Source organism: Pavona decussata, unplaced genomic scaffold (assembly GCF_977016875.1).
Source record: "Pavona decussata unplaced genomic scaffold, jaPavDecu1.1 SCAFFOLD_21, whole genome shotgun sequence".
NCBI classification, from domain to species: Eukaryota; Metazoa; Cnidaria; class Anthozoa; order Scleractinia; family Agariciidae; genus Pavona; species Pavona decussata.
In genome coordinates this window covers 4,517,501-4,757,500 of record NW_028145444.1, presented here as the reverse complement: position 1 = coordinate 4,757,500, position 240,000 = coordinate 4,517,501, and the positions used below count along the sequence as shown (strand labels likewise).

Sequence of the window (240,000 nt, the reverse complement as noted above, 5' to 3'; positions counted from 1 at the left end):
CGCAATCAACTAATCAGCACCAAGATTTTCATATGCAATTGTTGTTTGGTCAAAGCCGCAAATCTAAACAATGATCACCTTCCTTTTAAAAGTATCCTTTGAATTGTTTCGTATCCAGATCTTTCTTTATTCAACCAGTGCCGCTCGTTATAAATTTCCCAAAACTTAAAAAATCTCCATATTTCCACTTACTGCCCAAAGAACCACGTTATACTTAAATTTAAAATATTACTACCAAATGGCCTGTTTCGTACTCTCAGAGGGTAGGAATTTTTTCCTTAAACATCAGTTGAAAAAGCGTATACGGTCAGTCTCTTTAACGAAACTGTCTCCTTGCTGTCTAACTATTTTCGCTAGTTATTGGGAAGCTTCCGACCGCATCATATAACACTCCTAAGCAGTGCAACGAATTGTTATCAACCCTAGCAGCTTCATGCCTCAGGAAAATTGGTCATGCCAAAATTACATTCCTCAAGGTCTTCTAATTACATACGAAGCTTCAAACAAAGAACATTTTTATTTCCAGGGGCGTTGGAACCACCTTACTTAAATCATCCATAAACCTAAGTAATGGACTGTCACTGAGGCATCAATCAAGTCGAATTTGGATGGCGCCATATAGTGTGACAGGTATAATCAATTCTGGCTCGGCATTTTTCATTTCATGTTTCAAAACCTTCCTAGCACAAAAGTACTTCCAATATGCAATTATTGAGTCTGAGAACAAATAATACTGCTTCCTCTGTTAAAGCACAGAACCCCCTCATTTTTACCCGTACGACTCAGGTACACTGGACCTACTTTAGCAAACCCTTTTGTTTTTGTTTTTTTAAGGGGTTACTCCAGTGTCCTTGTTTTTGATAGAATCTTAATCATCTGGATTGCGTTTCCAAATTATTTCCTCCATGCCGTTTAGCCGGCCGGCATGCACAAAGGCAAGGAAAAGAAAAGAATTGCTCTCTTAAATGGGAATGGGGTAAAATTAGAATACTAAGAACAAATGACCTGGTCAACTGTGTTGATGAAACCAAACATTCGTATAATCGGGATAGTCAGAAGTGAGTTTAACTCCAGTGATTGATTTTTGGAAAAGAGTGGAGATTGAGTGAACCAGTATATTTCCTTTTACAGTATACTCTGGCGGTATACCAGTATACCGCGAGAGTTTAATTAGCCACTTGGGTCGCTGATACATAGAGAGGTATGTGGAGTCCTCTAAAGAACTGAAAGTAACTAGGATATGACAAAATTTTAGTATGGAAAATATGTCTATCCACACTAAACGTTTGATCTTTCATTAAGTCTCAAGGGAAAGAAACTTCCTCGATTTAAATTTAGTTTAACTGATTATGTATTTAATGAAGCTGTCAGAATTTCCCGTTACGACTCGGTGACATCGGCAATCGGCCAAGAACATCGACAAAGAGCCGACCAAAACAAAAGCGACCTTCTAGAATACTTCTTCCATTGGAAACAAGAGATCAATATGATTGTGATGACGAACTTCATTCTAGTTTAAAAATAAATTAAGCTTCGCTCTGTTGGATAAAGATAAAGGTTGTCTACTTGATTGGCATGGTTTGATGGGTGACATCGGCAATTGGCCAAGAACATCGACAAAGAGCTGATCAAAACAAAAGCGACCTTCTAGAATACTTCTTCTTCTATTGGAAACAAGAGATCAATATGATTGTGCTGACGAACTTCATTCGAGTTTAAAAATTCACAGCAGCGCATAGGTTCTGCTTTTTATTGGCAAAGTGATTTGCGATGTAGAAAAGGAGCTAGTTTCTGAAGAAACTGTGGTATTGCGTCGGTGGGAGGGTAGAGACGAATCAGTGTTTGGTTTAATCAAAAAAGTGTATAAGTAATTTAGTCACCGAGAAATTTCAAACCTGAGGTTTCGAGTGTTAACCCTTTATCAGAGCGGATCACAGTTTGCAGTGTATTGAGTTGTTATGATGATGGCGGTGTAATTAAAAGAGTAAAAGCAAATGATAGGCTCATATTTGGTTTACCATCCAGTCCAAAACTAATTAAGCTTGAGTTTAAAAATAACACATTTGAAGCTCGGCCTAGCCTGCAAACTAGAGGTTCTCTCTCAAGAAATGTCTTGAAAGGTGTATACTAGCTAGGGTGTGAGAAATACGTGTACCCTACAGGGAAGTGCCGACATTAAGCGCTTAACCAAAAAGCACCGGAAAAGAATACTGCGAAAAAATTGAAGTGAGAACTAAACGATTTCTCCTCAACTGTTCCATTGTACATCCGCTAAAATTGACTGTAGCAAAAATAATATTTCTTATTGAAGATTGAACTTACCTTCTAGATATGTCGTCGCCAGATCCTCAAGAAAATAAAAGGATTTGTTATCATTATGACTACATTTAACATCTTTGAAATACAAATGAGACATGCCCTAGCTAAACCATGCCAATCAAGTAGACAACCTTTATCTTTATCCAACAGAGCGAAGCTTAATTTATTTTTTAACTAGAATGAAGTTCGTCATCACAATCATATTGATCTCTTGTTTCCAATGGAAGAAGTATTCTAGAAGGTCGCTTTTGTTTTGATCAGCTCTTTGTCGATGTTCTTGGCCGATTGTCGATGTCACCCATCAAACCATGCCAATCAAGTAGACAACCTTTATCTTTATCCAACAGAGCGAAGCTTAATTTATTTTTTAACTAGAATGAAGTTCGTCTGCACAATCATATTGATCTCTTGTTTCCAATGGAAGAAGTATTCTAGAAGGTCGCTTTTGTTTTGGTCGGCTCTTTGTCGATGTTCTTGGCCGATTGTCGATGTCACCCAGTCGTAACGAGAAATTCTGACAGCTTCATTAAATACTTAATCAGTTAAACTAAATTTAAATCGAGGAAGTTTCTTTCCCTTGAGACTTAATGAAAGATCAAACGTTTAGTGTGGATAGACATATTTTCCATACTAAAATTTTGTCATATTCTAGTTACTTTCAGTTCTTTAGAGGACTCTACATACCTCTATGTATCAGCGATCCAAGTGGCTAATTAAACTCTCGCGGTAAACTCGCGGTAAACTTACTCACGCGGTAAACTCACTTCTGACTATCCCGACTATACGAATGTTTGGTTTCATCAACACAGTTGACCAGGTCATTTGTTCTTAGTATTCTAATTTTACCCCATTCCCATTTAAGAGAGCAATTCTTTTCTTTTCCTTGCCTTTGTGCATGCCGGCTAAACGGCATGGAGGAAATAATTTGGAAACGCAATCCAGATGATTAAGATTCTATCAAAAACAAGGACACTGGAGTAACCCCTTAAAAAAACAAAAACAAAAGGGTTTGCTAAAGTAGGTCCAGTGTACCTGAGTCGTACAGGTAAAAATGAGGGGGTTCTGTGCTTTAACAGAGGAAGCAGTATTATTTGTTCTCAGACTCAATAATTGCATATTGGAGGTACTTTTGTGCTAGGAAGGTTTTGAAACATGAAGTGAAAAATGCCGAGCCAGAATTGATTATACCTGTCACACTATATGGCGCCATCCAAATTCGACTTGATTGATGCCCCAGTGACAGTCCATTACTTAGGTTTATGGATGATTTAAGTAAGGTGGTTCCAACGCCTCTGGAAATAAAAACGTTCTTTGTTTTAAGCTTCTTATGGTCACCATTGATGAATAGCGGCTCTTTTAATTAGCAAAGAACGTGATCACACAGAATAACTTCAGGCAACACCTTAAATTCGAGGAGCAAAATACTGGTATCAAGTTCGAAGTGTTAACTGACGGCGAGAAAACAAATATCAAACTTTTACTCTACGGAAATTCGCTGTAATTAGAAGACCTTAAGGAATGTAATTTTGGCATGACCAATTTTCCTGAGGCATGAAGCTGCTAGGGTTGATAACAATTCGTTGCACTGCTTAGGAGTGTTATATGATGCGGTCGGAAGCTTCCCAATAACTAGCGAAAATAGTTAGACAGCAAGGAGACAGTTTCGTGAAAGAGACTGACCGTATGCGCTTTTTCAACTGATGTTTAAGGAAAAAATTCCTACCCTCTGAGAGTACGAAACAGGCCATTTGGTAGTGATATTTTAAATTTAAGTATAACGTGGTTCTTTGGGCAGTAAGTGGAAATATGGAGATTTTTTAAGTTTTGGGAAATTTATAACGAGCGGCACTGGTTGCGAAACAATTTAAAGCATACTTTTGAAAGGAAGGTGATCATTGTTTAGATTTGCGACTTTGACCAAACAACAATTGCATATGAAAATCTTGGTGCTGATTAGTTGATTGCGAAAAGCAGTTTGACTTGTATTTTCTGTGATTTCTAGTGAGACTGAACCGTAGCAGTGTTTTTACGTTTCGTTGGGCATTAATTGAACGGAAACATTTTGTGTGAATATTTTTACCGTTTAATAATAAACAACCCTGGTTGGACGCGACAAACCCGACTGTTTTCCTGTGTTTACATTGAAAAGAGCTATTGCGAGTACCATTGCTTTATAGCTTTGAGTGCACGACGCTTTACACCCCCTTTACAGTACGTCTTTTAGTTCTGAGCCAGAACTTTTACTCTGTGCAGCGCCGGATGCGCCATGTTTACAGACAGCTCAGCTAAACGCGTCTTTTGCTATTTACCAGGGCAAAACCAGCAGGGGGCCGCTATTTCAGCACCTCGTGAATCTCGTCATGTTTATTCGATTTCTTCGAATCATCGAATCAGTGAGTTCTTGGAGCGAGATTGAATTATAACAATAAACGCTTAAAGCGATCGACGATTCGACCGTTCAACGGTCTGTAACAAGTTCGGTGTTAAAGATAACTTAGAATAAACCATACTTATTAATATACAATTGTAATGTCTTTGAATACCTAAGTCGCCAAAATGCATGAGAGTGCTAAAGTATTTACATAGAAACATTAAGAAATAGAAGCATAAAAGCTAGTAGAATAAATAATCTTACGCGAATCACATGATGACAAGTGATTAGATATTAATAGTAATAAAAACGCTAAAAGGTGTAGTAAGAAACAATGGAGTATGGGATAACTAATAAACAACTTCGTGCAGATAGAATCACACTGTTTGTTAAGCTTTGCACGGATGAAGAGAATGTTAAATATTAGGCAGTCGAGCTTGTCCTAATATTTCCTCAGGAGTTTGAAGTTCCGTGCAATGTTCTCTGGCTCCTTCAAGTTCCATCCAGGATCCCTCCAACAAAACACCACTGGTTGTAGCTTTGTAAATTCTCGTCACAAAATAAAGTAAGTACGATTCAAACACTACTTTCATCTAGTGAATACTTTTATGTATTTTACGTGTTTTCTCAAATAACTTGTGAGCATGAATCGAATTAACGTTAACGCAAGTACAGTCGAACCTGCCTTTGCGACCACCTGTAGTGAGCGAGAACCTGTCATTAGCGACCACTTTTTCCAAAACTGAATACCAAACGTTTTCAAGTCAAATGACTATAGATGGAACCTCTCGTAAGCGACCACTTTTAGAGATGATTGCTTAAAATTTTCAATTATTTTTAACCTCCTGTAGGCGACCACTTGACACACAATCTGTTGTATCTCTCAGGAGCGGAAATTGAAAAATGTGTTTCCTTAACATATTGGCACATCTTTACCGCGGACGCCGTAAAACTCACAGTCGGAGCTACCGGAAGTGTCTCCCGAAATAGCTTAGCATTGAAACAATTAATAAAATACACATGCACTATACTGTACACTGAAATAAACTTTAATCAGATTGAATCCCTTGTAGGAGAGTCCAGCCGGTGTTGAGCTGTCGTGCAGTGTGTAATGATTTAATACTTAATGTCAGTGCACGTTTTGAGCTTAGACTAAACTGACACGCGTGGCCTCGGAGAGAATAAAGTGCGTTCAACTGTCCTGCAGCAGTTTATTTTTAGCTCCAAACTCATCGACGCACAAGTGTGGGATTGTTCTGCAACCTACAGGCCTGCTGGTGTTTTTAATGCTGGTAACCACGGAAATCACAAGTTTTATAAAAGAGTTGTTAACTTTTTGCTTATGTCGGTTCCGTTTCCTGAAAAATGTATACACCTGGAATAATAAAAGAGTCACGTTTCTTTCACAAGAATTGTCTCACTCGCTGTATTAAGTAATTTGTGAGATACAATAAAGGTAGTTGTATGCGCTTGTTCCGATCCAATTTTACAGGTGCTCATCGAAGTGAGTTACCATAGTAACCGAGAAATTATCATTAAATGATGGACAGGTAACAATACTGATAGGCGGAGTCAAATAATTTTGCATAGTAATGAGGGTTACCTTAACCTCGTTTTCATGTCATTGGATATTTAATGAAGGACGACAAGATGACGTCATAACCGGAAGTGGGTGGATTTATGCCCAGTCTCCTTTAGAGTCACAGACACCAGAATTTAAACTGCCAACAAAAATATAATACAAAAACACATCCTAATATTTACATGGCAGGACGTGTGCGAGGTCCCAGTGACCCGCGCCCGACTTACTATTAGAAATTACTTAACATTCTGTCTAATCTTTCTCTCTCTCTCTCCTCTCTCTCCTTTCGTTCCTTCCTTCCTTTTCCTTTTTTGATCTTTTGCTTTAATTTTTCTTTTTCTTTCTTTAACTCTTCCAATTCTTTGTTCTTTTGTTTTACCTCTAACAGCAGGTCTGCAATTTTTTTATTTAATCTTGAAAATACTCGTACTGCTTTATCAGATAGTGGTATTTCGAATCCCATCTGTAAAAAACAAAATGATTTGTATGTAGGTTAAACCAATAGCTTCATTCATTAACAGACAATTATTTTGACTGAAATAAAGAAAACGTATTGAAGTCCACTTTGTTCAAATTAGTTGTGATCTCTTTGTATTCAAAAGAAAGAAAGATGTGCTAATTTTTAATGCAAATTCAGTACTAAAACATATTTCTCATGCAAATTCAGAACCGTTGCTTAACGTTTTTTTTCAGAAAACGTTTAGAGTTTGGAAAATGATGTTAGGTTAGAAAAACATAGCTGTGGGTTCCTCTTTTAAAATCGTGTGTGTAATACGGAACCGCAGTCCGATCGAAAACTTAAGTAAACGTTTTAGGCGTGTTAAACTGAAAGAATCTAGGATTACAATTTGGTTATTTGTCGTTTCACAAACTAAAAATTCATCTATACGACAGCCATTTTCATTCCATGTGCTTTTTTAATAGCCCATAATAGTCTACATCCGATCTAGGTCCCACGCGGCCACGAACGCCTGGGACTTCACAACAATAACTAGAAAATGTCACAAATCAGATCAGTTCGTCTCTCCATTCTCCCCCCCGAAGAGCGGATCCAGGTACAGCTCCTCCTCTCATGGGAATCTTGACCTCAGTGTCAGCATCATACATTCAGCGGGCACAGCCGGGTAACTGGACGGATGAAGTTGTGACCTTTGACGATTACTCGAACAACGCGCACTTGCCCATCTTTTCCTGGGATCACCTCAGCAACTCGTCCCAGATCCCACTTTGTACGCGGTGCATTCTGATCAACAACCAGCACGGCATCTCCTGTTTTCAGGTTGTCACGTATCTCTTTCCGCTTCTTTCGTGTGTTCAGTGTTGCAAGAAATTCATCCCTCCAGCGCTTCCAGAACAACTTCACAAGACTCTGGATTAGTCTCTATCGGTTTCTAGGGTTGAATGCTACTTCATCAGCGACTCGAGGCGCTAACTGTCCTCCCAACTGCCCAACAAGGAAATGGCTCGGCGTCAGCACAGGTTCATCACGGGCGTCGGTCCCCTCACACGTCAGCGGTCTCGACTTCATTAGTGCTTCTACTTCTTTAATGGCAGTCTGGAGTTCATCATCGTTCAGCCCTGCATTTCCAACAACTGACTTCAAGGTTTTCTTGGCTACTTTAATCAGGGACTCAAACACTCCTCCAAAGTGCGAGCCAAGGGGCGGATTCCAGTTCCACTTGATCCCCTTGTTAGCAACGTCGTCTGCAATGCTCTTATGATCCATTGACTGAACAAGCTCTTGCAGCTCCCTCTCGGCTCCCACAAAGTCACCATCCGACTGAATGCATTCAAGAAATCTGCGCTACTCAGAGAAAATGCCATCTCACGATGCACGGCTCTGGTGGCTGCACATGTAAACAAGCACAAGTACCTCTTGGGGGAAACTCTTCGTGTTATCTTGGTAACGAAAGGCCCGGCGTAATCAACACAGGATTTCGCGAACGCCCTCATGGTTTTTCCAAGTCTGGATTCCGGGAGAGGTGCCATTATCTGCACTGCCGGTTCTGTTCGCCGCTTTTCGCACACCTTACAGTCTCTGTCCCAATTCTTTACTTCCTGACGACCATCCACAACCCAGTAGTGATGTTGCACTTGTGATAAGACGTGGTTAACCCCTGCATGGTGACACCGATTGTGTACATCTGCTGCAATTAGGCGAGTAATGGGATGCTTTTTTGGTAGTATCATTGGGTGAATGGCATTGTAAGGGAGAGCTGCTCTAGTTAGTCGTCCGCTAACTCGTAATACGCCCGCTTCATCCATGGTTGGGGTTAGCGCTTTTAGATGGCTCTGCTTCCTCACTTCCTTCCGTCTGTTCAAGTCTTGCATCTCCTCTGGGAATCGCTCACACTGTGCTTGTTTCAGCCAGAACTTTCTAGCTTCATCTAACCCAGCAGGCGTCAATGACTCTTTCATTTGTGCTTCTGGAAGGTTGTCCCTCTTCTTAACCTTGGTAGACAGCTTCGCAACAAATGTCATCACCCACGTAGTGACTCTTATCAGTCTGGTCCAGATGGAGTACTTCAATGGACCCATCAACGGTTCAATCAATCAATCAATCAATCAATGAATCAACTTTATTTACCTTCGAATTTACAGTGTAGCACTGAAGTGCTAATATCTTCGAGCCAACTGCATTAATAAATAATGATAATAAAAAGTTAATTCTATATAACAAATAAGATAACTAACTACCTAGACAACTAACTTGCAAATTATCATGATGTAGAAAGGTTTGCAGTTCCTGCCCTTTTTAAGTAAATTATTGTTCCCAGTAGATATCAGTCGTCGAAAAGAAGTAAAATCAGAAATAGTGTGGTAATGGTCAGGAAGAGAATTCCAAGAATGCCAAGTAACTAAAGGAATTGATACCATAAGAAGTGGTCAGTGGTTTGGGCAAACAGAGTATATTATGTCCTCTTACAAAATAGGTGCTAGAGCGTAAATGAAACATATCTTTTAAATATCTTGGATAATCAGAAAAATGAAGACATTTAAAAAATAGTAAGAATCATATTTTGTAAACGCTTGTCCTTAAGGTTTGCAGTTCCTGCCTTTTTAAGTAAATTATTGTACTCAGAGTTAAAATCCTTGAAAATAAATCGAAGAATACGTTTGTTTAAAAGGTCCAGTTTATCAGAATCTTGTTTACTAGAGAAATGCCACACCATAGAACAACAATAAAAGTGAGGAAGTATAAATGCCTTATAAAGACGGAGCATGGTCTCAGTAGACATCAGTTTGCCAAAGCTTGTCATAACGCTAAACTGGTTGTTTACCTTTTTACATATAGAGGACATATGCTGCTTAAATGTAAGGTCTTTATCAATTGTAACGCTGAAAAGTTCCACTGAGTCATTTACTGGGAAATTAAACTGATGGTCAGTTTTTCCTAGTATCATCCCTTGGCGTTTGCTGGGATTTGCTATCATTCCATTGATCTCGTACCAGGCATTTGCTGAGCTCACCTCACGCGAGTTCCCCCTTTCCAAGGATACCGGATCCGTATCGGCGGTGTAGAGTTGACCATCATCTGCATACATATTTAATTGTAAAGTTTTGATTTGTGGGAAGAAATCATTTATGAAAATATTAAAAAACAGTGGACCAAGAACACTGCCTTGAGGTACTCCTCGCCTGACTTCTTGCCAATCAGAACTTGTATCACCTACTTTCACCCGCTGCATCCTACCGTGTAAGTAATCTTTAAGAAGCCTACATCACTTGGCAATACTTCTCAGCAACATCTGGCCTTCTGTTGAGCTGCTTTTCGAGCGAAAGGAGTCGGCCCTCAGCACCTGCTCCATTAGAATACAATGGTGGTTGATCATCCACCCAGGGAATCCCCACTTCATAACGCCCATCAAGGTACCGTCTCGACCTGCTTGCTTTTTCTGCGGCCAGCATTTCCTCTGCGGTCAGCGGCTCACTCTTGTGATCAGCGAGTCCTACAAGTTCATCATCCCACATCTTCCGCATCAATTCATCAGCCTTCAACTCTGGAGTAGGGATAGCATGAAACGTGTAAGTGTGATTTCCTGCACAACACTCACTAACTCCGCCCGGCACCTGTCCAACAACCCATCCATCCATCCCAGCTGTGTCTTAACACCCACAGGGTCCCCTGGTTTGCCTACACGATGCTCAACTGGCAGAAGCAGTTCCTCATAGTAATCACTGCCAATGAGTAGATCGACTTCTCCACGTCCAACTGAATTTGGAATCTCTAAATCCCGAAGATGGTTCAATCTTTTCTTACTCTGGGACCAATCCATTGCTTTCATTTCACATATGCTTGGAGTTGTCCACAGAAGAACTTCCCTCTTGGTTGCACCATCCACTTCCGGTCGTTGTCGTCCTCTCGTTTTCCGCGTCGTCCATGCGTAAGTTCCCTATTCTTGGTTTTCACATGACGTCATAAAAAACTGAAATTCATAACTAAATACAATTTTGGGTTTTCATCTTCATCACATAAAAGAAAATCTAAATTTCCATCGGCTTGTTTGTTTTCAGTAGGATAGCATTCTTTGTTTTGAAAATAGAGCAGTTTGAATTTTAGATTTTTGCGCAGTGCGTGACAGAAGGATTGCAGCTCTAAAAATGTCACGTACATGAAAACATCGATTCGCCTCGTGTTTTTTTTAGGTCTGATCGGCTAACATGTAATAGAAGCGTTAATGTCAATGTGTGAAAGTTCAGCAGAGAGAAGAAAGGCTTTGAAATAGCCAAGGCAAACTCCAGATGTTTTTGCTGGTTTCCGGCCGCCATGTTGGTGCCCATCAGACGGGGCACCAACATGGCGTCCCATTCTAAACTCTGTAATTTTCCGGGGTACATTTTCTCGAATAACTCGATTAGGAGATATCGCCCAGCCCTGTGGCTTTCACACGTTGTTTATGTATCACTCTTCTACAACATATCAATTTCTTGACTTTATCTATTGACTGGTTGAGGATTTTATTTTTTCACTTGCGTGACGATGTGTGAGGTGAAAACCACCTATTAGTGTGTCGACGACGAGGTTTTCAGTATATCATGATCATTTCATGCACGTTTTAACGAGAATTTAGCATCGAATTTTTCATTAACCCGCACTGGGGTTATTTCTGTACTCTTACCTTCTGAGTAACAAAACAATCCAGTTTACAAATTAATAAACATTAACATTTCTTTTTTTTTTGATAAACAACTCGCAAGCTACACTGTTGCTCGCCTGCACGTCACGAATTATGAGATCAGAACCGATTCACAAACAATTGACATCTGGAGCCCGTGAATGTTTCCAAACATCACATATTGGGCCCTAAAACTTATCAGACTGACTGAAGACAGCCATTCAATGTTTTTCGATCCCAGATTTCTTTCCTATTCTGCTCTAAAACAATATAGTTATTCCGGTCAATTAGCCTACGAAATATGTGCAACAAATTACTTTGCATACCATTTCGATGTCGCAGGAAAAGTAGTGCAAATCAAACTTTACAGCTCCTTCATCTTGTCAAAAAAAAAGCGGTCGATCAGTAAAATGGAGAAAAACGTGTGACTTTGTTCCTGCCGTGTTGTTCTGAGCGTTCGTTTTTAGCAGCGACGGCTCAAATCAATGAGCCAGTGTGACACTGAACAACTGTAACTGTATTGTCACTGAACAACTGTAACTCGATATTCTCTTCGTTGATGTGGGTAACGCGCAAGTGATCCTGGCCAAGCATTTCGGTATGGAATCCTGCGCGTACAGAGCACTTAGCTTTTAGAAACTGTAAATAGTGAACATTACTGCTTGTGGGCCAAGCTACGACTACCCTGGTGATGAAAACCTTGTCAGGCTAAAAGACTGTACAAGAGATGAGAGAGCCCATCTTGCCAGCTTTGTTTTTTTTTTGTTTTTTTCTTTTCGTGAAAAAAAATTCAAGTATTATTGTCATTTGATTTTTTAACTAACAGTTATACAGACCCTGGAACATCGATTTTTTTCGCAAAAAAAAAAAAACAAACACCCATAACCACCATCCTCACAATTAAAAATATGAAATCTGTATATTTGAGAGCATAGAAGTGAATTCCCCACCGCCCTACCCCCTTCCCCTAGCTATAAGCGTCAATAATATTGTGGTTATTGTTTGCTTTCCTAAATCGTTTTCTCGCTGCTCTTGCCAGTTTTTTTCAACTCCGTGAAAAAATAATAACAGGAAATCTGAAATTGGAAAATGTATAGGCGAAATACGGCCCTCACCCGCACGTGCTAGTAATAAGGTAGTTACAGCCCTCACCCGCTTGCGCTAGTAATAAGTTAGTTTTCGTGGCCATCATCAGACAGACCAAGGCTGGCAAGATTCCTATCTTCTCGGAAATTGAAAGAAACTGGCAGGAACAACGAGAAAACCGGTTTAGGAAAGTAAACAATAACCACAATTGACGCTTATCGCCAGGGGGGATGGGGATGAGGGTGGGGGAGGTCGGGTTGGTCGGTTGGGAATTCACTACTCTGATACCCTCAAAGTTACAAATTTTTTTTTTAATTGTGGGGATAGTGGTTATGGATAGATTTTTTTTTTTTTTGCAAAAAATCGACGTTCCAGGATCTGCATTACTATAGGTCAAAAAACCAAAAACTGACACTAATACTTAAACATCAAGTTTTTTCGCGTAAAAAACCAAAGCTGGAAAGGTGGGCTCTCAGATCTCTTATACAGTCTTTAAGCTTGACAAGGTCATCATCACCAGGGTAGTCATGGCTTGGCCCACAAGCAGTTCTTTTCTAAAAGCGCCCTGAACGCGCGCAAGTGCCTGGCCAGGATCACGTGCGCATTACCCACATCAACGAAGTGAACTCGAGTAACAGTTGTTTTGTCACACTGGCTTATTGAGTTGAGCCGTCGCTGCTAAAAACGAACGCTCAAAACAACACGGCAGAAACAAGGTCACACGTTTTTCTCCATTTTACTGATCGACTGCTTCATTTAAGAAGATAAAGAAGCTGTAAACACTTTTATTTTAATGAAAATAGGCATTAGTTTTGAGGCCATTTTGAGTAGCGTACACAAATCTGCATGCTTTAGAAAGCAGCCAGCGAGTTTGGAATGTTTATTGTATTAATGTTCTTGTGAGATGGTTGGTCTAGGTTTATGTAAAGTTTCAAGTTCATTGGGTTATTTTACACCGTGAACGGGGCTTCGTCCTTTGACCTAAATTTTCGCGGTTTTCATCGGCCTGTGACCGCACCTAGACCGCATTTCAAACTCTCGCAATTTTCTCAAAAAATAAAATACCTTGGAACTTTAAAATATGATTTTCGAAAAAAGTTAATCCAAGGGTATCTTCAGGCGAAATATCAGAAATTCGACCAAGGGGTCGCTGAAATGCAGTTCTCGATTCTTACTGGCAGCCGCTCTTAATACTCTACGGATTTTATATTATTAATATTCGCAAATTTACTTAGAAGTCTTTAACTGAAACAAACAAACAAACAAACAAACAAAAAGTTTTCAGGTTCCATCGCTGACCTTATATTTTTGGGACTGGTTTAGAAATGTCAGCTTGGTTTTCATTCGTTTTAGAGTTACTCTGAACACAGGGATTTTAAAACTATATATAATAGGATTGACGAGAGATCTTGGATACACGTAACAAACCAAAAATGTGAAATAGGGTATAATAAATCAATTCTTTATACAAATAAGTGATGCAGAAAGACACGAGGCTAGGAAGCCAAAATATAAGAGATGCAGCTGTTACAATAAACAGAGTCTTGGAGAGTTTAGTGCTTTGTTCCGTACTTTTCCTGCAATGTGCTGAGTTGAGAGCAGGAACTTTTTGGTTAAGTTTTAGTAGTATTGCAAGATAAGACACGCAGATGGAAAACAAGGATACAGCTACGATACAGCAGAAAGCTACCACATAATATTGGAATTCCAATAACAGGTTGTATAGAACAAGCAAATACATTGCACCCAGAGTTATTCCAGCGACCCAAACGAGAACAACACTGTGGATGTAACCTTTAATGCTTGCTACTCGATGGCGGTGGGGCCAAATCATAGCGAACGCTCGTTCCACAGCAATGATTGCAAGAAAGAACACAGACACACTCGAAAACATTGCTTGAAATAAGACTGAAGTCATAACTTCATGCGTCAGCGTTTTGTTGGCCATAGCATCGAGGAAACCAGTATTTCGTTGAACTTGTAATAATGTTGCCGTTAATATTAAATCTGAGACTCCGACAAAAAGATCTGCAACAGCCAAGTTGATGAGAAGAAGAGAAGTTCGTTTTAGCTTGTTTCGGTGAATCCAGAAAACACATATTGTAAGACTATTCCCCATGCAAACAATTAGAGATTGGAGAGTACCGACGCACTCAACTACAATAGCAGCGGTTAGATTAGACATAGCTTGCGACTAACACTGTGGCATATGCGTAAACATTGAAACGTTTTTTTGCTGATGTTGTGTAGTTAATGAAGTCTGCAAAGTGAACAACGATTAGAGGGACTTTGTCGAAGATGACAAGAATGTGAAATCAGGTATGACGGGTCGCTATCCAACGACGTCTGCTTTCCGCCTCCTTGTTTTCCGCCTCCTGTCTTGTTTTAAAGATCCTTGTAAAGCGAAAAATAAACAGTGGGGAGCTTTCATAGAGGGGTAAATAACTTTCAATAATATCCTGACAATGAAATATTATTAATTTTTAAATAAAACAAAGGTTTGAACACATTCAGCTATTTTACGGAACATGAAAGTAAATTTTCATTGGCATCATGCCAGCATGCACAACTTGATTCATTTTAAAAATTTCACATTAGGAACATATATCCGGCCAGTTGTGAGCCACTGTCAAAATGAAAACGTTTTTTAACTTATATTTAATTTAGAAAATGTTTATTGAGAATGTCGAGGTTAATAAGTGTTTATTTTCATACTTTCAATTAATACAGATAATGACGATTTCTATATGTAAATGATGTCCTTTTATATTCTCCACCATGGATCAAATTATTTCTCTTACCAGGTGCAGGTGTGATTAAAATTTGACTGCAGAATGCTTTTGACAGTTCAATTAACCTTTAATATAACAACAAAGTACACCGCCTTTTAAACGCTTTTCTGGAAGGACTAAGCTAACTAAAGTGCCAGTAGCATAATTATTTTATCATTGTCATCGTCAACTTCATTATCACGAAAGGTGCAGATCAGACGTCATACCCACAGCACTGCGGGCTTGATGATGGAATGGAGTCTGATTCGGCAGATGTGAATTAGCGGGCACGACATTAGAGTGACTTCCACTGGTAAGCCGAATCTCTCAGACGCCAAACTTAATGCATGGACTCCTAAAAGTTTATCATTCGATATAGCAAGGTTAGTGATTGGCTTAGGCGTTGTGGAGTGGCCGTCAAGCTGAAAGTCGTGAGCGTGCACAACAAACAATTTGGCCGAATTTGGTTAGACACAAGTACACCTTAGAATCACACGTCACTCGAAAGTCGCATCAAAGCTCGACTTTATTGCACTCACCTTCTGGATAAATTTGTGGCACAAAGGTCCAAAATAATTGAATTCAATTGGTTCGGCACAAGAGAGTTACTGAGTCTAAACTGCGCCTTGGTATCCTACCGAAGCACGCAAGAGAAGGAAAAACGTTTGAGATAGACCTTCAAGTTAACTGCAAGCTATGTCTAAAACAGCTATTATTGCAGTTTGGTGCGTTGCTGTTTCCCAGTCTCTGATCATTTGGATTGGGAATGGTTTTACAATATTTGTTTTTTGGATTCATCGTAAAAGACTAAAACGAACCTCCATTGTTCTCATCAACTTGGCTGTAGCAGATCTCCTCGTTGGGTTTTCAGATCTATTAGACAGTGCTGCGTTTGATCTTCCGAAACAACTTGGACGAGTCATTGTCAACCAAGAAATTCATCATCGTATTTCAAACTCGCTTCAATTTTCATTTTCTGTTACGTCTATATTATTTCTGGCTCTTATTTCCTTAGAATGAGCGTTCGCCTTAATTCAACCGCTCCGTTATAGAACAACAAGCACAAAAGCTTTCATCTACAGTGTCTTTATTGTGTGGCTCGCTGGCATAGCTATGAGTGCATCACATTTCTTTTTAGATCTTCTTTTTTACGCAGTATTATGTTTTATTCTCTTCACTTTATCCTTGGTTTCCATCTGCGTGTCTTATCTTGCAATACGACTAAAACTTAACAACAAAGGTCCTGTTGTCAACTCGGCACATAACAGGAAAAGTGCGGAGCAGAACAAAAAACTCTCCAAGACTCTGTTTATTGTGGTAGGTGCATCTCTGCTATTTTGGCTTCCTAGCCTTGTGCTTTACAGCGTTCATTACTTTTATCAAGAAATCCTTAATTATACCAGCCATCAGATTGTTTTAATGTTACATATGACCAATTCTCACGTCAATCCTATTATTTATAGTTTTAGAATGCCTGTGTTCAGAGAAACGTTAAAACGAATGAAAGCCAAACTGAGGATTTCAAATAAGTCCAAGAGATATACCGTTAATGATAGGAAGTGAGAGATTTATAAAGGAAAGGAAGGCACAATTGGAAACAAGTCTAAAATTAAGTTCACTTCAAGTTTTATTCAATCTCTACTGAACTCGAGAGAACGCCGGATCTTTAACTGTAATCAAATCAGCACTTTTTGGTGCTTGTATATTTGTAAATTGTTTTTTACTTTAAGGAAGTCCATTCATTAAAGGAATTACAAAACAGTACGGACGTCGTTTTTGTGTTCTTATAAATACCAACATCGATAATCAATATTCCGTAAAAGTAAACAAAGCTTCCTAGTTCACCTTGGCTGCATTTGATAACATTGTTTAATTTTGTTTATATTTCGGATGCGTTCATTCAACTTTAATCTTTCATGTTCAATTTTTGATCACATAAAATAATAACTTTTTGCAAATTAAAGTGGAGCATGACCTGCTAGCTGCATTTGAATGGAAACCTCTTTTTTATTTTCCCCGGTCAATGTGCTTATCCTTTTTCTTATTCTTAATTAAAATTTTGACCTCTAGGAAAATATTGTCGCTCCGATTCCCTGTTGTGCCACCCTTCACATGATTAATCACATTCTCAGTTGACTTAGTTATTGGAAAACCACAAGAAGCTTTTACCGTAACTTGATGTATATTAAGTTTATTTTTAAAGAAAAGACATTATCTTAGAAAAGAACTGGGAAGTCTTTTAGAAGCTTGGAAGCATTGCACTGAACGAATGTTTTTTGCTGTGTTTACACTAGTGCCACTTCTTCTCCATAGGCTGCATTGACTTCATGGAAAGACAGTGGTTTTGTCTCAAACCAGTTGTTTTTTGAAAGAAAAATACCAACAATCGTTGTTAGGGTATGAAGTCTGTTTAGTGCATAGAAGTTAACTGGTGAGGTATTAGGGTCGAAAAATTTCTGACAAAAACACGAATGCTTAGTCACGTGATCAAATTATCAAATGTCAGCCAACAGTCTAGTAGACATTGAACTTGACTTAAGCCCTTGCTAGAATAAGAAAATGAGTTTAAGAAAGCAATCAAAAGAATGAAGCCTTGAATTCCCTGAACACTTGAATTAAAACAAAGCAGAAAGGATGGGGTATGGATCTTTTCAAAACGAGAGGCAGCTATAAATGTGTGGTAACTTATTCAACATTTTATTTTCGGGTTGAACTGACTCCGTTCAGTGTTGGTTTGAGTTCTAACGAAATTAGTAAAAACAGATTACAAGTAATAAGGACTGACTCGTAATGAGAAATGATAGTTTCTCAATTTGTTTTTTAGGACTTTGAACTGGTGGTGAAGTAATTTACATTTTCCAATATTTTTGGCTACAAAATTTCTGTGTTTGGTCAAAACAAAGGAAAACATGAAAGGACTGAACCTCTATCCGAGCCATTTTCGCTTCACGGCGTGACAGGACTTTGGTGCAACTGAAAGGTTTGCCTGGTTATTTACATAGATGAGAAATAACATCTGGCCTAAGATGGACCACTGTTTTCCGTCGTCTAGTAGGGAACCCACGTGGTCCAAAACTTCCAAAAGGTTGGAGGTGCATGATTTCCCTCTAATGAATCCATGTTGACAATCTCCTTGACTTTGGATATCAGTGACGGTAAGGAGATGGGCCTGTAATTCTCTGTGCACTCGGCTTCATCTTTTTTTAAAAACAGGAACAACGTAAGCTTTCTTCCAGTTCGGTGGGAAAGGTTCAGTGCTTAATGACTTGTTAAACAGCTTACAAAGAGATGGTGCAATTACAGAGGCTGTTTCCTCAAGAAGTTTTGCTGGGATTTTATCAGGTCCTGTGGCTTTCGTGACATCAAGGGCTTCGAGCAGGGATTGGACTTCGCTAACCGTGAGCGTTAATTCCGACATATCAGGAGAGGCTGGTGTATTGACAGCGCTTCCAGATGAAAGGGGGAGGGGGTGTCATGGGCAGAAACTGATGCAAAGTAGGCGTTAAACAGATTGGGTATTTCCCGAGGATTTTCAGCTGAAGATGTTAACTGCGTAAGATTACCTGGGTCAGCGAATTCACTGGCTGATATTGGCGTTGAGACTCGATCAGTGATTGTTTGCGATTTGAAATTAAGCTTCAATATATACAAAAAACGCTTTAGGGTTGTGTTGTGGTCGGACTCGACGGAACCAAGAAACTCATCACGACTGTTCCGCAGCATGCGCTTAACTGTTCTGCGCAAGTTTTTTTAAGGGCCCTTAGGTGGCTCGAGGGAGATAATTTCAGCTTTTCTCTTATAGATTCTTTTTCTTGACCAGTATGGCACCAGACATTTAAAGTATGGGATTCCGTCCTTTTAGACTCTTGGTCTTTATATATCTAGTTAGAGACTGCTGCAAGAAGGGTGTCTTTCCATTGATGTCAGTCAGTATTTTTATCGTCATTGGCTATGATCGAAGAGAGGTTAATTGCTGACAGCAGACCCTCAAAGTCGCCTTTTGCATAATCGTAGACAAATATCAGGGTTTTTGGTAGACCTTGGTGGGGCTTTTCTAAAAGAGTTAAAATGAAAAATAATGACGCCGTATCTTTTGGAAACATTCAGTGTCGGTTACATTGACAGTGCGTTTTTTGTTGAGTTGTGTCAAGAGGTGGTCGTGAAAGGTTTCAATAAAGGCTAGTTCGTTAACATCCGATGCGCTGTCAATGGAGCCCCAGAGGACGTTTGGCAAATTAAAGTCACCTGAAATTACCATATTGTCGAACTGGTCACAAACTTCATGCAGAAAATCATCGAATACATTCATCCAACTTGGGTCTTCACTGCTCAAGCATGTTAAGGCATGGCTCAAGGCCATATCTGGGTAAAAAACAGAATCAATCATAACTCTGCAGAAATTTACTGAAAGACCACCAAACTTGGCAGCGAAACAGAAATTGATGACCTTAACTCACTTCTAACATCGAGTCTTGAAAATAGATGTCACGTGACCGGTTATGTTTGTTTCTTTGCCCAAACAGAAAATAGAAAATGGGGTGCCGAGTTTACATATGATGGATATCGATTAGAAGGTTTCTCTTACCCTCTGGTTATGCTTTAAATGAATCTGTCCTGAATGGTTGACCTCAACATTTAGTAAACGGGTTATTTAACAAAACAGGTCACGTGACTTATTAAACTTCCTAATAATATTTTAATAAAACCAAAACCCATTCCATTCAGGACAGATTCACTTACTATACAATAGAAGCTACAACCGCACATTCTAAGCTTCGAGTCACAATGAACCATTCTTACCCCATCTGACAATTAGTTTTGAGCGCAATTGTGACGTCATCAAACACGTGACCACTATTCTTATGCCTTAAGGAATTTAAGGTCGCTGTAATACGTCGATTACAAACTTATGGCTACTCTGGGGATTTACATTGATTTCAAAGATAGGTAGTTCCAAATTCGCGGGGGGTCTTAAGTAAAGAATAAGCCATGCCTTAACATGCTTGAGTGGGTTGCCTATAGCAAAAACGGAATAAAATTCTTTGACCAATAAGCGTAGTAATTTTTTCAAAAATGATCTCAAGCTGTTGCAGCTCGGCTTCCGCTTCAGGCTTAAAGCTTTGACAGCTTTGAAGGAGGCTGTTTTGATTGCGATAAGAACTCCACCACCACTGACCTCGACGAGACCGATCGCTCCTAAATATTGTAAAGCCGGAATGGAATATTTCAGAGTTTCTGTTATTTTGGTTCCTGGAAACGGTGGAGGTTACGCACGGATTGCCAGTTTACTGTGCTGTCTTGTGATACCTTTTTTAAGCTTCTGGCATTCGTCACGAGGCAATTAATCTTTTTTTAAACATCAGTCGAAGCAGAAACCGGTCGAGGGTAAGGATTAATGTCACCAGACATCAAGAGGCGAAAGGTAGCATTTGTGTTGTGTAGTAACAAACATGGCACATTTACATTACATGGCGCAGTAATAAGTGTTGACTTAATAGCCAAAACAGAAAAATAGCAACGGCTTTCAAAGAGCTCTTCGAGTGACGACCTGATTCCCTTGACAATGTCAACAGACCATCGAAGGAGCAATCGTTTTCAGGAAAAAAAATTGTAGGTATGAAATAAGGTGAAAGGAGTCCAAGGCTAGCGGTACCACCAAGACTACAACTGCGTTTGACGTTTCACCACAAGTCATCCTTCTGTCATTATATCGTTTTAGTCCGTGCGCATGCTCAAACCTCAAAACGTACCTCATGGAAGACGAAATGACTACATTGTCATATATATCTCAGTTTAAGTCAGTTAGGTGGAAATGAGGTGCCAACGAAAGGGATCTGTCTCATATGATCTAGGGGCCGACTTTTCTCTCCCTCACTGTCTTGTCGGGGACAAATTATCGGAAAGCAGCGAAGAACCATCTCTAGCTGGCATAAACGAACCGCGGGCTGAAATCTCGTGGTGCATCGTCATGGTACAAGGTTCCGGCAAAGTGTTCAGAGGTACCGCTGTCGGCTGTATTTTTCTCTCTTTTTCAGCCATTTTGATATTAAGGCTGGCATGTCGCCTGAAGACATCGTAGGGAAAGAAGCGTTTCATTCATGTCCCTTGTCATGTCCTTGTAAAATTGTCGACGGGTATTGTGTACAATTTATAGCCTTTAAGCCAATTCTTCACATAAAACACGTCTCCTGAAAATATAACATCGATAAATACATTTACGTGCAGGGAGGATTGCAACCCCTAGGTGTCCAAGATGAAGGGCCTGTTTCACAGGAAATTCCTCCGCGAATCTGAGGAGATTTTCGGGAAAACGTCAGGGAATAATTACGGCACAGCAGGATTAAAACTCGGGAAATTCGAAATCTTTTCCGTGAATGTTACCGAAAAATTTGGAGGATATTCCAAATAATAATCGAGAAAAGTCGATAGAAATTAGCTAATTTTATCGATAGTCGATAAAAATCGAAATGTGAGTAATAGATAGTTATCGATATTTCAATTATCAGTATATTTTTCCGAGTATGCCTGTGTTACTTACTGAATAATACATCAGTCTCAATATCGATTTTACCGAAAAGATATTTGATTTAAGATAATGACACAAAGTATATCTCAAATTGTACCGACATAGTTGAAAAACAAAATGATGACAACTTGCGTAACCAGTTTTGACACGTTTACTGCTACGGGCACAAGTCTACATTACAATAGCTAACCGTTAAAGTTCTGTAAAAAAAATCAAATGCATCACTCGGGTAACAGCCAGAATAGACTCAATATTCTGGACTGTTTCCTGTTTACTACGACGAAAATTGCTGTTTTTCTTTGCGGCTTTTTTCAACGTCAATTCAGTCAATATGTCTATAATAATACAACGCATTTGTATTTACAGCGATGGAAAAGAGATAAGTCGGGAAATGCCCTGCCCAATAACGCGAAAAATCTGTCCGCCATTCACCGCTCGGTTCGCATTAGAGAAGCCTGCGATACTTTATAAGCGGTCTTCCTGCAAGAATTGGCTCGTGACGTCATATACGCATCAGTTCATGAAGTTTGACAGTGCGAGTTAATCAATCAAGAAGAGAAATTAAGATGTCGTTGTCGTCCCTGGAGGGAGGTATATTTGATTCTAGCACACCTATTACATGAGGGTGTTGTTAAATAATACTAGCAGTGTATAGTTACTAATACAACAGTGGATCTGACTATCAATAATAACGGTTAACTTCCAATGAAATAAGACAAAGGATTCAGCACGCTAAGCACAGAATGAAAATACATTATATTTCAGGAAATCCTGCTCCGTGTATTAATTGCAAAAGAAACTTTTCAACAAAATCCAATACTGAGGGACTTTACAAAGACTAAAAGGGAGAAATGACTAAGAGAAGTTTTCAGCTGAGTGACGAAAGTAATTCGCGTTTGCTTTCGTTTTGCTTTATTACGCTCTGTGATTGGTTAAGACTGAACTCGTGCTACTTTCTCAGCCAAGGAGAATCAAAACCAAAACCAATCATGATTTGCGCATGCTTGCAGGTGTTTTACCGCCCTTCGCGCCGGTTACATATATTTGCTAAGGATTTTGATTGGGTGATTGTGTTGTTTTCGTCTGCCGTGATTCCCAGAGTACTTTTCACTTTGGTTTTAATTTTGTCTTTACGACACTCAGACTTTTCAGTGATATGAGAGTACTTCCCTTTAGAATATTTAATGGCACTTGAACGGACTCGAATTTTATAAAGGAAGCGACTTGTAAACTTTAATAATGATTGGAGGAAAAGGAAAACGAATTCATTTCTCCAAAATACACTATTTGAATATTGTGTAATACTCGGTATTCTATTGAGTTGAATTTAGATTTCCCTTGATTCCCGACATCAGATCATGATCACTTGTTAATACTCTACGGATTTTGTATGATTAATATTGGCTTATTCACCTAAAAGTCCTTACCGCTGCGTTTCTTTAACTGAAACAAACAAAAACAAACAAACAAACAAACAAACAAACAAACAAACACAAAAAGACTTTCAGGTTCCATCGCTGACCTTATACTTTTTGGACTGGTTTAGAAGTGTCAGCTTTGTTTTCATTCGTTTTAGAGTTTCTCTGAACACAGGCATTCTAAAACTATATATAATAGGATTGACGAGAGAATTAGTTACATGAAACAAACCAAAAATGTTAAATAGGGTATCAGAAATCAATTGTTTATACAAATAAGTGATGCAGTAAGACACAAGGCTAGGAAGCCAAAATATAAGAGATGCAGCTGTTACAATAAACAGAGTCTTGGAGAGTTTAGTGCTTTGTTCCGCACTTTTCCTGTTATGTGCTGTATTGATAGCAGGACCTTTGTTGCTAAGTTTTAGTCGTATTGCAATATAAAACACGCAGATGGAAACCAAGGATACAGCTATGATGCAGTAGTAAGCTGCCACATAAGATCGGAATTCCCAAAGGTCGAATAAAACAAGCAAATACACTGCACCCAGAGTTATTCCAGCGACCCAAGCGATAATAACACTGTGGATGTAACCTTTAATGCTTGCTACTCGATGGCGGAGCGGCCAAATCATAGCGAACGCTCGTTCCATAGCAATGGTTGCAAGAAAGAACACAGACACACTCGAAAACATAGCTTGAAATAAGACTGAAGTCATAACTTCATGCATCAGCGTTTTGTTGGCCATGGCATCGGATAACCCAGTATATCGTTGAACTTGTAATAATGTTCCCATCAATAGTAAATCTGTGACTCCGACAAAAAGATCTGCAACAGCCAAGTTGATGAGAAGAAGAGAAGTTCGTTTTAGCTTGTTTCGGTGAATCCAGAAAACATATATTGTAAGACTATTCCCGATGCAAACGATTAGAGATTGGAGAGTACCAACGCCCACAACTATAACAGCAGCGGTTTGATTAGACATAGCTTGCGACTAACACTGCGGAATATCCTTAAACATGGAAAGGTTTTTTCTGATGTTGTGTACCTAATGATGTCTGTAAAGTGAACAACGATTAGAAGGACTTTGTCGAAGATGACAAGAATGTGAAATCAGGTATGACCTCGCTACCAAAGATGTCTGCTTTCCGCCTCTTTGTTTTAAAGATCCTTGTAAAACGAAAAAATAAACAGTGGGTAGCTTTCACAGAGGGTTCAATAACTTCCAATAGTACTCTGACAATAAAATATTATTAATTTTAAAATAAGACAAAGGTTGACCGGAATATGAGAGGAAATTTTCATTTACATATGTATTATTTGATTCATTTTAAAAATTTGACCTTTAGGAACATATATATCCGGCCAGTTATGAGCAACTGTCAAGATGAAAGGATTTTTAAGTAATATTTGCTTCTGAAAATGTTGATTGAGAAAGCCAAAATTAATGTGTTTATTTTCATACTTTTAATTAATACAGATAATGAAAAGTACGCCGATATCCAAGTAAAATTTCCTTTTATATTCTCCACGGTGGATCAAATTATTTCTCTTATCAGGTGTGATTAAAATTTGACTGCAGAATGCTTTTGGCAATTCGAATCACTTTTGTCACAAAAACTGGGTACACTGCCTTTTAAACTCTTTTCCTGAAAGAAATAAGCTTACTAAAGTGCCAGTAGCTTAATTATTTTTTTCATTGTTATCTTCAACTTCATTATCACGAAAGGTGCAGATCAGACGTCATACCCACAGCACTGTGGGCTTGATGATGGAAAGGAGTCTGATTCGGCAGATGTGAATTAGCGGGCACGACATTAGAGTGACTTCCATTGGTAAGCCGTATCTCTCAGACGCCAAACTTAATGCATGTACTTCTAAAAAGGTATTATTCGATATAGCAAGGATATTGATTGGTTTACGTCTTGTGGAGTGGCCGTGAAGCTGAAAGTCGTGAGCGTGCACAACAAACAAAATTGGGCGAATTTGGTTAGACACATGACGCCCTTAATTTGAATCACACGTCACTCCAAAGTCGCATCAAAGCTCGACTCTTTAAAGCAGAAAGACACCTTCTCGGTAATTTTGTGGCACCAAGGTCCAACATAATTGAATACAATTTGGTTCGGCGCAAGAGAGCTACTGCGTCTAAGCCGCGCTTTGGTATCCTACTGTAAGTACGCCAGAAAAGGAAAAACGTTTGAAGTAGACCTTCAAGTGAACTGAAGCTATGTCTAAAACAGCTGTTATTGCAGTTTTGTGCATTACTGTTTTCCAGTGTCTGATCATTATTATTGGAAATAGTTTTACCATATTTATTTTTTGGATTCATCGAAAAAGGCTAAAACGAACCTCCATTGTTCTCATCAACTTGGCTGTAGCAGATCTCCTTCTTGGGTTTTCAGATCTATTAGATAGTACTGCGTCTGATCTTCCGAAAAAACTTGGACGAGTCGTTGACAACCGAGAAATTCATCATCGTATTTTAAACTCGCTTCAACTTGTGTTTTCGGTTACGTCTATATTATTTCTGGTTCTTATTTCCTTAGAACGAGCGTTCGCCTTAATTCAACCGCTCCGTCATAGAACAACAAGCACAAAAGCTTACATCTACAGTGTCTTTATTGTGTGGCTCGCTGGCATAGCTATGAGTGCATCCCGTTTGGCTTTAGATTTCCTTTATTACGCTGTATTATGTCTTATTATCTTCACTTTATCCTTGGTTTCCATCTGCGTGTCTTATCTTGTAATACGACTTAAACTTAACAACAAAGGTCCTGTTGTCAACTCGGCACATAACAGGAAAAGTGTGGAACAAAACACAAAACTCTCCAAGACTCTGTTTATTGTGGTAGGTGCATCTCTGCTATTTTGGCTTCCTAGCCTTGTGCTTTACAGCGTTCATCACTTTTATCAAGAAATACTTTCTTATTCCGGCCGTCAGATTGTTTTAATGTTACGTATGAACAATTTTCTCGTCAATCCTATTATTTATAGTTTTAGAATGCCTGTGTTCAGAGAAACTTTAAAACGAATGAAAGCCAAGCTAAGGATTTCAAACAAGTCCAAGAAATATACCGTTACTGATAGGACCTGAGAGATTTATAAAGGAAAGGAAGGCACAATTGGAAACAAGTCTAAAATTAAGTCCACTTCAAGTTTTATTCAATCTTATTCAATCTCTACTGAACTCAAGAGAACACTGGATTTTTAACTAATCAAATCAGCACTTTTTGGTGCTTGTAAATTTGTAAATTGTAAATTAATTATATTTTACTTTAAGGAAGTCTATTCCTTAAAGGAATTATAAAACAGTACGGAAGCAGCTTTTTCCTTCATTAATACTAACATCGATAATCAATATTCTGTAAAAGAAAACAAAACTCCTTAGTTCACCCTGGCTGGCATTTGATAACATTGTTTAATTTTGTTTACATTGGGCTGCGTTCATAAAATCCGACTTTCATCTTTCAACTTCAACTTCTTTGATTACATAAAATAATTACTTTTTGCAAATTGAAGTGGACCATGAGACGTACATTTGAATGGAAATTATTTTCCACTCAGTGCGCTTACCCTTTCAGTTCTTTTTCATAATGAAAATTTGACCGCTAAGAAAATAATTGTCACTTCGATTTCCTGTTGTGTCACCCTTCACATGCTCAGTTGACTTAGTTATTGAAAAACCACAAAAAGCTATTTCGGTAACTTGATGCATATTAAGTTTATTTTAAAGAAAAGACATTATCTTAGAAAAGAACTGGGAAGTCTGTTGGAAGCTTGCCCTGAACGAATGATTTTTGCTGTGTTTACAGTTTTGCTACTCCTTCTCCAAAGGCTGCATTAACTTCATGGAAAAACAGTGGTTTTGTCTCAAACCAGCTGTTTTTTGTAAGAACAATACTAACAATCGTTGTTATGGTATGAAGTCTGTTTATTGGTTTGAAGTTAACTGGTGAGGTATTAGGGTCGAAAAAGTTCTTAAAAAATTATCAAATGTCAGCTAACAGTATAGTGCACATTGAAATTGCCTTAAGCCCTTGCTAGAAAAAAAAAATGAGGTTGAGAAAGCAATCAAAAGAATGAAGCCTTGAATTCCTTGGACACTTAAATTAAAACAAAGCAGAAAGGATGGGGTATGGATTTTTTTTTTAAAACGAGAGATAGCTGTAAATGTGTGGTAACTTATTCAACATTTTATTTTCGGGTTGGACTGACTCCGTTCAGTGTTGGTTTGAGTTCTAACGAAATTAGTAAAAACAGATTACAAGTAATAAGGACTGACTCGTAATGAGAAATGATAGTTTCTCAAGTTGTTTTTTAGGGCTTTGAACTGGTGGTGGAGTAATTTACGTTTGTCATTTTTTTGGCTACAAAATTTCTGTGTTTGGTCAAAATAAAGCAAAACATGAAAGGGCTGAAAGACTTCGGTACAACTGAAAGGTTTTGTTACGCCTGTACAATAGAGCTTTTAGGACCATTTAGGTTGAGTACAGTGTGCGCAAGACTGGCCTCACCCTTTTTTAGCTCGAGGTTTGTCTGCCATGGCCCAGCAAGATTGAAAGGCAAAAGTGGGTTGTTGGAGTTTTATGACGGAGTTTCCCTCTCCTATCAACTTGAAGTAAGACCGGCAAAATTCAACCTAAAACGCAGGGAATATGACGAGAGCGATCCCTTCTAAAACGAAATCTCCTGACTTGCTCCCCCCCCCCCCCTTCTTTTTCTATGCTTGATACTAATAAGGTATTTGCTACAAGATATGTCTGATTGGCATAGTTCGAGGCAAAGGAAACGCATTCAGTGAGTCCCCTACCAATACGGCTTTGGGATCCTGCTCCCTACTACTACTGGATAGTCTAACGGTAAAAGGCACGATTTGTGGTTCCAACATTGGTTTCCCCGAAGAAAACAGTAATGGAACCGAGAAAAGTCGTCTGTTTACTCCAGCTATCTACTAGATTTAGTTAGTTAGTTCTCTCCGCGCCATGAGGCGCATAAGGATCTACTAGATTTGCACTACAGATTTAAATCTCTGATCCATCATTGTGTCCTTTTTTACCTTAGTGCTGCGTCACAACATTCATTTACACTCTTCACATTCACATTGCAGTCTTATTGATCAGTAATCCTCAGGGCCGGAACGACTCTGATAAATTTTAAATTCACTCGGCTTGGTCTGGCGGTGGGCTTTAAGGTAAGTATTTGCATTTTGCAAGTTACATTCAACTTTTATTATATATTATTATCATTGTACTACGCATCATTTGAAACTTGCCACATTTTTTGATATGTCTCTATATGTTCGGAAATGTTTTCAGTCTATACTAATAGTCATGAGCTGGACAGACAAAAAACGAAAAACTGATTCAAAAAATCTGGGTTGCAGTAGCACTGCCCTTGTTCTTTAACAGAACGACCTGGCAGTTTAGAATGTTTTTGTCTTTCCGTTCTAAGAGGACCTGGCATTTGTTTGTTTGTTTTGTTTCCAAATAAGTCAAATAATAGCTCTTGCGGTTTTTTCTTTGGTAAGTGTGATTGATTTATTTTCGTAAGACGTTTAATACTTTCCTCGTCTTTTCATGGCAAAGGTGCATCGTAACTGCAGATTTTACCATTAGAAACTTAGCTAATCAGAATGCTGGATCATTGGCTTTTTGCCAAGGGTATCAGAGGCCTCGATCACCGGTCAGGCCCTGGAAACTAGCACAGTTTCCGTTCCCAATCTCCCCGACCGATTTTGTCACGATGCTGACTATTCTAGTCACAAAGTCACGCGAAGTTACTTGGACGAAAGGGATCGACTTTCGGCGCTTTTCTATCACCGCCAGTAAATGATCGTGAATGCCAGGTTTTGGGGTTTAAGTAAACTATTTCTGAGGACAGCTGTAGTCAGGCATTTAAGGAGTGGAATTTCAGTGATGCTGCGTAAGGAAGATGTCGCCGCCATGAGGATTGATTACCACACGCCTGTGTTTGACGAGAATTGTCTTGTGGCAAAGGAACCATTCGTACAGTTTGATTCGTGGTTCAAGGAAGCTACAACGGCTCCCGGCATTGGAGAAGCAAATGCTATGGTGCTGACTACCTGTGGAAGGTGAGTTCTGTTCTCATGGTTAAGAAAGAAAACTACCAACTTCGATTGAAAATGTCCATGGGTTGAATATTTCAAGTTTATTATAAAGTTAGTTTACAATTAGATATATTATATAATTGTTATAGCTTCCATTTCACAATTCTAAAACGGTGTAATTAGAGAAAGCTTGTTAGTACGCGTGTTTTATTGCCTGAAATGTAAGCTACCATTTCCATTTACTTATAAAATCAGTCACAGTTTGGCCTCCGGCCGGATGAGAGCTTCAGCTTAATGTTATGTAATCGGTTATGCAATAAATTTTTGTTTTGAATTTTCACAGTCCGATGGAAAACCACAAAACCTAGAAGTTAAAAAAAATAAGTATTACATTGGTCACTAAAGCCTTTTCTGAGACATTAAAATGAAGTTCATTTGTCTGTCGGTCAGTCTGGGTATGCATACATGACGTACTTCCTCTCTATCCTTCAACCAGAGAACAATTTATTCAAGAGCTCAAAAATATAAATTTTTCCTCGGACTGAAATATTCTTTGGTATAATGTTCATGCCATGAATTTTTGATTGAGCATGTGCATTAATTGATAAATTAGCCGTTAAAAAAAAAAATGAACAAGATGCCCCTCTAATGGCATTACACGGAGTGCTTAATTAATGTAGCCCCATTTATTTTCCATTGTATGCTTCGCAGATTTTTAAAAACTATCTTCCCTTTGCAATTGAAATAATTCAATGGTTTTATTCAGAGAGACTGCTTGATATTTTGTCATTGTGTTATTGGGAAACATACCGGAAATCACTCTGCGATAACGATTTTTATCATTGTGTTACTGGGAATCATACCGAAAATAACTCTGCAATAACGTCATGACCCCGCTGAACTGGTCTGGCTTCCTTGGCTTTGAATTATTCGATCTGTTTGTAAAAGTGAAGTTTCTTCGCTGTGAACTCACACAATTTCCACCGTTTCAACTTTCGAGTACTATTATTTCGATTTACCGCGCGAAAAACTTTCGTTTTCTTTCTGAAAATGGCAGATTCGGAGTCCTAAATTCAGACATGTGGCCGCCATTGAACGAAAACAACTTTTCCAAATGATGATTTGCTTTGACGTCACACAAGTAGAGATGAGTGGGTCCCCTCCCTCGTGATATACGCGCGGATAATGGAGTTTGATTGGGCCGCTTTTGTTCAAGACAATCAAAACAATAGATCCCTTCTGGGAGAGGGAAGAATTTAATCTAGTTTTAATGAATAAATCAAATGATGATTTGACGTCACACAGGAAGTGATGAGTGGGTCCCCTCTCTCGTGATATGTGCCTGAAAAATAGATTTTGATTGGGCTGCTTCTGTTGAAGACAATCAGAACAATACATCCCCACTAGGGGAGGACATATTTTAATGCATAAATTAATGTGCACATTTGTGTATACAGTGAAGAAAAAAAGGTATACCCGACCGAAACCTAGACACGTAATAATAAAAGGGCATGCATTTTGCCCACTTAAATGGTGCCACATTTGTTGTGCTAAACAGTCAGTAATCAAATCAAGTCACACATCAGTCAAATTATAGTGCTTTGAAGACAGTCATGCTCTCTTTTTGTTCAACAAACAGGTTAACATGTTGATTTTGATTGAGGATAGTAAAGTTAACTTTCCTTGTGTTGATGTCCTTTACTAATTATGGGTATCTCCGCTTAACAGAGATTGCCGACCAACAGCAAGAGTTGTTTTGCTGAAGGGTTATGATGAAACAGGATTCACCTTTTTCACCAATTATGACAGTAAAAAAGGAGAGCACCTGGTGAGTTTTATTATGATTATTCAGAGGTTTCTTTCAGCAAACTGTGAGCAGAGATCCCCTCAATCTTCCTGATTTTTCTTGGAAGATTGGAGAGATGTCTGCTCTCAGGGTATTCTTCCAGTCTTGTATATATTTGGAGACTGTTGACTCATCAGAATGATGCTTCATCAGGAAAAAATGTCTTCTTTTGAAGTGATAGTCATAGACTTATACTAGCAAATGGGACTGTTGGCTTAGGGTTGGAATTTATAAAGCTAATATATGAGCAGTTTAAAACAGATGTGAAAACTTAGCACTGCAAACTGGTTGATGCTGGTGTGACTACTTTACACTTGAGAAAAAGATAGGTCATGCTATAGCAGGTACTATGAGGGTGGGGAGGTTAAGGGTAGGCAGGTGACCCTGTTTAGATATCATGTGGGCACTTTATTTACGGACATATACAAAACATGGACCCGGGTGCATGGACCACCCATGTGGACCCGGTCCATGGACCACCTCGTGTACCTGGGTTGTGGACCCGGTCCATGGACCACCCCTGAGGACTGGGTCCATGGACCCAAGCCCTGTTGAGGTTGGTTATACAGAGTTGGCCCTCCATCCGATATCTCGAAATGTAAACACTGCTCTTCGCGAGCACCTATGTCCTCATATCAATAGGTTATGTGTGAGCACTCTACAAGTGCAAAGAAAACTAAATATGGATAATTTGCGTAAAAAACTCAATGGTGGTAAAAGCATAGAATCTCAATTAGTAGAAAGTAGAAGGTGAATTACATATTGAACATCATATTTAATCTGTATTTTATACTCAGTCTGCAGTCCATCCTATATTATATTGACAGGTAAAACATGCCTTCAAAAATTTGTTCGTGGTGATCCATGGACCGGGTCCACAATTAAGGTGGGGTGGTCCATGGACCCAGTCTACAGGGGTGGTCCATTGACCAGGTCCACAAGGTGGTCCATGAACCGGGTCCACATGGGTGGTCCATGGACCTGGCTCCATGTTTTGTATACGTCCCTTTATTATATTTACATACATTTCACAAAGAAATGTATGAAAAGTAATGGTTCTAATAATGTGGATAGGAAGATGACCAGGCCATCCTGTCCATCACAAGAGAGTTAAACTAACACTAGTTATTTTTCTTTCAGCAAGAAAACCCTTACGCCTGCTTGTTGTTTTACTGGCATCCTTTGCATCGACAGGTACAATAATAATATTGTAAATGGCTATACTGAAATAAATACATTTAGGCATGACTAACAGAATGATAAATGAAGTATGAAAGTATTAAAATAAGTTGTAACACAGCAAAAGGCAGGGTGATCTCAATCCCCCACCCCCTCCCCAATCACCCGTTCCCTCTTTTCCCATACCACATTGGGGTTGTGAGGTTGCTTGTTGATGTGTATGACCATATTTCCTCTTTTAAGCCCCCTCTCCCTTTTAACCCCCCCCCCCCCCCCCCACCACCCTTGGCTAAATTACCACCTCCTCCCTGTGGTAAGTTCTCACTCACTCCCGGTCCCAATCTGAATAGTGAAGTTTTACATTGTGTGCTGTCTGTTATGGACTTGCCAGAATCATCACACAAATACTGAATGTGCAGTTCCAGAAATAGTCCCTACCCACCCCATGGAAGGTCACCGGAAATTGGTAGGGTGAGGGGGGTCGTAAAAGTCAAAATTTTAGAAGCAATGTTTGAAGCTAAAATGGGATTTCTTGGGGGGATGGGGGGTGCAAAACAAAAAAAAAACTTCCATAGGGGAAGTATGGATATTTTCTGGAACTGCACATTATGGCTTGATGAATAGGTGGAGTAAACAATATGACATGTTTCAGGAAAATTTTTGAATGCTTTTGATATATACAGTACAGCCATGTGTTTCAATATGTAACTACAGCTGTAGTCTCCCATTCTAATAAGCCCTGCAGTCCTGTGAGACCCAAAATTGATAAGCTCCGTGGAGGGCTTGTTTGTGACTGTCTGTCCCAGGAGACTTAACAGTCTGTGTTCTATGGGTTGATCTATGATCAAATGCAACTGCAGTATCTGTTAAATATAATTGTGGCTGTGCAGCACAAATTATCCTGGAATAACAGACTTTGTGACAGTTCCTGCAGGTCAGATACTGGAAGATGTGGGAAACATAGCATAATTATAAAAAATTGAGCTTGTGCCACTTGAGAGTCAGTGCAAAGTTTTTAAAAATCAATTTGTAGTGTTTCACCTTATCTTTGAATGTTTCTGTCAGGTGAGGATAGAAGGACGAGTGGAAAAGCTGTCTGTAAAAGAAAGTGAAGTGTATTTTCATTCCCGTCCTCGACCCAGTCAGATTGGAGCCCTAGTAAGCAACCAGAGCTCAGTTATTGCAGGCAGAGAGGTATGTACTAGAGGTAAAATATACAGGAAATTCTCCTACTGGGCCTTCATAATTTTTCTGACTTATAGCAGGAGTTGGGAGATGTCCAGTTTCAGACCAAAAATCCATCAATACCTGTTAACTAATACCAGAACAGCTCATAAACCATACAAAAAATCTTATCTATATAGCTTATATAGGGAAGTATCCTCTCCAACAAACATAGCTGTGTAGAGCCCATGCAGCTGGTATTTCTACAGTACAAGTGACTTCATGTGGCTGCAAGCAAGTTGGCTACCAACAGCAACACATAAATACCATAATTAAATTTTGTTACTGCATGTACGGTGTGTTTTCTGAAGTCGAGTGTTGCATTATACATATACTTCCCTTTTTTGTTGTTAATCTATCAGGTTTTGGAAGATAAGGAGAGTAAACTTAAAGAAGAATATGCTGATGAAAATAAAGTGATTCCTAAGCCGGGTTACTGGTGGGTATATAGTTAACTGAAATTATTTTTATTAACCAAGTGCGAGAACCATACTGGGAGGATATTGGCCAGAGGTCTTGACAGTACAGACCGAGCATATAAAGGTGCGTACAAAAACGATCGGGGGCCAATATTCTCCCAGTACAGTCCTGAACGAGACGGTTAATAGTAGAGATTTATTACATGACTGAAGAGAACTTGTAATATATTTTACCAATAAAAATGCGGGAAAATGTGAAGGATAAAAGATGACCTGACACTGATTGAGGGCCTACCAGGTGTTTTAGCAGGAAAAGGACTTTTTAAACCAAAAGTTCGGATAAGCCATTACACAGGAATCAGTTTGACTTCACTTTTAATTGAACCAATCAGATTAATTTTTAGTAAAAAATCTATCAAATGTAACAGAAATTGTCAAAAAAGCCAGCTTTCCATTTTCATTCATCTCACTTCTCTCGAAAGTATAAAGCTTTGATTCTACCAAAATCATTTAACAGAGAAAGAATAAGTTAAACAGTGGACAGCTTTAAGGTTTTGTGGTTTTAAACACCTGGAAAATGAATGGTTTGTCTTGCATGTCGAAACTCAAGTAAATGGCAAGAAGCAGCATTAGTAACTCCAAACACGCAAGGGCCAGGCACAAATATATAATAATATTCAATCTTTGTCGTCGCTTTAGGGCTGGGTTATTAACAATTTTAACTGGCCCTGTCATGAACTGGAATGTGCATCCCGATATGGATGAAATATTAACACCAGCAAAGCGGGCTTCGAGGGTGTTTGAGCTTGACAAGTAACTGACAGAGGTCATAACATTCTGAATGTTAGAAACTGATTGGAAGGAACCTTGATAGAAACATCTTACATTGCTGGAGCTTCCAGTTGTTGATTTGTTTCTTTCACTGAGTGCATCAGACATCTGGTGTTGGTGGCATAGCTATACAGATGCCAATTTTTACATGCTTCATATTTTGTGGCCGCTTAACTGCATTACATAGTTTTCAGGAAAATTGGCCTCAAGATTATGTCATAGTCCGTAAATTGATATGGTCTGTGTATAACAAGACCATTGTGCAAGATCAAAAATAGTTACCATAATAGTAGAACTTTAGTCTTCCCTTATTTAACCCCCAAAAAATATTTGACAATTTATTTTGTCTACACATTTTGCATAAATTGCAGTTGCCAATGAAGGCATTAATTCACTCAGACTCATTTGTTTGTCATTTCAAAAAACATGTCCATTTTTTTCAGGGGTGGTTTCAAAGTAATTCCTGATCAAGTGGAATTCTGGCAGGGGCATTCCAACAGACTTCATGACAGGCTACTCTTCCGCAAACCTGGAGAAGATGAAATTCTTGATAAGACTTTAACAAAGAAAGGCACAAATGGATGGGTCTACGAAAGACTAGCACCATAACTTATCATAAAAATGTTTGGAAAAACATTGCAAAAATCAAAATTGGCAATATTATTGTTGTCATTATAACTTAAAACTATTTATAGATCCAAATGTAAAGGCCGTTATGTTGATGGAGTTGTGTTCACCAAACTGTACTAAAATATTCTTGATCATAAGTTGGTTTTCAAGGATTGAGAATACTTTATTGGGAAACGTTGAAGGCCACATTGTATGCCCTATTGAATGTGGCTAATTTGGCTTGGTAGGAAGTATAGAGGTTATATCAGGAAATAATTTAATTTATATGTGTATCTATTTAGAACTTTTCTGTCTAGATATCAGTTTGTTGTGTCTTGCCTTTAATTACTTCCAAAGTACAAAAACCATGAACACTAAGAATGAATATAATTGGGTATACCTAAACTATTGCTTAATTTGCAATCTCGGTTCTTGGTTTCTTGCCGAATGTTGACTTGTAAGAGGAAAAAGTTACAAAAAATGGAGGAGTGGTTACTCAGCTGGTCTCATAGGGGGAAAGTAGGTGAAGCAAAATAAAATGAAAATTATAAAAATAAAATAAGATTTTATGTTACTAATGTACAGATCTCTCCAAGATCTATTAAATAAATACAAATTGACCCAATATTGGGTGTGTAATGACTTCTTGTGCCATTAATGACACTCTTGGGAGTGAGAGGGTTTAAACATGAAGGTTCATGTGACAAACATCCTGCAAAATGCTAGAACTTGAGTAATCAGGAGTGGAATATGTGAAAGAAATGAAGATAGATGTATTTTTTTTTTTCAGTCAGTGACACAGGCATACTTGAAAAAAATCTCGAAAAAACTCTTGCAGGAAAATCTGAGTTTTCCTTATAGTCAAACCTAAGACCTTCTGATTACTAGTTTGGATGCTCTACCACTGAGCTACAGGAGACTCATGGGAGCTAAGGCTTTAAACTAGGTTCATGGGACAAACATCCTGCGTACTGCTAGGATTCGAATGTCAATCAGTACACTATCATAGAGGCAAGCGTCACAAAGTCAGAAAAAAAAGTCAATGGAATGTAATATCGACTTGTAGTTGCCTTCATTTGTAAGCTAGGGCATGGAAGCATCAGCTCTGCACCTAAAAGCACCGACAGTTTTAAACAGGTTGTACATGTACCCCTGACACCTTAGCATGGTTGTAACATACATAAGTTTCTGAGGTGTGCACACCTTACCGTTATGGATTTTACACTGGTATGCATCCAAAATTGTCTCTGCTTCTGAAGCAGGTATAGATCTTGAATGCATAGGTGGTCTGGATAGCAGGTACAGTGTGAACAAAGGGGCTATCCATGCAAATTTTGTTACTAATCCAAAATGGATCCACTAGCACAATAAAGTCACTGATTAATGTAAAATTGTGAAAACAGCCAAATCATGTTTATGGTGTTAATTGTTATACTCAATGATGATTCTGACATTCTCTCGCTTAATTTCAGTTGAACTCACTTGAAGTTTCAAAATTCTTACTTGACATGCATACAGTGTAAGATTTTCATGCATAATTTGCAGCTGTCATTGATTCTTGTGTAATTGTCTCACTTATGTGGGCTTATCTTGTCAGCCAATTACCCTCTGGGGAAAATTCTTCATAGGAACACCCCCCAACCCCTCTGAAATTTCCGTCTATTAGCCCCTCTCCCCCTCGGAATTTCCATTGACCTTCCGTGGGGGGGGGGGGGGGGGTATGGATATTTCTGGGATATTTCTGGAACTGCACAATGATGGTGTAGTATTGAAGACACTCAAAGAAATCTCTTTGCCAGACATTACAATGCCTTTGCTTTCACCAATTCTCACCCTTGCTTGTCTTTGGCTTTGTATCGTTTAAAATAACATTCATAATAATTGCTGCAATGTTTTTTGACACAATGAACTTTATTCTGATTTTGTTAGTAATAAAATTAGCAATGAAAATAAAAGGGTATATTATCATGACTTGTTGAAATTTTAATTCTGGAATAGGCATAATCCAATTTTCCAAAAGCCAAAGATGAGTTTCATAAAACTTCCTGCTGCGGACACATACACTGTATAACCAAATTATGAATTTGACTGGGATAAAAATCTGTTAATTAATGTTTTATAAAACTTGTGCCAGCAGGCCTACATGTAAAGTAAAGCTTGGTAAAATGGGTCGTGAAATTTGTTCAAACATGTCTGCTCGTAAAGACATGTCACAGCACAAATTTCTGTCTATGGTATCGTAGGAATGTAATGTAATGTAATGTAGCAATGAATCTTGCATGTGGATGTAAATGTACATTGTATAATCTCAAATGTCTTATCACAGCTTGCAGGCAATGTTCGTCTAGCACAAGTGTTCTGACTTGGGATGCTGACATGATGAGAACTTATTAATAAATATTCACTTGAAGTCCATAAATTTGACATCACTGAGTAGAAAGAATTTTCTTGGCAAAGGTCTTGGAGCAGGAGAAAGCACTACCATCATCTGGCGATCTAAATCAACATCATTACTGAAAGACAGACAAAACAAATGATTATATCACAAAACTGAAGGTCTACATCCTGTTCCAACTTAGTGCAGGATGTACATGAATAACACATTCATTTGAACTACATGTAAAGTATTTAATTAAAAGTTCTTTGACCACAGTTCTCATCAATTCAAAGTGCCCTGGGCAAGGATGAACAAAGTCACCATTGCGTGTCAATTAATCTGGTTAGACAGTAGTGGCTAAGTTATTTTCAAAATGCTACTGAAGGACAACATGCAAAGATAATCTTTAAACAGTTTTGCAAATGACAATAGTCAAGGTGAAATAACCAGTGATATCAGCAATCTGTCATGGCGACATTCAGCAGCATATGTCTCAGTGCAAAAAAAAAAAAAAAAAAAAAAAAGCAAAGGGAAAAACTCACACAACAACAAAGCCAATTGTGTTTGTTGTGACCAGGTCTTCTTCTAAAGATTCAGCTGCACTCAGAGCTAACACACAGTGCTTCAAGTCACGGCCTGTCAACACCAAGATGATAATCAGCACAATGACATTATATTATTACAGGTTTATTCAGTAAAATTTTAACTGCAAACTTAAGTAATAATAGAAAGACTGGACTGCAAGTAGCTTAAGAGCTACATGTAATCGAGGCAGACCAAGTAAATGCAAGTTTTATTACTGTAGTATAGTAGTAAAGTATAATTACCACGTGGAAGAAGGTTTTGCAAAATAATGGTATTTTAAAGTTTGTCAAAAATAAATTGGAATTAAGAACAACAACAAAAAAGAAGTGTATTTATTACATTATTTTAAGTTTGAGTTAACTTTCAGACAAAGTAACATTTTACAGATTTTCACATAAATGAACAGTACCTAATCACACTCTCACATTCACAGATAATTTAAAATTAATTAATTTTACACCCCCCCCCCTAAAAAAAAACAACAACAACAACAACAACAACAAAAACCCACTTAAAACGGGTATGTGAAAAACACCAACTGCTTCAAAACCAAACAAAGTAAATGAATACCATGTACCGGTAGTTTCATTTACCTGGCTGAACTGCGACAAGTTTGGTTTCATTCTGCTCTGGAGCCATTCCCAGTGGTAGACATGAATCAGGGACAGCTGGAGCTGAAAAGATAAAAACAAGTCAATAACAAGATGGTTACCATCTACTGCAGGGCTGTTCAGATAAGGCAGCTTACTGCACAAGGAATAAAGTGTATTAAACAGAATTGGATTTTCTTCAGGCCTGTTACAAGTACCGTATCTCTTCATCTATAAGCCAAGCTGGTTACTTTCAATATACCGTAGCTGATGGCCTATAATAATAATAATAATAATAATAATAATAATAATAATAATAATAATAATAATAATAATAATAATAATAATAATAATAATAATAATGCGTGGGTTTTATACAGAAATGCTCACCCGCGCATAACAATGATACAAATTATAGAAAAATGCATATGGCCATAACAGCTGGTTTTCAGCTGCTAATGTAAAATGGCAGCCCTATACTGTATTTCCTTTATTAAAGTTTTCTCACCTGGAAGAGACACAAGGGAGGAGTAGTAATAATCCTACATGTAATTACTGTTTTATCTACATATGTACATGAACTGGTGTGGAATGAGCAATGGTGTGGAGGGATAATGTTTGAAGAGTTGTTATAATTAATCTGGACTTAAAGATTGGTTAGTGAAAGGTGACAGGCATCAGGTGGTTTCATTGTATAACACACTTTACAATAACCCTCTTTACCCCATTCCACCAAGGAATGACTACCAGGAATAACACTGGACATTCATGCTGTGGATATTGTAATTACTGGCTTGATAACAAACTGAAAACCTCAACTTTGTTTAGTTTAAATAATTATGTAACTTACCCCCTATTTTAAAAATCTTGATGTCTGCAAACTTTACTTCAAAGCTGTGTGGAAAGAAATTCATCTTCTTCCCATAAAAATATGCTCTTACTCTATCATCCCTGGTACTCCGCCTGGTCTCTTGGCTTCTTACTACCACCTAATCAACACAACAAATATAAATATTTCAAAAACTCATTAATAATTCATACATCCATTGCCCTATCGAATGGTGGATAAAACATCATGTGCAGTAGTTTTAAAACCTGATAAAACCTTCTCCTTATTAGTATGCGGTGTTCAATGTTTTTCTCGTATGCCACATGTAATTTCCAACATTGACAAAAGCATCATTGTTATGAACTCTCTTGACACGCTTTTCCAGGAATGTTTTTGAAGCCATTCAAAAAACTCACAGCACGAGTTTTATCGGGCTTAAAACCACTCGGCTGTACCTCGTGGTTTTAAATCCCCATAAAACAGTGCTAGTCGTGTTTTAAACATTACTTAAAACATTCCAAAAATTCTCAGCCAACAAACAAAACAGATGTTCATACAATTTTGCTCACTTTTAATTTTGTTACAGAGTGGTTTTTAATTGAGTGTTGAACGCAATTTCATGTTTGCTTTGGTTTTGCTTAAATCAACACTTAGATATAATTATATAAGGGAATTAGTTTTTCCAGAAACTGTAGTACTGCATTGGTGGGTTAGTGGAAATGAGTATTTGGTTTTATCAACTGAGGTGATAAGGTAATTTGACCCCCGTAAACAGATCCGCAAACATATGTTTTGAGCAGATGTTTCGATGCTTGGAACATCAGCTCTCAATTCTCTCAAATTATGGTGGCCAAATTACCTGATCAACTAAGTCGATAAAACCAAAATATTATTTTTTATTACTCTCATTTTGGTGATCCTTGCAATCTGATTGGTTCTCAACAGTGTGATTTATTCCTAAATAGCACCATTTTATGCCCTAAATCGCATCCTTTCTTTAGCCCATCAAAATGGAAATGAAGTAACAAAAATAGAATGTAATATTGACAATAAAACTCTGTGATTTCAAAATAGGTGTAATAAAGTGGTAATTGAACTTTGTGTCTTGCAATTTTCGTCTGAAATCATGCTTGTGATTTCAAATCGAACTCGCGCTGTGCGCTCATTCGATTTTGAAATCACGCATATGATTTCAGACCAACGGCAAATTGCACTCCACTCAGTTCAATTACCATTATTAATTAATACTTAGCTCTGCAATAACCGATACATGAACTGTTCTAATGGTTCCAAACTAACGACTAACGCTTTTAAACGCAGTACTGACGGTTTTCATGAAACCTTTAACGGGTTACTAACGGATAACTAACAGATGACTAATGGATGACTAACGGACGACTAACGCTTTCGGCCGTTTAACGGATAAGCGTTAGTGTACGTTTTCCTGTGTGTGGTCACAATTGGATAAAAAGCTCAAACCATTTTCATAACCAATTTGAAATAAAATCAAACCAATTGTGACTTGCTTGTAAATGTTTTCCCCAGCTTGAAGCAGTTTCTTCACTTTGCTTAAAGTTCTAATTGGTTCATTGTGTTAAGTATATCAGTCTGCTGTGATGGTTAGAGTTATTACTAATGGTTTCAGTTTTATGATATTCAATCGAAAACCATACATGTATATAATTTCAAACAGAAGCATGTCATCCATGTGCCACACATGTAAATGGAGGTGAAAATACTTTTGGTCATATAATTATATTTATTTAATGATTATAAAAATTTGATGTTACATCAAGATGAGATTTTGCAAGATCAAGTCAGAGTGCTAATTAAAAAAGAGTAAGAAAAACGTCTCCTCACCCCACCAGACTTAGGAAGATGTACAATTTGAACTTTGCTGCCGAACTGTTTCTTGAGATCATTGTAGACCCTTTCCTGATCAAGAACAACTATTACATTCACTGCAATACAAAACAAAGTTGTTTGCATTATTGATGTGTAACAATAAATAATATTATTGAAAGAGTGAACAAGATAATGATTATTTCCCTGTACATACAACACGTGTAATTATTTTTAAAAAAATTAATTAAAAGGAGCTTGAACAGGTCAGGAACATGCCCAGTGCAAACCAACAATCTTGAAAAAAGTTACCATAATTATTAGTGCATCTTTTAATGTTTTTTTTTCCTTCTTTTTTATCAGTCAAGTGTAACTGCATGTGTTATTATGAATAAATTATTATTATTTTTTTAAGAACAATCATATTCAGACAGGGGTCTGTAAAAGGAAGAGTTGACAAACTATGTATGTATAGCATAAATGTGGATGCTGACCTTCAAATGCTTCTGCTGCATGAACCAGGATTCTGTAGCCAGTTCCAGTCACCCAGCCACAGGTATTGATAACACAGCCACTTGCTCGTGCTACAGTAAAACAAACCATCCACACTGTTTATTAATAATTACTAGTGACAAATGGAGGATTAATATTGTTCAAGAAAGTACAGCACATGCAGTGTAATATTCATACAATAATATACATGTATGAACTGACCTTTCTTGTTCTTTTCAAACCTCTGTTTCGTGACTTCAGCTATTTTACTTGATATTTTGTTGTACAGCTTTTCATTGGGTCCAGGTGATAGATGACCATAATGATAAACCAATGGAGCCTGCAATGGAAATCCTGTTCAACAACAAACAACAAATTAATTAATGCATGTTTATTGACATAATTATATTGCGCTACCAGGCAATGCTAATGTCTGGTAACAACCAGGGCTGTCAGAAGGGTAGTAACCCATTACATTGGAGTATGTTTCAAAGATGGTCTTGGTTATTATACACCAAGAGGGGAGGTAAAAAGTATGTTATTTTATTTAGTTATTGGGAGGTTGGAAAATAACTCAGGAATTGCAGGATCTCTTAATTTAACCATTTTCATGGCCCATGAAAGTTTCTTTCCAAGACATTTATGGGCCACAAAATACATGTATGTGCTCCTTTTTTTCCTGGAAAATTCATGGCCTCAACAAAGCCACGAAATTTTGTTTTGCAGGATGCATGGGCCACAAAAATATTTTCATGGGATTTCAAGGACCAAAGACCAAAAAAAAGTCTTTTTAGCCTAAAAATGGATTTTAAAAAAAGGTCAATGGCCCAGAATGTAACCTGAGAAGTACATGAAAACCCTATTTAAACAAAATCCTTGCCAATAATTATCTTTTCACCCAAAAATGTCTAAAATTATTTATCACAAAATTATTAAAGTACTTAACAGAAATATTTTCACACCTTTCCAGGTGACATGCATGTATCCTTGTTGTTGCTGAAACTAATTTATAAGAAAATTGTGAACACTAAGAATTGAAAGGCTGAGAGCATATTAACAATTTTAGGCTGATTTTCTGTTTTGCTCAAAAGTGTCCGAGTCCTGCATGTGGCTTTCAATTTATTCAAAGAAAATTACTCTAGCTATTTTATTGTGGTTTTTTTTGCTGATGCCTCTAATTGACAAAAGGGAACATGTACTACAAGTTTTGTTTGTGGCCCAAGGTGCATGCCGTGCAAATGTAAGTTGACAGTCCCTCGAAACTCGAACTTCGCGACTCGATCCTCGAAACTCGAAAGCTTCGAGTATCGAGGCTCGAGTCGAGTGCATCGAGTATCGAGTCGAGTGCATCGAGTTTCGAGGCAGGGAAACAAAGAACTTCTCGCGTGATTAGTTTTTCACACGTCTTATCCGAGGTCACAGTTCAGTTCCTTTTTACAGGAACCAACTCCGCGAGACGGCCAACTGTGTTTGCGTTTTTGTTGGAGCGATGTGCGCACGTGTATGCTCGAGCTGGAAAGAGTTAGCTCTCCGAGCGTTTTCTCGGTTCCTTGCTGATTACAACCGAAAGTATCGTGCGTTTTTAATCAAGGAAATGCTGTTTTTGAAGTTTTGATTCGAAAGATTAAAGGACAATCAAGCATAATTATGTGCAGCGTACTACTTAGCGAGGCTAAAAGCGATCGCGCGTTTCCATTTTCAGCTTGTGAATTGTGAAACAGCGGCCAAAAAAGTCGCCATCTTTTAGTTTCGCTTCCTTCACTGTTAAGGGTTTAGTAAACAAGTAATCCAGTCATCTGTCAGAGGAGGACACGGTTACAATCAACAGTTGATAGAAAATGAAGAAAACGTGACATAATTTGCCTTTTGAGATGATCTGCGTAATATTTATGCAAATTTGTAACGCTTGGCCGCAAATGTAAACATTCGCAGCGGCTTTCGAAGTCTGCTCAAAGGCAAGCGAACGGCCACGTCGAAGTTTCCCCGGTTCCTTGCCGAATCTACCGTAAATGTTGTGCGTTTTTACATAAGGAAATGCTTTTTTCGAAGTTTTCATTCGAAGGATTCAAATACAATCAAGTATTATCTTGCGCAGCGAAGATATTTCAGAAGCGATCGTGTTACATTCCGCGAAAAAGCCGCAATCTCGTAGTTTTAAGCTCGCTTCGTCGAGTTTGAAGTTTGATTAAAAAGACTTAATGTAGCATATGAAAAAAATTTAAGCATGTTTTAATTTCACAACAACGACGAACGGATGTGTTTTAAATAATACGCGGAAGGAAGAAACGCGCCGAAACAGATTTATCGAACACTCACTGCCGCTGATTTGAATTACTTCAACTTCCGACCAAACTAAAAAAACAGACCACATGCAAGAGCCATGGGAAAATCGCCTTTGTTCTCTCTTATTGTTTGAGGTTCGAGAAATTAATCGTTTCCTCGAAAGCTGCCATCGAGATCCTCGAAAAATTCTTCGAGCGTCTCGATACTCGATACTCGAAACTCGAGCCTCGAACCTCGATACTCGATTCTCGATAGCTTCGAGGATCGAGGATCGAGTTTCGAGTCGAGACTGTCAACTTACATTTGCACGGTACTGTAGATTACGATAGATAAACTTAAATATGTTATCTCACCTTCTTCAATGTCAGCAGGCCTTTCAATCAGAAGTGCACCTGTTTTTAAAACAAAAAGCAAAGAAGAGTGATCCTTACAGCTAGTAAATGAAATTTGTTGGATCACCCATACTCAAGAGTATACAGTGGTTTTGCATTAATTAGATTCCTTTTGAACATTGTTACCCACTTTGTCTTATCCGACAAAGTGGGTGTATCTTTCTTTCCGTCTCCCTCAAACAGCGTTGACCAACTGGAGGTTGGGGTGGGGGTGGTCAAGGAATTTCTCTTCCTATCACCCAAAATGCTGTATATAAGCCATACAATGTACATGTAGCTGTACATGTTGTGATTTAAATAATTTTGATTCTGGTTTAAAAGTTTTCAAGCAAGTTTGAGTTTTATTCCCTTAATTTAATTTGTTTCATATTGTAGTAAGAGACAAACGAAAAATTAAACTGGTCTGAAAATACCAGTATCATTTGCAAACCCAAAACCACGACACATACGTTTTAGCAATATGAGAAATACAATATACCCGAGGTGGCGTCAATCTTGGAACATGTATCTGTATCTACCCAGGTATAAGTGTTCACACAAACTAATTACAGTCAACTCTCGCCTTGCGTACACCTTGCTATTATGGAGTCCACCCAGATAATACATAGTGCAGCTAAATCCCCGGCAAAATAAATTACAGACGTTTGACTGAAATAATTCCCACTATCACGGACTCTCGCTATTAAGGACACTAACTCGTGGTCCCGAGGGTGTCCGCAATAAAGGGAGTTGACTGTATAATAAAACAGTCAATTCTGATTGTTTCTCTGCACCAATAGTGTCCAGTCTCTAAGAACAACTAGCTGTCCAATAGACCTTATTCACTCTTAATGCTAATTGCCGATTACAAAACATGTCTTATTCTCGAGAGAATCATTCTGGAAGTAAAGAATGCATGCCAGTGTGAATATAACCAATTATTCTAAAAGAGATGTCACATGATCTGTAATGGGCCGGGGCAACAAAACAATGAAGTGAATAAGGTCTTTTAATTACAAGTTTTTAATTAGATGCCTTCACTGTTCAGGTGCTTCAAGCACACTTTTTTTTGTTTCTACACTGTTTACAAATTAAGGAAAAATATCAAATGAATAATTTATCCCAGATATTTTAAGATTAAAGAAGAAAAAAGGTTAACATACTATAGACTACAAAACATTGATTTAATTTTTTTACTATGATTAATAAGTTACAAGTTACAAGTTAGCATAGCAATTATTGATAACTACAGGTAGTTGACTTCATGTCATACAATTCAGCCCTGCGGAATTATGCTAACTTGTAATTTTTTAAACTGTCCTGGCTTGTACTTACACACTTACATGTAACTGATTTGAAATTACTTGCTTGCTAACTCCCTGAATTGTACAACTATTAACCATATGTTACAAGTGCTGTACATATGACTATAAATGGCTTGAAAACAAATTTTCACTTACCCATGGAGCCAGGAATTCCTACGTACCCCTGATTAGGAATAACAAAACCCCAACAACAGTCAGCAAGTGAAGAAAGGGTGCAAACAAATTTATAATATTTTAATCAGTGTTATGTGCACTCTCAAATGACTGGTTATGGTTGAAGCTACAACCACACATGAATGTACTCAAAACTAACTCGCAGTAGTTTTGTTTTTTATTTTTTTTAGCTTTATGGTATAAATACTTTATTGACTTTATTGGATTCGTTGCAATTACTGTAATACATAGAAAATTAAAATAATAAAATAAGAATATCCTAAGCATCAGCAACTGGAGCAGAAAACAGGATGATACCCAAATTGATATTCAGCCCCCAACTAAAAGTATTTAAAATGATAACTTTAATAGAAATAAATTAGCATATAATTACATATTAAGTTGATTTAAAGAGAAGTTAACAACTTACATCCCCACCACTTGGGGGATTATAAGAAAGTGTTTTGTTATTGGGAAAGTCTAAAAGCTCCTTTTAAAAGTGTCAGTCCACACTTTTTATGCCCATAATTTGGTAGTTTGTTCCAGAATGGATAGACTGTCCTATTAATAGTAAAACGAATGTTTTAAATAATAATAAAATTTTGTTTTGCGTGTGGTACTTGATAATTCAGTTCACACGAATTGTGCATTCTCTGCTGAATGTACTAAAACAAATCATCAGGTTATTAGGGTTTTTGGAAAACATTGAATCCTAAGGTCTTTTTAGTTTGGATTCTTCCAGAAATTAGGTACTACCTTCCATAGAAAGTGGTACCCTGTTCATGTACTTATAGAAGAAACACTACATCTCTTTTTGGTGGGTCTATTTGAGATATTTTAAAAGGCTCCTTTAAATACCTTAAAATACCTACCCAGTGTTCACCCACCCTCCCTAATGTTAAAAAGAAGACATGTTACTTTAATACAAGTGTTAGGGAAAAATGTAAACTATGTTGCAATGCTGTTTGCACTAACCTACACTAATTTGACATGACATGTCATGTAATTTTCTACTGTCTTCTCAAAAAAAAAAAAAATTAAATAATTATTAAAATGAGATTTCATTGCAAATAACAAGCCTCTTACTTGTCCCACATCAAGATCAATAAACACAGGCCTCCTGCCCATCCTAACAGCATAATTCAACATCAACTGACAAAGGGTGGATTTACCAACATCTACTGGACCAACGACCAGTACCTGGAAAATAATTATACCGTAATGTTCAGTGTTTCAAAACATTGTTGCATGTTATATTTAGGGACTTTACGAAACCATGGCAGCAATACCAAAGAAAACATCACATCAGTTCGCATTACTTGAACTTCTTCCCGATTACTCCAACCAGTTTTGGGGAAGAGGGTAATTTGACTCCCCTTACAGAGTTACTTACTACATGTAAGTGCCAGAGGCTGGCTAGAAAAATGGCTACTTTAAATTTTGAGCCTAATCTTCGGTGAAAAGGGTTTCATGCTCAAATTTAAACTCGCACAAACACTCATTTGCCTAGCGGCCTACAGTACTGTAGTTCTAGATCCTGCCTTAAAATGCCTACGTGGGATTTTCAAACGTATGTAATATGGCTAAAATCAGTGGCATTGAAATTCAGGATCATTGTACATTTTTTTTTCTTAATACTTACCCTAGGACCAATCTCAGATTCAGAATTTTCAGCTTTTTGTCTCATTTGCTCCAGAGCCATATGAAGATTGAGATACATAACCATTGGAGTTTCCTTTGAGACATACGACCACTCCGGGGGACCAGAAATTTAAAATTGGTTAAGGAACAAACACTTTTTCACTCTGATGAATGTGAATTGTACATATCAAATCTTTCTTCCCCAAGTGATTCATGGCCTTTGTTTACATTGTACCATGGTTAGAATTGCTAGCCACTATTCTTTCTTTTAAAAATGTATTCTAGATACAGTGCTTAATGTTTCAGTCTAAGTCATCATTTCATAATTGGCAGGTTTTTGGCAAGAGAGACGAAAACTACTTTTTTTCCTTCAAATCCAAATTGCTCCAAATAAGCCCTATTTTGACACAGAGACTGGCTGTCATGTAAGAAACTTTGTTGCATATTTAATTTTTGAACAAAATGCTATGTCAACAAGAAATAGCTTATTACTTTTCCAGAAAAGGAAAGCCACCTACACAAATGAGATACAGATGCTCAACTGCAACTCGATTTTTTACTTTTACTGTCTTTTAATTAATAATTAATACATGAAGGACTGTCAGTGGAGTCCAATTCAGTCTGTATTGTAATCATACAAGAGTGTGCTCATCCAATTTGTTTAATCACAAGTATGAAATTACAGACAGAATTGGACAACACAAAGTCCTGTTACCAAAATTTATTATTTATACTCTAACAAAATTTGAGAAAAAAGCTAACAGTTTAACTTTTTGGTGAATAAATACAGGACAACAGTTGAGTTAAGTTTCGAGATAGATTTAATTACCGTGCACGCAAATGACGCATACTGTCCAATTACCCCAGGCATGAGGTGTACACTGTCCTATTAATCCTCAAATCATGGCTGCTGATAACCTTTCAGATTCAAGAATTTTGTTATAGTTATGATGAATCACAGAATCAAGGATTCATAAACTTATGCAAAAGGATATTTCCACAGTACAGCCATGCCAGGTGAAGACAGCAATCTTTGATCCAGCATTGAATGTAAACTTCTTGTTCTTGATAAGCTCTGTTCCAAACACTTCGCCTTGACCTTGAAGGAGCTACATTGTACAAGTGTAAATGGGAAGACAAACCGAAAGTACAATATAACCTGACAAAACATGTTCAAAATCTTGGTAATCCAATGAGAAGATAGCAATTTGTTAATGGCTGTCATCATTGATGACAGTGAAAGTGGTTATTAGCCTGATCCTGGAAGCATGCAAAATAAAGCATCCCACTTCAGTAGGAAATTGTATGTGGTAGAACTCTTATCGGATTTCTTCTAAATTGTACAAGTTATACCAAGTGGAAGACTGCTTTTGGGCCGGAAAAACTACAGTAACTTAACAGGAGTCCTCAGTGCTAATTAGGTCTGTCAGCATTGGTGCAAATGCAGTGTAAATATATGCTTAAAGGACTGACAACAATAACTTTTCTTATATATTGTAATTTCCTTTTGTTGTAAACCATTGAAATGTTGCATAATAATAAAAACCTTAACTTTAACCTTAATAATAACAATAACAGATACATAAATACCTCTTACTAACCAAGTTAGAGGTCTGTACTGTATGTTCCTGACCAAATTTTTTCCCATTCATTTATGGCCCAAGCGTGAAGCGCGTGGGCCATAAATCAATGGGGGAAAACTTATGGACTGAGAAAATGAGGTTAGTAATATTTTAGAGAATAATTTTGCTTACCACAAGTTCTGCTTTTCCTTTCCCCTCAGGAATCTCAAGCCTTAACTCGGAGTCTTTTTCAAGCTTGAACTGCTGTCTTTCCTCTGGCTGAAGTCAAGATTACAAAACACATGAACCCATTAATGACTTGTAGTTCTCTGAATAGAATCTTCATCACTATTGGGGTTCCCTTGCACCTCAAGAATCTATGTTCTGGGATTGTTTTTCAATCTTGGACTTGGCTTACACTAATTTGTAACATTTCACAGATTTCACTTATGTCCAGAAATGCACCTAACCCTGAATTCGAGTACTTCATATAATACAGGCCTTTTTGTTGTTTTCATATGACTTCATGTTTGACAGAATTATGGGTGTTTTAGTAAAAATTAAGGCTAGGGGAAACCTTGTGATGTCTGACTAACATACAGTTCATGAATTTCATTAGCGTGCATTTCTGGACATATTATCTCACAGATTTGTATCTGCATCACGTTATTCATAATTAGCTATTGTTTCTAAAATTTATTATTAACACTTCCTTGTTGTTTGTTTTATATATAGCAAAAAATAATTGTAAACATCCTTGAACTGACAATGGATACTGAAGTGTCCAAAACATCTCTTCCAAACTAAGATATTGGGTGATTGTTTTGAAAATGTTTAATTATCTATTCTATTCTACTGCTCGGAAAATTTGGTAGTATTTTCATTTGCATGTACATGTAACATAACAAATATTTTTTTTTTTTAAGTTCTATTCTTATAACATATATCTTTTTAGTATACTTATATAGAGTGGGAACTTAACACTCTGAATGGTATTAGTAAGGGCTGTTTTTCAGCAAGTACTAGTTCCTTCAAAACGAGTGCGAACGACTGTTTCTCATGTAAGTACAGTCGAAGCTCTCCTTGCGACCACTCTCATTAGTGACCAACTCTAGTTACGATCACCATTGTGACACCCCGTTTGAATTGTTACTAAACTCTGTAATCAAAAGCTCTCGTAAGCGACTGCTCCCATAAGCAACTGCAACCACTTTTGGGAATTACAGCTGTACCAACTGGTCTTTTCCTTTGTTTTTAAGTTCTTGTAAGCGACCGCTTTAAGATTCTGATATGTATTACGACAACTTTTTAATAAAAGTTTAAAATCACATTTACAGTAATATAGCACTGCCTAATAATGTGCGTAGATTAAGATCTTGAATCTAAAACTCAAGATGATTGACGGTTGGATCAAGAGTGTCACCCTGAGACCGAGGTAGAAACCTTAGGCTCTGGTAAGTGACCAGCTTCTATTGTTTCAGCTTTTAATCGCTTATGAGTGCTTTGACTGTATATCAATTACCACTTATACAAGAACGTGTCTTAATGGTGGAATAAAAGTTATGTGGGAAAAATGTCATTGGAATAATTTCAAACAACAAAGGAATCATGGCCAAATTCGACATGCATATGTTCTGGGTACAACTGTAGCTAGTAAAACAAAGTACTGTATACACTAAAATTTGAGATTCGCCAATCAAGCGAAGTGATTATTATGCTTTTTCAAACGGTACCAAACTTCTGTTCACATGATTCCAAACTGTATTCTTGAAGACCGGATAACAATTTTCACAATGTTGTCCCAAAACACGTGCCGAAATTTAGAAAGAATTTGAACCGTTTGAATTTTTGCTCATTGAAACAACATCGGCATTTCTGAAAAACACATACCGGGGCTTTTTCTTGTTCAACTTCCATCTCCTTTAAAGACAGTGCTTCTCTTAGACGGTTTAATAGCAGCCTGCCCAACTGATGTTCATGATTAGAGCTAAAAATTCTCCTACAACACTTCATTCATCTTTGAGTCATGCCGTCCGCCATCTTGAAATCTTCTGCTCTCCCAGTCTCTAACCCGACTATCTTGAAAACGAGGCTCGTCGCCCGCGTCTTTTGGCGGGAAAATTATTTTGACGACAACAAACCAATATTTTCAGCGTGAATCGGCCGTTTGTGTCAAATTTGTGCTTTTTTCTCTTCCTTTCCTCTGCAGTCGTTTTGAAATAGTAAAGTCGCAATTCAAATGTAAGGTAAGATAAAGCTAATTTTAGCTTTACAGTATGAATTGCCACTGATTCTCTGTCGCCAGCGATTTTTGTACTTTGCATTGCAGAATTTACTAAGACAACTTGACGTTGCATTCAGGTTATTTAATCGATCGTCTAATGAATGCATGTATTTTTCCTTGTGTTAAACTAAGCTTACGTAGATAAGTTTATTTCTGAATGATTAACTACAGCTTCGAACAGCTAACTGATATTAGACATATTTGTCCAGGAGCGCCTAACGACAATTTTTTCCAGGCTGTATAATTCATTAAGCTTACGTTTGATGACGTTCACGCAGCTGTGAAGTACTCTGTGTTTAAAAAATTAACTGGCGTAGGAAAAAAGAGCCGCTCCTCACTGCCAGCGAGCTAACCATAGAATTGTTCTTGCCAGCAAGCAGTAGCTTTTGTAGTGAAATGGATAAATGTATTTCCAGCCGGCACATTGATTTGTGCCCCTTTAAAGCTCCTTTATAGAGGGTCGTACAGGGGGGGTCTCTTGCACGGTTCACGAACAGAAAAAATGGCAAATCACGGATCACAGAAATGAAAATTTCGTTTTCAAGCTCTTCACGGGTCACGCAAAACCTTCAGGTCACGGATTACGAAGAATAATTTATTACATTCACGTTTCACGGGAAATAAAATCAGCTAATCACGCATCACGAAAATACCCCTGTACGACCCTCTTTATACACCAGTCAATTAAAATCCCGGCCCGCCGACTCCCGGGACATAGCGGGGATTTAACGCGGCCAAAGCCAGGATTTAACGGTCATGTAACAACACGATGGCCCCGAGGGGCAGGGAAATTAACAAAATGTTGGTTGACCTGGGCCATTGACTGGAAGTGGGGACAACAGCGGGGATTTAACATGAAGGAACATTAAGTAGCCCCTTGCCCTCCTATTTTTTAGGTGATTTTAAACAAAAACAGTCATAAACGTTTCATAACTGGGAAATGACTTAGTTTAATTTAATTAGATAGATAATTAAATCAAGCTCATTTTATGGATTGAGTTACAGGTTTTATGTGCTGAAAGAACCACCTGTGCCAGTTTGATACTAAATCAGAATCTACAAAGTGCTGACAGTTTAAAAATTTTAATGAAAAATCTTATGATACCATGCTAAATGTTATGTCCGTCACAATGTGGTGTTTTCCCCGGAACAATGTTAAATTCCCAGCTGTGTCCTGGGGATTGGGGGGCCGGGGTTTCAATTGACTGATGCATTAATTGCCAGCAACTGTGAAAACTGAAGGTGGTTTGTCAGGACCCTGTGAACATTTAACAGTCACCAAAGAAATTACATACCTTTATTTAAATCATTAAAAGCCAGGATTATTTTCTGATCAAAAACCTATGTTCAAAAATCTGTTTTAAACCGCCATGTTGGTGCCAAAACAAAAGAAAATTTGCTTACATGGTTCACATAAAAATGGAAGTTAACTCCCAGAGGAGAAAAATCTTATTGTTTCTAACCACCAATATGGCCGCCATGACATAACATGCAATCAACCTATTCCCAGCAAGTATCTTGTTTAATAGTGCCAAGAATTCTCAGCCAGCACTAGCTATACATGTATATAGCCCAGGAGTTGATATTTTCAGACATTTTGCATATCGGTTCAGTTCTGTTGAACTCTCCAGTTTGTTGTCTAAAATGGGAAAATTCCTAATTGTTATATCTTGGAAACCCTAACTGCTATAGATGACTGGTTTTAATTTTTTATCATCCTTTTCAAGCTTTTTGAGTCACAACCATATATGACAAGTCACATGATCAGACCAGAAAATTGCCTAAAACTGCTGCATTAATTCATGCATGAAAATTGAAAACAGTGCCAATAGTTAAAGATCGCCAAGGTGTAAGACATGACATACTGATTTCTCAAAATTTGAATTTTTTTAGAAGTGACGTCAAAAACACATATTTGCCCATTTTCTTCAGTAACAAAAACAGTAAATGCTGATGTCATGTTATAAAGAAGGTAACGTTGTAATGTCTCCAACTCATGAAAGAAATTGGAACTGTACGCCTTTTTTCTCAGCATTTTAGGGATTTTTCTCTCTGCTGCACAGTTGGAGACTAGCACTAGTCACATACATGTTATGATGATTTTTAAAATCCATCTGTTTACCCTCATACATTTCACCAATAAAACACCACAAAACAACGAATCACAAAATACCATCCTTAAAAAATCCCCAAGTATTAACAACTGTCATGTTGTAGTTAGGTTAGTCCCCCTTAAGCTTTGTAAGTTTGGAACTTGCACTTTAAATAACTTAATTAAGCATGTTTTGAGGGTTAAAGGGTTTATATCAATCTTTCAGGCTTGCAGAGAACTGGTTAATGTCCAGTCCACTACATGCATGTGGAATGCTTTCTCCAAATCTGTGATTGGAAGATCTGGCAGGTATGAAAATGTTTGGATCTGTCATCTTCCCTCACAGTTTTCTTGAGCTTTACCACAAAACTGCCTCTGAACTGTACACCTTCTTGGTGGAAATAACTAACCATTCCTTGGGTAAGCTGATGCTTGGTAGCCAGTGTATGGTCCAAGGAATCCAGAGGCTTGATGGCTATGGTGAGAAGTTCTTCAGCAGTCTGGCCTTTGTTATAACGTCAAAATGGAAGCTCCTTTTGTTCATATTCACAATGATCTTCTTCATCTTCAGACTACTGCAAAAGACACGTAAGTAAATTGGAGGGCTTGGTGCAAGAGGGTTATTATACATGTGCATTTTTTTACCTTGAAACCTGATCTGCTCCAAATCAACTCTATGGGTATGCAGACTTTAAGATATCGGGTGAAATTAAACTCCCATTTTTATTTTTTGACCTTAAGGTTTTAATGTGGTTAAATGTAATTTAGGCAAGGTTAAAGTCAGCTCAATGCTGGTCAGCGGTCGCCTCTTGTCACGGCTCAGGGGCGACCTTTGTATTCTCTGCTTGGGGGCGCCCCATGGTTCGCATCGCATTTGCTTGCTTGCTGGCCTGCGAGATAGGCCATTTTTGCCACCTGAAGCTCTGGCCGGCTTGTCCCATTCTCTAGCTTGAGTTAATTGGCCTGCTCAATGTCAACTTTTGCTCCCTGCTTCTAATTCGGAGGGTTCGCCCAGCGCCATTGATTGCTGTTCATTTTGCTGGTTCTTGCGTGGTGGCGTCCGTTGCACGATGGTGCTTACATACCAGTGTATCTTGGCTTGGGCCTCTAGGAGTGCCATTCGCTGTGCCTTTCTTGCTGCCCGTCGAACTGACGGTAGTGGCGTGGTAAGTCTATTCCGTTGCAATTCTGTGGGCTTTCTGTCCGATAGTGTTTAAGTGGGTGGTGCTTGAGATTGTTGGATTCGGAGGTCCCTTGCCCCCCGCTGTGTCGCAGGCCCCTCCTTGTTCAAGCACCAAGTGTCAGGGGGGTCGTGATGGTGGCTGCTCGCAGGGTTGCCATGGATACCTCCTTCCCCGTGCCTGATTGCTGTCTGGCCTTACCAACCTTCTAGGCACCAGCTCCCAAGCTCATCTATTGTTGATGAGTTTAAATGTGGCTAAATGTAATTTAGGCAAGGTTAAAGTCAGCTCAATGCTGGTCAGCGGTCGCCTCTTGTCACAGCTCAGGGGCGACCTTTGTATTCTCTGCTGGGGGGCGCCCCATGGTTCGCATCGCATTTGCTTGCTTGCTGGCCTGCGAGATAAGTCATTTTTGCCTGCCGTCTTGTCAAGCTCCTCCCCCCCCCTGTCTCCCCCCCCCCCCCCCCCCCCCCGTTTGGTAAGTATCGTGTCTGGTAATTGTATTCCACTGATTGGGTTCAGTGTGACGGTGCCCTTGGTGGTGGCTGCTCGCAGGGTTACCATGGATACCTCCTTCCCGGTGCCTGATTGCTGCCTGGCTCCACCAACCTTCTAGGCACCAGCTCCCAAGCTCATCTATTGTTGATGAGTTTAAATACGAAAAATTGCCTTACTTCTTTTCCTTGCATAATTCAAGCAAAAGAACAGTCAATAATTTTATTATTGATGCTTGGTTGATTTCTGTCAGGCCACAATGCATATTGACAGTAAACTGACTTGCTTGAGTAATGTTGTCTTGAGGAAACAATTATGAGCTATTTGAAGGAAGTTATATTATTTGGATTTACTTTTAGTCAAAAATGGAGATTACCAGTAGTCTGAAAGCGAAAAGGGAGTGCAGAGTAGATGTGATTTGCAACAAATATTTTGTTGGATCTTAAGAGTGGATCGAGAATAATTGTTTTTTAAAACTGGTGATTTAAATTCAGAGATTTTCGCATCTTCTATTTTCAGGCAAGGAGGTTGAGGTCAAGCCCAACAAAGACAATTTTTTTCTGTCAAGATTATTTAAAATGATCAAGGTATGATCATTTATTTTTATTTTATTTTATCTATTTTTATCTATTAAGCTGGGAAAGAAGAGAATAACGGTACATTACACATTGACCGTTAGTTTTAAAAATAAATAGGAAATGGCTTCCTCGACAACCGAGATCAGATGAATTTGCAGTTAGTTAACTAAAGGTGGTTTGGTAATAAAAACAGTTTTTGCCCAGAGATTTTTTACTTCCTTTTGATTAATTGTTAAAAGAATACAACACCTTTTTAAATGACTTGTGTACATTGTATTCTAATATTTATTTTAAGGACGGTGCCTACTAATAGAGAAGTATTTTTGCGCGGTTTAGGACTATGCGGGAAAAGCATATCTTAGTAGCGGCTATTGAAATCCCAAAAGAAAATTGGGGGTAACCATGCATTTTTCAGAGATAATAAAGCTTAAATTTGGAAAAAAGTGCCATACGTTACTTTGTATTTTCCTGCTTTTTAGAATAATTGTTGCTTCTTTTTGGATACCAAACTCACGTGCTAAGTTCTACTTTCTCCGCATAGTTTTAAACCATGCAAAAATATCCCGGTATTAGTAGGCACCACCCATAGGAAACCCGAGTATCTCCAGATGCGCAGAACGTATGCGCAGTAACAATAGTAGGCACGTGGTCCGTCCTTAAAATTCCTCAATGGAGTTTTGGTTAAAAAGTTTTTTCCTGATTTTTTCATTTTGTTGTACAATTAGGGTAAGTTTATGGAGAGCAGTCAAGCAGTGACTGTCTGAAACCGACTTACTTTAATAATAATTTTAATTATTATTTATAACATTTGACAAAATAATCTACTGGTACAATAGTAATATTTGAAACAATAAACTCTTTTTTATTTTAATATTTGCAGAATGCTCAAAAGCCTGAAATTACTGCAGATATTATATCCCTTATAGAGAAACATAATATTGATGTGAACAGCAAACACCCTAAGTCAGATTCTGGGTTAACTTTGTTTTTGGTGAGTTTTGACTTGAGGACAAATGTTTGTTTAAATAGATGTCATAAACTCGTTCAATGTGTTGTTCCAGAAAATATCCCTACCTCCCCCATGGAAGGTTTTTTAGTTTGAGCCCCCCTCACCCCTCCAGAAATTTCAGTTTAGCTCCATACTTTCCTTTAAAAATGTTGGCTTTTGATACCCCCACCCCCTCAGAATTTCCAATGACCTTTCCTGGGGTGGGTATGGATATTTTCTGGAGCTGCCAATATGTGGAGCAGGTGATTTTACAGAACTTATGATGTTAACATTTCTGAGCAAGGCCAGGAAAGACTTTGAACAAACAAAAAGGATAAGACGCGTGTATATCTATTATGTTGAATCTTCCTGAGTGACCATTCCAGATTGTAAGCAACCATTCTCCCTTGGATGATCACTGAGTCATTAATTATTGTATTTGAATCTCCCAAAAGTATCCCCCAGGACCTGCAAGTGACCTCTTTTCCTGATCTACTTGGTGTATGCTTGTGAGAGCTCCATCTGCAAGGTTTTCATTAAATTTTGTGGTAGGAGTCCAAGCTTCTAATAAAATTCCTGCATCTGTGGAGGAGTATTAATTAACCTTTTGTGTGATTAAATCCTCAGTGTGCCTGCTTGAGTGGGGACAGCTGTCTTATATCATACATGTTAAATAAAGGTACATGACCAGTGCCATAATATGAAGAGCCTGGGGGCAAGAATTTCTTAAGCGACCTGAAAATTTAAAAACGTTGCAATTTGCACCAAAAAAACTTTCTTGTCAAAATGTTACCTGGCTAAAGCAGCATTTTAACCAATATCTTGGAAGAAACTGAAAAATGTCCAAGAACAGCCTCCTGTTTTTGGGGCCTTTAGTGTTCACTCATGCTTTGACAGTAATGAATATTAGTCTTGAAAATGCCTTTTGAATACTCAGCTGTTAGGGCTTTTTACTCATTCTTGTCACCAGACCTCTTCTCAGACAAGTGATTCTTATTCCCAGGATGACCTGGCTTAAATGGAACTTTGCAGACATATTTTGTAATTTTTAACTTCTTATTTGGAGTGAGCATTTACATGTAATAATACTTGTTCCCATTGATTGCCAGTCATCTGGAAACATTTACCACCATTAACATTGGTAGTTGTCAGTTTTTTTGACATCATGGAATTTTAATATTAAATATTAATGGGAAGTTACAGCAGTCATAGTGGAATTTTGTTGCTTAAGGTCCTGGTGTGAGCCCTGCAAGTGGAAAAACTGAAAAGCTCGTTGTAAATGCGTAAATGTTTTTTGTCCATGTGATACAGGTGCAGATATAAATTCTTGCACTGCTTGTGAGGACAGTGCACTTCATCTTGCCAGTTTTTGCTCTGCCACTCAGAATGTCAAAAGTAGTCATGGCATTATTACCTCTCTGTTTGAAGCAGGTAATGTTTTTAAAACATACCATATACTATTCACACTATTTGGCAATACAATAGAGGGATTTAAAATTCTTCAAACAAATGGTTTGTTATTATTTTTGCTTGAATTTGTTTACCTTAGTTTAAAATTGCCTTATTGTTAAGCCCCATAGCCTGGGCTCTCATATGAAACGGGTGGGGTTGCTTGTTGGAAATTTCGAATTAAACCGCTAAAGGAAACCAATCTGGGTTTGGCCCAAGCTTTTTTAGACCCCTAAAAGAGACCATTTTAAAACACGGTCAAATATATATTTTTATATTTCTTCGTGTGCAACCCTAAATGAGACTTCCATGGCTAAATATAGTGGCGTTTTGCACAGAACACCTTAAGTGACACCAAAATCTGGAACTTACACCCTAAAGCGAGACGACGAAAATCCCAACCCCTTTCATATGAGAGCCCTCCTCCCTCCCGTGTTAAGCCTTCAAACCTTTGGACTGGTATTTGAAATACCGGTAGTACTATTCAAAGTTTCCAAAAGTTTGGATTGATTTCGCTTGCTGTAATACCCTCGCTTTCCATTAAACATAACTTTAAAATTCGCGGTATGGAATTAATAGCGAGACTGATAACTTGCGAAGATGTTGTATCAATAACTTGCAACCAGGATAAGCTGGGAGAAGACCTGAAAGGCATGCTGTGGTTTGTCTTCATCTACTCTTTTTTTTACTGCTAGTACTGACTTTCTACTTTTTCTTAGGATGCAAAGTCAACTCCAAAAACTGGCTTGGTAATACTCCACTATGTATTGCTGCCTCATCTGGAAAATGTGACCTTGTACGCCACCTGTTATCTCTAGGTATGTTGAATTGTGCACCTTCTTTCCTTTAGTGACAGTTGGTACTTATCAGATTAATTTCCAGTCCTTGGAAAAGTTGATGAAACATGAAAAAGTCTACACCTTTCAACAAAATCCAGAGTGTTGAGTTAGTCGTGTCCTCTTACACACCTCATCTCCTTCTTTCATCCCTCCCCCTCACCCGCCCCTGTCATGCAAGGTAAACCATCCATATCACCTTTATCTCGATCAAGTATCGTAAGTTACATATATTATAAAACACTATTGAATAGAGCCCTTCTTTTGGTCTTTTCATGGTGTCAGAGGAAAATTTGAAACTGTCGCAAAAATATTATTTTCCGAGTATGACCACAATAATTACATGTATGATTGACTGTTTAGGTGGAGACAAAAATATTTGCAATAATGATGGAATTTACGCCATGGACTTCGCGACAAATGCTGGTAAGTACCTTACACGTCGTCTAAAGGAAGGGCTTACAACTTCAATATTGCCACCAATGTGCTTAAAAAGAGTTCCATGATTTTATAACGTGGATAATTTTAAAATGGTTTTCAGTTGATTGTCAAAAGTAACTTAATGTTTTCTTTGGTTTTTCTTTACTGTGCTCTGTGATTAGCTGGCAAAATTCGCGTCACTTTCACGACCAATCAAGAGCAAAATCGAAGCCAATCGTGACGTGCTCGCACGCGTTTCCCCGCGCTTGTTGCTGATTACATGTAAAAGATTCGAGTTCTTATCGACTCATTATGCCGTTTACATGTACTTCTGCTGTGATTGGCCAGAGTAATTACCTAGGTTTTGGTTTTACGACACTCAGTTAAAAACCACTCTATAAAAATCAATTATGGTGGTATTGGAACGTGCTGATCAAACGGAATAACTAATTTCGTCTCCCAATGAATGTAGACAGTTTATCAATTTTATGTCAGTTACGGCTGTAACTATGTTAAAAGACCTATTTTTCAAATGTTCTCTTTGGACAATTTCTGTTCATCGAAGCTCGTAGTAGTTCTCGGGCAATACAGAACAGGTTCTGTTGACGGAAAAATATTGTGCATATTTGCGCACAAAGTGGAGGTTATTATTAATTTTGTTTCGTGCAATAAGCAAAGGCGAAAGACGAACTTCTCAGTAATCCTTGCTATAACTGTAACTGAATCCTGGGAACTGTCTTCCAGTTTACCCCTGTTTGAAGTGTAGTTGTTGTGGCTGATTTGCTAGTCACTGACGCAAACCGTAAACGGCTGACCATAGTATTACGTGAAAAGGAAATGACGTTTTAGGCCTGTCGTTACGTAGTAAACTGTTTTAAACAAAAGTCAGGCAAGTTCTAATGTCCAACTTTTCCTTCCTTTAAAGTATTGCAAACTGCACCTCCCATTCTACTAAATTAATAGGGTAGCTACCTGTCAAGACGTTCAAGTTAATGCATGGGTCCAGAGAGACCCTGATTAAGTAATGTTAGCTTGATCTGTAGATGAAAAAAAGTTTTAAGTAAGCGTTTACTTGACGGCAAACACAAAAAGAGTCAGCCTGCTATCAGTTCGTGGGTTTCTTATACTCTACGGGAAAGGAAGATATGTATCCTTGTCCCTGTTTAGGGTGTTAATAGAGGCTGTGCTCACAAGGTGAAAAAAAGCAGGCAGCCTGCCGGCATAACTTGAACTGCTGAAGAAATTTAAAGTATTGTTACAAGAACATTATTTTTTTCTAATATGACTGATATATAAAACATGTGTTTTGGAGGGGAAGTATTTCCTTGTCTTTTACCAGGAAAGAATTATTTTCGGAAACTTTGTTGCGGAGCCATTCTTTTCAAAATCTGCCCGCAAATTTATCTACACAGGTCATCTCGACGCAGCAAATTTATTGGCTATTGACGTCGCCAACCCACACGTGTGGGACATTGTCGAACCACATACCCCTCCACGAGTTAAGCTTGGTCTTCAGAGTCCTTCCAAGAAACATTTGGTGTATTCATCCTTCAGAAGGAGACGAATGGATTTCTGTTCTATGGTTAAGTAACGAGCACGCAATGGTATTTCATGTATGGATTCAATGCAGTAATGCGTTGGGATTTAACTGCAAATTAATCTTAATGTTTTTAAGTTACCGCAAAGTCAATCGTTTTACAATCCCGATTAATTTGCAAGCTGGCATCTTAAAGTAACAAGGTGGGGCATAACATCTCATTTCTTTCATAATGGCATTACTTTTATTATCTGTTTGGCAGATGATCATGTGACTCCAACTCGCTCAGTTACACTTTATTTGCCTTGTCGATTTTCGGAGAACTTTAGAGGCGCTATTTGGGTATTTTACGCGTCCTTATTGGTTTTGATGTTGGTGCATTAATTTGACGATTATTCCTTGCTGACATTCTGTAGCCCTGATGCGCCAGCTAAAAGCACGTTTGTACGCCGTGGGAATAACGAATTTTTCTCCTTTCTACTGGTTACTTGTAAATAAAAAAAATGAAAAGTGATTTCTTTCTTCAAGCTGTCATTGATCCCAAATTTTCTCTAAAAAGTCCATAACAAACAAACAAACAAACAAACAAAACAAAAAAAACGACAGGACGAATATAGTAAATAAGATAAGAAAACGGGAACTTTTCCTCTTCTGTCGAACCAACGGGACTGACAGTAATTTCAGAGTTTCCAGTCCTAGTCCAGTTGTACAGCAACCTGTTGTCGCATTAAAACCAAACTCTGTTACCTAGTCTACTGTATTGGCATGAGGGTAATATTTGCAATGTCTTATCAAGCTACTTAGTACTTTAATGAACTAAGTCGTCCCAAATTTAAGTAGCTGTCAATGGCGACCTGCACCGTTTGCAACGCCTCAAAAAGAACGAAAAACAGAACAATGTTCCTAGCCCTAAAAAACAAACTGCTGCTGCAGGTTTTCAGGGTCTAGTGAAATGAGAACTTTTGAAAGGTGCAGGCCTTCTGAAATACTTGACATTTAGAGCGCGCCCTCGACCACCCTTTTCCGGTTTTGATAAGGCACATATAAATGTAAGTCCTATGTGTTGTTCTGCATGAATAGGTCAGAATGTGAACAACGCAGTGATGATAATAATGAAGATGACTAGAGCTCAGAAAATGTTTGAGCCTTCATCGAGCTTTCACTTTCCTTCTGTTTGCCTTTTAAGCAGATGCTAGTGTCCCAGCCAACTGGGCTATGAAGCCCCTAAATTTATCGACTGTATAATGACATCTGATGGTAATGTACAGAGATGTTATAAACTGCGGGTGAAACGATGATTGGTAAAGCGATCTCGGCACTGGCCAAAACACCCGCGTGGGTGTTATTAACTTATAGCCAAGAACTGATAGTACTGATGATTATCTATTTTCTCTTGAAAAAGTCATGATCGAACAAAGTTAGAAAACAGCTCAGTCTGCTTGAGAATTAAGAGACTTAGTCACATAGAACTGAAAAAGGTGTTGGGAAGCAATTCTTCCACAAACCCCTGAAATAGGTTGGATGTGGACACTAATTGGAGGAACTGTATCAGCCCTCCCGTTGATACCAGTCCTGCGACTGAAGGGATCACCCTGTTTAAATATCAATTATTATTATTATTATTATTATTATTATTATTATTATTATTATTATTATTATTATAGCAGTTAAAACGTATTAAGAGTGGCAGATGTATTTGACTTCTCTCACTTTTGACCAGAAATAGGGTGCACTGAAAACGCTTAGTGTTGCTTCATTATCATCTTATTTTTTATGAAAATGTGATGACGCACTTAGCTAATACTGTACTTCTTCAAACAAGCGCCCACGCTCTAATAAGCGCCCTCTCTCTAATAAGCGCCCACCTCGACCAAAATAGCAAATAAGTGCTCCCCTCGAATAAGCACCCCCCCTCACGTTCTTAAATGGTAAAGATATCACAAAGAAAGCCTGTTTCTATTGTCAATCTTATAATCTTTTAAACTTCAGCTACACCGGCATCAGTGAGAACAGCTTCTTCTCCGCTGAGTCAATTTCAGTTATTTCTAGATTCTATCTCCATGTACTTGCAGAGTTCTTTGATGTGCATTAACTGTTCTTTTAATTTCTGCCCTATTGCCGTGCTCTTTGTAAATGCCGTAAACTTCTCAGGTACAACATATCATATCGCCTGTCAGGCATATCACTGACGAGGATCATGTAAAAAAAATCGACATTTTATAAACATGCATACCGGTACATCTGTACGTATACCGAGACTGCGGTATTCACAGAATAAAGTTTAATGTTTATTACATTTACATGGATAATCATAGATTTTTTCCGTATGATTTGATTTAGCCAAAATAACGTTATAGTTTATTGAAAGAAAAACGTAATAAGCGCCCCCTCCCTCCCTCCCGGTACCATACGATATCTTCGTTACAATAAGAGCCTGTGATGTCGTCCTTCTCCATTTTTTTCCCTAATTGTAAATTGTATCTAGGGTGTAGCATTTCTCCTTTGGCGTGTAAATTGTAAATCCTGCTCTCAGTCTACGTTTTTTAAGGCGATGAGCTCACAAGCCCTTAACCACCGGAAGATGATGATGTCTTTTCTTACCCCACCCATTGCTGCTTCGTCTCGAGCAAAGATTTCTGGAGGGAAATGCGATTAAATTAACAAACTTAATGGTCAAAAGCTGGGCGTCATTTGGGCGAGTGTGATACTTTTGATGTTCTTTCGGTCATATTTAAGAATAGTTATCGTTTGCGGGATTACAGCTCGTTTATTCTGGCTTAGTCTGCGCATTCGTCTTAATGCGAAGAAAGCTATTCGGCGATGTCGAAATCTGAACGAAACATTTAAACCTGTTTCAGTGCTGGGGATCACAAACTAGCAACATGTTTACTAATAATCATAAGCGCTCGAGGTTTTGTCGGGCTTGTTTTTGAATGTCCTAAAAGGTTGGAACGTTTTCAAACTTTATTCAACGGAAACTAATTTACTACCTGTCAATCAGGGAATGCTCATTCTTTGTCAACATTTTACCAAAGTTGCTGAAACTGTGGTTGCAAAAATGTTTACCTGTCCATGCTTTGAGGTTCTTCTTGCTCCTTGTTGACTAATGTTTACTTTTTCGTGTAGTGGCAGTAACTGTGGCCACGATAGAAAGGTAAATGTTGGCTACTGAACTTGTCACAAATCTCTTGTTATCTGGTGGTAAGCTTTGTTTTCGATCCCTTTGCAATGTGGCAGTCGTCGATGGTACTAAGCTTCAACCAGAGAGGAAAATAAGCACTTCCTGTCGCGCCTTACTTATTTTTTTCTAAATCTTGTGTGTTTAAAAAAATAGAAGTACTATTTTTCACCACAGAAAAAGCCCACAAATAGCAGTCACCTACATGTAAATTTATCCTGTAAAGTTTTACGCATGGTCTGTTACTTTTAATGTTAAACAACCGTTTCGGGTAACGAGTGGCATCCTTGTTGAGAGTATTATGAACGTAGAATAAAGATCCAAAGGCATAACTTTTCGACCATTGAAGAATATTCTCTCGAAAGTGCGCTTCCGCTCCGATGTGGACAGTGTTTTCTTATGTAAATTATATTGACTCCCACCCAAGTGTCTTTTATTTCAAAGAGAATCTCTTTTATGCTTCCGCTGCTGTGATTGGCTGCACGGCGCGTTCGTGTTAGAAGGTCAATGAAACTTTCCGCCTGATTAATATAAGTGAGAATACCAGAGGGACCTCAAGCTTCTTCTGCTTCAGTGAGCATCTGCATAAATACAGACGGGTTCACTCCTAGCATTCTTTCGTTGTCTCCTGAATTCCACTGGCATTTTTAAGAACATGCAGCGACAAGTCTGTATTCTATTTCTGCTTGTCAACTCTGGCTTAGTTGTTGACATGCCAGGTAAGCTATTCATTCTCTTAGAAATATTAATTTATCTAGACTCTATCATACAACTTCAAACTTTGGATTAAAATGTGCAGCAGCACGAGTCGCACGACCCATTTTATGAACAAATGAATCTGTCGTTTGTTCAACTTGTGTAGATTTAAAAGTCTCGGGTGTCGACATCCGAAAGTGTAAGAATGGCTCAGTTGACTTGCCCTGAGTTTATAACCAAAATAAAAAATACTCGCCTTTTTATCTCTGAACTAACCCAACAGTGCGTTTGCTGAGGTTTTAGAAACATAAATTTTCTACGTCACCGCGTACCCTCGGCTCATTTGAAGTACTAATGTATTAGGGGAGCTACTATCTCGATCTCCTGACTAAGTCCATCAATCTATTGCTCTCGAGGGCGTCATTCGTTGAGCAATCCACAAGAGAAATTTAATAGGCTTGCGTTCACGTGTATTGCTGTCTGTCTTCAGGCCATAAATGAAACGTCAATAACTTGACTTCCATTGCTAAGGAAATCAAAGTCATATTCACGATAACCCGTCACGACTAGACTATGCCAGACTGAAGTATTAAATCGCAGCGCATTTTAATTTCTGAACTCGCCATGAGATTGTCACTAACTTATCTTTATTTAATTATTCCCTTATAGGTGGCCAAGCACAGCTCGTTGGTAAGTACGTCGAGTAGTTAGTTTTTAGCACCTAATTAAGTAATCATGAGATGTATTTGTTCATGTTTTCGTGTTCACGGCGGCGAAGTTTTCCGTGAACGTAAATCACTAAAAGGTGTTGATACAATTTGTCGCCGTAAATAGAGTAGAATGTCAACAGCAGAGGCGTGATACAATAGCCTGATAATATTGACTGATTGACATGTTTAGTTGCAGTCGCATCCGTGATGCCGGGCGCTTTGTGGTCAAGCTATTGTTGCGAGATTCGGAACGAACTCCTTGTAGTCAGCCACTTGCTTGATAATTCCTGCAACTGGAAAACTTTGAATGTAAGAAAAACATGATAGTTCTCATGCCTTGAACAACACTTTCACTTCTCTGAGACTATTGTTCTTTTTGGGGTGCCGAGAACCCTAAAATCTGTAGAAAATTTAGATATTAATAAGGTTATCACCCCACAGACGAATTGTCGGAACCTTGATGTATTGAGGCTGGAATGCCAACTTAGAAAGCAGTTTTTTTTTTTGAAGTGAACTGCCTTAAATTCCTCCTGTGTGGTCAACTTTCCTTTCTAATTCCACACAGTGTTAGCATGCATGCATCATCAATATAGTTAATTACCGCTAAAATCTTGTTTATCTCAAAAGTTGTTTTAGTGTTTAAGCCCTTTAAATGGCTTGATAAAAGGCGGGCATAAACTCAATTAGCGTATTAGCTCACTTCTTTTATCTGGTGCATGGAAAAAGAAAAATTAGCACCAAGCCATGATTAAACAGAACGAGAAAGGCCTAGAAAACCTTGCACTCGTTGTAGTTATATCAGTATGTTGTATGTTGATCTCTGATCTCGGTTGGTGGTAACTAAAATATGTAAACAAATTTTGCAGACTATAGCGGTAGAGTTCACCAGGTTTTGTAAACGTAGCCGTAATTATGATTTTGTCAAGTTCGTTTATCATATTAGGCCAGGCTTGTCGCCTTGGTGTCCGTTTTCACAAACAATCCCCTATTACTGTTAATGGTTGAGCCGGTAAATGTTACTAATTATTTGAATCTCTATGAGGTTGTTTCAATTTACTTTACTTTGTTCTTCTTGCCCAACTGCCTTCCTGGCGTGTTATTGTTCCCTACTTATTACTCTTTGGCCGTCAAAAATGCATTGATTAATTTTTTAAGGCTCTTGTCTTTCTTTCTATATCTGTTTAAGATCAGTTTTGGACATAATTATTGCATTCTCAGCATACTGTGCTAAAAAGCGCAAAGAACACAGAAAACAACTTATCCTTGAAGAGCAAATAAACTTGAACGAGCCAACCACACGCGCTTTGTGTTTCTTGGTTCGCTCAATTCTTTATAGTTTGCTCTCTCGTCTATCAAACCAGGGACTGGTAGTAATCTAAAGCTGTACACAGTCTTACAATTAATACTGCTTGTAGTCTCATAGTTCCACTTCAAGACAACGACTATTTCTACCCCTGATGAAATACCCCAAAATGTTTGCCCCAAGAGAACTTGACCTAAATAAATCAGATTCTTGTGAAGGCTGAAATGAATCTGAAAGTAAATAAGAAAGTAACTGAGAAAGTCTGTGATCTCTCTCGACAATCGATCGTTAGTCGTTAACAGTTTTAAATTTGTCAGTCGAGTTATGTTGCTTCTGTCATCATACTTTTGACCTAAGACCTCTTTTCTGGAACACTGTGCCAGCAGAAGTTGTCCGAAACTAGCCAATACTCCTCAATCACTGAAATCTGCAAGGCCAATTAAATGCTACTGGTTCAGTTAAATTCCGAAAACGGGAAACCGGATTTCTAACGAAAAAGGAAACTTGTTTCCCTAGCTGATAAAACATATTGTTCGAAAACTTAGCTTGCGCTGCAGCCGTTCTTTTTTTTTTTTTTTTTTTTTTGGTGGAAGCGTTAAAATTCGTTCGGGCGCGCTTTTAGCCGCCTCTGCTGGCTATCGTTCACTATTGAGGATTCATCGCCTATTTTACATTTCAGATGACTGCGGCGGGCTTGAGAAGGGGGAAAGTGGGAGTATTCAGACACCAAACTTTCCTCTTGATTACCCTGTGGATAAAATGTGCGCATGGATAATAGAAGTCCAACCTGGAGATAAAGTAGTGCTTTCTTTTGAGTCGTTTGCACTCGAAGACAATGCAGTTTGCAAGTATGATTACGTCCAGATACGGGATGGTTTGTCGTCGAAGGACACGATGATTGGAAAGTTTTGTGGCACAAGTAGACCAGCCACCATTACATCCACTGAGAATTATCTTTGGATTGGTTTCCGCTCGGATTCTTCCGCTACAGCACAGGGCTTCAAGGCAGTCTGGACAACTGAAAAGTCTGCAACCCGTACAGCATCAGTGACGACAAAAGAGACTATACCTTCACCTACTCCAACTTCACTGAAAGGTTGGTCTTATTTTCAGTTCAACTACATTTGCTAGATTTGCAACAGAATGGTTTCTAAGACTAACTTCATTGTGCTGTACTTCTTGGGTCAGTAACGGGGAAGTCAAAATCATTGCCAATTACCTGCTGTCAGAACAAAAACTACTCTTTTTCAAATACTGTACTTTCTTGCTTACATTTACTATGGCATATTTTTGCTGTAGTTTTGTATATTTGTCTCATTTAAACCTGCAAATATGGACCAAATATTTGAAAGAAAAAAGAAAGAAAGTGAAGTCATTGTGGAAATCATAAAACGAATTCTTCTCAGAGCCAGTCCAGGACCTTTCTTGGTGAAAATTAATGTAACTAAAACAAGAATGTTTTCTTTTTTCCTTTCCTCTTTTTTTTCCCAATAGCTTATAGACTGTTAGTTTATTACCGTTACAAAACGGAAAGAAACCTCGGAAACGTGATTACCCAAGATGAGGTGTATGTGATATTGCAGGATAATTCGTATTCCGACTTTGGAACTACACTGGCCTTTCCCTGGGCTTTGACATAATTTAATTAAAAACCTCTCAGGTCAATACCTGAATGAGTTCGGGGGATAGTTTCAGCTGCTTTTGGCAAGCCAGATCTAATTGAGCTAAAGGACACGTGTGCATGCACTTACGAAGACGTGAAGAACTGGTTTAATTTGGGACAATCTTGAAATGTCGCCCACGGTGTTTCTGAAACTATCCTATGACGTTCACAAAAATCACTAGAACGCACTGCGTACGTGTTATAAACGGCACGATGAACTGACTGGGATTTGAATATCTGGACAAATTCAAATTCTTCCAATTGATTCTATCAGCACTATCTGGTGACCGTACTGAGGTGCAGGTGATTTATTTCAGGGTGTGGTGGTCAGATGAATGGTGAAGACGGAGTCTTTACATCACCGAATTATCCCAAATCGTACCCTATCAACGTCCAGTGTGTGTGGACCATAGTCACAGTCCCTGGAGACACTATTGAGCTAAAGTTCAACGATTTTCATTTGGAAAATTCTGGTACAGCTTGTGGGTATGACTTCGTAGACATTAGAGACGGCAGCAGCCTTGATTCGCCACTGATTGGGAAGTTTTGTTCAAGCAAGATTATCGGACCGATAAGCTCAACTGGTAACTCGCTGTTGATAAGACTTAAGTCTGACGGCACAGTTAGTGAAAAGGGGTTTAGGGCTTCATGGAGAAGAGTATCACACAGCACCTCCTCTTCGCGTGCATCCACTCCTAGCACGCAACCTCCCACTACCACTACCACTACCATTACCACTATCCCAGTATCTACTACCCTGGCTTCCACCACATCGTCACCAAATGGTTAGTATTAATCTCATTTTTCGATATCAGAATCTCTAATGAACCCTCTGCTTTATTTTCGAGATTTGTGTCTCGCAAGAATCAGTTGTACTCAAGGTGTTAGGTTGATGCTTTCCTTTTTTGTGAATGGAAAGACATAACTGGTATAATACTACTTTCTCATAGATCGATAAATAGACAGACAGACGGAAACACACACACAGATTGATGCCGGATGGATAGATCGTTTACTGAAATAACCTTGAGAAAATGAATTACAGAGGTTTACAAGACAAGGACTACTTAGTGTTACTAACTTTGCAAAATAGGAACAAGGGATCCATTAGTTAAGTAACGCTTACGTTTAATAACAATTCACACTAACCTTAACAATTTGAAACATAAAAGTTCCTTTTTCTCACGTGAAAAACTATGTAACCCTATGTTGCTGATGATAATTCTTATTAATTCTAGGTAAAGTTTAGAATTCCTAAGTAAGTAAAGTAAAACCTTTATTAAAAGTGTCGATGTATTTAGCCTAGGTAGACTAATTGGGGACACTAATAAAATATCGTACTAGTAAAAGTTAGATATTTACAAGAAAGTGATTAAAATTAACGAATATGGGAGATCCTGTTTAGCTTATGTACAAGATAAAATTAAAATTTAAAAACTAAAATGATTCTATTGACTACAAAGATTACAACAATTGCTGTTATTAATTTAACGTTTAATCACATTTAGTGGTAATTTATAGTGTGCCGTTACTGTCACTTTTGTGATTGATCCTAACACAGGATTGTCGTCTCATTTACTTTTTAGAGTGTGGAGGTGTCCTTACTGGAGAAAATGGAGAAGTTATGAGCCCAGGTTTCCCAAATCAGTATCCGCTAAACAAGGAGTGCACATGGATCATTTTCGTACCAAATGGCAAAAACGTTAGATTACAGTTCAGAGAATTTGAACTCGAGAAACACTCTAACTGCCGTTATGACTATCTGGAAGTAAGAGACGGTGATGGACCACAGAAATCTTTACTTGGCAAGTTCTGTGGGGATAAGGTTCCTTCTCCTGTCAAATCGTCTGAAAACTCCATCTACATAAAGTTTTACTCAGATGGCCTAATTCCCAAACGGGGGTTTGTTCTTAGGTGGCATTCAATTAAAAGACCGTCACCTCCTCCCGGACCAGTAGGACCAGATGGAAACAACATAGGTACAGTAAGAGCTAGTAAACTTTACAAATACAAGTTGCACAATCTTATTTTGATATATCTATTTAAAGCGGTTTTCATTTGTCTTCCAAAAGTTATTATCTTATTGCTTTAGATTTGCAACTGCTGAGTTCTATTTGTTATTATTTCATGAATCACACATTTTCTTTTGTTATTCAACATCCTTTATTTAACTTACATACTTCATGAATATTAAACTAACTGAAACGAGGGATTTATACAGATAAATCCCTCATTTACATTAGCAGTACTGCGAGAAACGCACACATCAGGTTGCTTCTATTGTTCTCCGTTTCTCACCTAAGTGTGACGGTACTAATTAGCCGCCGTTTGTCCCCTTGAACAAAGGATCGCCTTCATGAATAATTTCATGAAATAAGTCAGATAAATACCTCGAACGTCGGTATTAATCCATATACATCCCTCGGGCCTACGGCCCTCGGGATGTATATGAATTAATACTTCCGTTCTCGGTATTTATCTCTTACATACAATACAATACAATACCTTTATTTACGTGGTAAATGTTCTTAGCTAATCAGCTACTTTACAGACATACCACGAAAAAATAAATAAATACATAAATTAACTAAAAATGATAATAAATAGAGAGAATGGCTTAAAATTGTATGTAGAGTTAAAAAATTATTAAAACTAAGAGCGGATCGCAAGATCATTACATAGTGATATTACAACTGAGCAATATGTATTTACATGTATTTGCGCAATTAGAATATAAGGTTTAATAAATCCATCTTGGACATTAAGTTTTTAAATGATCCAATACTGTTAGCGGCACGGAACTGATCCGGAAGAGCGTTCCAAATCTTAGCTGCGGTGTATCTCCAGGATTTAAGTCCAGAGGTGGTTGTATTCACTTTGAGTAGCTCGAGGATGTGTTTTCCTCTCAGATTATAATTAGTTGATCGTTCATGCAATAGCTCACCTATTCCTCTAGGGACTTTATACCCATGGATGGCTTTGTAGACACCAGTGGCCATTTTAACAATTCAGCAGTTTTAGTTGTTAAAAAATTGCAAAAAAGAAAAAAAAAACTACGCTTGACACCAGTTGTATACGTGCCTTTGCTTGAGTTCTGATTGGATCGCTGTGTTTTGTTACTTGGCTAGTTGCGATTACGTTTTGTTGTTGTTGCTGCCGCTGCTGCTGTCGTTATGCATGCAGTGGCATGCGCGCGAACTGCGAACGATTGCCTGTGAACATGGTCTTTATTAGAGAATAGGGTGCTGGAAAAACGCCGATTTTCATTCGTCTCATTCCCCGGCAGGAAGCCTGTTCATAGCATTAGGATAGCCAAGGAAAGGATTTTATTTAACGTGTATCTTTTTAATACTTGTAAGATAGAAACAACGTCCAAACAGTCCATAATGACAGGCATTAGTACACAGCCAACAACATTCAAATTATGTGCGGGTCAGGATTATTCCTACTTTCTAATTATTTGGTGTTATCATTAAGCGTGAAAGCGCTACATTTTTTATACATCTCTAATGGTAGTTTTTAAAGATCAATGACAGAGGAGCAAATTAATCCTTTTTTGCCCTTCTTTTGTAGTTTGTGGAGGTACCTTCACCAAGATGTCTGGTGTAATGCAGAGCCCGCAATACCCCGGGAACTATCCTGAAAATGTAATGTGTCAGTGGGTTATCGAACTACCACCGCAATATAAAATAACCTTGGAGTTTACTGATTTCCAACTGGAGAAGAGCACGAGCTGCCAGTATGATTTCGTTCTTGTGATGGGTGGACCCCCCTCCTCTCCAATTGCCCTTGGAAAATTCTGTGGTAACGAAAGCGATAGTCTAGTAGAGTCAAACTCCAATGTGATGACAGTTTTGTTTAAGTCAGATACTACCAAGACAAAGAAGGGATTTGAAGCTTACTGGTATGCTCAGCCCGGACTTATTGATAACACTCCATCTCCCACAACGTCGAAAAAATTTCCATCGGGCGAAATTAGAAGTGAGTTTATTTTCAATTTATTTCATTTATTCAAGCCCCTTTTTTCATGGAATGGAAATTCACTCCGTTTACGTTTATGTCACTTTCAATTTACCACATATATTCAGTGGGAACTAGAAAGTGTGAGCACACTTTGTCATGAATAGTTAGGAACGCCATTGTTCGATACATTCGATCACAGAAGACGTTAAAATGTGATAAGAATGTCAGTGGCACTCTTGCTTTACGGCTCGTGTGCCACTTTTTTGTTACCACATTTGACGACATCTGTCAGTGATCTGTAACTGAACAGACGCATGGCAAAATGGAATCTATTTGTTAAATGGAAATTCTAAACAAATGTTTGAACTGGGCTGGATAAATCATATACTAGAAAAATGGATTTTGATGACGATGGTGATTTACACGGCTGGGTAACAATGACGACAAATCCACTTAATAGGTGCTTCGGAGCCCAGGCATCTGGAATAGAAATATGTATTCTAGCCGGCAATAGTTATCAGAAGTGAAAAAGTGGCATCTCAAGACAATAATCTTTATTTTGGAATGCGGCAAAGAAGAAGAAATCCGCATAAAGAAGCACAATTTCCCAATACCACGTTCCTTTTAGAATGAAACAGTTCCCTGGAAGCAGAGCAAGACTGGTTCCTGTCATAATGTATATACTCTTTTTTTTTATAAGAACCTTTTTATAAGAACGTTGAGGCTAAGATTTAGCTAAAATTTAAGAACATTCTAAGAACATTACCCAGGCTGAGAGTCAGTTAAGAAAATTTTTATTCCAACCAAATATTTTGAAAATGAGCAGTATAAACACAGATGAAATAATACATGAAAAAATCAAGTCTATATTGTCCAATTAACCCAAATAATAGGTGTCTTGATCACGTCCGCATAGATTTATTGAAATACTATAAAAGATAACTTAAGAACATCTTAAGAACTTTTCAGTCTCAAATTGCCAACAATAATAAGAACGTTCAGCCTCAGCCTCAAAATTAGACGTTCTTATAAAAAAATAATAATAAAAAAAAGAGTGTAATGTCATGTATCATGCGGTTCTTCTTACCGGCGAATTTTTGTTTTGTGTTCGTAGAGTGTGGAGGAAACTACACGAAACCAAGCAGTGATCTTTTCTCACCATATTACCCCAACCCTTCGTCCGAACCTGTTGATTGTGAATGGATTTTGTCAGTGTACGACGGGAACAAAATTGCGATTGGTTTCAACGAATTTGACCTGGTCGATGATGAAAACTGTGCCTCTGAGTACGTGGAGTTGAGGGACGGCGGATCGGAGTCCTCCACACTGCTGGGACGTTATTGTGAATCTGCACCAATGGTTGTAATTGGCTCCAAGAACAAAATGTGGATGCGGTATCACTCAGATGGAACAGGAAGTAGGGGCTTTGAGGCCACGTGGACTACAATGGCACAAGCGATGAAACCGATGGAACCTAAAGGTGGTGATGTAGGAGATGCGAACGTCATAGAACCTCTTCCTCACCCCCCAAGTAAGTTACAGCCGTAATGGTGTTCGTTTAGTCTCGTATGGAGCGGTTTTCTTTTAAGATTCGTAAAATCAAAACTATTACTGTGGCCAATCAGAACAGATGTAAATAGCGTAAAGAACAATCCGAATTCGAAGGAAATACGTGTACATGTAACCTACGTCAAAAACGGAAAAACGCGTGCGAGCAACTCACGGTTGGTTTTGGTTTTGCATCTGATTGGTTGAGAAATTCGCGCGAGTTTTTGCGAATTAATCACAGAGCGCGGTAAAGCCACACCAAAGCAAATACGAATTACTTTCGACACTCAGTTGAAAATCGTTCTAATAATCGAAATCAGTTTACTTTAGATGTCAAAAAAGGGTTAAAGTGCACCTAACCCCTACACGTTTTTTCTCTTAAATAAATCTTTGCACCTGTTCGAAACATATTGTGCTATTTGGCGCCTTTTTCAACCAAATCTTGACTTTTTAAAGGCTGTAAAAGTTACGAAATCTAGCCATCATCTGCCCCATGAACGAGCTAGTAAGGGGCATGGGTCTATTCCTCATACTTGACGTCACAAACTGATTTGCATTGTATTGAGTCTTTGTGAAAATGCATGCAAAGCAGTTTGTGACGTCATGTAAGGAATAAACCCATGCCCCTTACTAGCTCGGTCATGGGACAGATGATAGCTAGATTTCGTAACTTTTACAGCCTATAAAAATTCAAGATTTGGTTCAAAAAAGGCGCAAAAAGGCCCATTGCGTTTCGAACAGGTGCAAAGATTAATTTAAGCGAAAAAAATTTGGGGGTTAGGCGCACTTTAAGCAGAAAGGTCACGAGATTATTGATACCAAAAACAACTAAGTTCTAGGTCCGTACTGTAAGCTGCGGGCTGAGTTTTTCCCCTCGATCCGTATTTTACAGCAGGGTTGGGAATACAGCTCAAATTTCAGTTATTGGGTTCAGTTTTCAACATTCACGCATACATTTCTTTAATGAGATTAATACTATTATAGATTTTCAACCTTGGAAATAATTGCTGATTAATAGCAAAAACGACTCTAAAGACGTGGGTAGCTAATACTATTTATTTAATGTGAAATTTGGGACATTTTGATTCTAGTGGGTCGAATTAAAGGTGTTATCAAGAGATCTACCTTTTTACTCTAAAAACGGGTCGATTTCTTTTTACGTGGGATGCCCTAAGGGGCATACCGTGTCTAAAAACGGGTCGATTTCTTTTTTCGCGGGATGCCTTAAGGGGCATACCGTGTCTAAAAACGGGTCGATTTCTTTTTTTTCGTCGTAGCCACAAAATCTGTACATTAATATATTCATTTAACTCTCCCCTCTCCTACTCGGGATGTATTGTTCTGATTGTCTTCAAGCAGGCCAATCAAACTCCATTCTTGTCGCGTATATCGCGAGGGAGGGGACCCACTCATTCCTACTTGTGTGACGTCAAAGCATCATTTGATTTATTCATTGATCTCGTATTAGATTTCTGTCGCCATATTGTTAACATGTTGTGGACTCAAGTGTGCCGTTTTAATAACAATTTTGAAGCGGTAAATCGAAAGAATAACTTCTGAGAAGCATTCGACCTTTAAAACTTGGAAATTGGAGAGTTCCTGGCTTAGGAATCGTGCTTTGTTTGACAATTCTAGAACACGATGGGACTTGAGAAGAGGTCATTGATACGCTTACGTTATCGTAACGGAATTTCCGATATTTCCGATAGAACCTTAGGTAGCGCAACACATGGGAAACAACGTAACGCGATCTTCGTGACTCAAACTATTCCATTAGCAAGGATAGTTTTATAAATCTGCGAAGCATACAGTTGGAATAAATGAATCAGCCACAGCATCACGCGTATATGCCAGTATAGCAGGCATCTTGTTTTTTTTTTTCTTCGTAGTAGCTACAAATCTGCACATTAATTTATTCATTAAACTCACCCCTCTCCTAGTCGGGATGTATTGTTCTGATTGTCTTCAACAAAAGCAGGCCAGTCAAAATCCATTCTTGTCGCGTATATCGCGAGGGAGGGGACCCACTCACCCCCTACCTGTGTGACGTCAAAGCATCATTTGATTCATTCATTAAAACCGGATTAAATTTGTACGCCATATTGTTAAACATGCTGTGGACTCAAGTGTGCCATTCTCAAACGGAAATTTCACCATTTTGAAACGGTAAATCGAAAGAATAACCTCTAAGAAGCACTCGACATTTAAAACGGTGGAAATTGGAGAGTTCCTGGCTAAGGAATCGTGCTTTGTTTGACAGTCTTAGACCACGATGGCAGACTGAAAAGAGGTCATTGAGAAGCTTACGTTATCGTAATGGAATTTCTGAAATATTCGGTGAAGCCCTGAGTGGCGTAACACAAGAGAAACAACGTAACACGATCTTCGTGACTCAAACTATTCCATTAGCAAGGATAGTTTTATAAATCTGCGAAGCATACATTTGGTGCCATATTGTTAACATGTTGTGGACTCAAGTGTGCCGTTTTAAAACGGGAGATAAACAATTTTGAAGCGGTAAATAGAAAGAATAACTTCTAAGAAGCACTTGACCTTTAAAACGGTGGAAATTGCAGAGTTCCTGGCGAAGGAATCGTACTTTGTTTGAGAGTTCTAGAACACAACGGGACTTGAGAAGAGGTCATTGATACGTTGACATCTCCGGTAGAACCTTAGAAGCGTAACTCAAGGGAACAACATAACGCGATCATCGTGACTCAAACCATTCCATCAGCAAGGATAGTTTTATCAATCTTTGAAGCATACAATTGGAATAAATGAATCAGCCACAGCATCTCGCGTAAATGCCAGTATAGGCATCTTGTTTAACTTTTGAACGATGCTTCATAATTATTACTGGTTTCATTTGAAGTCGTTTTTGACCCCCTGTCTATAAATTGTTGACTGAACAGTGGCAAAAAAGTTGACAACTGAAAATGGCCGCTCGAAACCTTCTGCGCGGCAGTTGTTGTAAAGTTGTTAGCTTTGTGACTAAACGGATCAAGAGCGAAAAGAGACGCTGCGTTGCTTATGATAAAAAAACAACATCCAAGTAAAAATCAAATAATTTCTTGTTTATACCATGTCCTCATTTTATATTTTATTTTTCTAGAAAAATGTGGTGGAGCTCTTGGAATTGAGAGTGGCGAAATTAAAGATGGCCAACTCTCGGCTTCTTCGGTTTGGATGGGTGTAAACACTTTTGGTCGGCAACATGCAAGACTTAACAACCAAAAGTGGCCGCAAGGATGGAGTGCCGACCTTCGCGATGAAAACCCATGGCTCAAGGTCTCTTTAGATGCAGATTATGTGATTACTGGGATTGCAACACAAGGATATGGTAATCCAGTTTTCAATGAGTGGGTAGAAAGCTACTTCGTTGTGTGGCTTGACATTAGGGCTAGTGAAGTCTACTACCGCGAGGAGGGCAAAGTGAAGGTATTCATCAAGCCTTTTTTGTTTTTACTTCATTGTGGTAATTTACAGAGCATTCTTTAGGTATTATCAGCAAGGATCTTAACAGCAAACGATATTGAGAGAAAATAATAATTGGTAATACCATGGTTACCAGAACTGCATGGGATTTCCCAGATGTAGTGGATTTTCCATTTGCAATGTGCAATAACCTTGTAAATAATCAGTACTTTTCTGTGTCTGTCAGCCCGTCTATTTTTTTCTGTCAAAAGTTTTCTTATTTTGTTATTATTTATCAGGTATTTGGTGGTAACAGTGATCATAATACTGTGGCACGTCACGTTCTGAAGGAGCCCTTTATAACTAAACAACTGTCTATCCGACCAATAAAGTGGAAAGGGGCCGTAGGCCTTCGAATGGAGATATATGGATGTAAACTCGGTAAGTTATAATATAGCGTTAGTAGTGACGTTAAAATGTGTATGAGAATACTACTAACACAGTTTACTGAGTAAATCGTGTTGCATACCTTCTTACTATTAGTATGGAACGCGCGCGTGCCGTTTTTCTTTACGGTGATGTTCACTTACGCGTGTAAATAAAGACACAATTATATTATCTGGAAAAGCCTGCAAATTTGCTATAGAAATTTAGCGTCACCTTATTTTTAAATCACCATACATGTTAGCACTAGTGATTTAAAACTGCCATTGAAACAGTGTCCATTCTACGCTAAATTTGTGCTAGGATTTGCTGTGTTTTTCGAAAAATTGTGAACATGACCATAACTACTACTGTCAGTGTTTTAGATTTGACATCAAGAGTGGTCTTGATGTGTTACTTTTGGCACTCATTTGGCGGCTTGTTTCAGAAGATGTTGCCACACTCAAGTCCTGGGTCAAATTTGATCGTCTCGAGAAACGTAATTTTTCACGAGTACCGTAAAACCAAAACCAAACAAAAACAAATCAGAGATAAACACATGTATTCAAAACTGGTGTCAGGTGCCGCTGCGAAAACGCGTGCGAGGATGTGACGATTGGTTTTGTATTCACCTGTAAATGTTTGAGAAAGTCGCGTGAATTTACTGTTAGCACTCGATTCAAAACTGCTATTTTCTACATCCTAGGGTATCCCACTACTTTAACCTCGATTTATAATAGTAATAATGGAATAATTTTGATATAAGCTTTCTGATATAGGTGGTTTGCATTGCCGCCATGTTGGTGTACAAAACAAAAGAAAATTTGTTCACATAGTTTGCATAAAACTGGAAGTTAACTCCCAGAGGAGAAAAATCTTATTGTTCCTGTCCACCAACATGGCCGCCGTGACGTCACATGTAAACAATCAATACTGAGGGGTATTATAAGAAGGTAGTGACTTTTTTTTAATCTCCACATAATGCATTAGAACAGTAATAGTTATTGGCAAAAAGAGAAAAAATAAGGAAACATGGCGATCATTTTTTTCCAAAATATGTGTTGTCCAAGTGGTTGCAATAAGATGGACACTCCTTACAACTAAATTGAAGCCCTAACCACTGGCAACAATAGATTTTCTTAGGAATGGCCAGGAACTTGAAAACTTGCTTATGTAATTTTTCTCGAAATAGGAAGAAACGGCCACCAATGGTGGTGAAAGCAACCAAATAACCGTTAAAAGCTCAAAGTTCCATGACTTCCATCAGAATAGCAAGTTTGATTTCTGAACAGCCTGTTCCGAGCTCAAATTTGAAATCCACTCCTGTTCTGTTTTGCTCGGTTTAGTATTTTTCTCTTACTTGATACACTGGCCGGTGTTGTAAAAATTAATGTTATTTTGAGATATCAACTTTTTATAAGCTGCTCCAAAAGCATCTTGAATTTACAGTGTAACTTTTTCGGGTTTATCGTAAAACAACGGCAAAACGATATCAAGTATGATCTCTTTCGAAAAAGCTATTCTTAGTTGTAGCACCACGATTGACGGGCTGGTGCAAATTTTATACGCTGATATAATTTTATTTGCTGTAATGCCACAGCTCTCAACTAAATAGTGGGATAATGGAATTAACAGAGTGTACCTAAAACCCTTTAAAACTAAGTGAACCCTTAGACGTTGTTAGCTTCGCATTTCACGAAGTATTACTTACTCGACAATAAACTGATGTTTTCAACCCTATTTTTTGTCAGATAATTGTCAGGAACCACTTGGACTAGAAGACCGAAACATAAAAGACAGACAATTCACAGCATCGTCTGTTTGGAGTGACGATAAAGAAAAGTTCGGTGCACACAGAGCAAGACTCAATTTGGCTCGCTGGCCTCAGGGTTGGACTGCTAGTGTCGAGGACAGGGCCCCGTGGCTTCAAGTCAACCTGATTGATCCTTTTATCGTAACAGGCATAGCAACGCAAGGGTATGGAGGGACGATTGATCAGTGGGTAAAGAAGTATCGAATGTCTTGGAAAAGTGAAGATGGAATTTGGCAGAATTATTCTATTCCTCACCGTGTAAGCAGCTCAACTGTTCATTGGAAAACCAAGGTGATCGCTTTTTACATTTTCAGGCAATATATTTTCCTCTTTCAAAGACGGATATTTTAGGCAGCTCCCGACTGTTTTGTATTAGCTATCAAAAATGACGGGGAAATCGTCACCGATTCGACAGTTACGTCTGAGCCTAGAATGTTCAAACACAATTACCGCATATTATTTGCATAAGCTATTTAGCTTTGACTTTGATCCACATACACGAGTAAATGAATAAAATTTGACAGCTGCTTTTCGTTAAACGAAACCAGTCAGTCAGTGTAACCAGTCAGTAAATGCATCTTTATCATTCAAATATAACATTGCCCAAATACCTTATTACAGGAAATTGACGTTTCTTGAAATTAATCCAAGTTTTTAAAAGACATTCATTTTTTGGTTGTTAAAGTGATAACCTGCATGGGATGGTTAGTTTCTGACTCCCATCCTGTTTACTCAGTTTTCCGTTTACAGCGCTGAAATTCCGATCTTCAATGCATCTTTGAAATACTTTTAATTTTTGCCCTATCTTTATGACCCTCAGTTTTGAGATCCTTAGCAGATCTTGGAGAGCTGCTAGTTTCTTTTGCTCCGAGTATAGCAGCTGCTATTGTTTTTAATAGGACTAGGGAAATTGTTTTTGTTGTTTGTTGGATTGTTCTATCAAGAGGTATCGAGCCAATAGTGCGGTTGCTAGAACCGCTACACCAGTTTTTGTACATCTGTCAATATACCCTTATTTATTCATTATTCATACTTCATATCTTTTTACAATAATCATCAACGAAATCAGTCCATCGATCAAATTCGATACCCCCACCGCCGCATTAATGTATCCTTCCAAGCAATATTACCTCTTCCTCGCCGCGTTAACTTCCATCACATTTCTGGACTGTTTTCCACTTCAATTAACGTACAATTTAAGTCTCATCTTTTCAAATACCTTAAACACAAGTGTCAATTACCTATGATCATGTATTTCAATGAAATTCTGGGAGCGGATAAAATCGTCAAATTTAGTCACACTGAGTATTACTTGGTTTTGCAGATATTCCATGGCAATAAAGACAGGATGTCAGTAGTGTCACACATTTTGGGCAACACCATTAAGTCGAGCGCTGTCCGATTTTGGCCCCTTATCAAACACAACTTTGTTTCTATGCGAGCAGAATTGTATGGTTGTCTGGCAGGTAATGGGTGCCATATTTCCCTACGTTTCTTTCCTTTTGTTTGTGTTGTTGTGCGAGCCTCAGTTATGTTCTCCTTGTTTCTCACCAGTGGGCTTCTTTTATATAATGGTTTAAAATGTAGCCTACTTTGAAGGCCTACAGGATGGAACTGAAAAGAGACATTGAGCACTGCGACGAGTGCTAACTTGTTTAAGGCGAACATAGTTTGAATGCAAAAGAATTCATCACTCCCTTCTCTATATTAAGATAATGTATTGAACGTGATATTGCAATAAATGCACTGACCATGATACTATTTTTGTCCATTAACGCCAATGCCTAAAATGTTCCTATAAAAACTGTAAAAATTTGCTTACTGAGGTTTAATGACTTGGAGTTCCGTAATAATACAACCAACCGTGATAGTTTAGATAAGATAAGATAACTTTATTATATCACATTCAGGATATCTCTAATAAAAAAAACTATTTACAAAATTATTACAATCACGTGATAAGAAATAAAAATATATCAGTGTAAGCTTAAAAGATCTAGTAGGCTATAAGAAAAAAAAAAAAACGGGAAAGCGATAGAATTAAAACAAGATATTTTGCCGCATGGCAACATCGCGATTAGCCAATAGGCAATTTACATGTTCACTTTATCGCTTATTCTATTAAAAACTATTTTAATATAGTTTATTTTTACCCTGCATACAATTAAGCAAATTAACTTTTCACTACTTGTTTGCTGTTACTCTGCCTACAGAACCATCACAAGCTTTAACAAAATGCATAACAAGTGACCATCGGATGAGCGGTGAATCAAATCCGCCAAACAAAAAGGATTGCCAGTGGTACGTCAACTCATCCAAGGATAAGGGAACGGTGACTCTTAAATTCACAGATTTCGAATTCTCAAGAAGCGACCCTTCCTGTACCAAAGACTATGTGGAAGTCAGGAACGGCCTGACTGAACATGCTCCTCTGATAGGGAAATACTGCGGAGGCAAGCTGCCCTCCCCGATACAGTCCTCTGGAAGTGGTCTGTGGGTGCGTTATGTGGTATCTGGCGAGATAAAGACCAAGGTTGCCATGACGTACCACGATGGTCCTGGCAAGACTCATCAGGGCGATGAAGGAGAGAAACGTATGTCTGTTGTATACCTCATTATTCGTTAACCGACATACACTGTATTAATTGCAATGTGCTTCTTACCTAGGAAACTACAGAAAAACATGACTGAATCCATAAACGGATAAAATTGTTGCTATTTGAAACTCAGTAATGTTTGGCTTTTCACGAGGAAACGATACAATATTTTGGTTCTATATCAGTGGCGTAACAATATGTGACAGCATCATGTTTGTATTTGTGATGAATTGCTCCGTAGGGACTGCTAATTTCGTTGTCACTTGAAGTAAGTTAGTCAAGAAAGTATCTTTTTGTTGTTGTTATTTTCTAAGGATGTGGGACTCGAAAGCACGCCGCTCCTCCCAGTCAACTTGATGGAAGTGTGTCCAGGCAGTGGCCCGGACAGTGGCCCTGGCAGGTGGCTCTCTTGCTAATGGGGCAATCTGTCCAGCAGTGTGCTGGGGTTCTCATCGCTCCTCGTTGGGTCCTCACAGCAGCTCACTGCTTCAAAAGGTATACATAAAAGCGAAGTGGTTGTCACTTGTTAGTTAATGAGGATGCAGGGAAACGTCTACGAGCCCTTTCGTTCAGGGGGTTTTATAAAGAGGGGATTCTTATTAAAAAATCTTACTTCCAAATGGGAGACTGATTAGACACGAACGTTCTGCTTTTATTTATTATTGTAAGTAACCTGTCTGTAATCAGAAATGATATGCTAGTCGAACCAGTTAATTGAAAGGTTGAACAGTCACCCCCAGTACTAGATTTTTTGCCGGGCGGACCGTTCCTTCAGTAGTCGACAGTACTATTTCGAATAATACTCCTGAATCTTGGGTTTTGCTTTGTAGGTTCAAGCAGCCTTCCCAATGGGTTGCACGTGCTGGAGAGTTTGATCTCACGCGAAACGAGAATTACGAGCAAAACAGACGAGCTGAAGCACTGTATATTCATTCCTCGTATAAACCTAACACAAACGAGAATGATATCGCTTTGGTGTACCTCGAAAGGCCAGTGGAGATTAATGACAAAGTGGATGTGATATGCCTTCCTCGTCAGGATGATGTGCAGCCTGGTAGCTCCTGCGCGATAGCAGGTTGGGGATTCATATCCAGTTTCCATCACAGCTCTGCTCCACTAAGGTCACAGACAGTGCCCGTAGTATCCCGTCAACACTGTAACAGAGCCAGTTCTTACGCCGGTCTTGTGAAAGAAGGTATGGTTTGTGCAGGGTTCGATGAAGGTGGTGAAGACAGATGCTATGGAGATGGCGGAGGTCCCCTTATGTGTCAGAATTCCCAAGGAATGTGGTTCGTTGGTGGAATAAATAGCTGGGGTCAAGGATGCGGACTTCCTGGCAAGTATGGAGTGTACACTCTAACTGAGAAGTATCGAGACTGGATTAACCGACATATGCAAGAAAACTGATTTACCCAGCTCGGAAAATTTAAATGAATGAAAATGACGTTTTGCGTGAGCTCTGTGGCTGTCCAAATTTTCAAAACGTTTTCGTCGAATGGTCTATACAGGCTGCTTGACTTCGTAGTACGCAGCTAATGGACGCCTCGATGAGGAAATCTCGACGTGGCATAAGCGATTTTTGATGAGACACTGTTAACTGACAGAAAAAGGTTGAAGTAGAAAAGGCTGTAGAGGGGATTAACGTTTTGTGGTTCCACTGTTTGTTATTTCCAAATAGTGAAGAGACTGGAAGAAACTTCAACCGTTGTCGTGAACTTTCTACTAGTTTACCTTATCGCAAATAGATCTCCTCGAGGATAAAAATTACTACTCGTTATCCAATCATGAATAATCGGATGTAAAGAGGGTTTTGTGTAGCGCAGGACCACTATACCATTATTGCCAGAATAGCTTCTACAAGTTTGCGTTGTCGTAAATCAATCTGCTCAAAGGTAAAGAAGACCCACCATTATCCTAATCATACATAATGTGTAAAAAGGGGTTTTGTATTGCCAAAATAGTGAATAGACTGTGGGAATCTTCAATCGTTATGTTATCAATCTGATCAAAGGCAAAAAAGACCACCTGTTGTAGTTGTCACAAAAAATCTTTAAAGAGAAAAGAAAAATCTTCAAAGAGGATTTTGTGTAGCTTAAGACCTTTCTAATAAATGCTAATTCACTTTAAATTTGACCTGTCCTTTTGAATGGACCTTGTACGTTTTACCCGTAGTGGGAGGGTCAAGCGAGGATTATCTTTTTATTGGCATAAAGCTCTTTATTTAATGATATTCTTCCCAAAAGGGATATGGCCAAACATACACCTATTACGTGTAAATCACCCAAACCACTTTATCAAGAACAACAAAACCATGCCAAAAAGCCTGATCAAGATACGAAGGCAGTGTAAATCATTTAGTTGTGTACTCTTAGGGAGTGTTTGACCTCAATTTCTATTTGTTTTCAACTTTATACCTTAATAATAGTATATCATAATGAAAAGGTTTTCATGATCAAATGAAGACTATAGATACACTATGCAAATATGTTTTCAGACAAGCCTTAAGATGTAAGAAGACAAACCACGAACACGTACCTCAAATTGAAACGCCAAGTAAAACTTGCAAAAACAAACGAAATTTTTAAAAGTCACATCCAAAATACCATTAAACAGTTCCTATAACAGGTGAAGGTAACCTGTTATCTTCACCGGCCACAGCTTTTTAATAATCAGCAGTGAGAATACTTAATAAAAGGTATTCGTTTTTATTTTTTTGCTTAGCTTCCAGTTGTTGATAGTATATTACTCACAATCCAACAATCCCTAGCATCTGTTCACCCTACACCCATGACCCAATCTATAGTTTTCAGTATTTGTTGAAAGGATCTTTTCACAGAATATTTTCCCATCGACATTACGTTAATCCGTTTGTAAGCTATAAGGTACTGTTGAATCTGACAGTTAAATACAAGCATTTGAAGATTTTTTGGAGAATGTGATTGTCGAAAGAAGGGGTTAGAAAAGTTTTAAATGCAATCATAAGGGGCGATAACATGTATTTCAATGGACAACCTGCACCGTTTGCAACGTCTTACATGGTTGGTCGAGAGGACAAAAGAACGAACAACAGAACAATGCTCCCAACCTTAAAAAACAATGCAGCTGCAGGTTATCAGGGCCCAGTGAAAATAGAGCTCTCCTACTCTGTACGTTAAAGCATTTTTCGCCTCTACCTACTGCTCTACTTGAACATTATATTAAAACATTTCTCCGTAATCTGGTTCGCATTCTTTTTGTAAAATGATCGCATAATTCCACAATTCCTTTCATGTCATATCATCATCGCTGGCGATTAGAATGTTATTTAGAAGTTATTTTAAATACTGCATTCTAGTAATTAGCAGTTATTTTTGGACGATTGCAGTGTAATTTTATTCTCGTACAAAATTTTGTGCTTTAATTACACAGTCAAAGAGACTGCACTTTTATCGCTTCACGAATTTAGCATATTTTTTATGATGAAGTAGATTATGCATGGTTTCACGATTGAGGCACATACATCCTGCACAAATCAATGAAATCAGCAAATCCAAAAAATGTCAATACACGGGATCATTTGAGGAAAAAAAGACGTAACAGCTTTGATATTAAAGCATCAGCATGGTAGCAACCAGGGCGTAGAATATCCACCGAGTTTAACAAGAAGATAAATATATGGAGTCCGTCAAATTTAAGTGGGGATTTGGTTAATGGAGGATCAGAGAAATTTTTAGGTAAAAGGCCAGAACATTCTTTTCCACAAATACCGCTCGTTTTAAAAATAGTGCTGTCAGTAGTGGTAAGAATGTATGCCTAAGAGATTGTACTAGCAGCAACATCGATGAAAAATATTGATCATGTATTCTTCTCGCTATGAACACTCGAGGCAGATAAGAAATATAATATTTCGACCGACCACGTTTTCGCTGTTGTGCTAAGATTAGAGAATTGAAATTCTTTCCATTTCAAAGGCCAACAAGTCACCTGTCGAATTTCTCTCAGTTGTGCTCATATTGCCGTTGTGGATACGTTTTTGACAGGATTTATCCTCCTTGGTTCAAGTGGATTGAACCACCTGATCTCATCACTCACTCTTACATTTCATACCCGGATATTTGCGGCACCTTTGTTTGGGGCATTATACGTTCGTACCAGGTTCGTTCCTTGCGTAATTTCGTTTCCTTTAACGTCAAAGTCAAAACAAATCGTGTTTTGTCGAAAGTACAACAAAAGGCGCAAATTAAACGCACGTGTCATCAAAGCCTTAAACGTTCCATCGAGCTTTGTTTCTTAATCTTGCAGCAGCTAATATATAAACTCTTTCAGGGCAAGGACAAGCTGACGAGTCTTCGGTAATCAGGGGTAAGTGCCTAGAATGTGCTGTTGTTGTGGCGCTTTTTTCATGAACATGATTTCTACGATTTCGTGGAGTTCTTGAATCGTTCTCTACGAAATGAAAAAAACGTGAACGAAAACACTTACTATTAATTAGCTAGATAAAATCGCTCTTAATCGATAATGGTGTGGCATTTTTGCTGAAATTATATTAGGGCTATTCGTGGTTTGACCCCTTCGACGTACTGGCTCGAAGGAAAAACATCAAGTACCTTTTTTAGTGAATGGACTTGCCTATCCGCTTTTATATCACCAACGAAAAAATGTGAATATGGCTTCAGTTTTATAATGTGGCAGTTGCGAAGCTACTAGTAATCTAGAGTGCTTTGCAAGGATTTCGTGCAAGAGAAATGTAGGAGCAATGTATGAAGAAATTTGACCTTCAGTTATCTAGCCTCACTCAGCTTTTGATAGTGATTTTGAGAGTCGCGTCTAAGTTTACACCCCATCCTCTAAAAACAACAATCAAAAGTCTTTGGTAAATAATAACGGAAATATTTAAATAAAGGCAATAATTTGCGTTTCTTCTCTTTACTCACAAATTATGCGTGAAAACTATGGCGCGAAATAGTAACTTGAATACAGGTCAGTATCTCAAGCACACTTTCTAAAAATATCATTTGGCTGAGTTCGTTTGTTCACACCAATGAAAAGGAATTTATGTTCCCTACGCGAGAAATATGTGACAGAGAAAGGGAACGAAAAATTTACCCGTGACAGTCCCTTGGGCAATATAATAGACCACGTTAGTGCCCAAATCATTTGAAGATGTTAATTGCTACGTAATGAGCCATAGATTGTTGATGTATGTCAAATATAATTCTGCGCCAAAAGACATTGAGTGTTTTGTTTGTCAGGATTGGTTGAAACTCTTGTTTTTCGGTTAAAAAGGGTAAAGAAATGAGGCTTACTTCTGGTAATAAATTTAGGGTACGGACGTAAAGTAAATTTACAGTAAATGCAGTTATTGAAAGAAGTTATGTGACAATTGGATTAGTTACTGTATTGTAGTGCTTCGTCTTCATGTCAATCATCACCATCCATTGGCTTTGTGCTTCGAGCTTAAGCTGGCGCAGTTGCCATTTTGTAATCTGTCCGTGGTTTAATCCGTTTGAGAAAGTATTTCGTAACGTATACATTCTCCCGCGCTAAATTCCGATTCCCGTTCTCACCAACAATACGCAGTATAAAAGCTTAGAGTGACACGAAAAACAGCATACTTTTAACCTGTTTCTCTATCGTTTAAGAAACCGGGCATTTGCCATTTTTTATGCCAGGGTTGGATCAGCTGATTCAAAACAGGTGACTCTGTACCGAGGGGCCGGATTTACGAAGTCGTTTTCAGTCTATTTATTATTCAAATACAATACCCTTATCTAAAGACACAATACTGTGGATTCATCTTCACATAGCAAATCTTCATAAATCCAGCCCTGCGACGCCGTCGTGCTGACACAGATGCAATATATTACAGGTACTTTGAATCCAGTGTCAGATTCGCGGGAAGTGAGCATGAGCGACAAAATAAAAACTCCTTTCTTCTGTCGGCTTATCATGAAACAACTGATAACATTTTGCAGATTCAAACGCAGGATGTCCCGGCGTGAACTGCATTGGCAAACTTTACGCTAATTGACCCTTATATTCAGTAGTTATGTTATAAAAACTTCCTCTTGTGGTTATCACAAACACAATTAAAGGCTGTTTTCCTTTGATGTGGCGGTATGAATAATGCCTTACGTGTATACGGGTTTAATTTGATATTTCTGTGGTAGGATTTTTTGGCCATTTACATTTGAATTTCCGCTATCGTTGTAATTTAAACTTTGGATATTTTTCTTGTGAGAAAAAAAGCGATAAAAAGGGAATAGTAAATGTTAATTGTTATCCAGAGACACGAGCCATAATGTAAAATTATGCAAATATAAACTTTTACACTACTTGTTTTGTGCGTCAGTACAAGGCTAATGAATGATTGCAATCATGGTTTGTTTTTTTGAGAACAAGGTCAAAACCCGTCTCGCCATAATAAAGATGGAAACATTGCCTAAGCCTTCCGTTCTCATTGTCTGGTATTATACCGCTCCATTTTTGTTTCGTTTTGGCTTTGCTTTCTTGCCAAAAGATCGCAGTCACTTAAAAGACGGCGCCGTTTTGAAGATTCGTTGCGGAAAAAAAGGCAGGGGCGGCCTGTGCGATTTTGAAGCGTATACTCAAGTTGGATTCATTTCTGTAAGAGTTACAAGTATTTCTATAAAGTATTACATCATTGACGAGTAGCAGTCAGAGTGATCCTCACGTAATAAAATATCTTAAAGACTGAATATCAAGCTTTAAAGCCCGATTGCGCTGTTCAGGACTATGTCGAATCCTTCCAACAGGTCGTTAACGTTGAAAGGTTTATGTCTACAATTTACTTGTCTAATTATTTAGTATTGCGACGTACCTTTTCTACGTGAGGTCAAGAAAACCGTGTACTTTTGCCCGATAGATGTAAAATCATTGTTCACTTATTCTACTTGGGACGTTAGAAATGGGCATCATGCTGATACCATTGTAGCAGTGTTCAGGAAGACCAAAGATCTGTTTCATTCACGAGGATGGCATGTGGGTCTTCATTACCGGTCATTACCTGTGCTGTGAGCGACCCTAAATTACCTAAATCTGTTTCAGCCATCAGGGTATTCAAGTTTCGAGAACAGTTAATTTCAATTATAACATGCGTCCACCTAAGTTATGGACAGGTTTTCGTTCTTCAGTAAGTTCGAAGGCATCCGTTTAACTCCTATGTAGGTCTTCTGGGCTTTCTTAGTGTAGATTGAAACCCAAGGGTTAATAGTATTAGTTCTGCGTTTTTCGTAAACGATGCTTAAATGGTGGTGACAATTTTCTTTGTTGTAAAAACTTGCTTACACCTGTGTTGTTTCAGGCCCAACGTGACAAAAAGGAAAATAAACAAGTCGGACTTGTTTTTCGAGTAATGCCCTGAGGTAAGCGCCAAATTTGGTTATTTTCATTTCTATTATTCTTGTTAAATAGGCTAGATATATTTAAGCAAATTTACAATTCTTTTATCGATATCTGGAGTTACGAGTAACTGAGGTCTCCCACGTGCCATACTGATTGCTTTTAAGATGCTTACTGAATAAACAACAACCGCAGTTGCACCTTGAAAGATCTGTGTTAACGATTCTTGGAATTCTTGTATCTTGATGAATAGAGCCAAACGGGAACCATTTTTAGTAAATATTCCAAGAGTGACTAAACTTTGTTTGGGGGATGGAATGTAAAACATGATTGTCATATCCAGCGCATTGTATTAAACGATTACACCTAATTATAAAACGTTTTGTTATGATAATTTAGTAACACTCAAAAATTTCTTACTTTGTCGTCTCTTTATATAGAACAGTGGGTCGGTGCGTGAGTGAAATGACAAACTCTACTTCGCTACTGAGTGGGTAGAAATACTAAAAGCGTTTGACGTTTGGAGTCAGTTGACAGTTGCCGCCGAGCAGGAAACATTAAATTTGGTAAGTGCATACAATTAATGATTTATGGAAAAAAAAAAAAAAATGAAATAAAAAGGTAAAGTTGCGGTTTAGTGACTGTGTTTAGCAGACTAGCCACTGTCTCGAAACATTCTATAATTATACCCATGCCGGGAGCACGTTGTTCCATTTTATTTATATTTTGTCTCTTTCTGATCGATGAACGGAGCTCCTTTAACTTGTTGTCGTGTTCTATATACCCTCTTGCAGAAAGCAGCTGAGAAAGAAGAACTGCCCTGACACATACAGTGATGGAGCTGTCGCATTTTCTAATTTGCTTGCTCTTTGCAATACTAAAGACGACCAATAGTTTTCTAAGTGACAAGGAATACAGTGTGAATAATCTTAGAAAACTGTCTAACTTGCCGCGTGCATTTATTATGGGAGACAACGCCAACAGTGAAGATAGCACCCTTAACCTTAAAATCGATGAAGACAGTGACTCAGTTGAAGATTTAGTTGAAAAGGTCCTTTCTGCGCTGAGTGTTACAAATGACGTTTCCCAGTCAAATCGACGCGTCTTTGGGTGGCAAGAAGAGTCTGATCGTGGAAGAGTGAGAAGGTCGATTTATGGAAAGGACGACCGAGTGAGCATGCGAACGTCGCGCGAGGCGCAGATGTATCCGTTCTCCACCGCGGTGATGCTTTCTTCCGGTTGTACAGGTACACTCATTGGATCTCAACACGTGCTAACAGCTGCTCACTGCGTCCACAATGGAAAAAGGCATCTAGAAAGTGCTAAACACCTGAAAGTTGGTTAGTAACTACTCTTGTGTGTCTTATGAATTTGAATAACGAAAGGCTGTGATATAATCGATAGCGATAAAATCTGATTGACGCCAGTTGCCCTGTTGAGTATAGCTTTTGGCGTATAATGGCCAATTCAAAATAGTTAATAGAAAATTTGCCTGGATTATTTTAACTTGAAAATAGGGGTTTGTTACCAATTTTGTTTGTTAGGAATTCTCAGCGCCCTGCTCTGCGGTAACATAGTGGCAATTTATTGGAGAGGCTTCTTCATCTTGATCAGTATAGGGTTGTTTCTGCTTCGTCGTATGGCTTTTGGAATTCAGCTAATGACCATACTTAGGTTACGTACGTAGGTGGTTATGTAGGGACCGAAGACTGTATAAATTGTAACCATTTCTTATCGCCCAACACGACGGCTGTTTTGATTTATCGTTAATAACGCAGAACAGTAACACCAAACATTATTGAAATTATTAGTTCGAACTTGCTAAACCAACCGTGCATAGTGGCGTAGGCGTAGAACTCCCAGTAATTAGGCAGAAAATATAATCGACGCCAGTTGATGTCTTTGTTAAGAGGATTGCAAACTTGAAGAAAGACGATTTTTTTTTGCAGAGTGTGTCGTAGTGTTTTGCTTTTGTTTGTTTTGTTTTTCTCAACATGGTCTTTGCTAAGTGTGTTCCTTTGGTTAACCTGATAACCGAACGAAGACAAAAGTGCACCAACCTCAAAAGCTTCTAAGCATCCGAACAATGCAAGACGTTTCGTGACAAGCGACCGTGCGTGAAACAAATCTAAATATTTAATTTTTCAACATAGACCGAAATTAAACTATAACCTTCTTCCTCTTTCACCTCTATCAGGTCAGTATACTTAGATTATTCTTTTAATGTCAAATATTTTAGATTAATCATCGATTGTCATCTATCTTGGGACGACCATATTGAAAACACCTGCTCCAAAATTAGTAAAAACATAAATGTTATACCAAAAGTAAAGCGTTTTCGTGGCAAAGAAAGTGTATAATCATCATGTACCTCTCTCTTATTTATCCCTGCTTAACATACGGTAATGACTATGAAAATCCGCTTTATGATGATGTGAACGTACAAAGTAAGTTAGTACAAATAAATTAACGATGTTCCTGTCAAGACCATATCACCCCACACTACATTAATCTTGGTCAAAAATCCAGATGTAGTTTAATTACATATTTGTCTCTTAACGGTCACATTTACGACATTAAATCGTCAAATTTTTCACTTCCTTTTATACCTGAGCAACATAATTATTTATGCTACTCGTAGCGCCTCCACCGAACTGTCACAGATTCTTCCAGTTCGAATCAATATCCGAAAATTTTATCGTTAATCTATTATTGGACGGTATTTCTGGAATGACCTTCCTCTATCTATTCGAGCAAAGCCTCACAAGAATTTATTTAAGAAAGCTCTTTTGAAATTGCATTTCTCCCAATATTAAGATAGACTTGGTATAAGTATTTTGCTCTGATCACCCTTATTAATAAAAGTTTTGTCCTGCGTCCATGTATGTGTGTTTATGATGTATACTTTTATTTCTTTTCGTTTTCTCTTTTTTTTTTAATTCTTCCTTCCAAAAAGTGATAATTTAGTCATCTTTGGATGTTAAGGGCTAAGAATTTGGGATTTTTTTTTAGTCATTTATCCGTTACGTCTCACTAAATATTTCCTTTTGTTCTTCTTCTTTTTTTTCTCAATAATTATTACTGTTTTGGTGTTTTCTGTGAGATGCATAAAGGTAAACCATTTAAATTCTGGATGTATATATATTTCAATTCATGATACAGTTTGGACCAATTTCGGATTGACAAGCAATGGTTGTTGTTTTGTTTTTTTTTGTTTTTTTGAATCGATATCGTTATGTAAAAACAGAGAGAATTGATTTGCAACTGAACATGATTATTGTTTAAGTTTTTGCTTACACAGAAAATCACCAACACCAAACTCTATTTTTTTTTTGTTAAACTTGTTGTCACTGGTACTTGTTCTGCTTTATGTGAAAGTGATCTTTTCATTATAACAAAGTAGAAAACAAAACTTTTGTTCTGTTACGGAAATCGTTACTGAACTCCACATTTTATCGTTTAAGTTTTTTTCAGAAACAATTGTGTTGTAATTTATGTCTGGCATGTCGTTTTGATTTTTTTTTCGGATTTTTGATGAACAAACCAATATTAACCTGTCAGTAAAGATGCCATGAGTTTCCTTCCCATATGCTCGAGAGACACTGTATACCATTGCCTCGGTTTGCGACTCTGAACGTCCTTGAAAGAGCGAAACCATATCCGGTGTTCAACAATAAATATTTTTTGCCTAGATAAAGTTTCCTAAACAGCTTTCTGTGTCCTTTATCTTCCCAGGTTTCCTTCAGCGGTCTGGGAGATTCCACTGGATCCGCGTGCAAAGAAAATACATTCCCAAAGAATGGAAGAAAAAGCTTACTTCCAAACTGAGATACGACTTTGCAGTTTTGAAGCTTAGGCGACAGCATAACAGGCAGCACATGACCGTTCAGACTAGCAGCCTTCTCCCCGGCTCTAAAATTCAGTTTACTGGTTTCCATAGCGACAAATGGTACAACTCTTTGTGGTACACGTACTGTCACGTGTACAGAAGATCCGAAGACATGATTCTTAACTTCTGTGATGGAGGTAAAGGGGTCTCAGGGTCTGGAGTTTACGTAGACACCCCTCGTGGCGATAAAAATGCAGTTGTGGGAGTGGTTTCAGCCACAGCAAAAGGAACAGTGAAAGGCAAAACGATCAAGTTTAATGTCGTGAATTCTTTTACCCAAGCCAAAGTTCGACGGATTTCAAACTGGGTCGCCAGACGGTAACTAATCAAGCGACTCCGTCCCACTGGATGTAAACTAAGACATTGACTGCGCCAGCAAAACGCAGAAATCGAGAACTTCATTCATGTTTGGTTCTCAAATTGTAAGATAAATTAACAGATGAACGAGAAGGCCTCAAATCGTCGTGCCGTTATTTCTCGCCAGGCGATACACTTTTAAATACTTTATGGCGATTATCAGAGAGCCACATTTAAAAACCCAAAATTTCGTACTTTAATGTGATGAACAGTCGGATCTATAAAAGGTAAATTACAGTAGAATGCCGGCACATCAATAGATCAGTATAGTTACAGAAACGTACAGCACAACGCATGAGTGCACCTACAAGCATTAGCGTTTGTGCGCCGATTGTGGTATTGTTTGACGCTTACTTTAATTTATGTAGATTTTCATTCAACGAAAAGATTTGAAAATATAGTTTATGATATTTATTTGTACTATCGAGGGCTCGACTCTTCGAGTACCTTACACAGGTTTGTCCCATACAAAGTGACTGACAGTCACAGTTCTAAAATTTGTGGTAAGGTCGGTTTTGGCGTGAAGAAAGATTTAGCTGTAAAAAAATTATGATAGACTACTTACAACTAGGTCCTTGCAATACTCTTAGACAGAATCCACTTGTTCACTCTAACAGGTACAGCTATTTGTAAAACTGTGGATTTTAATTATCGGTACCAGACAGCAACAAGCTCACAAGCTAAATGTGAAAAACACTTGTTTTGTTGTATGTATAGTTTAAAAGGTTTATGTGTGTTATAAATTATTCAGATTCGTTTCATTCTTTATACCTTTTGTAGTTTCTTCAAATCAGCATGTTTGGCAAGGCATTTTTAAAATGTATCACTAGTGTTCTTGAATAAATTACAAATAATCCAGAAAGAACTGAACTGTTTAATTGTGCGCAGAAGTATTTATTCCTAAAAAATACAATCAAACCCATCTTTTCGTTTACATCCCTAGTAACCAAATTAGGTAATATGAGAAATACCACAAGGAGGGATAAGGTTTACCTTTGCTCGTGAAGAAGAGTTGTTAACCAAAAAGTGCTTCAAGTCTTATGGTATCTTATGTCCAATACATTATGATATCGAGCAACTTAAAGACGGTGCCTACTAATGCCGAAGTATTTTTTGCGTGGTTTATGACTATGCGGGAAAAGCAGATTTTACCAAGGGCTATTGGAATCCAAAAAGAAAATTGGGAGTAACCACGCATTTTTTAGATACAATTAAGCAACGATAAGTCTAAAAAGCTTACAAATTTTAAATTTCATTACGTTTTCCCTGAGTGTGACATTTCTTAGTTCATTCATTTTTAATCTTTTTAATATTTTGTCATTTTTTTTATTCAGTGCCCTATTGAAAACCACATTATGTGACATAGGCCATCTGTAAAAATCGAACTTTCTTATTATTAATATAAAGGAAAGTATGGTGTTATTTTCGAAATTGAAGCTTTATTGCCTCTAAAAAAAAGGCATGGTTACTCCAAATTTTCTTTTTGGATACCAAGAGCACTTGCTAAGTTCTGCTTTCTCCGCATAGTAGGCACCACCCATAGGAAACCCGAGCTTCTCGAGATGCACATAACGTATGCGCAGTAACAAAAGTAGGCACCGTCCTTAAATTAAATCCCACCTTAAGGTTATTTTACCCCTTCGTCCATGCGTGCCACTGTTAATCTGTTTACCATGTAAAGCGATTTGTCTCTGTTTTCATAATTCGGACAAAGGACTTAAGGCAGGGCACTTCCTTTCTGCGGCTAAATCATAAGTGTCATAAATCATAAACCCTGAATTCAGTAAAGACATTCAATTTTATTTACTGTTTTCCTTATAATGAATTTAATTACCGGTTTTTCTTTCTTAATTGACACGTACAACTTCTACTTGACCTTGGTAGGTGTACTGATATGTTGTAGCAGGTATACAATTATCCAAAAACTGTAAACCTGTGCTGTATCTGTAAGGAGCAAAGTGTGATTGATTTGTGAAATTCCCGGTTTGCGTAGATGAACAATCGAACCTAATGTCATGTAGTATCAAATAAAGTAAGCCAGCCTTACTAAGCATCTTTCTTAGTAGCTGGCTTGCTTGACTGGAACCTTCAATATCAAAACTCGTAGCTAGTGTATGAGAATGCACAGAGGTTAATGATGTCATAAGATTTTACTACATTTAGGAGCGTGGGAACTTGGCTTCGCCATGCCATTACGATTCCACAGATATAAGCCTTTGTTTAATACCTCCACCGGTCAAAAGAAAAAGCTGTTTACATTTCCCACCACAATTAAAAGACCAAGTGCTTTGTTTTCGTCTATCAATCTGGAACAAAACACCCCTCGGCAAAATACTTGTTTTTCAACCCCTGCAAAGAGTTGATAGAGGTATAGAAATGAAATTCCTGTTTAGCCCAAGAATAACACCAGGTGAGCTCGACTACACTGATCAGTCCTCAAATAGACAATCCACAGTTTCGTAAACTAACCATACTTAGGTCACTTGTTTCACATTTGAAATGAAAACAAGGAGTTAAGTTAGTTCTGGGAGTCTTGTTTTAGTTCATTTGTCCCAAATGTTTAATCCATGTAAAGGATTTCCAGCCGTATGGAAACAAATTTCGGAATGTTGTTTACTGGCCTGGCTGGATGACAAAAAATAAATCCCTTTATCCACAGCAAGGGTCTTATTTTCCATTTGATCCGAAAGGTAAACTCCAAAGCTTGCTGTCCATCCAAACCTTGTCATTCTTCCTTTCTTAATTTTTCGTTGCGTTTCCTATATCTATTTAGTCATATCTTTTAAAGTAGTTTGCACCCAAAAGACTACTTGTTCTCTGACTAATCGTTGTCTAAGCGCTAGCGCTGTTATGTTTCGTTCTGACATTGTAGACTGAAATGGAGTTATCTTTATTTACTCAATCTTGGTTTTCTTACGAAAATCGGATTGATGTTGGAACCAGTCTTCCTCCCTGATTATTGATTTCCTTCCAATGCACTCAAGTAAGGAGCAGAAAGTGTTAATTTACGATGGAAATAATATGCCGAATTAAAGGCGCAATTTTGCTCATAGTTTGACGTTTTCCTACTTTCAAACTTCAAACACTCCTAGAAAACTGAGTAGGACTTAAAAAGTCTAACATAATTAATTATACAGAAGAAACCGATCAGATTAGCCGTTCTGTACCTATACATAAACAAAACTTTCTTTCTCACGCAAATTAAACTAAACTTCATTGTATTTTTACTTGACAGTAAAATTGTTGATCACCAAAACAACGTGAGCTGTGATTGCTGAACCAAACTTCGGGAGTCGGTAAGGTTCGTCGCCATAGTTATGAAACACAGGCAGTTACTAAAACGAAATAAGACATATGCAGTTTGGTGTAACTGAGACGTGACCAGGTTGCAATTCGAATCATGATTTACTCGTGCAACCATTTTTTATGTTTCCTTGTCTTCATCTCGTGTGGCCGGCGTACATCCGTACACCGCATCAAAGCAAACCATGTCAAAGCAGTAATACATTTTTGTGCAACTTTGTACCCGAGTTTTTCAGGCGATGTATTTCTGATGTCTATAGGAATATTGCTGATTAAAAGTTACCATTGAAAAATATGGATTTGACATGCCAAGAGCACGAGCTCACACCTTCTGAGAATTGGATTATGGGATAAGATAACAAAGAGTATATTTTGGCAACTGTCTAATAGCAATGGAAAACGATTACGGTCTTGGCAATTAAGATTATTGTAGATGACTTAAATGTACACAAATTGGTAGAGTACATGCAATAATTTACTTCTATTATTGCCAAAGGAGGTTGAGGTATCTTCTTTTGTTTAAAAAACACGCCAAGAATTCTGATTAAATAAGTTGGCGCAATGACAGGAATTTGTCGAAGACAGCATTTGTTCTCTCAGATCTATGAGACTTGTGAGGAATATTTTGAACCTCCAAGGTCGATTCCCTTCATCCTTAAAATATTAGTTATAGCTTCATTTGTTGGTTCCAGTTTAATGCAACTTCATAGACCCTCAAATATGGTGTTAAACATGGCCTATAGCAGAATACACACTTAGCCGTTGGTTCAGATCATGTCTGCTAGAAGAAACAACAATTCCGCCCACGATGTTGGAAGAATGTTGTAATCAACTGTATTGCTTTGTGCATCGGGAGTCTACTGGAAGTTCATCATAAGGTGGCGATAAAAATTTTTGACTTTGGGGATTATATTTGTAGCGGAAGTGCTGGGAACTGTTATCATGCTTGAAAAGCAATTATATATCTGACAAGTCGTATTCGAATTGATTAAGACGTATGAATAACAGAAACACCAAGTTTGCTACATTGTAAACAAATTGCCTGGTACAGAACGTTGAGTCGAGACCCAAGAACTTAAAGATTTTCCGAAATTGCGTTCCAGTTTAGTTTATTGACAGATGAACCGACCTGTCCTTAACTTGCATTCTACCAAGATGTCGTCTTCAGATAGATGGTCCAAACGCTTTGTGAAACCACAGGAATGCGATGTCAATGAAGCTGGCTTCTCTGGGATTACGTATGAACTAAATTTATAGTTTGGAACTATACATCAGCTGAGCGATCCTCAAAAAGGCAAGCTGGAATGGTCAATATTTATTTTTTACCTACAGTTTTCAGTGTAAACTGAGTAAAAGCGAAGAAAACACTAATGTTTTCCTGATGTTATTGGATGACCTTCCCACGAAAGCATGCATAATCAAATTTAATAGCTCTAATCTCAAAATAAGACGATGTCTTGAAAACTGCAGTACCTTTTTTTTCAAAAAACTCGCGTTTGCTTTCTAATCTTTTTTTTTTTCTTTACCCAGATGTGCTTCTGAAGTACCCTTTACATGGATCCTATTGCAGACACGGTCGACTGGAACAGGTGGACATACTGATCATAGCTTTTTATTTACGAATAGTATAAGACAGTCTTGAAAATATTCTACACAACTAAAACAATGGGCTCGCTAGTTTTTTCCAAATGTACATCCCTTGATTCAGTTTGATGAACAAATATTATTAATACTTGAAGCTCTTGGCAGGAGCCCATAATGGTAATAAGGGTAATGGGCTCCTGCTCTTGGTCAAGGCTAAGTTGAAAATTGATAGAATACCACGATTTTATGTTAATAGTTTGTTTGAGTTTGAACATATGGCGAGGAAAATTGCATGGTCAAAGAAATGTCATTGGTGATTTCAATCACCAAGGGACGATTACTGAGCTCTTGACCAGTAGCTTCTAATTTAAAGTTATCGATCTTTTAGGTATTCTGTTAGTCTTATTTGGCATTCTTTCCATGATGCAATATATGTATACATTTTGAATTCAAAGAGGAAAACTCAAGTTGGATCATTTGGAACACACACTTTTAATCTGACTACGTTATGTTATTTTGGTTCGTTTTCTTTTGCGTTTGTTTTAAATATATATATTTTTTAATGTCTGTCTCTGAATTTACTGACGCCGTCCAAATCAAAATTAGCCGGATCTCTTGGGTGTGGGTTCTGGGATTTAGCTGTATATTCTTCGGAACAACTTCTTCAAATCATGACCTTTTATAAGTCGACGTACAACACCACTAAAAAGTCGCCAATCAGAACGCTAGGAGTTTTAAAATTTCGTGCTGTGTACACCTAAAGTATACAATAATTTTAAAAGTACATGACATTTGGTGCCACGTTGCATCGTTTACACCCCTTCCAAGTTTCCCTGTAATTCATCAGTAAACACACCCCACTACCCTACCCGTCAAACCTGGGTACCAAGAATAGAACTGATGCTCTCCGTCTATTTTACATTACGTTTACGTCCGAAGAAATCGCTGCTTTAAAATTTGCTACAAGACACTTTATAACCTGTGAATAAAGAACTATTATTCGCAAGGGAAGAAGCTGCTGGATTGCTAACTCCAAAATCGTGACTTACTAATGAGTAATTCATGGCTGAATGCTAACACGCCGGCATCTGCAAACTAAACTGACCTATTCCTATTTGAATCCATTATTAGAAAAATAACCGATGTTGTCAATGTTTTGACGTACAGTCACATTTTTGTTAGCAATTACCATTCCAAGGAGTTTTCGTCATAGCTTAAAAGACACAACAAATAACTTTTAACAGGCTATGATCTTGCAAGATCGATTAGCTATTGTTCTGGCGAAATGCTTTGAACCATTGGAACTTTGAACACCTGAACCATCGATCGTTGAGTCCCGCTGTCTTGTTTACGATATTTCTTCCCTGCGCCCTTTTTAAACGTAGTAATTCAGGGCCTGGTAGATTTGATCTTTTCAGACTGAGTATTTGTTCATCATGCATAGTTGTCGATTAACATGGTATTGAATTTCATCAAACCACATTAAAATAATCCTGTAATTGATTCTAAAGTTTATACAACTGGCGGGCTGTTGTTTCAATACTCGCCCTCTCAGCCACTGCACTCTTCATCCAAATGACGCAATCGGTTCATTTTCGACAGGAGTAGTATTTTATTTCTTTTTCGCCTTTTGCCTTACATTTATTTATTTTACAAGGTTAACCCTTTGAATATATGCCGGTCACAATTTTCATATCATTATTGACTTTCATTGTTAACATTGTATTTTAGTTACCTTAAAGTGTCACCGAACAATTAGCCGTTATCAATCCTTCTTATCCCTTTAGAGCCAAATACAAAGACTGGATGTAGTCGAGAACTAAAGAAGGATCCTATATACACACTTTTTACAATAGCTATATCTTGTCATTAATTATAGAAATAGATTTATACAGTATTTACAATTCTTCAAAATCAGTTTAAATATCCGTATACATTCATTAATTTGTTATCCTTATATGACCAACACTTTCAAGCACACAATTCAAAGCTGAGCTTTTTCCTCTGTTATGTTACCGTCAACTTGGCATAGGCAATTTGTTACTTTTCCTTGTCTCTTTTGTTCTGAACAAGCAATATTGGAAGGGAAATCTGCTAATTGAAACGAAATTAGAAATTAGGTTTAGCAAGATTGTTCATGCAACCGAAACGAGCCGTAGGCCACATCTGACTCACTCGGCACAGTCATGGTAATTTTAATTGCCGTTTACAATGCGAAACATTTTAAAATCGACGAACAGCTTTAAAATTGGCAAATTTTCTGAATTTTATCAAGTGGTTTTGTTCGGAAACTGCCGTGGGTCAATATTTTTTAGCTGTGGTACGGCTTCAGGAATGCTAAAAGCTAAATTAAAGCTGCCTTGCTAAATTTTCTTGTCATTGCACTCGTACTATTCAGCAATATTAAGTTGTATCGCTTTGAGGTGAGTATAGTCACTGGCACAGCAGAGTTGTCGGTTGTTCTTCTTAGAACGTCTGACGTATCGTAACTGAAGTTAAACCAGTTTAATCTTAATGCAATTGATCCCAAAAGTGAAACCCGCAAGTATAATGGATGACCGTATATGTTACAAACCACTTGCCACTTGCCTTTAGTCTGCATCCACCTTCATGAAATGTCCTTTGGTATTGCTTTGTGACATATTCATGCTTTTCTCCATAAAGAGCTCCTCCAAAGTCGTCCAAACTTAAAGAAGAATAAAGAAGGAGTCTGCTATCGTCAACCCCTTTTCATTGTTACTGAGCTATACGTTGTTCTGTATTTAACTTCGTCGAGATTTAAGATCTACAGTCGCTTTACGAGACGAAAATCTTTTCTTCGCGCCGATACTTAACAAATGAACTGTTAGCTTCCGTTTAAACACGGTCTACATGCGCATTTTGTGACTACTGGGTAGCGGATCTCTTTAATTTCTCCTCGGCATTTCACTTGCTGTTTTCCTATGAATGATCGAATGGGTGCACAGCACGAGCAACTTGTAGCAAATCCAATTCTATGGCTGAAAGGTTTTGCCGATGAAAAGCAGGCGCCGCGACAACCAAAAGTTGGAATTCTGAAGTTGCATTCATGCCTCTGCATGAGCAGATATCCTTTCGATACTGTGCATTGCACTCTCCAATACGGGGGTCTGTTCCTTGATTTAGCTGTGATAGTGGTGAACAACAACATGCCAATGACGATCTTTGAAATGGAGGGCATCATTTTCACTACCCTGTATAAAGAAACGAAACAGCTTTGAGTTAGACTTGAACAGCTTTCTTGTTATACGAGGTGTTTCTCGGTGTAGAAAAAACAGAGAAAGGTCTCTAACACAAGTTCAAACCTTTAAATGTACAGGCACGAATCCAAGAAGCTGCGTTTCTTTGAATGTAATAACCAAAATTTGTACGACATTCACATATACGTGGGGGCATAGGGGACGAGTTCAAAGATGCGGGTGTTTACAATACTAGTATCCAAAAAAAGGTCCCTCTCTGTAGAAAACGTTTTCCTAGCTGCTGAGTGATATGAATTTTGCACCAGCAAGGCATTTTTACTGACCCACCTTGTAAAACAGTAGGACCCGAGTGGTGTGTGAAGATTCAGTCACACCAAACGCCTTGTAGTATCTTTTTTGGACAAGCGCTTTCAACGCGTACTCTTTGCAAATGACACTCGAGACGACACGCTTACTTCCTCTGCCGCACGTCAATTATTTGCTTATCAATAATTGCTAATACATAATGATGAGAACAAAGATCTTCTGTGTGTAATGGCCACTGGGCTCACAGAAAGTTTGACGCCTTATACGGCATCGTCTAATAACACCATTTGAGGCATCAATTGCTTGCGCGGTATTACGACGTTTTCACTGATTGTAATCCTATTGATTCCGTGTTGCATCGTTTAGTTTGCTTTTGAAATCATCAATTGTCTTCCTAGTCAAAGAAATTATGTTTACATTAGCCGAAAGCTATAAAACCTATATTGCCTTGTACGCGGCAGGACAACATCTAATTTTGTCGTGCATGTATAAAAGAGATGGTTTCTTGCTGTCTTTGGCATTCGTATATAAAGCAAAGTTTCAAGTTTCAAACCAAATTTCCACAAACACTTGGTGCGAACGAATGCTGAAAAAAAGAGAAGCATAATTTATAATAAACTTGGGTATCTCACCTTCTCTTTGCATGTAAACAATAACAACCGTGGTTTCAAAACCCAATTTAATTAGACCTTTCAAGGGAGAAAATAAAATCTTTATGACGTATTTTCTCTTCAAGTTTATCAATGAATTCAGGTCGTTATGGTTTATTGTACTGTAAATTAAACATCACCGACCTCGATTTTGGAATTAGAGCCAAAAACACAGTTGGGTGTCCAATGCAAAGCAGTATTGCAGCCTAGAAAACAACTCCAAACAACTTCCTTCCAAATCTGTGGATAATGTGCAGATTGCAAGGGTTAACCCCCAAGTAAGCTATACACCACAAAGAAAGAGTCCGGCCGTCGGCAGTTCTTGACTGCAAGGAACAGGCGGCGTAATCAAATCTAAGAAGTAACGATTACTACTCGATGTGATTATGTTGTGACCCAAAGCAGTGTTCCGTGGCGCGATTTTAAAGAATCTCTGTTTATTCACTCAATTAGCAACCGGAGCTTTGCAGATACATTTTCGAAGGTGTAATTAGTAAAGTCCGGGGCCGTTTGAGAGACCTAATCTGGCAGGACAAAAGACGCTTATTTGTATTTGCTTGTAGAAAGTCTTCGATGCCAAAACGTTGACACGGAATGTAGTTGCTCTTAATGCTTCGTATGTAATCTAGGTTTCGATTGATGCTGACTGAAAAGCAATAAAAAAGCGGGAGCGTGCATTTAATGTATGACAAGCTTGTGCTGGAGCTTTGTGGTGTACGTGACCAGAAAACAAAGTACCGTTGTGCAGGCATTGGCAGTGTTTATGCAACCTCAAACAAGCTCTCGATCAAGCGTTTTCTTAGAGGCAGGTGCATTTGTACGTACCTTAATGTAATAATGGAATGGCGCACAAACTTGAATCTCCTGGACGTTTTCAGAATTCTATTGTTCTTACTGTTAACTAGGTATATGTTGTTCAGAACAGGGGAACTAATTAAGGCTTCACACAGGCTATTAGTGCTGTCCGTGCCTGGACACGTGACCTCATAGACATGTGTTTGGCCTTGACCTATTCTGAATGTTGTGTTCTGTTGCTTTTAGACCCATATAACTCGCTCCTGGGGCTTGTTATTCGAAAGTCCCGGTAACTCACTTGACCCGATAAATGTCTTTGGTGATAAATGTTTCTCAACAGAAGTCCATTTTTGCAATTCTATGAAAACATCGGCCAAGTACCATGTCTGTAAACGCTGTGTAATCGGCGAAACTGAAACATTTAAAAATATACTTATCAGGCACGGTTAGTTACCGGGACTTTCGAGAACAGGCCATTCAGCGATGTTCCAGAGAACTTTTTATGTTTTGTCCATCCGCTATTATGTGAAGAACTTTAAGGGGTTTGAGCTCTCATCCAACTACAAAATGATTGGCTCTTTGCCATCAGCATTGCTTGCGATTTACCTCGTAGTCACGTGTTTACTCTTAAATACAATTCAAATTGTGTCGGTAAACAATTTAGTTTCGTATATATGATCTTTCAAAACACTTGTGTCAGGTTATCACGTTTGACAATTCTCACGTTTGTACAATTGTACTCTTCATAGTTTACCTTTATCGGTTTTGTAAACTAGTAGACATTATTAGGATGATGTATTTCGATATCCAAATGTGGAGGATTAATATGAAACGAACCAAAAAGTACGTTAAAAGTTTCCTCGGTATTCATTAACGTAAGACAATTATTTCTACAGAACTTAAATGGTCGAATTCACTTTGGCTACATCTCAACAAAATTGGGAACTACAGACTAAAAAGGTTATAAGATGACAATAAGTCAACAGGTAAACTCGCAGAAAAAGAAAATTAAATTCCAACTAACTCTTTTTGAAAGAACCCTAATGGCTGTTTTCTCAAAAGCCTTAGAGAAAAGAAAGCTTATCACATCTTTTTTCCAAAGTAATTATCATTTCGCAATCTGCCAAATATTTTTTTTGGAGTTGTACTCTGGGGGATTTATGTTTTGGCGCAACGATTCACTTTATCGGATATTTTTAGCACACTCTTGGCGCGAAAGTTTGAGGTGACGCCATAGCTGCCATGTTGTAAGACCATGGACAAAGAACTAGTTCTGCTACCATTATTATTATAATTTAAAATGGCGGCTTGCTTACGTCATTAACTAAACCTCAAGGGAAATATGAGGTAAACTTGAGAAACAAATAAAGTTGGTCTTTGCCTTGTCCCTTTCAGTCCAATTTACTCTTAAGGCAATGAAGCAAATTACATTTTCTAAGTTGATATCAGAAGACTGTTTTGGCTCTCTTGTACAAAATTCAAGTGTGCGACTAGCGAAATTTGTGAAATTGAAACTTCTAAAATACAAGAAAACATGGAAGAGTTATTAGTTAAACTGGAGGGAGGGGATGTGTGTTATATTACCCTCTTGGCTCTTCAGAAAACTGACAACCGTTTATAACTTCGCAAAATACCGTGCTGAAGCAGTTCAACTCAATTCCTTTTACATGCATCTTTAACAAGAAAATGCTAATTGTGTTGTACATCCGATGCCAGTCTAAATCAATTTAAAAAATGCCCTGCAAAGGAAACTATTCACCCGTGCTGTGGAGGTTCCTGTTGCTCAGTCAACTACAAGACCCAACTTTATTACAGTTATTTCAATCTCCGAAAAAAAAGGAAATGAAATGAAATAAACTTGAAATGGAAGGCTTTATTTTCGTAAAATTTACAACTTTGAGCCTCGATTTCTCTAATAATCGCCACAAAGTTATTGTAATTGAGTTAAGTCTATGGAGAAGAGTAGATAAACGTCCTTAAATTCACATTATCAAAAACAAAAAAAGAAATACATTGCTCCACAGAGGAAAGTATTGGTCAGTAGTTTTTGTTGTGGATGGTTACGCTTGAAAATCACATCCACATACCATGAAATGTTAAAACCGTATTGTAAATTAAGGTTTGACCAATACCAGGGGTTACAAGGGTTATTTAAAAAAAACAACATATATAATCAATATACTGTATGAACGTGATATCGTAAAGTCATCATAATTCAATCTTAAAATTGTTTCTTTTGGTATTTGCATTCAGTCTCAATAAAATACTCATCCAACCATTTTCGGTTGCAACGACTGATAGCAATAGTGGGAAAGGAACCAACGCATAAACAATGCGGCAAGCGGCTGAAGATGTACGATACAAAAAAGATGCAGTTCAGCGTGAACTGGTATACTTACATCGTGGTAGTTATGCTTCTTATGGCGAGAAGACAATGGTTGAAAACTGCTCTACCGCAATGCTAAACAAGAATTTCTTTACGTCGTACCCCTACCCAAACTGGCTCATGAGGCTGGGTGGTGAACAATAATTTTCAGAGGGGCTTATACTCGGAATTTGGCAGTATGCTGAACACTGTCACAGAAGATGGCGTGACTTTGTTCCGTGACGTTACTTGAAGTTGTCTAGGATGATGTTTTAACCGAGCAAAATCAGGAGATCTGGGAAGTGACCAACACGAAAAAACACACACAAAAAAAGGGTATTACTAGAAACGACTTGTCACGTGCGTGACGGTCGCTGAATTGTCATTACTACGTACATTACATTTTCAAACTAAACGAACAAAGTTAATTTAGCAATCCTGTAATACTTGGTTTGTCGTCGAGATCAAACACGCTCCAATAGTCTTTGAAAATGACTGCTAGTAAGCTGACCAAAAAAAAACACTTTCCTCTTTCCATAAGACGTTTTTCATTGGTTTGTAAAAGCTTATGGTGCAAGTCTGCTGAATAAATTGATTCTTTTACCACATCTAATTTTACCCAATTCAAATCTTGGCCTAAAGGTATTTTTTCTTAGCATGTGGCCGCCACGAACTACTAAACTGGCCACGGAAATACCTATATCTTAATTCGATGTTTTGATTTATAGGATCTTTGTATATTTTTGCGAGTTGTCCTGTATTTTGAGGAGCCCGCAGAGAAAGTCAAATTTGCAGATGAGTAAAAATGCACAGCGGTAGCACACGCCAAAACATAGGGAACAAAAAAAACAACAACAACAACAACAAAGAAAAAAAAGCATGAGAAAAAGTAAACTGGGACGAGCGTGTGCTTATCAGCAAACCTTTTTTTTTTTTTTTCACTGTACAAATAACCGTGTCAACCGGTTTTTTTTACTGTACAATAACCGTGTCAACCGGTTTTGTTACTGTACAAATAACCGTGTCAACCGGTTTTGTTACTGTACAAATAACCGTGTCAACCGGTTTTTTTTTACTGTACAATAACCGTGTCAACCGGTTTTTTTACTGTACAAATAACCGTGTCAACCGGTTTTTTTACTGTACAATAACCGCGTCAACCGGTTTTTTTTTTACTGTACACCTCGTCAACCGGTTTTTTACTGTACAAATAACCGCGTAAACCGGTTTTTTTACTGTACAAATAACCTCGTCAACCGGTTTTTTACTGTACAAATAACCGTGTCAACTGGTTTTTACTGTACAAATAACTTACTGATATTGTCACACTATTCGCGCTCGTTTCGCGCGTTATTCGAACAACACTAGGTGGAGTTAGATAGTAATCTGCCATATTTGCACTCATTTTTTATGCGTATTCCCAGCATGAAAACTGTCATCAAAATTAAACAGGCTATTAAAGGAAATAAAACAAGTTCAATTAATGATGAATCAAAGGAATGTCTGCTCATATTCATAGGTGGTGGTGATACAAAAAATAAGGTAATATGTAATATCGAGTTTTACCGCAACAACGGATCCTTTCGACTTTTGCCGATTTATTACGTGCACTAGGTCATGGAACAGTTACGATCTTTCACGTTCACTTTACAGGCCTGAAGCGTCATGGAGGTTATGAAATGTGACATTTGCTTGTCAAAGATTACGTTTTTTGCCCCAAAAAGGCCAAATTTACAAAATGTGACGGTGCTGCATGCATGTTTCCTTTGTATAGGCGCGTTGTTTTGGGACTTTCTTTCGGAAATGAAGCAATTGGAAGGAATTTATCAATGGTCACGTTCCTTTGGTGTCAATTCTGTCTTCGGAGTTATCGGAACACTATTCTATTCATTCTGCTCCCGATAACAGAACGAGCAGACTACGGTCAATTCGAAATCGGCTGAATTGCACTATTTTGGGAAGAGTTTTGAATTACTCGGAACAGGCAGAACTACGAGGGTTTTTTTTAAAATTGATCTGCTAGTTATCCTGTTATTTCTCAAACGGAATAGGTAATTTAACTGTCACAAAAGAACGCGGAGATATACTAGCAGTTTTCCGTTTTTGTTTGGTTTTTTATTACAGACAGTATAAATAAAATTCAGAACTATTACCTTTATGGCTTTAATCAATACAGTGTATATTTAAGAATTGATTCATGCTTAGCGTGCGTATATCGAGTTATGAACGCACGCGGGAAGTTTGGAGAGCTCGAGAGAAGCGTGGGAGTTGCTCGAGGCGTAGCCGAGAGCAACTCTAGCTTCTTGAGTGCTCTCCAAACTTCCCAAGTGCATCCATAACTCGATATACGCACAGCTAAAAGCATGAACCAATTCTTTTATAACATAGTGAAAATAAAGTAACCGATTCCTGGAAAACAAGTTTTGTTCCTGATAAATTACAAAATTCTCTGAAAAAAAAAAGGTGAAAGTGGTTTCTCATATCGGTTTAATCTTAACGTTTCATTAACTTCGACAAGCTCTTATAAATATACATTTTTTATGGTGTCGTCTCTCTGTAAAAAGTTTTTTATAACAGCGCGCGCATGCTTCCTTCACCTGACATCGGATGGACGCACGGCCGTGCGTATGTTGAGAAATGTACCATGATGACGCCAATAGCAATTAGATTAGGATGCGCGCGCGCTGTTATAATTGGCAAAATGCTATTACGCACGTCCAGTGATAATACATATAATATCAATCAGTGCAGAGTGTACAAGCTCTTATAACTATGAGAAGCGTATTAAGAATCGATGGTTTTTTTAACGATTGAATTGACAATTATATTGAAGACTGGTTACTTCTTTGAAGCTGTTGCACAGCAACTATACGACAAAGCATATGACTCCCTTAAAATCGCCGAGGAAACGTTAATTAAAGTAAGAGCATCAAGGCGAAGTTGGTCTAGGCTAAATCCTTCTCGTAAATTCAGTTGTAAGTGAAAGTCTGGAGGTGTAGACTTGAATGTGAAGGAAAAAGGTTTGGTTGTGAAGAGCAACAGTGCTAAGACCTCGACTACATGAAAGAAAAACATCCTATTCTACCGATGAGTTCGCGATTTTGCAGTGATAATCGCTTATTTCCTTTCCTTTGAACACGGCTCTGAGTCCATTAAATGTGAATGTGTGCCTGAAGTAGCCGTATCACCAGGGATGTGAACTGTTGGATTAAATATCTGTTGAGAGAGGCTCGCTGCCTAGGATTTCCCTTGGTGAAATGTCACTTTGAACTGGCCTAACATAGGCAAACGTATAGCTAATGCTTTCGGACGACTAAGATGTCGTAATGGGTAGGAAAATAGGCCACCTTTGGAACGGCAATAGCAACTCGTAAATTTGGGAAATACAACTGTTTTGTGAGATTTGTCTTCACTGTAACATGTTTAGGTTAAAAAACTGAGCCGATCAGATTGAATAAATTCGTTTTCTCAACGTTATCTTCTTTTGCTTAAATTTTCTCCTTGTGTGTCCCCGACATGACGGTTACAATAGTCAAAAGATTGTGCCCTCAACCTTTAGACAAACTGAAAAAGAGACAGTGTAATTTGAAAACTGTTCTCACCTTTCAAATTTCCTCGCCAGTCTTTCTTGGTAAAGCAAACTTAATGGCAACAAATTTTTGACATTCGTTATTTTTAGAGTTATAAATCATTTCCCATTTAAGGGTACAATATCAGTCAGTGACAAAGACAGCAAGGCCAATACTTCTCGAGATCCCTCAAATAGCTTTTGGTATGGTGGAATTATACTTCTTTGTGAAAAAATATAGACTCTTGAGACTGGGAGTACACAAATTGTACTTAATTTTACATTCGTGTAATATGTAAAAAAGAAACAACAACAAATAATTACTATAAAAAAAGTAGAGATTATTTTGGAAAGATGGGTGTGTCATTTCTTCACTATTTTTAAACCTCTCGGCTTCCTTGTTGTTGTGCTTGATCGCTGAACACAGACGAACCCAACGCTTATTTGATTAACGACTCAATGCGTGCGGTCATAATTAACCTATGCAAATTTTTGATCGATTACCTGTGTGAAACTCAGTCCTTTCTAGACTCATTTGAGGTTAGCTAAATCCTGACCCTAATCATACGTCTTTCGTTCGAGTCAAGATTCGGTCATACTTAAGGTTATCAAACAACAAACCTCCTTTCATATTGAACGAACTTCATCGATTAAATGCTTCCAACTAAGCCAAAAGCCGCTTTAGTTTGAAAATTAAGAAAGAAAATCTCACATGTCGACCTTGTTTTGGCCTGGGCATTCATGATGAGTATTTGTAGTTGATATAATAATTGCAACACTGAACAGTGAAATTACAAAAGACGTAAGCAGCTTCTACACTGCTAGTCTGTCATCAAAGATAAGAGATATGTTTATCTGTTTATGGGGGTGGTTATACGTTACGTTTCAATCGTTCTGCATGCAACTCAAACTACGAATCTGGACCGGCTCTGCACCTTGTTCTTTTTAGGGTTGGTGTCGATCGTTGCTTTTAGCAAATTAAAGTTCAGCATTATGAGCGATCTTATGAAAACCAGGCTATGCATTACATTTGTTTATACCCTGTTCGATCGCTGAATCGCTAATTGTCTCGTTTTCATACGATCGCTACGATTACTGATCATTTTTTGCCAGCGATTAGCGATTGGCCGTCTTTTGGATACCGCAATTATTTTGCTTGTGCATTTACTAGGCCGATTTAAAGCGATTTTCTCATTTTTCTTGTTCTTAGTTTTGGCACTTAAATTCAGTTGTATGCGACAGAAGTGCAACGTATGAGCAAAGCCTAACTGATAACGCTCATTGAAATGTATTTTTGGCTAAAATCTCTGAGGCAAAGGATGTGTCTGCTTAATTTAAGCAGAGCTACAAGCACCAAGGTCTTCTTCAAAAGTAGCATGCTTGAATGCCTAGGATACTTTTGCACGAAACGTCTTACCTATGACTTGTCCGTTACAAATAAAAGCGTATTCACTGTGAGTCCAACAGAAGTGCAGTGAGCACCATTTGAAGGGATTCGATCACAAGTATCTCTCGACAGTCACTAATGGCTGCACGACGTCTTTGCTTGGAGCGTTTTATAAGGCCTCCTATTTAACACACAGAAGGCGGTGATTAGATTAGTTATGACAGGTTTTTAGTTCTTAAACTCTGAATGATTGAAAGAGGTGAGTGTCAAGACCCACTTAGTGAGAATTTATAATGACAGTCAGAGGTAGCTGGCATATTCTGTTTCACAACAATTGTGACTGAGACCGGAGATAAACTGATTGCATTATCTTGGTGGGATTAATTGATGAACCTTAATGTTAACCTCCCTGAGTTAGAAAATGCGGTATTTTTCTTTGCATGAGGTGTGTCTCCACTAGATGTGTACAGGCATTACTGCCCCTCATTGTTCCTTATCTCAGTTTTCTGTGACGTTCGCTCAAACCTCTGTTCCTTGTGGTTTTCCTTCAGTAAGGTCTACAAACTAAATCACAATTCGAAACCATGCAGTGACACTTTCATTAACGACGTTTTGTCTTTCTCTTTGCCTATGCAAATTAGATTCTGAACCCCTGTTCATGCATAACGACAGGTCATTTGAAACCATTAGTGCAGCTGTAGCTGAAAGCGAACGATTCAGTTCAGTAACCAAATTTCTTAAATTAACAAAAGTTAAGGATTTCATAGAATACACGCACCTCTCGAAATCAAGGTATGAAGTTGCTTCGAAAATTGAAACGTGTTTTTCCCTAGGATGATATACTGGCCCTCTCTGATACCCATTATTGCGCTGCTGATTGCTTTCAGCCTTCAGCGGAAAATGATGAGGTCATTTTTGATATCGATCTTGAGTTATACCGTGTTCATGAGAGGCAATCAGTAGTTTGAACGCAGTACGGAAAATTAGAGGCCTTGGTATCTACTCGTCTAAAACAAAGAAAAAATCCGCAAACAACTGTAGTAGCTTTCATCCCCAGCTTGATGATGACGGTCTATGGCTCTGTAATAGTTCACTGAAGTAACATCAGTAACCCAGTGTTGTGAAGTCGCATGGAAAATGACTACTCCCGTAATTCCAGTATAATCGTAAGAATTGTGATCATCTTCAGTACATAGCATTACCAAACCTTTGCACCCAACAAGCATAAATCAGTTTCAAATTCCCTTACCTACTGTTTAATGTAGCAAATGTAGTGAATAGCTTCTCTAAGAAAGGGTATACATCCACCAACGTTTACTCGGTGCTGCAAAACTAAGTTGTGGGAGACCGTTTGACGAGTTTCGATTAGTTTGTTTCCTTAGGGCATGATATAAGTGAGCTAAAAAGCGGTAATTACATCCAGTTTTTTGACAGGCTTCTTTTTTTGAATTCCAAATGACTATAAAATTAATGTCACTGGACCCACCGAGATAATAGGGACGTCAACGAGAACGTCAGAAAACAATAGTTTTAATTAGCAAAACACTGGCTCTGCACGTGCATTTTACACTTTGGTACATTTCTTTGTCGTCCTCTGCAAAACAACAACGTGAAATGACCAATTTTAAGGTTTTGTGGAGAACGTGAACGCATGATGGTTAATTTACCTTTCTCTTTTTGAACTTTAAAGGCGCCCCTACGACGCTAGATCCTCGATAGTTCGGCTACATTGCACAAAGTGAGAGAGTATAAATCATCGCGAATTTATTCAGAAGACGCGAAGGTGATTTTTTAAGTTTCGTTTTCGTCGGCGTCGTCGTCGCCTCTGCTTAAGGTCCCTAATATAATGACAACTGTAAGTAACTGCATTCTTAGTTGAAAGGCAGATGATTCGTATAAAGTTGTTGTGAAATAAAATTGTTAGTAGAGAGCTCATGTGTTCTTGCTTTTTCTGAGACGTCACTGTTACTCAGCAGGTAATGTATGGTGAGGTGATAAGCGCAATCATCGTGAAGCTTACGATTAGTATGTGAATGCCCATTAAGGCGGATGAACGATTGTCCTTGTACACAACCCTGCATGCTTTCTGGGACCATGGAAGCTAAGCAACTCCGCTGAACCGTACATAAGGCTGTTTTGGAAATGCTTAATTGTACACCAGCCAGGCGAGAAAGGTTCAGTTATGCTATGTACTCTGTTTGGAAAAAGACCACATATCTTGTGATTGCACTGAAACTTATAGGGTAATTGTTTTTCATGCAATTTTACAACAGTGGAGTAATCATGATCGTTACGAAATATAACAGTGACAATTCTTGCATCTTCATTTTACACTTTATCTCACCTTGCTTAAAAACCTTGTTCAAGCAACGTTTTCCTTGTTTGTGCCTTAGCAAAAGCTTGTTGTGACCGGATGTTTCTCGATAGCTTCGCCGCGATTCTTATGAAGTCTCCAAGACCTTACCGAGACAATTTTTTTGAGTTGTATCTCCTTAGTTAACTTTTGCGACCAAGTCAAAACGTTACGTTTCTCACTGTAGCGACCACTGTTAGTAAACACTTAAAGGCAATATGACACTTAATAGTAGGCTTCCAATACTCTGGTCATGTATCTCAATTTTCACAAAAACAATAGTCCACGATGGAGAATGTAATTGAAACGTCTCTATTCCCCATTTAGTATAAACAACCCCAAGCCTGTATGTAAGACGTTTGTTGGTAAGTTGAGAAATCAAGGCTTCGAGAAAGATCTACAGCATGATATCGTTTTGTTTAATGCCGTTTTGCGTGCACTGTTGTTTGCACTAATTACGCACTTGAGAAAATGACTGTTATGCTCTACAATGGGGTTGGACACACTCGTAAAGACTTCAGATCGAGTGGGGGATGGTAATAACTTATTAGATATAGTTAATTCTCTGCATTGGTGTACCACTATTATCATTATATTGCCCTTAACGGGAATGAAAGTTATGAAATGCAGCACGAACTCTTTATTTTTGGTATCTCCATACTTTTCAGGAAAATGTGTTTGGCTACGTTTAGAAATGATTTTTGTTCATTTAGGTGTCATTTCAAACCCGCTGTCAAGTTCAATCTCTACTCATTCAATATAATAAGACACCACAGGAAAGGACAAAGGTTCCCTTGCAGATTGAAGTGACCAAGATTGATTGCAATTAGTGATCGTAACGGAGAGCTGACTATTCACTTATTACATTCAGTTATGAATAAGTGAAGAGGCATGCTGTCTACGATAATTCTTTATCTTTTTTTTACTAAAAGAAAATTGGTTTAAACAAGATAGATTGAAAAACTGTTAACGCGGATAACTGTTAACTGGATTAGCTATCACCGGCTCTGAATAACCAGAACTGAGCATGGCTTTCAAGTTTTTCTAACAATCCACAGGTTCCTAGTTTAAGTTCCAGTTTCTCTGACTTGTTGACTGCAGAGACTTACCTCATTGCCATTTCACTATCATTTCTTTTACTTTGGGATGGATCGTTTATGCATGTTGCCTACGGCTTCAGTTAAGCCAATTACACACGGTCAAACACTGGTGTTGATAAACAAATATTGCAACTGCTGTTCAACAAATGTTGGACAGTGTATTATATGCCATAGTGAATATCGAAAATGCTGTGCTCCATTTAACAAGTTCAAACTTTTTCTGCCGAACGGGTAGACCCAGCCACAGACAACCGAACTACCTAGTTCTCGGTATAGAGAGGGTGGACGTCACCAAACTGAACCCTCCGCGTTAATGCGACATACCCTCCATACACTGAAAACGACTTCTACGTTTCTGGTTTTGCCAGAACTCGTTTTCGTTCTAGCAGTCTGGTTCATGTTTTCTCGTAGTACAAATTTACCAATGCATTCTAAAAGCGTAGAGCTTCGGTAGCCGCGCATGCGTCGGTGCCCTCAGTCGTCATCAACCATTTTCCTTTTCAGCAAGTCGACATCTCTAGTGACAAAGTTCCGGCTTTACATGCTACTGTGTGCATACATATTTTTGAAATCTTCGACGCTGGTACAAATAAACTGATAGATGAATTGAAAATAAACAAAAATGATAAAGGAATCGAAGATGGCAAACTATGTTAATGAATATATTAGTCATTTTCTCGTCTGAAAGTAAGAATGCTGAAAGACTGACGCCGATGTGTCTGAACTGACTGCATGTTATTTGATTACAAAACGTTAAAATCTAACCACGAACCATTTTAAAAGACAGATTTAATTACTTTTGTGTCTGAAACATAAAAAGCGTCGAATTAATCAATACAATCCACTGTCGACAGAGAAAATTACTTTTTAAATGAAGCATAACGCACCGATGTTAACACAGACGTCACAGAGCGTGTTCTTTGACGCAGGATAACTTAAGTAAAGACCAAAGAATTGTAAAGAACAACAACGCCATCAGTCTTATATAAGAATAAATTGATAAAGACTTTATAAATCTAGCTGATGAATTCGTGGTTGACCAATGATGGTACACCTCTGATTTCAAATTCAAAGCTCTCCTCCATAGCTTGTCTCTCTTCGAAATGGAAACCTGGGTCTTGATGATAATGGTTCTAGGTTTAATTGCTGCCTTCAAGCAAAGAGTTCGGGGCGCTTGTTGCCAAAGTCTACTACTTTGCTTTACTACATGAACCTCTCGGCGGTGGTTACTTGATGGATTGATGCATGAAATTTGTCTTCTGACGTTTATAAATGCACACGTTGCACATCAGTTTCAGGTCTTAGTAGAATAAAGCCCTCCCTTGCCCAGTGGTATAATGACAATACGAAATGCATTAAGATAACATTTTCAGCATAGAAGACCTTTTTCAAGAAAGAGAATAACGATGATAAGGATTGACGAGTTGAACTCTATCTCGTGACAATATTCACCTCAACATAAAGAAGAGAATTCATGGAAGAGCAGTCATGCTCACCTTAAACAAAAGCTGCCCTTCTGGGTGGATTGAAGATGATTAACGAAAACTCCACAAGAAGATGAGTCTTTTGACTGGTTCTGGTAACAATTATTCCAATCCAGTAGTGGAATGTCAAGTAATTTATTCAACGCCGTATATTTCCAGCTAAACAAAGAACTCATTATAAGGCTAAGGAAATGAGGACTAATAGTCAGTATGACGCTGTATTGTTCAAATTCAAAGTGCTTTTATGGCCGTATTTGCCTTATAGCCTCAGGGTGTACATTGAACATTATAAACACGACATCATCAGCGACGTGATGAAACACCAATTATAGTCCAACTGAATATTAAGAGAAAAACCATTAGCACATGATCTCTTTTGTGTGGTTCAGTTTTGTTTGTTGTGTTCTCTTTGTTTCTTTTCTTTTCACCCATTCGCTTTGTTAACACCTTAAGAACAGCTTTTGTCGTTCGCCGGCCGTAACTATACTTTAATGATCGCTAATGGGCTACCACAAAATCCGTTGCGCTGTGCGTTAGTATTACAGCGGTTTTCACTGTCAGTCTACGTCACGCATGCCCAGTATTTCCGAGAATGAAATGAACATTCGAATCCTCTTTGCAACGGTCCGGCATTTGAATGGAATCTTGAAGATTTCATTAACACATTAACTGAAAAAAAAGTTCAAAATACTTGAGAAACAATATTGTTATTTAGGAAATACTTTATGTTGTAATGTAAAGAAAAATTCAAAGGTTTATACCATCAATAAACTAGGGAAATTTCTACGGGAACTCTGAGGCCCCATCCACACTAATGCGTTTTCAAAAGTATGCGTTTTCATCGTGGCGAAATCGAAGCAAAATATTTTCATCCACAGTTGTGTCGTTTTCACCTGTCCACACTAAAAACGCTCGAAAACGCTGAAAACGACTGGGACCTGGGATTGCGCATGTGTTAACCATCCTCCATCTTGGATAGGACCTGGGACTGCGCATGTGTTAACCATCCTCCATCTTGGATATTGGAGAAGAAGAAGAAGAAGAAGAAGAAGAAGAAGAAGAAGAAGAAGAAGAAGAAGAAGAAGAAGAAGAAGAAGAAGAAGAAGAGGAAGAGGAAGAGGAAGAGGAAGAGGAAGAGGAAGAAGAAGAAGAAGAAGAAGAAGAAGAAGAAGAAGAAGAAGAAGAAGAAGAAGAAGAAGAAGAAGAAGGAGAAGGAAAAGGAGAAGGAGAAGGAAAAGGAGAAGCCTTTGCCGTTTTTGTGATTCGTGGAGCAAACGTCAATTAAAGCTTAGATGACCGACTGACGGGCTAGCAGGGCAATTATTAAATTCATTTGAACTCTGCGAACTGGAGTCTCTCAAACCGACTTTCGAAACACATCAAAAGGCCTTATTAATAACCTCTTCAATAGCAAAAAAGTACACGTGAATGCGAACATAATGCCAGAAAAGAGAAACTCTTGGTCCGAAGGGACGAACCATCACATCTAGAACAAAAAACTCCGAAAATGTACAAAGGCCGGGAATAATTACTGTGCGTCTGGCAAAAAGAACCTGTGATAAATTTGATGGAGGTGTTGTGTAATGTTGTTATCTATTTCGTGTGTAAAAACAGGCTGTATATAAATGTATAAAGCTACTCAAATATCCTAAACATAGTTACCTAATGTGGAAAAGCGGCCCGCGCGGATTGCATTTTGTTAATAAAATTGCTCGGAAGAGTTCACAAAACTGATAAGTTTCACAAATGAATGCCATTAATCTCTTAATTGGTTGGGTTAGTTGCAAAGATTAAGATAAAGAATAATTGGTTCATGAATAAAAACAAAAGAAAAAACACGGAAAATTCCATTCTAGAGAAATGCTTCCAACCTTAGTTTATCGGGCTTGCACGAGCGTGGGGTCTCAAAACCGTTAGTTTCCGTTATGACCAAAGTTCTGATGTTGATTTGTTGCTTCACTTGGTAAATAGTTCAATCTCTGCTAAACTATATAAAAGGTTTGTCTTCTCCGCCCAATCCGCAGCCTCATGATTATGTAAAAGAAATGACGCTCCTTCCATTGTAAGTAGAACTTGAGTCGCGAATGGAAAAACGGTCTCACTGACTGCTATAGAGCCTGAGGAGGCTTTACAAGCTAAGTTTTACTACCTTTGAATTTAAAACATGCCTACGATAACCAATAAACACTTGCTAATTTGGGTGGTGCATTTCTCTGTTGTCAGTCAATTTCTTTGTACACGCTGGATGGCTTCCAAGAGATCAAAATCTCTATCATAAATATAACAGTCAGCGGTGTAAACTCACTTTACACGAAACGGCTTCGCAGAATGGAGCAAAAAATGTTACCTCCACGATATGACTCACCTGGCGCACACTGGATATCCTCTCACCAAACTAACACTGATAGTGCTATTTCAAGTAATGCTACCTAACTGACGGATTTGTTTGTATAATGTTTTTCACGCTTCGGTCGCCTTAAATTGCAGTCCAAAGTTCTAAAAGATTTTAGTAGTCAAGGAGCCTACACTGACTTCATCACTTTGACCTGTCTTCATTACGCCTCATTAAACTTTCAAGGAAATTTCAGTTCTCTGTTTGGTTCTCTGTGTAATAGTATTTTATGACAAGTGCTTTGTCCACCAGAAAGTTGCAATTTATCTTCTTTGTTTATAGTAATGCCGTACTGTCGTCAGCGACGTCAGCAATTAATGAACATTAATAAGCCCTTGACGGTGGAAACAAATTTGTATCATTATCTTAAAACACAACAGGCCCGTAACAGAGTGATACGTAGAGAAACGTTTTTGGCTGAGTCAACTACATATGACTTTTAGAACTGTCATTTGGTTTACTAACATAGTCACTGTATACGCTGTGATGCATTTACTCACTTAGCAGTTTTTATCAAAGAGACGCTTCTTGAATCCCATGTCCCACTTACGTCACAGCGGTGCTCAACTTAACAACTTTAACCTTGACTATGATTAATGTCTGTCTGGAAGATTTATATCGCGACAAAGACTAAACAATCCCAATTAAGTATATTATCCATTCTATAATTTGGGTAGGCTGATGAAAATGCAATACTCTCGAGGCTTGACAATTGGGGGGAGGGAGGAGTGGTTTGGGTTGGCATTGTTTGTTATAGTAAAAGAGGTAGATGCTTGCAGTGTTCAGCGTTGTTTAAAAAAAGGAGTGATCAGCGTCGTTTATCTGAAAGAGTTTTCGGTAGTACAGAATCTTATTCATCTCCAACAAGCCTACCTGAGCTTAAAATCGTCATTGCGAACACAATATAAGTTCTTAGTTCAGAGCAAGCTAAGAGAGGAACTGCCGGCGATAGACAATGTTTCATAAAGCTAATTTCCCGCTTATTTATGCTTTAAAAGACCATCGCAGTAACGAAACGCAACTTAAGCAGGTACGAAAAAAAAGTGAATAAAGTTCAGATTCCAACGGTCCATGGCCACGACTTCTGCGATACCGGTGTAGTACTTTGCCAATTGATAAATGAAGCCAACTGTTAACTAATGAATATATTAGTTAATACGCCCTAGGCGGAGGGGCTAATTTGTATCATTATCATAAAACACAACACGGGCCGGTCCGTTATAGAGTGATACTTACGAAGAATTTTCGGCTGAGTCAACTAAATACGACTCTTAGAACTGCTACTTGAGTTACTTTTTTTTTTTTTAATGCAAGTTTATTCCAAACAAAAACATAACTTACAATACTAACATTTCTTACTAATTAAACAATACCACACGTTACTTTCACTGAATAGTTGTAGATGTTTGCGTTGTGGTGCATTTACTCACTTAGCAGTTGTTATGGGAAACGGTTTCCCACTTTAGTTACTACAGTGCTCAACTTAACAACTTTAACCTTTCACTAGCACTACTATCAATGTCTGTCTGAGAGATTTATATCTCACCAAAGACTAAACAATGCCTATTAAAATATATTATTCGTTTCTATAATTTGGGTAAGCAGAAGAAGCTGTATGAGGCTTTGACCATTACAGTTAGATAATGCAGCTTAAAAGCAGCTACGGAAAGAAAGTGAAAAAAATTCAGTTTCAAACCGCCGGATTACCTCTGCTATACCGATGCAGCCACTACCACTGACTGAGCTATGAAGCCAACTGGGAACTGCGGAGGAGCACTCAGTACAGTTATGTATGCAACTGAAGTAACACCATCTATCTCGATCTCTTGTCGTCAGTGTGTCAAGCGAGAAAGCGAATTGTGTTGTCTTCCTCAGTTTCCATTGTGAAACGCATGGTTGGCTGTTGACTTTTGGGATGTTGTAAGAGATTGTCATGGTTGTATAGAAGCATCTACTTAGTGCCTCCAGACCTCAGGTAGGTACATACCCTGCGCTTGATCATTAAGCGTGTTCTTCAAGCCCTCACCGTGTAACACTGCAGAGATCGGGCTCCTCGTAGCTGCACTTTCTCGTTCATGAATCGATCCATCGACCTCAACGTGAAGACTAAGAGGTCCGCAACCTGGTGTAGGTGTGAGGTAGTGCTGTCGGCAAGGCTCGGGCTGTAGCCTGCCGCATAGCCGGAGATATTGTGGCAGAGCCACCATGAGCGGCTAAGCGCAGTAATTTGAAATTGCCTTTTCTCCACTTCGCTGCTCGTTCGCCCAACTTTCGCCTCTGCCTAACATCACACCAGTAATGCAGGCTAGGCACGAGTCAATCCTCTGGGTTCCATAGTGCTGACTCAGTTTAAGTCGCCTTCAATGGAAACGTTGGTAAACAGCGATTCTCGTCGAACACACCATTATCTCGTTCTCTTGTACCCTTTCATTGCTGGTAGTGGACACTAAATGAACTGAGCTGGTAAGGTCAGATTTTATCATACACATTCTGACAAGTGTCCACGACACTTTAGACTCGCTGCAAAAGCTTTTTAACAACTTTCGGCTCATTAATGGTTGGTTGAGTCAGTTGAAGAAGTCGGTATGGACCGCTCTAATCAGCGTTTCATCTTATCATGGTAGGTGTCGCAATCCAGTAACTGCGTTAGCATGACCTTTATCCACGGGACAAATAGATTAATCCCCCCTCAACTCGGCTTGGTAACTCCTTCCAACGAATTTTAAACTTTGATAAAAGTTGAATCTGAACATGCTGATCACGGTTCCGTAAGAAAAAAATGAGGGTCACCCAGCTCGTTTTTGTGTTATTAGAGTTGTTCCAACGTTATACTGTTGCTTTGGTAATCTATGGAGCCGAGAAAACGACTATAACTTTTTAACCACTGATTTGACGCTGTTCTAATATCATTTTTGTCGTATCAACTGATAAATGGTGCCGGGTAGTATTGATCCGCGAAAGCTATATGCGCTGGAAACCGGTGCGAGCCACCTTACGGACAAAATTAAAACGGTCCTTTTTAAAACCTTATTATGCTTATCACGATCCTTCTCAGTACTATACTCAGCTGGATTGCCATTATAAAATGCACTCAATGTGCGAAACTGAAAGGGTTTATTAACAGGCAATTTCGCACCAACTATACGTAACTGCAACGGTCACAAAAATTATTGCACAATTTAATTGGTATGCTTTGCATAGTTGATAGGTCGCTTATAAACATTTGCCACAAGAATGAAGTCTAAACTTCAAGCTATTTTTGGAAAGCTCGTTTTTAGCTCAACATAGGTGTTTTGTTCAAGGATCAATCAAAGCTCTTAACTCAGTCTTTACTCCAACTGCAAAACATCAGCTCCTGTCTACATGGAACTAATTTCGAAAATAGAGTCCAGATTTTTTTTAAAGTGATCGAGCAGTGATTTTCTGCGGTGTAGTTTAAGTTCCATTACTTTGAAAACTAAATACTCATTTGCGAACGTTTGCGCTCTTAAAGAGAAAGTATGTTCCCACGAAAGGCAATATCAGAAAAAATGTCATTGTGTAGTTGCCCTGGGGGTATCGTTGGAAACCACAAAAGCGCAGCCAGCTATGAAACACGCAAGAACGACTCCGGAACTTCGCTGTCAGACATTATTACGTTATAGCAAAGCATTAATTTAAACTGGGGCGGGTTGACGGGACGATATGCTGACAAAGGCCATAAAATAAGTTTTCGCGTTACTTCTTTATTAGGTAAACAGCAAAAGCTTTGAACAGCCCCTTCAGAGCCTTGGTGAAGCAAGTTTATTCGATTGGTGAGCTTTTGTTTACAGCGCATGCCCGAAATCGTGCAGCAGTATGTGGTAACCAAACTGCTTGACGATTACGTAAAATCATACTACTAAAGGGAGTACTCGACGCATGGGAGAGGTGTAGGGAGGGTGTGTACGGCATAAAAACAAACAGTTCAAATACGTGGTTAGTGCTTATAGCTGCAAGCCTGCTACGTGCTTATTGCTACGCTCCATCTCAAAACTAGGCTAGACCAGATTACATAATTTCATAACCTGTTTATTGTTCAATTGTTTGGTCATGATTAACTGACGTATTTTCATGATTTAAGACCCTTAAAATTGAGAGCAGTGAATGTTCTGCAGTGATGAATCTGGAAGAATAAATATTCCAGAGTAGTTCTGGTTACTCACGAATTTGTCGTTCGCAATTTAAGCGTGGCGGAATGTAGATTTCAATGACGCCCTTAGAAGTTTGTCGAGTCATCACCCTATAAAATCACAGTCAGACAGTTGCCCTGCGTCTTTTTATGCCTTGATGACTTAACTGAGCAACCATCAAACTACAACTGAAACTCAGTGTGTGAAGTCAAGAGTGGCTTCAAGTCAAACTGAATCCTTATCGTTGTGAAAGCTTGGCAAAGCAAAATGTACCTACAACATTTTACCGACGTGTCGAGTTCAGAGGTCTTGTTATCAGTGAGGACGACGGATGAAAGGGATCGTGCAAAGACTTTTAGAGACTTTGGGCCTCTGTCAAAGAAGAAAAGTGTGGAGTGCATGTGATCATTATATCATAGTGACGACTTTTCTTGGAGTCCTAAAAACAAGGAAAAGCTACTTACCTTTTTTGACAGTCACGGACACATCACTTTTCCTCGCCAATAAGAACCTTTAAATGACTTGAGTCATAAGTGCGCTGGCTAATAACCTTGTTTATGATGCGACTGAAATAGCACAAACCCTTTATCGTAATTGTCTCCGTCCGGCTGTTTTAAGCTCAAGTTTTCTATGTGGTCAACTTGTAAAACGTGTTTAGAATTTAATTAGATTGTTATTGTTTGGAAAACACGTGATGTTCTTAACCCAGTAGGAAGCAAAAAGAATTTTTCCACTAAGTATTTTAAATGTGTTTTTGGAATAGATTACCACATGTTCGCCTCAAGGAATCGTCCTTTATAACTACTGAACGCCAACAGGTTGTCTTCAATTTTGTAATCTTCAGAGAGAACTACCAAATTTAAACTTGAAAATGCACGTATGTACGTTTCTAGTATTTTTCTGGGCTTGGAAACAGAAAAAAAAGCGAAATTAAACGGTCTTATTCTTCTACTCAACAAATTATACGCACAGTTATTGCTTTCTTCAGATGCCACCATTTTACTAAATGGTACTGAAATAGTGAAATAGTAAAAAAAAATGTTCAAAGAAAAAAACGGAAGAATTCACTCAAACTTTTTACGAGAAGTTAGCCATGAAAGTATTATTCAGTTACTTACTTTGTATGTTAATACTTACGACTTTGGTCAAGGCAACCACATTTGCGTAACATTAAATATGGCGTTTTTGTACCTCTTCTCCCCAACCCTACCTCCATTTGTTAGAATTCCTGGCACTTCATAACAAATATACCTTTTGTTCTACAAGATCTTGTTATCGCTAAACGTTTCCGTGTTTTCGTTGTCAACTTTATTGCGTTCAGTCTCCATAAGAAGTTTTGTGCTTTGTTTGAAGGCCAGGTTAGTAATAACTTTTATTTACTCTCAGCAATGTTTATAGCACAAGTGCTAGTGGGGCCGAGCATTAAACTTCACAAAGAAATAAGTTAAATTGAAAATAGCATTGTTCAAAGTCCCAACTGGCAGGAGGCAGACCAGCTGGCTATTCATGGGTTGAGCTGATTTTCAAGTTGTTTAAGGTGAGATTGTTGACCAACGTATCCTCTGAAGACTGAGCTATATTGAGATGTAACCTTGACAAATGGATGCCATCACCGCAACTATGCGTGATATCCAGGAGTCAATAAATTTTGTCAAGTGCTGGTAATCAGCAGAACTTACATGACTTGACCACCATGAACTTTAAGTAGTCTACTTATGTCTTTGGGGGAGTTGATATTTCAAAGTCGCCCTCAATGAAGGAGGGTATATTTGGAAAAGTCTTGAGCTTGGTTCTCATCGATCCAGAACGAATATAACGACAAAAATTTATCCTCTGAAAGTATCCACTTACAAAATTGAGATGGCAGAGAAAAGGTATTTTACAAATTCGATGAACTGTAACAGGAATAAGCACAACTAATGCAAAAAAATCTTATTAAGGAAATGCAAATAGGAATACAATAAATCTAACATAAATATAACATAAGCGTCCAAAAGCACCATGATGACACATGGTGCATGAGAATGGCGCATATTCAGTGACTGACCCAGGCAAACTCGGAAAAAAGAAAATCCGAGTGCTCCTATCAGAAGTCGAACCTAAGACCTTCCGATTACTAGTTCGGATGCTCTACCATTGAGCTACAGGAGACTCGTGGGAGCTGAGGCCATTAAACTAGATTTATGAGACAAACATGCTGCTAGGGTTTTAATGTGAATGTGTGGCATATGCGCAATGAAATAAATCTGATGTTAAACACATGTAGCGAATATAACGAAAAAATGTCCTACGGGAAGGCAGAGAGAAGCCCTAAGAGAAGTCCCAAAAGCCACAACTGTGCAAGTGTAAAAAGACTACCAAGGTTAATCATAAACATTTGCCGACTGAAGCACAAAGTCAACTATCACAATGGTCTAAACCATTCCAAAATAACAAACATGTCAGTGTAACGAAAACAACAACGGCAAACGAAATTGAAATAGAAAAGGCGATCGGGAGTCCGAAAATGTCTGACACAAATAACATACTGAAATGTGACAAAAACAGCCGCTATGGAAGAAACTCAAAGATGCTCCAAATTACCCCTCTGATATTTTCATTTGCATTTCCTTTACAATAGGTATTTTCGTTATATCTTTCAGCGGGTTTTAGATTATTTGCCTTGTTATTTTCGTTACCTCAGCTATATTGATGCATTCTACAAGCATCCTTCTCTTGTGCCGATATCCGTTTCCGTTTCTAAATATCTTTGTATATACGAGTATCTTTGTTTGTTAGACCTGCTGTTCCTATCAGCAGAAAGCTTCAAGCTCGTAAAGTATCAATGCCCTGTTGGCGTAAAGTTACGATCCTAAACTTTTAAAAAAACTTACCATGTCCAACAAATTACATTTTCCTTAATTGTAAAACATGCATGAGCTTACTGATTGCGACTTCATTCAAATGGATTCAAAAAAAGCCCAGGTGAACGTTGACAGCAGTCAAACTTCAGTAAAAATTGAGACAAGTCCGTTAAAGTTTTACTTTGAAACCTCAGAACTGATAAGTTTTTTGTGTCTTTGAGTTTACTAAATGATTTTATGATTTTCTTTAAAAAATTCTTTAAAAAAAAGTCTTGTCTTTTTAAAGTGAAGTATGAAGAATGTGTAGACTATTTGAATGCACAACAGCCGGAAAACCGATTCACCTAATGATTCCTGAAAGTTTTTTAGTTATTCCTGATCATAAAGTAATTAAGTAAAGTCACAGACTCACAAAAAACTTGTCAGCTTTATGCTCTCAAAGTGTTAACCTTATCTTTAATGAAAGTTTCTTATTTTTTTAAGTTTGACCGCGGTTTAAGGCAAACGTGAGTTAAAATGAAAAGCTCGTATCCTCCTGAACGGAAGGACCCGTGGTTGGGATCGCGGCCAGCCGCGAAATGTTAGCAAAACACCCTAATTTGGTCATTTACAGCACAAAGGCCATCCATATCTCTGAAAGCCCTCAAGACCACTTGAGACATCTACATACTCTGTGGAAACTCAGCAACAGAAATGTTTCTTAAAAGTAGATCAATAGTTGTCGTGGAATTATCATGTATCTTTCGTTTCTACAAGAGTTTTCCCAAACTAAAACTTTTAAACTGAATTTCGTCCAACCTCATCCCACCTATTTTATTAAATATCTGCAGAGTGACAATTTTAACTATTTTGAACTACAGTTTCACCGTTTGGGCATCTTACAGGAAGAAGAACTTTGATTTTCGGAAAGGTTGCAAAATAAAGCTTAAGACGGAATAACCTTGGCAACAGATCATTTGACACAACTTATAAGAGAAACACCAGGACTGTTAATCATATACAAAAGCCGATGTTATATGCGTCTGCAATTGTTTTTTGAAACTGTGAACAAACGTAATTAAAACTTCAAGAATATTTTGATTTCAGATCCAAACTCCTTGGTAAGGCCGTTTGAGACAGCAAAGAACTTCATCTGCTGAAAGTTAAAACCACTGTGCCCCAAACACTTTCAAGTAAGTTGCGGCGAAGGACTGGGACGACCTCCCTAAAGACGTCCGCAGTAATGACGACCTGAAAACTTTTAAACGAACACTTAGATTTCTAATAGAATTAATAATATTTATTACTTGATATTGTGCTTGCCTGATATTGCACAAATGTAGTGTATAGCGTTTTTCATATTTTATCTTTCTTAGTTATTCCAGTCTCTTTTATCTTGTTATGTATGTTTCATACAATTTTTTTATTTATGCCTTAATCTTTGATCACCAGTTTATACCAGTGTTTCATTTGTCAGATTCGCTAGTCGCTTATTCAGCCTAAATAAAGATTTTATTATTATTATTAAACCTGACGAACACCTTTTTAGTAAAAATTGGCGAATGTTTTCATAATTTGCACTGTAATTTCATTGAGATAGATCGGTCCATGCAAGTTACTATCGACTAACATAATTTCGCAGTTTTGCTTGACATCAAATTAAAGATCAGAATTTCTTGTTGTTTGTTTTTGTTTCTGTTTTTTTTCCCCTGCGATTAATTTTCTAACCGTTGAGGTCACAAGCCAAGGTTTGCTGACTTATTGTCTGTGTATCCGTTTGTTGGTACAGTCGGAGCTCTTCTTGCCACCACCCTCGTAAGCGACCAGCTCTAGATACGACCACCTTTGGGAAACCCCCTTTGAATTGTCACTTAAACTCTGTAATCAAAAGCTTTCGTAAGCGACCGCGACCACTTTTGAGAATTACCAACTGGTCCTTTCCTTCGTTTTTAAGCTCTCGTAAGCGACAACTCAAAGATTCTGATACGTGTTACGGTAACTTTTTAATGAAAGTAAATCACATTTACAGTTATGTAGCACTGTCTGCCTAATAATGTTCGTAGATTAAGATCTCGAATCTAAAATTCAAGACGATTTACGGCTGGATCAAGAGTGTTACCCTGAGACCGAGGTAGAAAGCTGGTAAGTGACCAGCTTCTATTGTTTCAGCTTTTGGTCGCTTACGAGATTACATTCTCGTAAGCGACCAGCTCTAGTTACAATCACTTCTCCCAATTCCCGAAATGGTCGCTTACGAGGGCTTCGACTGTATTTTGATTTTAAGGCTATCGTTTAACACTTGTTGTTGGATACGCTTACCCTCCATATTAGATTTGATTGCCATTAAACATTTCATTCAAGATATTCGTGTGGGCAACGATGTTTGATTCGTTTTGTATGGTCGTCCAACACAGTCTGTGAAAATCATTTAAGATCTATAACCTGGTATCCAAACGAATTTAACATGCTTTACAAATCCAGCAGTTTTGGACGATTTATGATGCCTATGGTCAGCCCCTAAAACATCGTCCTATGATGTTGAATTCGTTTATCCGGGCTTTTATAGCGTTTTAGATTTTTTGATGTTGCGGGGTTGATATCATGTGGTTTCAAGAGTAATTTAAAAATACCATCAAGATAACCATTCGGCAGCAAACAAGCATCGCATTGTTTATTCTAAAATACCATTTCAAGCTTTTTCCATCAGCGTTAAAGTGCTACAATTTCCAATAATTGTAGCGAATGTTTAAACTAGACATAATTAGCAAACCTTACAGAACCAGTCAGTTTTAACCACTGTCTGTGGCTGCCAGGGTCTTGGATTGGGGTGAAGCATTAAATTGGCCACATATTTGGTATTATCGGACAATTGAATGGTGCTTTCTCCAGGTGATCAATGGAAGGTAATTTAATTTGTCAAACAAGGTTACTATTGCCGTTAAGGAGGAATCTCAATGGGACCTAAAAATCGTTTTAAAGCTAAACAGAGTGGGATAAACACTATTTTAAACAAGGCACGATAAAAAGTCTCCAAGCCTTCACCTCCATGCAATAAGAGCGTCTTAGTCTTCTTCCTGCTCAAGTTCATCTTCTTCCTTCGCATGATCATTTTCCTTGACAGAATCGTTCCATAGCCATCGTTTGATTAGCCTCATAATCCAGCTAAATATAGCTCCAACTACACGACCACTTCCGGGTTTTATCAAATCACCAACTAGGGTACTAGCCTCTTTGCCAACTTCACAAACAACCTCCATCAGAACCTCTTTGGCTGCCGTTTCATCCATATCGATTGCGGGGACGTCTTGACCCTTGCCTGACCTCTTTGGTTTTGGTTTCGTCTTTGGAGGTACTCTTGACCTTCTTCGCGGCATAGAATGACTTTTTAAACGGTGATTTTTGCTTTCATCATCACTGTCAGAGTTGTGGCCACTAATATGCTCACGGTCCTCGAGTTCAAACCCTTGGAAGCTTCTTCGATTCATCTGTCTGCGCGGTTGATTTCGTTCTGCGAACCCCGCTGGCGGTAGGTTTCTCCTGAGAGAACTAACTCTTCTTGGTACTTTTTGATCGCAGGAAGAAACATATAAGCGATCGATGTTTGCAAGAAGAAAAGGGGCTTTTGCATTTCTGTTGAGGCGTTTGAACGTCGCGATCCAAAACGCCGTCATCCAGTTGGTTATGCCAGGCAGTGTTGGTTCACTCAAGTCTCCAGTTGCAACAAATGGTATAGTAATGACCACTTCTTCCCCCACTCCAGCATTCCCAATCACAACTTGAAAATTCTTCTTGAAAATTCGAATGCGTTCTTCAAAGTACTCTTGAGGAGATATGCCTTCCTCGCTTCGTGGAGGATGAACCTCGTTGGCAAACGTCAACGCCACAACGGCGTGCTCCCATAACTGCGAACCAAATGCTTCCGTCAGCTTCTTGATCGTGTTGATGTCGTCGCTTCGGATTCGTCGGGTGGTCATCTCGGTGCAGAAGATAAGGACGTCAAATTCAGTTACCTTCTCTTTGATTTTGCGCAGATACTCTTCTTCGTTTCCAGTTCCATCTGCCAATCCTGGCGTGTCAAACACTGTTATCTCAACGATGTTAATTGAAAAATGATACGGGGTGACCTGAAAGGAACCGGGATTAAGGTTTTAAAAGGTGTAATCAATTGGCTATTAAAGGAATTTCACAGGAAGCCTATCGTGCAAGGTATTTTGTCTCATTCCTGACAACTAGCTTTATTAAGGGCAGTACCTGAACAGATCTAGAGAGACGAAAGTAACACTTTCGATTGCCCTTTAGAGTAAACTTAGCGTACCTATTCAAGCTTCATATGGAAATTCTCCATCCCGATGCCACAAATTCTTTTCAATTTACTTGTGAGACTTAAATGATACATCACGTCAAATGAGCCTGATTTATGATGGTATTTACCCGCAATCCTATACGTGCTTCATAAGTCCTTAATAATACACTGAAACACCTCTTTCTTCATTTGGTATTTAACCGGCGACTATTTTCGAAAGTCTCTAAAACTTATCGGACCAGGAAAAGTATTAACATTAAACAGTAAATAAAAAGTGAATCTCTATTGAAGAACAGAACAGGCCCTGCAAGTTATGGTAAACGGTTCCGCGTGCACTATTAAATTATGGATGCACGGGGGAGGTTGTAGAAGCACGAGATTGTGCAAGCAGGATTTGCTCGAGGAGTAGCCGAGAGCGACCGGCTCTAGCTTTTTGAGTGCATAGCAAACCTCAAAAGTGCATAAATCAATAGCACACCCTGAACCGTTTACCATTTTATAGTCTTGATTTCGTGTAGTTTGCCTAACTATCAGTCATATCTTCGTCTAGTATTTGTATACTTTGTTATTTATTATTTTGCTTCTATTTGCTCTTTTGTCAAACCGTATTCGTAAATTGAAATGAGCGCGTTGGAAGTTCCCCATCAAGTATACTACATTATCGCTTGAAGATAACCTCAGAATCGATTTAGACACTCGACTGGTGTTTAGTGCACCGTACGATTAATTTTCTCTAAAAGAGTCGTTGGTTAAACCTAACACAGATGGACCAAAGTCAGTTTTTCTTTAATCTCGGTAAACCAAATTTCCTTCACAGGGCTAGCAAGCCCTTGGAACTAGTAGGTCAGTAGTCCTAACGGAACTCTAGAAAAATAACTTCATTCCATTTCTGGACCACGACCTTCAGCTTCACCAGTTCTCTGACGCATCGCCGCAAGCGCATGGCGCGGTCTCATGCCTGAGATCTGTGAACAACGAGGTCACAGTACGCTGTTCCTTCGTGATGGAAAAGGCGCGTGCTGCATCACTGAAGTCCATAACGGTTCCAAGATTAGAGTTTTCTGCAACTGTCGTAGCATCGAGGCTATATAAAATCCAATCTCGTACCCAGAGTCCTCAGACTCTTTGGCCAGCGGTTGTTCGCCCAGAGAGTCTCTGGGGAACTGGAATTTTACTACCACAGGATCTCTGCGGACTCTGGGCACGAGATTAGATAAAATTATTCAGAAGGAGCTTGACCTACCCTAACAGGAATGTGCGTTTGATTGATAGCACATATGTATTAAGCTACATTAAGAACGGTAATAAACGACTCCACACGGTCACCTTCGTGGCAAATCGAATTGCGGTCATCCACGATGCTTCTTTGCCGTCGCAATGGAGATATGTCCCTTCAGAATCGAACTTGAAACCATTGATTTTCTTTTCTGAATACGGAAGGTGAAATACTAGTTACCGACAATTAAGCGATAAAATTGATCTTGAAAACCCATCTTGGGCAATACGGCGTCAGCAAAGTCTCTTGCTACAAAAGTTGAGCATGCACAGTTATGCTATGTGTCACACTCCTGACATATGAAAACGGATTTTACCAGATTTTCTCTCCCGAAGAGTGAGAAGATCTGGATATGAGATTAGTAGATACTTAATCGGCCAATCAGAGGGTGACTTGGAATTCAAGCTAAATTTAACCTACCTCGTTAGTTTCTGGGTCAAGGTCGTTGCCTTCCTTAGCAAGATTTTCACCAATGAGTGCGTTTGTCAGATGTGATTTTCCTACACCCGTTTTTCCACAAAGTAAAATGGTCATGTGCTTACGGCCTGACAGAAAGCATTGCTGGAGTTGATACTCGAAATTCGGCAAACCGGCTATCAGTACCCTTGCCTGATCCACGAGGCTTCCAAAGTTGTCATCTGGGATCCCTCCTTCTGCCATTTTGACACCTGTTACCATAAAAGAAAACAAAATTTATACACATATAAACCATTATAAATTGGTTGGTTTTCCACAAAAAGTGAGAGGCAGGCGTTGTTATAAGAGTAGGAGTTCGGGGAAACGTTCGAGAATTAGAACAACGTGGCTTATGCGCGATGGAATAAATGTGGATGGAATAAATGATAATGATATATATTACTCAGTAAGAGACACAGGCACACTCGGAAAAAAGTCCGCGTGCTCCTATCAGGAGTCGAGCTCGGATGCTCTACCACTGAGCTACAGGAGACTCGTAGGGGCTAATTATAAGGCCATTAAACCAGGTTCATTGGACAAACATTCTGCATATTGGTGGGATTGGAATGTCATGTGTGGCATATGCGCGATGGAACAAACGTGATGGAATATTTTAAGTCTGGTGAATAAATGAGAATGATGGCTTACTGATTTGAACAACATGAAATGGAAACACGGAATTTGTTGAAAAACAATTTCCTTAAATCATGGTTAACTTAAATGTAGCCATCCCTAAAAGCCGCGCAATTGTTTTCCTTAATAAACAACTTTATAGGTGGATATAAACCAGACTTCTTTTACACTGCTGACATAGAACCTGTATTGATTGCATAATTTATAATATGCTCATTACACTTGACTATGTTACACAATATGTACCAATTAAACAATATTGCTATATGTTACAGTTCTGATGTATATTGTCATGTACGGATGACATAATTATACTGCAGAGTAATGTGGTCAGCTGGGTTAATCCTTAAGTTGCTAGAAACACTTCAGTAATCAAGGGGTGATAACTTAGATTGTCTTCTTCGAAATGGCTGTTGCATACAAAGAGAAACCATGGTTGATTTGCCACCCTCGGATCTATTAATTTATCTCGGATCAATAACCAAAGTGCTCCCCTGAACCTAATAAATCATTTTGATCGAGTAGATTCTGTGCACTCGTATAGAACCAGGTCTGCATCCACGGGCAAATTTCATATAAAATGCTCAAAGCTGACACAACTGAGCCACTCATTTTCGAGATTAGGTTGAAAAATCTGGAATATATTACCGGAATCTTTCCGTGCAAAAACTAAAGCCTCCTTTAAGAAATGCCTTCAGACCAGATTACTAAAACTTCTTGATCAAGAGGATATTTATGTTGACGTCAACACTCTGATTAAAAACTTCAAATATCAGTGGTATGATTAGCTAATATGAAACTTTCTTAATTTTAATTTAGACAGTCATTATTTTTTACTTAACTTATTACACATTAATTATTGGTATATCTTTAAATTATATTCTGTAAATATATACTAATCAACTGCACTACCCGCCTAGATTAGCCTATGCTATTTGCGGGCTAGTGCATTCTTGCCTTACCTTCGTGAAAAATGTGCTTTAATAAATTGAATTGAATTTCATACTGTATCTCCCTAGCAGTTGGGTCAGTATTGGGTGTATTCCTGGTAGCCCCATTTTGACATCCACCAATGGGGGAAAACCGCCATACCAATACAAATGGTCATGGACATCTTTAAGGGTGACAGGTGATACAATAATATGTACATGTATTACCAAGGTTTCTGCACGTGCACGTGGTTTCTGCACGATCTCAGTGTATCAGTACATTGTTCTCCCGGTGCTACTGAGCTCAACTTCCCAATTTTTTGCACATGAGAATAAGGACCTGAATGTCTTTTCACATACTTTAATCTCCCTGTACAGACAAGAGACAAACACCCTTCACTGCACGAAAAATTGGATTTGCTCTTTTTTTGATTCGTATCAAAGATGGGGTCAATTATAATAACATTTTGACAACACATTTGATGCGCGTCAAAAAGACGTCACATATGTGACGCCTATACGCATATACCTTTGACTCGATTCAAAAGTGAGTTCAAATGTATTTAAACAACTTTTTTTGTCCTTACCTTTGACGCGCGTCAAATTGAAATCAAATAGGTGATGTCAAATGTAGTACAACTTTGACTCCGCCCATGACGCCCATCAAAGGTGGATCAAATATGTGATATCTTTACAAATATCTTTGATTCGAATCAAATTTGACTCCAACTTTGACGCGCGTGAATCAAATGCGGCCTTTGTCACCTGTGATTCGAATCAAAGGTGGCCTTTGACATTCTTTGACCACACATTTGATGTTGCGCAAAGGCGTTTTTTCGTGCAGTGCTTGCAACCGCTCATACAAACCTGGCAGCTCTATTCACAATTTAATGTTAAGCAATCTTCTTCTGAGGTCTTTATAAGCTATCCTTTCCAGTTGCAAAATTTTCTTATCTAAAAATTTTTTAAGGTTACCCTATACCTTCAGAGGTGTCTTCAGAGGTGTCTCGTGTCCAAGCGATGTAGCGCGTCCTTTTTAAACTGAAGATACCTGAACCCTTATATCAAATTAAAGCTTATAGAGCTGGCTATCAAACTAAACCAAGAACTTTGAAATAAAATGAATTGCCAAATATTTAGCTCTGTTTTCTCGAATCAATTTTTTCACTTGGAGGGGCCACTTCAAAAAGCTAAAACTCAAAAGGAATATGTTCGTTTGCCTTCAAATTTGGACAGTAGCTAGTTTAACATATAAACAACAAAATCGTGTCTGCGATTTTTTCCTTCCAAATATTTTTTCTCCGAGAGCGATTTTTGTACGATCACTCCACATTTTTTTTCATCCTATTTCGAAAATGCTCTATACCTTTTCATTGCGATTGAATATGGCAAAACGCAGACACGTTTTTTTAGCGCTTTGGGCCTGGAAACTGAGGAGAAAATTGGATTAGCGAAAAACAAAATTCGCTTGGACTTGTAGCTTTAAAAAGGTAATTCGGACGCTCGCATTTAGAGGTCGTGAAAAATTCGAAAATTCATTTTATTTCAAAATTCTTGGTATAGTATAATAGCCAGCTCTATAAGCTTTAATTTGATATAGGGGTTTAGGTATCTACAGTTTAAACTGGACGCGCTACATCGCTTAAACGCGAGGCGCCTCTGAAGGTATAGGGTAACCTTAAGGACTCAAGCCGTTTTCCTTGTGTATGCATTTAAACCATTTGTGCATTAAAATTAAACTTACAGGAATAACTTTCGCCACGCAACATTTTTATGGAATTCTGAACAGCTAATACGCATAAAATGTGGGACAAATACTTTTAATATGCTTACATTAAAGTTCCAAGTCGATCCTGAGAAATAAGCTTACTTTCTGGGCTTTCACGATGACAGTCGTGAAACACTGCGTGGCTTCTAGTTTCTTCAGAACTGAACAACAATCGAAATTGAAATCTCCTCTTTTGTCGACGTACAATATCTTCCTGAGACGACGAAAACCATAATCGTTCGTTACATTACAAATCATATTCAGCCGGAAAACATGTCGCTCGCAATTTCAATACTGACGGCTCTACTAACTTAAAACAAAGCTGACACCTCATTCCAGCGGTCTTGATTAATCGCAGTGTTCAAACTTCGTACTACCGCAAAAAAGGCATGCTAACAGTAAATAAACAATAACTAAATACGAATGCGTTTTGCACCTTCGAGTCGCATTTTTCGCCCATGCTCGTTACGGTCTTCGAATGATTGACAGATTTCTTTACTGGGGCGATCATGTCTTTCCGAAAAGCGGCAAGATCAAAGGTAGCTGCCAGCTTCCCCCCCCCCCCCCCCTCCCCCCTGATGGGGACAATTCCTGACGATCCAAGCCGGCTGGGAACTGGGAAAGTTCCCTTTTGTTGATGATCAAGTATCGCCAGATAGAACTGACTTGGAGGCAAAACACTGATTCGACGGCCGAGGGAAGCTATCCCAGCACGGTATTCCCTGATTTTTCGGATTTGATTGGATTGACCATTTGGGAAAAGTCCCGAGAATTTGAAATGAGTCCCTGTTCAATACAGGATCACAATAAACTATTGTAAACAAAGAGCCAAATTTAGCTTTCCGACCGCCCAGTCTCCATGAGCTGTGATTCAAAATGTCAGTTTAAGTGAAAGTAGCTTACGTAGACTAATTTTAAAGAGTTCTTATTCCGATATAAACCTTAAAACTTTACCCCTTCTGCGATAATGTAAAAAATAATATCCGCTGTGGACAGATACAGAGCTGTGTCAAAAGGGAGATCACAGATCATCCATAAACCGGCGGACCAAACGCTATTAACCGGCACACTCCAGTTTTACAGTATTTCAGTTATGTTTGTGCGTTTCACAAAGTTATTTTGGCTATCACTTATTACGCCTTGTCGGTTTTTCATGGAAAGCTGTTGTATTGTATTCATGACCTCATGACCTTGGGTTTCGTTTGGGCTTTCAGTTTCGAAAAGGTAGAAATATTGCAAAATAAAATCAGACTTTGAGGTCATTTGCTATCTGAAAATTGTAAATGATCACGCTACTAACATTTTTGTCAGCATGCAAGTGTTTTCAATGTATCATAACATTTATGATACTGAGTTATTGTTTTGTGCAACGACTAAATATTTGAATATTCGTGGCAAATGAAAACAATTTCTCGGAAAATGACTTCCTTCTGCTGTATACAGTTCAGTATTGTTGACTTGATCCTCAATTCCTTTCATTTCCTTTGCCCTATTTTCTACTTAATCTTTTGGACTGCGACATTTTGTTCAGTTCCCTTGTTGCACAAGAACAATTGTAAGCCGGTCAGCGTTCCTTATATTAGGTACCTTTAATTTTAAAGAAATCAGACTATGCGACAACGCATTTGTTTGATAACTGTGATGGTCCTTCATCGGTATTACTATGTAATATTTCGCTTCATACGATTATGCACGTAACGTAGTGCATGACAGCTTCCTTGTTGAAAGCAAAACAATCGATGTTCTTCTGCTGGGCGATTACACCCGATAGCTTACAGGACATTCCATAAAAGTATAACGGACTTCCAGCTGCAGCAGAGTACCGGCATAATCAGCTGAATTCAACCTATGCAGGATTAATTAAACAAACAATCTTACCTGGTTCGTTTCAAAGGCCGGTGGACTTGTTTTTGTCGATGTTTACAAGGGAATTTACGCAACGTAGTCAACACGCGTTCGGCGTACAACTTACCATCGTACACCGCGACCTCAGTGAGTCAGTCTTAAAATAGCAACAGACATCACGGTGCGATAAGTACACCCAACAACAGCCGGCATTCATGCAGTACTGGTTAAAATACTGTACCAGTTTTCTCTTGAGGTAAGTTTTTTTGTGTCTATTTCTCCTTTACAGCAACCTAGCATGCCTAAAGGTTAAGGAAAAAAGTGGATTGGAGTGATTCTTATACAAGTACACTAAGAGCGGCTTTAGCGGTTTAGTTTGCTTTACTGATCGAACTCGTAGAGCTAGAGATGATGCTTAGTGGTGAAAAATCGACTGATGTTCACTAAATTAAACTTGTACAAACGTAACGAGACTGAGTGCATGTCGCAGTGCCTATTAAAGGTTGGATGCTTCTTAAACATTGCTCTTTTAAGTGTGGTATTGAGTGTTACTGATGAAATTAACGGCGATAGGCTACGTGCAATCTGGAAAAATGGCCATATCATAAAGAAGATGAATTAAATTTAAGCGACTGCGAATGAAATAGGTCCAAATATTGGGTGCGCGTATTGCTGTTACCTTGATATTCTTGTGTCGTGTAGTCATTACTGTGAATTATGAAGACATTAGTTAGCCAGAGAAAAGCTGTGGCTAGAGGCCTTGGCAGTCCTTGGCAAGCCATGGCGGCAAGTCTGGCAAGACTGCCGATCGAGCACTTCAAGGTAGTTCACTTTGTTCGACTATAATTCTTTCTGTGGTCTTTTTTGTGGCTGAAAACCGTAAGTAACATGTCGTTTGATTCATTTAAGCTCAACCAGACGAAAGAAATAACAACAAGAAGGTCACACATTATCAGTTTCGAGGAATGCCATCTTGTCGTTTCTGAGAAAACAGTGTTCTTCGATTTCCCTCTGACTTAACACATCTACACAACCATTTGGTGTAATTGCGGACAATTGCAAAAACAGGAAATTGGTTTCAAATCCGTCGTTGCTTTTCATGTTACACATAAACTACAAACAAAAATTTAACACTTACGTTCGCGACACGCTCTTAGGAGTTAAACAAAGGCGAATTGTCTGTGGCTCATAAAAATGCGGCCATAGGTCGCCATACGTAAAACCATTAATTTCAGAAAGAGTCCCTGCATTGGTTATTCTATGTTTAGTCTATGTATATAGTTTGCCTTTACGGGGTACCCAATAATTCTATTTGGAGGGTCTGCATGGGTTTAACTGATAACTGAGAATTGGCCAAAACATTTACTGTCAGCTCAGAATTGGCGATGTTTTAGCTGATAGCTGAGAAACGTTAAGAAAACTGTTGCCTGAGTGTAATGTGACTTTTACTTGCAAATAACTTGCTGATAACTGTGTAGCTAATGCCTGGAGAATATCTTGCAAAGGAAGATGGCTCAGAGCTCCTCACAAGTTGTTTCCAGTAGGCCTGCAGCTTTTCTAAGGTCTGTTTTCACTAGGCAGCTAACCTGCAGCTCCATTGTTTTTTGTGTTTGGGCCCATTGTTTTGTTGTTCGGTCGTTTGTCCTCTCGACCAATACTGTAATACGCTGCAAGCAATGCAGGTCGCTCCGTTGTTTCTAGAGTCGTAAGGTCATCAGAAGATGATAGGCAGTGTTCGTAAAATCTCGAAAGAGATTGGAATCACTCAAAAGTTCTTCGGGAATCTTCGGATGATACTCGACAATGTTCGGCTAACGAGAGGAACACCGCTGATACGCCAATAAAAAAACTGTTAAAAACACGTGAGAAGCCAAAGTTAACTGAGATCCATTGTCATGATTAACTGATCGGACTAAAAGCCATGAGAATCCAGCACCCCCGTGAAGACCCTCTTTTCGGTGAGCCGGCATCAGTTCGGAGGGCCTCTGTAGCCTCAGAAATTCGAATCTAAATGGTCCTTAATAAGATTAAAAACTAGAGTCGTGTTTGGTGAAATATCAGCTCAGACTTTCGTAACGTGCAACAATTAATAAGGGATAAGGTATGTCGTTTTGAGTGCGAAATAGGGTCAGCTAGGGCTTTCGGAAAGCTGGCAGCATTTGGCACATTTTAACTGTGCCCTAAAATTTTCTGGAACTTAAAAATTCAGCTAAATAATATGAATAGATCAAACTGTGCTAGCGTATACAATGTCCTATTTAAAGACCCAAAGAAATAGACATTTGTAGTAGTCATTCGTTCGTTGTGTATTGAGTAGCAGTTTCAGCAGAATTACACGGTAGAAATGAAATGCATGGAAGACATATATTTAAACTACGGATGAAAGAATGATTTAATGAGAGACAATCACAGTTATATGTACGCAACGAAAGGAAGGCCTGGATAAAAAATTCCCAGACTTCTGTCAGATCTTCTTCTCCTAAGCGGCTTTTGAAGTGACATAGGTTGAGCAGTCCCTCCGTGTGGTAACGCTGTTGGCTTGTCGATATTTTCAATTAATATGAAAGTTTGTAACATTCTCAAAATTGCACTTTTAGGAGCCTCTAAGTCTTTTGGACCGTAGCGTCTAGCAATGGCAGACCAGGCGGAGTCGATATTTGGTGCAGGGAACCTCGAGTATCAAATGGAGCAATTTATACAGACGGGCGGCCAGGATGTCAAAATACTTTTGAGTGGTAAGACAGGTGTAGGAAAGTCTCATCTTACAAATGCGCTCATTGGTGAGGAACTCGCTGAAGAAGGAGATGACGTGGATCCAATGACCGATGAAGTAAGTTTAAGCACTGTCTGGCTAAGGTTTCGGGACTCTATGACTTTCAGACTAGGGGTCAATTTAATGAAACGTTTACATAATGTGTTGTAGTTTACAGACTGGCCCTTGCTTTTACTTGCCGATGCAATAAGAACTCAATAAAGAGTTCACAAACAAATTCAACAATCATCATTAAATAATTTTAACAATATACAGTCATTGAACTTATTTTTTACATGGGCGTGTAATAACAAGGGCCCAGATTGTTAGCTACAAGTGTAAACTCTTTATACTGTATACTGTACTAAATCATTGCACTAAAAAACGTGAATTGCGATTTTGTTACAGCAAGTAATATAAACTAAAAATGGAAAGGTACATATGTAATAAAGGTTACAAGAATACAAAGATTTACAAAGGTCGACTTGGACTGGGTCATACACTAAAAAACTAATAAAACCTTGAGCCAACTCGTCTAAAAAGCTAGCTTTACAAACCATGGACCCACATGCAAGGAAAAAAACGTTTTCTGTACATGTAGTGTGAAGAAAACGTTCGGTCCCAGGAAAATTGATTGTATCATCATCTTTTCTAGGTGACACCTTTTAAATTTGTGAAGAACGATGTCAAAATCACTGTGTTTGACACACCAGGATTGGCAGATGCGACAGGACAGGATGAAGAATATCTCAGAAAAATCCAGGAAAAAGAGAGTAAATTTGATTTATTTCTCTTCTGTACTGAGTTGAACACGGTCCGATTTCGTAACGACGATTTTGAAACAATGAAGAAACTCACATCGACATTGGGTCTGCAGCTTTGGGACCACGGTGTAGTGGTTTTCACATTCGCCAATGAAGTTCGTCGATCACCGAGTAAGAAAGCCAAAAATGTGTCTGAAAAAGACTTTTTCAGTGACCGCTTTCGAGGTTTTAAGAGAAAGATACAAGAGTCCCTTGTCAACCTTGGAGTACCTGAAGAAGTAGCTGTCAATGTCCCATTTGTGCCAGCTGGAGACTTGAGAGAGCCAAGACTTCCAGACAGAGATAATTGGTTGACAGCGTTTTGGGTTGCCGCATTCAAACGCATCAACAGAAAAGCAAAGTCAGCATTCTTAATAGCCAATGCTGATCGCTTCTCATTTACATCTGACCTGGCCAACGTGGTGGGTGAGCTGGCAAGCGGAGAAAGCAAAAAGAATTGTGATTCTTCACACACTGGTCCCTCACCCGAGGAAGTCGACGCCATGAAAGCATTGAAGCAAAAGCTTAAAAAGATTAGCTTTGAGAAGCAATTGGGTAGCTCTCTTCTCAAGGGGAGAGTACATGACGAAGAAGGGAACAAAACCTCACTACAGAACGACCAAGATGTAAAACTGACGGAGGGTACTGCCATTGAAATGGATGAATCTGCCTCTCCAGACCTCATCCAAGAGGACGTCGACGCCATGAAAGCATTGAAGCGAAAGTTTCAAAAGATTAACTTTGAGAAGCAATTGGGTAGCTGTCTTCTCAAGGGGAGAGTTTATGACGAAGAAGGGAACAAGACCTCACTACAGAACGACCAAGATGTAAAACTGACGGAGGGTACTGCCATTGAAATGGATGAATCTGCCTCTCAAGACCTCATCCAAGAGATGTTCGGGGATATGACAAGCAACTTGCTCGGCGATCTGATAAGCCCAAAATTTGGCCGTTTTTATAACAAATTCTTCAGATGGATCCTCAGATGTCTCAAGAATTCATTCAGTTTAGCTTCACTCGGAAAGGCTCGAGTAGCTGCTATGAAGGACAAACCAGAAAACGGAAGCAAGTAGAGCGTAGTGAGGAAAAAAATAAAACACAATGAGACTACACCAGGAGTAAACTGTAATCAAGTTTTTAACACCACTTTTTTTCGGACTTTAACTTTAAGGAATTTTTGTGATAGTGCATTCTGTGAGATTACAAGAAGGCTCCTGACAAAACTTTTTCCTGTTGTTCGCGAAATGATAGTCATATAAACTTTTGACGTTATTTGTTTGAATCCACTGATATTTTTAATAATTAATCAAATCATTGTCCTTTGCTTTGGCCTAGCCAGTAAAATTAAGGTTCAACCCACAATGGTTTCACTGTAGTTGAGAGCGTTTATTAACTTATAAAAACATGTTAGACAAACTTTCTAGGATACCTGTTCGACAGAACAATTTTTTGTATGGCATTTGTTTAAGTCATCGTATAAAGATGATATAGATGCTTAAACTCTGATTAGGCGCAGCCGACAATGGCGTCACTTTATCAGGCCCAGTCGCTAACGGCCTAACTCTGTATTTCACCAGGTTCAAATAGATAAAGTCTTGTTGTGTAGTAGAAAACCTACTCAAATTTATCTTTGTTAAAACGTTTACACTTATTTCCTACTAAAAAAATTAAAGCGTCAGTCACTAATTTAAATGTTGGATACATTTACCCAAATTATGTGGCTTTTTCAGTTATAAAGGGAGGGTGTCTGATCAACTTTCTTTCATAATTATTAGGCCGTTGAGGAAAAACTGTAATAGTAAGTGAATAATAGTGTTACAGAAAGCGTTTATTGTTTATTGTAGTATTGGTTATACATGCTGCTGGAGTTGTCAGGTCACATCAGAAGGCATTCCTCTCAAATCGTGCAAACTTCATGATCGATATTAGTGACATAACACTACAAATAGGAATCCGATTTCGAATTCATTCGCAAAGTACTGTACAATCCTTTGAAGAAATGTACGGAGAGCGATGAATACTTACCAAAAACGAAACAAATCGCTATATACTGTCTGTACTTACATTTAGTGTAAAATTATTATGCCATTTAAAGACTTTTTAAAAATCTACCTCTAAACGGGCGAAGAGCTACCTTACTACAATCCTGTTAGTAAACTATTTTATAATCATTGCTATAGATCCTATGAAAAATGGCTGACATTTTAATATTCTTTTGTTTGCATTCAACCTCGTTCTTGAGTTCAAAAATCAAAAGAATGTTTCACCTTGAACTAGGCTAGTAAGGATAGTTTGAATACAGACAAAAGAATATTAAAATATCAGCCATTTGTGCTTAAGGTCTATCATTGTTATCAAATTGTGTCAGGCCAAGTGGGACCTGGCTACAGTCGGTATATTTTTGGGCTTTGTCTGTGTTCTTATAGGTGGTAGCATTTGGTCGCTGATTTTCGTACCAATTTTTAAGGTGAACCGCTAACGCACTATCATCCAATGACAATTGCACTCAAGTTTTATTCATCAAAATTGTAAAAAGATTTAGGTTCAAAAACACATCAATGTACACTTCCTTGTACTTGTGTCGTTCTAACATCAACCATCGACCTTCAAATGGCGAATACTTGGAACAAGTCAGTGCTCGCGATTTCTAATTGGATCATATATTCATACTCATCTGATGTAACATTGTTAGTTTATAATTTATCAGTAGTGTCTTAAGTAAAACAAAAGTCGATCGTCTGTAACCCACAATCAAAGTGACATGTTTCCAGTTGTCTTTTAAACTATGTATCCTTTTTTTTTTTTTTTGGGGGGGGGGGGGGGTGCTGCTAATTGTGGTTATGGTCTAATCCATCCACTCCTAAAGTCCTCGTAGAATCTGGTTCTAACTTTTGAATTTGTTGATGAAGACCTAAAGAGTGACCATTCAAATAAAGGCTATTGCGCAGTACTTTCCTGTGGTGCTGTTTTCATGCTGTTGAAAGTGGTTTGCCGTACTTTGTTTTACAATACTTTGCGAGATAATTCTATGTACTTTTGGTCAGTTCGTGGGAGTAAAGGGGTCACATACGACAGGAAGCAAAGTCGGTCAAAATAAAAATGGTTTTCGATGATGCCAAGCCTCATAAGCTCAGATATATAGCATTGAAGATTGCCAAAACCGACCCGACCTCGTCCTGGTTTTCCTCGCTTTATTTTCACTCCATTGAAATGCACCAAGATTTTTTCCTATCAGTTTTCAAACACTTATCTTGTTGGGCACAAAATTCTTGCATTTTTATAAAACCTACCTACCGACCGTTATATAAAGCTATGATCATTTCTCAATTCTGTTAGCCAAGTGCGATGAAGTCCCAGCTTTAAACTATTTCTCTGTTTACACCAAGAAAGGTAAGTTTGTTTTATGGAGTTGGAATGCATATAATGAATTAACAGGTACGACCAGAGTAGCTACATTTAGCTGTGTTGTGTCCAGGTGCTGTGTCAAGTTTGCAAAACAAGACGACAGTCACGCGTTAACAAAACTGATGTTTAATGAAAATGAGTAACCGACCATTAGTCCGGGAATAATTCACTGATTACCGCCAAAATTAATAAACGTTGTTGAAAATATGCCTAGTTCTTGATACTCGACTCAAAGCATTGTGGTGAGTACTAAAAGAAATAGGAACTGTACTAAAAGAAATAGATGGCTAATCAACATAATCAGTGACCAATCAAATTGGGTCCTATCGAGTAATAATTGTTCCTCAATTATAATCAGCGATAATCAGTCACTTATAAGCAGATTACTCATTGATATCATCGATTAACTCTCTCAGTGAAACCAGAAGCGTCTTGACTCATCTCTTTTGTACCGTACTTACTTTATCTCATACTTTAAGCATAATGAATTCGTTTTCGACAATTTACGCTATTAAAGAAACTACTGTGTGAGCAAGGACCTATATCCTTTGAACTGCGATCAAGCCTAACACTGAAAAATTAATTACAATTCAATTTTACGTATTTTTTTGTCAGTACCTGACCTATACATCCCTACTCCCAAGGGGGGTTTAATAGCCCCGTCCAGGGTACAGAAAGGAGAGTTCATTTTACTGACAAGTTTATAACTAGCCTGTGAATAGTCTCCCAAAGTGGCATGGAGCGAAGAGAAGTAGTACGAGCCGAGCGCGGTCTTACGGCCGAGCTCGATTTTCTGTTCTCCCTGTACCCCACTTGGGAGAACATGTTCACAGGCTAGTTTATAACCGACTCTACAGTATCCTCTTAGTACAGAAACAAAACACGAAACTAAATATTTATTCCAATGTTAACGCCCGGGGTACGGTCCTCGAGGTGGGGGCTGTTGCCCCTGAGGGGGGTATCCTTGGGGCGGAGGCATGCCATACCCACCATAATAATAACCAGGGGGTAAAGGAGGAGCATATCCAGGGTACCCTCCGGGAACCCCACCAATGCCTCCCGGGGGTGAATAACTCCCGTATTGGTAAGGCATGTATCCAGGCTGCGGCATTGGTTGATAGGGCTGAGTCGGGTATTGAGGGGGCACTCCAGAAGGAGGTGCCGTCGGGCCAGCTCCTGTTGGAGGAGCAGAGGCTGCAGTGTTTACAGGAGGTGTCTGTTGTTGGGCTGATGGAGGTAGAGGCCGTGGAGGGGGCACTCGTCCACCTGAAATTGGAAAAAAAATTAAATAAGAAATGAAAGGGAGCCACATGAAAGGCACTGTGAAACAGGATCCATGTGTCCACTGGCGAGAGTTCTAACCTTCAATCTTTTTTTAATTACAAGCTTTGCGAAATCCTTCCTTATTTAAGTCATTAAGTTTCAAGAGTCAATCTCTAGGATCCAGCTTTAAATTACGCCCTGTGTGACTTGACGGCATTTGACGAAGATGATAACTGATTTTTCGTTTTAAGATAAAATCCTGGCCAAAGTTGTTCAAACAGCGGATAACTTTATCCAGTGGATAAATCACTATCCAGTTGATAAAATGTATCAGTTGGAGTGCATTTTATTCACCGGATAGAGTTTTCCGTTATTTGAACAACCCGGGCTTGAATAGCCTCCCACGCAGACGTCCTTAGGGGTTCGTCACAGTATCAACCAGTGGGAATTTAAAACAATGTCAAAGATGTCCTCTGCACATCTTCAATCTCGTTCCCAGCGCTTTTTTTCCTTTTAAATTGGGAGGGCACATCTTGGGAGATACAAGGGAATGGAGCTTTTACCTGAGGGTTGGTGGTGTGGTGGGGCTTGAGGGGTTGGTTCCGCTGGCTGATTAGCTATTGACTTCTGAAGATCTCTGCAATAAGAACAACGCAAAACAGCGCGATTAATTACAGACTAACGAAAAGGTAACAAGCCAGGGCAGAGAAAAATCGCCTGCAGAGCGGACATTCGTTTCTCCCTGAAAATTCTACCACGTCTGCCAGCAGCCAACAACACATTGGATTTAGCCCATATAACAGGCATTCATTTAGCCAATCGCAAAGCTCAAGACATCAAGCGCGAGACACGAGCAGGAACTCGAGGCAAGAGGTTAAGCCCCCCGCGCTCGATGTTTTGCGCTTCACGTTTGGCTAAATAAACGCCTGTTACGTAGGCTACATTAGATTTCTCCTTTCCATAATATTTGAACAGGTTTTCTTTTTACCTTGAGAGCTCTTCTCTCTCCGTTTTACGAGCGAAAACGAGATCGCTAACCTTCTGTTGGTAGCGCACAAGTATCGGGGTGAAGTCATTATAGAACTGAAACGACAAAAGCAAAAGAACTGTTACAGTGAGAAGAAAAAAAATGAATAAAACGAGACCGAGGGTGGTTATCATTGTTTTATAACCAAGTGTTGGTTTATAACAATGAGAAAATTTTGCAATATTTCTGCTCTACTACAGAGTCAAAGTCGTGTAATTAAATTGAAGAAATGGGCAGCTTCTATATCAAGGCTTACTAGGCGTGTTAACAAGAAAATGAATTAAAGTAATTAAAGAAACGAACATTATGTAAATAAAAAAAGGTCTGATTCTCTAAAGGCTTTGATTCCCTCGCTAATGCTAAGCTTTAAATTCTCAGTATATAAAGCCTCAAGAAACGCTAATTGCGACTAATTGTCATTGCGGCTAAGTTACATAGTAGTGTGTTACGGTGAGGTTCCCATAATCTAAGATAACGACGATTAGAGAGTGCTTCTGTTGTACACTGATGAGAGGTTTTCAGATATGTATCGCAAGTCATTCACGTTTTCTTTTCTATGTTCTGTGATTGATTCAAAATCTAGCGCTACTTACTCAAACCATTAAAACTTCAATCCAATAGCAAATATTGTACGTGTTTTCAACGGCCAGTTCCCTTTATAAATGTACAATGGAAAAGGATCGTAATGCACTCAACTTTTTTTAAATCACGTGCCTTGAATTAGTCGTATAGATAACTTTAATTTGTCAACCACATTTCTTATATCACGATTTACCGGAAAAAGTACGCGACAAAGTAGAGTTAGACGTGGCCTTCCCAAAGATAATTTTTCATTAGGAGGAGGGGTATGAAAGCCATAGGTTGCTTACAAAAAAATCCTTGTGCTTGAGGCACTTTTGTGCCAGATTATAGCTCGTTTTACAACAGGGCCAAATCACACTCATTACCGTACCTTAGTTCCTTCCTGCAGATTACCTATCAGCTCCATGTAAATATCATAAGCTGTCGCCAGGTCTTTGAGCATGGTTTCACGCTCGGTAGCCGCCTGACCAGACTGCTTTTCTTTCACGAATTTATCGTTGGCAGCCTGAAGAAAAAAAGCAAAGCAACAGAAAACAAAAACTGTTAGAGGAAGGTCTTTCTAAGGAGGATTTCCCAGGGAAAAATTTTGACCGACAAAATTTTATCCTTCACCTGAAATTTCAACAGAAATAACAGGTCTAATCCGCTTCGGCGGCGGTTTTAAGAGCCGTTGTCTGAGAAAACCGGGCAGGCGTCACGGATGGGGGTCGGCCGATTTCCTTCACTTTTTAGCTGTTTTCTAGTTTCGGTCAGTGATGTTGAAAGGCAATATTTTTATATTCAAACACCTTATAGTTTTCGAGATCCGACCACCCCCCCAAAAAACGGCCGTTACGGACGAGAAATCCCGTAAAATTCAAATGCTTAACTTCGGTAACGCGTTGACAAATTACTCGCTACTCAAATTCTACCAACTTCGAGAATCTCTTATTTGGATAGTTTTTCTCTGATTCTAAGTCATCTCAAACTTTCTCGACGCGTTTATTACCTCAAGAGAGGAAAAATGATTTGCACGTAATAAAATTCAAAAGATAAACATGTGTGTTTATTGACTTTTCGTAAGATCGTTTTCTCAAAAAGGCGGCCGTTTATGGTGAAAGAAAATAGTTGTAAGAAATCATTATCATCCCCTTAACACGAATAACGAAGCTGAAGTTTGGGATCTACAAAATCAGAAGCGCTATCAACCTTGATTTCAGGTGCATTTCATGCGTAATATTGGACAAAATAACATGTCACGCACATTGTCACGCACACTTTAGCTACAAATTCTTCAAGTTTTGATATAAAAACTTACACTACATTTGTTTGATGGATATACCTAAATGTAAAACGCTATGACTGTTTATTTTCCCGGATTTTCCATCGCGTCGCTTTTTAAAATCTTGCTAAACTTCTGAATAAAACACTGGTTCAACTAATTTTCATTCAAAAGGTATGACCCCGGGGGGGGTACTCCCCTATATAAGGTATATAGGTATGTGCCGCCCCAAAGGGTATGGTTTTTGAGCCGTTTTGGTCTGAAATAGGGTATAGATTTTGACAATTACGGTCTGAAATCGGGTCGGGTTTTTGGGGCGGGGAACATTTACGAAAGCTTACAAACATATTTTTCTTCTCAGTACGTAGCTGGAACGACTAACTGATAGCGAGAAAAAGAAATAGATAAACTATGTCATTCCAGCTTACTTTTACTCTTTGCGTCAACTTCCGTTCGGCACTGATGCATAATTATCAGGTCTGAAAACGGGTATGAATTTTAGAGGTCAGGTCTGAAAACGGGTGTGGAAAATGGCATGTTTAGGTCTGAAATAGGGTCGGGATTTGAGGACCCGGGCGGCACACCCCCACCAAGAATTCCGAGGAGTACCCCCCGGGGGTATGACCTTTCAATTTCAGCGGCTCAGATTTCATATGATCTCATTTCATTTGCTCAAGTATGCGAGTAGATTTCATTAAAACGTTTCTCAGTCACAAACTCACAATTCTGACCAAAGAACCACCAGTTCTAAATAAGTAAATCATTCAAGTACGTACAGTTTCTGTAGAGAACATCTACTGAACTTAGCATATCATACAACATATCCATATGGGGATTGCCTCGTCATCGAGGCCTCGTCTCAGTTCTTTGTTGTTTTAAAGACATAGATGTTTTCATGATTTAATACTGAGATTGTGCAAACCGCAATGTGAACAAAGTGATCTCACCTTGAATAGGCCTGCACAGCTCTTACAAATGCTTAGACAAAACGTCATGTCTCAAAGTACACCCGAGTGCCCAGGAGTGACCACGACTAACTTCGAATGACTACGGACTAAACACGAGTGAGAATGCTTCAAAACATTACACTGAATTCTTCATTACGTAATTTTGTTTTAACGTTTCTGGAAACTTTAATAAATAGGCAAATTCGACATTTAAGGCAAGAGTGGGGAGGGAGTACGGATGGGATGGGGGGGAGGGCTAAATTTACCGCTTTCTGTCCACCGTCAGGAGTCCAGCCACTGTACAATACGTCAGACTGGCCCAAAAACAACAGTATTAAATATGACCTACAAACATAAATGTTACTGTGACAAAGGTAATCTTTCTTCAGCTAAAAATAGGAGTTTTCCTTTCTCTTGAAAAACGGGTTGTCAAAACGTTTTGCCATGGTGACATCAATGTCACGGAACACTAACCAACCACAGCTAATTGTGTTCTGGTAAATTTTTAAAAACAATTTCGTAGTTTCAAAGGTGCTTGCGCAAATATTAAAGAGGCGGTGTCCAGACTTTTGAAACGTTTTTACGGTAAATTACTTATCCCCTACACCACCGAGTCCCCCCCGTCAGCATATTTTACACACTCCATAAGATTTCCCGGTAGTGGTAGATTTGATGTGCGATGTTTCCAAAAGTATTGCCTTTCCTTTAACCCAGAAAGAAGTGTGGACGGTGTAGGTACGTCGTGTTGCCAAAGCTTACCGCTAGCTTACCGCTAGCCTACAGAACAAACAGCTTTTTTTTTTTTGTTTGCATTTTTCAGGCGAGCGGAGGCAAGCACAGAGCGCAAGTTACGCGCGATGAGAGCGCCACTCCCGTTGCGCGTCACTCACGCTTTGCGCTCGCCTCGTGCCTGCCTCCGCTCGCCGGAAAGAAACGCAAAAAACACTGATACGCCTGTTCTGCAGGCTACTTTTCTCCTAAATTACGAAGACTGTCATGCTTCACCACGGCAGATGGAACCGGTCGAAAGAAAGCAGAGTAGAGCACTGTAGAGCACTAGAATTTAGTTTTATGGCAAAATGATTAAAAAAAAAAAAAAGTCAACTAATTAAATAGTGATATGCTATGATATCTTGCGATGCAAGAATTTTAGTGTCAAACAAGTAGTAAAAGAACAAAAATAAATAAATAAATAAATAAAAAGACAAAAACAAAACAAAAACAACGCTGACACAACGTAATATATTAAATTATCTCTGAAAACTCCGCTGTTACTTATACCCCCATTTTCTTTATGAATACTAATAAATGTTGCTACTGAGATCTACTTTTGCCGCATAGTCATAAACTGCAAAAATCATCATATATTGTAGGTGGTGCCGTCGTCAAAAACCCGCTCCCTTAATAGAGACACAGGGTCCCCCCCCCCCCCTCCCCTTACACGACAAGGATTGCGCGGGGTACCATTTGGTAACATTTTACAGAAATCAGGCATAGTTTTTCATATTTGTAGGCGAAACTCTAAAAGCCGACATGTTTTCCTTCTATTTCTTAAGCTACTTTTACAGAAAACGGTGACACGATTCTATATGTAATAACCTGGAATAAGAAAAAAAAACCTTACCCAAACAAACACTTCCAATGAAAAGACTTGCGCCAGATCAGTAAGAAACAAAGGATATTTACCTGGAGAATTTTATTTCCTTTCCTAAGTACTAATTGATCGATGTGATCATAAGGCTTACAAATACCTTAAAAAATCGTCATATTTTGCAAGGCTATCAACATTGCGGCTCTCTCGTTGGAATTGTTTATGGAGGAAAGAAAAAGTTAACTGAAGACTGGCCACTCAAACTTTTCTCATGCCGGAAAAGTAAGAATGACTTTTTCTTACCCGCTCCAACTGGAACTGGTCGGTTCACAAGCAAATACAGTTTGATGATCTCGCTTTTCTTCCACTTATACCAAGCGAGGAAAGATGGCTGTGTAAATCATGATTGCAAGATTTCACTGAGACGATCGTGGGATTATTTTGTTCCGGAACTGGACCACAGGGTTAATTTGCGTTTTAAAACGAACAGCTCATTCTGGAGATCGTGAACTTTTATTTCCTCTTGGTGCGGTGAAAGTGCGCAATTTGAAAATATTGACAATTACATTTTCCTGCAGTTTTTAATGATGACTGAATTCCGACGAGAAAAATGTTTGTCGAACTATTTTCCGAAATTTTGTAGGCAAATTTCAAATTTAAAAAATGTTAACAGATAAGTTGAGGCATCAATATCAGCTAAACTAATACAGAACATTTCCTTCGTTGATTGTTGAGCCATTTGTTTGATATAGTGCGTTGCTACTTATTAAAAAAAAGAATATTTATAATGAATAATATAATGAAATATTATTTCAGATACTCAGTTCCATTTAGACCCAAAAAATTAGATGGACTAAGCGCTTTCATTAAAGGTTTAATCACTGTCAGACCAAGAATTTTTTTGACTCTCAGAAACTCTGGAAAAAATTAACGTTTGAGAAAGCTGTACACTGTTTTTCTCTCGTGAGATTGCCACGCTTCAAAGCGGGCTGAGTTCCAGCAACACTTCAAAAGCGACAAGAATCGGATATAAACATCCCAAAAATCAGAAATTAAATATACATGTATTGGAGAAGGGAACTAATTGACCAGTTTAGGGTTCTAAATACAAATTGAGGCTCTTATTTCGGCACCCGATCAAATTGTCAGGGAAAGAGCCACAGCTTAAATTAAAATTTGACAAAATTTTTGTCAATAAAAAGTGCGTGACAATGTGCGTGACATGTTATTTTGTCCAATATTACGCATGAAATGCACCTGAAATCAAGGTTGATAGCGCTTCTGATTTTGTAGATCCCAAACTTCAGCTTCGTTATTCGTGTTAAGGGGATGATAATGATTTCTTACAACTATTTTTTTTCACCATAAACGGCCGCCTTTTTGAGAAAACGATCTTACGAAAAGTCAATAAACACACATGTTTATCTTTTGAATTTTATTACGTGCAAATCATTTTTCCTCTCTTGAGGTAATAAACGCGTCGAGAAAGTTTGAGATGACTTAGAATCAGAGAAAAACTATCCAAATAAGAGATTCTCGAAGTTGGTAGAATTTGAGTAGCGAGTAATTTGTCAACGCGTTACCGAAGTTAAGCATTTGAATTTTACCGGATTTCTCGTCCGTAAAGGCCGATTTTTGGGGGGGTGGTCGGATCTCGAAAACTATAAGGTGTTTGAATATAAAAATATTGCCTTTCAACATCACTGACCGAAACTAGAAAACAGCTAAAAAGTGAAGGAAATCGGCCGACCCCCATCCGTGACGCCTGCCCGGTTTTCTCAGACAACGGCTCTTAATACAGTCAAATTTCGTGGCAAGGTTAAGACTCCGAAAGACATTTTGGCTGAAGTTCGCAACAACCAGCAAATGAATTACAAATAATTAAGTAAGTAAGTATATAAAGTTGGTTTAAAGTATACAAAAATGATAAGAATCGCGAGGACCAACGCACTTTTGGTAGAAACGATACATAAAGTAAGGTTCATATTAACGCCCGGGGCGTGCATTTAAGACTCTTAAACTTACAATTGAATAGCCTGAATTTCAAAATTTGTTATGTCTGGTCGAGGCTGCAGTTACATCCCAATTTGTCAGTCTCCGAGCTTATCACTCACCACAATACATCTCAGTTTTCGGATGTTTGATTGGTTTCCTACTCAAAGCATATGACACAATATACCATCACTACTCTATTGGGAAAGATCGCTTAATCAAAAGACATAGTAAAATTTCAAATAGGAGATCTTGGTTGGTATTTGCCAAAAAGTACTTTCTTAGGGGAGGGGGGCTTATTATTGGAGGCAATAAGTACTGTTTCAAAGTTGGTTGGCTAAGGTTGTAAGAGATAATTGTAACAGCCCAGGGTGGTGCTTATTACAGTAGGGCTTTTAGAGTAGGAGATTTAGAAGGGAGGGGGGGAGGTCGTTTTTTTTTTTTTTTGGGGGGGGGGGGTATCGGGGCACTTATATCCCGAATTTTAAGGTATTCAATTTCACAAACCTGAACTGCAGCCAAAACCTGTTCTTGGCTTGCCATGCTGTCAGTCACATTCTGTTTTAGCGAATCAAATGCCGTGCTCAAATTAGAAGTGATAATTCCCTCTACATCCGGGATAGTACCATCTGCAGCAAGGGCGCTGAGAAACTTCACAGCTGCAAAATCAAGTACACATTATTGGATTAACAAGTGTTCCTACAGCCACATTTATTACAAACTTTCTGTCCGCTAGAGCCTTTTCTCTCAGAGACAAACTTTGCTTCAATATCTTTGGTTCCAACTCTTCATTCATTCTAAAGTATAGTGGGGCGTTGTAGGACAATAAGCAGTACGTTCCTATGGTGCCGTTTATTACACTGTGTAAAGTGGTTGTAGCTGCTGTGTTTTTTAAAAGATATTCTAAAGCGTGACCATTCACACGAGAGCAACCCAGTAGCACTTTCCTGCGGTGCTGTTTCTGAGCTGTACACGGTGATTTGAGTCCGTGGATGAAATCCTTAACTGTGACGATTTAAATCAAAGCTACTGAGCAGCACTTTCCTGTGATTTGTAGCATATTGTTTTACTGTACATCGTGGCTTGGAACAACACTTGGTAGATAATTCTAAAGCTACCACTCAACTTTACTATTTGTTAATGAATTTATTTATTTAATTCATTTATCATCACTTAAGTGTGGCACTATCATATGCTGGACACGGTTGTAACTTTCAAGTGTGTGGCTGATATCCTAAACCAGTGAACCTGCCATTCAAATGAAAGCCACTTAACAGTGCTTCAAAACACTCCTTCGGTTCACAGTAAAATAAGGTTAACTTCGCATCATGTTATAATACCGACCCATATCGTCCTGCTGTACTTTTAAGTCTTGCTCCATAGCGTCTCTCTCGGCTTTAATAGTGTCTACTTTTTCCATCAGTTTTCTCAGTTCTTGCACAGCAGGACTTGAGGCTGACGATGATGACGCTGCCCCCACTTTTGGTATAGCCGCACTCAACTCTGCCTGTAAACCAAACGTAACTCTCGTCAGAAAACTGTTACGACCATGAAAGCAATATTATACGCTTTTTCCCACTAGGGAAAGCATCCGTGAAACCAAATAAACGGCAGCGTTTGACTCTTAGAATGGGCAAAAATTAGAGGAGGTATTGCCAGAATTGTGTGACGATTACACGTAAAAATCGTGAAATATTGGCCTATAACATTTTTGCCCCTATGAAACTTTTGCGATAGTTGATACGCCAAACACTCACCGTAAAAAAAAGTATACTAAATAAGTTGACTCCAGTCAGTTTTAACATAAATTATTATTAAAAATCTTTTGTTGCCAAACACAAAGTGATGGTAATAGTACTGGTATTTATATACCGCATTTTCTATATACATTTCAAATACTTCAGTGGAAGGGTCAGATCGAACATCATGAGAATAAGCGTTCGCTTGTGCAGCAAGCGCAAACTATTCAAAAGTTTTCACCAATCGAAATTTATTATAATCCAATCAAATAACAGTACTTTAATCAATGCAATCAATCACAGAAAACCTTTCCCTGATTCATTAATTTACCTCTCCTTTACTAAGTAGATCCATATGGCGGCGGTGTTTGTTGTATTTCTCTCGCACGACTCCGTCAGCCCTCACGGCGTTCTCCATGATTCCTCGATATTTGTCCGCCTCTTGTCTCAGTTGCACTGTGAGTTCAGCTGATGGCTTTGGAGTCCACTTGGCTTTAAAGCGATCTCTCATCTGCGTATCATCGCGTTCTTCATCGTCCATCATCCGTGTGCCCTGTGAAAAACCGAAACTTCAATAAGTCCATCGGAAAAGTAGAGATATTTGCAGCCTTCTACAGAGGCCATCATGAGATCGAAGATCCAAAAAACATGGACATTAAAAAAAATTGGAAAAGTAACACTTCTCTGTGTCTTAGTTTTGCTTTACGATTGGGATTTGCAGGCGAGGGTGGTGTAATTATTTGAATCGTCCAATATGCACAATGAACGCACTTGACTACAGCGCCTCTGTTTTGAGGCTTCATTCTGGACAAGTCCAAGAATGGATATTCTAACCTCATCGAGAATTTCTCTGTTTCTCTGCAGCAATTCAGGAAGGTCCTGCATGTATGTATCGATGGACTTCACGCCTCCTTTCTCATTCACCGCTGCAGATTTGTCCAACACGGACTTGGGGATCGTTTGCCCTGACAAGTCTTCTATGGCAGCCGGCAAGTTTAGCGACGCGAGGACACTGGTGACCAGGATACAAGAACAGTGAGATGAAAATACATATATGTAATGGACTGATCACGTTCAATGGATGTAAAGAAATGGGCTTATACCACCAACTTCGAAGATTAACGTAGAAGTTTGCGTGACTTTGCTTTTCTTATTTAATTCAAGAATCATTAAAGGAAAGGTTCTGTGATTATTCATCCACAGAAAAGGAAATGTAAAGGTACTTAACATTTGACTCAGAATCCTTGTATAAGCGCATACCACAGTTTATCTTCAAGAACTAGAACTCCAACTATAACAGTGCTGAAATCTAGCAAACAGACGTCTCCAAACTATGATGCTTCCTGTTTCTAAATGTCTTCATTTTGACAAATACCTAGATACTTGAAAGATATTATTAGTTTGTGCTTTAGTACTTAGGGTGCGTTCGATTGACCCTATTCCGGGATAGCAATACATACAATGATGAGAAGAAATATCTCTTTTAGGTTTTTGGAGTTACTGGACTGGAGTACAAAATTGATCTTAAATCACAAACAGACAAACGTGTCATAATCAAACAGTGATTATGTCTTTCGTTTTGTTTCATTTAGTTTTTTAAATATGTCCTGGAGAACATATTCAAAAAGTCCAATTCATGCCGTCACCTGCTGACCTGTTCATTAACTGCGTTCCCTCGCGAAGACGACCAACTTCAAAGTTGATTATCTCCCCTTTGCGTGACTCATAAGCCTGCAGAGCATTATGGACCGCCATAGGAACCAACTTGGAAAACAGGTCTGCAAAACTGGATGAAGCTGGTTTGGAGAGTGGCAGAGACTTGGCTAGAGCCGCGCGCCCAATGACTTCCAAACTGTCTGAAGCAGGGATTCTATCGTGATAAATGAACTCGTTGTCCTTCTTAAGCTCTGCTGCTTCTCTGTGAATCCTGCTCTGCCAAGTCTAAACATGAAAAGACTGTCAAGATAATTGCAACAGGGAAGCTCACTGATATCTGTTATGAACCGCCAAAAATAGTTGCTTTATGGAGGGCATATTTTTGGGGAACGTATTCCAGTATTCTGTAAAAGGAATATAATCAATGAACCATATCATTCCCTGAATGCAGACCAAAACACAACAGAACATCCAAAGTGGAAGTATAGATGTCTTTCAATGTTTCAAAAGAGGATATGCGTGAAAAACTACATGTCCCAAAAAAATGGGTTGAACACTCTTTGAGAAGCACCGATCACAGAGTTTAGTAGAACTTGAAAGACAACTACTGTACTGACGTTTTTGCCATTGCGTGCATGAAACGTTTTCACCGGCTAGAATTTAACCAAAAAGATTAGATCTGTCTATGCCACCAATCGATGGATTGATTGATCAGCCGACCAATCATTGTCAATTACTCGGTCATTCTGTTAATGAAGTGAGGGAGGGAGGGAAGCACAAGGAAGGAAGGAAGGAAGGAAGGAAGGAAGGAAGGAAGGAAGGAAGGAAGGAAGGAAGGAAGGAAGGAAGGAAGGAAGGAAGGAAGGAAGGAAGGAAGGAAGGAAGGAAGGAAGGAAGGAAGGAAGGAAGGAAGGAAGGAAGGAAGGAAGGAAGGAAGGAAGGAAGGAAGGAAGGAAGGAAGGAAGGAAGGAGGGAAGGAAGGAAGGAAGGAAGGAAGGAAGGAAGGAAGAGTGTTTACGAACAACCATTTATCAAAAGTTGTATATCGGGGAATTAGGGCTTTTAAAAAATAATGACTAGTATGGCAAATGATTAAAACATTTTACTAGCCAAGTACACATGTACAAGGGGAGTTTCTTCAAGTAAGAGGAGGCACTGTTTACATTTATTTATCTTACCTTGTAGTCAACAAGTCCCATGCTATTTTTTGCTACATTAGACATGTGCTGTTCAGCAAGCTGGAAAGAAAAACCAGGGAGAAATATTCACTCCACAAATATGGCTTATGTGTGCTTTGAACAACTCAGCCCAGATCAATAAGAACAAGCATATCAAACTTTGCCTATTATTATGGTTTAAATTTTTTAAGACAATAAGCCTTTTGTTGTATGTCCGTAGGGATTTTTCTGTCCAGTTTCGCGAAGTTATAATCGGGTGAAATCGGATTCAGTCGACAACTTGTCGCTGATGACAATTTTTTCCCAACGGTAGCCTACTTGGGAAAATGAAAACAAACTTACCGGGGTTTGACTAAGTTTTTGTCGTACCGCGCGCGCATGTTTCGGCCTAACTCAGCCAAACTGTACTTTACTTTTATTTTGGTCGTCAAGTAAGTATTTTTTTTTTTAGCTCATATTTTAGCGAGCAAGCGGACTCTTTGAAAAGTCAATAAAACCTTTTACTCCTCAGGTTGTTTGTTTAATTCTTGGTCACATGTTTTCCATTTGCATTTCCTATAAGGCCTATTGTGATCCAGATGCTTTGGTAAAAATATGAAGCATTACCACATCTTACATAAACGTAGAATTTGAGTAAAACCTGGACAGAGGAAAAGGGAAAATGCTGCCCACTAAATTACCGTGGGATTGGCGATTTTATTACTCCATGTTCTCTTTAACAAGACACTGGGGAAGCGTTCACTCCGGCCATGGAAGTTGGGGTAGGGTGGGTGGGTTGGGGTCTGAACGTCCCGCTTCTGGTAACCTGTACTGCAGAGAAAAAGGGGCTTAGTAAAAAAGGGTTGCCTTAATAAGGTAACTAGGACTGTAGATGTGGTTTTGCAATGTTCAGGAAGTTGTAATGTAAGTAATTTTGAAGGTAGGGCAGTAAAACCCCAGGTGGAACGCACATATAGAATCTATATGCAAAAAGGCTGCGACACGCCTTTACTTCCTAAAACAGCTAAAGCGCGCTAAAGTTCCATCCAAGGGTATGTTACTTTTCTATAAAACACATGTATACGCCCTGTTTTAGAATATGCGTGCCCAGTCTTTCATCATTCTTTGCCGCAATATCTGTCTAATGAAATGGAAACTGGTTGCAAAAGCGCGCGTTGCGGATAATACAACCCGACCCATCCTATGCTGAGGCCCTAGTAGCTCTGGACATCACATCACTGTACGAGAGGAGGAAGGCCTTGAGCAATGCTCTATTTGACCAAATTGTAAGGGACCAAAGCCACAAGCTCCATGAGCTGCTGCTGCCCCGCAATGAGTCTACTTATTGCACCCGTAGCCAGAGATACTTGTAAGACAAATAAGTTTAAAAACACTTTTGTTATGGCGAACAGTTTTGATTATAAGTAGTAATCCTAATTATTAGTAGTTTACGGTTTTTATAATATGTGTCATATATTTATAGATAATTTTTAGTTCCCTTGTAAAGTAAGTCGTATTTCAGCCGGCCTGGGAGCTGCAATGATTTTACTTGATAAAGCTATCTATCTAATCAGCTTAGTTCCCAGACGCTTCAGGCGGGCTCTATATTCTCTCTATATGCTCTGGATTCTAAATTCGCGCGGTGACGTCACTGAACCACCCTTACAATCCGCCACATAATGACACGAAACTCGACCGTGAACTTCAGGTTCCTCGGCTATCTAAAGCGAGGAAAATAAAAGTTAAAAAGCAAAGTTTAAAAACACACACACTTTTGAATTCTTAGCGATGACGGGAAGACGTGACGGACTTCACAGTCATGTTCTTAGTGGCCTGGCCTTTGAGTGGAAGCGAGGCTGTAGTTTACTTTGTTGCATGCTGTAACTAAGCAACACAAAACGAACGCATTTTAATGCCGGGCTTGTTTCCTCCAAAATTAACCAGCAAATTGTTTATTTCGCTTGCCATAACATAAACGAAGGGAACTGACACTATTTAACGCTACCAACGTTAACTAACATTATTCATTCATTCCCTTATTTATTGTTTTTCGACTAAAATAAGCCTTGTACTTCTAATACTTCGGCTCATCAAATATCGCAATATTTCCACAAGAATATTTTAAAATAGGCTCCCATGCAGAGTTAAGGGGAAAAGTATTACCCTCCGGTGGAGAGGACGAAAATATTACTCCAGTAAAAACGAGTGTGGATAAGATTTTCGCGCATTGCAAAACCAGCAAAACTATATGGTATAAGGTACTAGCAGAAATGTCAAGGCTCATTCACTGGCGACATCTGATCACGTGCTTCCTACACAAACTGTCTATACTTATTTCTATCCCACTGTAAGAGGGCCTGGGTACGATTAACCCCTTCAATCAAGTGTCCCGTATGTACCGAGTGTAACCGCTGTACACTACATTGCTTTTGTGAATCATTCACAGAAAAATAACTTTGCTTTGCGTGACGTCATTCTACTGTAAAGAAGCTAAAAGAGATGTTCTAATGCTAAAACACCCCTGCTTTTCATAGCAGGAAATGAACAGCATCCAACTGCAAATAATTAAAATTATTACAGTTCAAATCGTTTTCTACTTCTAATGGCGCGCAATCTCGTTCCCAGAGTCCTCTGGCTCTTTGCGACCAACCACTGGCTAAAGAGCCTGAGGACTCTGGGTACGAGATTGAATGGCGCGCGCAGTGCAAATTGAATAATTACATTGCTCTATTGTAACGTAAGAAATTATCACTAACAACTGAAATTTTTCTCGTCTCGAAGAAAGTCTTCTTTCGCTGAAAAGCTTGGAAAATTCTGTTTAATCAGTGAAGATTTGATCTTTTCGTTACGAAAAGCTAGCTGTCAACACAAGGTAAGCTGTGTATCGGTTTTTTTCTACAACGAAAAGTAGTTCAAATCGTTTTCTACTACTAATAGCGCGCGCAGTGCAAATTAACACTTTTGTCTATTATGACGTAAAAAAATCATCACTATAACAACTGAATTTTTTCTCGTTTCGCGGAAAGTTTTATTCCGTTATAAAGCTTGAAAAAGTCTGTTTATTCAGTGAAGATTTGATCTTTTAGTTAACAAAACGTAGCTGTCAACACAAGGTAAGACGTGCATTGAATTTTTTCTAAAACCAAAAGTAGGTTGCGAAGAACTGCACACTTTCACTTTCCATAAAGGCCCCGTCACAAAACTTATAATCAGAGGCATCCAGAGGTTCATTTCGGGGAATACATCTTTACAGCCCATGCAGACGGCCTAAATCGCCTTAGAAATTGATTTGCAATCAAGAGAGAAAACTGGCGTTTGCTATGAGGCTTTGCCGCATAATATCGTGGGTGACAGATTACTCTTTAATTTTGGCGCGAAACTTCGAGGTTTGCATTTAATTTCACATCTGAAAATACAAAATTGCTATGGCAAAGTGTCAAAAACTCACCATTGTGAGCGTAATTTGTCACCCAAGATATTAAAAGGTAATCAAATGGTATACTCGTGAAGTTAAAAAATAATTTCACTTGCGTTTTGTCAAAGTTATGCTCGGAAAGTTCTTAGAACTGTGACAAAACGCGCGTGAAATTGATTACCCATACTAACACATAATTGGTATAGGAAATTTAATTCCTTTTGTTATTATTAACGAAAAGACGAAAAATTTCACCAAGAGAGGAAAGGAAAAAAACTGTGTTACCGTCCAGATATGTCCCATTTAAAACTCGGAAACGATCCTGAAGAAAATACTTGCCTACGATAAAATCCCCGCAAGTTGCACGGACTCATGCCACACATTCAAGGCCATTTAATTCGCCTTAGAAAAACATGGCTGAAGTTGCAAAACGACGCATAACAACGACTCTGCCCTATTAACAAATTTAAAAGGAAAATAGTTTTCTAGTGCAACTTGAAAAATGTCACAGAAAGGAAAAATTGATTGAAATAAGAATTTATTTGCGGTGAAAGGCACACACAATTTAAACCGTACGTGGAACTTGAAAGATTTTTTCTTCTTTTGTCCTTCAAATTCAAGAAATATTGTTACTAGCCTCCATGATAAAATTGCTTTAACGTCGTACTATGTTCAGTTTGAGTTTCTTGTCCCACAGGGGTTCAGTGGAGAAATCATTTTTTTATTATTATTATTATCCTTTATTTTTTTTCGCGAGAGAGACATTACAAACTGCGGATTTTTTGAACATGGCTTCCAATGATTTGTTTTCATACACTCAACAACAGCTGATCAACATAATAGAGCAGCAGCATGGCGAAATTCAAAGCTTGGCGAATGAAAAACGTTGGCTGCAATAAGACAGCAACAGACAAAGAAGCCAAGTAGCACAATGCTATGAAAAAGTCTTGGAATGGCAAGAATACGGTAAACGCCTAAAAAGGAATTGGAACATTTAAGAAATCGAGACGAACAATGGAAGAAGGGACTAACAAAAGCAGTGGGTGAATTAGAAACAGAAAAAGAAAAATACATTTATAATTTACCATTCAGTATAGCTAAAGAAACAAAATGAAGCATCTTTCAGTACAAAATAATTCACAACATCCTACCGCATGGTAGTTTACTACATAAGATGAAGATTACAGACTCGTCACTCTGTAAGCACTGTAGTGCAGTAGAAACACTGTTTCATATGTTAGTCTGCTGTGATGAAATTCACAATTTTTGGCTTAAGGCGGTTGAGTGGTGGAATCACCAGAGTGGTGACAATTATTCAGTAAATGACTTAAACATTTTGTATGGCTACAATCCTGAGACCACGAAAACAAATTCTTTCAACTATTACATTCTACTAGGCAAAACACATATCTTTTTGCAAAGACTCGAGTTTAAAGCCCCTAATTTATTTCATTTCTTGGATCTTGTCAAGAACAAGATCCTTGTTTTGAGACCGATTTTTCAGTCTAAAGGTCAAATAGAAAATTCTATTCGGTTTGGAAACCTTTACTTAACCTAATATAAGTTCTCTACATGTTGTTAGCGTAGCTCATGCAAGCTTGTGTGTATTTTAGTGAATGTAATAGTATGTTTGTATTAATGCATTACGCATTCAATAAAACAAAAAGAAAATAAATAAATAAAAATTTAAAAAAAAGAGAGAAAAATACAGCAATATTGAAAAATTGTATTCTTCTTTCAAGGAGGAAATTGAATGACTATTCAGGAATTTCTTTCTTCTGTTGAAAAGATGAAAGAAACCCTTGAACGGACATTCAACCTCAGGAAAAGTATGTATGAAGAATATTGTATTGTATTATAACTACACGTTACTTCTTACTTCTTGTATTTTGCTTGCCATAACATAAACGAAGGGAACTGATACTATTTAAAGCTACCAACGTTAACTAACATTATTCATTCATTCATTCACTTATTTATTGTTTTTCGACTAAAATAAGCCTTGTACTTCTTCTCGAGCTCGGTTTTGTGTGCGGCTCATCAAATATCGCAATATTTCCACAAGAATATTTTAAAATAGGCTCCCATGCAGAGTTAAGGGGAAAAGTATTACCCTCCGGTGGAGAGGACGAAAATATTACTCCAGTAAAAACGAGTGTGGATAAGATTTTCGCGCATTGCAAAACCAGCAAAACTGTATGGTATAAGGTACTAGCAGAAATGTCAAGGCTCATTCACTGGCGACATCTGATCACGTGCTTCCTACACAAACTGTCTATACTTATTTCTATCCCACTGTAAGAGGGCCTGGGTACGATTAACCCCTTCAATCAAGTGTCCCGTATGTACCGAGTGTAACCGCTGTACACTACATTGCTTTTGTGAATCATTCACAGAAAAATAACTTTGCTTTGCGTGACGTCATTCTGCTGTAAAGAAGCTAAAAGAGATGTTCTAATGCCAAAACACCCCTGCTTTTCATAGCAGAAAATGAACGTCATCCAACTGCAAATAATTAAAATTATTACAGTTCGAATCGTATTCTACTTCTAATGGGGGGCGCAATCTCGTTCCCAGAGTCCTCTGGCTCTTTGCGACCAACCACTGGCCAAAGAGCCTGAGGACTCTGGGTACGAGATTGAATGGCGCGCGCAGTGCAAATTGAATAATTACATTGCTCTATTGTGACGTAAGAAATCATCACTAACAAGTGAAATTGTTCGCGTTTCGAGGAAAGTCTTATTTCGCTGTAAAGCTTAGAAAATTCTGTTTAATCAGTAAAGATTTGATATTTTTGTTACGAAAAGCTAGCTGTCAACAGAAGGTAAGCTGTGTATCGGTTTTTTTCTACAACGAAAAGTAGTTCGAATCTTTTTCTACTACTAACAGCGCGCGCAGTGCTATTATGACGTAAGAATTCATCACTATAACAACTGAAACTTTTCTCGTTTCGCGATAAGTTTCATTCCGTTATAAAGCTTGAAAAAGTCTGTTTATTCTGTGAAGATTTGATCTTTTCGTTAAGAAGAGCTAGCTGTCAACACAAGGTAAGATGCGTATTGAATTTTTTCTAAAACGAAAAGTAGATTGCGAAGAATTGCACACTTTTCTTTCACTTTCCGTAAAGGCCCCGTCAAAACAAATTAATCAGAGGCATCCAGCCGTTCATTTCGGGGAATACATCTTTACAGCCCATGCAGACGGCCTGAATCCCGAAAGAAATTGATTTGCACTCAAGGGAGAAAACTGGCGTTTGCTATGAGGCTTTGCCACTTAATATCGTGGGTGACAAATAACTCCTTAATATTGGCGCGAAATTTCGAGGTTTGTGTTTTATTTCACATCTGAAAATACAAAATTGCTATGACAAAGTGTCAAAAACTCACCACTGTGAGCGTAATTTGTCACCCAAGATATTAAAAGGTAATCAAATGGTATACTCGTAAAGTTAAAAAATAATTTCACTTGCGTTTTGTCAAAAGTATGCTCGGAAAGTTCTTAGAACTGTGACAAAACGCGCGTGAAATTGATTACCCATACTAACACATAATTAGTATAGGAAATTTAATTCCATTTGTTATAATTAACGAAAAGACGAAAAAATTTCACCAAGAGAGGAAAGGAAAAAAACTGTGTTACCGTCCAGATATGTCCCATTTAAAACTCGGAAACGATCCTGAAGAAAATACATGCCTACGATAAAATCCCTGCAAGTTGCACAGACTCATGCCACACATTCAAGGCCATTCAATTTGTCTTACAAAAACATGGCTGAAGTCGCAAAACGACGCATAACAACGACTCTGCCCTATAAACGTATAGTCAAACGTCTAATTAACAAATTAAAAAGGAAAATAGTTTTCTACCGCAACTTGAAAAATGTCACAGAAAGGAAAAATTGATTGAAATAAGAATTTATTTGCGGTGAAAATTAAACGTAATTTAAACCGTCCGTGCACTCCCCACTTGAAAGATTATTTCTTCTTTTGTCCTTTAAATTCAAGAAATATTGTTACTAGCCTCCATGATAAAATTGCTTTAACGTCGAACTATGTTCAGTTTAGGTTTCTTGTGCCACAGGGGTTCAGTGGAGAAATCATTTTTTTTTTTGTTATTATCCATTTTTTTGTTTTCGCGAGGGAGACATTACAAACTGCGGATTTTTTGAACATTGTTTTCATACACTCAACAACAGCTGATCAACATAATAGAACAGCAGCATGGCGAAATTCAAAGCTTGGCGAATGAAAAACGTTGGCTGCAATAAGACAGCAACAGACAAAGAAGCCAAGTAGCACAATGCTATGAAAAAGTCTTGGAATGGCAAGAATACGGTAAACGCCTAAAAAGGAATTGGAACATTTAAGAAATCGAGACGAACAATGGAAGAAGGGACTAACAAAAGCAGTGGGTGAATTAGAAACAGAAAAAGAAAAATACATTTATAATTTACCATTCAGTATAGCTAAAGAAACAAAATGAAGCATCTTTCAGTACAAAATAATTCACAACATCCTACCGCATGGTAGTTTACTACATAAGATGAAGATTACAGACTCGTCACTCTGTAAGCACTGTAGTGCAGTAGAAACACTGTTTCATATGTTAGTCTGCTGTGATGAAATTCACCATTTTTGGCTTAAGGCGGTTGAGTGGTGGAATCACCAGAGTGGTGACAATTATTCAGTAAATGACTTAAACATTTTGTATGGCTACAATCCTGAGACCACGAAAACAAATTCTTTCAACTATTACATTCTACTAGGCAAAACACATATCTTTTTGCAAAGACTCGAGTTTAAAGCCCCTAATTTATTTCATTTCTTGGATCTTGTCAAGAACAAGATCCTTGTTTTGAGACCGATTTTTCAGTCTAAAGGTCAAATAGAAAATTCTATTCGGTTTGGAAACCTTTACTTAGCCTAATAAAAGTTCTCTACATGTTGTTAGCGTAGCTCATGCAAGCTTGTGTGTATTTTAGTGAATGTAATAGTATGTTTGTATTAATGCATTAAGCATTCAATAAAACAAAAAGAAAATAAATAAATAAAAATTAAAAAAAAGAGAGAAAAATACAGCAATATTGAAAAATTGTATTCTTCTTTCAAGGAGGAAATTGAATGACTATTCAGGAATTTCTTTCTTCTGTTGAAAAGATGAAAGAAACCCTTGAACGGGCATTCAACCTCGGGAAAAGCATGTATGAAGAATATTGTATTGTATTATAACTACACGTTACTTCTCAATTACGCGTACTGGATTCAGAGCGGTTGGAATGAACCACTTGCAATTTGTCAAGGTCAAGAGGAAGCAGCCTCAGAGGAAGGAAACCCTACGCCAGCCACCTCTAAAGAAGAATCAGTTCCATTTACCGTGACCCTCCCCCGCAGGCTGTTTAGCCATCTCCCCCAACATGCCAACTATCCGGATCCATTGCCCTTGGGACGCGTTTGTTGGAGCTAACGCCAATGAAAAGGTTCCATACATGTCACTAATTCAATGTCGGCGGATAACACTCCATGCCGAGCTGATACCCAAACCCCATGCTTAACAGAAAATAAAGCACCATGCCTGCCAGAGATTGAAGCTACATGCGTTTCAAAGGATAAAAGTCTATGCGTGGCTGATAATCAAACGCCATGCGTGCCAGAGATCAAGGTGCCATGTGTATCAGGGAATCAAGCTTCATTCGTGCCAGCTAATAATCGAGTTACATGCGTGATGGATAAAATTGATACTGAGTCTGCAGGAAGTGCCCATCTGCCCAGCAGTAAATCGCTTCCCAGAAAATCAACAAGCAAGGTAAGTTGAACAAAAGATACGAGTATGATAATATTCCTTCTCGGCCATCGCAGTGTTTGTTTATGTGTTAACACGTAGAGTTGTCAAGTGGCACATATGGGGGACCCCGTTCCCCACCTTATTATCAAAGAAAATCAGGCACGGATGGCTGGAAGCTCTTTTGGATCTCGTTAAAAAGTTTTCCCTTCGTTCCCGAGGCCTCCACTATACAAAAACTTTGGGATACGCTACTCATCACATTTATGGCCTTCAAATGAAATAATAATCTTTTTTTTTTTTTACAAAGTAAGTCTTTAGTAACGATGGTACAATGCTTTTAAGATGAGCGACCTATTTTCGACACAAATTCGACATGAATATTAATAATTTTGAGTAAATAGTGGCTATGCCTTATATGGTGGGGGATATTCCAGTTAGAATACTTTTTTGATCGATTTACATGTAACGACGAACCACAGCCTCGTCGAAATTGAGCTCTAAGGCGCCTATCTGTTCCTCCCACGAGGTTGGATTCGATTCAACTGTTCTGCTTCTCTAAAAGTATGATGCTCTCTCTGTCATTGTGGTATATTGTTAGGGTGTTCCTATATCAGTTAGCTTTCTTTTTTTTCTTTTCAGCCAAGAAGTCGTATGCAGAAATTCAAGCGATGGGTGAAGAAACGTTTCCTATGTTGTTCTGTTACAACAAAGGAAACGTTTCTTCCATCCAACGCTTCATCCAGCGCCAAAAAAAAAAAACATAAAAAGAGGGGAAAAAAAGAAAAGAAAAGAAAAAACACATACCCTACATGCACAGACAAACAGAATTCTTATCGCAACGGACCTGACGCTAATTAACCGAAGCAAGGCAATTTTACAATGGTCGGCAGATTGCTGTCCTATAAAAAGGTAAAGTACTATTGTTTTTACTTTCAGTTTCGACGCCTATCTTAGCACGTCTTCCGGACAATTTTTTGGCGATTCAACGATCTTAAAATTAACATTCAAAACGTATTTAGTTGGCTACGGTCATCCTATATCCAACAGGCGGAATTGGAATAATTGTTTTACTTAGTTTGTTTCGTTTAGCATTTTTATCTAGTATTGTAATGCGTATTTGAACATTTTTATGAGATTTGCGCAATACAAATTGCATAATTATTATTTGTTATCATTGATATATCTTCCAAGAGTTATCGGATTTGTGCTCCCAACTCAACGATTTTCTCATGAACAGTGCTCTACTGCTCGAGGTTCAAAAGGCTCTTTCACAAGTAAAGATGGAGATTGAGGGGAACTCACTGAGCAGGTACTGCCTGGGATGGTACAGGAGCTGGGAGAGCTACAAGCGACAAGGATCCTGAAAGGGGCCTATGATCTGCAGAATAGCAAGACAGGATTACTTCACATCCAGATAGGATCAGGTTAGTTTCACACACAATGTTGGAAGAGTGAAGGGTGGCTGAGAATTTTAAACAAGGGATCGGACTACCATGAAACAAATCGAGTCCATGGTCAGAGAGGGCCTCCAGGATACAAGTCCTCCACGCATTGTTTTTATTCTCTCTATCGGCTAATTACTTTTTTAAAAAAAACCCACACGTTCAACATTTCAACGTACTAAAGGACAGCTAACAGAAATGATAATTGAGGATACCTATGTTGTCGTGTCTACCCTGATCTCTAAACTGTTGCAATATTCATAACTTATAACCACAAACCGACAGTGTATATCATATACATATTTATTTATTTATTTATTTATTTATTTACTTATTTATTTATTTCATGAAGTAATCACTTCATTCTCTTAGTATATTCTACTCCCTTATATCTTCTTCTTGCCTTACTCTACCCGCTTCGATTAGCTTTCGCAACCCACGGTATTTAGTAAAAGAAGTTGCATTTCTCTGTATTTATACATTTAATGTACTTTTAAATTTAATGTACACTTACTGATGAAATAATAAAGATGATGTAAACCTTGTAATGACTACTCTTCTTTTGGCGCTATAAATGCATATTGACTGAATTATCAGGTTTTATTGCGTTTCCCAAATATAATTCCTACTTTCCATTCACTTCAAATTGGATATAACTTAAATATTGTGTACGTGCAAGCTAAGGTTTTAGAAACATGTGTCAAGGTTTCAAAAATCACGAGCTGTGAACACATGAACCTCACGTGTACCTATTTTAACTCTTCGTATTATTCGTCCCCAGGTCCTCCGCTCAGATAAGTGAGCTATCACTGAATTGTCTTTGTGGGTTGACGAAAAGAGTGTTTCATTAGAATGAAGAACACTGTATAAATGAGTATTGACGCACAAACATTTGTACTCGCGCGTCAACATGTCGTACAAATGTTTTAAACAAAGTAAGCCTATGTTCTTATTGAAAAGAGAATTCTTCACTGAATACCTTTACAAAGAAATAGGAAACTTATTAAAGTAAGATATCATTTTAACTCCACCGATTTATCGTTAATTCATTCTTCTGTTCTGTACGAGAAACTGAAATATCTTCGACGTTACCGGATAGTGAGCTTGGCCTACCAGTGTATTCAATACAAAAAGGAAATTCATACCCGTCGTAGTCGGGGCTTAAATGATTCCCGGCAGCTCAAGACCATTCTGATTCGCTTTGATAACCGCAATCTGTCCCGCGAATCTATCGCTCAAAACGTTATTTCTTCGCAGTGAGCTCTCCAATTTCAACAGTTTAAACAGTCAAGTACTTCTTAGAAATTATTCTCTCGATTTACCGCTTCAAAAAGCTTACCTTGCTTTTTGAAAACGGCATATTTGAGTGAAATCAACATGGCGGCCAATTTGAAACTGATCCAGTTTACGGGTACATGGATAACAAAAGTTTGCCAAGTGTAGATATTACCGTAAATTCTGGGCAACAATAATTACGGCCATCAGTTACTTCTAACTTGTTTGCACAGCAATTCTGCCCCTCGGATTCCGAAGAATGCATTTCTGTGGTCAGTCGAATCGATCAGTTTGTTCAGGCATTCAGTGTACTTTGACAAGTTTGGCATTCAAGGCATTCACTGGTATTCAAGTTTTATTTCTAATCGACCGATTCGCTAAATCCACTGGGACTACATCACTTGATTGCGCAATTTTGCAGATTTGTGTCGATGACGACAAAGCCCATTTTCCGACTCCGTCCTGGCCCTAAGGGCGTGGCTGGAGTAATTAATGGCTTTTTCACTACGATTTAAACGCCAAACTGACAGAAACAATAAACAACGGATACTCACTTTTGTTTGCCACGTCCATTTTAAAGTCCTAATTAAATGTGAGCACAAGTTTTTTTTAAACTGAAAACATGACAAAGTCTTTCGTTGTATCAAGTCCATAAAAATTCTCACCTGAAACCTGGAAACGCCTTCACCATAAGCACCTTTGTCTTTTGCTACTCTTGCCATATGATACTGAGATATCGCATGGAAGAAATCTTGCTTGGCTGACAAAATTATACCCCACTCCTAAACAAGAAAACAATTTTTAAAATACGCATGAGAAGTCTTGATATACTTCTCACTATCATTACTTTATGTCAGTATTTTTTGTGACATTTAAAATATTTTCACATTAATTATTTTCTTCCAGATTTTCAAAAAAGATAATTGCATGTACAAAAGTTACACTAGATTAACGGTCAGTACCAAAAAGCTAATTTTGCTAGAAAGTTGCCCAATTATTAGAAGAGATGTCCAGCAAATTCTCCAAATTCGTGAGAACAACTTAAGTGCAAGTAGACATAACGTAAGCAGAGATGTCATGTTGGTCTCTGCTGGGGTTTGGAGGGTAAAATAAGAAAGTAATTATTACTTTCTTTTGAATCACACTGTTAACAGATAAATCGTGCTTGTAGGTTCTGGCTGAATGGCATTTCATGAACAATTGACCATGATTTAACCATTTCACTTCTAGTGGCACTTCAAGCAATTGTGCTGCTTTTCTTTTTGGCTTCAGTCAGCATTTTTAGGTGCTAATATGTAATGTCAACACGTACTGCACATAATTACAAATAACAATTATTATATTCACCGTTCCCACAAGGAGCTTTTCAACATAATTATAGTAATAATGTATACAATGATAAAATTAATAAGTAAAAAGAAACTATGTTATACTTCTGAAATGTCATTACAGTGCTAAAAAAGACCAATAAAAAGTTCAAATCAACTAGACTTGTTGGCCTAGGTCAGTTTTCTCTGTTTGTTGTTTACCCCAATTACCGACATTCAAAAGATGGTGGGAACTAGCTTATGTCATCCAAAATAGTCTGGTTCTGTTTTTCTCGATAAAATGTTGCAACTACTAACAAAAAAGGGCCATTAAAAAGCTTGTAATGTCCATCTATCTTTCCGCCTGTTTAAGACAGGCCCTATGGTGGACATGCCATTATTGTGGATATAGTTCACTAGGAGACGTTGCGCCAGCGTCAACCATCAGTGTCTTGACCATAGTTTTACATGTAGGTGTTCATCCTGGGTCTATCTTACCATGCCTGGGCTCGAGCCATAATGTCACTAGTAATGTCACTAGCCTTGAACACATGTGCACCATATGTGGCCATGCATGCAAATCCAAGATTGGTGTAGCCTCACACAAGAGACGCCACAGACCTAGTGACACAACCACAGACTGACTGCTGAACACTCATCTTTCGAAGCGAAAGGAGAGACTACATTCAATGTCACTAGTAAAGAACCAGTGGGATTATCAACGGGGATTTGAAAGATTAAGGGTACTAATATTTAACTTATTGTTTACTTTCTCCAGTTGCTGTTTCACTGTTGTTACTTGAGAAGCAGAATTTGCTTCCTTGTAAAAATCTGCAGCCTGTGCAGCCACTTTCGCTATCACAGCATCCTTCATTTTATCTGCAAGCAAGCAGACACGTGTACACAATGAGAGCCAGATAACATAAACATACAACTTTTCCCTCACAGTGGCATGTAGGAGAGGGTGGAGTGGGCAGGAATAATTTCCCATTTTGGCATTCGATATAGTAAGAACGCACTACTAATACAGATTGGAGTCGAGACTGTGTGGGACGATCAACGAATAAATCAAAGGATCTTGGGATGTGTATCTGGCATCCCTCGCAAATTTTACAGGGGCGGATGACATCAACACCAACTTGGAAAAGGAGAGAGAGCCTGGGATCAAGATCATTGAACGCACTCCCTAATCTTTGATTATTACTAGTTATGCTACTAAATACAGTACATTGTATTTCAATTTCCTTGAAATCACTAAGGGCTTTCAGTTTATATTTTTCTTTGCAATTCACCTGCAGTAAATGGAAATACACATTTAAATGATTACAAGTTTGCAGATCACCTTGCTCTGTCTTGTTCCAGATGCTCTCTTGTCCTTGAGCTAACATGATGGCACTAAGAGCAGACAACATCTCCACAGAAAGGTCAGGTGTTGGTACCTGGTGCAGCTGTGCAAACACTGAATCCTTCAAGAGCTGGAAACATCCACTGGCATACTGTTAAATGATCAAACATCGTCTTCAGCATCATCCAATATTTCTTTTGTTCTCAGGTGTGAACAACAACATTGCATTAGTTTATCCACCGTGTTCAATATTGTTGAACGCACGCATGCCCACTAAGCTAACTTTGCGGGTATCTGTATCCATGATTTATTGTTTATACACTCGATTGCAAAAACGTTGACACCTAAAAGGCATAAACCGTGAACGATGAGACCCAACAGATTTGTGGGTAGTGTTTAAACAATAACCTCATTTCCATAATCAATAATTTACCATTCTCGTTCTTTGCAATAAAAAATACAGTGCTGACCAATTCTTCCAAACAATTTTCTACCAAATACGGCTTAAGTTCATTGCCTGTTTTGAACTTAGGCAAATCGCGCATTGTATATCACTCAAATTGGCCCTAGTTGGCCAATTTGGACACTTTAAGGAAAACTTGGACAGTTTCCATCATTCACCATGTGCAACTAATTTTGGTCACCAGCCATCGCCGAGAATAGAATATGATGCAAATAAAATTTAGTACACTTATACCCATGAAGTCATTGGGTCTTATCGTTCACAGTTTATGCTTTCTAGGTGTCAACATTTTTGCAATCGGGTGTATTTGCTTTGCGCATAACCACTTGAGTGTTCAAGCTACAGTACAGCAACAAACAAAGTTTTGAATCTCTCAACAACAAAAGCTTAAACACAAGCAATCTCTCTTCAAATAGAAAAAGAAAGGGCAAAGGAGTAATTGAAACTGTAAGTCCAGGAAAAGCGAGAACATAGTCCGACACGGAGGTCGATCGGTCTCACACCATTTTTTGGCAAACCAACATGACACAGGTTTGTTCTCTAAGGATTCTGGGTAGTTTTGCTCCCAGACCAAGTGTTGCATCAAACTTGTTGCATTTGACCAACTCGTTTGACACTGTGCAACATTTTCCAACAATGTTGGATAAAAGAGTGTTTGATGATGTTGCAATAGTGTGGCCGGGCCTTTAGGATAGGTAGAGCGAGAAGTAGATCAAGTGGCAAATTCTGTCTAAATGTTGTTGATAAAAGTAAACCTCATCTCATGAAGGCTCACTTCAAGATTAGTTTTTGGCCCAAATTTGGTGTTGTTTAGTTTATTTATCGATTAAATTAAATTTGAAACTTGACCCAGTCCCGTACTCAACCTTGAAATGGCTTGGATATTATTATTAGTACATTGTTAGCAGGCACTGCTAAAAATTTACACAAGTTTTACCTGAAACATTTTTGAGGCAGTTTTCAAACCCTCATCAGTTTGAAAATTTTGGGTTGCGGCAATCTGTCCTTGCAAAACTCCAATGTTAAACAGCAAACATAATCGCTCATAATGGAGACTTGGCATTGCTGCAGACAAGTACATGTAAACAAAATGAACTCAAATTTAACAATTATACATGTAATTATCACAAAGTTTGCACAGAATTCAAATCTTTCTGCGCTATATCTTTAACCAAGCTAAAGTGCAAATCAATAATACTCTCAGGGCAAAGCTGATTCCTATAGACATAATTAAGTCTGCCATTTTTAAAATTGATGCAACCGGGAACAAAATACAGTGTTTGTTTATCTCATGGGAAATCCCATGTCAAAAATAATTCAGTAAATTTACAATCCAATTTATTATCCACTTTGCCTTGAGAATGGTGTCACGATGACGCCGAAATGTCGGCTATTAACTTTAATTTTTGCTTGCTTATGTTTCAAGAAATCATTATTGATCAAAAAAAATTATGGACAGCAAAGTTTATCAAAGATTCTAGGGAGAATGCTTTTGTATTTAAAATTTGACAGATATTGTCAGGCCAGGTAGCCAGCATGCAATCGAGTTTTTTAAATTTTCTACATTTTTCTCTTCAGTCATTTGTCTGTTTAACCCTGTGAATTTAGTCTGCAAGAAAATTTGAATTTAAGACAAACATAAAGAAACTTGACATGAAAGAGAAAAATATTAAATGATAATTTTTTTTGGATCCAAAATTTTAAGAGAAATCATTGGACATCAGTTACAGACTGCAAAAACTTGTACCCATGTACAACATACCTTGCACACTGAGAGCTCATGCCCACTACAGACTAGGTCTTTCACACTAAACATACTATCATTGGAACAACTATCAAACAGTCTACTGGAAGGGCCTCTTGTGTGTTTAAATACCCAGATAGTACAGGTGTACTACATGTTGTTGAAATTGTTAACAGCTTTCCTGATAATGACAATTGACACTTTTTAAGAAACCAAAAGTACATGTATGTTGTCTTTTTCCTGGAAGTTATTGTAACTACAAGTCACAAGCGTATGAACGTATTCTAATGTCTTCTTTACGGTGCTGACTGTCTGATCATTCTGACCAGAAGGAAACTTACAGCTTTTCCGATAACCAAACAAGGATCCTTTGTCAAAGGCATCATACCAGGTAAAGGAGATTCTGATCTGTAAAACAATTTAGTGGACAATTTATAGCAACAAATATTTAAATATTGATTTATTATAGTAACAAATTAGCCAGCAGTTGCATCTTACCTGTGTTCGCAGTGGGTGTAAGGGTAAAAAAGGAACTAAAACAAAAAAGAAATGTACTGCCTTAAAGGGGGGGGGGGGGGGGGTGGGAAGGGGTACTCCCTATAATGGACTATACAGGGAGGCTCTGCCCAAAAGGGGTACCTTTTTCAGGACGACCAAAAGTATAGAAAAGGGTAGGGAAAACTGTCATTCAGTCATTTAGGTATTTAAAAGGATCATTCAAAGTACAGTGTATCTTCATAAGGCCCAATGAAAAATAAAAATAATGTTTCTACAGTGTACTGTAGGTATATGAAAGGGGTTACATTTTCTGTCAAAAATAGTATTCAAAAGGGTAAGGGTTTGGACCTCAGGGAGGAGTCTCTATATAAAACTTGCTTGAATCCCCCCCCCCCCCCTCCCAGGTATAATACACAATCTTTTGCACTAAGTATAAAAATTAATCATCACTATTTAACATGAAACAAACAGATATGAGGGGCTGTAATTTTGGGCCATGTAGGAAACAAGAGGCAAGCTACATGTATATAAAACTGTAGTTAAAATCTAGCATACAAAGGTTACACTTGCATGCAGCTAGCCCTTCAAATAATTACCACAACTATCTCTCTAACAACAGGGACTATTTTAATACTCCAGGAGATGATACTTGAGGTAGCCGAGTGCTCTACACATGTAGGGTAAGTAACAGATTAAGCTGATACCAAGTAGCTAGAAAACAGGAAATTATGATGTGTGTAGAATGGAATGAATTCCATCTCTTGTATTTGCATGTCTGTCGCTACAGTAAGTGACATTATGCACAATACAGCAAATTAGATATGCTTTTATTTTTTTAAACCTTTTTTGTATTTATACATTTCTCACTTTATAAAATAAAATTTTATCTTGACTCCCACGATAACTTTCTTTTTGCCTGTTTATTATTATTTTATTTATCTATCCCAGCTACATTGAGTTAAAGAAAACTCTGAGACTGATGATTTGACTCTAGCTAACCTGTGATTCAGATATTGGAAATTTTCCTTCCAAGGCTTCCAACTGATCATAGTATCTACGACAAAAAGAGAAAATTAACATGTTGACATAACACCAATCGTAGTGTTTTTGGCATAGTGAGCAGTGAAAACTAACCTTACTCACCCACTGATCAAAGACTGGTTGCAGATATAATACTTGAGTATATGCACCTCAGTATTTTATACAATTTGAGGTGGACTGCTAGCAGATACAAGGAAAAAATAAACAGACAGAGAGTGAAATAAGAACCATGGTGGTCTAAATGGCTGCTTTTAATCAATGTTCACCACTATTGACCTCTTTTTCTTATTTTTAATGGCCTTGTAATGCATGTAGAATTAGATGACTCATAATTTGCCTCCAAAAACTTGTTGCCTGCTAGCTGTTAGGACAACAGACTTGTAATCCAGAGCTCCCCTGTACATGTCCTACTCTTTAAAGGGAACCTCCACTCTGACAACAAATTGACGGTAAAGTGTTGGAAATAGTGTCCAAATTCTAAATTTTAGTCTAAAACGTAGAAATGACATTCAAGTGTGTTAAAATTAGATATGATTATCGACTATTTTCGCTTTTAAATTTCCTGGGTGCAGCCATTTTGAATTTTATGACGTGCAACGGTTGCACTATTGTTATTCATTAGAAGTTCTTTTGTTTGAAACAATTAAGCAACTGTATTACGTCACGAAATCCAAGATGACGGCGCCCGGGAAATTTAAAACCGAAAATAGGCGATAATCAAATCATGTTTTGTACGACACTGAAATATTATTTCCATGTTTTCCAACGAAATTTCAAAGTAGATTGTATTTTCAACAATTTTACGTTAATATGGACCCAATTTCAACTCCTCAGGAATGCTTGTAAATATGTCTGCCTCCTGTCAGCTTCTTGTAAAAATGTTTCTGATTACATGACTGTATTTCAACAGATTGCATGAAACTAACTTCATGTTGCTAAGTGCAATACCGTTATAAACAATCAATTTAAATTTTTGCTTTACAATGAAATAGGCCGATTATAGCAGTGACATCATTTAATATAGTGACATGCAAGAAAGACCACTAATGACTCCTTGTACAGTTACAAAATAGGAGAGTACACAAAACTGTACAGTGTGTAAAAAAATTAATCCTGGCATGAATCCTTTATCGTACTCCCCTATAATGAATTATCTTTATTATTAATTATTACTGTTATCAACTTGTAGCATAACTTGGAATATTTATTACAATCAGAAGCCTGAGAACCAGGGGCCTTTATGGCATGGGGTCAGTGGTGTGAGAAAATTTACAAATCAAGATGTGTTAGTTAAAAAGGTAAACAAAAATGCGTGAATAGATACAAAAAGCCATCGAATGTAGTGTAGTGCTGTAAGTGGTTAAAAATACCAAAATGTAGGAGAGGATTATGAGCTTCATATCGCGTGTATTAAAATCCTGACAAGTCCACAATACGTTTGATACCGCATTCAAATAAAACGACGCAATGACGAGTTGTAAACCGTTTATAAGGTGGTTGTTTGTTTGCAGTTGGAAAGTAGCCATGTTAAACGAAAGGTACGAGCTCATGCAAGTATACATAAATATGTACGAGCGTCGTGCTGAATTTAATACAGCTTTTAGGACATAACGTAACGCCATCCTGCTGTACAATCAGCGAGCTTACATGCTATCGAATGTGTAAACTTATCCTTACCTTAACATGGGCTCCAAAGCAGATTCGTGTTTATCAAGAGTGTGCATTACAGAAGTATTTCTCAATTTCGAGAGTTCAGCAATGGCGTCCTCGTTTTCCGCCACAGCCTCAGCGGAGAATGTGTTCTTAATGAACTTTTCCAGAGGCTTTTTAAAATCCACACCATCGGACCGTTTCAACGGGAGATTTATCCAACCCGTCATATTTTTACCAATGAGCTTATTCACTTATATGCAACTTTCTCGTCCGTCTTGATTTTTCCTTCCATTCGATTCGAACGAGAAGAGCTGTAAGCTATTTTTAGAAGTTTACGATTTCTTAAGACCAGTCCCACTCGGCCATCACCAATGCGCGGTTTCTGTGAGGACGCGGCCCGTCATTGCGGAAGTGAGGGGGGCGGTGGAAGGGGATATGTTGTTTAAAAGGTGGGGAAATATTTACATTAAGCACGAGTTGGGGAAGGGAAGGGGATAAAAATTACAAGTTTAAACTCGGGCACTCTACAAACGACATCCAACTCATCGAACTAATACATACCAAGCCCTCCAATCAACTGAACCCACTGGAATTCATAAATGCAAACACCCACGATAACTGACTTCATTAACTTGCTCATTTCTCCAAGAAGGTCAAACGAACTACACTTTTTTCAACACTAACGAATCACGTAAAATTACTGACTACATATCTTGCAATTAAAAAAACCTCATCTACTTAATCCAATGTAAGAAGTGCCACTCCCAATACATTGGGGAGACAAAGCGCAAACTTAATGAACGTTTCGGGAAGCATCACAGACCTATCCTGAATCACCATCAACTAATCAACCCTACTCCTGTCTCGCTACATTTCAACCAACCTGGCCGCTCAATCAACGACGTCCACCTAATCCCGCTTGAACTTATACGTAGCAAACGTGACTCAGTTAGAAAGGCTCGTAAAGCTCATTTGCTAAAACATTGCACCCTCTTGGCATAAATAGACGCTGAGACGTGACGAAACACGCCAATGACATGTCTCACACTTGTAACTTAGTCCTAAACAACCAATCATTGGACATCACGCATATTATATTTTAAATCTTCCTTTGTAACGATCCTTTTATGTTTCTCACTTTTCTTTTTCGTTCAGTCCCCGAGGAAGGTTTGTATTGCAAACCGAAATATCGGGCAAAAATGTGTTTTTTAAAAACAAATATATTTCAGTTATTCTAGCCTTTGTTGTTTGCTCTATCAAGCTCGTCACAGTCCGCCGTTAGGATCAGTCTGCCGTTAATATTTAATACATACCAACCGGGACTTTGTGCGAAAGGCTCGTGAAGCCCACAGACAAGGCCAAAACACTGGAGTCGCTCGGTATGGACACGACAAGCAACATTGATGGCATTTAAGGCCCTGTTACACTGGAAAATTTTTCTTGCAACTAACTTGTCTCGCAATCTCGTTGCGCCGGTGCTACACAAGTTACACGGATCGTCGCTTAGTATACCATACCCTGAAATGAATATGTTTTTTTTAATTAATTAATTAATTAATTAATTAATTAATTCAGATAATTTATTTACTCAACTCAACTTTACAGAGGATACAGACTAGAAATTAAAATATGGAATAAGTACATTACAAATAATGAAAAGAGATAACAAGATCTAACAACATAACAAAATTGCGAGACATGTTCATATTAGCGCATGTCACACCAGGCAACGATTCGTTCAACTTGTGTCGCAACAAAATTGCGAGACGAGTTGCAAGGAAAATTACCCGGTGTAATGGCACCTTTTATCTATCTAGGTATTTACCTAACAGCTTCGTTTATTTCATATTTTAAACTTTTATATACACTCAGATTGAAAAAAAAAACCTTTTTTAGTGAACTATGCTATTGTTCATCTGAGTTTGGTCTAACGCTTTGGTCTGACCTTTCATCGTTGTTCGTGAGACGTGGAGAAGTAAGTGGGCGTACGACTCGTGGCTTCCAATCACTGCGTATCCCTTTATTTAAATCTAAAACTGGTTAAAGGACCTTTTACTACCGTATGGTCAGACAAAGATGGAACAGTTTGAAAAACTCCCTTAAGCAGAGATGCCAACCTCTGAAGATCTGAAATCTGGAGATTTTTCTTCTGAGCACCCCCCCCCCTTATTACCCTACCCTCCCCCCTAAGCAAAATTGATACACTTACCCCCCCCCCCTCCACCTTGTTGGCACAAAATAATTAATTCACACAACACTAGAGCTTTTTTTGTCCTGCTCTTTAATTGGTTGAACGTTTATCCAATCAGAAAGTCGTTTATATTGCAATGATGACAAAAAGCGTATTTTCTTTGGTTTCCGTCAAAGTTTGTGGCTGATTCGGTAAAACAGGAATGCAAATGTAGCCATGACACAATATTTCTTAAATTTATGGAACATTTGAGTTGAAATACTAGCCTATTATGCAAAAAAGGCGCCAAGTCGCTTTTATCCGGGAGATTTAGTCACCCGTACGGGAGACTGGGAGATTCGTTCCGTATCCGGGAGACTCCCGGATAATCCGGGAGAGTTGGCATGAGTGCCTTAAGTTCTGCGACACACTTCACACGTTTAAACGTAAACTGAGAGCTAAGCTAGCACTACCCACTGCCTTCCTCTCAAGTTCTATAGCCATTGTTTACTTTGTTGACTATTTTAATCAAATCTACATTCTCTTTTTTGCAGTTGGAAAACACGAAAAGATAACAATAGGACATTTTCACTATGGCGTCATTTTACTCCAACTACCAGAATCCTTCTGGTTTTTGTTTTCTCTTGCTAATTAGAGTTATTGTTCTTTGCTGTCCACTGGGATTACAATTGAAAAGGAAAATGAAATGAATTCTGGTAGTTGTAGAAAAATGACGCCATCATGAAAATGGTCAATCTCGTACCCAGAGTCCTCAGGCTTTTTGGTCAGCGGGGCGGCGCCAGGAGAGACTCTGGGATAATGGAAAAATATCATTTTTTTGATTGGTCGTCTGCATAACAATGGAAGACCGACAGGAAGTCCGTTGGTCATTTGCGGAAGTTAATCAAACCGGAAACCCCCCTACCAACTTTCCTTGTTTTGGAGGGAGATTTGAAATGTCAAACTCGGTCAGTTTTGTAATTTTTATGTGTGTGTCACGGTTATTTTATTTTATTTTTTCACACCAAAAATTAGAAACACTCCAATTCAAAGACAGGTTTTGAATTATGTCAGTGAAACAATTTCTAGCCGGCTAAACATCAGCCGTTTTATCGTACGAAGTTTGCCACTACTCAGGTCATACGACGGTAAATCACGGCAAAATGCTACGATGCTATGATTGCTGTCGCTGTTGTGAAAAATTATTTTCGGAAAATATCATTATATCAGTCAGTTTGGGAGAAAAAGCGGTAGGAGAACGAATTGGTGAAGCCGTTCGCAAGTATGGAAACATTAAACGTAATAGAGAGGACATTGGTGTCGTCAACGTTCTGAATAATTCGAACATGTTATTTACTAGTGAACGTTGTTGTCATGGGAAAATAGAGAAGTTCTTTAACATCTATAAATTTTGTTGTGGATAAAAATTTGGAGATGACTGATCTGTTGTGGAGTGGAGTCCATCTCAGGTTGCCGTTTCGATTAATTCCCTTTCGGTTTTGCCACAAGGGAAACTCTGAAGACATCTCTACGATGATCAAACGCCGCACACGAGAGCAAAAGTTTCACTTTTTTCAGTCACGGCCCATGGCCAGTTTGCCAAAGAAAAAAATTCAGAAACAATTCCACCTTTCAGGCGAAGGTAATGGTGTGTTGAACATTTTCCTTAAATTTTGAGAGATTTTGTTTCGAGAAATTTTGTCAGATTTTTTTGTCACTGTTCCATATTCCATGCAAAATAAGAACAATTAATTATTTGTCCTAAAAAGTGTATAAGGCCGTGGTTTTAGGTTACCTTCAGATGAAAGTTTAATCTCAAATGTAATTAAGTACATACAGATTTGAAGTTTACTTTTACAGTATAGGGGCAGTTGAGAATAAAGACTTGTTGCCTGTTACTTACAACCATCTTCTCTGCAAGAAAGTCAACACGCTGTGACAGTGAAGAGCCACCCAACTCGACCAGTCAAAAAACAGGTGTAGATAATACTGAAGCCCAAAGCTGGACTTCGAAATGCAGAAGTACCTTGAAATCTTTACATTTATTTATTTCCCACACGTACACAGACAAACAAATAAAAGAAAAAAACAAACTCAAGTAGTGGAGAGGATCAGGCTCAATAAAAGATACCATGAGGCTTATGAATATTAAGCCTCCTCAATCTTAAAAATATACAAAAGCTGTTACATAATATATTGCTTGGAGTTTTTTTTTATAACTAAACAAATAATGTACACTGAGTTTAAAATAAAGATGGCAAAAATTTGAAGGTAATGATAGTTTAACTGTACTCTGTTAATGTACTGTACATTAATATGTAAGTAAAAACAATCTAACTTTTTTAAAATATTATTTTTCCCTTCATCTGACAAAACATACAAATACTCCATTGAAGAAGTATGAGACAAGGAAACTGTGGGTTCCATTGTAGACAAGTGTGCAATCATGCCTAAAGTACCAGTTGTTGAAAAAAAAATAGATGAGCGGTGGTGTGACTTCTGTGAGCACTATATGTTATGAGGAAGAACACCTGCAAGTCTTCCCTTGAAGGGTTCAATTGGGACGCTATTATATTGAGGAGATACAAGAGAAGGCCCCTGCTCAATTTCATTCCACTGCAAGTGTACCCGTTGTACATAAACATGGAAGCCAAGTACCCCAAGTTTGTGCGGCATATGACCTGCAGATAATGCTTGCACAGCCTTGTGCAGAAAATGACCACTCTCATCATAATTATATCCTTATCAAACACTCCACTTGTAATTGGCAAATTTACTGACATAATTATTTTGGCAGTGGATGGATTTTACTGAATAATTTGGTGAAAACAACCCCGTCTATCATTTCTTCATGTAATATTCATTCATGTAATAATTATTGCTAGTAAATATAAGAAAGAAATTTGTGGTAGCCAGCAGGTTTAAGCATAAAAATTATATACTTCTCAGTGAATCCTACCGTTTATTGTTATTTTGCACTGATAATCAAACAAAAGAAAAACTTTCAGACACTACAATACTAGCTTGCAAAAAAACTGCATTCAATATTTATTAAAGAGTGACAAGTCTATAAAATATATATGTTGAACATTCCAAGGATTCCAATGGGTCCTTTACTCCCTTCCCCTTCCCTGTTGGGGGTAACTAATCAAATTATGTGTAACCATTATCTCATCAAGTATGTAGAATTTTTAAGTATAATTTGTTAACAAAACTGTTAATTATAGAGTGATTATAGATGAAACATGAAGTTTTACAGTCAATGCTTGTTAGACCCTCTCCCCCCCCCCCCCCAAAAAAAAAGAATTACCATTCAATCTATCTTATGGGTTAAAGAAACATCACTAGCCTTATTGTTTATTCTGCTAACCAGCTAAAAAGAAATTTGAAACATCTTTTTAGATATAGTTTTGTAACTGATGGTATGACAAATTTAAATGATTTTGAATTATTATTTTGAATGTGTATTTCTATTGTTCTAGACCTTTGATCAATGCAGCTGATAAGGCTTGGTCCAGTCCCACAAACATTATGCAATATGCTGGATGACTTACATTGTGGCCTAATAGACAATCAGAGCCCAGGAAGGGCTTGAAATAAGAGTCACGTTTGACAATTTTCAGTTTTAGTTCTTAGCTAACATTATTGTCAAGGGACCACAAATTCCCACAAGCGCTGGATAATAATTTACACAGTTCAGCAAAGGTCTCACAACACTGTGCCAATCATTCAGGATATTGGGGAGTTTTTACAATAGTAATCATCTGTCGTCAAAGCAAGAGCTGCAAGATCAGAGAAGAGATTATATTATACAATTCAGCAGAGTGTTGGTTGAGTATAATACTTCCCTTGCCTGAAGTCAATTAACCGTGTGATACCAAATCACATCACCATCCAGTACTCAAAAGAAATGGCAAATCCTTCAGAAATTATCAATTTACCAGAAATGTGCCCTAATCAATCAGAATACATTAGGTAATGTGTGTCAGTATCTGAGCTATCTGACTCAGCTCTTAGTTAAAGTGTGCACTCCACAACCAGATGAAGTCAGGCCCCACCAAAATTATTTCAATTTATAATATAAACACAATTTCCCCAATCTTTCGACCCCTTCCCTGTGCTTCCTACACTGCACCCAAAATTACAAGAGAACTCACATAAGATAGTTTTAAATTATTTTACCTTGATTACATGTATACAAGAACAGACTAAGGAGATTATACGCACGGTATAGAAATTTACTGACTTAAAATGAAATATTATAGTCAGGTTATCAACAGTCTCTCAACAATCACATTATATTAAACCAATTTACTGATGAGAGGTGGCATGATTACCACTCTCCATACAGTTCTCATATAATTACTCTGTGGTAAGGCAGAATAGTTAACAAATTAAACCTCATTACAACTCACTATCCTTATTTTCAAAGCCTGTTGGCACAATTATTCAATCTCTGTTATACTACTTCATTTTATTTCTAGATACATTATTAGCATACCTGGGAGCAACTCTACAGCACTAAAAGCATGCAAGATGTGAGCACTCTCTGTCAGTTTTGCCGAAGCTAGGCAAAAGGAATGTTTATTCAGAAAGAAAAACTTCAAAGCTGCTCTTGAATTCATGGCATGTATTAAATATGCTGATGTTGAAATTGTACTAGCTTGCACTCGAACACATATGACTTTCTTAAATTCACTTTAAGAAAAGCGTGCACACAATTCAGTCTAATAAAATTAACAATTTTTGGGACAAAAAAAACTTAATTTACAACAGTAAATATTACTAATATTAAGAGGTGATTTAAATTATTCTCAAATGGTATTAAACATGTATGTGTTCATTGAATCCCATTTGGACGTTAACTGTTAAGGGAAGGGGAGAAGGTAATTTGAACATAAATTCAATACACAGTCAGCTGCTCAGTTCTGTGAGAAGAGAAGTGATGGTTCCTTTTTATTTGTATTGTATAAACAGTGATAAGGAAATATGTTACTTGTCTGTTGTAGCAACGTCGAATCAAGTCCACCTTTCGCTCGCTCTTACATGAAAAAAAATCCAGTTGCTTTGATCCGCTCTTACGGGAAAAAAATCCAGTTCCTTTTGATCGCGTGTAAGAATCAATTTTGGCTTTCTCGAACACTTTCAAGGCCCTATAAAACCTTCAGGCCCAATAACGATAACAAGGCTGCCATTTTGGGGCATTTGACTTCCGTTTTAATCTTAAGCATGCGCACTAAGACCGAAATCCCACGTTTTCTGGGATAAGAAATTCCATTATCCCAGAGTCTCTCCTGGCGCCGCCCCGCTGACCAAAAAGCCTGAGGACTTTGGGTACGAGATTGGAAAATGGCCCATTGTAGATCACATGACTAACCGGAAAAGGCGCGAAAACCTTTACGATATGTCGGCAGCGTTTGACAAAGCTGAATGAATTTGACACTTGCGTCGAGAGTCGCGTCGAGGTAAAAGATGTACAATTGTTTTTGGAAAAAATCCTCTAATTATCAACACTGAAATGTGGTTAATACGTTTAAAGTCAATACTGGCCGTTAAAAATTGTTCTCACCATTGTCTCAAGCGGATAAGAGTTTAACAACCTTTCACGTGCTGTTGAAGGAGCTGAAAGAAGCACACTTGTAATTCATTCGCACTGCGGAGTTATCTGCGAGGTGATGTGACTGGAGCGGTAGAATTTATTGAAGCTTACTTCGTTGAACTGGGACAGATATTCTGTCTGCAGCCTAGAGGAAAGATAACTGAAGGTTGAAGCGAGGGAAACAACCAGCCTATGTTACCGCTGCGTTAAAAGCGGCGTATTCAAGAATGTGTGGCCCAAAAGGTGGTCCAGAAAGCGGTCGGACAGAAAGACAAAAATATTTACGCTGGGAATAGCGATTGTTGTCCCTCTTTACACAACAGTTTATTTCTGAGCTTTCTAAGTTTGCCGCTTAAACCACATCTAGTGCAGGTAAGTGTGAATTGAAAACAAATTCAGCAGTATTATTCTTTGTGATAGCTTTTCAAGTTGCTGGTTATTTGGCTTGAGCGTTTACAGAGTTGTGTCTTGTCACTAAATGTAGTTCTATCATTTTTTTTTTTTTTTGTATTTATTCTGTGTCATGGTATCTGGGTGAGCAAAAGCTGGTCTTATAAAAACCTAATGTCCGCAAAATTTGACGGCGGAACAAACTTAACCTTACCTTTGTATATAAATAGAACAAGACAATTCGTTTCTTGGTGCGGTTTAAACGTCGCATTTCACACGTCCCGAATTAAATACAAACTGAAAGTTGTTACAGTTCGGGTTAATATGACATTTTGCGTTAGTTATTACATTTTACGGCGTAACAGACCAGGCTCTATATTTTCGTTTCGCCATTAACTTCCCCGTGGTGTCATGAAAAAAGGCTATTTTCACGCACATTTGAAAAGTTTTAAAAATTACACTATAAAGACGAAACAAGTTTAGTTCATTTCCAAAATGAGTAAAGTACAACAAATGGTCAGTCTAATCGCCATTCGACTATGTAATATTACGAACCTATATATATTTTTGTGAAATGGTGGCAATTAAGTATTGGAAAAGGTAGAAAACAACGGGTAAAAATTTCTGGCAAAAAATTAAAAATTGGAAAGATTATCCTTTTGGCTGAGAAAACTGTAGTGTTCAAGCATGATTATGCACCATTTGTCCAATCAGGATAAAGCTATTATGATTGTAATATATTCATAAGCGAGGTGCGAGTTAACGGTCGGGGGGTTGTCATGTAATGTTCTGTGTGTGCGGATGAATTAAAATACTGATCTTAGATGCTGGCGGTCCGTTTTCATTTAAGAACTTGTACCAGCGTTCTACATTGGCGACGAGGATTTTTAATTCAAGGATTAATTCGAAAATCGACAGGTTATTAATTTAACGGTCAAGCAGTTAAAGATGCCGGGTGGTGAATCGGAATCAAGTAGAAGAACGGGGTCGAGTGGTTCGGTGATGGTTTCGTTAGATGTCGGTTGGTTGGCCGCGTTTGATACGAAAGGTGATCCGCACGGTTTGAGTCAACGGTGGAGAAAGTGGAAGCGTTCATTCAAGTTATATCTTACCGGTAAGGGAGTTACGGACGACGCGCAAAAACGAGCTCTATTGTTGCATGCGGCGGGTGTTGACGTCCAAGAAATATATTTCACACTGGTCAGCGAGGACGAGATTACTACTTTCGAGGCCACGATGAAAGTGCTGGATGATTATTTTATCCCGAAGGCAAACGTTCCTTTTGAGAGACATTTGTTCAGACAGATTGCACAGGAAATGGGCGAAACGGTTGATCAGTTCGTTTGCAGACTTCGCCAACGCGCGGCTAGCTGTGATTTCGGGGATAACGAGGACGACTATATTCGCGATCAAGTCATCGACAAGTGTCATTCGAGTGTTATCCGTCGCAAGTTTTTGGAAAAGGAGGGAGCGGTGAGTTTAGACGATTTGTTAAGGATTGCGAGGTCACAAGAGGCGGTCGATCGCCAGATGAAGGTAATGGGAACAAACGCGAGCGCCAATCAAGTGAATGCAGTCGGTGGAAAGTCGAATATGAATAAACATTCTGCTAGAGTCAAGATATGTTTTGGTTGTGGTCAAGATGGTCATTTTCGTGGAGACAAGAAGTGTCCCGCGCGCGATCAAGCTTGTCGAAGGTGTGGTGGTATTGGGCATTTCATGGTTAGATGTCCACAGCTTCAAGGTCGTACTAGGGGTGAGTTTAGAGGTTCTACAAGTGGAGGCCGAGGTGTTACCGGTCGGGGCAGAGGTGCGGCTAGTGGGGGCGGAGGTCAAACCCGTGGAGGTAGAAGTACTGCTGGTGGAGGAAGATTTAGACCTGGTAGAACAAGAGAAACAAACCAAGTGGTTGGCGGAGATGATGGTGAACAATTTACCGGACCAGTTCAGCAGAGTCCTGAGTATGCATTCTTGGTAGAACAGTGCATCGACCAAGTGAAACAAGATAGTGGTTTGGTAACTCTGATCATCGGAGGAGTGGATTTAGCGGATGTCCTTATCGATTCAGGGGCTACTTGCAATGTGATGAGTCAGCAAACCTGGGACTTGTTGAAGCAGAGAGGAATCAGGTGCGAGTCTCGCAAGTCAGCTAAGGCACTTTTTGCTTATGGTGGCACAGAACCATTACCAACTCTGGGCACTTTCACTGCAGATGTTATGCTCTCGGGCAGCAGCAATGGTTGTACGGCTGACTTCGTGGTTGTCAAGGGCAACGGGCGAACGCTGCTAGGTCGTGGAACCGCAGAGAAGCTTGGTGTCTTGCACATCGGTCCTTTCCAGGCAAACAATTTGAGCGGGCGAGCGGAGTGCGATATCCGTGAGAGATACAGCAGTTTGTTTTCGGGCGTTGGTCTCTTAAAGGGGTATGAGCTGAAACTGCACATTAACGACACTGTGAAGCCTGTAGCACAGCACGTGCGTAGAATTCCGTTCGGGTTGCGGGAAAAGGTCGATAAGAAGCTTGACGAACTATTGGAGCTGGACATAATAGAAGAAGTACCAGAGGGGCCGTCGGGATGGGTTTCACCTTTGGTAGTTGTGCCTAAAGGAGACGGAGACGTGAGGGTCTGCGTGGACATGCGCCGCGCAAATGAGGCGATTGTTCGAGAACGGCATCCGATCCCAACGGTGGAGGAGCTTCTGCATGATTTAAACGGAAGTACCGTCTTCAGCAAAATTGATCTCAAGTGGGGTTTTCATCAGATTCTGCTCAGTGAAGAGAGTCGACACGTCACAACGTTTGTCACGCATCGCGGGCTTTACCGATACAAGCGGTTAATGTTTGGTGTGACATCAGCACCGGAGAAATACCAACAAATTATCCGTGATGTTTTGAAGGGTTGTGCGGGAGTTGCGAACATTGCTGATGATCTCATTGTTCATGGCAAGGACATGGAGGAGCATGATGTACGTTTGTTTGCAGTGCTTGGCAGGCTGAGTGAAGTGGGGCTGACTGTGAATGGAGACAAGTGCCAGTTTAGACTGACAAAGCTCACGTTCTTCGGTCATGAACTGACAAGTAACGGGGTTAATCCAAGTGAAGAGAAAGTGGCTGCTATTAGAGACGCAAGACCTCCCAAGGACGCAAGTGAAGTTCGATCTTTCATGGGTTTGGTCCAGTATTCAGCGAAGTTCATGCCAGACCTAGCATCCATAGCCAAGCCCATTTAGGAGTTGACCAGGAAGGGCGTTACGTTCAAGTGGGGTGCAGAACAGCAGAGATCATTTCAAGAGTTGAAGAAGCTGATTACACAAGCCGAGACACTGGCTTATTATCAGGTGGGCTGCAGGACAAGGATTGTTGCTGATGCGTCCCCAGTGGGGTTAGGGGCAGTTCTGACGCAACAGCAGGGAGGCGTGTGGAGAGTCATTTCCCATGCGTCCAGAAGCTTGTCTGATGTGGAATGTCGTTACAGTCAGACTGAAAAGGAAGCACTCGCATTGGTCTGGGCGTGCGAACGATTCAGCATGTACGTCACTGGTGAAACTTTTGAACTGGAAACACATCACAAACCCTTAGAGCGCATGTATTCGCGCACGTCAAAGCCTTGCGCCCGAATTGAGAGATGGGTGTTGCGCTTACAAGGATTCAACTTTACAGTGGTGTACCGACCAGGAAAGACGAACATCGCTGATGCCTTATCCAGGTTAAACTCTGTGGAATCGTCTGACGATGGCGAAAAGTACGACTTCGTCAAAACCATCGTAGAGAACAGTGTGCCTGTTGCTTTGTCACCGAGAGAAATTGAGGAGGCGTCTTACAAGGATGAGGAGCTATGTCAAGTGAAGAACTGTGTACATTCTGGTAACTGGGAACGTTGTACACTCTCCTCGTACGTTCCTATCAAGGACGAATTGTGTATTTATGGTGAAATTTTGCTTCGTGGTACTAGGATTGTAGTTCCCAGGATCCTACGGGACAAGGTCGTGAGATTGGCGCACGAAGGCAATCAGGGGATGGTTAAGACGAAATATCGACTTCGCAATAGCCCACTTCGAAAATGATTGATGGCCTGGGTCGAGAGTAACTGGCCAAGTGATTGTGGGATTGTTTGGGGGGACGCAAAAATGCGAAGATAATAGCCAACGTCCCCCCAAACCTTCCCACAATCGCTTGGGCAGCTACTCTCGACCCAGGCCATCACTCTTTTTCAAAGTGGGCTATAAAGTTTGGTGGCCGGGAATGGACAAGGACGCAGAAAAGGTGTGCAAGGTGTCCCATGGCTGTCAGGTTACTTCAGGTTACGACCCACTTGAGCCGATGTCTCGTGTGTTGCCTCCTACCGCCCCGTGGCAAGATTGTAGTGCAGACCTGCTAGGTCCCCTGCCCTCGGGAGAAAGTATTTTGGTGGTGGTTGATTATTTCAGCAGATTTCTGGAAGTGGCTATCTTGAAGTCTACCACAAGCGCAAAGATTATTGAAGCGATCTCCCCGATGTTTGCGAGATTTGGTGTTCCGTTTTCCCTGAGGACAGATAATGGTCCCCAATTTGTGTCCGAGGAGTTCGAGACGTTTCTACGTAGTCATGGTGTTGAACATCGAAGGACTACTCCATTATGGCCGCAGGCCAATGGCGAGGTCGAGCGTCAGAATCGTTCTTTGCTCAAGTGTCTGCGCATCGCACATTTGGAGAAGAAGAACCTGCGCACTGAATTGGTTACATGGTTAACAGCGTACAGGTCTACCCCGCAGGTCACAACCGGGGCCACACCCTTCTCTTTGATGTTTGGAAGAGAGATGCGGTCCAAACTACCGGAACTGAGAAGAGAGACGGTGGACGTTTCACGGGAAGAAACACGCGACAAAGACTGGTCGAGCAAGACATATGCGGACGACAAGAGAGGCGCCGTCCCTAAGTCAATCAGAGTCGGCGATGCAGTGCTTCTAAAAGCAGAAAAATCGAACAAGTTGTCAAGCAATTTTCATCCAAGCCCATTTAAGGTCGTTCAGAAGACCGGAAGTGAGGTAACTGTCAGGAATGACGTAGGAGTGGAGTTCAAGCGCAACACAGCGTTTGTAAAGAAATACAATGTACCGGAGGGTTCGTCTGCGTCCGTAACCAGTGATGGCGGTTGTTCAGCTGATCGTGAAGGAGATGGACAGGAGCCAGGGCCAGCAGAAACAGCTGATCGTGAGGGAGACAGTCAGGATCCAGAGCCAGCAGAAAGAGACAACGGACGAGATGAAGGACAAAATGGACCTAAACTGCCAGAACCGGAAGTCCGCCCGAGTGTTGTTCGTAGGTCTACTCGCCAAGTCCAAAGACCTTCGCGGTTCAATGACTTTGTTTTATCGTTAAGGAATTAGTTTGCGGTTCAAGGACAATGTTATGCCATTAACTGTTTATTCCGCTTATATCGTGACTGCTAAGCTAGATTTTGTTTTGTTTTGTTTGCTTGTAACGAATCTAATTATAAGGCGTTCGTTTTTTTTGTTTAGCCCTGATACGTAGCGTTGATTAGGTTTCGTTTAAGAAAAGGAGGGATGTAGTGTTCAAGCATGATTATGCACCATTTGTCCAATCAGGATAAAGCTATTATGATTGTAATATATTCATAAGCGAGGTGCGAGTTAACGGTCGGGGGGTTGTCATGTAATGTTCTGTGTGTGCGGATGAATTAAAATACTGATCTTAGATGCTGGCGGTCCGTTTTCATTTAAGAACTTGTACCAGCGTTCTACAAAAACGGTTGCGCTACAGTTCTTTTATTTTCCTTTTTTACAGCCCTATATATGTCAAAGGGGTACCATTTGGGAATTAAATATTGGTATATAAAGGGTATTGAGGGGATGTAACTCTTGGCGGAGTCAGTCCTTGTATGAAACTTTATTCAATATCCCACCCTCGGGAAAACAGCGCTCCTTTTCAGTTTAAAAGGGCTATATCACCTGCTTTTAGTACATTCAACTCTCACTATAAAGAATACCTTCAGGATCCTACAATTTGGTGTCCGTTACAGTGGAAGTCCGTTATAGCTAGAGTCATTTTCAGTAATTCTTGTTCCGGGACTTCAACTGCGCATGCTGTCCGTTCGAACGGCCGGCGAGTCCGTAATAGCGAGGTGTCCACAAGGTAAGAGTTCACTGTGTTATATAAAAACGCTAAAGGACATACTGAAGCCAAAGGAGATTTGTTTTTGCTTAAAACTACGGTAATATTTTGTCTTTCGTACATCGGTAAAGTATGATTGTCGATCAGGATGAGTGTAGTCCACGGAGAGTGACTCTGGTGACATTGGATCTCTGGTTCCTGACCTGATTGGTAAACCAAGACATAATATCATAATCGGTTATCGGTCGCCAGTCAGTTACTTGTAGTAGGCCAAATGACTGACTTTATATGATATGACTTCTGGGTTCAAACCATTTGCAAAATATAAATGTTTTGGCAATGGATCAAAACATGGAATCACGAACGCGAATATTGCTGAGGGACCTAAATATCCCCAGGGCATGGACTCTCATTTTTGAAACCGTCTTTGCTTCACTTTTCTGGTATGACTAGGAAATGTGTTTTTGCAAGAAACTTAGTGTCTATTCGATGATTCAACCCCCTTTCCGTAACGACGGCGTATTGTCTAAGCCAAACTAACAGTTAACGTATCAGCTTCGAAAGGACCGCCCTTGGTTTCTGCATAACGTTTTGTGATAATGATCTCATTGATCCTGTTCGAGTTCCGACATTATTGATTTCTAGTGGTAAGCTTCACATCGACTATGTCTATAAGGTGGAGAGCTACTGCTGGTCCCGAGGGTGTCCGTCCGTATTTGCTAAAACAAGAATTAACAGTATTAAACATTGGTACGTGAACTTGATTCTTATTCGAACTAAAAAAACGTACGTACAATTTTAAAGAGGAAAACGGAATTTGATTTCATTTCCTAACAGGGGTTAGCAATCAAAGCTACACAAAACACATAAAACACAAGTACATGAAAACAACATTGAAAATTGCTTTGAAAATGTTTCATTGTCATTGCCGTTCGCTTTTTTAGTTAGACAGATGAGAAATGCGGTCAAATAAAGTCTTCTACTACTATTACTACGTGTTTAAATACAGTTTAATTTTAAGGTAGCTTGTGTACCAGGTTCTAAGACTATGAGGAACGCAAACATAAATATGGAAATTGATGATCCGGAATTCGCTCCAAGTTTACTTTTGTTTTTCAATATCTTAAATATTAGAACTTGAAACGAACTAATATCGAGGTTGGTTTCTAAAACGTTACAAAGGAAAGGGGAATAGCTTAGTAAAAAAAAAAAAGAAACATTCCACTCGTAAAGAAATTACGCAACTACTCAGCAGGGACGGCCAGTGCTCGATACACTCGTTTTCCATTTCGCTTCCTTTTGTCGTATATGAAGTAGGAGAGCGCCAAAATGCAGACCGCTATAACCCCCGCCAAGGCAATCGTGGCAGAACGGCCCAAATCTGTAAAATAAATGAACTATTCAGCGTAATGATCCTCACGTTACTGACAGGAAGTTACAAGGCATTTTGGGTAGGTCAGGTATCCGATAGCAAATGAAACAAAGCTTAATGAATGGCTGGCCCAAAGGGAAACAAAACTCACTGTTATTCTCTTGACGCGGCTTGGCACACAAATTTCAAGGTGCACGACCTGATCACGAGCGGGTCGAAAGTTCAAGTTGTTTCCCTAGGGTGACCCATGGCACGTGACACGTTCTCCTCCACTCGGAAAACGTATTTGAGTTGGGAGGTATAACAATACGTATTATAATATATCTCGCGTATTTTTCAGATAGTGAAACTCGCAAACGACGCCCATTTTTGTGCACGAATGACGCCATTTTTGCAGTCACTTCCTTGCGTGTTTAATGATTGAAAAGACCATGGTTAAAGTTTTTTTATTTGCTAAATTTGACGGTGGTTTTTTACTTACCAGCGCTCTTCTCCATTTCACGCAATTCTTTCTTTGTTTCCTGTGGTTGCACTTCCTCGTCTTCGTCGTTTCGCATAAACGGTCCCTCAGCCAAAGGAATTTCCTCGTCTGTGGTTTCTCTAGGAGCCATGGCGGATCTCTTGGCTCGCTTTGAGATACAGCCTTGCGCGCAGCGCGAGTTAGGATCTGCTGCGTTACATATTTTCACCCGGCAATGCATGTAGACAAACTGATGTACACCAATGAACTTGAAGGCTTCCAGGCTAAACTTCTGAGTGCGTTTGTCCGCTGTTGGAATGAAGTTGACGGTGTCATCTTCTTCACATCTGAAGAGGAAAAAAGGAATTTCTAAGTCAAAGCCGAACTTAAAAATTTGTCCTACCTACACTGGAATTCAAAGTAAGAAAGAGAAATTTCTAAGGTGATCTGAAAGAAACATATGATAGCGGTTCCGCTGCCAAGCGGCGCGCAAAATATTCATAAAGTGAACCTACTTGCAGATCAAAGATAACAAAGAAGAGCTTCCTCTTCAATTAAAAAAAACTAACAGTAGCTCACAAAACATTGTATAAAAAGTGTTGTTTGCCTTACCCGTCTTTGATGAATGTGTATTTCGGGCCAGGCTTGTTGGGATTAGGATCCGGTGTAGCAAAGCACTCTTCTGCTAAGATAGCCAAACGTCTGTCGTCTGTATCCGCACTGACTTGTACATACAGTATTTTCCTCAGTGGTACCCTTACCGGGAATTCTGCTTTCTTGTAAGGCGAGAGATACCTGTTGTCTGGGAAAACGTTCATTTCCAGCACGAATTTTCCAAGTCCGCGCTTGGAGAAAATGATTTTCTTGCTTTCCACTTGAAGGCCCACGGATGACACGATTCCATTGTTTGAGTAGAAGCAGGTGAAGGGGATTTCCACCTCTCGAACACGTGTGATTATCTGATTACCCTCGAGGGGAATTTCTAGCACATTGTTCAGGTAAGAGACGTAATTGCTGGTGTGTCTGCTCACTGTTTGGCAATCCGTCAGCTTTGTGTGAAGAATAAAATGTGTTCTAGTCTCTCGGGCTCCACATCTAACATCATTGAGTCGAAGATGTTCTTTGTCCAGACCAGGAAGAACGTCCTTGGGGATGCTGATCCACATCTCGTTCTGGCCACATGTTAGGTTAACCTCTAGAAGTTGTATGGAAGAAAAAGTGTTAAAAGGAGTGCGCCAAGAATTTTCACTGGTAGTATCACAAGTAGTGAGCAGTCTAGTGATGTGTTTAATCTGTACTGGGAGATTTTGTTGTTACAATACACAGGTGATGTCCATAATGCCCATTTAATAAGGATAAACTACCAGCATTTATGCATTCTCTTGAAAGGCTTGTTTGATGCATCGCTTGCGAAACACTGATAATGGAGAGAACGTTTGAAGGAAAACGACAACAAATATCATTTTGGCAAACTAACTGACGAAGGGCGAACATTACAAACAAATGTCGCCATAGGTGGTTTGCAACCAATCCCTGGAGATGCAAAAAGACAACAGTATGGCGGCCATGTTGGACGACAAAACGAAAGGTTCTGTCATCCAGCATGGCTGCCACACCATTATCTTTTGGATCTCCAGAGATTGGCTGCAAACCACCTATACTGAATGATAAGACTAAACGCAAGACCCTAACCGACAAACAGGTTTCTCAGAGAACACCAATAAAGACACTGCAACATCGCCAGGATGTCAATAACATAAGGCCTGTAGCTTTCAAAATCTCGTAACGTTATATCTTTGGCATTGGACCGTCCCCATAAAATTTTCATTTTCTCTTGGCCTCTCTCGAGTTCTCTGTCATGGGATTGGGTTGGTTGGTTAAAGAAACAACAAGAAGAAGAACATAATTGATTGAATAATGCACACATTGCAGCGAATTTACGTGTCTAAAAAGATGAAAAAGTAGATAATTACAATAAAAGTATAAAATATCATTAAAAAAAGTTTCCATTGTACACAAACAATCTTTAATCGACCTGTCCTACATGTAGGAGTATCAAAACGAGGGTAACATTAGCAATTGATAGGTAATTCCAAGAGAGCCTTGATTTAATTTCCTCGAGCATGTCATTTTACTGGGAGCCACTATCAATGTATAGGGCTCAAAGACATTGATGTGATGTTTCATTTTCGGCCATTTTAGTGCGGTTTTCATTTGAGTGTCGTAAAACCAAAACCAAAGTAATTACTCTGGCAAATCCTGACAGATGTAAACAACACAACGAGCCAATCAGAATTCGAAGCAAAGACATGTTACTGGCGCCAAGCACGGGAAAACGCGTGCAGAGAAAACACGATTGGGTTTGGTTTGGATTCTCATTGGTTGATAAAGTGGCGCGAGTTTTGTTAACCAATCACAGCGTGTAGTAATGCAAAACCAAAGCAAATGCGAAATTACTTTCGACACTCAATTGAAAACCACTCTATCAGCCTGGGCCCAGTTGTTCAAAGCCCGATTAAGCTAATCCTGGGTTAACGAGAATTTTGATCCGAGTTTAATTATTAATCAATAAGTATTTTTCCAAAAGGTTTTTGCCTTTCAGTTTTGACTTAAACTTTTCCTTACCTTTAGCTAAAAATCTGCTTTTAAAAACATTTTTACGAGCCAGATACAAACCTCGGTTAAGTTTTAATCGGGTATTAGCGTTAATCGCCTTTCGAACAACTGGGCCCTGGGGCTTTGTTACTTGATAGAACAGCATTGATATAGTCTTACCTTGCGGCCCAGGCGGCGCAGTGGGTCCAGTGGGACCAGTGGGTCCAGTGGGCCCAGCGGTAACTAAAAAAACAACAACAACAAACAGCAGAATTATGCGGCAAGTTGGGAGACACCAAGGTTACGGTTAGGTCTATCGATAATTTTCCCGAAGGAAAAGACATGTTCTAAGACTTTTGAATTTGTTGCGTTAGCTATAGATAACAAGCATATGAAACATTATAGTAGAAAAGACAACAGCACAGCCTCGATTCCTATGAAAATACGCTGAATGTAAAGGTGACGGATAATGGCCGAAAAAAAAGAAAAGAAAAAGATTGACAAAGTAAAAATGCGCGGTGACCAACTGAGATCTTTCTTCGGATATCTCTGCAGTTCTCTCGCGAATTGCCGTTTTATTAATACTTCCCCTTATGAATGTTTTGTCACGTTTACAAGCTCTTCCCATCGCCAGCTTCTACAACTATGTCTTGCGAGTAAGCCTCGTGTTCTCTTTTATTTCATTAATTTTTAACAACAGAGAAAACGAGAGCAACTTCATCAGCCACGATTTACGAAACAGTCCGGCTAAAAACAAACGGATTCAAGCCAATGAAAGCTTAATTTCAATGTTACCTGAACGAAATTTGCTAAGACTGGTCAAAGTTGATCTAGCTATGTACCACAATTTTTCAAAGGTCATATTTAACTGAAAAATACAAGGACAACTTTAACGAGCGATTCCTAGCCCGGTGTATTGCCGTCAGTTCTCTCAGGAATGTGAGACTACTCTCTCTATTTGAGAAACGGATCAAAACGTTTTGCGTTATCTTAAATTTGCCTGGTTTGCACTGGATTAAGCCTTAAAATGTTTCTTTTAGTATCGTGAAAATCGAGACAAAATATCTTTTGGAAATTACATTTACCTGATTCTTGGGGTGTGGATGGCAGCGCTGTGGATGGCAACTTAGTAGTTGACGGTGCTGCAAGTATGAAATGACAAAGTGCAAATTAAGATAAATGACAGACTCACGCGTGCGTGCTATTTAAGACATCAGCATACCACTTCAAAAAGAAAAAAAAAATTAAAAATAAGCAAGCAATACCAGAGGAATGGGTTGGTAATCAGTGATTGTATATTATATTAGCTCAAGCCCTCCTCGGTGCAAAAGCCTTCAAAACTAAGATAACATTTCTCAACAGATTTTAAAACCCTCACAAATGTGAGACCAGATTGAAGAACTTAAGAAAAGAAAACATAACAAAATTCAGGCTTGCTATGAACAGGATTAAAGTCCATTACCTCTATCAACTGAGCTGCCAATTCTATCGGTACAATGCTACTCAGCAACGCAAACAATTCTTTTTTTTTTTTTACTCACCTGCATTGTTACCGCAGTATCGCAAGGAACACACAGGAGGCTTTTGTAACTCGTACACGTAATAAGCACCGCAGTTTCGAATCTTAATGTTGTTTCTCCACAAACAGCATTTGTTGGACCAGTGATAGCAAACTCGACGTGTCACTACACCTTCCAGAAGTTTTGGGTGTGTGCCGTTAAGCCAACCTGGAGCATGAGTACCGCAGCGTCTCATGGGAACACATTTCTCTGGAATCTGGTCACCACTAGCTCCAGTCATACGATACCAGCCTGGTGACACGATGTTATCAGGTGCTCTTCCGTCGCATTTGACATTGCTTTGGTCTGAGTTGCTCTGTGCACGGTCAGCTTGATTAAGTGCCTTATAGGTCTTACATTCACTTGCCTCTCCTACAAGGATACACAATATCGCAAGTGCTTGGCATTAGAGATCAGCCACGTTAAACTCAGTACAAAGTAAGTTAAGAAGTTATCATCTGTTCAGGAATTCAAGAGACTGAGGCTGGGACAGTTTTCCAAGGAGTCGTTAAAGAGATCCACCAATAAGGTTGGTTGATCAATTAAAAGATTACTCGGAACCAGCTGGACTGAGCTATTGTCCTTAGCAATACACCACCATTCATTACATTCGCAAGCTCTAGCTCACTTATGCTATCATCTAAGAAAAAGGGTAACTTGAAAAAATACTTTGTAGTAATAAATCCGTCGCCTTCATGTTACTAATACTTAAAGTCAAAAATAGAAACATTAAGTGCCAAAAAAGAAGTGGACTTCCGCAATTGTGAAAAATGCAATAATTAACATATAGCCTTAACCTTGTGCTATTGAGTTAAACTAAGTGACCCTTGCAAAATTGGTCTCGGGAAGCCTTGTGCGCTTTTAAAGCAACAGAAATTCTTACTCACCACAGTAACGAAGCCAGCACACAGGCGGTTTTTGCAGCTCGTAGACGTAAAAGGCTCGGCAGTTTTTCACTCTGATGTTGTTCTTCCAGTTACAGCAGCTGCTTGACCAGTGATAACAAACTTGGCGAGTCACTATACCTTCCGCCACAGTAGGATGACTTCCATTAAGCCATCCTGGAGCATGCGTACCACAGCGATTCTTCAGTGGGCATGAGGTTGGCATCTTGTCACCAGCACCAGCAGTGAAGCGATACCAGCCTGGGTTGAGATCATTCCTGTCACACTTTAGTGGGCTTTGAGCAGTGTTTCCCACAAGACGACTGGGCGAATTGAGAAGCTTGTAACCGCTGCATGGGTCAGATGCTATAATGGAACAGTGTTCAGTGTAAGAGAAGTAATTAAAAATGCTAGAAGGTTAATAAAGGTAAAGAAACTAAACAGAAAGTCCATGATAAAACGTCTCCTTTCAAAACAAGGTGGACGAACGATCTTTCTTCATTTGCTACGCAGGTTTATTTCAGCGACAAACCATAGATCTCTTTAAAATATTTTATCATAATAGAGGCTCAGCCTACACGACAATGCTTTTTTTGCCTGAATAATGTATTTTGAAGGTTTTTTGTCACATGGCAACAAAATATCCAGTGAAGCAAGTAGTAGTTATAAAGTATACTGGTTATGTAGATAAATGGAATAACAACTAATAACCTAAAATTGGATTACCACCGTTCTGAAGTTACTTCTCCATCATCAATTTAAAAAACATTGTAAGGCGGTAGGCAAGCCTGTTTAGTTTACCTTTTTCTTGACTTGTTTCTGATGCTATGACGACATATTTACTCTTTCATTTTTATATTCAAAGTTAAGAAACTAACCAGACTCAACAGTCAACCTCTCTTGTCAGAATATAAACAGACATGGTTACAACAGTAAACAAATTAGCAAATTAAATATTTCTGAAATGCCAAAAAAAAACCTCATTACTTCAGCGGTAAAAATATGCCACAGATCAGAGACCCGCTATTGTCGAAGGACCATATCACAAAATGAAACAGTCATACATTAGAAGGAAAGTGTTTGTGCTGTGGTCTGCTTCATACCTGGCGTGGTTGTTGGTGGTGGCAAGGTGCTTGGTGCTAAAAGAAAGAAAGAACCATGTAAGTTAGATATTGTTAGCGTATATCTAGGATACAAAATCTCAAGTCTTTTCATGTCAACACTTGAGTTTTAAAAATAAGCTTAGTTGACTTATTTACTTATTGCCAAGAGCATTGCTCACTTCTTTTTCTCTTATGTTCTGCGCCATAAACTCAGTAAATGTTTGACCACTTAAATACTCATTGGACAAGCACCAAAATTTGTTAAGTTTAACCATCTCTTTAAAGATGGAACAGTCTTTGAACTACAAATGGTCCAGCAGAACTAATACAACCAGCACCACATCAGAGATACAACTATTACTCACCTGCATTGTTACCACAGTATCGCAAGGAACACACAGGAGGCTTTTGTAACTCGTACACGTAATAAGCACCGCAGTTTCGAATCTTAACGTTGTTTTTCCAATTACAGCACTTGTTGGACCAGTGATAGCAAACTCGACGTGTCACTACACCTTCCAGAAGCCTTGGGTGTGTGCCGTTAAGCCAACCTGGAGCATGAGTACCGCAGCGTCTCATAGGAACACATTTCTCTGGAATCTGGTCACCACTAAATCCAGTCATACGATACCAGCCTGGTGACACGATGTTATCTGGTGCTCTTCCGTCGCATTTGACATTGCTTTGATCTGAGTTACTCTGTGCACGGTCAGCTTGATTAAGTGCCTTATAGGTCTTACATTCACTTGCCTCTCCTACAAAGACACAGAATCGCAAGTGCTTGGCATTAAAGATCAATTTCTTTAATTTCAGAACAAACAATTTTGGATAATTATCGTCTGTTAAGAAATTCAGGACACTGAAGCTGCGAAAGTATTCGAAGGAGTCGATAACGAGATCTACCAATTAAGATCAATTAAGAGATTGCTCGGAGACTGGAGTGAGCTATTGCCTTTAGCAACACACCACCATTCATTGAATACGCATGCTCTAGTTCACTTATGCTATCATCTAAGAAAAAGGGTAACTCGACAAAATAATTTGTAGTAATAAATCTGTCGTCTTCACGATACTAACTCTAAAAAAGAAACTGTTATAAAACGTATTTGGCAAGACATTAAGCCGACTTCAACAACTGGGAAAAATACGATGAGTAATATACTGAATAGTGATTCAGTTAACCTAAAGGACACTTTGTGTTAAGTTAAGCTTTATCCGTGTTTAAAGCAACAGAAGGTTATACTCACCGCAATAACGAAGCGAACACACTGGCGGTTTTTGCAGCTCGTAGACGAAGAAAGCTCCGCAGTTTTTCACTCTGATGTTGTTCTTCCAGTTACAGCAGCTGCTTGACCAGTGATAACAAACTTGGCGAGTCACTATACCTTCCACCACAGTAGGATGACTTCCATTGAGCCATCCTGGAGCATGCGTACCACAGCGATTCTTCAGTGGGCATGAGGTTGGCATCTTGTCACCAGCACCAGCAGTGAAGCGATACCAGCCTGGGTTGAGATCATTCTTGTCACATTTTAGTGGGCTTTGAGCAGTGTTTCCCACAAGACGACTTGGCGAATTGAGAAGATTGTAACTGCTGCATGGGTCAGATGCTATAATGGAACAGTGTTCAGTGTATGAGAAGTAATAAAAAATGCTAAAAGGTTAATAAATGTAAGGAACCTACACAGAAAGTCCATGATAAAACGCCTGCTTTTAGAAGAAGGTGGACGAAGGATCTTTCTTCATTCTCTACGATGTTTTATCAGAGTGACAAACCATACATCTCCTAACAATCTTTTTGTCATAAAACGGGCTCAGTCTACACAGTAAGGTTGTTTTTTTCTATTTGCCCAAATAATGCATTTGGAAGGTTCTCGTCACATAGGAACAAAATATCACGGTGACGCAAGTAGTACTTTTGAAGTTTACTGATCATGTAAATGAAATTGAATGTCAACTTAGAACCTAAAATCGGATCACCCAACGTTCTGATGTTACTTCTCCATCACCAATTCAAAAACATTGTAAAGCGGTAGGCAAGCCTGTTTCGTTTACCTTCAGATCTTCATTTGTTTATGATGCCATGACGACGTATTTACTTTTAAATTTTCATTCAAAGTTAAGATACTAATCAGACTATAAACATACATGGTTATCACAGTGAGCTTATCAGTAAAATTAGAAATTTCTGAAATGCCAAATAAAAAACCTCATTACTTCAGCGGTAAAAACATGCCACAGATCAGAGACCCGCTATATTGTCGAGGGACTATATCACAAAAAGACACTGTCATACTGATTACAGGGAAAGTGTTTGTGCTGTGGTCTGCTTCATACCTGGCGTGGTTGTTGGTGGTGGCAAGGTGGTTGGTGCTAAAAGAAAGAGAGAACCATGTAAGTTGTATATTGTTAGTGTATATCTAGGAAACAAAATCTCAAGTCTTTCATGTCATTACATGAGTTTTAAAAATGAGTTAAATCCTATTACTCATTGCTCACTTGTCTTTCTCTTCTATTCTGCGCCGTAAACTCAGTAATGTTTGACCACTTAAATATTCATTGGCCAGGAACGAAAATTTGTTGAGTTTAACCAGCTCTTTGAACTACAAGTGGTCCAGCAGCACTAAAACCCCCAGCACCACATCGGAGATACAACTATTACTCACCTGCATTGTTACCGCAGTATCGCAAGGAACACACAGGAGGCTTTTGTAACTCGTACACGTAATAAGCACCGCAGTTTCGAATCTTAATGTTGTTTTTCCACAAACAGCATTTGTTGGACCAGTGATAGCAAACTTGACGTGTCACTACACCTTCCAGAAGCGTTGGGTGTGTGCCGTTAAGCCAACCTGGAGCATGGGTACCGCAGCGTCTCATAGGAACACATTTGTTTGGAATCTGGTCACCACTGGCCCCTGTCATACGATACCAGCCTGGTGACAGGATGTTATCAGGTGCTCTTCCGTCGCATTTGACATTGCTTTGATCTGCGTTACTCTGTGCACGGTCAGCTTGATTTAGTGCCTTGTAGGTCTTACATTCACTGGCCTCTCCTACAAAGACACAAAATCGCACGGCTTAGCATTAGAGATCAATCACTTTAATTTCAGTACAAACAATTTTAGATAATTATCGTCTGTTCAGAAATTCAGGGCACTGAAGCTGGGACAGTAGTATTCGGAGGAGTCGATAAAGAGATCTACCAATAAGGTTTGTTGATTTATTAAGAGATTACTTGGAACCTGGACTGAGCTATTGTCCTTAGCAATACACCACCATTCATTGAATACGCATGCTCTAGTTCACTTATGCTATCATTTAAGAAAAAGGGTAACTCGACAAAATACTTTGTAGTAATAAATCTGTCGTCTTCATGCTATTAACACTGAAAAACAGGCTGTTAAATGGAGCAATTGGCAAGACATTAAGCCGACTTTAAAACCTGGGAAAAATGCAATGAGAAATATATTAAATAGTGATTCAGTTAACCTGAAGGACAATGAGTGTTAAGCTTTAAGCGTGTTTCAAGCAAAAGAAGTTCATACTCACCACAGTAACGAAGCGAACACACAGGCGGTTTTTGCAGCTCGTAGACGTAAAAGGCTCCGCAGTTTTTCACTCTGATGTTGTTCTTCCAGTTACAGCAGCTGCTTGACCAGTGATAACAAACTTGGCGAGTCACTATACCTTCCACCACAGTAGGATGACTTCCATTGAGCCATCCTGGAGCATGCGTACCACAGCGATTCTTCAGTGGGCATGAGGTTGGCATCTTGTCACCGGCACCAGCAGTGAAGCGATACCAGCCTGGGTTGAGATCATTCTTGTCACATTTTAGTGGGCTTTGACCAGTGTTTCCCACCAGACGACTTGGCGAATTGAGAAGCTTGTAACCGCTGCATTGGTCAGATGCTATAATGGAACAGTGTTCAGCGTCAGAGAAGTAATAAAAAATGCTACAAGGTTAGTACATGCAAAGAAACTACACAGAAAGACCATGATAAAACGTCTGCTTTCAAAACAAGGTGGACGAAGGATCTTTCTTCATTTGCTACGCAGTTTTATTTGAGTGACAAACCATACATCTCTTTAAATGTTTTATCATGATAGATGGTCATTCTACACAACAATGCTTTTTTTTGCCTGAATAATGCATTTGGGAGGTTTTTTTCACACGGCAACAAAATATCCAATGAAGCAAGTAGTACTTATAAAGTTTACTGATCATGTAGATAAATGGAACGACAACTAAGAACGTAAAAATTGGATCACCCAACGTTCTGATGTTACTTCTCCATCACCAATTTAAAAGACATTGTAAAGCAGTAGGGAAGACTCTTTTGTTTACCTTTTTCCTGACTTGTTTGTTTATGCCATGACGACGTATTTACTCTTACATTTTCATTCGAAGTTAAGAAATTAATCAGAGTAAAAACATACATGTTTACAAAAGTGAAGAAATTAGAAAATTAGACATTTCTGAAATGCCAAATAAAAAACTTCATTACTTCAGCGGTAAAAATATGCCCATTTCAGAGACCCCCTACATTGTCTAAGGACCATGTCACAAAATGAAACTGTCATACATTAGAAGGAAAGTGTTTGTGCTGTACCTGGCGTGACTGTTGGTGGTGGCAACGTGCTTGGTGCTAAAAGAAAGAGAGAACCAAATAAGTTATATATTGTTAGCGTATTTCTGGGATACAAAATCTCAAGTCTTTCATATCATCACTTGAGTTTTAAAAATGAGCTAAATCTTATTGCTCATTGTTCACTTGTCGTTCTCTTCTATGCTGCGCCGTAAGCTCAGTAAATGTTCCACCAGTTAAATACTCATTGGACAGGCACCAAAATTTGTTGAGTTTAACCAGCATACTAAAGATGGAACGGTCTTTGAACTACAAATGGTCCAGCGGCACTAATCCCCCAAACACCACATCAGAGATACAACTATTACTCACCTGCATTGTTACCGCAGTATCGCAAGGAACACACAGGAGGCTTTTGTAACTCGTACACGTAATAAGCACCGCAGTTTCGAATCTTAATGTTGTTTTTCCACAAACAGCACTTGTTGGACCAGTGATAGCAAACTCGACGTGTCACTACACCTTCCAGAAGCCTTGGGTGTGTGCCGTTAAGCCAACCTGGAGCATGAGTACCGCAGCGTCTCATAGGAACACATTTGTCTGGAATCTGGTCACCACTGGCCCCTGTCATACGATACCAGCCTGGTGACACGATGTTATCTGGTGCTCTTCCGTCGCATTTGACATTGCTTTGATCTGAGTTACTCTGTGCACGGTCAGCTTGATTAAGTGCCTTGTAGGTCTTACATTCACTGGCCTCTCCTACAAAGACACAGAATCGCAAGTGCTTAGCATTAGAGATCAATCACATTAATTTTAGAACAAACAATTTTAGATAATTATTGTCTGTTCAGAAATTCAGGGCACTGAAGCTGGGACAGTACTCGGAGGAGTCGATAGAGAGATCTACCAATAAGGTTTGTTGATCAATTAAACGATTACTTGGAACCTGGACTGAACTATTGTCCTTAGCAATACACCACCATTCATTACATTCGCAAGCTCTAGCTCACTTATGCTATCATCTAAGAAAAAGGGGAACTTGAAAAAATTCTTTGTAGTAATAAATCTGTCGCCTTCATGTTACTGATACTTAAAGTCAAAAATAGAAACATTAAGTGCCAAAAAAGAAGTGGACTTCCGCAATTGTGAAAAATGCAATAATTAACATATAGCCTGAACCTTGTGTTATTAAGTTAAACTAAGTGACACTCGGAAAATAGGTCTCAGGAAGCTTTTTCCGTTTTTAAAGTAACATAAATTCACACTCACCACAGTAACGAAGCCAGCACACAGGTGGTTTTTGCAGCTCGTAGACGTAAAAGGCTCGGCAGTTTTTCACTCTGATGTTGTTCTTCCAGTTACAGCAGCTGCTTGACCAGTGATAACAAACTTGGCGAGTCACTATACCTTCCGCCACAGTAGGATGACTTCCATTGAGCCATCCTGGAGCATGCGTACCACAGCGATTCTTCAGTGGGCATGAGGTTGGCATCTTGTCACCAGCACCAGCAGTGAAGCGATACCAGCCTGGGTTGAGATCATTCTTGTCACATTTTAGTGGGCTTTGAGCAGTGTTTCCCACAAGACGACTTGGCGAATTGAGAAGATTGTAACCGCTGCATGGGTCAGATGCTATAATGGAACAGTGTTCAGTGTAAAAGAAGTAATAAAAAATGCTACAAGGTTAGTACATGTAAAGAAACTACACAGAAAGACCATGATACGCAGTTTTATTTGAGTGACAAACCATAGACTCTCTTTAAAATATTTTGTCCTGATAGACGCCCAGTCTACACAACAATCCTTTTTTTTCCTGAATAATGCATTTGGAAGGTTTTTGTCATGTGGCAACAACATATCCAGTGAAGCAAGTAGTACTTATAAAGTATACTGATCATGTAGATAAACGGAATGAAAACTAATAACCTAAAATTGGATACCACCGTTTTGAAGTTACTTCTCCATCACCAATTTAAAAAACATTGTAAAGCGGTAGGCAAGACTGTTTAGTTTACCTTATCCTTGACTTGTTTATGATGCCATGACGACATATTTACTCTCACATTTTCATTCAAAGATAAGAAACTAATCAGACTATCAACAGACATGGTTAAAACAGTAAACAAATTAGCAAATTAGACATTTCTGAAATGCCAAACAAAAAACCCATTACTTCAGCGGTAAAAATATGCCAAAAATCAGAGTCCCGCTACAGTGTCGAGGAACCATATCGCGAAATGAAACAGTCATATATTAGAAGGAAAGTGTTTGTGCTGTGGTCAGCTTCATACCTGGCGTGGTTGTTGGTGGTGGCAAGGTGCTTGGTGCTAAAAGAAAGAGAGAACCATGTTAGTTGTACATTGTTAGCGTATATCTAGGATACAAAATCTCAAGTCTTTCATGTCATCACTTGAGCTTTAAAAATGAGCGAAATCTTATTGCTCATTGCTCACTTGTCGGTCTCTTCTATTCTGCCTCGTAAACTCAGTAAATGTTTGACCACTTAAATACTCATTGGACAGGCACCAAAATTTGTTGAGTTTAACCAGCTCTTTAAAGATGGAACAGTCTTTGAACTACAAATGGTCCAGCGGCACTAATCCTCCAAACACCACATCAGAGATACAACTATTACCCACCTGTATTGTTACCGCAGTATCGCAAGGAACATACAGGAGGCTTTTGTAACTCGTACACGTAATAAACTCCGCAGTTTCGAATCTTGATGTTGTTTTTCCACAAACAGCAGTTGTTGGACCAGTGATAGCAAACTCGACGTGTCACTACACCTTCCAGAAGCCTTGGGTGTGTGCCGTTAAGCCAACCTGGAGCATGAGTACCGCAGCGTCTCATGGGAACACATTTCTCTGGAATCTGGTCACCACTGGCCCCTGTCATACGATACCAGCCTGGTGACACGATGTTATCTGGTGCTCTTCCGTCGCATTTGACATTGCTTTGATCTGAGTTACTCTGTGCACGGTCAGCTTGATTAAGTGCCTTATAGGTCTTACATTCACTTGCCTCTCCTACAAAGACACAGAATCGCAAGTGCTTGGTATGAGAGATCAATCACTTTAATTTCAGTACAATCAATTTTAGATAATCATGCTCTGTTCAGAAATTCAGGACACTGAAGCTGCGACAGTATTCGAAGGAGTCGATAGAGAGATCTACCTACAAGGTTTGTTGTTTAATTAAGAGATTTCTCGTTACCTGGACTGAGCTATTGTCCTTAGCAATACACCACCATTCAGTGAATACGCATGCTCTTGTTTACCTATGCTATCATGTAAGAAAAGGGTAGCTGGACAAATTACTCTGTGGTTATAAATTCGTCGCCTTCATGTTACTAATACTTAAAGCTAAAAATAGAAACATTAAGTGCTAGGCAAAACATAAGTGGACTTCAAGAATTGTCAAAAATGCAATAACAAATTTTTATTTAATAATGGTAGACACTAAACCCTTAGCTTTTGCCATTTAGTTAAACTAAACGACACTTTCAAAATTGGTCTCGGGAAGCCTTGTGCGTTTTTAAGACAACATAAATTCACACTCACCACAGTAACGAAGCCAGCACACTGGCGGTTTTTGCAGCTCGTAGACGTAAAAGGCTCCGCAGTTTCTCACTCTGATGTTGTTCTTCCAGTTACAGCAGCTGCTTGACCAGTGATAACAAACTTGGCGAGTCACTATACCTTCTGCCACAGTAGGATGACTTCCATTGAGCCATCCTGGAGCATGCGTACCACAGCGATTCTTCAGTGGGCATGAGGTTGGCATCTTGTCACCAGCACCAGCAGTGAAGCGATACCAGCCTGGGTTGAGATCATTCTTGTCACATTTTAGTGGGCTTTGAGCAGTGTTTCCCACAAGACGACTGGACGAATTGAGAAGCTTGTAATTTCCACTTTGGCATGGGTCCAAGGCTGTGGAACAACAAACGTTTAAGGTCAAAAGGCGAGAAAGCAATGATTTAAAATGCCGAGAGTTGGTCCGGCATTAGCACCTCTTTCATCATACCTGCTTGCTCATTTTTTCGTTCATATTTGGTTTGCGTATAATCGCTGTTTATGAACTCGGAGTCTTTTGTTTATTGATAAATTTCTCCTCTTTGGGTTATAAATTTTCGCCCCAACGCTTTTCGCTGAAAACTTGGGGAGCGAAACAGAAAGGACTTGGAATTTGGATTGTCCGCTTTGGTTTGTGTTCCTTAGTTGGTTTTTGTGTGAGCGTAGTATGCACTTAGATTTATTATCTTGCCAAATAATTATTTTATGAAATAGACTGCAAACAGCAAATGCGCTAATTGGTTATATAGGTTATCTCATGGCGTTGCCTAGTTAGTGCGTTTGTTTCCGGTTTCCGCTTGCTTGCTTTTTCAAATTTTGTTTGCTCAATGCTAATTTGCGGCTATAAACAGACCGTTTCAGTTGTTTATAGCCAAAAGTTGTGGTTCTGGTACAGATTTGCATTCGGAAATTTTAAGCTGAAAAAATATAGCGGAGTAAGAAAAGTTAAATTGAATCGGCTCACGTGTTTCAGTTCTTTCTACGACCGCAGGAACTTTGTAAAAGATTCATCTTGTTGACAACGATGACATGAGTGCCTTACAGCTCAGCTCCTAGAATATTCCAGATCAACAATTTACAGCACCAAACCGGAAGTATTTAGCTACTTGTAACATGTAACACGTGTTTTTATTTCTGGTGGTGTACCTACGCAAGTTTCTATAGATCTCTCGGCTGGAGTCATATCAGCAAAATTCCGAGAAGAAATTTCAGAAAGAATGAATAAATTACGCCTTCACTGGTAATAGCAGATTAAGCTATATTAGGAAAGAAATGAATAACCATCTAACAAATCTTGAGCGTAAAGAGAATTGTGGGCTGTAAGTTTTGGTCATCACTGATCTCTTCAAAAGCAATGCTTAGCTAAGATATAGAAACGAAACGACTTCATGTAAAATTAAAACTTCGTGATCAGTAGCCTAATGTAAAGTAACGAGGGGTAAATACAAGTTAAAAATGAAAGCCATGTTTTTCATTGAATAATAGACTTTCTCGAAGTCGTTCGTTCGCTTCTCATTGAATGGACCTGGATCGCGCTTCGCGCCTCTAAGCAAGGTGCACGATCGCGCTTCGCGCTCTGTAAGCTCGACTTGTAAGCAAGTCCAATTGAATGAATGAGGAGAGGCCTGAAGCTGGAAAAGCTTGGATAAAAATAGCCGAGAAAAGGAGGCAAATTCAGCGAAATGGGGAAAAACTTTTCATATAAGCAAACTTATTTCCAACAACGCATGTTTGAATGGAAACAATCGTACCTAATTATTCCGCTCGGAAAAACATATCTTTAGTTTGCCTTCTTTTGGTAGAGGAATCTATGGGCCTGTAGAAGAAAAGTCTTTGGGAGAGAAAGCCACTTTCTTTCAATCGCGCGCAGAGCGTGCGCCGCAAAAGTTGCATTATTTGAAAACAATTAGAAAGAAATGCCGAATATTTTAGTGTCAAACAGGCTATAGAAATAGCTCTTCTGAAACTTTGTTCATTGCACTAAACCCAGCAAATTAAGAAGAGCGTTTAAAAAATTAAACATAAGGCAAAATCGCACCAAATTCATTCGATGTGAAGTTTAGGTCTCAATGGCTCTGATATGCTGTAATGTTACTGAAAGATTAGTTCCAGCAATGAATACAAGTTCCAGATTGGAGAGGTATTTTTTTTCCCGTGCAAATATACCACACTTTCCTCTCAAAACTAGTGGAAAACGACCCACTTCTGAAATTCTCCGTAAACCTCGTCTCTCTAATTAATTTCAGTTTATTTACGAAGCTAAATTGAGTGTGTACAGCAAACGATGGACTGACAAGGCTCGCTTCTCTTCAAGTGCCAAGGGCTTGCAAATAAGAGCAACCTTTTTATGTACCGTTAGACCTAAAGTTAAAATGTAATCCAAAAACAATAACCATACTCCAGCTACACTATATAAGGCATGATCTAAAGCCGCTTGTGTCCGCTCCGCACTTGTAGCTTAACGACCTGACCTAACTGCATTTTTTTTTCAAGTGGATCGAAGGAGAAGCTGTTTTCCTTAAAAGCAAGCGTGGTTTGTATTGCAAAAAATCAAAATATAAATAATATGAAGCAAATAGGTGGTCAAATAAACACATTTTTCATCATCACTTTTTTGTTTTCGTCGTAAAGCAAAACGCAGGTTAGATTTCTACAAAAGTGTTTAGAAACGGCCGCGTGATACAGGAAATTCTAGACAAAAGGTAAGCCACTCTGTTTTTCGTTTATTTTTCTGTTTTGGGTCACGTGACGCTGGGTGCAGTCTAATGACGTCAACATCTATGCGATACCTACGCCTAATGAGTATTGACCAAATTTAGTCAAATGTCAGCAAACCGTGTGTTGAGTTACAGCAAACTAATTTTTCCTTAGCAACCGGTCCCAAGGGATACGTCAATGGGCCCTTTTTCTTTTCGGTAATTTTACTGAAAAGAAGAAACTTCTTTTCGGAAGAGCATCACTCAGTCGAGCACAATAATAGCAGTGATGTAAGATGGCGCAGAAAATGATTGTAATGGTCACAAAGATACTAAAAGTAATGATCATTTTTAAAAATCATTACAATAATTCACAAAGTTATTAGCGTTTCATTGACTACTACGAATTTAACGTTTTCAAAACCAGACGGTAAGGTTTCAATAGTTCCTTTTACATTTGAAAAACAAAATATTGACGGCAGATTGATCCTAACGGCGGAGGTGACGAGCTTTATAAAATAAACAACAAAGGCTAGAATTACTGCAATATATTTATTTTAAAAAAACAAATTTTTGCCCGATAAATTTGTTTCTTTAAACAAATATATTTCAGTTATTCTAACCTTTGTTGTTTATTTTATCAAGCTCGTCACCTCCGCCGTTGGGATCAGTCTGCCGTCAATATTTTGTATTTGAAATAATCTGCTGATCCAGGTCTACAAGTGATCCAGCACCACTCATCGGTTCGGTCGCTGTGGAATTGCAGATTTTATTATATTTTTTACATTTGAACTGGTATTTTAAAAATTGTGGTTCTCCCGTTCCCCGGAAAAGTTGCACTCAAAAAGAAAGTATTCAACGCCTTGGTTGTTACGATAATATTTTAACTTAGGTTATTACAATAATAGCTTTCTGCCGTTGCCATGGAAATTAAGTATTAAACGAACGATTTCAGCCACTTTATATTTGCCAATTATCTCCCACGTGTATAGCACCATGATGTTTTATCCAGAAAGCGGAAAAAGTCGTGGGAATATGCATGAAAGATAACACTTCCAATGAAATTTACAAGCTGGTATTCGTAACTCGCCTTTCACATCTAAAAACAGTGTGTAGTAATAATATTAAGTAATTGACGATTTGGTCCAGGGACTACAAGTGAGAAATGTTTGTTTCAATGTGTGGTCCAATTTTGCAGCCAGTGTTGTTTAAAATTGATTACCTTATCAGATGCTCTTGGATGCTCGAAGAACACCCCCATAGTTACTTCGTAAAAGACCAAGCTTTACATCAAAGGAATTTAAAACACACTTTCTCCCGGGGAGGAAACAGCAAAATTTAAAACGAAAACGTGCCGTGTCCGGTGAATTAGAACTACTCGGAATGTCACAAAAATAAACTTTCAATTATGGTAAAACAGCAGAAAAGCAAGGAAGACTACACGAGACACACTCAGCAGTTTGTGATGACTGTAAATTTCTTTTACACCAAACCAATTAAGTGAGCGGGTTATATTGTTATTTAGTCACTGGAATCAAGCGTTTCGAATGTTTAGTAGCCAATCAATTAATTAATCAGTTAGACCTTTTTAAATTTTGTGAAAAAGAGCAGTTTTGGACGTTACTTGTTACTTTAAACAAACTATCCACTTGATTTTTACCGACAAAGCAGAATTTTAGAATCAACAAGCTATACGAGATTGTTTACACAAGTACATCATTTTTGCTTTGAGGAGTGAAGGTTCCAAGATATTTCTTACCTTTTTTGGAGAGCTCGGTTTTACTGGGCTCAGCAAAGTTCACCGCTGTTGCAAACAAAACGAGGCTGAAAATTAACGTGAGCTGCTTCATACTTCTACCTTCCAAAGCATGCAGCTTCGAATGGCATAGAAAAGAATTAAAGCAAATATGTTTTGTTTGAGCAAAGCGGAAAAAAAACGTTACGCTTGTGTTAGCATCATTTTCCGCTTTGCAAATCAGGGGTAAAAGAAATATGCTGGATTTATTCATATGCCGTCAGTGTTACTAAAAAAAAGCAGCCTTTGAAGAGAGTAAAGTTAGAGGAAGTAGTTTGATGAATGGACTGGTTAACACTCTTGATACGTTAAAAAGATTTAGCCATTTTTTTTAAATGCCCAACCACCCTACTGACTCGAAGCTGTTCCGAACTCTCGGGTAACGGTTTCTGTCGCAACAACTTCCGTTCTCACCGGCCGAAATCAGTCTGAAAATGTTTAAAATCAAATTTAAAGTCCTTTACACACTAAATGAGAGGTAAACATGCTCGGGTATAAATAGCTATGTAACATGCTTAAGAAGGAATATTCCCACATCAAATTTTAAACAAAGCACAGGGCAGAGGCGATTGTTTTTTTAAAAAAATGGAGCTTTTGAAGTAATCATAATCAGTGTATTTTCTTAATGAGTGAAGTGAACCAGTAAGTCTATTGTTTTACTACCGCTAGTAATTAGTGTTTGGCTGCTTGTGGTCCTTGCGTGCTATTGCCGACTTGATATTCTCTTTGAATACTTACAACAGATAATCAAAGCTCAAAAGTAAGAACGAGCTTTCAAATTCATTTTGCAATCATTAAAAAAAAAAAAACAGTTCAACGGGAAACTTGGCACCACGCGAAAGCTTTCATACGAATGGTCTCACTACGTGTTTACGTCCACAGACAAATTTTATTAATTTGAGTTGTCAGACGCACAATATATAAGCTGCACTTTGACTTTTGATTAGAGAATTCAAATGGTTTCGATGTTTTATTGTTAAAAAGCATTCAAAACGCCAAAAACATTGAGCGTGCTACACCGACATTAAGTTTACTTCAGGAAAGCAAATAAGAGTAAGTGAAAGAATCGCAATTTATCTTGAAGTGAGTTTAAAAAGATCTCGGGACGGAATGAAGCCCTCTTTACCCTATGTGTGTGTTCAATCGTTTAATCACAGTGGGGAACAATAGAACGTTTTACAATCCACGAAGAATCTTCTACCATCACTTAAATTTTCCACTCGCTTTCAGGATTGTATATGTAAGTGCATAAACTGGTGTTGTATAAAAGTAACATATCCGCTGTTGTACTTAACGAGTGTTAGCAACTCAGTCTTGATAGCACTCAAAACCCCGGCCACTGAATTATTACTGTAAGGATTAGAATTAGAAAGAAGTTGATAACTTTTTATTTTTCAATATTTTGTCATCGATGCGTAAATTTGTGGTCCGCTTTGTAGTTATTTCCCGCCAGAATATTCTGAGAGACGGAAAATGACATTGCCTCAGGAAAAAGAACCACTTTCATTCACCAACATAAGTAGCTACATACATTGTAGAGTACGTCAATGCATACCTCATTCATTGTGTAAATGTCAACTCAAGCAAAACATTTTACAAAAGGCTCTTTATTAGTGAATTCACACATGACGTTTTTGGCTAAAGCGTTCCACTTTGCACGAAACGTACCTGCCGTCATTTTTAGAATTACGAACGAATATGAAGTCTTGACCAGAAGGAATGGCCTTCAGTTCTAATAACGAGAGTTTGCAAATAACCGATATTTATAGAAAAACCTTTGACCTTATCAGTGATATCACAACAGACCAAACGAAAGCAAAGTAAACTCCCATTGTTTGTCCAAATGCGGAAAAAATTCCTGAAGTAACCGGTCTAACAGGCTGATCCGAAACTTGCACGACCCTGAAATAAACCAGCTGGACTAAGACACTTAAAAAAATACGTTAAGTAAGATTACTTAGATAAGATAAGATAAGAGAAGAGAAGACAAGACAAGAGAAGAGAAGAGAAGATTACTTAAAATACTACTGAAATACTTAAGTACTACACGAGGAGAAGGAAATTATAACATGCTTTGTGAATATTACTCAGTATGACTTTATTTTGATTCGAGTGTTGTGGCACGGTATCGTGGTATGAGCAGTACCTCAAGCATGCGCATAGCCACATCACCCGAGCAGTGGCAGTCATGGACAGCTGTTTCATCACCACGGCAGAGCCGTCAGGCAGCGAAATGGTTTTCGCGAAATCTTCTTGTTCAAAAAATAAAATCGCGACCATCGCCTACAAAGGAAAAGGTTGATTACTCCGGTTTCAACTTTTGTGTCCAAATACATTGTGTTAGACAGCTATCAATGATCTATCTACCCACTGAAAGCTACAAAACAAGCTACAGTTTGCGGGTATACCTAAGGTATCTAAAGATAAATGCTCTTAAAACGCACTGTTAAAAACAAATTCTATTAAAGCAAAACGTTCTTATTTTTGTTGACTCGATTTGTTGGCGTAAACTGAAATCGTACTGACCATGCAACGGCATGGAGCGAGTGCACGTTTTTCAACCTGTTAAGGAAAGGAATATTTGCATTTCGTTATGACAGGAAGTTTGTGGTATTCTGGCAGTATTCAAATTATCAAGATCAATGTATTTTGCCTGTAGGCGCACGATTAACGTCGTGCCCTCCAGCACGCCAAGCCCTGCCAGGAGCCTGGGCGCGGCTCTCGCTCCAGTCTCGTCACCAGTTTACTTTGCGTAAATTAAGTATGAGGTATGTAAGAAAAGAAGGTATCTTTGAACTCCATAGCGGTCCAAAGCTTACATCACAGCTAGTTTAACTTAGTTGTGCTAATATTTAAGATTTAGGCCTAATCACACGGCATGTCGTAAGATAGTCGTTGTACACTAACATTGAAAATGGCTGTAATCAACTCAAGAACTCAAAAACGTATGTTAGAAATTTTGTTTGAATTTACTTCGAGCGTTGGCACCAAAAACACCAAGTACAAAGAAACATCGAAGAAAAACTTCTCGTTTTCTTATTTTCTCTAAAGTGCTAAAGTGCTCAAATTGTAATCTGACTGTTGAACAAACGTCTCATATCCAACAATTATACAATGATCCAGTTTTTGATAATTTTGGTTATTCAAACTGACACTAAAAATACGTGACATTGCTAACGGTTTTTCCTTTGTAACAATATCAAAAATACATCAAAGGACGCTTAAAGTAGTGTTCTCTCTGAGTATTTCACTAAAAAGAAGGAAGCTCTGTATGAAAGAGTTTCACACAGTCGAGCACAATACTGTCCCATGCAATGATGTAAAATTCCATAAAAGATGTTGCGTAATGGTCACAAAGATACAAATGGTAACTGCTGTAATAACCATTTACAAACTTATCAACTTTTCGTTAGCTACTACGAATTACGACGACGGTTAGGGGAGTGCAATCGAGGAAATTGGCGTCCGCTTTTCCGCCTTCATCAGAGAGTGTACATTTTTGGGTTACTCAAACTGTGAAACTAAAAATAGTTGACATTGCTCACTGTAGTAACAGTCTCATCAACCAATATTGTTTTCCTAAGTAATTTCACTAAAAAGAAGGAAGCTCTGTTCGAATGAGCATCACTCAGTCGAGTACAATACTGTCCCAGTGATGTAAAATGCTGCAGAAAATGTTGTAATGGTCACAAAGATACAAATGGTAGCGATACTGTATTGCCAATTTACAAACTTGTTAGCGTTTCATTAGCTACAACGAATTTAACGTTTTTAAAAACAGACCAACCGCCTTCCTCACTTCTGCTTGACTGGTAAAGTGAATATTTACAGAGGTATAAAAGACAAGTCGGTTTCAGCAGTTCCTTTAACACTTGAACTGCATGATATTTTAAATTTTGGCTACAGCTACCATACCACCCCTACATAAACCGCATCAAATCCTGTTCCCTGGAAACCCTTTACAACTGATCTGAAGCTCAAGGCTTACTAGCAAGATTTGGTGATCTTTGACTGACTTCCATTGTGTTACTACTGACAATAATAGCTTAGGGTTCGATTGACCGTATTTCGGAATAAGAATAAGTAGAATAGCTGTTAGGGGTGCGTTTTTTTGGGAGAATCCAAAAACGGATTTGTGATCTCAGATCATGCGGATCATGGTGCATCAAAGGAACCGACGAATCCTATTTGTCGGTTCTTTTGATGCACCATGATCCGAATGATCTGAGATCACAAATCCGTTTTTAGATTCTTCCAAAACAACGCACCCTAGATTTCTCTTTTTAAGTTAATTTGGGAAGACATTTCTGAAAAACTTTGGCTGACAAGTGGTAATCTAGGAGCCATTTGTACTCCAGTAATTTCAAAAACGCCTTATGAGGGATTTTTTTGCCATCATTGAATGTATTCCTATTCCAGAATAGGGTCAATCGAACACACCCTTAATTAGGTTATTACAATAATACCTGTTTGCCGTTGTCAGGGAGATTAAACGAACGATTTTAGCCACTTTACATTTGCAAATTATATCCCACGTGTATAGCACTTTAATCAGTTTTATCCAGAATGCGGAAAAAAGCCTTCGAATACGCATGAAAGGTAGCACGATCCCATGAAATTTCTCCACGAAAAATAGCCTTTGTCTCCCTTTTAAAGGTAAATTAAAGGTTGCCTTTTGGCGATGCTAATGGCATTGTCCCTTCATTCGGTTATTTTCTTAGACTGGCTAATACTTCCAGCTAAATACTGCTAATGTCAATGACAGCTTATATTTTAAGCTTGATTTCTGGTAACTTAAACAAACTCGCTCTCGTAACTTCCATATATATCACATCTGTGAACCGAGTGGCAGTAAGGTCTAGAAACTAACGAATTGGTACAAGTGAGAAATGCTTGTTTCAATCTGAAGTCAAATTTTGTTACCAGCTTTGTTTAAAAGGTACAAACGTTATATATTCTTATCAAATGCTAATTATTTCATGGAATTCAAACCTCTTGGATAAGAAACGCCCTCATGGTTATTGCGTAAAAGATTAAGCTTTACATCAAAGGCATTTAAACACATTTTCTTTTAAAAGGAAGACAACGAATGGGCAAACAAAAACGTACTGTCCGGTAAACTTAAAACTAATGTCACATAAATCAACCTTGGTAACTGAAACAGCGCGAGGAACGGAAGGAAGACTACAAGAAACACAGTTAGTTTGCGGATGAATGTAAATTTCTGGCACCAAACCAAGTGAGGTTATATTGGTATTTGCCAGAATCAAAAGCTTCGAATGCAGTTTAGTGGCCAACCAATTAATCTTAGACCTTCGGTGCAAAGAACAGTTTTGGAAGTCACTTGCCTATAAACAAACTATCCACTTAGTTTTTGCCGACAACTACAGCATGTGAGAGTCACACGCCGAGTATTTATGGCTACGAGCTCTACGGAGATTATTTGCTCAAGTGGCTAATTTTTCTTTAAGGAGTAAGAGCTGCAGTTTTGAAAAAAAAATACCTGTTAGGTGGTTCCAAGATACATCTTACCTTTCTTGGAGAGCTCGGTTTTACTGGGCTCAGCGAAGTTGACCGCCACTGCGAACAAAACGAGGCTGAAAATTAACGTAAGGTGCTGCATGCTTCTACCTTCCAAAGCATACAGCTTCGAATAACATAGAAAAGAATTAAAGCAAATATGTTTTGTTCGAGCCAAGTGGAAAAACAAATACGTTACGCTTGTGCTAGCACCATTTTCCGCTTTGCAAATCAGGGGTAAAAGAAATATGCTGGATTTATTCATATGTCGCCAGTATTACTAAAAAAGCAAGCTTTGAAGAGAGTAAAGTTAGAGGAAGTAGTTTGATGAATGGACTGGTGAACACTCTTAATACGTTAAAAAGATTTAACCATTTTTTTTAAATGCCCAACCACCTTACTGACTCGAAGTTGTTCCGAACTCTCGAGTGACGGTTTCTGTCGCAACAACTTCCGTTCTCACCGGCCGAAATCAGTCTGAAAATGTTTAAAATAAAATGCAAAGTCCTTTAAAGACTAAATGAGAGGTAGACAGGCCCGGGTATAAATAGCTACGTAACATGCTTATGAAGGAATATTCCCACATCAAAGTTTAAACAAAGCACAGGGTAGAGGCGATTGTTTTTGAAAAAAAATGGAGCTTTTTAAATACATTATTATTGCATTTTGTAAATGCGTGAAGTGAACCAGTAAATCTATTGTTTTACTATCTCTAACAATTAGTGTCTGGCTGCTTGTGGTCCTTGCTATTGTCGACTGGATATACTCTTTCGACACTTATAACCAAGTTCAAAAATCAAAACGAACATTCAAAATTTCATTTTGCAAACAGTACAACGGGAAAGCTTTCATACGAATGGTCCTACTTCGTGTTTACGTCCACAGACACAAATTTTATTAATTTGAGTTGTCAGAGGCACAATACACGAGGTCCAATATTACATTTGATTCGGGAATTCAAAGGGTTACGATATTTTATTCTAGCTTTAAACAGGAAGACACATCATATAGGATAGGATAGGGTAGAATAACTTTATTTATACACGGTATTTCCATCAGCTACATAATTAACTATCTATCCACCTAACTAGAATTTTAAAAGTAAAAAATAATAAAATAAAAAATGCTGCTTTTCTTGGTTGCCGTGTTTAAAATTTTGCCTATAACTGTGGCGACTCAATTTAGTCTTAAAATCATTCAAGGAAGTCGCTTGGCGTAATTCTATTGATAAACTGTTCCACAACTGAGCCCCACTGTATGAGAAACTTTTCTTCAAATAATCAGCGACTGAATTATTACTGTAAGGATTAGATTTAATAACTCTTTAGTTTTCAATATTTTGTCATCGATAACAGTTTTTAGTAATTATAAATTTGTGGTCCGCTTTTTGGTTATTTCCCGAATATTCCGGCAGACAGCCGGAACGGATAAAAACATTGCCTCAGGAAAAAAAAAACACTTTTCATTCACCAATATAAGTAGCTACATACATTGTAGAGTACGTCAATGCATACCTCATTCGTTATGCAACTGCCAACTCAAGCAAAGCATTTTACGAAAAGCTGTTTATTAGTAATTTCACTTGCCGTTGGTAACTTAAGGTGGCTCGCTCCTCTTTATTGGCGCGTTGGTGGTATTTTTGAATGGTGCTTTTTGGCAAGAAAGATTTAACCGATTTCTTTGAGTTCTGGCGCACTAAATGAAAAATGTGGGAATGTGACAGGAAAGCCGGAAATTTTTAATAAATTATAAAACAAAAGAGTTTCCGCCGAAGTTGAAAGTGAATGGTTAGAAGTACTCGACTAAGCAGCTTTATTTTGCCTAAAAAGGGAACAACATGTAGAGTTGAAAACTGGTAAGGGTTTTCGGTAGACGCTGACGTATGTAAGTACGGCCTGTTCCAAACTGGGGGGGTCGTGCTACTGCCGTGCCGAACTTAAGGTGGCTGGACACAGTTTGCACGCGCTTTACAGATTCTGTAAGTGATGCTATTAAGCGCGCGCTAGGATTGTGGTAAGCAAATACGGCGGTCGATAAAGTGATCCCTCAATTTCACATAAAATGGATAATAAAGTTAAGTTTTGATCCTAAATAACTAAGTTTCTCGTTTCTGGACTCATTTTCTTTTCTTTGCGAGCAAAACAAAAAAATTCACCAAGACCCTTAGTATGCTTTTCATCTTTGCCATGAAACCCAAATAAAACCACGCATGCGCATTTGACCATAAAATTGCGACTAGTTGTTTTCGTGGAAATGAACTGTTTTCTAAAGAACCGCTCATTAGAATTCCCTGAAATTTGTCATGAAAATAGTTCCCTAAAAGCGTAACTCGCGTACAAAGAGAAACCTAAATCTAACAGAGGGTTTCTTCACAAAACATTAAAATGCAAAATCAATATTTGCAGGAGATCTCTCTGTTAAAATTACATGAAAATAGTGCAACTGTGTCAGTGTTTAGTGAGTTGTTCTGGATACAAAAAATGGCAAAAATCTAATGAGTACATTTTCTAAAAATAAAGGAAACCTACTATTTATGGACGTTTAGTAGTTCGCTGCGTTGCCATGGAAACGGTACTTAGCTCAGCAAGACGTACGAAAATACATTCTTTTATAGTTGGTCTGACACCATACCAATTTTGGGCGTCCAGAAATACATAGTTTCCAAATAAGGTCTTCTAACATCTGTACACTAAAAACTGTATTCGGCCACCTTAAGTCAATTTGACCCGGCAGTGGTTTTAAACGTCGAATTTAATTCAGTCGCGCCAAATTCTAAAATATAGAAGTGCGTAGAACGAGCAAATTAATCTAAAATACATTAAAATAATTTATAAATTTAGTTCGGATGGATGGATCGCCGTTTGAAACCAAGTCGCGCTAAGCCGTGCGGCACGACAGGGCCTGCCGTGCTACTACCGTTCTAAATAGACGTGCCGAACTAAATGGTTTCAAACGTCATGCTACTGCCGTGTTTAATTCGAATTAAATTCTTGAATTTAGTTCAGCACGGCAGTAGCGCAACGTTTGGAACAGGCCTAATACCAGTAATACTAAGAATTTGGGGGAAATTAAACGACAAATACGCAATAATTCAGATGAATATAAGATATTGTAATTCCACTTTGCACGTAACTTAAAATCATGCTTCTTGTAGTGCCAACTGTGTTCGTCTTAGCTTTCTGATTGTTCTGTTTCTTTCAATAAAACTTTGGGTAACCGATTAACCTTTCAGATGACAAACAGTATGGCTGCACTGTTCCACTCGCTGCTTGTGCGTCAGCTAGTCAAATGCATTGGCAAAGCCTTTTCAAAGTAAATTTAACCAGCATTCTGTGTACCTATAGTTGTATGGTCATGATTTCCATGAAACTTGCAAATGTAAAAGTTAAGAGCTTGCAGGCTTATTTGATGAAACAAGAAAAAAATCTATTATAGAATTTCACAATCATGGACATTATTTTGTAAAACTAAGGTTATAAAAAAAAAAGCTGATTTTTCCAAAATTTCAACAACCATAACAAAATAAATATAATATTCTTTCAAGTTCAAACATTTCATGTTAAGGGTGCCAAAACGCAAAGAAATCGGTTGGATCTTTCTTAACTAAAAGATCGATTAAAAATGTTACCAGCGCGCCAATAAATAGGAGCAGGCCACATTAAACGTTCCACTTTGCACGAAGCGTACCTGCCGTCATTTTTAGAATTACGAACGAATCTGAAGTTTTGACCAGAAGGAATGGCCTTTCTAATAATGAGAGTATGCAAATAACAATCTTTATGGGAAAGCCTTTGACCTGATTAGTGATATTGAAACACATCAAACGAAAGCAAAGTAAACTCCCATTGTTTGTCCAAATGCGGAAAAAAATCCTGAAGTAACCGGTCTAACAGGTTGATCCAAAACTTGCACGACCCTGAAGTAAACCAACTACACTAAAATACTTAAATTACTACAGGGACAGACGGAAACCATAATATACCTTGAGATGTTGTTTCCGTGCGTTTGTCGGATACGAAGAAACCAAAAAACCTTGGGATACGAATTTTAGATTTCATCACATATAGTTAGTTCAGAGTTTATGCAAACTCAATATACAGCTATTTCAAATAACGTTGAACATTGGATTGAAGTCCATTCGGAGAGCTTCAGAGTTTATGCAAACTCGATATACAACTTTTTCTTGACTTGATGTGTTGAACTACACTATCGTAAACTGAAATTGACTGATCGTACAAGGACATTGAGCCAGTTCACGTTTTTTTAACCTGGTAAGGAAAGGCGTATTTGCATTTCAACATGAATAATGTTGTGCTCTTCCGTTGTCCAAGCACTCACGATCAATGCAAACGCACAAATAACTTCGTGCTCTCAAATACGAGTGGCGAAGCTTTGCGAGGAGCCTGGGCACCGCTCTCACTCCAGCCTCATTACCAATTTACTTTGCTCTTTACTCTCACATTCGAGTCATTATGTCAGCTATTTAGTTTGTTGGTAAGTGAAAAATGATCAAAAGTTTATCTAAAGAGGGTGTGATTTAGTTCTGATTAAAACTTGTCATGAATATGAGGTATGTAAGAAAAGAAGGTATCTTTGGCCCACTCAGCGGTCCAAAGCTTACATCATGCACAGCTAGTCTCCAGCGCCATGAAACTTTTATAGATAAAAATAACTTCGACAATGTAAAGTTGTAACGTAGCAACGCGAATTTTGTTTGAATTTGCTCTCATTACTGGCACTAAAAACACCAAGTTTAAAGAAACATCGAAGATCAACTTTTTCTCGTTTTTTTTTATTTTCTCAAAAGTGCTTTCGTCTGTCTGGCAAATTAATAAATTGAACACGAATAAAATGTGACAGAACGAGTCTTTAATATTTGCCGTATCAGCAAATTTCGAGCCAAATTTATTAAAAACCTCCAAGCTAAGAAAGATAATCTGCATTTTCTGGGCGGTGTTAATGCAAATTACCACAGTCAGTTAGTTTCTATATCTGATCTGAATCATGTGATTTGAGCAAGTTTATAAACTGAAACCAGTAACACACGGCAAGTACAGCGAACGCAAAAACGGAGCAACCACATTGATACAATTCACTCTGAATAATTTTCTTAACAACATTCATACGTAACAGTAATTACCTCAACTTCGTTTATTCAACGTGAAATTAATGTCAGCCATTGCATGCAAAGATGTAATAAATTGATAAAATTACTATAATATAGTAATATTTACATTTTTGATGAATGAAACTTCATTTTGGAAAGATAAGTTCTTACACACTGCTTTTTGGTTAGTCAAACTGTGACCCTATAAATATGTGACACTGCTCTTTTTCATTGAGGGGGCGGGCTTAGGCATTCGGCCTTCCAGTTTTTTGAGTCTCGCTACGGTCCTGCCTGCTTAGCCTATGACAATTTTTTTCTTTATACGTTAAGAGATTTGGGTATTTTTTGTGATGCGTTGAGTTGATATTTTTTCCTCGATATCGAAGAACAGCAGTCGAAAACTAGTAAAAACTGCTTTTTACTTCCCTATGATCAAACATAAACAAACTGTCAAATTGATAAGCAATGCAAGGAATGTCTAGGACGGTCTAACGTTTTACATCAGGAGTTGCTGTGCTAAATAAATTGGTCACATTGTTTGAAAGGCCGAATGTAAACACAACGCAGAACTCTATCTCGACAGCTGGTTGCTTTAAGACAGTGTCCAAAACGAGACCCACATGACCATATGGCTTCATGTATAGAAAAGCAACTACTCTCACAGTCTAGTCTATGGTACCATCAGCACTTTCATACAGAAATACAACTGTAATCCGACAGAGAATCGCATCCACTTTCACATGAGTAATCCTCACTGCCTGATTCACTGCACGTGTCCCATGATAAGTCCTCACTGGGTGTATCACTCCACTGTCCACTGTCCGACACCTCAGTAAACTGTTCTTCGCTAAGACATTCCTCGCACCACTCACTTTCGTCACTTGTCAGAACAATTACGTTGCCGTCAGGATCATATGCCAGCCACGTGTTATCCCCACATGATGTCAGCATTAAGCTGAGCCTCCTTTTGATGTCAAGAATATCTGGTACACTGAACTTCAGCGCGCTTTGTTTAGGTTGATAGGGGCGTAAACAAGGTGAATATTTTAACGATAGCTTGATATCAAGACCAGGCTGTGAGTAAAGGTCAAACGTGCAAAACCCAGGCTTACACGCGCTTGGCTCAGTTCCCGTTAAAATTCTGTAGAAATGTCTCATTTCTTCAAAATGTTTCACAAAAATGTTGAACCTGAGTTGATCGTTGCCATAATGAACCGAACAAACCGTCCACAGCGGGAGGTCTGAGGACGACTCGTAGTAGTCTTGGCGAGCTACAGAGCGCATGTCCGTGCGGCTTGCCAGTTCGATCTGATGGTGGAAAATCCAAGGGGATGAGTCTAAGTAGCTCTTTGCGAATCCTGCGTTGAGTTGATACTTTGTTTCCTCGCGCAAAAATAGCACAAGACTTAGCGACTGGGTGTTCAAATGATCCTTGGTACAAATTTCTTGATATTCTTCCGTTTGGTCTTTTTCGTGGTAAAAAGTAAGGGGTCCTCCTTTCTCTTGTTGCTGAATTTGAAGCAGCTGAAATGCAGGATCAATCCATTGTAGTAACGGACTATAGAGGGATTTCAATTGGGGCACCTCTTCAGGGGGGAGCCTTATGTCTAGAGTGCACATGTAAGGATTCCTTTCTTGCAAGGCGATCTGAGGTTCGGCAAAGGGGACTGGTTCGTGAGCAGGTTCTTGTTCAAAATTTCCTTGATCATCATCATCATCATCGTACCAAGGCATGCTTGATGTTAAGCTTAACCGGGTGAACTGAAAAGAAAACGCACTACAGATCAGTTATGAAGTACATCAGAATGAAACTTACGTCGATAATCAGAACTCTATCAATAAATCCATTTATAACTCATCAAATACTCGCTTCCTTGCAATTGGTCAAAATACATCACGTGACCGAATATGCCCTAACTAAGACATATCGGACGATATTCTTCAAATGAATCGCACAGCTTCAATGCTATTAAGGATATTATTTCAAAACTTCACCGGATAGAAGAGAGTTTTCCTGTGGAACAGGAAAGAAAGTACCGAAAAAGTCGAATCAATATCCCACGCGCGCTTTGAGTGAAAAGGAAAATAAACATAGTAACCTATATTTGGATTTTAAAATATTCACGTATATTTTTTCTTTCACGTTATTTGTTCTACGAACCTCAAGCTTTCCTCGATCTTCACTGTTAGAAAACAGTTCGCTTCTCGGAACTAACAAATTTCAATCAGTAGCCTGTACCAATCAGAAGGCAGCATTTGGGTCGCGTGACCAAAATCCCCTGATTGTTCAAGGGCTATATCGATCTGCTTTACTGGTATCATGATTATAAAAGTGAATTCCCATAATGAAATTCGTGGTACACGTGCAGAACCATTGTTTAATTCTGATTTAACCTATGAAGATTCATTTTCGCCGCCGTCCTGGTTGCTTCGAATTTTTGCACCGTGTTTTTATGTCAGATAGTTTCCTTCCAGAGTCATCAGCTATTACCAATATTATCAAATATTCGATTATTATTAGCATTCCACTTGTTCTCGGTTCCTACAGTATTTGACCGTCTCGTCAATGTACGTTGACTTCCTCTTGCAAGTAATCAGAATTTTTCCAGAGTACCTACGTATACTCGTAGCCAAGGTAACGGTGAATATTTGTTGCACTTTTCAATGTCATCTATTTATAGTGATGTATTTCAAGTATTCAAATAACTCCAGTTCTATTATTTGCACTTCAAAAAGGTTCGAAAAACGTATCCCGGGCCGAGCAGAATATACAGGAAATGCGATCGTGAGGAATTCTAAATCTGCTTATTTTTAGGAGTGGGGTCAGAAATCGCCACCTACATGTTCCAGTCGACAAGAACCGTAAGACATGAAATATATTTGCGGGTTCTCGTTTTTACGATAGTTTCCACAAATCGCAAAGATGATCCACACCTGAATTTTCCCGTTCAACAACGTGACAGGTCAATTGGCTAACGAAATGCTTCAAGTTGAAGGACTGGCAAAATTACATTAAAATAATTTTGATTCGTTCTTTTTCCTCAAAATGGCACATAATATTCATTGAAATGAAGGCGTCGGCGCCGCGCGATTTCGTTTCAAAGCTACTGCGTATTAAAAAAAAATCCTCGTACAGTGGAACCCCGATTTTACGATCGTCGATCTAACGATATTCCCGATTTAACCAACAACATTCTGTGTCCCGGCAACAGTTATTTATAAATCGGGAGTTCGTTTACAACGATATCCCGATTTAACGATATGGTTTTGCTGTCCCCTTGCCAAATCGTAAAATTTCCACTGTATGAGGGAGGTACATGCACATCAACACGAGTGAGAAAAAGCCGTACGCCCCTGCTGGTAGCCTGCTTGGCAGGGGTAATCTGGGATGGGGAGGGGAGAGAGAAAAAGTGAGAGAAAAAAGTGGGGGACTGGCTCCCCCTCCCCGATTACACCTACCAAGCAGGCTACTGCTAGAGAAATCGAAGGTCTCACGCTAAACGATTTGAAACAATTTTGTCAAGCGTAACTAATCCAAATTTTGACTTGAAATTGTACATCATTAAAATGAATTTTACTCATGAAATTCATGGTTTTGTCAAGCTTTCTGACTCAACTATAGCAGTTCAGTTTAAATTGTTCATACTGTTAAAAATAATATTTACTGAGTTAGGTCTGGAGGGCCGGACGGGAAAATATTTGGTTATTTGCATTTGCAATATTTGCATTTGAATACATTTATATAGATATTTGCGCCTTATAAGCTTTTTTTCCTTTCAATTATTTGTCGGTCATGGCGCACGGACGTCCTCCCACTAAGCCAAAATAGTAAATATTCATTTTGTCACAAGAGTAGACCGGGAATACGAAAGAATCGAGTTCTTTACAGTAAGTTTCCGTACAATGGACTGACGTTCTAATAAGAGCTACAGAGAGGGTCTTGGTAGTAACTCATTTCCTAGGTTTGTTCCCTTTAACAATACCGGTAAATTGACGAATGGAATGCGACTCGGTTCGTAGGATTGGTTATAAATGAAATGCGCCCTTTGAGGGATTTGAAGAGCAAGTCCACCCCTAAATTTACTGTCATGTGACCCGAAAGGCTATTTATCTATAGCACTGGCAGCCTTTCACAGTGCCACATTCTATTCAGTCTACAAACCGGGTTTGGCCGTGCAGTTCTGATAAGTAGAAAACAAGTTAGGTTTACACACGTGTCACTCTATAACTCACTTGAACATCTATGACACTACCATATATTGAAAAACGATCATGTTTCGTGTTGCCCAAGCGTGACTCTCCAGGCGTAAATTTGATCATTGCCTTGAATGCAGCCAACTATATTAATAAAAATTTAATTTTTTTAGACTCAAAGTTTGCCGCTTCCGGTTATAAGGATTTAGGAGGGAGCTACATTAAACGGTCCAATATTATGGGAAATGTTTCCGTTGCTATTTTATACTGACAGAGCGATCTTTCCAAATTTATACAGGTAGCAGGAGACAGGTGGTTTTAAGCGTTGTGACTTTTTAGCAACAAAGTTTGTCTAGAAACTACGGTGAAGATCTCTCCCCGCCATTCTTTTGGACGAAGTGTAACGAATTTACAAACTTACCGAGTTTGATTTGATGACGGCTGGAGTAAAGGCAACTGAGCGAGACAAAAAAAAAAACAAATTTTCATGGCTTTAAATTTAGCTACTGTTTCCTCTTCTCAAAAGCTTATGCTTGCAACCTCTGCCAAGGTCCAATATTCACTAACTATTTTCGTAGCTTTTTTTGGAAAGGCCACTTTGTCACATGTCAACTTTTGTGACGTGAAAATGAGCAGTCTGTTTACTTTAAAAACATGGTTCTGTCTCTCCCTCGTGTTGTTTTATTTATTGTATAGCTGACTTGTCATTCTGATATGGGATTCAATCCAAATAAAGATTGTTGGCAATGTTTGCGTGGTTTGACATTGTTTTCTCCTGTTACAAAACTATTAGAACTGATAAAATCAACAAAACGACACGAAACTCCAAACACAAGTTCTTTTGAAAAATGTTTCTTTACGAATTTATTAAGTATAAACTAAACTTAGCTTTAATGTTTCAGGTATTTCTGAAGAGGACAACCAAGTGACCCAAATGACCCCCTCCCTCACAGAAAAAAGAACAACAAAATATTAGGATAAATTCAGTCTTTTGATAAACATTGGTCGTACGGTTCATTTAATATCTAGTTACAGAACTATAGTTTCAGCCTTACCAGTAAAAAGTTTTTAGCGAAAATCTCCGAAAGATCGCAGAGAGGATAAAACATGCATGGGTCTGTTTCTTTATCGCGTCACTTTCATAGCTGACTGGTCATTCTAATATTGATCAATCTCGTCGACATGTGATGTAAAGGTCAAATTGAGCGAATACGTTTGAGCTCATCAACTTAAATTAAAGTCGTTAAAGATAACTAGCAAGTGTTATCATGTTGACCTTGGCTATATTTTGTGCAGGCTATCCTACGAATGCTAGAAAATTAATCACCACTGTCTTTAAAACCTGCAAAACTTTTTCTTTGTTTCCTTTTTTAATCGTAGCTTCAGGTGTACTTCACGTTAAACATAAGAATAACGTATTTTTCAGTGTAAGTCATCTATGTCTTGACTGAACACACGTTGCAAATTCTTCTCTTGAGTTTAGTTGTGGAATATACAGTAACTTCCAAGTGTTAACGCTACTGATGGAAATGGCGCTCTCTAACTAGCTGGACAGTGACTCGTTTTACTTACCAATATCAACAAAAAAAGAGGGTTTCAGCGGGTTTTCCTTTCTTCCTCTGCTTTAGACCAGATTTGAACTCCTCTAGAAACTCCGTCGGAGCAGACGTAACAATTTTTGCTGCAAACTCACCCGCGAGAGACGTTTTGTGGTTTATTTATCGCCTACGCGAGCACCCTTATATCCCAGGGTGGGTTTGTTCACAGTCAAAAGACAGGAAATTTAAAAAAAATTCAAGTTGACCGCACACGCGGAACAACGATCATGGGTTACATATCCTCACGCGTCCCCAAGCTCTCAGAATTTAGCCGCATTAATTTCCTGAAGAGTTTTAATATAGAATGTAGGCGGAAATAAAAACCATTTTAACAAAGGGAGTTCTGTGTAGTCCTCGACAGCTTTCAAAGCAAAATTTTTGGTTTTATTTTCAAACTTTGTCAATAGCTGAGTAATTGTTATCACACATACGTTTTAAAGGCCATACACAAATTGCGCAACTGTTTATTCAAGTCACGATCACGATATATTTTGTTATCAAACACTGGTTCGTTCAGTGACCCGTATCTGGCACAACGGACAATATTTGCATCACAAAATGACCCACCTGTATTTGCCGGCGGGGATGCTAACATAAAACTCCGGAACCGCGAGAGAAATAATCATAATTTTGAAGAGAGTGTGCAGATAATTAATTAACTATTCGACGTTAAAAAGATTCACCGAGTGACTGAGGAATCTTGTTTTTCGCTTTGCAAACAAACAGAAAAAAAAACGACATCTCACAGAATCAACAGCACCCACGCGTAAATACAACTCAGTAGCTTTGATTTGTAGGATGACTCTTCAGAAAGAGCAGATAGAAAAGTTAAAGCAAATTCACAATACTGTATTGAAGGCCTTGAAGCGCAGAAATATTTAACGGTTAAGGATTTAAATAGGGTAAAAGCCTAGGCTATGATTCTCCCCCGCATTATCCTCGCCAAGGGATTAATCTTGGGAGAGGAAGCAACTGTTTTGTCAAGGTGAGATGAAGTCAAAAGTTAAAGATATTTGTATATCTTTGAAGTGGTTGTTTGTTGACGCTACTTCTTCCTATGCACGTAGCAGGTCGCGAAAGATCTAGATATGCTTGGACCATGGATACAGATGTCGAAAACCGATAGAAAACAGCTGGGTTAGCGCTAAATAATATTCAGTTGGCATTCTATTAAGCATAAACCTTTTTCACTCGGCGGCCATGTTTGAGTATTTTTGCACGGCAAGCCTCGCACTGAAAACGCGTCTGGGTGAGGCTCGCCGTGCGAAAACAAGCTTTTTATTCCTCTGAAACTCAAAATGCCCCCGTGTGACAAAGGTCTATTCCTTCTTGTACCGTCACAAGTATAGACAATAGCCGTTTGTCTTTTGTTTCTTTTGTCTACAGGCTACGAGATTAAACTAGTTGATCGCACGTTTTTAAAATATTTTACTCCACACAAGTCCATTTATATCTCAGGAAATTATCCTGCCATATGACCATCAAATCTTTGTATCGCTGTAGGTTGAAAAATGAGAGAAACCTATACTCATCAAGAAGAAAATTTTGCTTTGAACCTTACTCACTTTTTTCACAGTTATGCATAGCATACAAAATAGCACTCCAATGGGGTAGTCTCAGACTGGACTAAAGCCAAATATATAGTATTGCTTATTACTTGCAACAAAAAGATTTTACTACGCCCCCGTTTTCCGAAATTGGAGCTTAAGGCAACTGGACAGCGGCACTGAAGTTATAAATAATTATCACAAAAAAAAAGGTTAGTCCTCGATTACATTCTTGAAGTGTTTAAATAAGAAATGTTTGACAGTTTTTATTTATATTTTTTTTAATAAATAGGAGGTCACTATTTTTTTAGTGTTCATTATTAAGATCGTCGCTGCTCTTGACGCATTACTGACACATGCCAGACTTTGGCCACCTTACACTTTCCTGTGTTAACAAACTCCGCAAATTTTCTGAACTAAACCGTGACGGCCTGGAACTTTCTCGATTGTTTTCGAAATAACCAGCTAAAATCTCTGAAAATCTTAAAGGTGTTTTCGCACTGAAGACATTTTCGTAGGAATGTAAGTTACGATATGCATTTTTAAGCACAACACCTTGCGTTCTGTCATTCTAGTTGTACAAATCATTACTTGTTATTCAAAAAGAACAGTTTCAATAATCCAAATAACGCCTCGCTGTTTTATATGGCCATGCATTACTGACAAACAACCCTCTAATTTCTTTCATTATGCCAACCTCAAAATTTCATAACTGACAAACAGTATTCCTTGACCTTACACGGACCTTCTGCTGTTATTATGCAAAGACGACAGACATTTTGAACGCTTTCTCCCTTGTGGATGTTAATTACAATGACCGTTCATACCTAATGTTAGCTAAAGCTTGTACTAAATATTATACTCACAATTTTCTGTGTTGGAAATGGCCCCGCGCAAGTTGTATGGACGCAAGAACAGAACGCGAAGTTCAAAATATAAAATTTCACCAGTGATTCTTGTGTGATAATAGCCTATTAGCTAATAGCTAGTTTAGTCCGCCTAACAATGTCCAAATTCGACAGTTAAATCGGTCTCTTAGCTCCACTATCCTGTAATAATGTTTAGAGAAAAAACAAGTTGAAGTGTGGCAGTCGCCGCAGAACAAACAGGCAAAGATATTCAACTAACTTTTTTAATGCAAATAATTTGCTCAAAGAAAAATTCGTTTTTACCCTTCGAAGTGCAAAACGTGGCAAAATCTAGTTCCGTAAGAATGTCTTAACAAACTTGAATAATTTGGATCTTTCTTAGCTGGTAAAAACTGGGTTATTGACTTACTTTATTGCCTGGTTGAAAATCAACACCTTAATTCCGAGTTAAAAATGCAAGTTATCGCTAACAAGGTTCCGAAACAAAATATTCTAGAATTGCAGCAACTGACAACCTGACTTTTCTTTTGACCTTGTCAACCCCAAGCTACGTTCTACATGTAAATTCCCCTTATTACATCATATGCATTTCTCTTTAAGATAGTTTGGAGAATGTAGAAGAATATCAAAACAATAAAGTTGGTATGGTAGGTCAGTTATTCTCGTCTCCAGGCGTCCGCTTCCAAAACGCGCTAAAATTACATTGAAATTGAAAAATGACATTCGCTGATCCAAAATTACATGTATTCTTCAAAGGATGTTTTAAAAAAAGTCTTTATTGTTACTATTATTAGTCCATAATATCTCTTTCACCGACAAACTGATGTATATCTGCTACAAAATAACGTATAATGTCACGCCGATCTCAGCAAGCTCCATACCGTTAAGTTTTCAAAGAATATCCCCATACTTCAAAAAACTAGCTTAAATATCAGTTAATAGCAGATCTTTTTTGGATCATAAAAGTCTTGATTACGTAAATGATCAGCTTCCTTAGACTCAACGTTTCTAAAATTCAGTTAGTTCAGGCTCTCAGGGCTCTCACTTGTCACTTTAGCATTACGCTTCGTAGAGATCCGTAGAATGCCAATGACCGTTTTGTGCTCAGCAGTAGCGGATAAATCTTATACCATGTAGGATAGGTCTGAGGGATACCTTAATACGGTTTTTAAAAATCGTATTATTTTCTGTTTGCGTTAGTTTTCGCGAAGCTAATATCTTTAAATCACCCCAAATTATTTGGCTGGTCAACCGAAAATTTAAAGGGTAGGTTTTTTATCTGTTTGTACTGCGGTTTTGGTTTGGTTCGGTTTGGTTTTTTACTGATATGTTAAATACATCTTTTAAGAAATTTTAAGCTTACTCAACAAAAAGAGTTCCCTTTGCATTTTTTTTTAGTGTATTAGGAAGAAATGGCTTTGGAGTCATCAACCTTTTCTAACTTGAGAATAATTGCGAGATCTTTGTGTCAACCTAAATTTTTCCCCAAGTTACGTTAATCCAAGTCGCGTTAATTCAAATACGTAATCAGTGCAAAAGTTAATTTCTAAAACTAAATTAATTTGTTAAAGAGAAAGTTCAGGATTGATGTTGTACTCTGGTTAGACCTCGAATGACGCCTTTGTTAGCTTTGGAAGAGCACGTTCTCAAAACAAATATTCCCTGAATATTAGGTTCCGACGACTTACACGCGAGTAATCTGGACAACTATCAGACCGATAGTCCCCAGACAGAAAAAGCCTATTGTTTTTCAGAAAAAAAGCCACTGACCCTGGCAGGTGGGATTTACGGCAGATCAATTTGAAGACGAAAGATTGACATGAAAAAGACGGCTCGTTTCTGTGGTCGAGTATCTGTTCGGAGAGACATGAACCGCCTCTAAGGATTGCATCGAAAGGACTGCTAGACAGAGCAACCACAGTAGACTACCGAGAGTTAAATTAGAGTCAACAAAAAAGGCATTTTTCTATTTTTAATCAAAATCTGTAGTTTTGTAGATTTTTAATAGTTATATATTTCTATCATTTTGATGTGTGTGATCTTTTTAGTATTTCTAGAATTTTTTAACGTTGTAATTAGGCGTGAGGGCTCCCGTTGATAACAGTAAATTTGTTTTTAAAATTACTGAGGGAATTACCCTGTTTTAAATAAAAGTATCTTCTTCTTCTTTTTTCTCAGAAATTCGGCTAAAATTGGGAAGAAAAACTAGCGTTTTCTTTAGCGAAAGGTCACCTCAAACTTTTGCAACGCTTAAAAGCTTTAAGAGGGGCAAATACGTCGTTAAAAGTAGGAAAAAAGCCAGCTAGCATTTTCGGAAAGCCAACAGCGGCTCGTAAATTCGGGAAATAAGATTCCGCCTGGATTCCGTTCCCTAAAATTTTTGGCAACTTTTGCCTTTTAAAAGGCCATAAAAAACTGATGATGCATGGAATGCAAGAAATGACATTTAATATTCTCGTTGGGTGCCTCTGATGAGTGAGTGTACACTAAAATGCAATGTAAGAAATCTGTTTACTATTCAACTGGGTATTTTATAGGCAGATGTACTAGTCTCCGCGGACGAACAATATTCTGTCACGTGGCCATTTTGAACCAATCAGACTGGCGTAAGATTTAGTGGCGAACCGTAATCTGTGGCACTTCAAAGGTAATCGACTCACACTGTTAAAAAAGTAGCGATATAATGTGATAAAACTTTTCATTTCAATGGAATATTACTCAAGCTTTACTCTCAGTAAACAATTATAGATCATTCCCTCCGATTCCTATGCTGCGCCTTCATCAGCTATAACGCGTGGAAATCTCGAATTCATAATTAATTTGACTTTAATTCGGCGTTTGTTTGAAAGGCCGCATTTCGGTCATTTTTATAAGGAAATAAAACACATTGGAAACACTTGCCTTGGGTTTCTGTTACACACTGACAACAGTTTTTGTTTCTCCCAAACTTGTATGAGCACGTCTCATTGTTTATAATTTTATACTTATTTTTCTCAACACGCATTTAATAAAACTGACGAAAAGGACACGAAACCAATTTGTTGCAAATAGACATTAAGGTGGTGTCGAGGAGGCTCAAAGGAAACCATAGGGATTATGACATGTGATGAGTTATTAATCCGTCTCGATTTAAGAGTAAACATAAATTATGAACAAATTTCATGATCAATTCGACGGCCACATAAAACAAAAAAGAAACAAAGAAAAGATACCAGATTCATATTACTTGAAGCTGCTACGTACAGATAAAAAAATTAGCTTTTTCTCAAAGATGGAACAGAATTAACAGCTTCAATCCTGACACTAAAGTGAAGTGACCCATACGTGCTGCCAATTACATGTACTGTTTTTTGTTCCTTAGTAGAACACAAAAGTTCACCGTAAATGTAAAAGATAATATCTTCAACTGTAGCGGCCAAACTGTCGATTAATTCTACCTTCGTGGAGCTATTTTCATCAGAAAAACAGAGAAGACAAAAAGAATTCAAGAAAGCATTACAGCGCACCTTTGAAAACCGAAACAAAAAGACTTTTTTCTGATACAAGGTCTTTACAGAAACATGACCAGCGTGTGAATTTCTTTATCGTGAAAACGCTGAATCTCCGTTTACACGCAGCGAGCAATTCATTTTTCTCTCGTGGCTGCGTGGTTAGTCGAGGAAGCCGATTTTACATATTCACCTCGAACTCGTTGTCTTAGATTTCTAAAAAGAAAATTGACTATCTTCCACTTAAGGAAGGCAACGAAAAAATGAATCGGAGTCAGTGTGGTTTACCACAAAACTTGCCTGCACTAACCTCTGTGGCAAGCTGATGAATAAGCACTTTGACTCAACGCGTTCAATCTTAACTTGTAAATCAAAATTTAACGAGCTGTAAAATAAAGTTCTATTCATGATACAACATCACCTTACTTTAGCAGGTTTCTCTCCCTTCTTGAAGGCAAGCAGTTGGTGTGGAGTTTATAATCAAAGCCTGACGTTTCGTTGTGGTGTCCCTAACAAATGACTTTTTTATTGAGGTTGTCGTGATTCATAAGAAGCTGGAGATACAGATCATTTGTGCACGTCATCTCGTGAGTATTTATGTTAAATGACAAGTAATCTCTAACCAATAAAGCCGCGACTCCTGAGTAAACATTATTCGATTATGTCCTCATTTCCCCTCGCTGTTGAATACACAACATACCGCGTTTGTTTGCCGAAGGTAATACTGGGTTTAAAAGTGACAATTAAATACTTTAATTAAAGTAAAATTTTCGTGACATAACTTATTTGCAATTCGTCGCGATATAAAGAAAAACACCGCACGGTGTTTTTCAACGCCAAAAAAAACAAAAAAACCAACAGTTACTTCAACAAATTATCAAAATCATGAAAATTATGTGTTCTAAAATATACCGTCGGTATCAAAATCGCTGACGACTTTTAAAAACGCGTACATCCGGGGCCACACTCGGTGAGAATGGTTTCCCCGGATTAATCAAAACGCCACTACAGTAGATGGACGCCCCAAGGAAAGTGAAGAAGAATTAAGCAGACCTTATATGACCTGGCGAAAGGCATTGGAGAGAGAACTAAAGGAGTGAAGTCGAAGTTTCTCTTAGAAACACGAAAGAGACAAAGTGGAGCCCGAGGACGGAGGAGGATCCTTTGTGCTACTGGGAGCCTGGGTCCTGATGATAGTCAGTTAAAATAGTGGAAGTGATTTCGTAGGTATTAGAGATATTTAGAATCGCGTTTACGGCAAACGTGAGATTCACGTTTATGTTTTCTTGAAAAAATTAGTACACTGATGAGAATAGTGCCAAATAATTCTGACCTTTGATGCTAACGCAAATTAAAACTACTCAATTTTACTGAGAAACTGAAAACAGCGAGCGGCAAATGTAGGGTAAACATTTCTGCCATTTGTGGTGAACGTAATTCTTAATCTCTCTATTTTAATGTATGCTTTCATTTGCGTGAACTGACTCAAAATAAAATTTCAAAAAATAATAATGACAAAGTAGTAATGGTTTCGAAAACTCAAACCATATGTTTTTGTTCAATTGAATTATATTAAATTTGCAAAACTTTCCGCCATACATAATCAAACGAGATTTTGTAGACAATGAATGCTTTTCTCTGTGAATCAAAGTACTGTCAAAACGCAAGAAATCGTTCATTTTATCTTACAAAACGGACAAGTCTAGTATTACAATTTTTCTTTATTCGTTGAATTGAAAAACGTAGGACAACTTGTAACTGTTATAACTTATCCTATTGTGCTTTTCTGTTTACCTTTCAAGACGATTATTATTTACTTTGGTTTTTCATCAGTTTAGAGCTATTTTCTAAGAGCTGGATCGATAGCTTGCTGTAACCAGTCCTGTGGGCTCAGCTAGATGGGCATGCGCGAGCTGGCGAGACCCAAACCAAATGTGGTCTGACACACGCCACATTCCCACTTCTAACACCTGCAAGCTTTGCCGGCTTCTTGTTCGGTTAGACAACGAATCAAACTCAGACAAGCGAGATAGTATTTGTTCACATTGTTATGACAAGATGATCTCTTAACCATCCCAAAATGAACTAGCTCGACAAACCTGGTATTACAATTGCATTCTTTACATTTCTTCCATAGTTCCCCAATAAGTCAATCTTTTCTCTCGCAAATTCAATTATGGCACAATATTCGGTGGTTTCTCCTATATTAGACTATCTTACTGCCCTTTAAGATTGAGCAGTATGATCAACGCCTCTTTTCCTCCAGGCATTGCTGAAAGAGAAGGCCAAAATAAAAACAACATTCGAACGCGCGTGAATGTCGTTACAGAGCGCGAGAACTTAACTTTCCAGCTCGCGTGTCAATGAAGCTCTCGCGCACATTCGCGTGGCTCTCGCTAAGAGAAAAAAAGGAACAACTCGGTATCTATTCTGATTCTAAAATAAGATTTTGACACAATCCGTTCATTTCTCAAACGGAGGGGATGAAACGAAAACTGATTTAGTTCTGCGCTCATTCATTTCGATCTTCCTAATTGAATGATCCCGACTGTTCTTGTGAGAAAGAGTCAGCTTGGCTTGGCATTTCATCTTTGTGTCAACACACGTGATAATCGATCACCAAGCCCACACAGAGATGACGTAAAACTTGTCAAATTTTAACAATATTTTTTTTCACTGCGTAATCTCCCGTGATATTAGACCCCCTCGTAATTAAACTTTTAATCTCGGCTTAGACAGAAAGGTCATTGAAGAGAACATCAAAATTAACTGAAAAATTCAGAATAAATTATTTATCTAATAATTTAAAACCGTTAAGGTGTTGGATGATATACAAATCTTCCAATTAATACACAAGAATAGGCTGTCGCTAACAAATGTATGAGTACAAAACTTTTGAAACTTAGGTACAAAGCTATGTGCTCACTTCTATCCAAAATCTAACATTCACACTGACGCATTTGTCTTACTTTATAGTCATCTTTACACTGGTATCAATGTTTTTATCTGTCTGATCCGAAACTGCTGCAGAAGTTGAAAAAGAAAAAAAATACTGCGAAGCGGACTTTTTTTCCTATTTCTGTTTTAGCTAAGCACCATGACTTGAACTTCCCGCGTGAATTACTGAATTGATTTTCCTGACTAAAAAAGTAGTATGCTTTAGTATTACTAAGCAACCTCCAAAAGCGCTAAGAAAATAAGCTATAAAAACTTGTGAGAAAAAAAAGATATGCTAAAATCCCCTAAATTACACTACATGGTTCGTTCTATCGAGTTCCAGAAAATTTCTAAAAATACGAGCCTTAAAGTTAGACAAGGTTTTCAGTTCCCTTTTCTCTCTTGGAAAACTGCTGCATCAGATTCAAATGAGGACTGCCCCATTTTCACCTTAGTAGATATATAACATCTGGAAGTGTGAATTCTTTGAAATCTCTATCAGTATCTCTGATCAGGTAGGACTATGTTTCAATCTTTAAACACTATTCGACTATACAATTTTTTGTTTTGTTTTGTTTATCGTGCTGTTATAGACTGAAATTTACAAGGTTTCTCTAGGGAGTAAAATCTTAAAGTGAGACCATTCAAATAAAAACCGGGCTATTGAGTTGTAATTTCCATCAGTATGGTTTATTATCATTGTACACGAGACTCAGTGAGTGGTACGACGGGAAACTGTCCGAACTATTTTCGAAATCTAAAACAGTAACTTTTGCAACTAAGAACGTTATCTTATAGAGTGTTTTCACTCACGTGACTACCGGCCATATTGATTAACTGAAACAAAAGAAAGTATTTGCATTGTTCAATTCCCAGAGGTTTAGTTTGGGACACCAACATGGCCGCCATTTATTTGTTTTGGGACACCAACATGGCCGCCGTGACGTCATGTGAAAACACTCCATACTATTGTGCAAATTTCAGTAACTAAAGTTCCGTCAACCAGAGAAGAGAAAAAAAAAATCACGAAAAAATTTGCGTCGACTGATAGATAACGACAGTCAGTATTAGTCTTTCTTAGGCTTGGAGCAAACGTCGAATTTTAGTTGAATTTAATTCGTCGAACCTATTAATTTTGAAATAGGCGCATGAATGGTGCGACGTTTGCCGCAATTATGTTCGACTGAAATTAATTGGTTCGACTCCAGCATAAGTTCGACTTGCAAAGTCGGATAATGCGACAGTGGTTCGGTGTTACAGCAAACGCCGTTCTAAACACGTGCTGAACTCAATTCATAAATCATGTAAATTACAAAATAATTGATTCAAATGTGATTCAAACGTCACAAAAATACCGACTCCCCCATCTGCCAAACACTATTTCTCCTCCTGACGAGCATGCGCTGTACAAAGACAATTTCGCGACCAGGAATGGCGAGCTATCGAAAGTTTTTGCTGACATCGCACAGCGTGATGAAAATGTGTTTTTCGTGTTTCATGAACACTAAATATAAATGATTGAAATGCGAATTGCCTATTTGCAATAAATTCTCAGTGTTTGAGTCTTCTCTTTATATTTTTCGCAATTAAGAGCAATTCTCCAGGAAAGTGAAGCAAAGTTGGAAATGAAAAATTTTAACCCCTCTTCAATTTTTGTGTGTAGGTAGGTTACCTTGGGGGATAGACAAAAACAACCATATTTGGATCGGCAGATTTATCGTTGCCATGGTAACCGCACTATATGCCGTCGGCCTTGGGACCATGTTTTGAGCAAAAGTTCCACTCTCAAAAAGTAAAAGTAAACGAGTCTGGTTCTCGGGTGCATGTAAACTAATTCAAATGAAATTCATACAGATGGTAGAACCACTCTCCCAGTTTATAAAATTTGCCGTTACAATAATTTGGGTGTTATAAACAAGAAGAAAATGCTCGTCCTACTATGTTCCCTCTCAGCCATTTAGACAAGCAGGAAAAACAAGCACAACAATATTCGTTATTTCTCCGAAAGTACTCTTTCCACGTAAACCAAATTAGCAGCAGAGATTACATAGATATTGATGTTTTTAAATATCATAAAATCAATTTGGGGAAAACTATACTCTGGCCATGGGTGCTGAAGACACCTGGGACAAATTGCAAAAAATTGCAAAATTGGTAATTTTGAGAGATCTAGTATTTAGCTCAAACAGGCTTTAGAGAGAGAAAATCAGCTTCAAAAGCATCCTTTATCATCTTGTCTGCTACTTACATTTAGTAAATAAGGTTTTGGCCAACAAATTTGATGAAATATAAATTGATGCAAAACCTACCTTGAGGGTTTTGGGAATCTCTTCAGGATGCTTTCGTCGCGTGGTTCTCTCCTGTATCTCTCCTTCGCACGTTCCGTCTTTTTGACCAAATCTAGCGCAGACTAACAGTTACCCCCATCGAATATCCAGTTTGCTGTGTTTCAGACCAGGGATGATGATACAAGTAGCCCGCATACACCTGACAAAAAATAGTTGACAAAGTACAAAACATGGTCGTAATGCTTGCGATTTCTGCCGTCGAGCACCTAAATATTCAGCCAGGAAGTAACGTAAATGTGTCGAGATCGATGTACAAAGCAAATGCATGCCTTTGAACAATCCAAAGTAACGTCTTTGGCTAAAATCGAGTCAGATATTGCGATAGTCGACAAGCCAAGAATGGTAAATAAACTGAACGCATAGGCCGGAAGTCCGAGAAGCACGACTGCTGACCGGATGTAACACAATGTAATGGGATGTAACACCGGATGTATGTGTAATGATATCCTCTTGTAATGGGGTTGTTTCACACTGGCTATGGTGAA

At 38.6% G+C, this 240,000-nt stretch overlaps 14 protein-coding genes, 1 long non-coding RNA gene and 1 pseudogene across 36 annotated transcripts; 7 read left to right on the top strand and 9 right to left on the bottom strand.

The window, feature by feature from the left end:
* Positions 1 to 7,653: 7,653 nt before the first annotated feature.
* Positions 7,654 to 8,810, bottom strand: LOC146486361 (uncharacterized). The gene is made up of 2 exons (XM_085097074.1): positions 8,301 to 8,810; positions 7,654 to 8,052 (listed from the first exon to the last, which is right to left on the bottom strand). Exons 1-2 carry the CDS (start codon positions 8,808 to 8,810, stop codon positions 7,654 to 7,656), a joined length of 909 nt encoding a protein of 302 aa, XP_084953200.1.
* Positions 8,811 to 9,980: 1,170 nt separating this feature from the next.
* LOC146486360 (uncharacterized) lies at positions 9,981 to 18,664 on the bottom strand (annotated as a pseudogene).
* A 10,260-nt stretch (positions 18,665 to 28,924) lies between these two features.
* LOC146486359 (uncharacterized) lies at positions 28,925 to 35,913 on the top strand. The gene is made up of 6 exons (XM_085100649.1): positions 28,925 to 29,285; positions 30,990 to 31,089; positions 32,248 to 32,301; positions 33,352 to 33,480; positions 33,873 to 33,949; positions 35,204 to 35,913. Exons 1-6 carry the CDS (start codon positions 29,023 to 29,025, stop codon positions 35,367 to 35,369), a joined length of 789 nt encoding a protein of 262 aa, XP_084956775.1. The 5' UTR covers positions 28,925 to 29,022; the 3' UTR covers positions 35,370 to 35,913.
* A 932-nt stretch (positions 35,914 to 36,845) lies between these two features.
* Positions 36,846 to 51,489, bottom strand: LOC146486358 (protein CLP1 homolog). Its single transcript, XM_085100538.1, has 14 exons — positions 51,310 to 51,489; positions 49,612 to 49,698; positions 48,855 to 48,966; positions 47,859 to 47,989; positions 47,303 to 47,416; positions 46,199 to 46,226; positions 44,721 to 44,759; positions 42,307 to 42,438; positions 42,087 to 42,176; positions 41,611 to 41,711; positions 39,772 to 39,910; positions 38,925 to 39,005; positions 38,289 to 38,382; positions 36,846 to 37,882 (listed from the first exon to the last, which is right to left on the bottom strand). Exons 1-14 carry the CDS (start codon positions 51,430 to 51,432, stop codon positions 37,771 to 37,773), a joined length of 1,383 nt encoding a protein of 460 aa, XP_084956664.1. The 5' UTR covers positions 51,433 to 51,489; the 3' UTR covers positions 36,846 to 37,770.
* A 33-nt stretch (positions 51,490 to 51,522) lies between these two features.
* On the top strand, positions 51,523 to 61,793 carry LOC146486357 (uncharacterized). The gene is made up of 9 exons (XM_085100618.1): positions 51,523 to 51,665; positions 54,022 to 54,383; positions 55,991 to 56,058; positions 56,930 to 57,040; positions 57,665 to 57,716; positions 58,349 to 58,468; positions 59,206 to 59,304; positions 59,686 to 59,748; positions 61,155 to 61,793. The coding sequence occupies exons 2-9, from the start codon at positions 54,107 to 54,109 to the stop codon at positions 61,331 to 61,333; spliced, it is 969 nt and encodes a 322-aa protein (XP_084956744.1). The 5' UTR covers positions 51,523 to 51,665; positions 54,022 to 54,106; the 3' UTR covers positions 61,334 to 61,793.
* Positions 61,512 to 62,918, bottom strand: LOC146486356 (uncharacterized). Its single transcript, XR_014860390.1, has 2 exons — positions 62,529 to 62,918; positions 61,512 to 62,487 (listed from the first exon to the last, which is right to left on the bottom strand). It is a non-coding gene; the product is annotated as an uncharacterized LOC146486356 (long non-coding RNA).
* Positions 62,919 to 65,051: 2,133 nt separating this feature from the next.
* Positions 65,052 to 84,715, top strand: LOC146486355 (cubilin-like). The gene is made up of 14 exons (XM_085100418.1): positions 65,052 to 65,176; positions 65,823 to 65,843; positions 67,846 to 68,262; positions 69,147 to 69,614; positions 70,416 to 70,808; positions 72,403 to 72,810; positions 73,907 to 74,323; positions 77,453 to 77,778; positions 78,054 to 78,195; positions 79,929 to 80,281; positions 81,315 to 81,456; positions 82,204 to 82,584; positions 82,902 to 83,082; positions 83,418 to 84,715. Exons 1-14 carry the CDS (start codon positions 65,113 to 65,115, stop codon positions 83,992 to 83,994), a joined length of 4,290 nt encoding a protein of 1,429 aa, XP_084956544.1. The 5' UTR covers positions 65,052 to 65,112; the 3' UTR covers positions 83,995 to 84,715.
* A 152-nt stretch (positions 84,716 to 84,867) lies between these two features.
* LOC146486354 (serine protease 23-like) lies at positions 84,868 to 95,523 on the top strand. Of its 3 annotated transcripts, none has more exons than XM_085100591.1 (5): positions 84,868 to 86,928; positions 89,891 to 89,951; positions 90,369 to 90,494; positions 90,723 to 91,268; positions 93,664 to 95,523. In XM_085100591.1, exons 4-5 carry the CDS (start codon positions 90,764 to 90,766, stop codon positions 94,137 to 94,139), a joined length of 981 nt encoding a protein of 326 aa, XP_084956717.1. In that variant the 5' UTR covers positions 84,868 to 86,928; positions 89,891 to 89,951; positions 90,369 to 90,494; positions 90,723 to 90,763; the 3' UTR covers positions 94,140 to 95,523. The 3 variants fall into 3 exon arrangements, with proteins under 3 accessions (XP_084956717.1, XP_084956727.1, XP_084956735.1); XM_085100601.1 differs by lacking the exon at positions 84,868 to 86,928 and adding an exon at positions 87,582 to 89,193; XM_085100609.1 differs by lacking the exon at positions 84,868 to 86,928 and having other exon boundaries at positions 87,582 to 89,951; positions 90,374 to 90,494.
* Positions 95,524 to 97,406: 1,883 nt separating this feature from the next.
* On the top strand, positions 97,407 to 144,020 carry LOC146486351 (uncharacterized). Of its 3 annotated transcripts, none has more exons than XM_085100330.1 (5): positions 97,407 to 97,470; positions 98,581 to 98,771; positions 99,008 to 99,066; positions 139,460 to 139,692; positions 140,270 to 144,020. In XM_085100330.1, the coding sequence occupies exons 4-5, from the start codon at positions 139,495 to 139,497 to the stop codon at positions 141,488 to 141,490; spliced, it is 1,419 nt and encodes a 472-aa protein (XP_084956456.1). In that variant the 5' UTR covers positions 97,407 to 97,470; positions 98,581 to 98,771; positions 99,008 to 99,066; positions 139,460 to 139,494; the 3' UTR covers positions 141,491 to 144,020. The 3 variants fall into 3 exon arrangements, with proteins under 3 accessions (XP_084956456.1, XP_084956463.1, XP_084956452.1); XM_085100337.1 differs by having other exon boundaries at positions 97,410 to 97,470; positions 98,646 to 98,771; XM_085100326.1 differs by lacking the exons at positions 97,407 to 97,470; positions 98,581 to 98,771; positions 99,008 to 99,066 and adding an exon at positions 136,981 to 137,118.
* Positions 100,650 to 119,948, bottom strand: LOC146486353 (uncharacterized). 9 transcript variants are annotated; one of them, XR_014860303.1, is made up of 3 exons: positions 118,653 to 119,948; positions 111,381 to 111,531; positions 100,650 to 102,273 (listed from the first exon to the last, which is right to left on the bottom strand). XR_014860303.1 is itself a non-coding variant. In XM_085100361.1 (2 exons), exons 1-2 carry the CDS (start codon positions 116,461 to 116,463, stop codon positions 101,907 to 101,909), a joined length of 531 nt encoding a protein of 176 aa, XP_084956487.1. In that variant the 5' UTR covers positions 116,464 to 116,951; the 3' UTR covers positions 100,650 to 101,906. The 9 variants fall into 9 exon arrangements, 2 of the variants coding, with proteins under 2 accessions (XP_084956487.1, XP_084956495.1); XR_014860302.1 differs by lacking the exon at positions 118,653 to 119,948 and adding an exon at positions 113,695 to 114,785; XR_014860312.1 differs by lacking the exon at positions 111,381 to 111,531.
* LOC146486352 (uncharacterized) lies at positions 128,297 to 137,990 on the bottom strand. Of its 2 annotated transcripts, none has more exons than XM_085100344.1 (3): positions 137,542 to 137,990; positions 131,652 to 131,899; positions 128,297 to 129,776 (listed from the first exon to the last, which is right to left on the bottom strand). In XM_085100344.1, the coding sequence occupies exons 1-3, from the start codon at positions 137,642 to 137,644 to the stop codon at positions 128,715 to 128,717; spliced, it is 1,413 nt and encodes a 470-aa protein (XP_084956470.1). In that variant the 5' UTR covers positions 137,645 to 137,990; the 3' UTR covers positions 128,297 to 128,714. The 2 variants fall into 2 exon arrangements, with proteins under 2 accessions (XP_084956470.1, XP_084956477.1); XM_085100351.1 differs by lacking the exon at positions 137,542 to 137,990 and adding an exon at positions 136,896 to 137,007.
* On the bottom strand, positions 143,929 to 177,331 carry LOC146486349 (programmed cell death 6-interacting protein-like). The gene is made up of 17 exons (XM_085100320.1): positions 177,026 to 177,331; positions 175,307 to 175,361; positions 174,151 to 174,217; positions 173,003 to 173,130; positions 171,600 to 171,753; positions 171,027 to 171,136; positions 169,616 to 169,732; positions 157,059 to 157,118; positions 155,879 to 156,165; positions 155,059 to 155,236; positions 154,556 to 154,777; positions 153,830 to 153,992; positions 152,993 to 153,144; positions 147,065 to 147,199; positions 146,074 to 146,168; positions 145,649 to 145,722; positions 143,929 to 145,088 (listed from the first exon to the last, which is right to left on the bottom strand). The coding sequence occupies exons 1-17, from the start codon at positions 177,226 to 177,228 to the stop codon at positions 144,730 to 144,732; spliced, it is 2,559 nt and encodes an 852-aa protein (XP_084956446.1). The 5' UTR covers positions 177,229 to 177,331; the 3' UTR covers positions 143,929 to 144,729.
* On the top strand, positions 157,125 to 169,607 carry LOC146486350 (uncharacterized). Of its 3 annotated transcripts, XR_014860313.1 has the most exons (3): positions 157,125 to 166,254; positions 166,873 to 167,657; positions 168,457 to 169,607. XR_014860313.1 is itself a non-coding variant. In XM_085100409.1 (2 exons), the coding sequence occupies exons 1-2, from the start codon at positions 165,952 to 165,954 to the stop codon at positions 168,475 to 168,477; spliced, it is 324 nt and encodes a 107-aa protein (XP_084956535.1). In that variant the 5' UTR covers positions 157,125 to 165,951; the 3' UTR covers positions 168,478 to 169,607. The 3 variants fall into 3 exon arrangements, 2 of the variants coding, with proteins under 2 accessions (XP_084956535.1, XP_084956527.1); XM_085100409.1 differs by lacking the exon at positions 166,873 to 167,657; XM_085100401.1 differs by having other exon boundaries at positions 166,873 to 169,607.
* Positions 177,332 to 188,688: 11,357 nt separating the features above from the next.
* Positions 188,689 to 189,225, top strand: LOC146486348 (uncharacterized). Its single transcript, XM_085097060.1, has one exon. The coding sequence runs from the start codon at positions 188,689 to 188,691 to the stop codon at positions 189,223 to 189,225; it is 537 nt and encodes a 178-aa protein (XP_084953186.1).
* A 2,799-nt stretch (positions 189,226 to 192,024) lies between these two features.
* LOC146486347 (uncharacterized) lies at positions 192,025 to 217,553 on the bottom strand. 3 transcript variants are annotated; one of them, XM_085100279.1, is made up of 20 exons: positions 217,440 to 217,553; positions 207,405 to 207,773; positions 206,481 to 206,870; positions 206,133 to 206,168; positions 205,111 to 205,473; positions 204,211 to 204,600; positions 203,863 to 203,898; positions 202,799 to 203,161; positions 201,913 to 202,302; positions 201,584 to 201,619; positions 200,494 to 200,856; positions 199,612 to 200,001; positions 199,247 to 199,282; positions 198,147 to 198,509; positions 197,242 to 197,631; positions 196,786 to 196,842; positions 195,881 to 195,943; positions 193,718 to 194,300; positions 193,127 to 193,452; positions 192,025 to 192,654 (listed from the first exon to the last, which is right to left on the bottom strand). In XM_085100279.1, the coding sequence occupies exons 1-20, from the start codon at positions 217,528 to 217,530 to the stop codon at positions 192,518 to 192,520; spliced, it is 5,172 nt and encodes a 1,723-aa protein (XP_084956405.1). In that variant the 5' UTR covers positions 217,531 to 217,553; the 3' UTR covers positions 192,025 to 192,517. The 3 variants fall into 3 exon arrangements, with proteins under 3 accessions (XP_084956405.1, XP_084956396.1, XP_084956413.1); XM_085100270.1 differs by lacking the exon at positions 217,440 to 217,553 and adding an exon at positions 211,872 to 212,025; XM_085100287.1 differs by lacking the exons at positions 199,612 to 200,001; positions 200,494 to 200,856; positions 201,584 to 201,619; positions 217,440 to 217,553 and adding an exon at positions 211,872 to 212,025.
* Positions 217,554 to 222,712: 5,159 nt separating this feature from the next.
* On the bottom strand, positions 222,713 to 234,750 carry LOC146486346 (protein FAM124A-like). 5 transcript variants are annotated; one of them, XM_085100237.1, is made up of 2 exons: positions 234,652 to 234,750; positions 222,713 to 224,295 (listed from the first exon to the last, which is right to left on the bottom strand). In XM_085100237.1, the coding sequence occupies exon 2, from the start codon at positions 224,266 to 224,268 to the stop codon at positions 223,225 to 223,227; it is 1,044 nt and encodes a 347-aa protein (XP_084956363.1). In that variant the 5' UTR covers positions 224,269 to 224,295; positions 234,652 to 234,750; the 3' UTR covers positions 222,713 to 223,224. The 5 variants fall into 5 exon arrangements, with proteins under 5 accessions (XP_084956363.1, XP_084956371.1, XP_084956358.1 ...); XM_085100245.1 differs by having other exon boundaries at positions 234,657 to 234,731; XM_085100232.1 differs by lacking the exon at positions 234,652 to 234,750 and adding an exon at positions 230,740 to 230,911.
* Positions 234,751 to 240,000: the final 5,250 nt, after the last annotated feature.

Excerpts from the sequence above, each read along its gene's own strand:
- LOC146486357 (XM_085100618.1), top strand. The coding sequence starts at position 54,107 with ATGAAAATGTTTGGATCTGTCATCTTCCCTCACAGTTTTCTTGAGCTT. Across the intron at positions 54,384-55,990 it reads CAGACTACTGCAAAAGACAC|GCAAGGAGGTTGAGGTCAAG; the intron begins GTAAGTAAATTG and ends TTCTATTTTCAG. Across the intron at positions 59,749-61,154 it reads GGACTTCGCGACAAATGCTG|GTCATCTCGACGCAGCAAAT; the intron begins GTAAGTACCTTA and ends TTATCTACACAG.
- LOC146486353 (XM_085100361.1), bottom strand. The coding sequence starts at position 116,463 with ATGAGTTCTTTGTTTAGCTGGAAATATACGGCGTTGAATAAATTACTT. Across the intron at positions 102,274-116,299 it reads AAGGGCAGCTTTTGTTTAAG|GGTAGTGAAAATGATGCCCT; the intron begins GTGAGCATGACT and ends TTCTTTATACAG.
- LOC146486352 (XM_085100344.1), bottom strand. The coding sequence starts at position 137,644 with ATGGCTTGCCAAGGACTGCCAAGGCCTCTAGCCACAGCTTTTCTCTGG. Across the intron at positions 131,900-137,541 it reads CACGACACAAGAATATCAAG|GTGTCAAAATGGCAGAAGGA; the intron begins GTAACAGCAATA and ends TTATGGTAACAG. Across the intron at positions 129,777-131,651 it reads TTGACCCAGAAACTAACGAG|GTCACCCCGTATCATTTTTC; the intron begins GTAGGTTAAATT and ends GGTTCCTTTCAG.
- LOC146486355 (XM_085100418.1), top strand. The coding sequence starts at position 65,113 with ATGCAGCGACAAGTCTGTATTCTATTTCTGCTTGTCAACTCTGGCTTA. Across the intron at positions 65,177-65,822 it reads CTTAGTTGTTGACATGCCAG|GTGGCCAAGCACAGCTCGTT; the intron begins GTAAGCTATTCA and ends ATTCCCTTATAG. Across the intron at positions 83,083-83,417 it reads GCAGCTCACTGCTTCAAAAG|GTTCAAGCAGCCTTCCCAAT; the intron begins GTATACATAAAA and ends TTTGCTTTGTAG.
- LOC146486359 (XM_085100649.1), top strand. The coding sequence starts at position 29,023 with ATGATCGTGAATGCCAGGTTTTGGGGTTTAAGTAAACTATTTCTGAGG. Across the intron at positions 29,286-30,989 it reads GTGCTGACTACCTGTGGAAG|AGATTGCCGACCAACAGCAA; the intron begins GTGAGTTCTGTT and ends TCCGCTTAACAG. Across the intron at positions 31,090-32,247 it reads GTAAAAAAGGAGAGCACCTG|CAAGAAAACCCTTACGCCTG; the intron begins GTGAGTTTTATT and ends TTTTTCTTTCAG.
- LOC146486354 (XM_085100591.1), top strand. The coding sequence starts at position 90,764 with ATGGAGCTGTCGCATTTTCTAATTTGCTTGCTCTTTGCAATACTAAAG. Across the intron at positions 91,269-93,663 it reads TGCTAAACACCTGAAAGTTG|GTTTCCTTCAGCGGTCTGGG; the intron begins GTTAGTAACTAC and ends TTATCTTCCCAG.
- LOC146486347 (XM_085100279.1), bottom strand. The coding sequence starts at position 217,530 with ATGCAGCACCTTACGTTAATTTTCAGCCTCGTTTTGTTCGCAGTGGCG. Across the intron at positions 200,002-200,493 it reads GTGTTCGCTTCGTTATTGCG|GAGAGGCAAGTGAATGTAAG; the intron begins GTGAGTATAACC and ends GTGTCTTTGTAG. Across the intron at positions 193,453-193,717 it reads TACACATTCATCAAAGACGG|ATGTGAAGAAGATGACACCG; the intron begins GTAAGGCAAACA and ends TTTCCTCTTCAG.
- LOC146486350 (XM_085100401.1), top strand. The coding sequence starts at position 165,952 with ATGTCGGCGGATAACACTCCATGCCGAGCTGATACCCAAACCCCATGC. Across the intron at positions 166,255-166,872 it reads CCAGAAAATCAACAAGCAAG|CCAAGAAGTCGTATGCAGAA; the intron begins GTAAGTTGAACA and ends TTTTCTTTTCAG.
- LOC146486361 (XM_085097074.1), bottom strand. The coding sequence starts at position 8,810 with ATGGGTCCATTGAAGTACTCCATCTGGACCAGACTGATAAGAGTCACT. Across the intron at positions 8,053-8,300 it reads ATTGGGACAGAGACTGTAAG|TCGGATGGTGACTTTGTGGG; the intron begins GTGTGCGAAAAG and ends GAATGCATTCAG.
- LOC146486346 (XM_085100237.1), bottom strand. The coding sequence starts at position 224,268 with ATGCCTTGGTACGATGATGATGATGATGATCAAGGAAATTTTGAACAA.
- LOC146486358 (XM_085100538.1), bottom strand. The coding sequence starts at position 51,432 with ATGAAGTGTTGTAGGAGAATTTTTAGCTCTAATCATGAACATCAGTTG. Across the intron at positions 48,967-49,611 it reads AAGGAAAAGCAGAACTTGTG|CTCCTTCAAGGTCAAGGCGA; the intron begins GTAAGCAAAATT and ends TGTACAATGTAG. Across the intron at positions 39,911-41,610 it reads ATCTTCCTAAGTCTGGTGGG|GTGGTAGTAAGAAGCCAAGA; the intron begins GTGAGGAGACGT and ends TGTGTTGATTAG.
- LOC146486349 (XM_085100320.1), bottom strand. The coding sequence starts at position 177,228 with ATGACGGGTTGGATAAATCTCCCGTTGAAACGGTCCGATGGTGTGGAT. Across the intron at positions 157,119-169,615 it reads AAGGCGTTTCCAGGTTTCAG|CTTGCTGAACAGCACATGTC; the intron begins GTGAGAATTTTT and ends TTTTCTTTCCAG. Across the intron at positions 145,723-146,073 it reads GAGAGAGAAGAGCTCTCAAG|AGATCTTCAGAAGTCAATAG; the intron begins GTAAAAAGAAAA and ends TTCTTATTGCAG.
- LOC146486348 (XM_085097060.1), top strand. The coding sequence starts at position 188,689 with ATGTACGTCACTGGTGAAACTTTTGAACTGGAAACACATCACAAACCC.
- LOC146486351 (XM_085100330.1), top strand. The coding sequence starts at position 139,495 with ATGGCAGACCAGGCGGAGTCGATATTTGGTGCAGGGAACCTCGAGTAT. Across the intron at positions 139,693-140,269 it reads TGGATCCAATGACCGATGAA|GTGACACCTTTTAAATTTGT; the intron begins GTAAGTTTAAGC and ends CATCTTTTCTAG.